The following is a 240886-nucleotide window of genomic DNA, read 5'->3' on the forward strand; positions in this document are numbered from 1 at the left end:
GTCCTGCTTTATCCTGCATACATATATTACAATGTTTATATCAGATAAATTGAAATCTAAAAATGCTCTTGAGGTTGTTAGAAGTGTATTCCCTTTGATGAAACAAATTTTACTATCGTGTTGTTTTGAGGTTATACTGCTGACAGAAGCATAAACAAAAAAAATGTCCCTGAATGAACCAGAAGGATATAGCAAGTCATGGAAAATAAAATCAAATGGTAAAAGAGAGTTCTAACGCAATTATCTATTGAAGTATGGAGCAAATACATCTTGCAAATCAACACTAAAGACAAAGCAAAATCTAATTGCTGCCATGCTATCAGTCACCAGTAATTACCTTTCTTCTGTGTTGGGTAAATGGATGCTTCAGCTATCCTATTACGAGCCTCGCATTAGGAAAGGTATACGAACATAATAAAACAACATAGCTCCCTTTTTATTGTAAAGCCATCCCTACTTATCCCACTGATGAACGTGAAATTAAAACGCAAACCTCAATGCAGCAGCAATGTTTTAAACCATCAAGAAACAAATCAAAGCACATACTACACCACCAACTGTGACAATTTGCTATATTGTATGAATTAAATAAAGTAGAGCTAATTCTGTTTACTTATACACTTATTAGGTACTTTAAACTTAGTGTGTGTGTGTGTGTGTGTGTGGTACTTATTAGAGTACCTATATAGCTGAGAGATTTCACCTTTTTGCTTTTACTTTTGCACATTATATATTGACAATATATCTATACTTAACTGTTACTGTTTTCCTTCAAAGTGGGCTCAATATTGACTCAGAAATGTAGTCTCTTTGCTTTTGCTGCTGTCCTCTCTGCTCTTTTATGGATGCTAATAATTAAACAATTATTTCTTCTTAGGCGTGCAAGTAATTAACTGTAATTTGGCATCTGAATCGAAATATTTACTACTATTTTTCTGCTTTTCTGTAGAACAGTACATTTGAAAATTATTGGTAAAAAAAAATCAATATATTTTAGCAGTGAAAAAGCTTGCATACTGGTGGACTGACTATTACAGAAACATAAAAATGATATTGGCAATTGACAGTACGATTAATTTAGGACACCATAAACCTTACACGTGTTAACCTAATAAAGTTGTTAACAGTGTGTTAACAGCCGTGTGTGTATGATTGTTAGGGTATACTATTAAACACTTTTTGATGAAAATGTGTATGAGTAGATTTTTACAACTAAAACACTTTTTTAGGCTGTATTTTTATCTGGGTGCAGCCAAAACAAACTCCTAACTCCTAAAAGAGTCTCTGATACGATGCACTGGAAATTTGCCGCGGCCCTGGTTTTTTCACAAAATGAAAGCCTTCTTGTCCAATCGCAGCTCAGGTCACCGCCCGTTTTCAGCTCTTGGAAGTTCCTGGACTAATCAGCGCTCGCCTCCGTGTGTTCAGCCATTTTGTAAGAAAACCAAGCAAGTCTGCCGCCCTACCTTCGCTTCAGACCTGCAGTTTTTTTCTTGTGCAATGGACGGGTAAGTGAAAAGAGCCACACTTAACACTTATATTTATAAGACAAACCGATCGCGGAGTAACTTCTTATCTTATTTCGGTTGCTTATGGACATATTGTGATGTTTGAAGTACCTTCACCGTACCGTCGAAATAGAAAAGTTAACTTCAAACAGTTTTTTTTCCATCAAAACATGCAACAGTTAGCAGGAGCGTAAGCTAGCTAGCAGCTGCTAGTCGTCGCTAGCGTTGGCTAACAGTCAATACTAATGTGAATGTTTTAATGCACTTATTTTATTTATTTAATTATCGTAAACGTTAGTAACTCTAAGCAAGAGCAACTTAATTTGAGTTGTGATAGGAACATTTGCCTTTATTTAAGGAAGACAATGATAGCCTCTTGTTTGCTACGACGGACATTAGTTTTTGGCTAACGGTACCTTTGTAACTTGGTTTCACGGGAACTCGAGCGCTAGCTAAAGCAACGTGTCTCATTTCCGTGTTCATTTGTTCGCGGAGCGCCAGGGCCATGTTGAAGATGTCTGGCCTTAACATTTGATTGAATCGGGGACTTCTAAACCGAGTTATCTAATCGCAGTAGGATACATGATAGCGTATTGTTTAGTTCGAACGTGTCCTTCTCTTCTGATCGTCTGATGTCGTAAGTTTGAAGGACTTCGAAAGTAGCTCATAGACAGCTTCGCATTCGCCCCCGGCGTCTAGTTGTAATTATAGGTGTTTTTCTTTTTCAATTTTTTTTTAACTCACACAAGTTTACTTGCATCTCTTTTTAAACCGTTATAGCCGCCTAGACGCTGACTTGTACCCTCTGGGATCCGGCTACGTCCCTGAAATTGAGTAAGTAAATTTTTGTATAGTTTTGTCTTTGTGTACGACTCATTTGGGTTCCTGTTGCTCTTTATGGCTTTAAATAAGGAAGTCGTTTTCCTTTTGGGCTAACAGTGTTGTAGGATTGTGTGTGTGTATGTGTGTGTTTTTTGTTTTTTTTTTTCCGATGCAGTTGAATGTTATAACAATGACTTAAGGATAGTTCGTGGATGGTTTTCCTTATTTTCTTACTGAGAACTTTCTTTCTGTTTTGCAGCAGTGTCCATGACATATCAGCTGGCACAAAGGTAGGCAGTTTTGAGTCATCTTCCTCTTGGTTGCTTATTTCCTTTTTTATTTTACAGTATTGCACTCCTTTACTACAGCATAAGTAATGACTCCCACTTGCTGAAATTAGTATGTAGTGTTTTTAACTCCAAATATGGTCTTGTAACATATATAGTTGTGACTTTTGGTGTGTGTGTGTGTGTGTGAGAGAGAGAGAGAGAAAAATGTGTAATATTGTACAAAGGTGTGTTTTTCAGAATACAGTGACAATTTCAAAGAACTGAGCCAGCTCTGGTGGCACGTAGTGTATCACTTTGCAAGCCTCCTCCATAATACAGAATACCTTTCCAAAGCTTTTTCTCATGTGTAATGAAGTTGCAGGAGAAGACTGACTTGCTTTTTAAACATTCATGAAATAGAGCTGAATGGTCAGCACAGAGGTTACAGCAAGACGGTGGAAGGGGATTATTCAATAATTATGTTAGCATAGATTCTCAGAGGTGGGGCTTTCATGTTTTCCTGTTCTGTCTCCGTTTGCCTGTGTGGCTGTTGAAATGAAACTTCCTGTTGTTTATTTGTGTGTTCCTTAATAGTCTGTTGGTCTTATTGGAATGTGGGAAAGCTGAATTCTGCCCTGACTCTTGTTGTTGCTCAGTTGTGTTTCAATTACAGGGCTATGTAACCATCATTGCTCTAACAAAACCACAAAGTCTTATCTAATGTTAAATCCTTAGCAAGAATTGGACTTGTAAATTAGTCACTGAGCTGTTGTATTCTTGTGAAACTGAATGTTTGTGCATGCAGACTTGACAGGAAGAAACCACACCGTTTCTTCAGCATGCTGCTGGTTGTTAAAATTCCTGTTTTTGCTGTAATCCTTGGTAACATTGCCTGGAGCAGCTCAGTGTAGGTGGACTAATTGAGCTCAACCTAGATCTGTAGCCATCCTCCCGGCCAAAGGTCTTTACAGTGTTTGAACAAGCACTCTTATACACACCCCCAATACATGGGACACACCCCACCCCCTCTATTCATTTCAGTAATGCCTGTTTCTTTTCATCATGTGCACTAATACACGATTTAATGATTGCTGCTTAATAGTGAGGGTTTAACTCCAGATGAGATTGTTTCTTCTTTTTAACTACTTCTGTTTTTGGATTTAAAGTGCTGCGGTAATGATGACACTGAGTTATGGAGCCCTGCCTTGCTGGAATCTGTAATTATTCCGTCTGGGCAGAGTGTCTGGCATTCCGCGGTCACATTCCAATCTCCCCCCTCCAGCCCCCTGGCGAGGCACAGCTCCCTGCCCCCTCCAAGTGTGAAGGCTGATCACAGTGAACAAACATGCCTATACCTGTGCTTCTCTCCTTTGTACTTTTCCTGAGAGAATACACCAGCCAACCCCCTATAACCCTAAATAAGGTTGTTTGCAAAAGGCAGGGCACATACAAATAAATCACCTCAGGTTTAGTTTCCTTATAAGATGAAAATGGGGTTTGTTTGTGTTTTCTTTTTTCTTTCCCTTCCCTATGTGCTGCAGTAGAGTTGGAGAGTATGTGTCCCTTTCCCTCTTTTGCTGATGCAATGCAAACCAGGTTTAACTTGGTGAATGGGACAGAGAAATTGCTTCTGCTACATGTTAACTTTTAAAAATAGAGTTCAAAGTATTGCCGTTGTCAGTGAAAGGAAGCTGAAGTTTTGGTGTGTTTGCCAGCAGTGTGTCATCACTCTGAAGATTATTGTTATCCTGTCCACATCCTAAGCAAACAAAGGAAGTGAACACATTGATACATTTATTTGGGCTGTGTTGGACTTCAAGCAAATGCGTGGTCAGGTCTGTTTTTCTTCTATAGGCTTAGCAAGCACTCTGACACATCCTGTTTAAATGCTCAATTGTAACACAAGTCTCCATTTTGTGAGTGACTTGATGCTCCTGCTCTGCACCGTGGACTGTCTTAGCTCTGCAGTTGTTATTATTAGAATGAGGAAGAAGGAGGAGGGAGTCGACATTTAACAGTAACCTGCAGTCTCCCCAGAGGAAGTTTAGCAAAACTCTGGAAGCAGACCTCATCTTGCTGCTCTTCCTGTTTGGAACCAGTCTGCTGAGTGATAAGTGTGCCGCTGCCCGCCCACAACCAGCGAGTCAGGCTGGAGCCACTTCCTTCATTTCTCATGGTTTGCATCTGCTATTGGCTGAATTATCGGGACCAATTTCTTCCCACAAATTGGAACACACCATTCTCATCTGTTCATTGTAATCAGTGTTGTCTTGTTTTTTTTATTTTTTTATTTGTTGTTCTTGTTGTTGTTATTATTAATATTATTAATATTATTAATATTTTTAACTTTTGGATCATAAGTCTAAACAGTACCCATTACTCATTTATATTTTAGACTGATTAGTTCTGTCAGGCTGTGTAGAAGCCAGAGTATTTATACCACTGCTTGTAGTACTGTCTTACTGCAGTGTTGTTCTACTGTTTGGAGGCATGACCAAATGTTATCTCTCATAAGTTTTTGTATGCAGGCTTACCTGACCCCACCCTCTATTTAGATTCACAAGGTGAAGAATGCTAGCAAACCTGCATGACTGGTTGTTGTTAAAGTGCTTCGGGCTCTTCAACTCCCAGAGAGTCCCCCGGGCTACATATGTGTGTGCTGCTGCGTAACAATGTCCCTAGTCTCAGCCTGAACAGGACCTTCATTGTAGAGTGTTGTAGAGCTTATGCTGCTGAGCCACTTCTTGTGACTGCAATACTTCATCTCACTCAGCCACAAACACACAACCATGTGAACAGCCCTGAAACAGCACTTTTTATGTACTAGAGAGGGAGTCTGTAAAAGGCAGACAGTAGTCTAGTGTGGAGTGGAAGTGTCCCCATCTTGTCTTGCGATCCAAAGGGCTTCAGTGTGTTATCCCTGCTCCTGATGGATTATGAGAAGATGGGATGTACTCACCGACAGCTATTTGGCCAAAACCTGACTGAATATTGTCCTTCAAGCTGAAAACTACCTGTTCCAACTTAAATGTGCTATGCATAATTGTGTTTTATTGCACATTGTCTCAAAAATATGGCCTATTGATACAGTAGCTTGAGGTTTGACAATACTGTAAAAGGCGTTTAATGGAATGGGAAGTCAGATATTCCTGCTGACATGATAGTTCGCTGGATTCCTCCTAGTGAGGAAGGTGGAGTTCTTCTCAAGTGTGTTTGCTCAGTTCTCTTTTGGTTATCAGATTACTTCCTGCTTTATCACACAATAGCTTAGTAATGTGAGAACCGTGCTCTCCACCTGCCAAGCTGTGCCTTCATTGGGTGAACGCACTGAAGTGAACCATTGTTTCCTTTCCTTCTGCAGAGGGGATCCGACGAACTCTTTTCTTCCTGCATATCCAACGGACCCTATATCATGAACTCAGGTAGGGGGTTGCCATGGAGGGGTGAATCCCCTTTTTATTGAAGTGCTTGACGTGTTTGTGTTACCATGGTTATCAATCCATTATTCAGGAAGAACCGGAGCCTCCTGTTCCCTCCCTGATTGTATCTGCTTCTGTTTTCTCTTGCAGCCAATGGCAACGACAGCAAAAAATTCAAAGGTGACGTCCGCAGTCCTGGTGTTCCATCACGTGTGGTCCATGTACGCAAGCTGCCCAACGACATAAATGAGGCTGAAGTTATTGGCCTGGGGCTGCCCTTTGGGAAGGTCACTAATCTGCTGATGCTGAAAGGGAAAAACCAGGTAGGAAAGACGGTTGCCTGTCTGCTTACCAAACTGTATGACTTGCAGTTTTGGTTGAATTATTTTTTTCCCAGGCCTGAGCCGAGGGATCAGCTTTCTATCCTTCTGTCCTGACCTAAAATTATAACAATGACCCTTTTGTTACATCCTTGTGACTTTGTTGGTAGATAGACACTGCTTGATGTTAAGATTTCCTGGAGGAATACAGCAGATCACGAAACACCTGTTTTCTGTTTGAAGTAGTTCTATAACCAGTAATACTGTAACCATGTTAATTGTGTTATTTATAATGGTTAATAACAGATAAAAAGAATCGATAAGAATGTTAAATTTGTTGCATTAGGGTGTCACCTTTGTTGTATGTGATGGGATAAACAAAATAAGTATGTTTATGTCCCAGGCATTCTTGGAACTGAACAGCGAGGAGTGTGCACAGACGATGGTGAGCTACTACTCCTCTGTTACCCCTGTCATCAGAAACCACCCCATTTACATGCAGTACTCGACCCACAAAGAGCTCAAGACGGACAACTCCCCAAACCAAGTGGTAAGGGTTTTACAGCAGCGGCACAGATCTGTGCACTTTATATTTATTTTAATGGTTTGCATTTGAGGCTTCATCAGCTGTTTAACTTATTGCTTGATGCTGGGATTCAAGTTTTGGCTCCATACTGAAAAAATGCATATTGAATAACTTATTTACATTTGTTAAAAATATTGTTTTGTTTTACAACATTATGCTGCACACATTCACTCGGTGGTACTATCCTTTCACCACTGATGCTGAGAAGTATTTCTGTTTCTCCTTAGCGTGCCCAGGCAGCTCTGCAGGCAGTTAATGCCCTTCATGGAGGAGGAATGGGAAGTGTGGCCATTTCTGCTGATGCTGGTAGCATGGCTGGAGCAGCGGCAGCCCAAAGCCCTGTGCTCAGGGTCATAGTGGAAAACCTCTTCTATCCTGTTACCCTGGATGTACTCCACCAGGTAAAGGCAGCTACTACAGTTTTTTTTTTTTTTTTTTTGACTGGTCAGAGATGTTTTAAGTAACTAGTCTGGGCATGCCCCACCTTAAAAAAACAAAAAACAAAAAAAAAACGTCCCTCAAATCTTAGCTGTATAGCTACTGATTTGACCACTCATTGTCTAGCACTAAAGTCTAAAGCTGTTTTGCAGTTCTTATTTATTTTAGGTGTGTTAAAATTATGACCTTTATAATCGTGTCTCTCCTGCAGATTTTCTCTAAATTTGGTACAGTGCTGAAGATCATCACTTTTACCAAGAACAACCAGTTCCAGGCTCTCATCCAGTATGCTGATGCCATGACAGCGCAGCATTCCAAGATGGTACGATTGGTTCACTTTTTTTGTCAGCATGGGACTAAGATTAGGACATTTTGAAACAAAGCAATATCATTATAGGGCAGTTAGTACACTTTGGGAACAGTCGCTCAGACGTCACTAGTTAAACTCGCCACTGTAAAAACACACCAGATATGTTATCTCAAGTTTAACAGAACGCTGTTTTCTTTAGTCTCTGGATGGACAAAACATCTACAATGCTTGCTGTACTCTGAGAATCAGCTTCTCCAAGCTTACCAGCCTCAACGTCAAGTACAACAACGACAAGAGCAGGGACTACACCCGACCAGACCTTCCAACTGCAGATTCACAGCCCTCCATTGACCACCAGGCCATGGCAGCAGCTGCGTTTGGTAAGAATGTAGTCCATTCTTTTTTTGAATTAGAATTCGCAGGATTTACTTCACTGTCATTCTTTTAATTTATATATAAAAAAAAAAAAATCTTACTTCTATATCTTGTTGTTATAGCTGCACCAGGTATAATCTCAGCCTCTCCCTATGGTGGCGCTCATGCCTTCCCCCCAACCTTTGCTATTCAGCAGGCAGGTCAGTACAAAAAAATATATTTCCTGCTATTCTGATTCGAATGTCTGTATTTCAGTAGTTTATTCAGATGTACATATAGCAGATAATCTTCATGATTAAATTATTTCTCAGGTTTTTATCTACGGATTGCATTGAGTTGAGAGTAATTTGTGGTTTACTGCTCTTAGGTCTCTCAGTACCCGGTATTCCTAGTGCCTTGGCGTCCCTCGGTGTGGGCCACACTGGCATGGCGGCGGCAGCAGCGGCCGCTAGCCGGCTCGGCCTGTCAGGGCTTGCTGCCGCTGGGGGCCACAATGTCTTGTTGGTCAGCAATCTGAACCCTGAGGTCAGTACACATGCTATTAAACAGCTCTACTACCTTTGCTTTTGTTTTAGTTCAGTGCTGAGCTTCATTCAACAGTTACATTGCCTTTTGTTTACACTTTGGCTTGTGGATCCACTTGATCAAATGAAACGAATGTTTTTACGCCTCATGTCTTACCACTTCACGTGATTGCACGAGGAACTACCCTTACCACTATTTTTAATTGCAAGGGGGTCATTAAGTCAAAACCTCTTCCCTTTCAGGACCTCTCTGTGTTTGACCAAACCTGCTGCGTTTCTGCCCTGCCACTTTGCTCACTGTGAATTTTAAGTTTATTCAAAAAACTAACTTCTTTTTTTTGTGTTTTCTTTAAAGAAAACTTACCATTTCATATCTTCATTTTTGTCCATTAGTTAAAATCATTCTTGAGTTGTTGGGGAGACAATATTACTTTTTTGGTCTTGTTTTAAAGCAACACATCATGTACATTATTCTCGTTAATAGTGTATAAATATACAAGTAGTCTTTAAGCTCATTACATTTACTGTAGTTAATGTAGTCAATACACTTAGTTTGGTTATTTAAGGATTCTGTTTAAGTTCTTCGAGAATTATTAAAATTGATGCTCAGAATTTTGTTTTATATCATTCTCTACGTAATCTAAACAAACATGACATTTAATTTAAAAGTACATATTGTCTCTGCCTTTTTTCCTGTATTTCATTGTTAATCTTTTTTTCTCTTCTCTTTCTCCTAGTGTTCCCATAGTGACAGTGCATTTTAATTTAGCCAGTTCTACTGTCTGAAGCACTACATTTCTTTGTGTATACTGACCTTGTTTTGTTTTTTTACTTCCTTTTCTCTCTCTCCTTTCTGTCCCCCTAATCCCTCTTTTTGTTTTTTTTGTTTGTTTTTTTTAACCCCTCACTTTAAATCTTGCCAACTGACTGCACGCCCCATGACCAATTGTTCCCTCTCTCCTCCTGTCACTCCTCTGTTATTTACTACTGTAACCACCTCCTTCCATCCACCCAACCCTTTTTCCTTCCCCTTACCATTATCCCTAATTTGGAAATCCCCCACCACCACCACCACCACAAATTGAAAACGCATACACTACATTGGCACCTCTTTGACACCCTGATTTTCATTTTATTTTATTTTATTTTTTTGCCATGATCTACCTCTCCATCATCTTTCTTCCCCCCCATCCTCACATTTCTCTTCATCCTCTTATGCTATTCAAATCCTTCTCCTCTCTTCATTCTCTTCGTCCCTCATGCCTCTCCTTCCTCCATGGTACTGTGGCCTTCCTGTGGACCTCGCTGCCTGTGGCCTGCGGACATGTCCCGACTCCACTCCACTGTCCTCCACTCCGCTCCGTCTCTTTTCCCCTGTCCCCTGTTCCCTCTCCCCTTTTTGGCCCCCTGCCCCGCTGCTCCCTCCTGCTGTCTCTAAAGAGCGTTACGCCACACTGCCTCTTTATTCTTTTCGGTACGTTATCATCCTTTCATCTCCTTTTTTTATTACTACTGTTACCTGGCAAGGTGGGCATGTCTTGTCTCATGTTGTTGGCTTTTATTTATTTTTAACCACTGATGGCTCATCATCAGAGTACAGGGCTATGGCGGGTGGGGGTGTCTGTTTGAGGGTTTGTATGACCTGTTTTGGTTGTTGTGGGTTTGTGTGAGAAAAGTATGGTGAGAATGCCACAAAGCTGCAGCATTTCATTTAATTTTTAAAAGCTATGATACTTGTCCATGGGCAAAAAACATTTGCACTTTTCCCATCTTCAAAGAGCAAAGCCCTTCAATGTAAATATTGCCCCGCTAAATAGAAATGTGGGAATGATTTTGTTTGGCAATGAGGCAGGAGGCTGATCTAAATTTTAAAGCATCACCATAAAGAAGAGGATAAAAGTCAAACCTTTACTGGTTCTGCACCAGCCAAATTTAGCCATAAAAAGTGGTCAAATTTCATTTTTACATGCTGATTGTTTTTCAGTGATTCTCTCTCTCTGCTGCACTAGAATGATGAAATGCTGCAGCTTTTTTTGTGATTATGGGTTGACATAATCTCAGGATTATGTCACAGTTTTATTCTCTTGCAGTTTTTCTCAGTTATTCAAATGTAGGTATGTGCATGTTTAGATTATTTCTGCATGTCTCTGTTTAGACCCTCAAGTTTGGGAAGTAATCAACTCTATCTTCACAGTAGAGCAATCAAATTGATCACTACTACTCATTTTACTAATCTTTGATTTTTGTCTTCAAATCACGATTTCTCCCCTCTTAAGGCATTTTAGCATCCATGTGTAGTTAGTTTTAAGAGGGCTTATGTAGGAATGGTTACAGGACACCCATGCAGAATTGAACGTAAAGATTCTAGAATAGCCTAACGGTAACTTCAATCACACTGTTTCCTTAGGCTTAGTGTGACTATTTATATCTGATTTGATGGTTTAAATTGTTGTTGTTGCTGTGATTGACTGTGTGGCTCCTGGTTTAGGCATGATGCGTGTAGCATTTGCTGGACTTGCATTGTGATGCTTTTCCCCTTCCTCCTTAGGTGTGTATGGCGATGTGATGAGAGTGAAGATCCTGTTCAATAAAAAGGAGAATGCTCTAATCCAGATGTCTGATGGCACACAGGCTCAACTAGGTAGCGACGCTGCAGCCCTACAAAACACAATTTTCTGTCTTTGATCTACCACTTTCATCTTTTTTTTCTTTTTTTCCTCCTCACATTATTATACTGTGCATTGTTTGGAGCCTTTGCTTAGAAGGGTAATTCAGCTCCTCCTGTGATAGATGGCTGATTATCTGCTTATTGTTGTGGCTGTTTAGAGTTAAATTAAGTGATGGAGAATGTGCTAACAAATAGTGTGTTGAAACCATGTTTATGTGACTTGTGTTTTTCAGCTATGAGCCACCTGAATGGCCAGCGTCTTCATGGCAGGGCCATGCGTGTGACGTTGTCAAAACACACAACAGTGCAGCTTCCCAGAGAAGGCCACGAGGACCAGGGCCTCACAAAGGATTTCAGCAACTCTCCACTGCACCGTTTTAAGAAGCCTGGCTCCAAAAACTACTCCAACATTTTTCCACCCTCTGCAACACTCCACCTCTCCAACATACCGTGAGTGTTAACCTTGGCGTCATTTCTGCTCTAACCCAGCAACCTTTTGCACAGTAAGCTTTTTCCTTCAGGTGTTCGTGACATTATTTCTCAGTATGTGGAGGAGGGGGTGGCTTTTATATTTAATCATGCCTTGTTGTTTTACAACTTCAGACACAGAAACCTGCAGCTTAGTAAACAAACATAAACCTACAAAGCTTTTTAACTTCTCTGCTGTTTTGCTTTCAGGCCTTCTGTGGTGGAGGATGATCTCAGGAGGCTATTTGCCAGCTCAGGAGCAACAGTCAAGGCCTTCAAGTTCTTTCAGTAAGTTTTAGTCCATTTAAACCCAATTTTCTCAAATTGTTTGTTTTTTGCGGCTGAGTTCTTCTTTCTTCAGAACACTCTACAGCAGCTCTTGGTTAAATTGCCTGCTTTAAATTAAGGTTGTAAAGTGTTGGCCTTTTTAGTCTGATAGACACATGAACTAAACCTAGTTTTGAGAGTACAACAAAGCAAATGGTGAAAAACCCACACACAAGTGCGCTGGATCTTACACTTTGAGAACAAATTGTTCAAATTTTTTATTTTTTTATTTTACTTTAACAGAAAAGATCGCAAGATGGCTCTGATTCAGATGGGCTCAGTCGAGGAGGCAATAGAGTCCCTCATCGAGTTCCACAACCATGATCTGGGGGAAAACCACCATCTTCGAGTGTCCTTCTCCAAGTCCACCATCTGAGTGCCTTTCCTTTCATCCTCCAAGTCTGTTGCCATCTGAATGCTACCACTCTTGAGGTTGCAATCAGTGGAAATGGCCACCATTACCTATTTATAGCTGTTTCTTTTGATGAATGTTGCCCCTTTCACAACAAATCATTCACCGTCATTAATAGGTTCAACATTGTTTATTCATTGTGATTCTCTTCTAAGCTTAAGAAAATGGGGGGGGGGGGGGAACAACTTAATTTTTTGTTGGTTGATGTTGTAAAGTCTTAAGTTGATGTCAATGCTTTTTAAATTAAAGTGTAGAAAAATGACTGACATAAACTGGTAGATGACTTCCGTAGAGCTATTGACTTTTCAAAGTGGGGAAAGCAGGGATGTATTAATGAGGGCTCCACTTAGATAGGTCCTATTTTTAATACAAGCTGTTTCACAGTAATCATTATTATACCTTTGCTTCCCCACTGTGACAACTCAGAATGCCTATTATTAAAAAAAACACCTATTCTTCTGTGTTATCCTTAAAAGAAAAGCTCCTGAATTTGTACACTGGCATCCTTTCATGAGTTACTAAACATTGCCCGTTTAATTTATCTGTTTATCTGACAGCATTCTGTCATTTAGAGACTCCTTGCTTAAACTGTAGCGTTCGTTCTCACAAATCCACAACAATGACGGAGAGAGCCACAATACCTGCAAAAGACTTGTGTGAACAAGTACTGTCAGTAGCAATGCCAGTGAGGTGTAACCGCACTTTGGAATATTCTTTCTGCCATTGTCACTAAGAGCAGGGTGTGTTTGTTGCACAATGCTGATCATAGGACTGCACACCGCTCCTCCCACAGACACTCAGAGATCTCTCATAGATGTTTCAAATATGCAAAATGTTACTATCTACATTATTGCTGTTTAAGGCATTCTCTAGTGAGCTGTGCATCTAACAGATGTACTAGAGACATGCACAGTGATAATGCTGTGACTGCACGCGCTCGTGTGCTGAAAGTCTTACATAAGGTCCAACCTAGTAAGAGTGCTGTCACAGCTTTTGTAGGTTAAGTGGCTAGGGTGTTCATTTAGCACAAACCCGACACCTTTGGATGCTGTCAGATTATTGGAAGGGATTGCATGTCTGAAAGGGGCTTATCGTGTTGTCCTTTAAGCTTTGTTACACTTGCTAACTCTTGTAACAATGGAAACTCATGCATTCTTGCAAATGAAACAATTCATCTAAAACTTGATAAAAGCTTTATTAGGAGGTCGGGATCAAATCCAGTCTAACATTTAATAATTTTTCCCCCCACCATAAGTTTGCATATGGGGTCCTGGGAAAGAGGCAACATTCTACAATGAAACATGTTTGTATTTTCTTTTTCTTTTTAAATTGGAGGTAAAGTAGAGGCAGCTGTTGAACTGTCCTTTTAAGACCAAATCACTTAAACACCCTCCGCCACAGATGTATGCTTATGTGGATGAATTGTATCCGCACCAGACACACTTCAGCATTCCTTTTTATTACAGTAGTTGTGTTGAGATACGTGTGTGTGTGTGTGTTTGCCTTTTTGAAATGCCACTTAGAACCTGTTTGGCCAGTGAGAAACGGTTTGAGACAAAGGATTAAGTTTTGACTCGGAGACCATAAAACTTATTTCCCAGCATCCATTTTTATTTTACTGTGTGACTTTCCACCTATTTACTTCTGGGGATCCATACCACTATCAAAGGTTATTCAATAGTCCTGTTTCACAGCAGCTGTTTTATGTGAAATGGAAGTAAACACAAGTGTTACTAATGATATTAATGAAGGTTTAAGTGCAGAGCCACAGTTAATGTGATTAACAACACCCTCCTATTTCATAACAACATCACTGCTATGAAAGAGGTCTGGTTGAATGCATTCTTTCGCTGTCTTTCTCTCTACAGTCTTGTGCCTTACTTTGAATTTGTTCCAGACAGATTTGCTCTGGCTTAATTTGGTAATATATGGCTCTCAATTTTTATTTTATTTTTTTGTCCTTTGGTTTGTACCAGCATTGTTAAAATGGGGAAAAGTGGCTCATTTAATCTTCTGTTTCTTGTTTAAAAAAAACAAATGTTTATCTCTGTATGCATATAGCCCCATTATATGTATCTAGAAACTATGAATGTAAGTCAGTTAGATGCTTAATATCCTTGCTAGGTGATGTAGCTCTGTTAGGTGTATTGTTGCAGGTGTAGAGCTGTATTCAGCCTTTTTGTCTTACAGTCTCCTATCACTTAGTCCTCAGGACAGTTGTTTGGAGCCTCATTTAACCACATTACGTTCATATATATATATATATAAATATATGTGGACACATATATTCATTTATCTCTTTTAAATGTTAAAATTTACTTGTATCACTTCTAAGCTTAACTGATAGCTATTTGTAGTAGCTGGGTTTGATTGCTATCTCAGTGCCTTGACTCCTTAAGTTTTTAATTTAAGGCTGAAACGGGCACGATTAGTTGATTTTGTTTACCTCTCATTCAGGTGTTTGTATCTTAGCCTGTCTACAAAGATGCCTTTATCCCATTATATTCAGGTAATCGTACCTGTGAGAGGGCAGCTCTGACTCACTTGTCAATTGATGGTAATAACAGTCTTGAATGGTGTTTGAAATCCCAGTATATCTTTTTTTTTTTTCTCCTTAAATTTATGATACCAGAATTGCAGGGTGAGAGAGTCCTCACCCAGTACCCTGTCGGTGTACACTTATGCCACAGTCAGGTGCGTTTAGTGCACTTTTTTTCTCAACAATAGATCCACCACGCTGAAGTCTTACACGTTGTCACATTCCTGTGTGCCTCAAGCACCAGTTTCCACAGCCTTGACCACTGTTGTCTTGGACCAGATACAGATGTGCTCTCTCTATTTTTGTAAGATTCTTATGCATGATTTAACAAAGCTTCATGTAGCTGCAGACGGTTATTGCTGTTAAGGACCAAAGTATGTTCTACCCCTGCTGTTTTGTAGCGTTCTGATTTCTTAGGAGTTTTTTTTTTTTTTGTCTCGTCTTTCACCCCCACGTTACAACAAATACGAGGCAGTTCCAAGTTCTATTCCTCAGATGCTTTGGAAAAAGTCACATTAATTTAAATTGTCTTTTGATTAACAACATATACTGTATATTGTACCCCTTTTGTTTGATTGACTTTACAAAGAGCCTACTTTGGTAGAGATTGCTTAGAATGAATACTTAATTGAACCGCAGTCCTAGCTGTGATGTTGTGTAGAAAAATTGTATGCCTTTCAATTTTGTTAAAAGCTTTTACTTTTCTCTTTTCTTTTTTTATATGGGGCCTGGGGGTGGGGGTATTGTATGAAGGGGGTTGATGGTTGTATATATTCATGTTTTTGTACCACAAAATCATTTGGAGTATATCCACATACGTTCAAAACATGTATATTTTGATAAAACAGCACAGACCTATTAAGCTCTCCTGAGCTGTAAAACAGAAAAAAAAAAACTTTTGTAACACAAAGACATTAAACCTATATGAACACAGAAGTGTCTCTGTATGTGCCCCACTCCCCCTTGCCATTCTGATCTTGTCTCTTGCATCTTCTGCTGCCTTCAATAAATCTTTAGTTTGTTCTTTCTTTCATCTGGCCTCATTTGGTTTCTGTCTCTTCCTCGCTTTCCTTCTGTACCGGTTAACATCTTGTAACATTTTCAACATTTCTCATCCTGTTTACTGCTGGTGGGTTGTATTTTGTCCTTTACTGCGTTTCCAGCTTCATACTCATCCCATCTAAACTTGACTGACTGCTCATCTGGACTCAGCGCAATCCTGTTACAATTCCTTGATGAAACTGTGGTGAGTTAATTGGAGATGCAGTGCTGGATACTCACTATTCTCACTGATTCAGAGTAATTCTCCTGTGCTCTCGTTTGACCTTTTGAAGTTTAGCGGGTGTAACTCGGGAAGGAGGGGTGTTGCTGTGGAAACCAAGGTACTGTATCTCATAAAGTTAATGATTAAGAAAAAACTGGAGTATAGCTACCCAGTATATCTGGCATCCATGTTTTATCAGAGGTGCCCTGGGATGTGAGGAGAGGTGAACCCCAAACCCCTGAGTAATTTTAGGTGTACACCTTTTTGGCCACTAGGGGGAGGTATTGTTCTCTGGTGGTGATCAAAGGTTTCTGAACAGAGGTGACTTTACCTGCCACTCACACAATCTCAATAGTTAGTGGCTTAATCTCAAGTGCTTCCCATGGCTTTCTGGCATTATATCCTTTTTTTTTTTTTTTTTTCCCTTGTCTCGCTATCCTCCTTTTTCTTCTTCTACTTCCTTACAGAGCAGTGGAGAGGATTAACCTCAGCTCTTCCTTGCCTTTGGGGGGGGGGGACAAATGAGAATAGAACTGAGCCCAGTGGTGTGTATTTGTGGCTGAGACCTGGATTTTGTTGTATAGAGCCAGCAGCTCATCGAGTGCAATCGTAAATATAGCGAGCTCCGGCTTGGTTTGAATTTCACGCTCGTTTTTCCCGTGCCATTACATTGTGCAGAAAAGCATGCCTTGAAGGTCATATTGAAGAAAGATGTCAGTCGGAATATTTGATGAGCACAGCCAAAATGGGAAAAATCTGCATGATATTTTGGTATGCTGAACTAAGGTGGTGTTAGCCCAAACGTGCATTTTCATGTTTAAAGTCATTAAAAATTGCAACAAATCTCACGTTTAATGTTCACCCATGTTTTTGATGCTGCCTCAGAGACTTTAGTTTGCTTGCAGCATCTTTCCATTTCACTCTCTACTAAGACTAATTTGAAGCAGAGACCTGTGTGCACAGAAACCTCTTTGGAATATACAGAAACACAAAGACATTACATACTTGGGTGGAAGGGTAACTCAAAGTAAGATGATCCAAATGTAGATACGTAATGTTCTTAGCTCACAGAATATGGTGCTTTGATCTAATTTTAAACTTTCATGCAGAACATTTTTGTTCCAAGATTGCTCTGATTCACAAGTTACTCGACACCAAAGAAGGCCTTTATTTATTTTATTTTTTTTACTGCTCAACTCCTTTGCACTGTCTAAAGCACACAGAAAGTGCACTGCATGTGCACTTTAAACATAAGTGTACAATTTGTGTAATCATACCCCACCTGCCCTCCCATTTGTTTCCCAAATACAGACCCTTGGGGTGTCTCTTGCTTGATCCCGCCAGTGCCCATGTGCATGGGACTAAATGAAACCATGTGGCGTAGTAATTCAACCACATCTGGCAACATTTATTTACATTAGTACTGCGGTCTCTAATCAAGCACGCCCTGGCAAACATAAAGGCCACACACAAATGAAAACCTCATGCTTAATGAATGGGGGCAGGGTGGACAAGTGGTTCAAGGAGCTGTTCTGTATACAATTTCTGACATTTTCAATCCCTAAAGCAGCCATTTAAGTCAGGAAAACGCTGAATTTGAATGGCTGGTTTGTGAATGAACCATTTGAAAACACATTGGATTTTCGAATCTTGGAGCTTACTCATATCTATAATTTATTTCTCTTGAGTAGAGTTAAACTGCAGTGCAATCACAAGCTTAACCAGCAATATATTCTAGGATTTAACACCACATTAAGGAGGCATGCACCCTTATGCTGACTCTCTGACCAACACTCTTAGATTTAGGTTCACCTAAGAGGCTGTAATATCAGAATCAACTCAACACTGTTTAGTCTGTATCACTTACATGAGCTTTAGACTCGCATTAAGAGTGTAACAGTTGAGGAGGAAAAGTATGAAACTGAGGTGAAGGATGTCTTTGGTCTATAGTGTTTCCTCTTAAGAAAGCCATCAGGAGACTATCCACCTGTTTACATATGCACGCCTCAGACAGATGTTGAATAATTCATACACAGAGGCGGACAACATGCAGCTGTATTTGGGTTATGGGGGTGCATGGGTTCTATCCCTGCCTGAATTTGAAGCCCAAATTATAGACATTACTTTGCAGGCAGAGCAGGGCAGAGGAAAAACTAGGCCACTTTGCATAAAGGGTCCAACCAAGAGGCACAATGAGATGTGAAGGATGGAGCAGTAGAAAGCTTGGACTTAATATAACAGGGCCTTTTAGGTTTGGGAAGTTTGGAACAAGTAATTTGGGTTTGATTTGGGGGAAACTGTCTTTTGTAGGAACATCAAAGTTGGTTAGAGGTCGCTCTTGAAAACCCTTTTACTCGCTCGTGATTCTGCAAATTGTATTTCTTTCCTTTCATTTTCTTAATGTGGTAATGCCCTTCTAAAGAATGCAAATGAAATTGTTGAAAACTGTTTTCTGCAATCAATTCTCATCTTGTTGAGACTGGATTGATCCTCGCTGGAGCTCATTTTGCACAACATAGTCTTATCAACACGTGTTCGAAAACGCATGGAGCGCTTTGCGGGAACCACAAGTGTAGTTACTATTTCGTCTTCCTTTGGGGGGAGACTAAGTACCTGCGATGGATACGTTTTTCGCAGAGTAGTCTGCACATTCTCGCAGGACAGAGGCATCAGGGGTGGCAGGGCTCTGTCAAACAGCTATCTGGAGGTTTATGGCTCACAGGTTTTAGACTCGGTGCTGCCTCCGCTTGCCATTTGGGCCTAATGGACACTGATGGAAAATGACTCCACTGTTCCAGCGATCCATCAGACGCCCTCTTTCTCTCTCTATTCATCAGAGAGCGGCTTTCAAACAGTGAACTTCGTGGGCGATTTACATGCCCCGATAAGATGCAAACAAACAGTCTTTAGTCAAATTGATGATTGTGGTGAAAAATAACAAAGTCAACTTCAGCTATAATTTACCATTTCCCTATTGGGGGGGGGGGGGGGGGGTCTTAATGTCAACTATTTATACAAAGATTTCGAATACGTGTCACAATAAAAAGTAATTTAACTACCTAGAATGAAGCGTTTAAGTGACTTCAGACTTTCCACTATACATCTCCGGCTGCATATGGCCAGGGCGCAGTGAGTCAGCCAGCCACGAGTCCCCAGAGGGAGCGCAGCACAGCACGGCTCCAGACCCCGCCCGCTCAGAAAGAAAAGCGAGCGGGAGATGGAGAGAGGGGGTGGGGGTTACTTACACCGAGTCGGGGTACCTCTGAGTGATGTTGCCGCTATAGGTGGAGGTTGCACGGGAGCGTGTTGGGATTAAAGCTGTAATCATCGACGGCTCCCTGCCTGCGCCGGTCAGCGTGACGCACGGAAAGACGCGCAGTAACTGGAGTTACGTTGGATTGGAGCCAGTGGCAGCGGAGGGATCACCAAGTTGACACGCCGTGAGAGCTTACGGTTGTTTAACAAGGATGCTCCCGTCTTGCAAATGTTATTTTGTGACAAGTTTCAGCAAAAAATAGCGAAAAGGAGCGCGCTTTTGTGTGCGGAATGCATTTTCTTGAACTGCAATAAGAGAAAAGGTCAAGTGGACGCAGTTTTAGGCTGCAAAGAGATTTGCACCGTGGAACAAGCGGAACAAAGCGTGCGCCAGGCACAGCAGAAATCTGGGTAAACAAATATGACGGCCGGTTCTGGCGTTGTCTTAGGTCTGCTGATGAGCTACGATATCACCGACAGAATTGTAAACCTCGGATGAATTCTGGAGTCTGATTACCATTTTTCTGAAAAGGGAGAGAAAGAGAGCGAACGAGCGAGAGACAGGACCTAATCCAGGTAGCGCATCTCTCTCTCCGGCTGCGCGTAATGGGAGAAAACTTTCGGACCTTGCAGAGGAGACGCACCAGCAGCATCCTGCCGACGACGACGCTTTCGTAAATACCATGTGAATTCTTCTGTTTTATACGCAATTGGCCAAGTTTGAGAGTGAATTTCAAACATTCAGTATGACTTGAAACACCCCCGAGGTTATCGGAACTTCAAGCATCAAGCCAGTTAACCGCCGAGCCGATTTTATCAAAAGACGCGCAGAAGGACATTGATGATCTAGAAAGGATTTCTGGAGCAGCAGCAGCGCAGTGAAAGCCTGATATCAGTTAGTAATAAAAGACTCCCCCCTAGATGTCTATGATGTTGTGCCAGCTCGGGCAGAAGTGTGTGATGGAGGTGGTGTTGCTGGCCATCCTGTCTTGGGTGTCCGTGTGGGCGGAGGAGAAGATCATATTTGACAGACACGCTGTTTACTGGAATAGCTCCAACCCCAAGTGAGTTTTAGTAGGAGTTTGGCATGAAGGTGTGTGTGTGTTTGAAACATTGTTTATCTAGGCTACCTGCTTGCTATAGATGCCCCTCAAAAACTCTCATTACTCACGTACACCTTGAAATCTTTAAGAACCTACACATTTCTCGGTCTTTTGTCATGTGCTGTCTGATCACATCAGTCTTATTTACATTTCATTTCTATTTAAGCAGCGGTTTGGCAGAAAGCTGCAATATTGATGTTTTAACAACACACACACACAGACAGAGGCAAATGAAAGTGTGTGTGTGTTTGTGTGAACCTTGGATATTTTATTCTGTGGCACAGAGAGCTCCTTTTGTTTTAAACAATGAGGGCATCCTGCCTCATCTTCTCAACAGTGTCTAGAGACTTAGTTTCTCTCTCTCACTCTCACTCACTCACTCACTCTCTCACAAACACACACACACACACACACACACACACACACACACACACACACACACACACTCTCACTCAAACCTTTTACCTTTCTTTCTGCTAATTTCTCGCTCCTGTGCCAGTCACACAAGTGCACATTATTTCTTTGTGAATTCAAGCACTTGTGCAAAACCCACATCCATAAATAAACACAAAGCCACACAAGGATGCACGCGCATTAACACACACACAACACACAAATGGTTGTCTTTAGCCGGCTCTCTCTCATTGACATGGGGCAGAGCACACTGGGTCCGTCTGTCTAATGGTTTGTGACAACCTGGCCAGCCTCTTTCTCTCCATCTCTCTCCCTCCAACCCCTTCCTCTTCTCTCCCCTCTCTCTCCCCCTCTTCTTTTTTTGCCTTCTTCTTTCTCCCAGGTAGATAAATAAACATTGAAAGTGCTCCCTCTCACTCACGGCTGAATTAGTCCAAACTAACTGCCCTGTCTCTCTGCAAAAACCAAACGCGTGCGCGCGCGCGCTCACACACACACACACACACACACACACACGCATACATACACAGAGAGCGCTAACAGGCCTGTCTCTGACTGCATCACTGTTCCACAGAAGGCTTCTCAAATATTTAACAGGCAAGGGGGAACATTTTCTCCCTTTCTCGATGTCTCCCTCTCCCTTTCTGTCTTTCTTTTCGTCGTTCTGTGCACCTGCTTTCTCATCACACACATACACCAACACATTGCAAACGTCACAGGGAAAATTTAAGCTATACTGATGGTTGCTGGGGGCGCTGTTATTCCGTCAGGGTCGTATGGTGAAGCTGAAGCAGAAAGGGGGTACATCAAAAATGCATTGCTGCTAAAGCAATGAATCTAGGCTCTGGAGCCCTGGCGAGGTTGGTTCCCCCTGTTAGACTCTGGCTCTGTCACTGCTCATGCTGTGCCTTTTTCTGCACACACACATACATGCAGGTCCATCCCTTGCTGTAATCCTTTGAGGATTACAGGAAGTTTTATGAGAGACTCAAGACTGGCGAAAAGAGATGAGAATACTGACACTAAAATCATTGGAGCTTATGTAAAATTTAAAGGAGGATCTGCTTTTTTTATATATTTGCGTTGTTTCTTTTTTAACAACTTTGGTTAAATTTGGAAAGTTTTTGTCTGTTAAACTAAGGATTTCTCACAAAGTTATTTGCCAGGTGGTGGATGCAATAAAGTCAAACAAGACAAGAAACAAGAGCAGACAATCAGGTGATCAGGCAGATAAAGAAAACTGTTAGGGAGGGGAAATCAAGGTTATTGTAACCACTGTCATTTCAAAAATATAAAATCACTACAGTGACTACAAGTCCTTTATTCAAAGTATTTATAAAGTATAGGCACATATATATTTCAGCAAAGAATAGCACTTCCTTGTGCTTCTTTGTCATGTTAAAGATGACAAGCTTTGTCTTAACATAAGCTTGTTCTTCAAGGTGAAAACAGCTTTATGTATAAAATATAATTTTAGGATAAGTATTTCAAAAGATCGCTCACCTATTAATACACTATATTGTGATTTAGTCACCAATAACCGAAGCTCAGAGAACAAATGCAACAGTACTGCACCGCATCCGAGCAGCAGCTATTGTCTGAGGCAGTGAAATGACACAAACAGCTTGGAAAATGAACAGCTGTGTGTCTTAATTGATCACACAACATCAAGCACGCAGCTTGTATTGTGCGTTGCCTCTTCACATGTTCATCAAAAGTTTGCTCACACCACAACAGCTCGAGAAGGGTGTTTTCTGCAAGGTCACAAGTACTGGGTTGGAATTTGTAGAACTGATAATCAGTCAATCTGAAGTGCAGCTTTAACTTTCTGGCATGAGGTGACAAATTACTTTGGAAGAAAATCTGCAACCTAACTTTTATTCGTACATACTGAAATATACAAAGATTACACCTGTTGGGTTTTTTTGCTTTTAAACTTAATCAATGAAGCTCTTAAACCCCATGTGTGCTATTAACGACAGCACACCTGATTATTTTTGTTTCAGTCCTCTTTATTTAGCCAAATAAATTTCAAAATGCACTGTGCAGAATTAGCAACCAGCTGGAGATGGTAGTTCAGCTGCTAAATGGTTGCAAGGAGTATTCAGAGATATGGTCGTGCATGCTCTGTATTGTATATGTATGTATGTGCGCCAAAAAACAAAAGAGCAGAAAATTTGTCATCGGAGTTTTAGGATGAGAAGAGCTTTTCTACCTGAAAATGGTTTTACGCATCCAGCTATGAACTTAGGGGTAAATTTAATTGACTGTTGCATTTCTTTAAATGCTAAAGCTACTTACCCAAGTTCCATAAAAAATTGGAAGAGAAGTGGAGCATGAGGTAGAGAAGATGCAATTAAATTTTTCTGCAGAACAAAACTGCAAAACGAGGAAATGTTCTATGTTGGGCTCTCCGGCTGCCTCTGAAGTATAGTCTCTGTGTTTAAAGCATTGATAAAATTATGTCATGACATTCAATTCAACAGCAGCAGCCATCCCTAGAGATGTTGTCCCAGTTACATAGAAAAAGGCTGTAGACCTTCAATGGATTTACCTTGAAGTAACATTTGAGTAAAATCAAAATCTCAACATAAAAAAAAAACCTACATGGTGAAACACCACTGGTGTTAAGAACTGACCCATCTTTGTAGTTTGGGAGGCCATCATTACAAGGTATTTTACCCAATACCTGTATTTTTCAGCCGCTGTAGCAAGAGCTTCATCTCTGTTTACCCCGTTCCTTCTTGCTCTACTTTTTTCTTGCATACTTCTCTGAGATTAATCATCATCCACACTGACATCTTTTAATTGTTTTCACCTGCTTTGTGCTGCCAGTAAGTTAGCTGTGCTTTTAAGGAGTGCCTTGATCTCAACAAAACTAACCTGGATAAGTCGACAAAAATAAAAATAAGTCAAACAAACGTTTCTATTTAAGAAAGGCGGCATCCTACAAATTGGCCAAACCCTTTAAATCTCTGGCTGTGACTCTCAGCAGGCCTATCTCTTTCAAGGTCTTGCTGGATAATAGAAAATGTATGAGATAATCCAATTCAAATGGCTCTGGCCACTTTTGGTCACGGTGGGGAGCAACACTCGTGCACTCTCAGATTGTTGTCCATTCTGCTATTGTGATGAGATACATGGCGCTGCACAATAACAAAGTACCATAACACACATTATCACAACAATAGTGCAACATTAGAACAGCATCTGGAAATCTCCCAGATTCACATAAAGGGATTTATGCCACATGCAAGAAGGAATGTATGAGAAGCACACACACAGGCACACATGTGCACTTATACACACCAGCTAGATTTAGGTCACAAACTCACACACACAATCACATACAAGCAGAATGGCTGCCCATTGAATACAAGGTTATGCAGCCCCCATTTTTCTATTTACTTGCTGTCATGCACACACATACACGTACACACATCAATGGAAGCTAGATATGGGGCACACATGCGCAGCCAGATTGGTTTTTCTATTCAGTAAAAACCCATCCTTTTTCCTGTTGCTGGCTTGCACACAGGGCTGCACTTGCACACACACAAATACTGAGCCCCTTTCTGGCTCCCAGGCCCATATTATAAAGCTCGCAGGTGAGGGGCTTTGTTCACCCCGAGCAGCTAATGTGCTCAGTGCAATGGGCTCTCCTCCACACACACATACTCCGACACACACATAGAGTACACTGGCTCAATGGTCCAGAAGGAGCACCTTATCTAATCCCATGGTTTATCCTTCAAAAGACTTTCTTTTCCTTTTCTTCTTTGTTCCTCCTCTCTCTTCATCTCTGTGTCTTTGAGGAACTCCGTGTCAGTGAGAAGCGCTGATGGTTGACGACACTCTCATTCCACAGGACAGAATCTATCTCCTTGGAGACTCACACACAGAAATACACGCACCCACACAGCCTTTGAGGAAGAAGCGACTTATGCATCGAGCACATATACTGCCCACAGAAACTTTAAAATGCAAGCTCGGGTCCGTACACACACACGCACCTCATATACATGCGGTCCGTACTCACACCGAGCACATCACAAGTCCCTGCACATAAACCCCCACACACTCACTGTCTTACCGTTGCGTCCCCTGTGGCGTACTGTGATATGTGTAGTGACTAACACTTCCTCAGCCATACCACACACATACAGACACACGTACACATAAGATTTGCATCCAATTTACATGTAGACTTGTAGTCACCCCCGCTCAGTTACTGACAGTTTGTCAGACTCAAACTTGCCCTTGGGTTAAATCTATCTGCCACTGCCACCCACTCCACCTCTTTTTCTCTCCATCTTTCTTCCTCTCCATCTTTATGTCTCCCTATCAAGCTCCCATCTTCCACTCTCTCATCTCCTCTCTCTTTTATCACCACTTCTCGCTTATCCCATTGGGATGTGGTTTGCATGTTTTTCTTGTGCAGGACCCTGAACTGTCCACCTTGCCTCAGGCAACATTTTTCTGTACATTAAAGCTGCACTACATCAGGTTATATGTTTGTGCTTTGACCTATATGACCTTGTATGGCTTTCTTTAAAATATCAGCACAGCTTTGGGTCATGTTGAGTGAAACGTGTCTCAGAAGTTGTCTTTGGAATTCGTTCCCTCTGGTCTCAAGCTAAAGACGATACTTAGAGTAATTAAAGTCAGGGCTGCTACCTCGCAAATTATTTCTCACAGCTCAGCAGGAGAGACACAGTTACATAAGAAGATCTAGTGTAGCAGATCTTAGTCATCAGCAGATTCAATGCAGTGACTGGCAGGAGGGGGTCATCTGAATATCCAGGGGCATCGAGGTGGAACAGCGTGTTTGCTGATATTAAAAGCTCTACCAGTACAGCTGTTTTAAATATGGGTGCATGATATTTGATGACACGGATGGTATTTTATGTCTGTTGAATGATAATGCAAGCCAAGAGAAAGACAGCATGCAGTGTAATGATAAGGAACATCTGAGGTAAGCTAAGACACTTTTATATATCTAAGAGGTTCCCATCCTTTTTCATCTGACAGACCCCCACAGCCCTGTCAGATGGACAAAAAGTCATTCCTCAACAGCATCTGACATCTTCAAATGTGTTCAACTGAACTCGTTTCAGACTCGATCTGGACCAGTTTCAGCTTACCATTTCTCTATTATAGTCAGTCAGACAACTTCAAATGATTTATTACAGCAAAGGCATATAGTTAAATTTTAGCATCAAGCTTCCAAGTGCATGACTCCCCACAGCATGATACACATAAAAATAGGTGGTAATGAATAATTATCTCACCAGAGCCTACAGGAGGATGCTGGGGTAGTGGAAGGCTTGAAACAGCAGGAGGGAATGCTGGTCAGGAGTGTCATTGACATGTCAGAGGAAGAGATGGGAAACTGAGGCTTAAATTTACCACCAGATGTGTTTACCACCTGATTTTTCCTTCACTTTTTTTTTACGTTTTTCTTTCTTTCTTTTCTTCTTTTTCCAAATTTTGTGGTGGAAACAAACTTCCATAAAATAGTAAGGTAGAAGAGTGAACATGTGTATCACAGGTTGATTTTCCTGACAGAGCTAGCTCATAGGCTTTTATTTATCTCTTAACCCTTTAAGACCCACCATAGAACCAAGTTCGCCAGAGCTTATCTTTATATTTTTACATGCTGTAGTGCCATTTTTGGGAGCATTTCAAGTTGCTATACGTTGATACAACCGTTATACCCCAAATTTTAATTATATGTATGCATTAAATCCATAGAAAATAGAGAAATTTCAGGTGTTTGAGGTATATCCCTCAAAACTGTAAATGCATAAAAATTTGCACAAAATCGTTTCCAGCCACAGGAAATTTATTTTGAGTGTCTTCATAGTTTTATTTTTGAGACACACCAATTTTTTACATGCTGCAGAAAAAACGAAAATAAATATTATAATGCAAATTTGCAGAAAAAAACGAAATCTGCATCAAAATAAACTATTTCCAACAGTGCAATTTGAATTCTAAGCCGCCCAGAAACTATACAGAAAAGCATAAAGTCAAACATGACTTTTAAAAACACCAGTATACATGTATAAATGCCCTAAAGGGAAAAACTACGTTTCCCAAGAAATATGATGTCACTCCCGGTTTTGGCAGGTAGGCTAATGGGGCACATGCATAGTTCGCGCTGACGTCGTCTGTTCCAACGTAGGAAGTACTATGAACAGCTGATCGGATCGCAACGTGCTTCTGGAATATCATGTTTTTGTTTCTGCAAGTGATTTTTGTGCAATTTTTGCAAAGCCATATGTGGTGACAGCTGAATGCATAAGATGTAAGTACAACTTCTCTTATTCCATATGCGAATAAAAAAATATTGCGCTATACGTGGTTGCAGTTCTACCGGGATTTAAAATAGTTGCGCAAAGTGAAGCAGTCTACTTTAAGGTTTATTTCCAATAAGTGTTATTGGCAACTTTTTTCAAGGTTTTTGTACTTTTATCTCGCATCTAACACTTTCATTTCTTTATGTTGTTAAGTAATAAGTACTTTTATTTAGTATAATTTTAGTTTTAGAAAAAAAAAGAGACTAAAGTAGTGATCAAAGTAATGACTGAAAGACTATGATTAAAAAATACATGAAAAACTATGGTAAAAAAAAAAAAAAAACCCAGTGTGAGCAGTATGCGTTCTTATTAGTACATTTCAAGATACTAAATTAATAAATAAATGGTGGAAACAAACCTTCCATATTCCAACTTCTTCAGGTTGACTCAATTCTTTAATAGACTGGGGAAATTGTTATTAGTTTTTTATTGTGGTCTCTATTAGTGAGATAGTAATCTCTTGCCCTGATGGGTCAATACATATTTATTCTGTTCTCCTTATTCACAGTGACCATCATTGGCATCATCATCATTAACATTAATATAATCAGCATCAAATGACCGTAATCGTAGCCATCGCCCTCACTGTCACCACCTTAATTTTCTTCATCAAAACTTTAATCACTGCTGTCATGTTCCCTGCTGTTTTCATTATCCTTATCATCATCATCTTCATAGACATCATTAGCATCACCTTCATAATCAACACTGATTTCAGGCATGTAAATAAACACCAAATGTTTTTCTGTTTTTTTTAAAGTTAAGAAACACATGCTTAACACTCTGGTACGACTACCTGCTTTGGAAACGTGAAATTCAAAAAGCAGATATTCATCAAACAGCATTTTAAATTAACCTGGAGAAAAAATAAACACACAGCTGCAATAACCGAGTGCAGTTCAGGTGTGGAAAAGGTTTTGAAAGTAGTTGCATGATCTTTGATTTTTAATTTTCCAACTCCTCAGCCTGGCAGTGGAAAATGCACCCACAAAACAACCTTTGTTAAAGGTCTTTGTCCTTTGGGCTGTCAGGGACAATGACAACACCAGATGAACTATTACAACCGCGCAGTGAATGGCTGCGTACCTCTCCTGAATCTTTAATCTATCAGCTGTAGAGTTTTAATTTATCTGTTTACAGTTTCTGAGCTGAGGCTGAAGACAAATTTCCAGCCCGGATTGGATAATGATGACGGACTTTATCATTATCACCTCCATTGTCATCCTCATCCGTATGTTCATCATCACTAATGCATTCAGTATCACCTTCATCAAATCAGAATAATCAATATCATCACCACCTTTGTCATCACCTGCTCTTCTTCCCTCTTTCTGGAGGCATATCAGATTAGTGCATACAGCCCTCAGAGTCTTTATTAGAATTACGCAGGATTAGACCTGAGGTGAGGATGATTTTGCAGGTCAGAAGGAGGATTGCTGCAGAGAAAAAAGTTCAAATCCTCTCAACCAGAAGGCGGAATACATGCAGACACCTTGGAGAGACATAAGAATCAATGGACTGAATTAGTTTGCAGCCTCTGCAGCACCAAGCACAATTAAGTAGCGACAAAATCACGAGAGTGCTGCAACATCTGTTGGTTCTGCCTTATTATGTCCCATTAGCATAGTGTAAAATGGGGAGTTTATAGTGCCCCCATTCTGGATAAAACAAAGGTAGTGGGGTGTCCATAGCTGGCTGGGAATTAGACAGTTTCGCCCTGCTTCGTTTGATGGATTACATGCAAATGATTCACTCGCTCCTTCTTTTGTTTGACCCTTCCACTCCTGCTGTTTGAAAATCTACCAGGGATATTTTTGGATGAAGGTGATTTTTTATTATTATTATTATTATTATTGTACCAACTCATGCACGTATTATATGCACACAGACATATATACACACACGAATGCAAGCCAACAGTCTCGTGATGGTATTGTGCAGTCGGACATGCTGAAAACAACCCTGCCAAAAGACAGGTTGTTTTTTTTCTTTTGGATGAATTTGTTTGCCAAATTGCATGGCTTTAAAAAGAAATTGCTTCTCGGCGAATACCAGCGTGAAAGTTGTCAGGGTCAGCTTTTACAGTTTAACCTCACCTCGAGTGGAAGGAGAAAATGAACGAATCTTCTCTTCTTCTTTTCTAAATGCCATTTTCTCATCCTAAAAGCTTTGCGCGCCAGAGGGCATCTTAAATATTTGGCAAGGCACCACGCTAAAGGCCATTGTTTCTCCTGTAATACCAGCTTCTCACCTGCTGAGACCATCCAACCATGTGCTCTCCGTCCAACTACACTGCTGGACTCTTACTTCCCTTCCTTCCATCTTCTTGGCGTCACAGATTTCCACCGCTTTCCCTCTTTTTTTCGCTTAATTTCTCTTTTGTTTTGACTTTCCTTCCCTTCCGTTGCTTTGATTCTCAGTCCTCTTCCAGAAACTTTCATCTTCCTTCTTCTTTGTGAAAAAGCTGAAGTGGCCTCGTCTTTGTTATGCTCTCAACTTTTTGTCCTTCTTCATATCCGCGCTCTGGGTCTAATCCTTCAAGTAGATCTTTCTGTTTCTCTTTCACATTTTTTGTCTGTTTTTGTCTCTCAGGGCCAGTCCGAGGCATATAGCCAGACAGTGGAATATGTGTTATTATCAGTCTCCAACTGGTCTATATGAACACTGAACAGAAGGGGTCCCATCAGAGTATCAGGCAGGCAGAACTGAAAGAGTGCCATTCTTCCGCTCGGGTAACACAATCGACACAACCAGCCGGGACCTGAGGAAAAGTATTAGAGGGAAGCAGAAACAAGGATGGAGCAGGAATGACAATGCCCATTGTTCACGATGTATTGAGTGCAGTCTGGCATGTTTCATATTCTGGGCTGGTATCTCCCTATTTTGTCCTCTTTTATTCATGCTTTCATTCTTTCATCCTGTCTGTTGGCCTCTCTGTTCCTTCTAAAGATCCATGGATCTCTGAGTTTCTCTATCTCCTGGCTCCAACTATTTCATTCTCTTCATTAAAACAACAACTCTCGGGATCTCCCCCAGGTTGTTTCGGGACTTACATCATCATCACCATCACCGCCATAGTCATTATCATCAACAAACCTCATTAGTGGAAGCTAGCAACAGCAGCAGCAGCTCTGCAGCGTAATATCCTTACTCAGTCTTTCAACCTGCTCCTCTGCATGAACGATCAAACGCGGAGGGGAAGTTAAGTAAACATTTCATATTGCATTACTGATTCAGTGCCATGCTGCTAACATACTAAACAGATCATTACACTCCTATGAACAGATGAAATGATGATGATATTTTCCACCAAGTACAGACTCTGTCAGGGCAGGATTGAAAATATGAAAAAGAGCAGTGTTTTGTGAAAAATGCAAAGGAAAGGTCTGATTTCATTTGCTCTGGGGGGATTTTTTTTTCCTTTTTTGAGAAAAAGAAATCATTTCTAAGACAAGGATTATCATTCTAAGCCACTCCTTTAATAAGAGAAAGAGTAAAATAATCCTAAAGTGAAATGATGAGATTTCTGCCACTGAGAAATAAAATCGTGGGGAAGGATATATTTTTAGTTCTAATTGTTACATGCTTTGACAGCAGGCTGCAGGAAATATGATTGGCAGAGGAGATTAGCATAGGGACCACAGGTCACCATTGTTGTGAATAGGGAGTGTCATACATTTGGTTAGATGATTTTTATATATATATATATATATATATATATATATATATATATATATATATATATATATATATCGCAAGGTAGCACTCCTAACAGATCTTCTCTTAGCAGACACTTCATCCCTGCAGAAAAGCACAGGTGTAATTAATCACGTTAATGATGCTGGTTCTGTGAGGCAGCGTGCACAGTGAGGCTAGCTCTGTAACACCTGAATGGAATGCAGCCAGTTGCTAAACTGGCATTCAACAATTCAAACTGTGGACAACTGTCTTTTAATTACTCTATTTGTCTGAGAGATAAAGATATTTACTGTTCAAAAACATCATGAAAACCACATCTAAATATTATTTCAGTGTCAGTTTGTTGGTCAGTGGGTTCACCACGGCTCTGTTTGTGGATTATAGCTCTGTTTGTCCATCAGGCTGTGCATTCAGAGATCATCTTCTGTATACCTTGGTTTTAACAAATCATTATTACTGTTGCCTTCCTGTTGGCTCACAGCAATATAGCCATTCTCCTCTGACCTGTGGCATCTACAGGGCATTTTCACCCAAACAAGTGCTTGACTTGATTCACCAAGTCGCTAAAATGTGGTTCACTGATTATTAAACATTTACTTTTACAAGCAGCTGAACAGGTGTACAGTCGGGGTATGTCTGTAAAAAGTAAAAAAAAAAAAAAAGGGTGTATGTGCAAAAAGCTGATGGGAAGAAGCATCATGATGGCAGTGATATGCAACAAGTAGCTATGTTCTAGATATAAACAGTGATAATGACGCTGATGTTGGTAGTCGTTGCACCGGTATGACAAAAAAAATGTGAACGATGGCAGCATTGTTGATGAGAAGAATGAGAAAAATGGCAAAATGATGAAGAAAATGAGCACTGTGGAACGATGATGACAACGGTAAAAAAAAAAAAAAGCCATAATAACGGTAATTGAAGTGGTGAAGAGAGTGAGAAAAGCAGAAACGGATAAAAAAAAAAAAGTGATTTTCATGGGGTGAGTTTGTTGATGATGAAGCTGGATTACACTGATGCTAGAAGAGATGATGGTGATAATTCCCAATGATTGCACTAGGGTGATGATTCTGAACACAATAGCTGAGTTGTTGACAATAACAAGATTAATGACACTGATACTAAAAGAAATGATGATGACGATGATAGCAGTGATTGTGCGCATATGATGATGATGTCGAAGATAGTACGATTAGTAATGGTTTTGAAGACTAAGATGAAAGGAGCATAATGAGTCACCTCCTCTCTGCTGTTTGCTCCCCCCTCCTGTTGTCCAATTTCAAGACTCCCCACTGCATACCATCTTCACCCGTGTCCCCCTCCTCTCCCCCCACTGAGCAGGTTCGTGAGAGGACAATCAGAGCGCTCCGTTAAGATTCCTTTTCTTTCGCTTGTGTTACCTCTCTGAGGAAAATGAAGAAGGAGAGGGCAGATGTGAGAACATTACTAGTTTTTTGGCAGTTTTGTCTTTTCTGTTGATAGAAATGGGAAAATGAGCAGATTCACCACTGATGAGATGCTTCATTCTTTGAGGCGTCACCTTTAACTCCCTCGCGCAGCCGCCGGGAGGTGTTTTGTCACAAATGAGAGGGAGATTACTCATTTATTCTTTTGTGTCCTCCGTTTTTTTTATACTTTGGTCATATGTATGTGTGTGCACATGCCTGCCAACTCTTGGCGCGCGTGCGTGCATGGGTCTTTATTTCTTTGTTCATTTGATGTGGGTGTTTAGGTGCAGCTTAGGAGTGTGTAAGTGTGTTGGCGTCAGTGGCAGAAAACGGTCCTTACACCGGTTTGAAGAGTCTAATCAAAGGCTGGCAAAATTTTCTCGCTTCTTGTGTAGTTCCGAAGCTCTCCTGCCTACTCTCATCTCTGATTACCGAAGGGCTTGCAGGAGGGCTCTGTTCTTCACCGAGTTTTTCGATGACGTCCTTCATAGCTGTTGCACTGACTACGAGCATGTGTTTCCTTATAGGAGTCTTTGAAGAAGCAGAGCTTGTGAAGAAACTGTGAAGGTCTGCAGTCTTTATTTTCCAACTGTGGACACTGGTGGATAACATGAAGCCAGCTGTGGCACCAATCATCCAAAGCCTGAGGTGCAGTCAAAGACAGGAAGGCAGGAAGGAAAGGCAAGATAGTAGGAGATGTATTTATAGTACATGCACAGTGCTGAATTATATTTGCCTAATAAGGAAAATGGCTCTAAGGAGCTTCCTCGTTTTGGAGATAAGGATGTGTTAAGAAATAGAAACGAACTGTTCCAGTTTAAATAAAGTTTGAATTTTTTACAGTTTTTCTTTTTTGTCAGCCATGTATCGTAATGAGATTAGTGTCTGATGCAATTACGCCATGATTTTTTTTTTTTAAAGCGACGAATACAAAGATGTTTCAAATGGATCCAAAATTTAAAAGGGAAGAAAGGGTGATGTGATGGACAAAAACCTGAGGGAAAGATGGATGGAAACAAGGGGAAAAAAGTGGGATGAGAATGAAGAGAAGAGCGTGAGAGATGTAGAAAAAGAGAGAAAATTGACAGGAGGCGTGTATGGCTGTCTCTGGGTGCAGTGAGGAGTATAGGCTGTGGCATCCGCTAGTGGTGCTGCATACTCCGTGTTTGATCAAACACACTTCAAACACCCTCTCTGACTTCCTCTTGCAGAGGGTTGGGAAACGAACGTGCGCGCGTCTTCTCCTGAATGCGCGTGCGGCTGGGTGTTTGCTGAGGAAAGCGTTATTGATGTTTTGTTTATCTAAAATGGGTCAACCCTAAACAAAACAAGCACAGTGACTACAGTGGCTGAGATGTTCATTGCTGTAAACTGCGGTTTCCTTGCGGCTCCCAATCCAGTGAATAATGTTGACGAATGACCCTGTGTGTGTGTAGTTGTACTGCTCTGTGTGTGTGTGTGTGTGTGTGTGTGTGTGTGTGTGTGTGTTTCCACAGCTGAGCGTGTGTGCACTATTTCTCTATTATCTTTGCCCCAGTCACGTTTTTCACCTCTATTAAGTTATTCGCCATTAAATGCTCTCTACTTCGACTTAATTTCATGTCTTCATTTTCTCCATGTTCCCCCATTGTGGAGCTGTGCATCTCTACGTCTTAAAGAACCACGACTCCAGAGAGCTCATTAAAGCCATTAGCAGAGAGAAGTCACAGAATAGTTAGGCTCGCTCGCTGTTGTCTCATTTCATATTGCTAACAGCTCCAGTACTGATTAACCAACCTTTGACTCATTCACTTATATCTGCTTGCCCGTCACCTCCTTTAGGTCATGCATGCTGCATAATGTGCATACTGTGGCCCACTATGATTTCCTTAATTTTCCTCTATTAAAATCATGTTACCACGCTCATCCTGTCACATGAAAGTTTGATTAGGAACATTATTGAAGATTAGATTGATGAATTATTGATCAGCAAGGTGGGAAGTCTACTCGACAGTAGATTAGACACGAGTCAAGAAGTCCTGTTTGTGTGAGTGTTTAAAACATGCATGGGACTGTATATGCATAGGTGAAGCTGAGTGCATATATGAGAATTTGTGGTCATCCAGCATGCTTATCAGTTTGAAAGAAAGTGATAACTCAGGCTGAGGTTGATGGTATATCAGTAATGATTCTGTGTTAGAAGATCATTCAAAATGCTCTGTGATGTGAACAATTTCAGAGTCTCTCACCGTGTGAGTCTTGCATGGATTGCAAAAAGGCTACAGTTCAAATCTGAGACAGTTTTTTGCAAAGAATCGATAGAATGTGTTCATTTACAAAACTGTGAACAGAATATACCAACTGTAGTTGCATAATTGTTGGACACTTGAATCAGCTGTAGGTGGATGTGTGAACAGTGTGCTGGATAAGGTGTTAGATAATGTGAAAATGTAATTGTTTATATGATTACAAGTGTCTGCATCTGTAACTCTGCCTGCTAGGATCCATGAAGTCAAAACAGCTGTCCAATCAGAGCCGCGGGGCTCTGTAGAAGATAGAAAACATGGATGTAGTGCCGGAGCATGAGGGGAGTACTAAAAGCTCACCTAGCTAAGCACGAGTATATTTATAAAGTGCGATCAAAACATTCTGGAACAGGTCCATGAAGATCAAAAGCCTTACCTGATTAAAATTTAGTCAATCTCCAGTTCAAGGTCACCTCCTCAGGCATCTCATTTTTAGATCGCTGGAAGTCCCGTTCTTACCAGTTCCACTGTGTGTTGATTTCACTGCAGACAATTTGACCTAGATTTCATATCATATGTAATGACCCAGCAGTTTTCATATAAAGGATCGACAGTTTCCAAGCAGAAGACTGAGGAGCGTGCAGGGTTTCTTTTATTATTTATTTATTTTTTAACATTAATCAGTTCACATGAATTCATCCTCCCGAGGCGACTGTAATGTCCTAAGGGGGCTGAGGGTGAACATTCAGCAGAAATCAACTGAGCTATTTTGTGGCAGCTCTTGATTGCACAGGGTGCCTTGTAAATAGCTTTTTCTCCATGAATACAATTGTTGGGTACCACCTTGACTAGGGGTGTCAAACATAAGGTCCATGGGCCAGAATCGTCCCAGTAAAGATTCCAATCCGGCCCACGCTACAGCCTTAAAAACATGATTTGGTGCAGAGATTTGAAACTTTTAGCTGTATTTTCATAAGTTTTACTGATTTTCCTAATGATAAAGGCCCCCCACTGCCCATTGTCATGCAATGATCTATCAGAACCGTTTCTGTAACATTACACGTTTATCATGTCGTTTCACTGGTGAGGTCCACTTTACATCAGAGTGGCCCATGATGTAAAATGAGTTTGACATCCCTGACCTAGACCATTCACAGTTTGCCTCCCTGTCACTGCTTCAGCTTCTTGAAAATGAAAATCGAGTTAAAGGTTCACTTTCGGCACACTGTGAATCTATGACTTGATTTATAGGCTACAAGAGATCAAGTGCACATGCACAGGTCCAAGTGAACAGAACTGGACTTCTACAAAGTGATCTGAAGATTTTTGGCTTTCATAGCCCCCTGACTGGAGCACCCTCATATTAATATATACATATAAAGCAGGGTATTATGGTGTTCTGTCATTTATATAATGTAGCACTTGATTAAACACTTCATCAAGATGTTTATTAGAAAGTCCCACTCCAGCCATCCAAGACCAGTCAAGATTATAGTGACCAAAATAGGCAACTATCATTCTGTTTAACTAAAGTTCAATGACTTCAGTTATATAAACCTAATACACCTTTAGAGGTAAGGTTATCGGCACCAACACCAACATTAGTAGGACTTGATGTAGCCTGGAACAGCAGCCACATATTCACACACACAAATGACCAATCAGCATAATTAATCAAGTGTTCCACAAACATGCTCATTAACATTAAAAATGACATATACCCTGGAAGGGTAAACCACATAAAAGCAGACTCGTGCACACACAGACTGAGAGAGGGAGGACCAAAGCAATGCACCATAAAATACACTTAACAAAAACTCCCCAATAAATAATATTTAGGTGGGCAAGAGGCTACACCAGTCCAAAATTGTAAGTCAGCTTACTTTTGATTAATAAAGCAGGAGACGACCGCTGGAAGTCTTTGAGCAGTGTGATGGAACTGTAGGAAACAATTCATTTGGGGAAATATGTATCTGGGTTATGTGTGGAGCACCTCGACAAATGATGGAAAGACCGTGTCTGCTGTCACCGCTCTTCAGCTGCTGTACAAGCACTTCATCTTCTGCATTATCCACTAAGAGAAAAGTGTGCCGCCAGTGCTGCCAGGTTGTATTAATGACTTCTCACCAAAAGCATTTGACCGAGGCAAGCAAGCACCGACTCTCATAAACTCATATTCCCAGCTTAAAAATGAGCGTTCTTTCCCTTTTGAAGTGTTTATCTTTCTAAATAGTGGCTGCATACATGGAGGGTTGGGTCAAAGGAGAGCCAAGTGCTAAGTTGCATGGTTATGCTGACAGGAAAAGGGTTCAATTAGCAGTTGAGCTGTCAGGTACTTGACAGTGGCACTTGTTGAGGAGAAACTGATAAAGGGATAGTTTTGCAGAGCTGAACTTTTCCTTCTGTTTTTCATAGTGTCCTTTAATATCACAGAAATGATTTTTTTATTGCTCGTAAATTATTTGGATAAAAGCAAGGAGTGGGTGAATTATTCAAATGTTGCATGTAATTCAGGGGACCTTTGGAGGGTGCAGCTTTAAACGGGTGAAACAGAACAAAGGCTTCAAATGATTGTTATTGCCCATAGATGAAGCCACGCTTTTAACCAAGGTCATCACAATTAATTTTCTTCTCTTAAGCCTGGTTATGCTTATAAACTGCATTCATCCACTCCACAATTATGGAAAAGATATGAGATGATAAAGAACTTAAAAAGATCTCCATATTTAAGCTCAATGATACTTTTGCACTTGGATGTAACTGTGGACTGCAGTAGAGTCTTTGATCAGATATAACTTTATGATTCTTGGATGATGGGGTAGAAGTCGAACCGTATGATTAAATAGTAAAATAATAATAATGATCATTTTTTGCTCATTGTGCAAAGGTTGGTAAACAAGGTTCAAATGAGTTTTTAAGGTGACAGGATAATAAATCTAACGACACTACTTTTCGCCTCATCCCTGCTAAGAGGAAACAAACTGAGTGTCAGTTACTGAGCTTTTATTTAGAAGCCCCATTTGTTGACTGCCTCTAAACACACTCTGACCAAAGCATCTTGGGAGCCACTTAGCAAACAACTCGGAGTCAGTAAGGAAGAAGGTAGCATCACTCTCCGCAGAGGGTCTCCCTTTTCTTAAACCCATTTTCCAGTTTGCTGATGGCTTTCTGTCTTGCTGCGTCTCTTGGCTGTGACACCAACTGTCACCATCTGCATCCAAATTATACGTGCCCACGGAGAGGCAGGAAAGCTCACATTTTCGGCAGAATATGCCTACCAGGAAGGTTTTGGGATAATCCAAGTCAAATAGCTGTGGGCAACCACTGCAGATCAGATCCTTCCCAGGAAGGGACTTGCTTACCAGGCACGCACCCTTAGGCCACGCTTATGGGTGAGTTTTAAGTTGTCGTCAGAAGACAGAGAGAGGATCACTTGGAAAGTTGTTGTCATTTTTTATTGACAAAAGTCAGTTGCGCAGGAAGCCGTGTTTTTGTACTCTGTGAGGCTCAAATCGGCTCAATTACATGTGTACTGAATGCTTGTCTCGTTGAATGATGTGAATCATCAGACGCGTTTTGTTCTGGGATCCATTTTATTTCTAACACTAAACTTCCTCTTTTTTCTCTCTCTAATGATGATTCTTTTTTCACTCACATTGTTCAAAGCGTTTCTGTGATTCCCTCCTCACAACCATCAGAAAGTATGAGTGTAACAAAGATTCAGCCTTTCAAAACACTTCTATTCTCACTGAGAATGTTGGCATTTGCTGTGAAAATCTAAAAAAAAGGGGAGAAATTATTCAAACATGAGCATGCATGCATGAATTGCAGGCGGTGACTAGTTGCTTTTTTCCATGTTTTACCCACATGCAGATTATGCATGATTTCTCCTGGGACTGCATGGCACACCAATGATTCCTTTTGTCATAGATATTTAGATATTTATTATCAGCTGGCCCAAATTTTGCTGGAGAATTCAAATCTAAGCCCTTTGGACTGTGCAGATTCACCACACGGATAGAATGCAGGCCTCAGGGACAGGCAGAAACAGTAATACAAACTTTAGTTTCCCGTTGTCATCCCCGGCTGCATCACTTAAATCAATTGCTATGAAATCTTTTTCAAGCTTAATCTGATTTTTCTTTATCTGTGCAGCGATAACGGCATTAACAGCAAACAAGACAAGATGGAAATCCAGATTAAAGATTAACTTTCTGAAGGCGCAGTGTCAACCATACCTCAATTTAGAAAAATCAAGAACAAGCAAAAAACACATGATTGCATATCATATTAGGTGCTGTAACTAAACATTGCATGCAGGGAAAATGTAACATAAAGCATTAAACAGATTAGAATATAACCCCCAAAGAGAGGATGAGTCACCGAGGAGTTCAAATGCTAATTTGCGATTGTATTAAGTGACTCTTTCTTCAACATACATGGTGCTTTTGTGGTAATGGTTCTAGTTTGTCTTTTATATATGTAGAGAGCGTGAATTTCAAGGCTGTGATGAAACATTGATGTGAGAGGAGAAAATACCCAATTTGGTCGGCAGAGATTAACACAAAAGCATAAAAAGCTGATAAAAGGCCCTCTCATCTCTGAAAGCAAACAAATGAAGCAAACATGAACGGTACCCCAAAAAAAAAAAAAAAATCAAAAGGCAAAACAAATTAGAAAACGAGAATCTGTGCAGTAAACATCAACCGATATCACAGGCTCTGCCAGCAGATCAACCGAAACTGGACATCTTTCAATCTGAAAATATGTGAATTTATTTTTATTCCCAAGAAGCTGACTCTTCAGAGACGTGAGGAATTTCTCTTGACAGCAGTGACAGGCAGGAAGTCCTCCCTGCATTTTCACCACAGTTGATTTGGTTTGCATCTCAAACGCAGGATTCTCTCTCACATCCCTGAAGCACTTTAGCTTCGAACTGTTGCCATTTTTCCACCAAATGGACAAATATGAACCAAGGACGGTGCTTTCAGGGGGAAAAAGAAAATCTACCCAAATCAGTTAGCGTGTGTGAGTAGGTGTGTGTCTGTGTGCGTGTGTGTGTGTGTGTGTTCCTCTCCCAGCATTTCCCCCATCTGCAGAGGAAAGAACTCGCTGAACTGTGAACCAATGAGCATCTCAGCAGCAGAAAGATGCTGCTAGGAGCGGTTCCTACATCCAGCTGTGGACCTATGCATAACGCACACACACACATTAAACACACGTCTAGCGCACATCCAAAACAAACACAAAGTCTCTGTCTTAAGGCCATACAGTGAAGGTGATAGACACTTTATGGATGTAACCTTCTCCTTTCCTCTTTCTTCTCCTTCCACTCCTATTCATCACAAGTTAACATGTTATATATACGGAGCACGTTATCTCCTACTTTTTGCTGCCATTTCTTTTTCTCTCTCCTTCCAGCTCTCCTTTTTTTTTTATATCTAATACACAGAGACAGGGTGGATGTATAATTCATATCCCCTCTGCCAGCCGTGCTCCTCTCGGTGTGTGTCTGTGCATATGTGTGTGTCTATGTGAGAGTGTGCATGTTTGTGTTTGCGCTGCCACCATTACTTCTCACCCAAAGCGGAAAGAGCGGGTCAGATAAGTACACGTGTGTTCCTGTGCACTTGTGTGTCTTTACACTGATATAAATCTTGCATGGTCGTGGGAACTCCCACTCGCTCATTTTGCTGTATGTTTCATTACATGGCTCGGGGTTAAAAGGAGTGAGCGTGGGTAAAACATTTGACGTCTGTTTTCCTTTGGTGTATTTATTGGTTTTGGGATTCACATCTATCTCTGCGTAGCGTGCTCTCCCGCACTGCTTATGAAACTGTAAAAGCAGGCCAGCGTTTGCTCTCTGATGGCAGACATGCTTCTCTGAGCTCGAGTTTCTCTGAAATAGAATTTGGTAGGGCAAGACCCACCTCTCTTCTCCACTCAACCATACACTTACTCATTCCCTCTGGGGAGGAGAGAGGCAGAAAGAACGAGGTACGGGAGTGGGAGGAAGGAGAGAGAGAAGCGATGAAAGAGGGGTATAAAGTGCAAAGGAGGGAAGGGGAGAAAAGAGGGAAATGGCTGGAAAGGGACGGAAGCAAAGAAGAAGCAAGTGAGAAAAAGAGGGAATGGATACATCTGCTCGAGTAATGCATTTAAATCCCATTTTAGGTAGATGAACCTAACCCCAGTATTTCCACAGGATGGTCATTTACTACCACTTTACAAGTGGGAGATGTTGAGATTAAAATATTGCACCTTTAATAATATTTCTGTGACCATCATAATAATTTATAACTGCAGACTAAAGGTCTGGTAATGCTGTGCTATAATACATTACTACACTATTTATATTTGAAAATGTCAACAAGTTCTCTGAAGAGACCAAGAATTAATCTGTCCCACTAGATACACTTAAAGTCTCACTAAAGGTCTTGGATAAGCTAATAAAAGTTGTTATATACCTCAGTGGCACTGATGTCATTGAATTACAGTCAAGATCGTTTCAGTTGCATAGGCTAATGCACTGTAGCTAAGCACAAGAAGCAACAGGGGCATTGGTCAGAGTAGCAGCAAGTAGTAACTCAAGTTCTATTAAATTCACATTTTTATTATGGGTTGAAGTTGAACTATATTTGAGGGTATACCCTATTGAAATGTAGGGATATATCTGGCTGTGTGAGACTACATTTCTAGCTATAGTCTGCCAAGGCTGAGGTGAGGTATGTTTTTAGGTCTTTTTTTTTTTTGTCTGGCTGTCTGTATGTTGGGAAGACAGGCTAGGCTACACTGTTTGCTGAGGCAGGTGCTCCTATTGATCAGTGGTACCAAAGTAAAATCTCAGCTTTGAGTTTTAACAAGCTTCTGTATTTGAAGTGGAAAATGTCTCCTTTTTTTTTTTTTTTTTTTAAACAAGTCCAAAATGTCAGAGCTCCTCAGTTTAACCCAAAATACGTGGCACGCACGAGTCTGCGTGGCTGTGCTGTCGCCGCACATCTGCGGCGTGCAGAAAGCAATCTATGGATCACTGCTCTGTATGAAATAAAAAGAATCAAGTTTAGTGTATAATAACACAAACTGACCTTTAGTTGAGTCACATTAACATTAACTGCTTTGCCAGAAGAAAAAGTTACAGCTTAATGCTCAAGTTCATTTAATGCATTTTATGGCACATTTTATTTCACAGTGATTCAGCGATGAAAGAAATCTGGAATTGTGGAGTTCACCAGACCTATAAGGCCACCTGTCACATCCCCCAAAATCTCTCTCTGAATTTTTAGGGGTTGAGGTCTATTGTCAAAAAGGTAGCAGCCAGTTTTTGACAAGAAGAAGGTGTAAAATAAAGAAGACTGATTGTTATTCCACTTTTGTGACATTTCCTTTTAAATTGGCCTTCTTCCTGACAGTATTCTATGTGTTATATCGGTGAAGCACTACTTTATTCGATTCCCCTTTGCCATAGAGCACACTTTTCACCCATCCATTGGTGCCACAAAGCTTTATTCAGAAGACTCACCGCTCAAACACAGTATTATGTATTGTGTTAGTATTATGTATATGGACGTTGTACTGTAGTGCTGCAGAAAAATATATCCGAATTGTATGATTCACTCTAGTTTCCATAACATTTCCTAAAAACTAGTGTCCATCTGGACTATCAGTCAGAAAGCTGTGATATTATATATTTATAACTTTTTCTTAATAATGTGGTTAGTGCTGTCGCCTTACAGCTAAAAGGCCGACTAGGGCCTTTTTAGTATGACGCTTGCATGTTTTCTATGTGCTTTCGTGGAGTCCCCGCTTCCTCCCGCAATCCAAACACATTTTATGCATTTTATATTTGTTTTATGTGTCCAGTGTGTGTGTGGTTGCCTGCTCTAGGGCGCACCCCGCCTCTCGCCTGGGATAGGTTCCAGCTCCCCGCGTTGGATTAGCGGTTAAGAAAATGGATGGAAAATGGATCTTCGGTAGGAACGAGTGACTGGAAGTCATTAACAGGATGGAGAAGTTTGGAAATACTGAGAGAAAGACTTGTTCACTGCAGACATTTTGACATGTCGTTACAGGGAAAGCAGAGGAGTAAGTATAAACAGTAATGATGACTGAATTCCACTTAGGCGAGCCTTTTCCCTGCTCCTGGCAGTGGTGGATTATTGGGATACACACCAGAACTCAGCAGTCATTAAGGTTTTTCATTACAGCTGTGTGTATCTTGTAGAGACGAGTCAGAACATCTCTGCAAAAGATCTACATTAGTTAGTAAGAAATGAGCTCTTTGACCAGCTTTAAAATTAAATGTATAACTTAGATAACTTAAATTCAGAGTTTTTCTCCAACTTCTGGTGGATACAGATACAGAAATCCATAAAGAGAGGAAGCATACAAGAGAGAGGGTGGAAGGAAAAGAACACAGAGGAGGTATATGTGCAGAGAGCAAAGTAATGTAGAGCAAAAACAAAGAAGAAAAAAAGGAGGCCAAGATGGGGAAAGAGCTATAAGCCACCTAAAGCATGTAAAGGAAACAAGATAAGAGCACGAGAGAGTGAGGCATAAAGCGCAGGGAGAACTGTTATGGGATGGGGGGGTGGGTGGGGGTGGAAACGTGCAAAAGGGAAGGCACAAGCCAAGAGGAGAACATGTAGAGATAAAAGAGAAACAGAGAGTGAGAGGGCGACAAAAAGGAGGGAGATGGAGCATCGACTCTTCTCCCTCTTATGGGTGACTGAGTATTGGGAACAGTCAGCTGAGTCCATGTCAAGAGGAAAAGAACCTAAACTAGAACGGAGCTTTACATGCGCAGTTTATCCCGCCGCTACAGCACTGTAGACAGCCGACACACTAATGGACAGAACAGCAGAGCGGCGGGGAAAGATAGACGAGGTAGAAAAGAGACTTGGGGAGATGTTTCAATTGAAAAGTAGAGGAAAAAAGTGCATTCATGTACTTTACTGTAGTTCTTAGTGTAGCTGGACTCGGTGCAGGAATTGACTGGCTCACTATCTGAAAAATTGCAAATAGAGCAGGAAGAGGAGGTTCACATGGGAGATGCTTTGATTAAAAAAAAGTCTCAAAACTCATTTAGAGTAACTTGCTGCTGCAGCTCTGTTTAATAGATGGCAGGCAAGTAGAGGAGGGGAGGAGAGGAGAGGGAAAGTTACATCAAAGTGCAGTTGGTGATAGGAATGCATTAGATAGAAGCGCTGCCCTGATGTTTGGAATTTCAAAGCTTTAATATTTTTGCTTCCTATCCTGGGATCTTGGTGTTTTTATTACTTTGAGGGTGTTTTTCACTAAGGAGAGCGGGTGACCGTGGCTAATTCTGTTCAATAAAGCAAATGATATGTGCTGCACAGCGCCTCATTTCTCTATTTAATGGACAGCAAAGCAAAGAGAGGCAGAGGTGGGAGAAAGTGTCTCCGAGCTCATTTAGTGTTTTCGCTGGCTGTAGCTGCTTAGTGCTCACTTCAGTGGACATAAGGCAGAGGGGGTTAGAGCGAGAGAGACGATTGAAAACCCTCAAAACATTTTAGTCCGCTCTGCGAGAAGTTTATCAAAAGTTGCATTAGATCCATCATCAGGACAATTTTCTCTTCACTCCACTTAGTTTTATTCACAAATGGACAATAACTGATTGAGGCATGTTTTTCTTATTTAAATGTAATGTTGCAAACTTGCAAAAGTCTTTTATTGTACAATAGAATAATGTAGACTAGAATAGAATAGAATTCAATTTTATTGTCATTGCACACGTCACAAGTACAAGGCAGTTTGCATCGATCCGGAAAGTGCTTTAGCAATAATATCAACTATATTTACAGAATATAGATCTAATATAGATATGATACAATGTACACGGAATGAAGGTATCTTATGAATATACTATAACTGTAAGTATGTACAGGCTATGACTGAAGTGAATGTACAGGCTATGAACAGGTTATATGTATGGTTATAAATATGAAAAGCTATAGCAGATTATAGATATACAATTGCGAATATTAATAAACAGTTGTAAAACTAAAATTAATGTACTGTACATCGCACAGCAAACAATTCTCTTGGTGATCGTGAACAACAGAGCACTGTTTCACCACAACCGTTCTAATATGAAATAGTAGGTAAACACAGGTGTTACTAATCACATTAATTACAGCTCTGCACCTAAATAGAGCACTCTTTGTTAATGTGATTAGTGACACCTGTGTTTATTGAGTGTTTCACGTCAAAACAGCGGCTGTAAAACCGGCTTATAGGCTCTAAAATTGTGTGGTATTTTCATTAAGTATGTTAACTTAAGCAGAATTTGTATTCAAGCATTTAAAGTATCCAAACTGTATTTTGATAGAGAGGCCTTTTTTTCTTTCTTTTTTTTTACTCCCTAGACTGAAGAGCAGAGCCCTGGGAAGGGCCTTGAAGTTTTATCATCAATACGCAACATTATATAACTCCAGGATGAATCAAAGTATGTCAGTCTTGCAGTCTAGCATACTTTGCAGACGAGAATAAACAGTCTTGCAGGAAAAACGAGGAAAAATGTTAACAGCACAGATGTGACATTAATTAAATTTCCACTCTCTGAGACAATACACACACACAGGTGAGCAAAACCTTTATGAAACCAGAAAAAAAGGTATTGCCAGTTTTGCATCTATGAGATCCCTTTATACACAGCTGTCAAAAACATACTATACGCCTAGTGCACACAGCTGACTAGAACATTTCTAAGTATGATATTTTAACAGACTTAAAGGCCCACTTTGTGCAGCATGCAACACAGTCGTAAACATTTTTGCTGCAGAAGAATCAATAGGAAAAATTGCTCTGTGGCAACTCATAATACGCCAAGGCTTTACCTTCATCTGAGTGCTCCACTTATAATGCTTAAAATGTGGCTTGGAGCTCAGGGGTTTAAGGAGATTAAGTCCCTCTTGAGGGCATTGATGCCCAAAGTGTTCAAAATGTCTTCAGGTACAGGTGTGTGAGTCCCTTCTGTGCCATGATGGACAGTAGCCTTGGTTTTAATCACCTCAATTTGGAGAGTGATCACAGATGAGGCCACTGATGGGGGTAAACACAGGTACAATTCCTCAGTGTGTGATGTTATAAAAATCTAGCTAATTTTCAGTGAGGCACCATTAGCTACTGGTGACTAGGCTATGAAACATCGTTTGACCGTGATGCTTGGAGTTATTTTAAGAAATAATAAAGATTTGTTAATGTTACATATTTATTTAAACACGTGAAATCAAGTGTTCTATAGATAAATAAACAGGAATGCTATTTGAAATGTTTTAACATCTTTATTTGTTTCTGCATTTGTCAGGCGGTGCTGTGATGTCTGCCTTTTGTGACAGGGGGTGCTGCAGCACCCACAGCGCCACTACTTCCCATGGCCCTGTTAAAAGTAAATAATAAAACAGCAACTACATAAAAGCTGGTAGTGTGCTTTAGTAATACATACTCCCATCAAATCAAGTTGCAATTCAAAATAACTGCTCATAAATTAAGATGACACCAAAAACATAACCTGTAGAACTGAGTTACTAAATTTTGTCATTGAAGATGATTTCCTGAATCAAAACTGTGTTTTATTAAACTTTTAATTCCAAGTAATTGTTTTTTCAATGTAACAAAAACTACATACTTAACACTGAACCTGCAGTGCCAGCTTTTAATAGTACTTAATCAGTGTGTGTTTCACACACTTTTACAGACAACACTTTTATCTCCCTCCATGCCACTGATTTTCATACCGGTTCTTGTGTAATTTAGCATACCTCAGAATTCAGTTTTCAGCTAATATTTCTTTGGAAATCACCATGTTGATGCAGTACTATTTTATTCCTGTCAAACTGAGTATTTTTAAAGAATCAGCTAAAGAAATGTGAATAAATTACATATTTTTGTGACAGATTGCAAATAGCCAAGTGCATAGGATTCGATTTTAATTTCTTTATTATATGTAGGCCCAACAGTGGTTCATCCATTGAGTTAGATTCCTTTTTTATGCTTAAATGGTTCAAAAGTCTGATGAAAAGGACAGCACTGAAAAAAAGTGAGGAAGCAACCAGTGTATATAAAAGTATATTTTAAAAAATTACAACAAAATATGTTTCCTTGGAAGCAAAATATAAAAGAAATAAGGGCTGGCTCAAGACATGTGCACAGCCCTTGCATTGTACAAGACCTGAAAAACATCTGAACAATTCCTCTTAGAAGAAGAAATCCCAGTGCAGCCAACAGCGAAATGGCAACAACAACAACAGGCTTCTGCGCATTTTATCTTAGCTCTGTGTACCTGGCAGCATGCAGGGAAGGGAGGGGAAAGAGAGAAACATCCATGAAGAGATGTCAGAGAAAGAGAGAGAAAAAATGTGTCCTCCTCCCTGTTTAGAGTTTCCTTGTCAGTGTAACTAAATAGCTTTCTATTTAATGGACAGCAAACAGAGGGGAGAAGGAAGAAACAGATACACGGTCTGGATATTGAAAAATGAAACCCTGTACTGTGCCGCTCACTGTACAGCACCTCTGTACATCACAGAAAGTAAGCAGACGGTGAGAGACGGCGAGAAGAATACACACGGCAGATGCTTTAAAAAGTGTCTCCAAGTCAATTTAGTTTCCCCAAGCCACTGTAACTAAATAGCTCTCTATTTTATTGACAAAAAAGTCCAGGAGAGAAGAGAGAGTGAGAGAACGATGCAAGAGTGATGAGCTGAATGAAAAACGAGCCGCTGGAGACGTAGGAATCCTCTCAACCTCATTTGTGAGCTCTGGTATTTACTGCTGCTATCAGATGTGGATTAGAGGCAGATCACAGAGGCAAGTCGTTTTATCTCATTCACTCGCTGAGTATTATTAAATCATTACTGTCCTGGAGAAAGCTTCTATCTTTCCAGTTTGACATTTTCCTTTAACTAATTAGCTTGTTTAAAACCGCGTGTCCTGTCCAATATGTCTTCTTGTCTCGTTTCGGTACAATAACACATATTAAATGTATATATTAGCCATACAATTCTATTTAATGTCAGTGTGTGGGTAGCTGACGCCTGAGACGACACGGAAAACGATGACAGCGGTAGAAATGTTTTAAATGTGCGGATGTTCAATTAGCGATGTGAGAAGTGTGGGGGAGTATTAACACCATTTTAACACTTGTCTCTCATTAAAAACTGAAATGAGCTATTTATTTTGCCTTTTATACTGCATTAAGCACACATTAACCATTTAAAACATTGAAATATTTGTATCATCTTGGAGACAAGCGTTAGGCTGTTGTGAGTAATGAATAGTAATATAATAGAATAAAGACGATTGCTTTTTTTAAAAAACTGGGTCTTTAATTTCTTAGTAACTAATAATTACTAAAGATTTTGTGATTTTTTTTTTTAGTAACTTGGGTTTTTTTTGTTATTATTACAATTTAAATGGTGCACTGTTAATCAGTTCATTTAACTGTAAGTGCAGGAATGCCATCTTTAGCTTCATTGTAGTACTTAGAGGTACAACTTTAAACATAAAGTATAATGCATCACTGATATGATGGCTGTGCATGGTCATTTTTGCCCATTAAATTAACATATATTTACCTTGACTCAAGGGCTTTGGCTGATGTGAGCCAATTATATTTGGTTTTTCATGCACCGACGATGGCTTGTAAAAATATTTGGAAGGTAAATGAACTGAGCAAAAATGTAGTGATGGAGACCGGGATTCACATCTTCCAACATATGTTTTGATTAAAATGCTTTTCCTGCTTCGAGAAGACAAATTAGAAGTATTGCCAGTGAACATTAACCAAATGTGCAGTTCATTTATAATATATAAATGAATACAAATGCAATTACAAAGAGCCTTGAAGATCATCTGCAGAAATCTGAACTGTGATGCTGTTGTTAAGTTGTATCCAGGAAACCAGTAAAATAAAGGAAATCATCAAAATCATCAAAGTTGTTATAAGTTATATTAGAAAGCACTGGGGCACATCAAGGGGCACAAAGGTTACCAAGTTCAAACCTGCCTGATCCTGTCAGTCTTTGCTTGCCTCCAACTTACACATACACAAAGAGAAAGCTAGGAAAATTAGTCAGTGAAAATGCTCAAAGGAGTACACAGTATGCTGGTTTGGGAGCAGTGTGGTGTGAGATAAATTGATGGGGTGAGAGAAAAAGGGGGAGGAAGTAGCAGGAAACATGGTAGCGAAGCAAAGGAAAGACAACAGAGAAAGAAGAAGGGAACACATGCAACGCTCCACTGGGACTAACAATTCCAGTCTTCCTCCAGACCTTCAAGTCAGAGCCGTCTACCACTTCAGAGAGAACATTGCCTCACTAAACCAACACACACACAAACTACCTCCCCTCTGTGTCTCAACGCTCAGAACAGCTGTCAGATACCTCTGGACTCCTCTGGGGGGAGTGCATGTGTGTTTGTGTGTGTGCACTGTAACTGCACGTCATGCAGCTCCACTGCGTTTATCTATGCATGCTTGAACATTTGTGAGCCAGCATGTTTGCATGTGGGTGTCTTGTGAAGTTTCGATGACTAAGGGGCTCATTATTTTTATCTGTAATATTTATACCCAACTCCAGAATATTTACCGTTTTTCTTTTTTGTTTTCTTTTTTTGAAAAATTAAAAAGGGACAGAAAACAAGGATTTTTAAAATGCAGTCATAGCAAAATCTGAGACCAAGCTGGATTTTAAAATACCTTTTGCAGTGCAAACGTTAACCTTTTCTTTCCCTCCTTGCTCACTGGTGCATAATCAGTTGCTCATTTGTACCTTCTTTCCCTTTTTTCCTCTTCCCTGTGTTTTAAGGTATATTTCCTCAGCTATGCCTGGCCTCACTTTGAGGGAAGCACAACAAAACATGTTTGCATGCATTTTTATTTTATTTTATTAAACATATTGAGCTAAAAAAAAAAAAAAAAAAAATCAGACTATGAATTGTAAGAGTGGTTTTCCAACATGCATTGTTGTAAATCTATATGTGTGAATGAGAAAGAGCGTGCATAAATCTCACCGTCCCACAGCAAGTGTGTATCTTTGTGTGCTACGCGTGTATTTATGCATCATATTAGCACGGAGGCGGAGTAACAAGGCATTAGTGGTCTTACTGTGCTTTCTGTCACTTTGAGTCTTGTTAGAGGCTGTTTTAGCTCTGCTAAACTAAATCAATACACAACAGCTATTGCCTTACAACACATGCATGCACTCCCCAGCAACCACAAACACACACACACACACACACACACTGAGGCTGCAAGTGAAATCGCCCAGTCAGCTACGATGTCCAATCAAGAGCTGTTTAAGAAGACAGAGAGCGCTGTTTAGAAGATGTGTGTGCCGCTCTGCAAAACGAGAAAGGCATTTAAAGAGGTGTCGCTCCTGTTAATGACCGGTGCCGCTTGAATTCACCTGCTGCTGTTTCATCAATAATGTTTTAGTGCAGATGCCAACATGTGCAAAAGTATGTGTACCTTACATTATACATATTAGGTATCTTCTAATTTAACCCCTATTCAGCTTAAATGAATAAAATAAAACTATCATACACAACCTGAAAAAAACCCTCTTTGATTCCACAAGTTTTAAATACTTTTTTGTTTCAAAGACAGTATCTGCAGCAGAATATTTTATATTATATTCAGAAGAATTATTGTCATATACTAGAAGTGTTTACTTTTTTAAATTCTGGGGTTTTTTGACAAGTTTTGTTTGTGGTGCGCCGGCGCAGAGAGCAATTAAAAATGCATACTTTGCTATTTATGGAGTTGAAACCTCAGTGTTATACGAGGGTGGATCACACGGTACTTCATAACCCGTTCAACCATAATAGTCTGGTGTGTGTGTGTGTGTGTGTGTGTGTCAGTGTGTGTAGGAAGAGAAGGTTGAACATGTGTGCACCAACCTCTATGTGTATGTGTCCATATGTGGGTGTGTGATGAGCATTTGACTGCTAAAGACCTGAAAAACTGTGAATCAATACTGCTAATGAGAGTCTTAGAGCTGGGAGAGGAGGGATATAAAACCTCTCACCCTGTTCTTTCAATTTGTCTTTCCCTCCTCCTTTCCCACCTTCTTAACTCCCTCTCCCTCCTTCTGCATCTCCTCTCTCTGTCTCTGCTTCTGTCTCCATCCGTATGTTTCTTTGCTCAGTGGCGCGCACCATTTTGTTGCTTCCTATCCCCCCCGCATTTCTTAGACCCGCAAGTATAGGTGATGCTAAATTGTGCCATCATCTCCTCCTCTCAAATGCACTTTCCTCCACTCCTCCACCCTGACAAATTGAATATTCTCTCTAAACACTTTTTCCACGAGTGGAGGCATCTCATGTTCTGCTTCCGCGGATCTGCAAACTTAACATCAATGCCCCAACAGCCCATTATCCACACACCAAAGATGTATCCTGCAGCATCACAATCCCCATGTAGCAAAAGACCATCCTATGGAGGATTTGCAGGGGTTTTTTTTGCAAATCATGTAGACTTAACATAATTTCAAATGCAGAGCAATTCCACATTCTTTGCTGTAGCCCAGCTAATCCTCCAGTTCTTTCAAACTTTAAAAACTTGCTTATTTGTTTGTGTGCATCGAAGTCTAATCATTCTTGTCTGTTCTATAATTATGGCGAATTATGGTTGATTGAGTTGAAACAGTAACAGCTGTATAACAAGAATTCAAGCCTGTTACAACAAATGTGCAACATGATGTGATTATTTCCTCTTACTTATTTTCCAAGAGATCCGTAGGAATTGTTTGTCCTCAGTTTGAGAGCACCACGTATTTGCAAAACGTGACTCCAACATGATTTGTGAACAGAAGAAACACTGAGCACACAGGAGACTAATTTGGGACTTCTGTAGTTTTGCATTATCACAAGGTTGTGGGTTTGTCTCCCTGCATGCATTTCTGGTCAAACTTTATGCAGCAAGAGACAGAGATTGATATTTTCTAATGCTGTAGAACAGTTGATCAAATGTTGTATGTGTAAAATAAACACAGGTTTGCAGTAAAGAACCGCTTACCATAGATGACAACAGCATAATGTGGAAATACTTATCTAATGTACTTTAATGTAATCTACCAATAAATGAATTCACACTTAATATTAACTCTAATATACTACACAAGTTTGTGCACAAGCCTAGTTGTTAATCTTTATATTGACTGAAAATGGGATAAAAAACAAAAAACAGTGGATACCTGAGAGCCAAATGCATAAAAATCTATGGCACAAAGGTAGATGTGTGCATGCAAATCACCTCTTTGATAAATCCCAAACACTGGGACACACACATGCCTAAATATCTGATTTCCACTCCCACCTCTACCTTGGAATGGCTACAGAAATTTTCTTATTTGATCGACTGCATATAAAATTGCTGTTTCCACCTCAAGTTATCACAGTGGAAAAAAAAACAGCCAATAATAAATGGATTTTTACTTAATGTGAAACTGACATGGTTGATGGAGAAGTGAAGAAAGAGGAATGTGTGGTTGGTGGTCTCGGTTCTGAAATAAAGAACAGCAGAAAAACTATGTGAGGGGAAAAATAATTAAGCCTATCAACTCTGCAAATTCAAAGCAAAGGATCCTGGCAGAGTAAAAAAGAAAAAGTCAGAATAGAAAAAACAGGAGGCAAGAAAAAAAAAGCACATCAGTTCACACAACAAAAGCAGACCATTATGCACACTCGCAGCTATTTATAGCACAATTAATGAGAATCATAATAATAATAATAAAATGGAAACACAGCACACAATAAATGTTTTCCATTTAGGTACGTAAAAAATAAAAATGATTATAAGAAGTTTAGGCCCTTGTTTTATATCAGAGTCTGTCCCCCTTTATTTTTATTTTTTAATCTCCACCCCACTGTATTAGGCTTCACCTTCTCTTAAAACATGTGCACATGTCTGTATTTTTACCCCTCCTTTATAAATATTAGTTTATGTTTTTGTGTGCACACATCGTTTGTGCAAGAAACACTTCAATTTGCATCTGTGGTTTACAGAACATTTAGGCTTATTTCCAAAATGAGTTATAGTTTATATGATCAAACATGCAAAACTCAGAATAAGGTCCTGTAAGAAAAAAATACCGCCCATCTAATAAAGAAGTTATGGAGTTGCTGATTAACACAGTCAGAGGAAAAGGGGGGTGGAGAAACGATAGTTTAGAGCCTGGTTTGCAAGCAGAGGTGGGGTGTGTTTGATAAATGGCTGACTGCGCGCAGCATCGTTTAGAGTTATTAATAAAACACAGACACTGTATCGATCCATGACAGGCGGGGCGCAGAGCCGGCAGATATGCTCTCTCTGATATAGATTTACATATGGCCCCTGTTCCTCCATATGGATTTAGCAGCAAAGCCCAGAGTATCTGCAAGGCTTTGACTGATTAGGGCTGTCCAACCTGCTAAAGGTGAGAGGAGTGATAGAAATGAGTGGGAGTGAATAAGACATATTTACTGTATATAAAGAGAGGGAGGGAGAGGGCAGAAGGGAGATGCCCCCGTTCCCAAATCAACTCGGTACAATGTGGAGAGCTAAGCGGACCAGACAGGTGTCAGCAGCATGGTAAAGTCTCTCTCCCACAGAAGCTATCAAGGGGTAGAGCTGTCGGCATTGAGTTAAAATTTCTAATCATTTCCTCTGACTCCCACAACTTACAGCCCATCGTCGCCATTCATCATCTTCCACAAGACATCTCAGAAAGAAGTTCTTAATTTAGCGTGATTATGACTCTGTTTGCATATAAATTGCGGGTAATGATTGGAGCCCTAATTTGGAGGGAGGAGAATGTGAGGAGGGAGGATTTTTCTTTTTTTTCCCTCCCCCTTCTTTTTGTCTCGCGAAAGCAAAAGAAGAAGAAGCGGATCCCACGGTTCAAGTTTCTTGCTACTTTCACACATACACCCACCAGTATAAGCACATGCAAACACATGCATGGCCTATCTCCTTTTCCCCCATGAAGGCACGTGCAGGGGTCCAGGGATCACCCAGAATGCTTTGCCCTGCATTGTTGAACTGTTCTTTTCAGTGCATTAGAGGAGGGTGAGAGGCTCCACGTTGCCAAAAGATGGGTCAGGCCCTTTCACTGCCAGCATCCTTCTTTCACCCAGGCCTCTGTCTCCCAGGGCAACTCTCTTTCTTGTCCCCTGCATGTGTGTGTGTCTCTGAAAGTGTGTGTTTGCGTATGCATATGTGTGTCTGTGTGTGAGGAAGAGTGCAAGTGAAAGAGGAACATGAAAAGGAAAAGCAGGCTCGATGACTCGCAGCCAAACCTTCTCCAATTTCCTCTCCATGACTAATCTGATTGGCTCTTGTGATGCTCCGACGGTGAAAGGGGAGCAGGATTGGATGATGCTGGTAGGAATTGAGCAGGCAGTACTCCATATTTGGCTGGGAATGTTGTGATGAGGCAGGAATTTGGGCAGATTTCCCCCTATAGAACTCTTTCGGGGAATCACAATGTGTGTGCTGATGCATTTGAATAATGTAATGTATGTTCAGAGCATCTTCCTTGAAGTGCCTATTTAGTGTTTTCGAGTTAATTCGCAGCTTCACATAAGCATCCTGTCTGATTGAAGGGCAGAGGAAGCTTTAGATTTAGTGGGGAAATAAAAGAGAGAGGCCAGGGGAGAGAATGAGAAAACTCTATCTTTTCACTCGATTTAGGATTACCAAGAAAAGCAGGGGGGCAGTCGGAAAGAAGGGGAGGCAGAGGATAACAGGGAGAAAAAGAGAGAAACACAGGGAATTAGCGATGTCGAGAGAAACAGTGAGGTCCAAATAAATCAGTCTGAGCAAACCAAATCAAGAGGGGTGCTGGGACTCTGAATCAGGTTAATCAGCAGGTATATTTGCAAGTACATGACCGCACAAAAATTCAAAAGAGCTCTTTTTACTCCCACTTTGACCATCCATACTCATTGTGTAACTCTTCTTCAAATTAACGCTATACGGCAAGAAGACAAAGACCCTTGTTAGTCGCTTTTTGCGGTGGTGGTGCAAGGGCACAGTGGTGCTAAAGTCAGCAAAACAGCCTCGCAATATCGTAACAGCAGCACTTACATGCTGATGTTTAGCAGGAACAGTGGTACCCATGTCACTTGTCTTACTCTTAACATGCTTGAATTTGCTAATGAGCACTACACAAGAGCTGCAGTTGCAGTTAAAAGAACGCCATTGCTTTGTTTGTATTTGCACAATTAGAAAAATGAGTAAGATGTCGGATTAGGGCATTTATCTTGTCAACAACTTGATTGTTTGTTAATTTGGGGGTAATGCTTATTCAAGTTGCTGAGACATTTTATTCACAACTACAACTTTAGCCATCCATTTTCTTATACTTAACCAATTCAGCCTATCTGCCCATCTGCCAGAGCGAGAGGTCGGGTACCATGGACCAGTCGCCAGTCTGTCACAGGGCTAAAACAGAAAACCATTCGCACTCATATTCACATAATTTAGAATGACCAATTAATCTAATCCCCACTAAGTGCCTTTTTTTGGACTGTGGTGGGACGTGGGAGTACCCAGAGAAAAACCCACAAAAACATGGAGAGAATGTGCAAACTCCACACAGAAAGGTCCCGGCCAGATGGTGGATTCAAACCCAGGCTTATGCTTATGCAGCATTGCTAACCAATGCATGTTCTTCTCTCCAACTTCTCCAAACAGCAACCCAAATATTAAAGAGAAAATGAAAACCTGCAACTTAACAATCATATCTGAAACAACCAATCTAATCCGTTTAGCCAGCCTGTCAAATTGCACCGTTTTGTCAGAGCAGTTTGTATATTTCAGTCATGCACAAGGTGTTATGGCAAAGTTACTGTACTAAAGGGTCTTTTTTCCTCAGCCTAACCAGCTATTGCAAATAGTTGTAAAAAGAAAATGAAACAGAGACAAAGCAAAACCGAGTGGAATACAAAAAGGTCCAAATGTGAACTATAGTGAACTAACTGATAAACCTGCAATCAAAATCAGCAGGATTCACTATCCTAATGGGCCCTAACTGGAAGAAAACGGCCTACCCCGCATAGATCATTTACACAACGAGTGTCGAGATACTTGTAATTTAAATAAAAGTGTTCATTAAACTGCATGCACTATACATTAGGACTTTAGCTTGGAGAGTTGGTGTACATAAATAATTGCGGGAAAGTAAACAGTCATTAACTCTGACACTCTGCATTGCAGAGTATAGGCAACAAGATGTTTTACACAGCAAACAGTCCAAATCCAAACACTGATACAGTGCAAGACACACATAAAGTGATGGAGAGAAAGAGGCAAGTACCATGTGAAAAGGAGAAGAGAAAGGAGAGGATCAAAGGCAGAAAACAAGCTAAGAAGCAGATGAGTAAATAAAATGGATATACTCGCCAGTTCAGCGGAAAAACGCGGTGAGGATTAGGAGGTGTGCAGATGTGGAAAAAGAGAGTGGAATGGAAAGACAAGATTGGGGAGATGAGTAAGGGGGGAGGAAATGAGGGAAACAAAGACCTCACAGTGTTAAGAGTGCTGCTGGGCATCCTCAGAGGAAAAGAGAGCAGACGCCTTTGTACTTGGAGTGGAAGCTCCAGGTCTTCGTGGATGTGTGCATTAGCTGGTCCTTGAATTAGTGGCTCCCCAAGGTCCCTCTTTCTCTCTCTGTACCCCAAATCTATCATTTTCTTCATCTTTCCAGCTCTGTAAAGCCATCTATTTCCATCGGTTTATCTCTCTAGCTCTTCACCTTTCTCTATATCTGTCCATCTCCACCTCTTCCACTCTTTCAATTTCTCTTCCTCAATCTCCCACACAAACTTTATCTCCTTTTCACACACACAGAATAAACACCAAAATAGAAGCATTCGCTGACCCACAGTAATGCACAAGTTACACAAGCATATGTACACACACATACACACAGGGAAACACAACATGTTGTTGTTTTTTTTTTTTCTCAAAGGCTTTCTCTTACACTCAAACTGTCTTTCCAAACCAAGCTGCCTTAGCGAGTCCCCAGTTGCACAACTCTGCATCAAAACAGACTCCTTCTTCTTCTTTTCTCTTATTCCCATTTCTGTGTCTGCAAGAAGCTAAAACTAAAAATCCACAAACTGGAATTGACAAATTACTCACAGCATGCTATACCCAGTTCCTCCTCTGTCTTTTTCTGTTATCCAGTTTCTTTCTTTCTTTTGTTACAAGTTTTATTTCCCCCATCTTCGAAACTCTAATGCTCTTATACGCAAACCAAGCTTTACTTTATTAAAAAGAAAATTTAAAAAGCTTTGCTTGTAGGTGCTTGTGTAAAAAGATACTTTTAACACTGTTTGTATAAGGAGCTCTACTTTTCAGTGTTCGTGTTTTCTTTTCTTTTCAAACATCCACGATAAGCTTGAGTTTGGAAGTGTTCTAGCCAAGCGCCGCTCATTTAATAAAAAGGGATCACTTAAGCTCCAAACAGTCTTAAGTCTGGGAAATTTGGATTTTTCGCTCAGTCCAGTGCATTATTAGCCCAATATCAACAGTGTGTGTGCGTGTGAGGTTAATGAGACTATAAATTATCTATTTGCAACAGTGAGGTATAGTATAAGTTCATAGTGGTATAAAATAAGAGTAAATTGTGAACTTTTCCCTCAAACTTTTTCACGTCTTTATCATTCATGACACACTGCCTTTTATTTTTACCTGATAATCTTCTCTTTTTTTTATTTTTTGTCATTGGTCAGTCTGTTAATTAAAGGGCTATTTGCTTCAGGTCATAATTAACATCATGGCTGAGCTGAGAATGCAGCAAATCACCAGTCATGATGACTTGATGACCAGTTAAAAATTATGGATACCCATCAGCTAGTTTGCTGAATTTGCCTCTAGGGACAACGGACAGTATTGTGGGGTTTTCTGTGAGGATTTTCAGATATCTGAGATATCAGGACTTCTTGTTCCTGTTTACGAATGATGATTAAAAACTTAATTAAGGTTTGTTAAAGATAATAAGAACTGTCATCAGGTAATGGACGATGGTTTCGAGATTTTGAAGATATCAGTGTCCTCTTTAGATGCAATCAAATTTTTCTCAAGCATGATTGGTCCATAGAGCTCAGAGTATAGTACTGTACACCAGCGGTCCCCAACCCGTTGGCCACGGACCGGTCGTTCATGGTTTTCAGGGTTTTTATCATTATTTTTTTTATCGTTAACTCTGTTTCCCTGAGTCTTTTCCCGTGTGTTATGAATAAATCTGAACACTACCATGTTGTGCCATCCTTCCCTTCTTTGTATTTTGTTTCCAAGTAGTGTCTACATATAACACCAACTTAGGCACATGATTTATACACATTTATTTACCTAATCTAAGAACAATGCCAAAGATAGAATAGTCTGACATACTAAATTCTCAAGGAGCTATTGGCTGAAAACATGACATACCACAGCATGGTGTGTAGTGTGACTTTAAAAGTTAAAAGAATAAACTAGATCAGGAGATAAAAGAAGAAGTGGCAGGGATAAAAACAAAAATCTACAGCAGGTGAACAGTAACTGAAAGTTATGTCCTTAAGTAACATGTACAGAGGAATAAGAAATAGACAACTGTGAGTGTCTACAGCCGTCTGTAAAACACAGTGAAGCTCTGTCATGGTTTGAGGCTACATTTCAGCCAGTGGTGCATCTGGATTATTATTAGAGAATCAAACAAAAGGCAGCCAACATCATCAAAAAGAGAGCATTGAATATCCTTCAAGAAGCATGAAAAACTATTCCCAAAGACTACTTAATGAAATTACAAGAAATCCAGCCTATTTCCCATTTTTATAGCAAAATATAAAGCAGATTACAGACAATAACCAGAAAGCCCTAGTACCAACGATCTTTCTACTTGCCTATTGATTCTACATATTTACATCCCTGTGTGTACAGACTGTATAGATAGAACATGGAAAAACAGCTCAAACGGAGCTGAGTAAGGTACTGAATTCTTCTATCCTAAATTTATAACATACATTTCTATAGCTACCTAATAATTTTAGGCATTAGACATATCTTTAGTCCCCTCATTATGGTCATTGGTGGAAAGTGAATTTAGGTCCATCTTACTAACGTTGCCAACAGGTCAACTGTAGATTGTGCATCTTTTATAAAGTTCGCTAACAGATTATGGATCTCAGACACTTGTTCAGGGAGAAAATGTTCCACCAGTCAGTGCTGTGTGTATTTTTCTCAGGACAGCTGGCATATTGAATGAAACCCTCTCCACAAACCTCCAACCCCCTCAAGCCTCACACGCCTCCTCCTTCTCCCTTTCGCTCCTTTGGCTGCATCCTCCAGCTCCCCTCCCCACCCCTCGCTATTCAACCGAGCTGGCGCAGAGACAAGAAGCAAGAAGAGATGGGATGGGGGGGGTAGGGGAGGTGTGTGAGTTGGGAGTTGCTCTGGGGGAGGGAGGTTAGAGAAAGAAAGCGAGTCGGTTGCACCTACGGAGAGCGCCGAGGGGCAGTGGGCAGAAATAGGGCCGTTGGTGAGGGGTTACAGTCTGAAAATGTGAAGTGTGAGCCACTGAGCTGGAACAGTAGACGATAAGGGTACGCCTGTCCTGATGAAGAGCTCCCTGTTGAGTTATCAATCTTTGAGGGTTTGGGGGTTGTTTGTGTTTCTATTGAATGTTTATGTGAAAAATGTGTCTGACAAGGCTTTGCGATTGTGTCGGTGCACATGAACAACTGTGGATCATTTGGTGTGCTTATGTGCTTTAGTGTGTGCATGCAATTTGTGTATATTTGTGCGTCTGAAAAGTTTGTGCTCCCCCTCGAATGTCTCTGTGCGTGGCAAACATCTCGGGGCGCGTCTGTCAAATGTCTGCTTGTGTGCGTGTGGCCTCCTCCACATCTGTTTATCTCATTGTATCAGTCCCAGCAGTAAGGGCATGTCTTCAGCGAGTCCCAGTCTGCCCATATGTCTGCCGTGATCCGTGAATAACGCTGCCTAGCAGTCTCAGACAGGGCCGGCCCTCTGCTCCACACTGCACTACTCTCTGTCACACAAACACGCACACAGATGCTAATGCCTACCCGCACTTATTTATGCACACAGGTATTCACGCGTCTTCTGATGCAAGCACTCATACACCCACGCAAGTGCGTGCACGCGCACACACACAAAGACGTTTGCAGGCACAAAATCTGTTCAGATAGATAATTGAGGCAGGAACACACGCGTACACCAAGACGCACACCTGCACACACAAAATGCAATCAAATCACTCACAGATGGGTAATTGATGCAGGAACACAGGCAAATATACACATAAAAGCATCACACACATGCACACACAGACACACACACACAGACAACCCCTTCAGCATCACCCTCATTTCCTCCAGGTTAGAACACTGGGGATTTTGACATTGAACACAGGAGAGGGAAGTAGTTTATAAGATTTAATAAAGTCAGATAATAAGGGGTAAGGTAAATAAGGGTAAGGTTAATAAGCTCTGGGCGAGAAGTTGTGTTAGAACACAGAGCTGAAAAAGCAAAGAGACCCAGGTTCAGGCAGATCAAAGTCTTACATCAAGATTACTCCTCTTGGAAAATAAACCACAACAAATTGGCGGCAGCCGAGGACTTCTCTCTGATTCTAACTATGATAGCATCAATTAGCACTTCAAAGCAGCATAAGGGTTTTCTCCAGCTATCTTTAGATGCCAGTAGGCGTCTTTCTGCCTTTCTGTCAATAACACTCAAAGTTGCTCTTGAGGGAGAAAGATATGGGTAGTTTATTGCAGAATGAGAGGAGACATGTTCGTAAACATTTCCAGTATAATCACAGAGGTCAGTATCTCTTTCGTAATTAATTAACATCACTATAAAGAGAGGCACGCGTTTAAAATATCGAGACAAATGAAAGGAAGAAAAACATTGTTTTCTTCTTTGGATTATTCTTAGCGTCACGCTCTTCTGTTATAATGATGTGCATGACTTCATCAAAGATTTACAACATTCTCGCAGATACTCAGCATTTAGATTTTCAGAATCAGAAAAATCACCACCGTCATCAAACTGCACCATAAATTATCTCCGTCATCAGCACCCTTACATTTAACTCCAGACTAGAGTTGTGCGCTCAGGATTGCTGCGTCCCATGCAGTGGGAGGGCAGCATGACCCTAATATTTCGCCCTAGACAGTCTGATTGCCGCTGATTGAGATGAGATTGCAGTAAAGCAGGGCTTGCTATGGAAGCCTTATGATTTCCTCCCGCGCTTTGTCAGCTGTACAGATTGACTACTGCTGTTCATTATCATGGAGAGGCTGTCGACTATTTGGGGAATCCAGTGGGAGACTGGAGGGAGGAGTAGGGCGAGGGAGGAAGTAGAGGGAAGGGAAAAGGAGGGGGTAAATCAAAGCGAAGTTTGGTAAACTTTCCTGAAGGTCGTCCGAGAGCGTGGCTGGGACGGGCCCAGGGGGAGGGCCAATCAAAAGACAGCTTTGTCAACCAATCAAATGGCAGTCACCGTATCATCTTCAATCGACAAAACACGCCGGAGGAATGAAAGAAAGGAAGCGCTAGTGAGCATGCTTCACTCTCTCAGAAGGTGGGTACAGAGAGATCCTAACCTTTATCCACATACTTTATCAGCGACTTGAGCAGACTTTGACCTCCACGGCTATTAACAAGCATTTCTCATGCTCACACACATACAAATGCACTCTGTCCCTGCCTTTGTTTTTCTCTTCACAAGCACACATAGTAGGAAATTTAACGCTCCTTCTCACATGCATGAACCCACACACACACTGCTTGGTGCTATGGGGCTGTTTACATAAGGCCTTGCCCTGGGAAAGCACTGTCATGCTGCCAATGCTGCCAGCAGCGAAAGAGCGAGTGAAAGAGATGGAGAGTGTGGAGGGGAGGGAGATGGCGGGTGATGGAAGATAGAGCTTTGCCAGTCTGATGTGCTCACAGCCTCGGGGACCAGCGGTCACTCAGAATGAGGGATGAGGATGGATAGAAGGAGGGATGCAGAAAAGGAATGCAAAATGAAAGGAGAAGTGTAGTTGAAGAAAATCTAAGCAAGAGAAGGACAGATTTGGATGGATGAGAAGATACGCGAGTGGGGAGGGGGAAGAAAGGAGATAGATTTAAGCGGAGTGAAACAGGCCAAACTAAGCAGAGCAGAAGAATGGACTGACAAGCAGAGAACAAAGGAAGTTAGGGAGAGATTGGCAGGAGGGGAGGATGGAGAGACAAGAGAGTGAAGCAAAAGGGAGGAAAAGAAAGTGGAGAAAGATGGAGATGGAGAAGAGGAATCCCAGAGTCCCCGCAGTTTGATGCCGTTTCTCTTTGAGCCTCTTAATCTATATGAACAAACGCATCAGCCTCATATTCACACACTTTAAACCTTCATGTCCATACTTCAGGCTTAAAATAAAGTTTATTTATTTAGCCCATAGAAAAGGGAGTGAGGGGGTGAGGGTTGGCGGTGGTGGGGAGACTGGTTTGAGAGGAAGGGAAGATGTACCCAAGGTCAAAAGCACTTAAGTGTGTCCCTCTTTCTTCTTATGTAACCTCTCTCACTCTGTATCTGTATCTGAGCTGCATACTAAGAAACACACTCAAAACACACACACGGGCACACACACACAGAAGCATACTAAAGCAGGCGGGAGTGTATTGATTTAGCATGGTGTGCAGATTCCCACCATTGCCCCTATACGCAGATTAAAGGGAGAGGAGAGGAACACACGCACACACACCCTTGCTCCCTTGCGCGCGTGCACACACACACACACACACACACACACACACACACACACCTGCACACATATGCAGCAAAGCAGCTTTTGCTCTCCAAGCTTTTTCCTTTATCAGTGCAAGCGGGGTATAGTTATTATGCATATTAATTTTACGCATATTTATAATTAGTTCTCAGCGTTAAGTGGTTGTGACAGTATTTTCTAAACATGCGAGTTTAGATGTGCAACTTTTTAGATTTAATTTAACAGGGATGTGCAGGAGTGTGTGTGTAGGTATGTGTGCAGGGGCGCATGTGTGTTTGCATAATGATCATTCCCCTATGCCACAGCTTCTTGGTGCCCTCAGCGTGCCAGCTGTTATCCCCTGCTGAGGGACTGCACGCACACACACACACACACACACACACACACACACACACACACACACACGCTACACCTACGCTCTCACATGTCACACCCTCTCCGTTTCAACATTCAACAGTCAACAGTGTGCTTCTGTGTCTTCCTGCATCGCAGAGTGATGTGCGTCAGCCTCGAGAAGAGCGTGTGTGTTGACACAGTCCTGTGTGATCTCTGTGTTCGCTCCCCTCTGATGGCCTCTGTTCACAAGCCACCCCATTAGTGGCCCGCTGGACTCTCAGAGATACTCGGACTACAAACCCAAAAGGAGCTTTTACTGGCTTGCACCAAAGGGACAAGGCACGCTTTGCTCCATTAAACGCATTTAAACTTATTTTTGTGAGCCTGACAGCTTTTTTTAAATTTATCTTGGGTTCTGCACGCAGCCTTTCACATGCAGTTTGGGTTGTTTCCCACTCTTGCTGTGCATTTAAAAGCACTGAAACTGTGTTTCTTTCAAACTGTGAGTTAGGACCCAAACATCACTCATTTGGTCATTTCTTCACACATAGCATTTTTTTTCTAACTCAGACTGCAGTGCAGTAACTTACAATGCTTAATTGGGTATGCAAACAACCTATATAAAATTATCATTGTTCTTGTAGCCAAACAATGATTGACACTTTTTTTCTGAACTCTTAGACAAGACCACAATGTGCTCTGAGGTGAATATGGGTAAGAAGAGCATAACATGATGCAGCACAATGCAGAAATGATAAAACAGCAAAAATGACAAAGCTAACTGAAAGCTTTACGAGCAGCTCAGGCAATTCTCAAGTCTGTGTTAAGTTGTTTTCCACACTTTACAAGAATGAATGGCACCAACAGGGTTTTTTCAGCAGGTAAGAACAGAAGCTCTGGTATTTCCAACATTGTTGAGTGACTGTGCAGACAGAAAAAAAGTCACTTAACAGAGAAAGTCAACCCTGCCCTTTGGCAGAAGCTTTAAAAAGCAAACATTTCAGGGAGGTTTCTTCAGCTCTGTTTAATAAAATCTCTTCCTGTTTAAGAACATATTCACATGTATTAACCTTGCTGCTGATACTGCCCAAATTCGGTATAGTCACATGATCAGTTCCACTCATGTAGGCACACTGAAGCGATTTTGACAAAGACTGTCCATCACTAACCATCACTGTCATCGTGCTTGCCTTATTGTCATTTTGACGGCTTCCAGTTTACTTAGACTATAATAAAAATCTCTTGTTCTCTTTGTCTTGGCTGGAAGCTGCAGATGGGTCCATAAGTATTTGGACCATGGCAGAATTTTTTTTAAATTTTGCCTCTGTGCAGTGGATATTAGATTAGTCATCAGTGAGTTAGCATTAGCTGTTTAGGAATTATAACCATTTTTATACGTGATACCCCATCAGAGGCTCAAAAGTCATTTTAAAATTGACTGACATGTAGTTTCATGGCCAGGTGAGGCCTGTTTCCTTTTTAATTCATGACAAATTAAGAAGATAAAAGATATGGAGTTAATTTAAGTGCTGAATTTTCATTTGGTCTCTTTTCTCTGGAACTCTTAATATCGGGTCCAAATAGATATTGATGCAAATGAGGGAGGCTGTCATTAGGAAGAAAAACCAAAATAAAACAAAACTTGAAGAAAGGCCAATTCAACAATCTGGTGTTTTCTGAAAATGAAGAACTGTACTGGCAAGCTCACCAACATCAAGAAGCCTGAAAGACCACAGAAAGCAACTAAAGTGGATGATTGCAGAATCCATTCATAGAAATGGAGAGAGTTTGGAGCAAGGTGCAAACAAGTCCAGATTAGCCAGAAAACACTTGAAGGGTTTCTAGAAAAATAATGGGAAGAAAAAAGTATGGAGAAGGAGAGAAACAGCTCATGATCCAAAGCACATATATATCATATCATATCTGTTAAACACAGTGGAGGCAATGTTATGATATGGGCATGTATGGCTGCCTGTGGGACTGGGTCACTAGTGTTTAGTGACGATGTGACTGCTGATAGAAGTAGCAGGATGAATTGTGAAATGCACAGGGCTATACTCTCTGATCAGAATCAGGCAAATGCTGCCAAACTTAGCAGACACTGTTTCACAGTGCAAAAGGATAATGAGCCAAAGCAAGCGGCAAAAGGAATCCAAGAGTTTCTCCGGGCAAAGAAATCAGATATTCCTCAATGGCCAGGACAGTCACCTGATCTCGACCCAACATGCTGTTCACTTACTGTAGACAAAACTGAAAGCAGAGAAACCCACAAACAAGCATCAACTGAAGGTGGCTGCACTAAAGGCCTGACAGAGTATCTCAAAGGAAGAACAGCATTTAAGGATGTCCATGCGTTTTAGATTTCAGCCAGTTATCGACCGCAAATGATTTTCATCCAAGAATGAAAAACAATCCTTACTGCATATGTTAAAACTGAGGCTAAGAAATTTTTCTAGAAAAGACAGCTTTTATGAAAGAAGTTAGATCTCTCTTATATATCTTGGTGGTTTATATTGCATTAACTTAAGAGGGATAGCAGAGAGGGACGAGTCCTTTGAATCACCAGGATGGCTGTTGACAGAATTTGTCATGTGAGGATTAAATTGTAGAAAGATGCAAATACTAAGCAGGATAACTTAGAGCTTTTGGAAGACACTGTGACTTGGAAGATCATATTAATGCTGAGTATTTATGTCATCATTACGATATCTCTGATATAACAAGGTTTTAAGTGCATCAGTCCAGCACCGCTGGAAGCTGCCCACAATAAAACTATTCCAGTGGTTTGCTGTTGGAAAGTCTTTGATGCTAAAGCAGCAGTAGGAAGTCCTCAGATCATAGCACAGCGATGCTATGTATTAGATGAAAGTAAGTGTACGGTAGCATGGGGAAAAAATCTGCTCCATTAACAGTGATACACTGGCCATTTTTGCTGCTTTGATAACATTTTTCACTACTAATTATGCCAAGACAGGTCTGTTCTTCAACCATTATCATCAAAACGATTGAAATTCCAACCACCTATTCATCCATGCATCCATCTTCTCCTCCATATCAGTCACAGCTTACACCTCTTCCAGGGCGATACTCGGGAATTCCCTAGTAAATAAAGAGAGATAAACTGCCCAGCATGCCCTGTGTCTCCTGCCAACACCTCACTTAGAAGAATGGGCATTTTAGCCAGATGTCTGAACCCCCTCAACTCCCCAATGTGAAGAGTCACTTTCTGAGTGATTGAGCTCCTTGTGAAATCTATAAGAATAATATTTAAGTATCTCTCTCGCTTGCATCTCAAATCTTATAATTTTGGTTTCTGTTCTCAGCTGGTGTCCATAGGTGCGGGTAGGAACATAGATCGACCAACCGACTTTGCCTCTCTCTTCACCACATCAAACCAGTGCACTGCCTGTGTATCATAGCAGACACTGCACCAATTCATCTGTCAATCTGGCATTCCCCTCTTCCCCCACTTGTGAATAAGATTTAAAACGGCAAGATTTTGCAAGATAATCCACAAGTAATGCAGGGCATTGTAATAGCAGGCACATATTTACATCCACTTGAGATGCACACAGACATTTTTAGGCCAAATATGTGATCTCCTGAGGTGTAGATTTTCAAATACTGATCTCAGAAGCGTATCAAAACAACCGCTATAGCCGCTAACAGTCACCTGACAAAGCCTCCACACAAAAATGGCTGGCTGTCATACTTGTCAGGTTGACGAATGGTTGCATTTGTGGCTCTTTCACACACATGTTGACCATTTGGGTTGTTTGAACCAACACTGATGATAAGATCTCAGCTTAGCTTATTTATATATACACAGCTAGACAAACTACAGTCAGGTATGTAGCTGCACTTTATCTTAGAATAGAGGCTGTTTAGTATTCTGTCCTACTTTGAGTCTCGCCTTTGTACTTGGTTTCATATTCTGTGCTTAGGCATTAGGAAAAAACCTAACCTTCTATAACTGGTTTTGTGTCTGTTTGATAAATTAGTCTTTTGTGAATGTCTCTAGTAGCGAATGCTTTAAATAACATGATAGGAAAGGAGGACTTTATAACAGAATGGCCATCAGTGTACCTGAGACCGCCTGATTCCCAGCTGATTTAGTTAAGACTAGTGTAGAATAGCATAACTAATAGCTACTTATTATGTATTCATTAAGTGTATACTCCCTGTTAGAGAAAAGCTGCAGGTAAGAATCAGTCTGGACAGTGCAAAGACTTTCTTTCTATTCTTTTTCCTTTTTTTCTTTCCCTGCTCTAATTAGTCATTGGCAAAGATAAATGAGACCTTTACCGTGAGACCTTTACTTTCTGGCAAATTTAAAAAGCATTGATAAAAAGATACCTTTTTTGTCTTTCTTACTTCCCTTCTTTCCTTCCAGCTCCTTATTATAGAGCTGAGCTGTGTAACAGAGCTACTAATGGAATCAGAAAGGTGCTAAGATCAATGTAACATGACAGGGAGCTTTTTGCCCAGGTATTTATAGACTACAGCATTATGGCCTCTTGCTCTCGTGCAGACAGTTCATTATTAGGAGCAAATCAAGTCGCTCACAGTGTGTGTGCGCTCATGCTCAGGGATGTAGGGGAGCCAGTCATGAAAGTGGAAAAGAATGTCATTGGCTCTTGCTTGCTTTTTCAGCCTGTCCCTGGTCACACTTAGCATGTACCGAGGTGTGGGTGGTCAACCATTAGCCATCTTCCAATCACGCTTCATACCTTTTTCACTAAGCCACCTCTGCACAAAAATCCACTATATTCCTTCCATTTAAAATCAGGCCACGTCTATGACATCTTAGTAGAAACCTACCCTGGAACTGCATTTTGGTTTAAGTAGATTCAGTCCCCACTCTTAGTGTCACTTAAGGAGCAAATCCGAAAAGAAGATTCCTGAGAGAACAAGTAAGAATTCAGTCAGTTAAACTCTATTTATAAACTTCGCTGTGCTGATTGGCTGCTGCATAGTTGCTCTTGTCTTCATTGGATAAAAACACATGAAAGAATCAGAGAGCATGCACACGGACGCAGATGCTGGTGAATGCACTCACACTCGAGCACACACCAGTACGACCACACGCCCTCAAATGTGCACAGATACCTCCACCAGCTTAGCATGCATGTCTCCTAATTAACATCCAACCCCCAAGCTGTAACGTACAGTACACACTTTAACAATAAACTCATCCGCCCTTCTCTCTCTCTCTCACACACACACACTTCTCTGCTAATCCTCTACGTGTTTGCTGAGAGGCATCCCCGTTTCCTACTTCCCTCCCTTCCTCTCTCACTTGCATTTCTCTTTCCTCATCATGCACACACACCCACACACCCACACACACATATATATCCTCCTCACAAACAGCCTTAAAAGAAAAGACTTTTAAGACTTACGGATCTTAACAGTTTCTTGGGGTGGCTTAGGGGTGTTAGAGGGTGTGTACGTGAGAGGATATGGAGCACTGTAAATGTGTGTGTTACAGTGCGTCTGTTTGTGACTAGGAGTTTGTGTGCATCCTTGTGCGTATGTGTACGTATGAGTGTGTGTATGCATATGTGGGGAGAGGAGGCGCGAGGGGAGGGTTGGGGGTGTTAAGACTTCAGGGTTTAGAGGGATAGAGGCGAGGGAGAAGAAGGAGAGGCAGCAGTGTGTTTGGCATATTTGTGTGTGTGCACGGAGGGCGTGCGTGCGAGAGGCAGTGACGGCGGAGAAAAAGCAGCGCTAGCACTGCTTAATTAATCAACATCAAAAGACAGCATTAAAAATGAATGGAACCCGAAGCAACAGTTTGGCTAAAGTGAATTATTCAGGCGTGGAGCTTACCCCGCTGCCCAACATTCTATTAAGAGCTAAAATCTTGATTTTTTTTCTCCTCGTGCCCCCATTTAGTCTCTGTTTGTACCAAGGCTGCAAAGTTTGCTGCTGAGGATCAATGCCTGCCTTGCCCAGGGAATTTTAGGCAAACAACTCCCAGTCCACTTTTCAGGCTCTTCTGTTTGAGCCGAATGCCATTAGTCTCACTGCTGACCACAGTTACGGGCCCTTAGTTCCAAATTAAGGCTCTATTCCTTTTTCAATTAATTGCATTCAAGGAAGTGGTTTTCAATTAAATGAAAAAGTCGCTGAACTCTGAGATGAGGAGATCTTTAACCTAAGTGAAAATCCATTCTCTTTTTCATTATTTAACTGTAATTTGAATATCTACTCTAATCACATTGAATTAAAATCGTGATAAGACACATTTTAATCATTTAGGAAGCGCTGTGTGCTGTCCATCATGAGTCATGATAGTGAAAGCTCAGGGACATTCCCATCATGTGTTTACTCTGCTTCTCTATTAAAATCTAAGCTCTAAATTATTGCAGTATCCTAGATTCATTATTTAACAGTGTTATTAAATAGATTTCGACAGGCATGCTGGTGCTGAAAAATAGTGTTTCCCAATCATATAATATGCCCTCAGTCAGCTAACAACAGAGCAAAATTTACATTTTGCTACTTCCTTCTCTAGGGGGGCACAACATCAGTTGTATTTCAGTGTAGCATGAAATGAAGGCAGTAAAGAAGTTGGGACCTCTATGCAGGCTACATCTTTGTTTAGCTGGTAAACACAGATGTCATGCCCTGCCAGTATGCAGCTGTTTACACAGCTACAGCCACACAGCGCCACACAGGAGCTGTAAACTCCGTCGACCAGCCGGAGGCAGTCTGCTGCATTCTGGACTCACTTCCTTTTAGGCTGGCCTGAAGGAACGCCTGGTGTCAAGGGGATAACAAAGGAAGAGGAATTATGGAGAAGAGGGATAGATGAGTGGATTTGGGAAGACGAACCAGAGGAAAATGAGGAGAGAGTATTGTGAGCTAAAGCAGTGGGACTTTGTTTGGATGCTTTTAGAAGTCTGTGTGCCATTCTCATCAAAACCAGATTGTTGCATGAATCATATTTTTATAGAGTGGCTCACTGCCTCTAGCTGAAAAAGTATTAGTGAACTTTGCATTTGTTTTCAAGTTGAAGGCACGCCAAAACATCTCTGATATGCAGCATCACTTGTTAATGTTTTATTAACCCAGTCCTCTGTGTTAACTGTCTCCAGGAAGGAAGCTACGTCGATGGAGAACATTGAATCCAAACTGAGCAGATCTGAAGTTTTTCATTTCATTTTATGTTGTTTTGCTTCATGCTCATGTATACTTATTAACTTTAAGATATTGCACAGGAGTAATGAGAGAGTCTCTGTGTAATTATTTTGGTCTTCTTGCTGTCAAATTACTGCATCACACGGCACAGAAATACATACTTCAGACATGTAGACCAATCTGACACCTTTCTATACAAATCAGCATGAACTTTTTGGGCAATTTCAGCTACAGTAGCTCATCTTTTGGACGAGACCACATGGGCCAGCCTTCGCTCCCAACATAAGTCCTGGCCACCCATGATCCTGTTGCTTTCTTGGACTACATTTCATAAATACTAACCACTGCAGACAGCAAGAACACCCAACAAGAGCTGCAGCTTTGGGGATGCTCTGACCCAGTCTAACCATCACAAAATCACACCTGGTCAAACTGGCTCAAATCCTTACGCTTGCCCAGTTTTCTTGCGCCTAACAAATCAACTTTGAGGACAAAATGTTTGCTTACTCCCTAATATATCGCACCCACTAACATGATGGAGAATAATGAGTGTTATTCACTTTACCTGTCAGTGGTCATATTGTAATGCCTGATCAGTGTATCTAGCTGGTGAGTAAAAGACAGTAAGGTACAGTACACACTCAGTATTTGCCCCCCTATAGGCTGATCTCCTGGGACACTTTGGGTTAAAAAAAAGAGGAGAAAGAGACATTGAGAACAACAGTCTGGGTCTGTGACTATGGGGGCTGTATATGTGTGTGTGTCTGTGTGCTCTCCTGTGTTTTACTCAGCAGTCGACAATATGAGTTCACCTTCTCCCCAGAGTGAAAAAGTGGAAAACCATGCTGTGTGCGTGTGTGTGTTTGTGTGCACTATATCCATCTACGCTCAGGCAATGGGGGAGTGAATGTGTGCGGTGAAAGGAAAGGCTGGAGGCTTTATGTGTGTGCATGTGTTTCTTTCTTTTCCTCCCTTAGCGAATGCCTATTTCTAGATCGGTTTGAGGGTCAAGGTTTGGCCACCGGTGGAGAAAAGCTGTGTTCCCATTTAAAAGGGAAAAAAAAGCTCTTGCTCTCGCCTCACAATGAAAAGAAGTCCGAACACACATCAACCCCTTAAAGCCTTAACCCTTGCTCTGCCACATAGCGTCTCGCTACACAGATCCTCATAAGTGCGGCTATGATAACAGATCCCCTTTGAAAGGAATGAGATAAAAACCGCAGCTTCTGCCATGCATGACATTTCACTGACCATTAAGCCAAGCTGTTAAAATTTCAATTCAAATGGATCTTTGTTTGCACAGGCTGGAGGCAACAGAGCAAATTGATGCAGCTATGATTTCATCAGTGAAAACGTTGACGCTTTAACTCTTCATCTGCCTCGTAGCTCAATACAGAAACTTTTAGAATATGATTAACACACGGTAGACCTTCAATATGCTTAACTGTGATGATACACAACCTTGGTCGCTTGGCTTAGGATTTGCTTCTAGCATTTATAAACTAAGAGTCATGATTGTGGTGACTCAGTCTCTGACTCATAGCTTAACCCTGGCCTGAAGTCCATTAGACCAGATAAACAGGGTTAGAGCACTGGTGACATCACTTTTTAGGTTTTTGAAGAGTGATGTGAAGCCTGGGTCCATATTTATAAAACCTTTAAACAGGCAGATATTAATAACACTCTGACACTTTCATTTCTACTTAGAATTAAAAGAAAGAATAACCTTTAAGACCTGTTTTAAGCATCACATGATCTGGAAGTTATTAATTATTTTTCACAAGTCAGCTGAAAGTTAAAGAGAGTGAAGCAAAAATATGAAGAAAGGCTGAAATAACACAGGTGACAATTATTTCTAAGCAAACAGACTGACTGAGAAAACACAGGGAGCGAGGCAGGATATGATTTCAGAGATGTAACTGAACGCAGGTGAATTAACAGGTAAAATTAACATACCCATTTTTTTCTTTTTGTTATAAACAATAGCAGAAAGTGATTTTTTTTAAAGGTGGACAAATATGACTGCTGAACATTAGAACTCTTAAATTTAAGAGCATATTTATGTCCAAAAGGTTTAGTGGTAGAAGTAAAGTAGGTGGTTTAAAAACCAGAAGGTCAGTAACTCAATCCCCAGCTCCTCCAGTTAGCATGCTGAACTGATGATGCTCTTGCATGCATCGGACTGTCTATTATAGAAAGGGCTTAAAGGGATAGAATAAAGGGGTGTATGCATGGATAAATGTGGTTTTGAGTCAATTTACCATTTAGTTATACTGACAATGGTTTGAGTAAAGCAAAGGACAGAACCAAAAGTTATTTCTTAGTTCAATTTCTTACTTGAACACAAAATGACACTTTTAGCTGTCTGGTAAATGGGTAATGATGGCATTCTGACTTTTTGGCATCAAATTTTTACCTAAGGGGAGGCTTGTAGTAGAGAGTTATAGGCCTAGACAGAAATCATATCTAAACAATGCTTTTTTTAAGACATAACATAATGCCAGATTTCAAAACTGGGGCAAAACTCTGCACTTTTAGCTGCTGAAGCACTCAGTAAGATTGCATGAGCATTCATTCTGTAGTGCAGCAGAACTGGGCAGAGATAAATGTGCAATTCACCTCCTTGCTCATAAGAGTTTGAACTCAAGGGAATGCAGAATCAGACTGAGCTGGACAGAAAGGATCATCATCATCATCATCATCATCATCATCGATATTCATGATCGAGCCAAACACATATACTTTTCAGTGAAAATAAAGGGTCTGAAATAATTGCTGTTAGAATGCTAAACAAACCCCAAACTAAGCAGTATTTATATGACGGATAGTGTCAACTTTCCAACCCTGTTTGTGACGCTCTGTGGAGTATGCAGCATAATTGCCCCATTCCTCTAGCTGGAGTAACCTGGCAGATTTTTTAATGGAAATAATGGTGTGTGGCAAGTTAAAAAGGCCTAAAATTCAGAAAATGCAAAAAATAAAAAACCTCACTCTACTGCACCTTAAAGTTTCATGAAAGCGAGCAGTGCCTTTTGATGTATTTCCTGGTATTAATGATATATTTCAGTTGTACCTGAGATAATGACTCCCAGCCCTAAAATTCATCCCCAAACTAGCTGGCATGTCCTTATTAAAAGCACAATGATAATTAGATCACCCTTGAATATGGAGGGAAAAAAAGTTAAGCTTTGCATGTTTCTGTATTATTAAAAAAAAAAATACCATTCGTGCCCCACAGATTACTCAGGGGATGACATAACATTAATCCTTTATATGCTACGATAATCTTTTCAAGCCCTAACACAGTGCAATATATTGATCTCAGCACGTCATCTAAAATAGCAATGTCCTTATCAACAAGCTGTGACCTGTTGCTGAAAGAGCACAACCATGTTCTGGATTCTCAGGGGATTCACAGCATCCACGTGTGATCTCAGCTGTGAATTTTAATGCCGTATTCAGCTCCAGCCTCCATTACAGCTGAACCTGCTGCCAGCCAAAAAGAAAAAAAAGATTGAAGGTCCATTTGATAGCGTAAATTCATAACCCAGTTAGTGATTTGCATTGACTCGGCTGTGATAGATGGACTCAAAACAACTTTATGAAAAATATTACTGCAGGACATCTTTGCACAATTTGTCCCCGGTATTTTTTAGCGTACTCTGTGAAAATCAGCTCTCTGCACACAACAGCAAGTTTTGAGATGGATGAAAGACTTCTAGCATCACAACCAAAGGAGCTTTGGGCTAGGGTGAAATCATAACCAAGATTGACTAATGTTTATGGATTTCTTTGTGTGTGTGATTGTGTGTGTGTGTGTGTGTGTGTGTAGAGGGTGGGGGCTATCTGTGACTATTTGAGAAAAATAGGAACGACACTCAGGAAGAGAGAAGCAGCTCGTCTCTGTGGAGTTGTTTTGGTCATGGTGCTTGAGCACTGATTAATGCTCATAGAGAGACACCAGATGGAAAGAGAGAGAAAAAGAGCGAGAGAGAGAATGAAAGACTGGAAAGGGAAATTTGGGGGAGAACAGCACCGTGGAAGGAGAGGATCAGAGGGCAGGAGACGGAGGAGAAAAGGGTGAACAGAGGCATGGGGGGGTGAGGGGGAAAAAGATTAGCATTAACAAATGGAGATGATGAGAGAAAACGAGAGAATGAACCTGCACTCCAAGAAATGTGGATTCATCTGTAGATTCTGGCTTTGGCAATGATTTGTGAAATTCCCCCGATTAATGAGTCATTTTTGTAAATCTCTTCAACTTGATTTTTAAATTCATCTTTAATAAAAACAAAACGGTCTGTAAAAACATGGTCAGGGTATATGACTTAGATGTAGAACCAGAGAGACAACTGCATCAGTACATTTACACTACCACAGTAACAATAATTAGAATAACTTGGTTGTTTTAAATGTGCAATCAGTGCAGCTATGAATTCATATAATCGTTTAAACTGTGTTAATGAATTTAGACATGTTTATTCTACATCCTGAGTGTATATGCACCCACTATGAAATTGTTGCCTATTATAATATGTTTACCCAAATTCATCCAGTTTTGGCCACATTTCTAGATTCCAATGTAATTTTTGTTTTATTGTTTCAATTCATTTTGTGCAATAAAAAAACAAACAAATCTTAATCATTAAAATGTAACCAAAGTGTTAAAATCTCAACATTTAGCAAGACTAAAACTGATGTGAGGCGGTATTAAAAGTAAATGTTTAGCTGATTTATAAACGCATCTCTGCGTAAGGTTCTTAACTCCCTAATTTTTCATCCAGCACAACAACATATATATGTTTTTGTTATATATTAAACACTGGCCAGTGACCTGTTCACACCTAACTTCAGTTTTCTGGATAGACTACATCCTTGTAAAAGAGATTTTCTAATCTCAGTGGATTTTTTTTCTCCCCGGTTAAATAAAGACTTAAAAAACTACATGTAAAAAGAAACTTTTCGTAGGACTAACTGAAGTTCATTCTTTCCACTTCCATAGGAATTAAGAGGGTCAGTAGCAGTCAGTTGCTGCTAATAAAACGATTAATTGATCATCAACAAGTGTGACAACGTCTATAAAAACAGAAGTTGTGGCACTTTGCTTGTCTGGGACATTCAGGTGTGTAATTAAAGAAACAATCTTACCAAGTGTGAAAAAGAAGAGCAAATTCACCCCAAAGTCAAGTTGGGCAATTCTCAGAGAAAACCCAAGAGCTAGATCTCAGTTAGCATATTTAATTTGAAATATTATGATCGGATAATTAAAAAAAGACTGAACAAGGTTGACTTGTTTGAAAGGGCTGCCAGGAGAACCCTTCTTCTCTCTAAAATCGACATGGCAGCTTGGCCTAGGTTTGCAAAACTGCATCTAAACAAACCACAAGACTTCTGGAACAATGTGTTTTGGACAGATGACATCAAAATATAGATGTTTGTCTATATTGCACAGCGGCACATTTGGCAAAAAGCAAACACAGCATATCGGCAGAAACACCTCATGGAAACACAGCAGTAGAAGGTTGATGGACTCCTCTGTATACCAAAATTAAACAAAAATATTCTATAGTCAAATGTGAGGTCATCTAAAACTTTGCAGAAACCGGGTCATGTAACAGGACAATGATAATAAAGAAAAGGATCAAGATGTTGCAATGACCCACTCAAAGTCCAGACCTAATCCTGATCTAAATGCTGTGTTGGGGATTTAAGAGAGCTGTGCATCAAGCATCAATAAACTGAAGCAACCTTGTAAAGAAGAATTCCTCCACAATGATGTGAGAGACTGATAGAGTTACACAAAAAATGAGTTAAATGAAAAATAAAAGCATGTAGGAAAAAAAGTTTAGTGTGTGTTTTAGTTTTAAAAAGTTAAGTTTAACATCAGCATTTCGTAGCAAAGCATGTCTGTCCTTGATATCCGACAAACGTGTTGCACTCGCTGTTTTGAACGCGTTACAAACAATTCAATTATGCATTGTTTACATCAAAGGTTGTTTGCTTGTGTTTTTGCTTGTATCGTGCATACATATCATTATGAACTTGCATGATATGAAAAACAAAATTAAACACTGGTCCACCAGTAATCACAAACTCGACAGAGTGCCTTTGAGTGCATAAAAAAATATAAACAAATGTCGGCTAGTAACTATATCTATTTAGGGGGTGTTCGATGGGTAGTTTTCAAGACTGCAGACTGATGTTGGAAATGCACTTTTCTCCTCACGAATGCTTGTTTGGACTTTTATTACAGAAAAAAACAAACGGGTCAATACTTCGAATTCACTGGAATGTTAGTCTTGTGTTATGTGGTGTTGTGTAGCTGTCTGATTGTTAGTGTTATCATCATCTTATGGCAGAGAAACAAATAATTTAAAATACAATGTAAGGCATTGCCTACATACACATCGTACAGTCAAGTGCAATGCTGCCGCTCCAAAACGAGGCTACTGTCATAAGGCTAAAGGATATAAATGATAGATTTCTCCCTTTTGGGGAATTTATTTTTCTTAAAAGAGGTTACAGAATAATTTTCTTAGAGCAGATCATGCTGTTAAACTTCAGTTGGACTTCAAAATTACAAAAACAGAAAATCAAAGAGTAGCACTTTAAAAATGCACTTTAACTATGCTGATTTTGTAGCGTTTGATTTTTTTACAGAAAAATGACAATGTTGTAAAGGGTCTGTGCGAACGGTTCGAGTACGACGCTACAAAGAGCATTTGCAAAAGTGTTCATTATGGCTCTAAAATGGGGTTCGGGGCTGAAGAATCTTTTTTCGGTTTAGAGCGCAGTTAGAGCTGTAACGTTTGCAGAGGAGACATTTTTTTGAAGGAGAGAGAGCGCAAAGAAGAGGAGTGGGGGGTGGAATTTTTGGGAGATCAGTGGCAAAGAAGAAGATGAGAAAAGAGGGTTTGGGCACAGTGGGATTACTCCAAGACGTGGTGAGTGGGAGACAGGAATACAGAAAGACAGAGAGGGGGGGAGACACCAAGCCAGCAGCACTTCTTTTTGATTTGTAGTAAAAAATAAAAAAAATAAAAAATGAAGAGGAAAGAGCCTTCCTGTTTATAGCAATTTAGGTTTATATATTATCTAAAAAATGGAAATGTGTTGGGAACAAGAGCTGCTTGGCCTAATTCTTTTCTAAATTGAAACATCTTATGAAACCTTTCACCATTTTGTAAACGTACACTGTCAAAGCTTCAGTCTCATAGAACCGGCTAGCTTTGCAGTCAAAATCAGTCTTTCCCATTACACAACACACAAACAAGCAATCATACATTACTGATGACCACATGACTGAGGTATTAAGTACTCATTAAGTAATAAGTATTTTGAGAATCTGCTCTATTTTGAATTTGAGAACATTTCTTTATTGACACACCTTTGCAAGATTATCCAAAACACTGCTTAAAGACAGCAGAACATTTTCAACCCTTTACTTCCACAAAAGCAAAGTGTCTTTCTGTGTGGAGCTTTCTCTATCTGGCTCTCCAAAGACAGATGTTAAGTGAACCACTGATTGAAACTCACTTTAGATGTGGATGAAAGCGTCAATAATCTATGTTAGTCTTGTGATTCACTGGCAAACTATCCACCACCTCTCGTCAAATGTCAGCTAGGACAGATAAAAAGCAAAACACGGGGTTAGAAAATAGATGGTTAGGTGTACATAAGATTTTTTTGATGTAATTCTATACTGTAAATCTATTGAAAAACTACTCTGCATCATCATCTCTTCTCTGTTCCTGATCTGGTCTCAAAATATAATCCACCTCACAAAGGATGCTTCTTTGTGAAACCTGCTCCTGGAAGTATACCCTGGCAAATCCAGCTTTGAATGCCTTCAATGCATCCACATTAACCTCAGCCACTGAAATCAAGAGGCTTTCTCTTATGTAGGAATTTCCACCGCCCAAAAAAATTGAGGAATAGAAAAAAATGCAGGGAAAAAAATAAGAGTTCGTGAATATGACACTGAAACAGCCAGCCTCACATCATCCAGCATATGAGAACATCGAGTAATAGATGCATACAGTGCTGGGAAAAGTTATTCCCATGCAATGAAAAATTATACTTTCTGATTTTTTTAGATTTGGCATTTTTCTTGCACTTAAATGTTCCAGATCATCAGAATTAGATATATTGAAATTGAGGGGTTTATTTTTTTTATAAAGATTCCATTTATTTCAGCAACAAAGCTATCCAAACCTGCCTGGCCCCACGTGAAAAACATACAAAAAAACAAACAACTAAATGTAGCTTTTTGAGTGACCTAGCCAAGGTCTAGACTTAAATGATGGACTTAAACAGGCAATTCATGCTTGAAAACTCTCCTATGTGGCATAATTAAAACAATTCTCCAAAGGAGAGTGGACCTAAATCCTCCACAGCAATGTGAAAGACTCATTGCCAGTTATTGCAGTGGCTTGATTACAGTTCATGCTGCCAAGGTCGGCACAACCAATCATTAGTTTTGGGGGGTAATTACTTTTTCACAAATATATATATTTGATATAATATATCTACTCTGGTTATTTTTGTCCAATTAAAAACTGCTTCATGACCTGAAATATCTAAGTGTGAGAAATATGGAAAAAGAAGAAATCAGGTAATCATGATACTGTATATTGCATCGGAAATAGATCGTCTTAATAATCTCCTCGGTTAGGATCCATTGTTCCAGAGCGCTGGCAAACAAATAGCCCTATTTGTAGAGCTCGCATGATTCTGATTCAGTGGCTTTGTTTTTAGGAGTGCACTTGCAGTGTGGATGGTAATGACTCGAGTGTACTGCACTGGTTTCATGTATTTGTTGAATGAAGATAAAGTGCAGTAAATGATTTCTTTGTCCAGTTTTAAATATTACTTTGCAGAAAGGTGTTTGCACATAGGAAATGTGGAAACATGGAAATTGTGTTTACAGTTATTAAAAAAGTGTGTCTCTTTTGAGAAATGAGGCAGAGCTTTAGCCAGTTATGTGTTAGAGGCCAGAAAAACAACTGTTGTTAATATCTTACAAATGACCCAAATGAGAGTTTTCTCTTCTGGGTGGAAAACAAATCCATTATAAAAGGTAGTCACAAAATGTGTCTTTTATCTCTTCCTCTGGTTTAAGTAGATTTAGCAGAACGTCCAAAAGTCAGAGGTTTTGTGAAACGACCATCAGGTTTTGCTATGCTGTAAAGCTGTCAGTATGCTTCAGGTTAACTTTTGCATGTCAAAACAGCTCTGGTTGTGTATCAGCTCCTTTGAGGATTCTTGCAACTTTAGTGCTATTTAACATATTTCCAACCATTTTAATCTAGACCATTGCAAGTATGACTGTTAGTTGGGTGTTTTGCACATTCTCTCACTCCAGCATATTTGACATATTTCACTTGAAAACTTGTTATTTTCCTGGTCCCACCTGAACCAATTTACTTTTGGTTGAAATGCTTCAAATGGTTCGATATTAGGCTATCAAACTACTGCAGAACCTGTTTTTTGTCGGTGTGAAAAGGTTATCAGTATTTGATCAGGTATGTGGAGAGAAATCTATCTAAAGCTCACCTTTCACACAACAAAGCATGTCACTTTCCAGTACAAACAAGCTCCCAGGAAGAAACCACCAAAAAGTGTCACCTGTTTTCCCTCAGTGTGTAGCAGACTTTCTTCTTTTTGTGTCTGAATGCTACCACTTGAAACATCTGTAAATAGCATTTCTCCTTTTGAGTTAATGCAGAGTGTTTTCCTTACCTCTAGCCCGAGAACTAGAGGTCCTGACTAGTCAACATAACCATGGATCCAAAAGACAATGCTGATGTTGTTCTAGTCAGGGCAATCTCAGTTACCCATGTAGGGTTTTTTTTTTTCTTTTGTCTTTTGCTTCTTGGAATTGGCCCTGAGATTGAATTGAAAGCAAGTGACAGAGAGAGAGAGAGATTGATACAAAGAGAAGTGGACAGAACGAAAGCCAGAGAATTTTGAGGAGGGAACCAGAAGGAGATCAAGGCAGAGAGTCAGACACATATGAATCAGAGAAATTGAGGGGAGGAGGGAGAGGAGTCAGAAAAGAGATGCTCGCTATTAGAGTCAGACAGCATTGACCTTCACTCCATGCTGAACCACGTACAACATTCAGCACATATGGCTCCACTTAATGTGGCGAGACCTGAGTCTGTGTATGCGTGTGCTTTAGTATATATGTGTATATATATATATACACACGTGTGTGTTTGTGTTTCTATTTTTGATCTACTCGTAGGAGTGTGACTATTAGTATGAGTGTGCACGCTTCTGTATGTGTGTCTTTGATTTTGTTTACATGCTGATGTTTGCCTGCATGTCGACACATGGATTTATGTGTGTGCGCGTGCTCGCCAGCATACACAGCGTGTATCTTAATTGGACTCCATTCAAGTGTTTAATTACTCATTAGAGATGCCGCAAAGCAATCTATACACCAGCTTTCCCCGTTCGCTCTCTCTGCCCTCTGTGACTCGCAACCCACAGAGGCTCAAACGCTTTGACCCAAACTACATGGATTAGTTCACCTCGTCAATCTGGATCAACCCATCCATATTAGATGAAGATCCTTAAGCCAGAGGGTGATGCCAAAGCAAGGCAGACAGCTAATATGTCAGTCAGTCTGACACTCCATCAGTTTATTCTGGTGTAAAAGTAGTTGTCAGGCAGACAGTTTTTTTTCACTGAAAGATGATAAGCAGTCCACTGGTAGGCGAATAAGTCAAACTGGCTAAACTAGTCAGTTACATAATCACTTTGTTGATCGGGGCAGAAATCTGAGAGCGGAAAAACACTGCAAACCTTTTGTTTACGGTATATATGAAAGTAACAGTAGTATTCCTCAAGCACAGACTAAATGCAACTCGGTGGTTAAACTGAAAAAAAACATGAAAAGAATTGATCTGTAACTTTTAAAGTGAAGGTTCTTACACCAACATTGAGCTAAAACAGTAAACACATTTGTCCCAAGTCTATATCATGGAGAATTGATATTATTTGCTTGCCAGACTTGAAAGGTTTTTTGTAGAATATGGGGTGTAAAAAAATCATAAATGTACAAAATAAAGTTAAAGGTTTTTATAGTTGTACTCCCAGAAGACAAACTGTATACCTCTGGCCAGATGTAGGCTGGCCATTTTTGTGGAAACACTTTGTTATTTTCATCATTCTTAACAAAATGTTTGCGGTCCGTTTTAATGACAGCCAAAGATGGCCCCCAATCTGTCAGAAAAAAAAAAGTTGAACTCAACCTTGAAGAATGCATGAGTATTGATGGAATAAAAAATGTCAGCCAGTTCTTCTCCCTTCTTTAAACATTGACTCTGTGGATACGTGACATTTCTGCCGCTCCCCACCCTTGTTGAGAGATTCCCATTGGCGAACTTGGACACCAGCCATCAGCTCCTTCATTCGTACATCTTTTTGAGCCAACCTTGTCGATACCAATGGGGCCCCAGTGCTGTTTGTGCTGTCGACAGTGCCAGCGTTGGTGCTGCATCATGGTGAATGCCCCTCAGAAAACAAGGAGACTGATATAGGCATATCATGCACTCTGCCTGTCAGCTTGTCAGAAATACCGTGTGTGCCCGAGCTCTCATCTTGTCCGTCTGACTAACTCAACCTGCTTGCCCATCCATCAGTGGCTTTGTCTCTGTATCTGACTGCCATCGGGTCTATTCTGTCTTTACTTTTTGTGTGTATTTTTTAGCAAACACATCACCAAAGTGGTAATTATCCTTCCCGGGTGGGGGGCTCAAGAACAAGGTTTGTTATGTTAATCCAGTCAGTGGGCGTTGGGTTGTATGTGCATATGTGAGTGATGGGCAGCCTGTTTTATGTCTGACTGTGTGTATGTGTACATATGTGTAAGAATTTCCCAGGGATTGACACAGGCAGCACTTAATCCGCAGGGGGGCTAAGTTGCCTGTCTTGGAGAAATACATAATAACCTTTCAGATGTGCTGAATGTCACCACAGTGATCTATGGGCGACATTATTCAGAGTGACAGATGTGGAACTTGTCAAAACAACACAGTTTGAGCTGCTCAGGAGTGTGTGCCAGTTGTGGGTTGAGGCTTTTGATGGTTTCTTTTTCATGTTGGCTTCGGTGCATGTACAGTGAGATGTGCATGTGTGTGTTATGTGCTCTATTCCATGCTGTTTGCATGTGTTTAACACAGAAGTGAGGATCAAGAGCTAATCTGCATAATTAAACATGTACATCTGTGCTTATGAATCCCAGTACTTCGATTTGTGTTAATTTGGCTTTACATTATACTGAATGCATTAATGCTTTCAGTGTTACATGTGTTATTTTGTTGAGATGAGCTTGTACTCTACGCTATAGTATACATCCATGTGTTGGAAATGTCTAGATATGTCAGCCTCAGTGTGTTTGTTTCCAGGGAGGTACCATATTTACTTTTCCTAACGTATCTAAGCATCAGCAGCAATGCGATGGGAGACACAGGAGAAGACAACAGCATGAGAAAGGAACACCTCATGCTGGGGAAAAAAGCAGCTAAAGAGTCCTAGCCAGAGGATGATGTATGTGTGCGTGTGTCTGTCTGTGTGCATGAAGGAGTCCTTTTAAACATTCAAACAGAATGAGCAGAAAGCAGATGATGCCATGGTGAGGGAATAAAAATACAATAATGGGGGAAGAAAGTTAAGACAAAGGAGAGAACAGGAAGAGAAAAGAGGCGGGTGGGGGCGTTGACAGTCGCGAAGACTGAAAAGAGGAGATAGCAAGAATGTCAAAAGATGCTGGAGCTGAGCTCCAGAAAGGAAAGTGCTGGGAGAAGAAGAAAGAATAGACAGGGAGTAAATGAAGCAGAAGTGACTGGAGATGAAGATTGAGGGAACGAAAGTAAAGAAAAGGAGGAAAAGACAGAGTAAAGTCAGGAGAAGATGAAGATGGAGAGATAGAAACAGAGAGTAATGTGGAGTTAATTGGAGAGATATTGAGAGTGACTGGAGTTATGGTGTAGGAGACTGAGACAGCAACATAACTGAGGCTACTTTCAGCCACACACGTCTACAAAAGCCAGAAAGCCAAATGAGGTGAAATCGTGCCTGTTTTGAATATGAAATGTTACATTTAAAAGACTCCACATATTCATTTGGCCAACAGTGCACAGAATTTGCCAGGGTTAGGCAGCAATACTGGTGGAGTCTCTTTGTGCTGGTGTGTGGAGGAGAGCAAACCGGATGTTCATTACTCTCAATGAGAGAATGGTGATAAACTGCGTCAAGACAGGAGTTGGCAACTAAAGTTGGACAACAACTTTTGAGTTGACTGAAGATGTGACAGTGAATTGGATTTAAAAATTGAGCCAAATCCAATTCTTCCACCTATCCTGCTTGCAACCCCCCCCAAAAAAAGAAAATCACCTCTGTGCAGAAAAAGTATCTACAAAGACCAAAAACTTTTTTGTCTTATTTTCATGGTGTAAGTTGCGCATTTTAACATTAGAGTTGCTACATGTGTTGACACGTCATTCCCATCACTTCAGATGAAGACAACCTGCATCATGTGCATTCTTACACATGATGCAACCCAAGCAGAGATTCACTCATAAATCCTCTGCCCCGTAACGCTAAAAGAGCCCAAACATCCTCATCCTAATTCTTCAGTTCAATTTGCACCAAATCACAACAACAGTCTCCTCAAGCCTCTTTATATTGTAAGGTAAAGATCCCAAGTTATCAGATAGCAAGCAGCAATGATAAGCTGAATGGGTGCAACTCACTAAGACACATACATGTACCTGCAAGTTAGTCTCAGTAACAGACTAATAAAATACTAGACCTGTTGGCCTGATTGTCTACTACTACTGCTGCTACTACTACTAATATGAGCGACTGTCCGTCTCCCAGCAGGCCATATTTCTTTGTTGGATAATTCCATTAGAAATGCTACAAAATGAACATACACCACAAATGTGGTTGAGAGTCTCAAATCGTTGGCTTGAATAAGCAGTGATGATGTTCAGCAGAGAGCAGTCAGCTATCATGATTATTTATAACAAAAATAATAATAATCATACCCAGTACAGTTGTTATGGAAAATTAACTATAGCATGAAGGCTCTAAACGTGTTATTTTATTGGCATAAGTTGGGCATTTTAACATAAGAGTCTATGGGGAATTAATTCCTTAGTCAGCCTCAGGTTGCCGTTAGAGGAACTGCATGTTCTGTCACTTGGCAGTTGGCTTAATTTGACTGCCCTATGCTTTGCACTTTATTTGGGCACAGATGCTGCACACACACACAAAAAAAAACAGCATGCAGACGGAAAACAAAGTTGTTTACACAGTAAAATCTGAAAGCTGTTCCAGAAGAAGTGTCCAAAAATCCAGTGTCGAGAAGTGTCTACCAAATGAAGACGTTGTATTTTGAAATGGTGCCTCCTGTAGTTTTTGCGGGTTTGTGCAGCCAGTTTCTTTTCTCCTCTGAGCCATTTTTACCAAAAGCAACTGGATCAGAATTTGACTGACAGACCAAGAACGGAAGAAAGAGGTTTTTCTGGGTTTTTTTGTTTTTTTTGCAGGCCACGGTGTGAGTGCACCATAAGTGGGAGTGACAAAGACAGATCAAGTAAAGCTAAAGAAAAGGAGAAAGTTATAGAATGAGAGTGGGATGACATAGTGGGAGAGAGAGAGAGAAGCATCCTTTGATGTTTGGTGGTTGATGGAGCCTGCTGTTTAGGACGCAGGCAGGTATGGTAAACATCCAAGGCTTCTCCAACCAGAGGCTTTGATCACAGCCATATTGAGAGAGGATGTTGATGACTCACTGTCGTCAGAATACTAAAGAGTGGCCACTACACGCAGGAGTACAGTTACTACTGTATGGAAAAATACAGAACTTGCGATTGCAGCAGATACGCACATCCAGAAAAAAACCTCAAAGACATGTTTTCTCTCGTCCCCTTTTTGTTTGGATCTTTTATTTCAACTTTTAAGCTCTCCCATTTCTATTTTCTTTCATCCTGATATGTGCACACAAAACCATAAAACACTTTAACGCAGATCCATTTCCACTGATTATGGTCCAAGCCAATGATCCTTTTATATCCAGATGAGAGCCACCAGCCAAAAGCCAAGTCTTTCAGCTGCGTCTGGCTAACATCACCAGACAATTCAATTGCACTGAGAGAGTGAGGAGAATTTGTGAGGCATCAGAGGATTATGAATGATATCATATTGCTCAGGTTCATACACAGACAATATTAGAAAGAAATTGCTTCAAGCGGCGGAACAAAAAAAATATGAAAAGACCATGTACTAAACAACATGCACTCCAACAGCAGTCTGTTTAACAGGCATAATTTAAGACAGTGTTTTCATAGACACTGCTTAATTTCAAAAGCATAAAACATACAGTTTTAAATCTTTATCTTTGTACACCTTCAGAACTTAATTATCAATATGCTAGAAATACAAACACATATCTTTCCCTGGAAATGAAAGATAATCAAGTTTTTTCAGCCGTAAAATAACAAGCATGGACATTATTTCTTGTACCGGTTGTAAAAGTTTACACTGAATGAGTAAAAGGATTAGTGAAACTTTATAATTTTGCTCTGTACTTTGTTGTAAGCTACCTTAAAGCTTCTTTTGTGCCAAATGTTGAATTATTATGATGAAATAGGGTTGGGGGGAGTTATTGTTTGTCAAAAATGAGACACTCTATGAAAATTGGTGCAATCCATACTGCTTTCTGTTCAGTCACTTGAAATTCCCTCCAAGATATTCCATGATCCAAGAAGTGGAGGCATTTAGGAACCACAGAAACTTAGCGCATGGTCGCGTAGTGCATAAAAGTCATCAAAGCTCTGCTGACTCAGTAACTGCAGAGCTACAAATCTCCTCTGCCATTAACAACAGCCTCCAAACTGTGTATCAGGAGCTTCATGGCATGGGTTTCCATGGTGCAGCTGCTCCTGTATGTATAATTTGTAGGTAGCTCTGATGTTTTCATTGCAGCCAGTTCACTAACTCTGTAAATTAGATCCTTCTGCATAGCCCAGTCACTGTTTGTGCAGATGCTTAATTTATGTAACTGCAAGCAGTACCTGAGTAATAAGTACTGAGAAAGGTTTTGCCTATTTAGAGAGCGTACAGAAAAGGGTGGTGGGTTGATCTAATGCTGATTGGTTGACAAATGGGCTGGCACAGGGACGGGTGTGACAGCGGAGTTCATCAGGAGTGAGAGAAGCACAAGAAAAAATTTTATAATTTAAATTTTCTCCACTGAATGGCCAACAACAACACAAGCAAGAGTAGCACACAGACTGGTTGTACCACATATTTTTGACACTGCCCCCATCTGACAACAGATACTCTCTGCAGGTAGATGAGCAGTCCGAAGCTGCCCACGGATCGCTAATAGACTGCCAATGTGCTACCACAGCTGAGCCAGAAATTCCCCATGAGGTTTGCCATACTTGCTGCAGTCTTTTCCTGAATTATCGGTGCCCACACTTTGAAAAAAAAACTCCACACTAAAGGAATAAAAGAAGTCGAAACAGGCAAACAAAAGCCATCACAATATTGTGTATGAAACTTCACAAAGTTTGATACTTTTAAGCTGAGAGGATTGTATTCTTGTGTTTACAAACTAGCAACACTGTCTGTCTCACAAAAAAATCGAGAGGCACAAGCCACAACGGTGCCGAAGAGATGTCACAACTGATGGCGCACCCTTCAAAAAAGCAGAAATGACTATATTTAAAGAGGTTTAAGCCTCTAAACCTGAACCACTGAACCATTTGGGTGTTAATATTCGGGACTCAAGCTGCACCTAGATATTTGGGAAATGACTATGTGTTGTTTGTCGGTTTGTCCAACAGTTTACCTGCATGCAACCTAGGCTTGCTCAAACGTGGGTGCGCAATGGTACTTAAACAACAATTAGAAACCACAAAACATTTCATAATAAAGCTCTTCTTGGCAGATTTTGCCAATAAGGGACAAGAAGATGCCCGCTTATAGAGATGAAGTGTGTTTAAAAGACTGTTCTATTGCAGATGTAACAATGATGTTACAGTGCTCTGACTATGAGCTAATAACACTAAGAAATTAAAGCCCTGATGTTCAGCGAAATGTAATTTTCAAGACTTAAGTTGCAAATAAATTACATCATAAATAGAAACATTTATGAAGCTTCATAATGTCAGCTTTTATTATGAGTTCTTTAAATATAATGTTGCACAATACTGTTATATCACTGCTTTCAAAGCTTTGAAATATACGCACATACAGATTCAAAGACATCCCATTAAAAACACCAATAACACACAGACACACACACACACAGCTCTTTCTCAAAGAGCCGTGTCTTATATGTGAGTGCATTCCCATGTCTTTTTTGGCTAGTGCAGTGTGTGTGTTTAATTCCAAATGACACTCAGCCTGAGAGTGGAAGACACGGGACACACAAACTGTGACACACACCAACATGCGCTTTTTAACAGCTCACAGTGCAGTGGCACACCTGCACGTTCACCCACTCACCTGCACACACGGTTTCGGCTCGCCTCGGCAAATTAGGAATGCAGACAGTGTCACAGGAGCAGGGCAGGGCACTGATACAACCTAATGTATCCTGGCACATTAGCCCTTTCTTGGATTGAGCATCCTCACCGAGTGAGACCCACTTTGCCATGCTACCATTTAACCGGCCACACACACACACACACACACATGCTTGCCTGCATGAACACACACACATCCGTACTTTGCTGCATATCCAATGTACTAATGCTCAAGTGGTAGTCATCCATAAATGTATCAGCGCACAATCAATAGGCAAAGCACATTTGTCTCAGATGAAAAACCATAGTCATATAAATTGAAATGAAATATAGAAAACTCCTCTTCCATCTGCTCTTCTTCCATCTGGCCTCCATCTCCTCTTCTGCTTTTTCTTTCCTCATTTTTCAGCTTTATTCTAAACGAATTTCATGCAATCTCATTACCCCATATTTGATTGTCGCCCTCCTCTCTCTGCTTTTTCTTCTCTATTGTTCTAGCTTTGCACATATTTCCCTTCCTCCCCCACCTTTTTTTCTCTCTATTTCACCCCTTCTGTTCTTTGCTTTCAGGCTTTTTATTCTCATTCTATACATCTCTCCCTCTGTTTCTCCCTCTGCCTTCCCCCTTTAGTTGTTAATAAGAGTTGATTGGGAGCAGAGAGAGCCAAGAGGAGCTCCCTGGTGGATCAATGCCTCTAAATGATCTGTTCAAGGATCCCTTTAGAAGCTGCAAAACGCACTCTGATAGGGCACCGAAGCATGAAGACGCTCATTTCACATCTAACTCACTTCCTGATTTGCCCTCTGGGAGAGAGATAGGTCTGCCGTTATAGGGATAATTTGTCCCAAAGCTAAATATCCCACTAACCAAGAGTGCTTAGACCAAAATGTCTTCATTCTAGGCAATCAATTACTGCCAAGGTGAGGGAGAAAATGATGAATTTGTTTAAAAAGCCCAAGCCGCCTGTGTGCGTGCTGTCTGTGACAACTAGATTGCACGACAGCTTGGTTTTGTTTAGGCTATGCTTATTTGATTGAAGACATTTTCCTGCGTCTCAAATTTACCGAGCTTCGACATACAAGATTTGATAACGCGGTGTAATGAATTTTAAATGTACTTGAGGTGGTACATTTGGAATTGAATTGATTGTAGCTGTGGTGATGATAATGAAGGTAATGAAAAACACCGGAGGACGTGGCGGTTGCAGACATCGACAGGTTTACTTGACCACAAAGAATAAAATGGATATTGCACTGACTATTTAAAAATGCATCGAAATGTTAGATGGTTTACTGAAAAGATGTTTATACTTTTACTCTACAGAGCTCATTTTTGCCCTGCTTTTTAAAACACATCTGCTGTGCTCTTTCATAAGGTATTGGCTACTAATAGAAAGGAATTAAATGCAATTTCCTACAGGAAACAATACATTACATTTTATTTTAATTTAACTTAACTCAACTTAACTCATTGCCTGTTTAACTTAACTACTGAGTCAACATATACTCTGTCCTGCTGATATAAACATCCCAGAGCAATCAGCACCAGTTGCCATGTTTATTAATCAGCAAACAAAAAAATAGCCTCCAACAAATGCAAACGATTCATTATAAACACACCGTGCATTATTTGAAATGTATGTCTATAGAAAAACAAGGCAGGGAAATCCAGAAGTGTAGAGAGGCAGGCTGCACGCTGTTGGTTTTAGTCCTCATCTGCATTTGTTGACAATAACAAAAATATAGAGTATCTCCAGCCTCATCCTTTAAAGAGAGACTGTTTCACTTCACTGACTGCAAGATTGTAAACAGAAGTTCAGTTCTCTTATAAACAGCACTGGCACCAAAATATAAACATAAATAGAGCCTGTATTATAAAGGGAAAATGTGCAGCCATATGTTTTTAATGTATTAAAAGTGACTAGCAGAGGTTGCTGAAAAAGGATGAAGGGGCCAGCATCTCATGCGTTTCCATATCACCTGCATTCTATGAATATTATAAGGGACTGCCGCAGTGTAGAAACTCCAGGATGAGCGTTTTAATACCAATAGTTTTTTTTTCTTTAATAACTTGTTTCGGTTCATGATGCCAACCTCACTGATCTGCATGCTTGCTGAACTAAGTGGACACCTACAACAGCAATGTGTGCTCTCTACCACGATGACCTACTTCTCTTAAGTATCATACCACAAGGTTCATTCAAGCACGCCGACTGGAAAAAAAAAAACCTGTATTTGAAACATGCCTCGAATTCCCATAAATTGTAGTTTACCGAGCTTTATTAAAATAAAATTGGTTGCTAAACTGGCATAGCCAGAGGGATCATCATTGATTTTTCTGGCTTTAACAATATATTGTTTTGTTTGTTTTTTTAAATGCCCTCTAGGATTTTTTTTTCTTTTCACTGACTCAGGTGGTTTAAATCAGAAAAGCAGTTTCAGTGTCCTTGAGCAATATATGGAAACTCTAAGGAGTGTTGTTCTGCGACCTTTGATTTGCCTCTGAAGATGTGGAAACACAAAAATGTTCCAACAATCACACAATTTCATATGGTTACATTGCACCGGATGACTACGCTAGGCAGATAGTTTCCTTTGTGCTGTGCAGTCATACAGAAATTGTAGTAAATATCGATTGTTTTTCAGGAATATAAAGATTTTTCTTAAAACGTAAGTCTTCCACGGTCTCATTTTACCACAGAAAGCACAGCTCCTCACAGATTCTGCGCAGATCCCTGAGTCTGTTCGCTTATTTTTATTCATGAAGAATGTTTCCTTTTTTCTGTGTCTTACAGGTTCTGGCATGGAGAGTACAGGGTGGCAGTGAACATCAATGACTATCTAGACATCTATTGTCCATACTACGAGGGGCCTCCATCCCACGGACGCATGGAGCGCTACATCCTATTCATGGTCAACCATGAGGGCTACACTTCCTGCCAGCACAGGATGCGTGGCTTTAAGCGCTGGGAGTGCAACCGTCCCACCGGTCCCGATGGGCCCCTGCGCTTCTCAGAGAAGTTCCAGCTCTTCACTCCTTTCTCCCTGGGCTTTGAGTTCAGGCCTGGACACGAGTACTACTATATCTGTAGGTTATCAGCCAAGTAGAGTGTGTTTCTCTGTGTTTGGGGAAATTGTGTGTGCAGGTAAAGATGTTTGTTATCTGTGTGTGTGTGTGTGTGTGTGTGTGTGTGTGTGTGTGTGTGTGTGTGTGTGTGTGTGTGTGTCTGTTTGCATGGTATCCACGCTCCTGCTCAATTTGCATTTGTAAACAATATATAAATATGCAATCAACAGAAGCTGATTGAGAGAGTTCTCAAACACAGCCCGCACAAATACACCTTCCATCTCCTATTCGCCCCTCTCACTCCTCCCTCACTTTATTTCTTAGCGCATCTCGCTGCTTCTGTCGAGATCATAAGTGGTGTGCTCGGCAAAGTGGTAAAAATGTCAGCAGGCGTAGTTTGTAATCATTTTTATATTAGCTCTATTGATGTTTCTCCTCACTTCAACAAGTGATGTATTAGTATTACCCCCCTGAGACTACTTTTTTGAACAAAGCTATCATTCCCCCAGCAGGCGTGGGACATATAGTAGCTTCAAATTACTCTTAAACATTGTTTTCAACTTCTCAGTGTGGGATGGATTTACCGCATCCGGACTGTTTAGTGCAAAATCAGTTGGTAATCACAGAAAAGCAACATTAAATTGACTTTGGGAAGCTTTACTGTCAATGTTCAAACACAGGAAAGCACCACTTTTCCTTTTTATGCTGTAGGAGCTGCAGTTGTCTGTTTTAGTATCCAAACCACCTGGGATGAAACGTGTTTTTCACAGAGCGCACAATGACAAGGACACCAAAAGCAATTGAAAAAACTATGTATGCTGTTTTATGCTTTTTTTTTTCTTTTTTTTTTGCTTTCATTTGTTTGGTTGGCTGATTTTATTTTTCTTTGTCAGTCTCAAATGACCATACAGTCATTTGATGAGTTATGTAAACTCATCATTCGTTTTTGATCAGTTTAATTTTTAATAAGTACATGTCAGTCAGCAGTGTTAGAGAAAATACTTTGCTCTTGCAGGATTCAGTTTGCCAGCAGATAGCTATAACGACTCAGGAAAGTCATCCTATTCTTTTTTTTCTGACTTGACCTTTGAGATTCTCTTAAGAAAAATCTTATTTTGTCCAAAAGATTTTTTTTTTTACTGCGTGGAATTCTGCCAGTATGCAGCCTGACGGTCTCTTCATTTCTCCTTACATTATCGCTGCACAGTTGGCTGAAAAACTGACCTTGACCTTTTTAGCAGGAGATGGAGCATTCTCACCATGACTCATAATGGGAAGAAGGTCCTGTAGCACCAGTTTCAGGTCAGGTTATAGAGGGAGTTTTTTTGTCCTTGGATAGTGATTCTCATTTTACAGTGATATTGTCTTCATTCTGAGAGTACAAGGAGACTTTAAGCAAAGAAAAAAAGTTAGATATAGATAGGCAGATTCTGAAACAGGTTTAGTTTTTCAGGTTTTATTTCTCATGCAGCAACAGTAACTGGTTTTGCAATACAATTAATATAAAAACAAATGCGCAATGCGAAGATACAACACTTTTGCATTACTGAAAAGTTTGCATTTAAGACTATTTGTAGGTAAAGAAACTTTTTTTAAATGCTAGTTGTCATCTACAAATATTTACCCAAGTCTGTTGTCTGCACAACCACAAAGACACAGCAGGCGAGAGTCAGGGAGCTGAAGAGGCAACGATAACAGCCACCCGATGTCCCGATGCACTTTTCCCAGTTGGCACACATACACACAAGCACACATTCTTCTGTTTTCAGTCTCATGTAGGGATGGTTTGGGCCCCTCTAGTTAGTTGCTGACTATGGTATTGTGCTCACGGGACCCCTAGGGATAGTGTGTGTTCCACATGACTAGAATGCTTGTGAATGTGTTTCAATATATATCTGTGTGTGTGTGTGTGTGTGTGTGTGTGTGTGTGTGTGTGTGTGTGTGTGTGTGCGCGCTGCGGGGGGAGGCCTGGTCATGGGGGTCAGTTGTCAAGCGATTGTGAGTCCGTGAAAGGCCATGTCCATCATCTTGACTGGCAGGCTAACACACATTCTTGCCTTTCACCGTCACTCACATGCTCACATTAAACACACTCATGCACAGGTCAGTACTGATGTGGAACGACAACGTGCCGACCGTTTTAACCACCCGGCCTTTCCGCTAAGTGCCTTATTGTGTGCGTCCTCTCTGAACATACTTGTGAAGCACATATTTGATTGGCATTTGTGGTCACATCCATGAGAGTGCATCCCTGTGAGTGCACACTGGTGTGTGTATTTGTCATGGGGCTGACATGTTGACAGGTCAGCTCCACCCCTTGCTTCTCCCAGCTGTCATCTGATGAGGCTGAGTGGTTTTCAATGGGTTTTTAGGAGACTTTAGATTGTGGATGTGCTGGGAAAATGAGTCACTGGGTGAATTGGTGTGACTTTTAAAAATGACACAGGTGAAAATTGTTGGGGGTAACAAAGAAGAGGGAAAAAAAACCTTTCTAGCCATTTTGCCTTTTTCAGTCAAGCCAAAACAGAAACGTCCACTAGGACAAGCCTTAATGCTAGGCCCAAGTTCTTCTGCCCACTACAAGTAGTGCAGGGAGATAATCTGAAAAAAATTGATGGATAGGAAGTGGCCTATAGGTAAGGCCTTACAGGGTAAAGGAGGTGAAGGTCAGAGAGAAAGATGGAGGGAGGAGTCGTGGGCTAAAAAAGAGGGAGGAGAGGGCAAATGAGGGGTCAGATTTATTTCCTGTGCACTGTGGATCTCAAACATGATTCTCTATGGGGTCACTACTGGGTTGTGGCTTCCTCAAGGGAGAAGGCCAGTAGGTCTCCACGCACACTTCTGCAACCAACTGTGCGTGAGCACATTCTTTTACACATCTGCGTATGTGTGTGGGTGGCTGTGCTCGTCAGCATGTCTGACTGGTCAGAGACTTCGACACAATCTCCTTTAGGGTCTCCAGCTCTATTTCACATTGGAGCGAGGTGGGACTAAAAACCCAGATTCAATTTCATTTACTCTACTTTGAAGTTTGAATCACACTAACTTTTTAACATTTTTTTCTTTTTCTTTTTTTTTTGGCATTCAATCTGGGCAGCAAGCTGGCTCAGTGGTTTGCACTGTTACCTCACGGCAAGATAGACCTGCGACTGTGGGGAATTTGCATGGATTTCCTTCCCCATTCCAAAGACATTCAAGCCAGGTTGATTTGAGAGTCAGTTATTTCCCTTAGGAATGTGAGTGTGAATGAATTTCAGTGATCCCTTACAAACTTGTTTACATTGCCTAACGTGCTTAGTGTGTTTATGGGAGCATATAGTATGAGGACATAATATATGAAACTCTGCACTTGCTTAAACTTCTAAACACTGCAACTGCAAAACAGTTAATTAATTAATTACTGGATTAATGCTAAATTGTGACAAATGTTTAACATGTTAACTGAAAAATTTTATCTTTTGGATACATTTTTATGTCATCTGACATATTCAGTTAAATTAAAGTTTTTAAGGGCACGCTGCATACCAAGGTTTTGATAATAGCTCTGCAGGAACCACCTTGCTGTTGCAAACATGAACCGTGCTATCTTTGGTATTTTTTTGTAGACTCGGCTAAAGAAATTATGAACAAAAGATGTGTTTTTGATACAGGCTGCTAGTTACAAAGTGCATAAAGATACAAATTGAATTTTTTTTTTGCTAAGTTATCTTTTATGTGTAGACACAACATCTCTGGTTTGTTCCTCGAGTTAGGTGACTTTTTAATGCCTAAATAATTCATTGCTCAGTATTAAGTGGCTTAAAAATAAAAATTCCTCTGAAAATGCTCAGGTACAAGGACTGAAAAATAAGTGGGAAAAAAACATGTCCAAAGAAAAAACTGAAAGCCTTTTTAAAGGTCTTTTGAACTTTTCGTGGGGTTTACTACAAATGAAATTCAACACAGCCGGGCTTTCTTTGCATTCTTTCTTTCTTTGCACTGGCTCAACAAAACCCCAAATCCCATCCATTGGAGATCACACCAGTGGTTATCAACTAAGCCGTTCTCTGTTTCACATGTCCTGTGACTCTTTTTCAACACAATACTGCTACAAATAAGAGAAAAGACTAATGCTAAGTAAAGCCATCTTTGGATTTATTTCACAGAGCAGTAAAATAAGCATTTTAATTTATCGTTGCATGAGCCCTTTAAGTTTCAGTTTATATCTATGGTCCTCAAACCACATCTGTATTTGTGTATATATAGAGAGGTATCAAACCTCGTGATTTAGGTTAAAGGGGAGGTCATCATCAAAGTTACTGTCCTATAGCCTAATAAAGGAAAGTTTATCTGCAAATCAAAGTGATTTAATTGTACTGATTGAACAGGTATTTTTAGTGTGTGTTCTGTGTTCTAGTAGCTCCAGTTCCAGCAGTGTAAAAGAGACTTTTACAATTTTTTGCAATCAAGAATTTTTTTTTACATTTTCTGCATTAGGCAATGCACAGTTTGTGCTTCATTCATTGATTTTAGTAGGGTAAGACTTAACAACTTGCAAATATAAAATGTATGCCACCAGCCGAGAATCTCAATTGCACATAAAGAATGCTGTAAACACGAGAATCAGTGAAAACGTGGCCAATTTAAAACCAAAACTCTGAACATACCCCAGCACAAGATACTACAATGATTTAGCCAAGTAAAAAGACAGCCACTTTCGTGACACTGAAAACTCTGGCTTTAACCTCAACATAGCTCACTAAGCCATTGATCACGCTTCACAGTACGCCCCTCTGGAGAACTATGGCTCGTGACAACTTCTAAAACTTCTAAGAAAGTTTGGCTCCTTGGAAGCAAAGTCTAAAGAGCTTTAAAGTATCTCATGACTTTCACACAATACTGTTGGTTCTTACTGGCTTGCAATATATCAGTTATTAAAAATGAAAAAATTCTGTCAAATCTACTTTTGGTTCACATAAACACAAAATAATCTTGTTTTATATTTGGTTATTAAATGTATTTGGTTTGCAATCAGCAGCAAAAATCACGTTATCTCTAAACTAATCTCCACTTTCAATGTCTCTTCTCACAGCATCTCCTCACCCAAACCATGTGGGGCGGGCATGTCTAAAGCTGAAAGTGTATGTCAGACCTCCAGGTAAGTCACGCTCTATCTACACACACATGCTCACTCACAAACACACAATGACATATACACACAGAGGTCCAGATTGGCTATCAAAGTAAAATTAGGGGGAATAAGAGGTCTGATAGAATGCCCCGGCAACAGACCTCGCTCTGATTCACAGACCGGCCAGGCAACACTTTAACACCTTTACCCACAGACACGCACGCTGAAAAAACACACGCGCGCGCCCGCATACTGACACATTCACACATGCGAGCGCACACGACCGTGCGCAGACGCAAGCACACACTTACAGGCACAGAGAAGAGTGCACCCACATACACACACACATAAGCAAAAAGTGGCATACGCACTTCACATCAAATCACATCACATCACACTGGGTGTGAGGGAGACCTTCTGTCCTTGTAGAAAGAGAACAGAGCCGGCTGAAAGTGCTCTCTAAGAATGTTACCAAGCCTCAACATCATCAGACTTGCTTGAATCACTCATAGGAAACAGAAAGCAATCTAATAATAAACCAGCTGCATGCAGTAGAAGTTTAATTTAAAGATTTAAAGTTTTCCTAATGTTTCAGGTTTGTTTTTAAAGTTGACAAGGCAGATGATGAGAAGATGAGGGATGACTTGCTTGCCACGTCACTGTGCAGCTTGCTAAAACACACACCTTTGATAAGTGCTTCCTCATAGGCAGAGCGCAGTGCTGACCCTAGTGAGCCATGCTGTCCAATGATAGCGCTGTTTAAAAATAACTCAAGAGAAGCCTTGCGTACATGGGGATCAGAGTATGGCAAGCATTACATTATACTTGCGTTATCTTGAAAATCTACCTGTATTTTCTACGAATGTGGATTTTTATCCCCCTCCCCCAGCCTAAACCCCACCAAGGAATCAAACCTGGGTAGTTACACGTCTCCCTGGATAATGACATGGCTTTGAAGAGCTTCATAAAAGAGAGTCAGCTTACACAGCTTTCCAGGTTCAGATCATTCCATATCTCGCTAAGGGAAAAGGAAATTCTCTCCTCCTTCATAATTACTGAAACAATGTACATTCTGTCGTTGCTCCAGCTCCTCTTTGAGTTGCTGTTAAAGCAATGTGTCTGACATTGCAGCTTCCATCTTTTCTGTGAAATGTTGTCATTCGATTGAGCTCTGAGCAGTTGTACATGTGTGTGAGTGTGTGTGTCTTTGTGAGTGTGTCTGTGTGTCAGCTGCTCCAGATTCTGAGTCTCTGTGATTAAACTGTAATTAGGTTGGTTAAACCCCCTGCAGAGCTCAGTTGCCGTCCTCTTCTTTTCCTCTTCCTCCTTTGCCGCTCCTTAGCTGTTAAAGGATGAGAGTTTTGTGCTTTGCTGCTTGCTTTCCACCTCTCCCCAACCGTAATCGTTTCACTTGTCTACCATTTTTCTTTGGCTAAATCCACCCCCTCGTTCATTTGCTGTGTTTTAGATTGTTTTGTCTTTGTCTGTGCGTCCTCTCTCAGTTCAGATGTTTTGTCGTTTTTTTTCTCTTTCTCATTTCTTTGTTTCAGATGGGTCGGGATATGATTCTCCGGAGCCTTTCCTGACTGATGGAAGTTCAAGCTGGAGGGCAGGGTGCATGACCCTCTTAGCTGCTCTGGCCTCACTCTTCTTGGGACTCTTCTACTGGCTGTGACCCTTCTCTCCTTCTTCATGGAGCTCCCGCCCAGGGATAATGGGCTGGGCTGGCTGTCCCTCTCAATCCACCACCCCTCAGGGAAGCCCTCTGTCTCCGTTCCGCTCCCACCGCCACCTCAATACAACCACCAACCACCCCCACTGCCAGCATCCTTTATGGCCCAGCCACGGACACCCTTCACAGGCCTGACTAAGAGGGCTGGGTCTTAAGCTGTCTGGGAAGTTGTCGTTTATCTCTGGTCCCTGAATTCCAGGTGGAAAAGCACCTCTCAGCTGAAAAACACAAGAGAAATGCCTCTGCACTCATATCAGAGGGTCCTTTTGATTTGACTATTGACTCTTGGCCACTGATGGGGTAGATATCGCCATGGCTATGATTAAACTTGTCGTTCTGGGGCAATTCCAATCATGCAATCACGGCAGAATGCATTAAGCGATAGGCCTGGATGCACAAAAATTGAATTTTGCTCACATTGCTATCCAATCCTCAAACCAAGAATTGGAAGTGGCCAAGCTTGCATTGTAATTGGAATTCTATGCTATGTGGACCAATTCCAGCTGCAACAACAATAAGAGCAATTGCATAGAGGAGAGGAGCACAGTGGCTCAGGCTGTGCAGAAAAGAAAGGGGGAAACAATATGAGCACAGATTTACATGAATACGTCCATATGGGAAATGTAATATTACACGTGTTGATATTTTCAGATCCAGTGTAGAGTCACTGCAATGTGATACAAAACTCATGCAGTTTTAGAAGAGACTCAGATAACTCATTTAAATGACAAGTATAACCATAGCCTGTTTCATTGGGAGGGTGTGGGGGTGTTCGGGGTAGGTTCGATGAGATGTAGATCTTCAGGTGGGATGTGTTCTGTCTTATTCGTGTTTCTAAACAAAGCATTTATCACAGCCTGGCCAGCACAGGCGTCTTCAGCACTGTCTAATGTTGAATGGGTCGGGTGACTTTTGGAACCATGATTTTCTCATGTATGAATGTACCACTGGTCACCCACCTCTTTGTCTTTCTGTATTATTATGACTGTGGTCACTTACAGTACCTTCTCTCAGACTGGCAGGATGAAAGAGTCAGGGATTTGAAAAGATGACATGTGGGAGTTGGGGCGGGGGGTGAAGTAAGGATGAACGGAGGACAGGTGAGAAAAGGAGGCGACACTTAAGTTGCATGACCACTGTGAAACCTTCAGATCAATCTTGTTTCTAATGATGATATATATTTTTTCATGGGGAAAATCAGAAACACCCTGCTGCCGCTCCTTTGCTCTCCCTGAGACTTTTTCAGACATCAAAAGGAAAATTTAACCTCTCTCCTCACACGGTTTCTCCTGTCTGGCTTTCAGTCGTTGATGGATTAGCTTGGGCCCGGAGATAAATGGACCCACAGGGTGAAACTGACTGGAAATCAGCCCTCAGAGCCCAGGCCAGATCACAATGGACGTAAACACTGACTGAAGCTGGTCCTGGGTCTGAGGGTTAAACCAATAAGGGAAGCGCATAGACTGTGGCAAATGAGGCGAGATGTGTGTGTGTGTGTGTGCGTGTGTAAGCGTGTGGTAGCATCACTAAATAACACATATGGGTGTATACGCACGCACACACACATTCACATACACATGTTTAGTCTTTGATAACGAGACTGTTCCTCTGAGATGGTGGGAGCATTCATGGTCATGACTATAAAGGGAACAGCACAAAGAGAGAGCGAAGAGAGGAGGGAGGGGGGGAGAGAAAGCATGTGTGTATGATGGGACTGAGACCTCTTTAATGTTGGGAAGTGAACATAATGAGTAAGCACTGTGAACACACACCTGCATACACACGATGACCCATGTACAGATATACACATGTAAAGACATGTAGAAGAGCGAATGCAGATCTAGACATTTACAAAGACATGGCATGAACATACACACATGTACAATCACACACCACATACACACACACACACACAAGAAAACACAAACAAGGGGAAGCACTTCTTTCCCAACTTCATCTTATTTTTGTAGCATTTAAAATCACTGTTAATTACTCCTGTGTGGAAAGCAGTGATGGGGTATAGCCTGTGGAAGATTTAAAAAATGTGTCTTCTCTTCTTCTATTCCACTGATGCTGTCCTTCTATTGTTCTTCTTCTTCTCTGGTTTGTGATCCATGGTTGGTAGTGGTAGGATGCCTCCGGGGCTGAGCGTCATGTATGAGTTTGTCTCCTTTTCTGTTTGTTGTGTTCTTGTGGACGCTGACCTCAGTCATTAAAGTCAGTCAAAAGTAAACACAGAAGTCAGAGCAAGGAGAGAAACACACAAATAAAGATTGTCTTTTTGTCTACTCGGAAATCAAGCCAAGTGAGTGGAATTTCTTCAGTGGAAATGTGAATTAACTTTGTTTGTTTTTTGTTTTCTTCCTCCAAAGTGCTGATGATTGTATTCGTATATTAGACTGCACCTGGGTCTTTATTTTTCCCAGTCTATCTTCCTCTGACATCAAAGCTGTGGGACGGTGAGCAGTGAGCTCTGCCAGTCAAAGCATGAAATTATTCAGATGAAATCACCCTCTCCAATCTTCAGCTGTTTCTCCCTCAGTGATGTGACAGCTAATCTGAACTGCTGACAACAAGGAGAGTGAATAACTTGATAGCCTTTCCTCTTCTGTTTCCATCAGATTTCAAGAAGGGTGGCCTGCAAGTGCTAATAACCAAGCAGTGTCTTCGAAGTTGACCTATTACGCAATTTGTAATTGTAAATGCTGTAGCAATGGTTGGTGGTCAGTTCAGGCTTTTTCTACTCGTGGCTCTATATGAGTAGAGAGGGGAAATCATTCAAATGATCATTTAAGGTACTCAGATCTGGCTATGACAATAAGAGCTTCGAAGACCTGCTTTTAAAACCTTTTGTTTGGGAGGGGCAGCCAATCGGGAGAAAGCTTTCTTCAAGCGGGGTGGTCTTTCAGAGAGAAGAGCTCGTTTCAGGCAGTGGATGAAATAAGTGGCTTCACAGTAGCTTAGTATAAGATAAATTATTTTGAACTTTAAATTATTCACACTACCATAGTCCCAGAATAAAAACATTGAGCTAGAAACGAGCATAAAAGGAGATCTCATGTACTGACTGCACTTGCACTTTACTGTATGCCCATGGTCTAAACTGCATTTAGAAGGAAAATACTCCACTAGATTTCTGATTTTGCAAAAGACAGATGAAAGACCTCCTCTATGCACAAAGCTGTGTCCAGATAGATTTCAAGTATCTCTAAGTTCATTTTTGTGCACTTGCCTTCTTTCTTTTAAAGGTGGAAATGAATGAGAATGCAAACTGAAGCTGAAATATTACACTCAAGCTTTAAACAAGACCAACACTTGCAGTGGGTAAATGTTCAGATAGGTGGCTCAAGAAGGAGTTAAATTACATTAAAATAGATTAAAGAAATAATACATGAAACAAACAAAATTCACTTGAAATTTGCTCGTTTTAATTGCATCATCTGTTTATGATGTCTTCTTCTGCACTGGTTTTATGGCATCTGAGCAACTGTCTTCAGCTGTTTATCTCAGTAGGGGGTTATCTCAAATCCTTAATATTTCACAACAGTGTGTCTTAATATTTTACTTCTATTTTTAGACTGTCTTTAAATTCTATAACATTATAAGCCGGAATTGAGTGGAAACTTTGAGCCGTTTGTTTACGACTTGTTTTAATTTTCACCAACATTGATGATGATTTTCCCTTTACACAAACTGTCATTTAAGTAAGCGTTAACTGTTAAACTGTTTAAAAGAAAGCAAAAAGTAAATCAATGAGAATTAGTTTTCTAACTTAAAAAACAATTGTTGTAGAATTCATCAATTTATTACCCTACATTTATTTTGTACCCCTTCCCAGACCTTTTAACCTATAAATCGAGAATTCACACACTGACAAATGTCTAAAAGCATAAACATTTGAGTATGAAAGGTCAAAGGTCAAGTCTGAACAAACATGGATGTAATGCTGGTTGGAGGAGGAAGATTGTGACCATTCCACTGTCTCTGCAGCTGGACTGATCTAACAAGAAAGTTTAATGTTTAATAAGTCAAAATGAAATGTTCACTTAAGCTTATTAGGTTTTCCCCATATCCGGACATAAACAGCCAGACAGACAATGGGCACTTTTCCCTTTTGGGGTTTGTAAGGGCTAGTGCTAGCTTGAAACACTCATCAGCTTTGTTTTAAAAGCGTTATTTGAAACTACTGACTTGTCGCTTTTGGCAACGAGATGTAAAAAGAATATCAGAAATGTTGTTTTGGGGGAAAACTGAGGCACATGAATAATAGATGAGCTTTGGCTTTCCATGTTTGGCCCTCCTGTGCAAAGCGGGCTAATGGTTATCGATGTCTCTAGTTTCCTTCAAATTGCTTCACATGAGAGCTCAATTCAAATGGAGAAAGAGTAGACTGCAGTGAAAAGGAGACGAGGGAATGAAATTATCTCTGAATATTGAGATGCACGCTTGGTCAGCCAATTCGTTGTCCTGACAAGTATCAGGTATCAGCGGAATTAGCCTAATGTTAAATTAAGCCCGATCAAGCAAGGCCTTGAAACATTCCCACGTCTCGGTCCTTGTGCGAGGAAAGATGGATGTACGATCCAACTGGAGCGGCGCCAGAAATGAACAGATGTGCTCCTTGAAATCACGAGAAACAAGAAATCAGGGCTATGTCACTGACACACATACTCAGACACGCTCTTTTATATCCCCATGTATTCTCTTCCAGATCTAATTAATCACTTGATTATTTTATCTATTTTCACTGGCTGCCATACACATGGGACAATAGTTGGCGAGAATAAACTTGGCCTATATGATGTTAGTTTTGGCAACAATCAAAAAGCAACCGAGGAAATACAGATGGCGATCTCCATTTTTCTCCCCCCCTCTTTCCCTTTCCCCCTTCATCTCCTCTTCTGATGCTTCCTTGCGCTCTCAAACACATTATTAGGGCATAGGCTAATCTATTCTCCTCTCTCCCTTGTATTTTTGTCTCCTCATACTCAACTAACTAGCATGATTTAGGAATTATGGAATTAGGGCAGCACTCCCATCTCTATTAATGAGGAACAGGATGATGAAAGAGCTTGTTCCTCAATGTGCCATCTGCAGTCACTATTACACATTCACCTAATATATTTCTCTTTCTATTCTTTGCCCTTACCTTCCTCTCTCTCTCTTACACACACACACGCGTGCGCGCGCACACACACACACACACACACACACATTATACCTTAGTTGTAATTACAGAAGAAATAATTTCAGCTCTTCAGGCACTGTTGGATGTGGCGTGAAATGGTGAAATGGCACAGCAAGAAAGTTAACTATGGACCCCAACACCCTTACATAGACACATGCACAAACACATTTGCAGGAGTCCAGATGGGCCGTGTGTTATTGCTGAATAATGCATGCTATGTAGACTCTATAAAAGATACATGGGCAGAGAGAGCTAAGAATCATTCAGGCACCATGGCCAGTTTGGTGAGGGCAACGTTGGAGCATCCCTTGTGCAAATTTGGAGCTATAACAGGCTTTTCAGCTTGTACATATTTAGCTATAGGTGACCCAACAGGGAAAATATTTAGCTCCAGTTAGAGAGAAAAATAAAACTTGCCTTTTAGACACTGTCAGCTGATATTGTGGCTGGCACTCTGCCCGGTGTCTTTGCAGTCACCTTCAAAAGGCTTTTGTGGTTTAAACCATAAAACTTGGGGAATTACACAGCAGATTCTTTGCTAGAGGCTCGGATTTCAGAGCATCGCTTAGAAACACTATGAAAAATATCCAACAGTCTGTCTTCATGTAAAATACCCAGAAGAGGGGAGGGGCGAGGGGGCGAGGGGGGGAGGTCCAGGTGAAGGGTAAATGCTGCACTCATGTGGGGAAAAAGAGCAGCGCTTTTTTTCTTCTTCTTCTTTTTCCTCTGGAGTCATATGACAGAACACGCGCATCATTATGTGTTGCGTTCAGTGCTGACGGAACGCTCACTTCTCTATGAGTCGCAGTTTGATGCACAGTAAGGCCACAAAGAAAATTGATTAGCAAGAAAGAAAAATTGAAAGCCAAGTAACTTCACACAAGTTGTATTATCTCGTGATTTTGTTAAATCAGTATACAGCAGCTGAAAGATAAACACAGACAAAAAACACAAGTAGTTTAACAGTTATATTTAAGTCAACTTTTCATGTAAAGTTGACTACCTGAGAACTAGACTACTTTTTCAGTTTTAGATTGTTAAACCTATAGGGAGAGAAATAATGCATGCCGTGCCTCAAATCATTCTGGGCAACACGTGGGATGCAAGGTCCATTGAAAGTTTTGAGTTTTCATATTTCCGACAGCATTTGAAAGCACCATCGTAACTTCGGACAGACAGCGGAACCAGTGAAGGAATTCGGGAGTTGCCAGCGCCAAGTTCACATACCGTCAAGAAGGAGGAGTTTTCAGGTCATCTTTTTTTAAAAAAAACAAGGAGGGTTAACTGTAAGTATTTACTCCCTTGGAAAATATCTATCTACACTTTCCTCTCAACACAGCTGTTTCAGTGTTAGCGTTAGTTGACAAGAAAGCGGAACTAGCTAACTAGCAGGCCAGCACGTACATTAGCCTGTTTAAGAAATTACCCTCTCGGATTTTACCCTCTTTGCGATAGCTGAGCACCACTGCAAGTTTTCAGACAATGTAAGACAAGTTTAATTCGCTTTGATAAACTGTTTGACATTTGTCTCTTCCTCTTTTGTAACTTTTTCATTGCGTTTAAGAAGTTTTGTTTTGGAAACCTCTCGGCCCCAGTGATAGTGTAATGGGTGTGGGACACTGCCTGAAACTACGGGGGTTTCTTGTAATGCTTTTTCACCTGTTTATCAAGTGATCCACGTTACGTGGCCACTTGGCAGTTAACCACAGTCAGGTGTGTGGATACGTGTTACAGCAGGAATCATTAACCACATGTCGTATTTTCCTCAGTCTTCTGTCTTGAAGAATGCTTTTATCGTTTACAAATAGTTGAATCAAATGTCGCAGTTTAGGCTTTGCCTGTCTGGTATGATGTCATAGGTCCCCTTGTTTGTTATTAGTCAACCCTCCTACCCAAAACATGACACACTTTCCTCCTCGGCATAATAAATAGGTTGTCTTTATTCAAGACAGCCTGTAAGGACAAATCGTTGAACAATAGCTTCTGTCTGATTGTTTAAAGAAAATAAAACATCAAGAGTGAAATGAGGATATGTGTTCAACGTGATTGGAATAAGACGCCACCTGTGCTCCAATCAAATCTGGAGGAACAGGTTTGGGTAGAAGAACAAGAAACGCATTTCCCTGTGTGGTGTTTGCCACTTGTGCTTGGTCAAGTGAAGAAACTGCAACATGAATCGGTATGTTCTTTAGCCTCGGTTGTATTATTTCCTTTGTTCCTCTGAACTAACATTTTTCTGTTTGTATTAACTGTGGAATGAATTTAAGGGTTGGGTACGTAGTTTGGGGTGCAAATAAACAAAATATAATATTTAAGTCATATACTTAGTAAATCTAGTCACATATGTGGCTAAACACAGAGAACATTTGCTATCAGTTTATAAAAAGCTCTGCTTTTACTGTCACATTTATTATGTATCGCTGACATGTTCATCTGCCCTCATCGTGGCTATCTAAAGAGTGTAGGTGTGTAAAGGAGTCCACCTTCATTGTTATAGTTGTAAACTCACATCAGTGTCTTGCCAAGTCCAATAATCTGTCAGAAAAGGCAGTGAAACCTGAGTGAATAAAGTGCACTCTTGTCCAAAAAGCAGAGTCAACAACATTAAATCCTCTGCACTGTCTGCCAAGTAGACTATCCGTATTTTGTTTTTTCTTTTTTCCTTTCCTTTTCCCCTCAGGATGTTTAGGGGCTGCAGGTTTGAAAGGGAACTTGAAGTTCAGGGGTTATTTGCAAAACAGGAAAATGCCACTTGAATGTTAACAAGGAAAAGCAGATGACAGGAAAAATGAGGGGGGAAAAAGCAGCAGTGTTTGCATCTAAAAACTCTAGCCTTGGAGTAAATGATTCAGCTTTGTTTTTACAGTTTACTGCTTCTGCCCTTGACAGTACAGTGATAGGAAAACAAGCTTAATTCTTTGGTTATGATGAGCTTTATCTAATGTTGCTTTGTTCACCAAAGCTTGTCTGAGGCCATTACGCCAGTCATTTTTAGCATATCCCATGATACGAGACTGCATGAAGGTCACCTGACAAAGTAATTTTGTTTGGATTGGATTTGTATCTGCTAAACTCCTGCACGAGCTAACATCACTCATTATGTGATCCAAATTATAACTGCAACAATTAACACACTTTGTTCCTCTAAATGAATTGTACTGAAATGCACAATACAAGTTGGGAGACAGCTTGTTCCTCGTGTATCTTGTTTTTAGATCTCTAACAAACATAAGCATTTTCTTCTGATCTGTTTTCATCTGTCTTGTTTTGACTGAACTATTCATACTCTGCATTGTTTGAAAACTACAGAGGGCACAAAAAAACAGGCAGTTTTCACACTTTCTGGGTTTTAGTTGCTAGACACGGTCAGCTCTTCCTGCTGCTGTTCACAGCTTCTTGATGATACTGCCTCATGCCTAGCCTGCTGTTTTTACAAATTGTGCATGATCATGAAATCTGAATGTTGATCTGAACAGAGCATGCACTGAGCTGGCAAACATGGACTTGTGCATCCTGATGTGACCAGCTCTGGAAGTTAATCACATCCAAGATTATAGCAGTAAAACTGGTAATGCCTTTGTTCTCAGGCATTACCAGTTTTTGGTGACTGAGTAACTGACAATGAAGCTTCTTAAGAATTCAGTGTTTAACACAGAGGAAGGAAAGTTGTTTGATTCACATTACAAGGCACCTTTTTTATGGATATATGACAGGACATGGATTTTATGGATGTTATACTGTTCTAATTAAGTTGATTTAGTGTTTCAGTACATATGCCGACCATAAAGATACTAGTGAGTGCACAGCCTGTTATCTTATAATCACATTTTGTCATTAGTTTCGTGTTAAACCAACCACAGAGAGCATCTGCTGTTATATAATTATTCTAATGTAGCAGCATAGCTGTGTTTTAGGTATTTATGCACTTCATTTTCACAGTTCTGTGTTAAAAGTAGCTCTGGTACTGACTTAAGATGTAAAAACTCACTTTTTATTTTGTTATATCAGTTTATGGTATCATGATTTTTCCTTTTCCAATTTTATTTAGTGACGTACACTGCATCTGTTTCATGCAGCGGGAGGTTGATGCATTTTGAAAATTCTGAAGAAAATCACAAGCTCATCACTTAGTTGTAGTCGAATAAGTTAACAAATGTAAATACCACCGTAAACCTCTAAATATTCCTTAAGGACTTTATTTCATGTGCTTTTTATAAACTTTTACTGGTTATTTCACTGAGCTGCAACCTTAAAATGTCTAATAATAACCAGTGATTTAAATTCACTTTTATGTATCGTAGGCAGGCACGATAAGTGTTTCCTGCTAGTTGTCACTATCCAGTCTCACGCCTCTGATTTCCATATCATAAGCTCCACATCAAAGTTCCCTCATTGTTGGCATACATGATTCTACTAGCCATCCCACTGCTAAGCTTTACATGCCTTATCACTAAGCCAGCTCTGTGTCCAGACTCGCAACACTCCTTCAGGGGAAGGAAAAGAGATTTGTTTGGATTTTGCATCTTTTCTTTCCCTCTCCATATGATGGATACAAACAAGGTGAACATTGATTGCACATTTAAATGCTTAACCTTTTAAATGCGTCCTCTATTTTTAGTAATGTAAAACACTGAGCCTTTTTTTTTTCTTTTATTTTGTGGTCTTTCCAAATCTTAACAGATGGATTCATTTATCCTTATTTTTTTAAAACATTAATTGTTCTACATTTATGGTTCACTGCTGTAAAAAATGTTGTCAAATCAGATTTGATAACTTTGTAGCGGGTTGTCAATGTGAGGAAACTTTCCACCACAACTTATCACAGTTTTTCTGGTAGATTTATCTACGAACAAGCCAGGAAACAAAGTAGACCGAACATTTAATGAGTTGTAATCTCTATAAGCACACATCTGTAAGCACAATATAAACAGTATCTGCAAGCAACATCATTTTGATACCTGAAAATATCAGGTTTCCACTTCTCCTATTCAACAGGCTTTGGTTAAAAGGTCGGAAACCATTGGTTTGTTTTGATAATGACTGGTGAACGGGAAGTGTGGCCTTGATATCCTTCATCTGCTATTGTCGATATCGTGGCTGCATCAGAAGCCTTGATATATCAGCTGTTTTATTGCAGGAAATTCATGTAAAAGAAGCTTATTACATATTATATAAGTTACATATTATATAACCATGTTTGTTTTTTGTTCTTTAAATTTTGTTAACACTTGCAAAGTTCACATGGCAACTGTGCTCAACTTAAAAAATAAGTTGCAATTTCATGATAATTGATGCACTCTGATGCTATTTAGTGACCTTTGAACTCTGCCCCTCTTGCAGGCCTCAGACTATTGAGCTCAGTAAGACGGGAGGAGCCTCCAAACAGGACACCAGCAACATGGATGACATGACTGTGGAACAGATGGCGATTAGGGCCAACCAAGTGACTGATGAGGTACTGACTCCTAAACAATGCATACTCACATCCATTGTGTCATCATCTGTCGAACTGTGAAACTTCCTTAAAGTGAGTTTGTAATATAGAGTTTGTAAATGTACGAATGTCATGCAGGGAAATGGATTATGCTGAAAGGGAGGCACTTCATAAGTTTGCTTATATGCTCTGTATATGAGCTTTTCAGTATAAATTTTCCTAGACGCGTCAATTTAATTTGGCTACAAGGCAAAACACATCTGCTGAATGTATTCCATTTACTTACCAGTATAAAGGACTAGTATATGTATTTGTAGGGTTGGGTAGGGTCAGTGTAGTATAAATGGTAGAAATCTGCCTAGAGACAAGCCAAGTTTATATAAAAAATTAAATTAGTAATGAATGAATGTTTACTTGGATTCAAACTTAGCATTTCATTACAGCAGCCAAGAATTCCTAATAATTAGTTGTAAATCACATAATTCTTCAGGAAACTTCCCAATAAATAATTGGGTAATGACTTAGAAATTGTTTATCCCCAGACAGCATTCAATAAGTGATCACAGTTTGAATATATAAAGGGATTTTCATTGAGTGTCGCTTGATGACAAACCAATGCTAGGCATCCAGAAGGCTAGCATTGTAAGTCCGGGCAGCTATTACGTCCCGCATGCAAAACCACAGTTAGCTTGTGTGCAGGAGAAATAACCAGGGTCTGACTGAAGGTTAAAACTATCCACCAGATAGCACCTATGAAAGTTGGTTTTTGAATCCTTAGAAAAGAACATAAGCTATAGCTCCAAATTTGGCATAAATACCCGAGAGAGATATTGGTCATCTTATTTTAACTCTGGCAGGAAAGCTCTTGAATATTTTATATAGTATTCATAAGTATAAGCAACAAATCTGAAATATTTAAACCACTAACAGTATTCATAGGAAGTGTGCGCATGCATGTGCCCGTGTGTGCGCACGCGTGTGTGTATAACTTTACGCCTAATTTAACCTGATAGCTCCCTTACCCCTCTGGTTTTGACAGTTTAAATGTTATCAGCTATATCTTAGTGTTTTATTATCAGGGAGATAATTGTTTAATCAGCACTTCAGGGTATCATATAATCAGCCATCTGAATCAAATGGAAGCAAATTAACCTGCTAGCTGGGCTTGTAGCTGTGCACTTCACCTTCATGTAATTTTTACTGTACTAATTATCTGTGGCTTTTGTTTCTTTTTCTCTTTGTGTGCTTTCTGACTTAACCTGCAATCTTCTTTTAATCTTTCTTCTGTCTGCTGCTGCCTGGTTGACGTAGGAGAAAAGAGGAAGGGACAGGGCTTGGGAGGGTCCTTCTGCTAATGCTTACCACTCTGGCTTTGGGTAACCACTCATATCATACCTGAAACACTGTCATGCAGGGACTGGTAATGTGTCAGGGCATTACAGGAATTGGTTATAAGACCAGATTATCTTTAGGAAGCTAAATATGAGGTGTCTTTCTAATATCACGGCTGTTTTGCAGTCATAAAAACTAGGTTTAAAGACCTTCGAGGCTGTAAAATTAGTTAAATATTTGTGATATTTTCTGATAATCCTGACATATTGCAGCCAGTTAATACCCATAAGCAATTTTCTGCTTCTCTGTGTGTAGAATAACAACTGTCATGCACCTCACCTAACTTTACTTTCAATTAAGCCATTCCTAACAAATAACAGAAACACCTCAGGATTCATCTGTTTCTCAAAGAATTGTCGCAGCATCCCGATCTGGAAAATTTGGCTAAGACAGTGGTTTCAAGCTTAATTAGCCAAGTTCAAGGATTTTGGGAGACATAATGTAATGTTTATCCACCCAAGTGATGTTCTGGCTAAGCCAACAGAAACCTGGCTGAGCTCATCATATCCCTCTCGCCAATTCTGTGTTTGTCTGTTTCTCAGCTCACTGATTAATGTATTCAGAGCAAACATAACACAGAGAATGAGGAATCTGGTCCTCGCGCTCTCGTTAGCAGTTCATTAGTGATGGTAACAATGAAGTCGCATATGTGCTTCAGTCCTCCACTCCTCTGGATGCTCTGTTCTCTTCACTGCGTTTACTATTAATAGAGAAACAAAAGCTGTAACTCACCTGAACCGACTGCATTCCAGTTCACCGCCGTCACTTTGTGTCTGTGGGTGTATTTGTATTGTTGTCCACGCTATCCTTGGAAATCTTAAGCTTTTTTTATATATTGGGTGTGCACATTAAAAAAAGTGACGCCAGTATACCATGTCAGGATGCTCAAACATTTCAATTAACAACATACGACAGAAATACAGCACATCCTCACAACTGATTGACTGGAACAAGGAATGAGTTAGTTTTTCTTTAAGAATTAAAAAAAAAAAAGCCATCAGTTCAGAGTTGTCAGATTTAATTTTGTGTTGAAGGAGTCTGAGTGAATCAGTGTTCACTATCAGCTCTATTGCTGTTAGTGCATACACTTCTCCCCCAATGACTGCACAGTGCTGAGGAGCTTACAGCTGAGCAGTGCTCTTAGAGTGCAGGGAAATTAAATCAGACAGTATACCATATTAACCTACAGCTCCATACTCTTAAATGTGGTTTTATAAATTTGCTGGTATCTACTTTCATTTATCTGTGAATATCAGATGTGTAGCATCTTCCCTGTTTTGCTTATCACTTGCATCTTTCCACTTTCATGATTTTCTCTCTCTCGTTCTCTCTCTCTCGTTCTCCATCTCTCGTTCTCTCTCTGTCTCTCGTTCTCTCTCGCACAATAATCAGTGTATCTGTTTACATTAGCAGTTAAGCAATCCAAGTTTTAAAACTATATCTATACTTAAGTTCACAGAACACTGCCCTGTTAGCTGCCTCTTATTTGTAGCATGGGATTGCACACTAATTGAGCCAGATAAACCAATGCAGCATAAGAAGTCTTAGGTGTAACTACAGTTACTACTTGAGTTTTTTCAGTCTGTTTACAGATTACTTTTAACTAGAACCTTGAATTCTCGTTACACTCTAATGCCTTCTGTTTGTCTTTTGTTTTAAAGTCACTTGAAAGCACACGGAGGATGCTACAGATGGCAGAAGAGGTGAGACTTTATTGATTTTGCTCTTGCCAATAAACCACTGTGATATATTCAGTGGAGTCTTGCTGTAGCAGCCAGACAGGTTTTGTTTTTTGTTTTTGTCGTAGGCCATTACCTGAGGTGGGATCAAGAACTGTGGCTTGATTAAGCATCCAGATTTATATTTTTGTTAGTATTTAAATGCCCAAACCCTGATTGGAGATGCCTAGACTGTGCTGTTGCTTTAGCAAAGCATTTGTTACTACCTGTCAGTTTTTTGGCTGAAACCAGAAATGTTGGTCCTTGTTCTGCTCTCTGAGAGAGACTGTGTGAGCTGGAGGGTTTGTGTGCTTGAGCTGTAGACCAGAACAAGGACACAAGATAAAATGGCCACTTCCCTTTTATCCTAATTCTGAAATCTAACAAACTCTGTCAGTGCGCCCCAGGGCAGCTGTGGCTACAATGTAGCTTGCCATCGCCAGTGTGTGAATGTGTGTGTGAATGGGTGAATGACTGAATGTAGTGTAAAGCGCTTTGGGGTCCTATGGACTAGAAAAGCGCTATACAAATGCAGGCCATTTACCATTTACCATATTTTAAATGCATAAATTAATTTGTAGACATTTGACTTTTTAACTTGTTTTTCAGAGCAAACAAACAGGCGTCAACACAGTGGTGATGTTGGACCAACAAGGAGGTAGATGAAGATGTTTTTTTTCTGTTAAATATTTGTGGTATTATCAAGACAATTACTGGATGCTAATGATTAAGTTTAAGGAATTGCTGAGTCATTTGTTGATTTAAAAAGAAAAAAAAAATACTTGGTAGTCAAAATCAGCCAAAGAGCATAGCCTTTAATGACAGTTTTTTTTCTAATTTTGATGATTTAAGAGTACAGATTTCCTGATTAAAAATTTTATTTATTTATTTTGCACCAAAGGAAGTCAAGATTGTACAAAATTTTTGGTATTTAACCAAAACAAAACATAAATTGCAAGAAAAGAATGTGTAAAGATGCTTGAGAATGTTATGCCAGTAGAAATATTTACTTTCTAGACATGAGATGAATTAATTTGCACCAACAACAGTGGCTGCAGGCACGCTATAGTGTTGTGTTAAGTTGGGGGGTTTACACATCTGAATTTGCAGCATCCAGGCAAATATATTCATTGTCGTACTGAAATTCACCATTCATAAAAATTGGCCATTGTTATACTTTTTATTTGAGTAAGATTTGCTTTAACTTTCGAGTGCTGTTGCAGGTTTATGTTCCATGCTAAACAATTGTGTATTTGTATTTATTTATTGCACTAACTACAGTATTTTTACAATATGCCTCTTTTCTGCTGCAGTGGCCCAGTTATTGACCCAGTTTGAAAATTCCCCCAGGGATCATTTAGTATAATTAAATCTATTCTAAAAATGAATAAATCAAGGTGATATTTAAAACACAATTTACAACCGTTTTCTAGTGCATAGCAAGCAGAGTTTGACATGGTGTGCTGTGCCTGTCTGTTTTAGAACAGCTGAGCCGTGTGGAGCGAGGCATGGATCAGATCAACCAGGACATGAGACAGGCTGAGAAAAACCTTACCGACCTCTCAAAGTGCTGTGGCATCTGTGTCTGCCCCTGTGATAGGTATAGTGTATACTTGGAGCTGCCGAGAGATCTAAATCACTGACTTTTGGATCCATAACACCCTTTTTTTTTTTTTTTTTTTGTGCTGTGGTGGCTTGTATGTTCATTGTGTGTACGTGACTGTTTTTTTATGGGGGTTCACAATGATACAAAGCAAACACACAAGCAGTCTGTGTAAAGCTGCGAAAACTGCATTTTACAGTACAACCTGTTATTTTTATTTTGGTGTTGTACAAAAGTAAAAATTGCACTAATTTCTTCTATGCATGTTAAGTGACAATTGAATTACTTTGCTACTGTTTGCATTGACATAAAACCTTTCAGTTTTGCTCCTTAATACAAAAGCTGGACTTGGTTGCAGAATATTTGGTTGAATTTTTAAAAATTCAAAGCAATGCAGGTTGTTTGTTTTTGTTTGTTTGTTTTTTTTAGAATGAGAGGGCAGCACTTATCTCCCAAGCAGCATTTCTCCCGAGAATCTATAGAGTATTCTAAGTATTAATCCTTTAAAGGATACTAAACATTTACGTTTAGACAGGACTGTCCAGAGCGTAAATGTATGTAATGTGAACTTTAAACGGCTAAGTTGTGAACATGGGGCTTTATTCATTCACATTTTCAAGGAAAATTAACAAGACCCTCAGAAAATGTATGTTTTAGCTTTGTGACCCTCTTGCTTACAACTCTTAAAATATTGAATATTATTTGCTTAAAGATCTCCACAATATCAGTGGTCAGTCAGGAACATTTCTCACGAATACTTGATTGGCTGCTGTGGCCCAAATGTGGCTCACAATGTCTGTGTGTGTTGACATAAGGAGAAAAAAAACTCTCTGCTTGGCAAATGTACATTTCGTGGTGAGAAGATTGCTGATTAAATTTGTGAGCATTTCCAATCATTAATGGACAGATAGGAAATGTGATGGTGTTCCAGCCAACTTCTTAATGTGAGCCGCATACTCATCTGGGCTAAATGCACTTAAAATCCTCCATGCAGCGATGATTTTGGAGTGTCACTTTGTGTGCACATTGAGATCCTATGATGGTTTTAACATGTAAAAAAAATCTTCCCAAAATGCTTTCACTTTGGAGAAGAAGATTCTTTGATTATCAAGATATAAGGTAGGGAATCCTTTGAGTTTCATGGCTATTACTGAACATATGTAATTGTTGCAGTGACTGAATTTAAGTACTTCTGCATTTGTTCATGCATCCTGACACGCTGTTTTTTTGTTTTGTTTTTTCGCTCCAGAGTGTCATCAATCGAGAATGACTCACGGTATAAGCGTACCTGGGGTACTGGAGGAACTGAAGGTGAAAATGATGCAGATGGCTCAAAAGTGGTCTCAAAGCAGCCTTCAGGCGTCCGCAATGGCCAGGCTGCCCAGGTTAATGCTGCGGGACCATCAGGCCCATACATCCAGAGGTACTGTCCTGGTTATTTTATATTGCTAAAAGTCTTGAACTTTTTGGTGTTGCCAAAACTATTGCAGTCAATTTAACAGAACATATGTATACTTTGCATATGTATAACAGAATAACCAATGATGCACGTGAAGATGAAATGGAGGAGAATTTGGAGGCGGTCGGCAGCATCATTGGCAACTTGAAAAGCCTTGCTGTGGACATGGGAAGTGAGATAGACAAGCAGAACAAACAGATTGACCGCATCAACGACAAGGTAAAAACGGCTTAAAATCACATGAACCTCTAGTAAATGTGAAAAGGGGTCCAAGTAAATTTACTTAGTTGCTGTTTTTTTTTTTTTTTGTTTGTTTGTTTGTTTTCTACACTCCCCCCTAAATAATTTGAATTGTATGTAGTTGATGCTCATGTCTGCGTCGACTCATTGCTTCATATGATGGGCTGTTACCCCCTCATGTATATCAGATTTTTGTAAAAACATTCACAAACATGCATATGTTCTTACAGAGGAAGAGAATGGAAACTTACTCATAAAAATTTACAACTGATAATAAATTGCTACTTGGGGAAGGAAAAACAGCTGTATAACTGCCCCTTTCCACCTGTCTGTGTCTTTAGGCGGACATGAACAAGCTGCGCATTGATGAAGCAAACCAGAGGGCCAACAAGCTCATCAAATAGATGAGAAATCCCGCTTCTGCTAGTTTCATCAACCTTGAGCCTCTCTCGCCACACACACACACACACACACACACTGTATATTTGTGCGCATCTGCAAACATACTTTGCAAGTAAAAAGAAATTCTCTCATGAAGAAGTTTTGCCAGTAGTGTGCCTGCCCTTATCGCACTAAGTTGTACGTAGAGTGAAGACAACTTCTTGGACTGTCCACCACTATTCACACCCTTTTACACACATGCTTAGTCATGCTGGACCGTGAGAAACAGTGTGAGATACTTCAGTAAGTGGCTGACTGCCTATCACTGCTGTTTGATACCAAACTACATGCATGTAACCTTCACAGGGAGGGAAGTGGCACATTTGCTGCTTTCCGTTTTGTTGTTTTGTTTTTTGTTTCTCATCTAAGTCAAGAATGAGCTGTTTTGTTGATGTGACCGTTAACTCATCAAAACTGATGAGCTGTTGTCTCCATAAAGCCTCATGTAGTTTAAAAGGAAACATCAACTCTGGTCTGAAATGAATCTTACTCAAATCCTTATACATACTCCTTATCATTGTGTAATTAGGTTTATTGTATCATGTGTAATGCTTTGATATTATTTGCTTATTTAATTACTCATGAAGCAGAAATGACTTGCGAATAAAGTTCTCTTTAACACTTTGTTCCCATGCCATTTATGCCTGTTCATATAAAAGGGCTATTTAAAAATAAAAATAAAAATAAAAATAAAAATCTAATGTTGTACCTGAATGAAAGAATTTTGATGTTGTTACTACTTAAAATTTCTGATAGATGGGGAGTTAAGGTCATTGTAATTACTTGCTACAAAGAGATGACCTGTGGTTAGAAACATTGTATAGCAATCACTCGTTCTTCTTATGAGAAGGAAGGTCTGCAAGGATCATGAGGTCTGTTTATCATTACCTGCCCTGAAGCAATTAGTTTACTTCACAATAACACTGAACTTGGGATATGTAACAGTAGGTGAACTGCTCTCTTCTATGTTCACCGTTTCTTCACTTTGATCACAGTGTTGATGTAAATACTGTTTAACAGGATGACTAGAGGCAATTAATCTAATTTCTTAACTTTGTTTCCTCTTAATGGTTAATGGAGATTAGTAGCTTACAAGAGGAGACATGACAACCTGTGCAGGGCAATTTGATAATTGTGGAACTGTTCAGTTCTGAACCACAGATGAGCATTGTTTAACCTGTTGTGAGGTCTCTTTATGTGCTAGGTTCAGGCCAGTTGGTTACTAAAATCTTGGCATTTTAAAAACAACCTATAATAAAAAGTGGTGAAATCTGTAGGAACCCAATCAATCTTATACACGATGTACGGTTGTGTTGTAACAGCCGCTGCATCGTAAAATGCTCCTCTTACATGTGTAAATAGTTTTTACAGCACAGCTATGGTACAATATCATCTGACGATTGAAAGGAGAATTTAAATTTGTGTTGTCGAAGCTGTAGCCAGGCTGAGAAATCGTCGCTGGCAGCAAAAATGCAAAAAGTATACATGTAAGTGAAAGTTGTTAAAGGGGTAAACACAGAGGCACAATAAGTCCTGGTGGGTTGTATTAAGGCTCGCTGAGGAAAATTGGCCATTGATAAAGGGATACAATGTGCCCAAAGTATCTCTCGTATGAATCTTCTTATTTGTTTTGAAGAAAAATGCTAATTTGCATGCTGTGCTGCAGGCATATACCTACTCAGTTTGTAAGGATTGAAATGAACTGTTTTCAGGGCTTTGTATTGCTATAAGTGATCATCCTCAGCCTGTTACGTATGAGCTCGGATCTAATTAGTCTATTCTAAAGCTGCCTTGCTGTCTGGAAGCTGTTTATTCATTGTTTCACCCACAGCCACTGGAATGTAAATACAACAGTTTTGTGTATTTTAAATATGTTCATATGGAGCTCATCTTATCTGAAATTAGCTCGGTGAGCGGATGACTGCTCAAAGTGAAAATGCCTTCTGTTTCACGCTTGCCACTGTTGAATTGTTTATACTCAATAAATCTCTTCTGAAATTCAATTGAATGCACTTTTTTTTTTTTGATGTAGTGACAATAATTAAAGACTGCATTTGTTTAAAAAAAAAAAAAAAACAAGCTTGTATATTATCATAATTTTAATTTAACTTTATTTCAAAATGTTTTTTTTTTTGTGTGTGTTGTTTGTTTTTTTTTTTTTGTTTGTTTTTTTTTTTGTAGGGTCAACATTTTTGGATATTTTACATACCTGGAAAGTACAAAATGCAATTTTTAAAAACCACTAAACTGAAAAGGCAGGTAGGGAAGGTGTGAAGGAATAACTGTGGATGAAGGTGACAAAGTCGAAGTGTCAATCTGTAGATATATCGACCAACAGAAAGCATAGTGAATCTGTGGGATGCAAGTCTCAAAACATTTTGAGGTGCTAAAAAATTTGAGTAGCATGGTCACGATGTTCTGCTGGCACACGGCGCACAAAAGCTTCTGTAGTTTGTTCATACAGCCACAAGAAGATCATGGCTTTAACAATTGCTTTAATCTGTAGACAGAGATGCTACCATGTTTACTAGAAAACACTTGAGCTGAACATTTATCCTCCTAGATTTGACTTCCATCGCTTCAGTGAGGTCACTTGAGTTGGATCATAATTCGGGGACAAGGCAAAACGGCAGTGAGACTGACAGTCCCCATCCTGGCATCAAAGTATAAATGCAGATCCATGTACTGTACATACTTTTAATTGAAATGCTGCTTTCTGTAATGGCTTTATTGTTGGAAATTCCCATATGAACTTATTTCCACTCCTTACATTCATATTAAAAACACATTCCTTCAGCTCCGTACGGCTACTGTACGATCCTTGGTTGGGGAGCATGCCTGGTCCTGTTGTGTGGTGTGGAAAAGCAGGAAAGGCTCATGCAACCCTTTGCTTTTCTAGACTTTGGCTAGTTCTATAAAACTTCAAATAATGATGCAGGCTCTTGTAAACTGCTTTCGTGAATAACAGCACCTGGTTTAAATTCTAGTTCATCCTGATGCTAACATTTTGTCGTCTTTTAGCATTTCTATTTGTGTAATGAATAAAGTCCAACTTGCAAGACTAGAGGGGTGTTTCATAAAGCAAGGACTGCTGGTTGAAGGTGCTTTTTTTTTTTTTTTTTTTTTTTTTTTTTTAAATAAATCAAGAGAGGCGTACATGGGCATGAACACATAATGGGGGGTTGAAGGTGCTTTTTTTTTTTTTTTTTTTAAATAAATCAAGAGAGGCGTACATGGGCATGAACACATAATGGGGGTTCTGGGGCAAATACAGTACATGTAAAAAGCCCCTAACCTCCCATCATGTTGTGCTGCTGCATGGTCTTATTTTCATAGTTGTTTTGCACCTCTGTGTAGTCATTTACCCCCTGTACTTTGTCTTTGATCGTGACCCATTTGTCAGATTAAATACTTGGCTTGTGCTTTTTTTGTCTTCTTGACCCATATTTTTATTTAGCCTTATTTGGGTCAGCATGTTTCTGTAATTAAAAAGTACAAACCTGAAGGCATTTATCCAGTATCATGTTTTCACAAACCAAGTAGTAAAATTCAAAGATGGAGAAGTTCTGATTTCAAAAAAAAACATTTGCTTTTTATATTTCGTTACAACAAAACTTGAACTGCACTTGAAGTTTTAGCTTGAACTGCACAAAGAAAAACTACTCTCATGGGAAGCCGTGAAGTCATAATTACAGGTAAAGCCCTGCAAATGAACAGTTCAGTGTTGCAGATTTGATCCCTATTTTGTGAGTCTGAGCTCATCACTGACCTACAACTCCATAACAAAAGCTGTCTTTTGTACATGGCAGTGTTTGTGCTTATTTCTGCTTTTTTTTTGTGCATTTTAAAAGGGTAATTAAGATGATCTGTGACTGTAAATGCTATTGATTCTTGATGCATGTAAACCTGAATAACTACTGCTTTTCTGAGCCACCTTTATGAAGCACCCCTCAGATATTCCAACACTTTTTACGTGTGTCCCTACAAGCCAAATTTGAAGACAAACAAGGTAGGTCAAGTTGGTCTTGTTTGAAGTTTTAAGAATATGACAATAGCACCATATCAAACTAATGTATAGCATACTTCATGCATCTGCATATATATATGTATATACGGTATATGTTGATGGATAGCTCTGAAATTTAAGTTTACACAAGTGTTAAATATATTTCAAGCTGACAGACTGCCACAGTTCAATTGAGAATAAACCTGAATGGGTCCTTATTCAAAACTGACACATTGTGGTGTCACATGACCGCTCGTGCAATGTTGGTAAGCAATTTCAAATCAAGTCAATCATTCACAGTGCATAGAGCATTTAGTTTGCATAACTGCAGATATACTTGGAGAGTGTGTGTGTATATACTGTACAGCACTATGCTGAGGTTTTCTCATCCCCAAATCTTACATGCCATTTACAAAGCTCTTTAAAAAAAAAAAGAAAAAAAAAGGATTATTAAACTCTGGTTCTTTACGTAGCATTTAGTGCTCCAAATTCAAACAGCACAGTATTACAGTTCACAACCATTTGATAAGGCAGGTTATTAAAAGTACTTTTCAGTACTCTTGAGTCATCTTCATTACAGGCCTTCATGTTATACATGGCTATATCAAAGCATGCCTTAGTGAAACAAAAAAAAAAGACAAAAAAACTTCAGCTAAATTATCAAAATGAAAAGTTTTACAAACATTCTTTGGTTGTGTGTGAAGAGGAGCATTCCTGTGCTTTAATTTAATGCTTTGAATTTGGCTTTTCCTAAAAAGAACAAACAAAAACGGTGGACCATTGTAGACATACACTGGCTTAAATACAGGCAAAAGAGTGATGACTTTAACTACAATATTTATGGTAATTCTCACAAAATAATATAGAAAATCTAGTGACAAAAAGCATACTTTGATTGATTGTACACATAATACTTTCTCTTCCCAGGTTGCCTAGACAACCCCCTCCTCCTGATGGCCTTCCCGTCTCTTTCACTTCTTCTTGGCAAAGCGGCTAAACTTCTTCTCCTTGTCTTTCTTGGCAGAGCTGGGCTCAGGGAGTGCAGCTGAGGAGGAGGGAGGGGGCAGGCTCTGGGCTTTGGCCCCCGAGGGCCCCGATGCCTCCTCTGCTGCCAGGGGCTGAACGGCCTTTTCCATGGCCTGGCTCCAACGCTGGAGCTCTTCCTGAAATTAAACACACGCACACATCGCAGCAGCTTAGAAAGGCAAGTCCACCTCCAGAGGGGCAGTGAGTGTTTTGGTCTCCCAGTCTATTAGCATAAACAAGCAGAGGTGGCCACGCTTTTAACAATGAAACTTGAAATGCTGGTGAGGTTAAACTGGGGTAATGTAGATAAAGACAAACTCACTGTCAGCATTCTTATTCTGTGAGGCTTAATGATTCCCGTAGGGTAAATTTCTCACTAGCTGATAGTGATTCAGAAAGAAACACGAATAACCTTATTTATGTCACATTCTACAACCTTGCCAAATTACTTAGACATGGACAGCAATGCTAAACGGAAACAGTTCGGAAAATTAAATGCAAATGCGTAACTGCTATCTGTAGCATTGCAACCTGTGATTACTGCTTTACATAGGGTCAGCCATTATATAAGATGCCTTTTGACCAGAATAATTCAAGTCCAGGAGAAAGTCCGATGTAATTCAACTCACCTCGTCTTTACACTGGAACAAAAATTCGCTGCCATCTCCAAGCCTGTAAAAGGTTAAAATTATATAAATATTAGAAGCACTTATGTTTTACATTAAAATCGCCAGAATGAAATCATGTTAACATCCAGACATTTCCCTGAAATTGGCAAATAAGTGAAAAACTCTTTTACTGCGTGCCAAGTTTTGCCTGTCTGCGTATTTCTTAACAACCACTAGATGTTTGAGTGGAAGTCATGTTATTAAAGCAAATGCATGCTCTTTATTGCACATATGGTGCAATGAACCATGGTGTCAGATATTGCCATTTTGTCAAAGGCGCTGGCAAAATTAAGATTATGCACCAGTTGTCCAACTTGCACCTGGTTTAGCCAGTAATGATAAATAATTATTTATGGATGCTTGTAAAGGTCACACTGGGTGACCTTGATGTTTTCTAGCTCTAGAGTTGATGCGAGGGGGGATATTTTAATTCACACCATGATCTTTTACCAAACCTTAGCAATTACTTTTTAGTTGCTAACCTAACCCAGAAGCAAAAATAAAACAGTGGATTAAATCAACTGCTGCCTCATGGATGTCAAACTCCAAAGCCACCTCTTGATCCTTATAACACATGCTCTTCAATACTAGACTATTATTTCTCAACATCTAACAATGCCAGAGATTAATGTTGTAAAGGGGCCCATATGTCCCCAAGGCATCAGTGCTGAAGGCCACCTCGTGTGTATACAGAGAGCAGCAGTATTTGACGCCCTGAGACAAAAACATTCGTATTCAGAATTTGTTAATATCAGTGCAGTGTTTCCTGCCAACGACTACCACACCACCCTAAAGCAGAATATATTAAATCCCATGTTTTACAGTTGTAAAGGTGCTTTTTTTCAGGCTTCTTTGATTCAAATAGGACTCAATCTTAAATTGATCTGCCTAGTTTATCCCTCTGAGGACTCTTCTATGTGAACCATGTTTGTGCATCAATGCTGTAGTGTGAAGCAGATTTGTAGTTTTGTTTGTTTTTTTCTGGAAGTTTTCTTGGTCTCCCATACTTTTTAATGTCTTCCACAGTTTGCCTTAACTATGATTTTCTTTTTTAATGGCTCTTTGGGTTTTGTAAATTGCAAGCTGAAAGCACATTGATATATTAGCTGCTTTGTAGACTACAGCAGTCTTTAGTTTCAGAACTTCAGTCAGCTGCTTAGGACAACCCATGGCTGTTGAGTGATACCAAAACTTTAAAAGTCAGAATTTAACAAACTCTGACAATTCCTTATGACAATTAATATCTAACCAGTTAGGATCTAAGACCATTTTATCAAAGAGCTGAGCAGTGCTTATATTCATTTGTAATTTGCATATAAATCTGTCTTGGCTGCCTGTTTTTTCCTTCATGAAAAATCAAGAGGCTGTGGTTGATTTTTAAAAACCAGAGAACCACACCAAGGTAAAAACTTGCTAAAGTAAACCTTCAGTGGTACAATCCATTCTGAGCAGAGAATTTAATCTATTCAACTAAATTCAATGTGTATTGATTAAGACTTGTATGCGTGAGGAATGTGAGTTTGCATTTAGCTTCTATCTCTTATCAGTTTAAAGGGAGCTTTGGGAAATGTTTTTTTTTCTTTTGCTCCCTTTGCAAATGTTAAATGGTAATACCAACATCCATATAACACTGTTAAATATAACACTGCAGTCAGAAAGCGGTGAGTTTAGAAACAGCTTACCTCTGTCCAAAGGTAAAGGAAAAAAATCCACTTTTCCGTATCTCTAAATCTGTTTGAATAACTCCCCATAGGACCGGGGGCTGAGGGGTGTATTCCCAATGTCTCTACTAACTTCCAGTAAATGTAATGAAATTTCAGTCGGGTGAATTTTTATAGCACCTTTTGCTTCTCAAAATAAAGAACCCTGGAGAATACAAGTACAAACCACCTTTTCTTGTTGCTCTTAATAAGTCAATTTAATAAGGTCTTATATCGTATATTTACCTTTCCGAATAACATGACTCAGGTAAACCTATGATGTAATTCTTACCGTAGTTTGGCGACATGCTTCTTTTTCTTGTAGTTGGTGAGGATCTCCCAGTTGGCGTTGGTGAGGGGCAGGGGATCCTCGCCATGATACGTCGTTCCGTGGCCAAAGCTTTTGGCATCCTTATAGACTGAGAGCTGACCGGGCTTTAGCACACAGTACAAGTTGTTCCATGACCTGACAGCGAAGAGGAGGCAGGAGCAGGAAAAAGAGGGACTTTAACATCATTTCAGGTTAATTTCTGGCAAGAACACGAAATGAATTTCATTTAATCCCCATTAAAGAGCAGCTACCTCACCAATCCATCGAGACTTTATTTTGTGAACATTCATTTTAAATAAGCACTTATTGCAAAACAGTGGGTTGTTCTATCTTTAAATAGGAGTAATAATATTTTCTTGTAATGAAGCCCTGCAAGATCCCTGACAAAAAGCACTTTTATTGTAGGGCTACTTTTGGCGGCTTGTCTATTGAAAAATTGATTTAAAGCAGAACTGATCCATACTTTGAGTTAAAGTATAGATCTCCCTTTGCTGTTTTAACAAGTTTCAAACTTACTCGAGTTGGTTTTAATCCATCACAAGGAACACAAATTGTGCTGAATGGTCGGTTTTTTTAACGCTTTTTAGGTGTGGTGGGATTTCGAAAGCACTGTGGTCAGTAAAATAAGGAAAAGTCTCGATGTTCACCGTGACAGATGAACAAACATAAGCAAGTAATAATAGGCTCATAGATTTTCCCAACATAAAGAAAGGAAACAATGCCTGGAATAGTCAAAGGCCATATTAGAGACAAACACAGTGCTGTGGTCCATTTGTTATCTACCTATTTGAAGCTTTTTTTCCTGAGCCCTCTACATCATGTTTGCGGCTCAACATGCCCTCCTGCAGCACAGGCTGGCCTCTGAGGGGGTCCGAGGGCATGGTGGCTGCTTTCTCTGGTTCCTTTGGGGTCACCACCGAGACAGAGGGCTCCAGCTCCAGGGAGGCACTCTCTCTCATTTCTGACTCTAAGGGCACCGTCGAGTCACCGGCCATCCCCTCCTGCAGACCCGAACTAGGCTCCGCTTCACCAGACTAAAGCAAAAATAAATAAATGAGTTCATGAGAAAGTGAACTTGTCTCCTTGGAGAAGAGATGAGAGCTGAGTCAGTATGCTGAAACAGAGTTGACAACATTATAAATACAGAAAGCTTGTGCTGATTGAGTGCAGTACTAACCAGAGTCTGTTCCTCAGCAGTATAGAGCTGTGAAGATTCTTCCACAAAGCCCGTGTCTTCTCTCCTAAAGGAAACAGGGAAGCATGAGAGGACTTTTAAGAACAGCAGGTGTGGAAGTGTGTATGTGAAAGAAAGAGAGATCAAATGCGACTCATTGAAAGTCTGCAAAACATTGCATTTGGCTGCTAATACTTTTTTGCTCTGCACAATTTAGGGTATTAATATAAATACTTTCATTTTTAACAGACTAATTTCCTTTAACAGATGCTCACTGCAGTTTTTTGTATTTCTCTCTGGGGCTTAACAACAGAAGGATTGACTTAAAATTACACTGCCTTTATCACCAGACTTACACTTTGATGACACTGCTACCAATTAATACTATGCCCTCATGCATATAGAGTACGAACATGAAAGCCAGTGTGTTGTATGTTTACCTGCTTTCTTTATCTGAGCGTTGCCCATCTTTAATGAACTGCTCCACCTCCTGCTGCTGTTTTCGCAGCTCCAACAACTCCAACTGCAACACAGTGGCGAACAAGGATCAGTAACCTGGCTAGCTACAGGGTAAATGAAACACGTGAAGTAATCAAATTACTGTAAATCACGTGTAAGATTTTTGCATACCGTAGTGAGGCGTTCCAGTGCGGAAAAGCGTTCCTCCCAGGTGGCGGTGGATTTCTCGAAGGCCTCGTGCCTCTTGAGGAGCTTCTCAACCTCGTCCACGTTTTGACCCAGGTCTTTGCTGGTCACGTAGGGCTCTTGAGCGATCAGCCACGCCTCCGCCACAGAAGCGTCTCGCGCAAACTGACAGACCTCCAGCACTAGACGCAATGAAGCCACGTCATCATGAGAAGTTTAAGATATAAAAGTCTTTCTTTTAGATGTGTTCATATTATGCGGCGATCCCTCACTTGTAAGGTGAATGTTATGACTGGGGGGTGCATTATGTGACAAATTGGGGCATTGTTGGAAGTAAGCAACTATTTTTGTATCCTTGTTGTTAATGGAGGCTTCTGATGAACAAAAGCCTGGGAGCTACTTTCTGAGCTGGGATTTATATGCATGAGCTTTCACATATTTTAACCATATGGCCTTTGGGATATAAGTAAAGATTTTTTGTTTTTTCAAAGAGATAATGTATGTAAAGGGTTAGGGTATATTTTCTGGGTTGAAGTATAAGATAAGTGTAATATTACTCACAGAGCCGGAGCCAGTCCCATCTGTCATCCCACTTGAACATCATCTCCTTTCTTTTTTCCATCAGCTGCACCAGTTTCTCTTTGATCTGACACAAGTAGTATGGTCTCAGTTACATATCAGTATTATTAAACAACTCAGCCCCAAGACTGCCCATTATCCTCTAAGAATTAGTATTGTGGAGTAATTAACCAAATATTAAATTCAGGCCAGGGTCAATTGCTCATTTAAATTCTTTTAGCTTTTCCATTTCTAATTAGTGTTTGCTCTATAGTCTCCCTGATGAATGTAAGATGAGTGGAATTTTTTATTTCACGGCAAGCCAATTGGTTCCATTGAGCCAGACAAGAACAATCACTCCCAGAAAAGTAATTAAATCTAATGAAAGCAGCAATTTGAAGCCCAGCTGAGGATGAAAAGGAGCTGTCTTTGCTGTTGAAGGCTCACCTCAGCAGAGTCTCGGTGCTTGCGTGTCAGCAGGGCTTTGCCGAGGTCGACGCAGTCAGTGAATTTGGCTCCCCTGGCTTCAATCTCCGAGCGGATCCCCTGGTGGTACTTCTGCAGGAGCTCAACGGATGAGACGTCCCTAAAGCAGAGAAATGATGGATGTTAAGTGATAACAGGTAATGCATGAAGTTTACCTACCTCTGTTGGTAACAACTGGAACTGCATTGTTGCAGTCGGCTCTGGCAGACTTCCAGTGTTCTCTATTCTAGAATATTATAGTCATGCTGAATATCTTTAGGAAGATGAATTGTGTCACATAAATAGGACAGAGCTATTATCTCTTGTGAACAAAGTGCCATTTATGAAAAATTAAAGCTTTTCTTCTAAAATCAGACAATAAAATATATCTTGCCGCATATCTGAATATTCCTCATTAAGATGATTCATCCAGAAGCGAATTAATGTGCAACACAAACAAATCCATTTGGAGCAAATGAGTAAACAAAGTAAATGTAAAATGCAAATGTAAATAGTAGCAGAAATTGTTTTACAAATATATTAAGTGAAAGACATACTTCATAATCATTAACTAAATAGATATGTTATTACTTAGTTGAAGTTGTTCTGTTCTTTTAACTAAAAAGGAAATACATGTGCAGAGATAAACCCCAGGAAAAAAAGCTCCACTTCTTTCCCTCCACCTCCTAAAAACAAATATTGGCACAGTTTTTGGTCTTCAGCTACCACAATCAGATTTTATCTCTTGTATACTTTATTTTCTTCTTCTACAACAAACATGCTACGGCAAGGGGGGGCCAGGACGCCAGGTCAGGGGGGAGATATCATCTCCTCCGAAATATCCGGAGACAGGCTCCGGGATTGGATATCAAGTCGAGTGTGAGAGGAACTGAAAGATCCAGCACAGCTAATCGAAGGCCAGACGGTCCTCATCTGACATATTTGATCACCTGGGCTTCTCCTGGGTCTCTATCTGCTGGATGATGCTCTCCATCCAGGCCATCAGGTCTCGCACCATGGTAAAGAAGCGGAACTTCTCTGCTGTGTCCACCAGCTCCGCCCTGCGTCCGTCGCTGGCATCCAGCAGACCCTTCCAGGCTTCCACCACCTCCCTCTCTGTAGTCTGAATATCATCTGCCTTTTCCCCTGCGTACTGGGCATGAAGCCTTGAAGCGGTTTCCTGGAACTGCTGAACCTGGAGTGAAGGAGAGGGACAAGTCAAAACATGGCTTTAGGGGTTTTTGTTTCCCTGATGTGAAGAGAATCATGTCAGAGAAAAATATTCTTTGCATTTCTTTTTAATTTATTATTATTTTATTTATGTAAAACTAGGAGGTTGAATGACTAGGGAACACTTATTTTTACATTGCTTCTTCTCTGAAATTAAGATTTTTTTATATATGAATATTTGCACAGTACGTTGAGGGTAATGCTGTGACTTTTAACGTGGTCAGTATTATAAGCAGTTTTTATTGAATTTTGAGAGGCTGTGACATTAGTTGCTACAGTGTGGTGTTAACGGGTTAGCAAACAGATGCCTATTTACACATCTGACAGACGCGCAGCAGCATTTGCATTCATTTGAAGTTGTGTTTGGAAATCTGGAGAATCCAGGCAAAATATCCACTGCTTTTAGCTCTGTTTTTATCCTCCACCAACTCCCGGGGGGGGAGTACAGACCTTTTTAAGCCAAATCCTCCACTGTATTTACCAGTTTTTGTAACTTTGGATACTGTTTCCAAAGTTAGTGCTACTGAACCAAATAGAGGCCAAACTAAAACAGAAAGGCTTTCAGGTGCAAAAGATTTCAATGGCGTCAAAAGGGATACTGCTGAATGAGGCCGTAGTTCTGAGACACCTTTCACGTTACATAGATCGGTCTAACGTGCATAAATATTTTTATTCCTAGACCTTTAATTGTTATAGTCTCCTTCTTTGCAATAAGTTGTGGGCAGGGATGGCAAATTTAAGAATTACTATTTGCACAGCTTTTTCATTGATTCTCACCTTTTGAGAAAACTCCTCGCAGTTACCCAAACATTACAGCACTCTCTTCCCCCCTCTAGATATGAATCATCAAAGTTACCTTCTGGCCACTGCCTAGTGCGTTCCCACTGAGTAAAAGGCCCCTTTGTGTGTATTACCTGTTTGCCTAGAGTGGTGATGTCTCTCTCAAACGCGGCGTGCATTCTGTGGAAAGACTCTGCTTTGCTGAAGTCCTCACCCACATCTTCAGGCAGCTCTTTCTGCTTGTCGTGGATCTGAGCCACCAACTCCTTTCCATCATCAAAGTACCTTAAAGAAAACAGATCGATGTCTATCTCTTCAGCTCTGTGTTTATCATCCTACTTAAATATCAGATGTAGTCATCACGTTAGGTTTAATTCTTTGTGACGCTGTTATCGCATGCATATGTTTTGATGCCTTTAGTCATGCCACAGTTTAATACTGCCTAAATCAATCTATATTCACTTATTTGGGCATGTGACATTACAGGATTAGACACAAAAGCTTCTGTTTATGTCCATTCAGATTACTGGACATCTTTCAGCCTGTGGAGCGGTTTGTCAATACTGTTTTTCTTACTTGAGCAGTTCATAAGATGCTGTCAGGAGCTGGGCGCGAGTGTCGATGAGCTCCAGCAGATCAGCCCAGCTCTCATTGATGCCGTCCTTCCACTCCGCCAAGGTTGCCGCCTCACTGTGCCCGCCTTCGATCAGCTCGTCTATCGTCTGGTTGACCATGTCCACTCGCTCCTGACCCAGCATTCCCGTCTCCCGCGCAAAGTCTCTGAATTTATCCCTCAGAAGCTGAAGGAAAAAGATTGTTTTGTTTTAAAAAAAAATCCCAAACAACACAGAATTTATATGTGATTAAGTGATTGACTTCACTTCACCTAAAATCACTGAAAATGAAGTCAGTAAGAAGTAAGAATGAACAAAAACTTTGAAGCTGTGGCAAAAAAAACCCCAGTATGATCAAATATATTGCACAGCTTAATAAATTCAATCTTTAACTTGATCTTCAGATTTAAATAGAAATTCTCAAACCATTTCACACAAGGCAAGTGAAAGACGTTTTAAATCGCTGTGAACACGTCCTTATGTTTGGACTGAAATAGGTTAAAAAAAAGGTTAGCACTTAAGCAGAAAAGTTGGGGAAGACCACATGGAAGTGCGCTGCACTAATCTATCCCAGTGAGTGTAAAAACGTCCATCTGTGTCACTTGGATGAAAATCTTTCCCATTTTGTGGCCAGCCTGTCTCCCAGTTTCTGTCCCTCTATGTGCTATAATTCTTTGTATATAAAATACCGTGACGTGATCCAGGTCCTGGCCCATCTCCTGGGAGGATGCCACCACGTCCCTCTCTGAGATCCACTGCTCCAGGTCCTCCACCTCTCGGCTCAGTAGGAAGTGATTGAATGTGAGGTCCAGTTTCTTCCTGCGGTCCTCTGCCAACTCCTTCAGGCCCGCATACTGCTTATCTACCTGGCTCTGTCGCCTGATGATCTCTTCACTGCACAAAAGGTAAAGGGAGAGAGCAGAAGAAAATGAGATCTAGGGAAATTAGAAAAAATAGCTCACAGAGATTGAATTTAGGTTTACTCTAGATGAGGCATATGATTAAAATACCAATTTTGCATGGTTGTCAGGAAACCACAACTGACTGGGACAACATGAGTGAATTAGCATCCTGACTAAGAGTTCAAATGATTTTCTTCAGTGTGTACAAACCCATCAGGGTGCTCCTCTCCAAACATCTTTTGGGCACGGTCAGCCAGCTTCTGAATGGAGTCAGCATAATCATCTACCGCCTGCTTAAGGATCACCTGGCGTTTCAGCATCAGCATGGCGCTTTGTTCATCCTAGAGAGAGAAGGAAAAGAAGAGTATGTTATAGTACTCCAGATTAACTCTCAGTGCAGGCTGCCACTTATAAAAAGTATGCCACCTTAATTAAAGGAAACTCAAACCATGTAATTATGTTAATGGATGCAGAACTGCTTGTCTTTTTTAGCATAATATGGCTTGTTTTAATTTAGATCATTAGATCAGATTTGTATATATCTGTGGTCTTCCTCTTAGCCTCACCTTGGCTTTCTCATCAGCGATCATGTAGAGCTCCTGCTCCCCTATCCAGGCTTCAGCCTCATCAGCGTCATTGTAGTACTGCTGGGCCAAGTTGGAGCCATTCAGCCGCTCTCGGCGCTTCACCATCTCATCCTGCAGCCGGGCCCATGCCTCCTCTAGTTCCTTCAGCTGGTCCGTGATACGTTCTGCCTCTGGTTTGCCCTCTGCGCCGGCGGCGATGGCCATTCTCCTTCCTCGCTCTAGTACTTCATCTACACGGGGCTGGTGGCCTTCGATCTCCTTCTGCAAAGTCTGAGGGACAAAAAGGAGATTGTGGACCTCAACAGGGCTTTTTGATATACAGAAACAAAGACTTGATATATTGTGCAGCCGACAAACATATATTCAGAAATATTCATCTGAAAATTAATTTATTACATATTATGCACCAAGTATACTGTAAAAACAAAGCAGATGGAGCTGAAACAATTAGTTACTTACTTAATTATGCCGAGATCTATGGAAATGATTACAACTATTGAGATAATTTTCAAGTTGCTGAGAGTACTTGTTGCTTTTCTTTTATCTTTGACCACTGGTAGTATAACATGACTAATTTTACCATCTTGCTTTGGGGCATTTTCCCTATTTTCTGACATGTTATGGAAGCTGTGATTTATAGACTAATTAAGAAAGTAAATTAATCAATGAAATGAATCAGTGTTACAATTTTTTAGCTAACCACAAGTTATTATGCAGCTATAAATCTCTACCTGGTTCTTCTTCAACAGCATTTGCACAGTTTGAAGATTGTGGCCATGTTCTTGTGACATTGCCAGGGGCATCCTCTCCTCAATCCAGAGCTGGGAGAGAGAAAAAAATAAAGGAAAAGTAGGTTATGATAAGAGGACAGAACGCAGCTGAAATTTGTGAAGAGATTTATAAATCTATGATGTATTTGTTTAAAAAACATCCATGACCAAGTGACTTCTATTGAATGTTTAACCCTTGACCAAATGTCTTAAACAGTCAAAATCCTTTTTTAAGCTCTCTTCAGCTGACTAGAGTGGATTAAGGCAGTGCAACCCATGAGGGATTAAACTGTTCTTTACACAAATTCACCTTAAGAGGAAGTTTCACTGTGAGAGCTAGTAGTTTTGCTAGTTCATACTTTAGGTTTGCAAATTTTAGCAAAGAAATAAACCTTAAAGTTTACGTTATGATAAGGTTTCAGCTTTGTGCGAACACAAATGTAACTCTAGCACTTAACGGCTTTTATTCTCAACTTCTGCTATCGGTCATTTTGTCAGAGTAGTGACTTTGAACACTTTGCTGTGAAAATGGATCCATGCTTACGAGCTCATCAGCCAAGTCTCTGTAGAACTGATGGACAGCTTTGGCGGCTTCAAGCTTGCCCTTGCGCTGGGCCAGTGGGGTGAGGAGCTGCTGGAAGTCTCTCTGCAGGGCCTGCTGCTCAGCCTCCAGTTCCGGCTGGTCCTCCCTGCCTCCGCCGTGCTTCCTGACAGCCTCCTGGAGTTCCTCCAGCTCCCGAGCTTGGTCACGGACCTGGTTCTCCATCATCTGGCATAGGAAAAAAACATGAAGATGAATAACCTTTCAAGCTACTAATCAGGATGTAGCAGACGGTAAAAGTTAGTCATGCCATTTATGTATGAAACTGAGCTCAGACACAGTTTTTAATTCATGTAAATTTTCTAATATAAATTCATAGTACAGATCGCGCTTATGTTTACAATTTAGTATTTAGTGTAGCTTGTGTTCCAGTTTTTCTTTCAGACAAATGCAAAGCTTTTTGGAGTTTGTTGTGTTTAGATGCAAATAGTAAACACAAAGATGATCACACAAAATAAATCCTAAAGCTATAAAGCCTTCATTCCCAGTTATTTAATTCTGTTTAGTGGGGTGCTCGTGTGAAGAGGAACTGCAAAGAAAAGGCAGCATACAAATCTAAAGTGTGCAGAGCATGGTGCATTAAGAGACAAACCTGATGGTTTTTGAGCAGGATGTTGGCTTTAGTCAGGTCTTTAACATCCTCCTCTCCACTCTGTAACTGCTGTTGTAGCTCACCCAGCCACTTCTTCATGTCAGCCAGGCTCTGGTCGAAAAGCTCAGAGCGGTTGGCATCGAATAGCAGCCGTGCCTTCTCCTGGGTGGTGGACTCCAATTTGTCCCACAGCTCATGAAGTTTGGCCAGCTCCTCCGTCACAATTGGCTCAAACTCTGGTTTGAACTCCATCAGCTCCTGACCTTCCTGTACTTGCAAAAAACAAAGACGAATGTTTCTGTGAAGGAAAAACACTGTATGACTTTTTTTAAAATAAGATACATAAATTATCTAAAGCAAGTGGAACACTTAGTACATGAGTATATTAGTACCTGTGTACATTTCAGATTTTTATATGTTGACATTCAAAGAGAGTGAAATCTGCACACTCTGAGTGTCCTTCTTTTATCCTTCATACTTCTTTTCCTTTGCTTTAACTTACATCCTTTTTATTCCAATTAAAGTTATTTGTTGCACACTAGCTCCTAATAGCACATCACCCTGCGCTTCACTGAACATATTCAATTAGCTTGTGACAGATAACATTTCTGAATGTTTAAATTTTGCAATCACAAAGTGATTTTTGTTGCTATTTTCAGTGAACCGACCCTATATACTATATGCAAAATCCATCCATCCACTGGATAATATCTTCAGCATGTCCTGGCTATACACTCAGTAGGACATGCCAAAAACACCTCACTTAGGAGGCATTTTGATTCATTTCCTCTGTGTGAATCACCACCTTATCGTGGTGGAGGGGGGTTGTAGGCCCTAGGAGCTATGTTGTTGGGGCCGATCTGACCGTGGTAGTATCTCCAATGGCAAATTTGTCCTGGTTCAGGTGGCAGATGAAGAGCCATTCAGAGAGGTCATTCTGGACACATGCTCAGGGTAGTAGTGAGCGTCTGGTGACTGTCCCTTAACCCATGGCGCCTAGCCAAGCTTAGTCCAAATTCACCCTCCTGTGGGCCCACCACCCACAGGGGGAGCTGTGGGGGTTCAGTCCATTGTGATTTGAGCAGCAGTCAGTCATCCTCATCTTCTAAAACTGTACATGTAATATAAGTAATATGTGATGCTAAATAAATAAAACCTAATTTCTAATCTGTGATAGGCATCTTACCACTTACATTACTTATTTATTGGAATAGCCATGACATTCACTGACTAAAGGGAGCCTTAATTAGTTGTTGTAAAATGCAATTATAAAGAGATTGAGCAGCTCTTAAGCGGAAATCATAATAGTTCAGTAATGAGTAGCGTTTAACTTTTACTGACCTGATCTACTTTGTTGAGCCAGTCCTTGTTGGAGGCCAGCTCGGCCATGAAGGCTTGATGTTTCTGCCACTTGGTGTGCAGGTTCCTGGCCTCATCGTATGATGTGTCTTGCGCTGTCAGCATCTTTTCATTGATCCATACTGTCAACTGAAGCAAGAGTAAGAACATCTAAGATCCATGCAAAAATGCCCACTATACTCTGGAAAGTCATCTAAACATTAACTATTGACGTTTATGCAGAAGCAACTTTACACAAGCAGGATTTACTTCATTATCTTTACAAAACACAGCATTTACCAATTAGTAAAATGGGACCTCAATTCTAAACATTAGGACAGGCAAAAGCACAGCGTTAGAATAAGCACAGCAGGATGTGCTTGGCAAATTAACTCAAATAATCACGAGATAAAAAGAGGAAAACACTGTGATGTCAAGTGCAAGTGAAGGAATAATTAAGCTAATAATTAATGTGCTAATTGATGTTTCCCAATGGCCAAATAAACTGTAAACTGACAGTGAACTTACATCTTGTGTGTTTTGCAGGAAGTGCTGCAGGTCACGGTTATCTCTGAGCTTCTCAGACACCTCCTCAGCTCTTCGTTTATTCTTGTCATGCCTGAAGTAAAAAAACACACAAAAAAAAACAAGAAAATGCATTAAACATACAGTATTTTTTTTCTCTAAGAAATCCCTCTGTGACACACTTCAAACAAGATGTAACTCACGTATCTACATGAGCTCCTCCTCCACCAAAAAAAACGGCTTCTCTGCTACACTGTGAAGAATACCTCTGACTTAACGATCAATATCCATTACTGCAGGTGCCCATCTACCAAGCTGAATTATGGGAGTTAATGGGAGTCGCTCCCATGCCCTCTATACACCGTCTTGTTGATGTCTTTTAATTGCTGATCTGAACAGATTAGATCAGTACCTGTGGTTATATTTTGAAAATAGGAAAATCCTTCACATTATAATCCTGCTAAAATCCTGAATTTCACATTAGATTTTTGCTTAAGTATCCATTGCTTTTCTGTACTTGTATGACTTTTCAGACTGAACTACATTCATTTAACATTCATAGTCACTAATTACTCTACAGATTAGGATTTTTAAATCATCATCAACTCCTTGATCCCTTCTAGAATTGCTGAAATCACGTGAAGCTCAAATACTATTATATCAAAACCGTATTTCTCCAATGCGCTGCCCTTCTGTCAACACTTCACTTGAATGAATGCTGACCAAAAACCATGCTGACTGACCTTTGCTGGATCGAGCCCATTTTCTCCTGAACTTTCCCAGAGTACAGGTTATTGTTGTCCACCAGTCGCTGTCCGCCCTGCAGCGCTCCGTCAATTTTGTCCTCGTTGGCCTCCATGGTGCTCACAAAGTCTTCATGCTTCTTCAAAGCCTTCTCTGCCCCGGCCAACGTGTCAGGTTTGTCTATGTGGGCTAGAGTGTACTCCTGCAATAAATCCGAAATAATTGTATTGGGAAAAAATAACCAGAAAAATGCACGACCTTAAGAAAGGCCGTGTGTCAGCACTGGGCGTTTGAACTGACCGTGTCCCATTCTTTCATATCACAAACTTTTAAATACTTGTAGGATCACTAACCCTTCATTAGCAACTCATCCCATGTGGTAACTGATGACTGTTCCACTTAAACACAACATTAAGACAAGCCATATTATTTATGCATTACCTGGTTGTTGAGGATCGCCTCTACTGCTTTGCCATCTCTCAAAAACTGCTGGAAGCCCAAAGCCTGGTCCAAAAAGTTCTTGCGGCTGTCCCACATTTTCTGGAGTTCATACCAACCACGGTCCATGCCCTTTAGCCTCTGGTCGAGCTGTTGGTATTGAGGATCGTCCTCCTGACCCTGGGTAACCTGAGCGCCAGTGTCCCTCACACGGTGAAAGTCCTCTTCGTGGTTGTTTATGTCTTCACGCACAGCATCGTGAAGGCTCAGCTGCTCCTCAGCCTCTGGCAGCGTGGCGGGCATCTCCTCTGATGCAACAGCTTTCTGGGTCTTGAAAAGCCAGGACTGGAAGTCATCCATGTCTTGAAGGAAGGTCTGCAACTTGCTGACCTCACCCAAAGAGTCCTCTCTGTCTTTCAGGGTGTTTTTGAGCATGTCCCAGGCAGCGTCCAGCTTTCCTCTGCGGGCCAAAATGTCTGCTGCATTCTCCGGGTGGTCCTGGGCCAACTGGTCAGCTTCTTTCCGCAAGAAATTGAGCTTGTCGTCGATGGCGGCTAAATCTCTCTCTATACCGAAAAGTTTCCGCTGGATGGTCATAACAGCTGCCAGGTCATTGCCCAAGTCCTGCGTGGACTCAATCACCCGTGTCTTGTCTCTGATCCAGGCCTCTGTCTCGTCACACTCCAGGCCGTAGTTGTGCAGACTAAGAGCAGAATCTACTTTCTTTTTCTTCTCCTCTACCATCGCCTTGAAAGCCTCCCATCTAGGAAACAATATTTTATATAACAGAGGTTAATACTCCATGGGTCACTGTTGTTATTAAAGTATCTTTGATAATGTTTAGTTATGGATGTGTGATTTCTTAAAATAAGGAAAGCTCATTTGTCTGTAGACAAATTTCTGCATGCCCATTTTTGCAGTGGTGTGCAGAGCTTGTTATAAACTAAAAAAGTAACTGGAAGTGTGAAGAATTTAACATTGCCTCTGTGTTCAAGTACTAAATTAAAGACTTCTTTTCGGAAATTTTGTTGAATGTCATCTTTGCATTAAAGTAATTTCAAAACCTTATACAGTATTAAATGCTTCAGATATGCATCTTTTAGCTTACGGCCATACCACCCTGAGCACGCCCGACCTCGTCTGATCTCAGATATGCATCTTTTTTGTTATTTGCCTCAGGTATAACTGTGAACTTCGTTAACGGCACCTCTTATTCAGTCGCGTCTGACATTCCTTGACTTCTTTGGTGCGAGGGTGTCTGCTGTCCTCGAGCTGTTTTGCCGCTCTGTTGACATCATCTACTCGTGACTGGAAATTTCCCATTTCTTGAGCTAAAATACTCAATCTGAAAACAAGAAAAGGTTGGTGAAAACAACATCTGCACAATCTACTGGATAAAAATACACGATTAGTAGATGTAATGCTATTTGCAAAAAATACACAGTTTTAATCAGACATGCAAATCTAATTCAGGAGTGATTAAATGCTTAAAATATAATTTGTCTGTGCACCTGTTCTGTACTACTTCCAAATCCTCCAGCTTCTCAGGCACCTCTAAATCCACCAACCACGTCTCCTTCTGGCCCATCCAGAGTTCACAGGCATCTGTCTCACTGAAGATGGTGTACAGAGCCATAGTGTCATCGAGCTTCTTCTGCCTCAGGTCAGCCAGGGACATGAGCTCCATGTAAAGGTCCTTGATGTCTTTCAGTCGTCTCTGGATATCTGGGGTGTTTTGCAGCTCCTCTGGTAGTGCGTTGGCCTGTTTGGACAGAGCATCAATAGTGGCTCCATTCTTGATGGCTTCGTTTTTCAAGTTGCCGTGCTTTTTCAGCAGCCGCTGAGTGGTGTACTCGTCGTGGCCGACGTCATCGCTGCTCATCTGCCTCTTAGCGTCCAGCAGCCAAGCCTTGAGTTCATCAGCATCTCCCTGAAACTGGAAGAATGTCTGCGTGTCCTGAAGGCTCTGTTTCCTAAATGCAGCCAGCTCTTCCAGCTGCTGCCACTGCTGCTTTAAGTCATCTTTGCATTCTTGAATCTTCGGGGAGCCAAAGTGTTTGGCCTCAATCATTTTATCTCCCTCAGCTAGGACCTGCTCAAGATGGGCACGGCGGGCTCCGAGCTCATCTTCAAAAGCACTGTGTTTGCTTTGGAGAATCAGCACGCTCGTCAGGTCTTTGCCATAATCCAGGGAGGAGAAAATTTGCTCCTTCTCCCTGATCCAGCTCTCCAGCTCTGTTACCTCCCACAGGAAGTTCCAGAAGCGGCGAGACTGCTCCAGGCGAGCTCTTCGCTGGGCAGCTAGAGCACAAAGTTCCTGGTAGCACAAGTCCAGGTGCTGCACCCTGTCCCTGATCACCTGGGGATCACATGGCTTATAGCCTAAGGAGAGAGCGAATGACAACATAAGTGTCATCTATGTCTATGTGCATCTATTTCAGCTTGTAAGTACTAACACATATTGCATGCCACTGATATTTATTGTACTGTGTCCAATCCATCTTATTGTCAAGTATATCTGAGGAGGATAAGAAGAAGATGATGCAGAGATGAAGAGTAAGAAGAAGAAGGTAAAGATGAAGAAGCATCATCAAGGTGAAGAAGAAGGAGAAAATTAGTGGTTGGGTATTATTTGAAATGAATACTTCATAAAAATACCTTCTGCACACTTTCTCATGTTACTTTTTAAATAGTTTTGGACTTACTATCTCCATTGGCAAATTTCAGAGCAGCAGCACTGGCATTCTGTACCCTCTCTGCCTGCAGAGCAATGTCATTCTCCAACAGAGCATGTTTCTGTAACAGGTCTTCCACTTCCAACAAGTGTTTCCCAAAGTCAGGAGAAAGCAGACGGTCCTGCAGAGGAAAAGAAGCAACTTAATTCACTTAAACTTTTAATTTTTACTTTCTTCCTTTAAAAATCTTTTGCTCTTACCTTCATCTCATCCATCCAGCTGATAATGTAAAGCATCTCCTGGAAGATCCTCTGCAGGGTCAGATTCTTATCCAAACGTCCCCTTCGAGCCTTCAGTAGGTCCTGCAAATAGTCCCAAAGACGCAGGACGTTGTCTTTTCTCACATCAATCCGTTTGGCATCATGATAACGCTCCGAATCCAACTCCTTTGAGATGTCCACCAAGGCCTGAACACGCTCCTCGTATGCAGCGATGTCCGTCTCAATAGCATCATGCTTCTTTTTAGCCGCTTCCACCGCTGGCAGGTCATAGCCGAAGTTATCCTGAGGAGGAGAGAATGGAGGGTGCCAAATTATGGACAATTTTTTAACTAAAACGAACTAAAGACTTTTGGATTTAGACTGAAACTTCCGAACAAAAATCCACCATGTCACTCCACAAAACATTTCATAACAGCTTTAGTTCAGCTGCTGTGGGTTTACCTGGGCCACTAGTCTTTGGTTCTCCGCGAGCCAGGTCTCCCTCATGGCAGCCTTCCTGTCAAATCTTCTCGCCATCTGTTCCAGCTTCTCCTGTCTGATCAGCTCGTCTCTCAAGACACGCTCCCGCTCATGCTCCGCCCTTTCCAGACGCTCCCAAGCCTGCACATAGATGATGGGAATCATCATGAGGATTTGCAATCTGCGTTAGTCGGTCATCAAAACAACTACAGCAATTTCATACTTTAAGATCTGAAAATGAGAAAGCTTTCCTCATTTTCAAAGAGTTTAAAAGTGAAGTTCAAGTTCAGAGCACCCCTCCTGGAGCTGGTACGCTTTAAGTATTATGTGTAATGGCACTACAGGGTAGATATCTACTGATACACCTAAGAAATCTTCAACTTAGTTCAAACCAAGCTGTGCTTTCCTTTCTGTCTCAAAGTTCTTTTTTAATTTTCTTCAATAAAATGGCTTTTATGTTGTCATTTAGGAAAATACACAACAGGCTTGCAGGGGTAATTAATTTCATTTGTGTTTTAATTGTTGCCTCGAGCATGAACTTAGCTAAATTAATAAACTCTGTCCACCCAAGCAACCCCAAACCACAAAGATAATCTTCCTGTTACAGTTGATCTTCTGCATTCTGATTTGTCTCCAAATGGCATCCAGGCATCTCACCCTATTGATATCTGCAACCAGGGCTCCCTCTTTAGGTGTGTAAACTCTCTGGTTGTTGGCTCTCATTCGACTCTGGATGGTGAAGAGCAGCACTTCGAGGTTACCTTTCTCTTGAAACCTGAGAGAAAACAAGAAATTAAGTAACTGCACAAAAAGTACTATTGGACATCAGAGACTCAAAATGTGGTTTTAGTGTCAGGGTTACAGCTAGGGAAATCATTATGTACATTAGACGTCCTCACTAAGACATGAAAAATAGAGTGCAAGTGTGTGTCTGTGTGTGAGTGTGTCTTGAGCTCCTGATCCAGTTTCCACTGCAACTGTAATGCGTTGAAGCTGTCACTGACTCACTTGGGTGGCTTCTCTACAGTGCGGTAGGTGTTGAAGGCCTGAAGCTGCTGCTGAACGCCACTGAGAGAATTTGCAAGTTTCCGGTTGTTCAGCACGACAATGGTCTGCTCGATCCACATCAACAGGTCTGACGACAGCGTCTCGTACTTTTCGATCATCTTCTCCGTCTCGATGGCTTGATCCAGAACCTGAAGAATAAATAAGATTAAGTAAGTGAACGGGGCAAACTCGCATAAAAAATGCACACCACACCTTCCAACTCACCTTTCCTATTCTCTTGCCCTCAACAGCGAGTTGTTTCATCTTGGAGAAGTAGTGGTAAAATGCCACGACGTAAGTGATGATGGACTTCTCATCTGGGTTCTCTGTGAAAACATCTATAAAAGAAAATGGAAAACAAGTCAAATAAGTCATTCCCGGCCAAACCAGAGACAATCACTCGTCTTCTTTCCAGGAAGCACAATGTTCACAGTCACTCGCCTTCTGGGTCTAACAATTTGGTCACACCAAGCTTCTGCTCTGCAACGTTGAAGGCGTTCTGGAGATTGTGGGTCGGATTGGATCTCTTTAAACTGTTATAGTCAACCAGATCAGGGCTGGGAGAGAAATATAGAGGGTAAGAGAGTATATTGCAGAGAGTGAGAGACTGAGCAGATGGATTTCATGTGTGTTTACACTTTAAAGCTGGAGAGAGTGGCTTTGCTATTCATCTCCCCTTACCGATGTTTGTGTATGAGAGCATTGAAGGCCATGCCATCTTTCCAGCTGGTGGTGAAGTTTGTGATGTTGATGCTGGGATATCTGTAAAACAGCGAGGAGACGTCACGGACTGAACAGGAGGAGGCTGCTGTTTAAAATCAGCATCTGGGTTTCATCCCACTTCTCAAGCTTTTAGTTCTGCAGTTTAAAAGCCTTGAAAGAAATGTGCTTTCTCAGAACGGCAGCATCTATTTACTCAAAAGATCACACTTTTTTTTAAGGATCTTGACAGACATAGCGACATAGATTCAGAGAATAACAGCTATATGCTAATAATAGCTGGATGCTAATAACCATACTTCAAATGAACATCTTTTGGGAGATACATTTGTTTTAAAGAGACTGCTCCCACTCGTGCCTCCACACCAAAAATGAAGACAGACACTGATTTGCTTAGTTTGTAAGTCGCGGAAGAAGAAAAGAGGTATCTGAGAACAAAGGTAGCAAAATCTGTCTACAGTGTCTTTTACACCATCTCTGTTAACTAGGCAGGGGGGATTTTGTTAACTTCTGCCATGTTGGGTTTCCTTTTTCCGCATCTACTAGTTGGTATAGACATGATTAGAGTTACCAGTCTACTCATAAAACAAACATTTAATGAGTATATCCAAAAACATCAAAGTACTCCTATGAGAAATATTATTTGTGGCTTAATTTAAAAAAAAAAAAAAAAAAAATGAACTATACACAGCTGCACATTTATCTACTTTAGGTACTACTTGGTTTATTTTATTTTAAATATTTATTTTAAATATTCAAGGAGCAAATATTTGGTCATTTATTTAAATTTTGGCTGTAATTGTTTTATTATTCATTATATTTTTTCCACTGCTATAAAAAGAAGATTACTTTACATTTTCACTGTGCAGATGGGACATTACAATGAGCATTTGTAATTGTGCTTACTTATGTCAAACACTTTTTAACCGTAAAAAAATTAAACAAGAAAATCGTAGCTTATTTTTTCAGCTTTAAAGACTCTTAAGGACACTTTATGTGTCAGTTGTGAAATAAATTAAAAAAAATATGGGGAATTATAAGATTTTAAACTAATAAAAAGTCAGAAGCACATTCAGTTATTCCCAAAGGATATTTGCAATAGTTTGATGATGCCAGGAGTCACATGTAGCTCTTACCCTGCAGTTTTCATCTGACACCAAAGAAGAAGAGCATCCTTGGCTGAGCGTGTCTCCTTCTGGTCCGCCTGGCCCGTTTCCACAATGATGTCCTGGATCTGAAGAACAGCAACAAGCACAGCTGGATGGTAAATAATGAAACTTAACTAATGTGTCATGTTTGCAATCAAACAAGAACAAACAAGAAATCTGACTAATATTAATATCTTGCTAATGGGTTGCACCAGAAGGGAACAGTTTGTCAAAGTGGCACAAATATCACTGTGAAATGCATCATTTATCACAACTTTAAGGGGGAAAAAAAAAAGAAGGGGGGGGGGGGTATTTGTGGAAAAGAAAAAAAAAATAATGTAAAATGATACATCATCAGTGTTGCTGGCTGGATTCTCACAAAACTAGACATCGGATCCAACTGACAGAAAGAGGAGTAGTAATTATTGAATTTCTTATTTTCCCACACAGTGGGCCAGTAATTAGAGCAGTGATGTGATCTGAGAGACAGGCCCTGAGAGAGGGGCGGCTAAATTTAGCCAGCTTTGGTTCTCCTTGGTTTATGCAGACTTTAAGATACAGACAGGACCAAGTCAACTCTTTTCTTTTCTGTTTCCTGTTCTTTTTTTTTTTTTTCTTTTTTGTCCTTTTGAAAAGGCTGAATAATGCAGCGGGCTATATTGTTTGAAGTAACATCTCTAAAAATAGCAGAGTTGCTGTCAAATTAAAAATAAATATACAGCCTCTCCAAGATGATAAAAGAGTCAAACAGACATGTTCTGATGCTTTGGATGCTCCTGTAGCAGCAGATAATAATGGCTGGAACCTGAAGGCACGGTTCTGAGGAAAAACAGATACTAACAAAAAAAATATATATAACATTGCAAGGCAGCCAGCTGAAACTATCTGAGGCTGTCTGTATAACGCTGCATGCTGTATATGCTGTACACCCTGGCTTCACTTCAGTGCAAATGTAAATGTGATTAGAATGTAATTAAGATTCATTTAAATAAAAGAGACTGCACGCTGTTAGTCAGTGGTAGCATAATTAGAGTATAGCATATGAAGTACAATAACATACTTGAAGTGATTGTACTACTTATAAGATCAGCTAATCAGGTTTGATGAACCTTTAACATGCATGCTGAAAAAACATGAAGATTACGTGATTGCTGAAGTGTAATTCAATTTTTTTTACATATAATAACATAAAAATAATGATATTTTTATGATGTTATTATATGAATTATATAAGTCTTTCTGTCGTATAGTATACATATTAATGACACTAGTATTTTATATATATGAATATATAATAATTGCTGCCTTTTTTTGCGTTCTCTGTCAAAATGATCCCACACTGCTTCAATAATATTAAAGTCAAGATTCTGGGGAGGCCAATCCATGACTCAGTGTGTTCGAAAGTGTATTTTCTGGCATTTCATGAAGGATCCAAATCTGACCAAACTTTTCTGTGTTCATAATTCCATCTGTTTAGACAAGACCAAGAGTCCATAACACCTGTTATCACTGATTTTTAGTCCAGTTCTTGTGTTTCCAGCTTTGATTTTCCTCAGATGTTTAAGAGACACACTGCACACCATGCTGAGATATGACTGATAGTGCTTTGGGAATCATCTCGGTGGCACAAAAATGTTTTTTATGCCTGTCAGTCTGTATTATCAGTGGCATTGCCCGTGGATTCAACTAAAGAAATGAGAAGCATTTATATGCTTTTGTGATAAGCTGTGTTTACATTTACAAAGAATTGGTCTCTGTTTTCCTTTTCTTTTTCTTTAATCTCAATGTACACAGAAATAATAGTCTAAAACAACATGACACAGACAATCACATATCCTAGGTTTACCTGGAAACGCAAAATGATGGTCCAAATGAGTCCGAGGATGAGGCGATGGTTGCCATCAACAATGTCATGGGAACCCATGTTCTCCAGGTGGACCCTTTGCTCTTTGAGGAACTGAAGAGCCTTGTCCACATTTTCCAAACAGTGGATACGCATCCTGCCTTTCGTTGGTTTGGGCTTTAAAGACCAGAACAAAAAAAACGATTTTAGGAGAGCATTTCAAAGAAAAATGAATGACTACAAGAGAGTTTTGAGTAATACACAGAATATAAAGAGGAATATAAACTGAAACAGAAATGTTTCTTACCAGTCGTTCACCAGACAGCACTTCCAGCAGTTTAATGAGCATGCGTCCATCCCGCAGGTCCAGGTAGAGGTCAGAGATGCGACAGCCAACCCGGGACAGAATTGAGTTGACCCATTTAGTGAAGGTCTTCTTCTGAACCGCCTCTCGCTCGTCTGATGAGAGTTAAGAAAGAACATGAGCCCCATTAATAATGCAAAATCCTCAGAGGTACAGAGGAGCAGCGCTGGAGCTGGTAGGGATTTACAGTCTTGCACAAGGGCACGTTAGACGAGTGGAAGCCTGGGAGGCTGAAGGAAGAACCTGGCAGGAGTTACAGAACATCTGCAAATCTGCTCCAGAGCCACAGAAATCATGCAAGTTAAATTAATTCTTAGTATAGGGTAAAGCAAAGGTGTATACTTCTGCTTCACTGCTGCTAAAAAACATGACGTTAGCATTGTCTGCAGCCAGCATCCACTCAAATTGTTTCCAGTTGTTAAATTCATCTCAGCTAATAATGTTGTTTCACACCGTACATCAAATCTGCCTCCAGGAAATATTATTACTTCAACAGCATAAATGACTATAAGACAATGAGACATTTAAATGAACTTCAACCCCTTCCAAATATTGGAAACACCACCAGACCTAAATTCCATAGAAAACCATTGCAGTTTTTTTAAACAGAACTATTCCACTTCCCCCTAATTTATATTCCTTCACCAACTTTACTGTATTTTAATTAAATGTGATTGGCAGACAGAATTAAAAGACCGATCAAACGGGTGCAAAACACTGTGAGCACCAACAAGAAATGTCACTTCAAAGGAAGAATCAGGCTCTGGGCCTCCAGGCCTGTGACCCGTATGCCGGTTCAGTAATCCATCAATATCCACCTAACAGAATCTTCATTAAACAATCAATCTCGTCAGCATGCTGCCCTTCTGGAGAAGACCTCCTCTGTATGACACAGCCAATATTAAAGGGCCAGTCCTATTATCCCCACTGTATTTGTACAGTGCATCTATTTTATTAGAATCCGAACAGCATGCCAATCAAACCATCCATCAAGCCTCTTAAAATGCTGAAAAATCTAAATCTGGCAGTTTTGACCTTTTACTTGATTATGGAGCAGATATTAGCGGTCACTTCTGCTTAAACTGGTAAATAGCATGACTGCTCATATGGCTTCATGATTTTTTATATAATGGAGGCTTGGTGTCTGCTCACAAGGGAAAAGCTTTACTGTAACTATCAATGCCTCCTCAGACATGATGCAGCGTATTTATGCCACGTGTTGTAATTTTGTTGAAAATGCTCCAAAAAGCTCGGGAATGGCAAGGCAGAAAGATGAAGATAGCATGAGCATCGCACACTGAGAGGTTTTTGGGAGGATGAGCGCTGCCCACATGGTGACACATCACGCTCACGCAGACACGCGCGTCATATTAAAATGTATACGGAAGATATTCCTCCTACTCGGCAGCAAAAATAAAACCAATTTTGATGGGACCATATGGCAGAAAGACCCAATGTACTACACTCTGTTTATTTTATTTGTGGCCAAATGCACTGTGAATGGAGATGTGGGAGGTCTGAGTGGGTGTATTGCTATAAATGGGCATTCAGTGTGTTTCTATAAGACCTACCTTAATGACCTAAATATGACATATTACAGTGTTTTTTTTACATATTCACTACATATTTCAGTGTTATTTATAAAACCAACCAACTAACAAAATGTAGAAGCAGTGTATTAAAGTACAGTACACGCACCATGATTCAGTAGCTTGTATAACTACCTTTATCAACATTAACATGAAGTAATCATTTTCTGCATGACTTTGTAAGTCTCTCACATCATTTTAGAGAATTTTTAGCCAGTAATTCTTTACAATTTTGCTTCAGTTCATGCACTTTTGCACACAGACAGTATAAAAATGGATGTGGCCTCTGGGTCAGAAAAATGAAGCCAATGTTCAAGTGCCTTCTGCCTGCATTCTGTCTGAAGGCCCCTAGATGGCAATGGTTGTGGTTGCAAAAAGATTAGTGGTCCTATGCATGTCTATGGGAAAGGGGCTTTCTGTCATGACCTCTGAGAACACTTTTCTGCCGACTTTACCGACTCAGTCACTCGTTTTAGGCCATACTAAATAAAAATAAAGTCTATTTTGTAAATTTTTGTCATACTGTGCCATGTTTAAAATGAATGATCTGTGGTATGAAACCACCATTGGCTAACAAGTTATCAGTCACAAGCCATTATGCATAAGTCACAATCTGTACTTTCTCATCACATCCATTTTTTTCCAACCAAAACGATGATGGCGGAAATCCTCAACTCAAGGCTTCTGAAATATGGCTGAAATTACTCTTATACACTATGTGGGGTTGCAGGCATTTGTTTATGCATGTGTCTCTTAAGAGCCCACTACAACATATCAATCAGGTTGAGGTCTGGACTTTAACTGAGTCATTGCTGCATCTTGATTGTTTTTTCCTTTTTCCTTTTTCAGCCATTCTGCTGTAGATTTGCTGCTGTGATTGGGATCTTTGTCCTGTTGCATGATTCAGTTTGGAGCAAGCTTTAGCAGTCGGACATATGTCCCCACATGTGAGACTAGAATACTTTGTTATACAGAGGATTTCATTGTTGACTCAAGGACTGGAAGGTGCCCAGTATCACCCCTTCATCACCGTGCTTGACAGTTGGTATGAGGTGTTTGTTGTCATTAGGCTGTGTTTGGTTTTGTGTATTATGGCAGACATCTCCATGGTGGCCTTGTCTATCCAAAGGGCATTGTTCCAGACGTCTTCTACTTTGTTCACTTGTAATTTCGCAAAACTAAGCTTTGCTGGCACATTCTTTTTTATTTCTGGCAACCCTTCCAAACAGCCCTTCAGGTTATTTACTTCAAGATTTATACAAATCTGATATGTAGCTTTAATTATTTTTGCAGTTCCTCTGAGCACTGGTTAAGAAAGAAGATAGATGGCTGTTAATAAGTCACCACTACTGGTATCAGTACCAGTACCAGACAATGAAAAATTAAAACTAAGATAAGGATAAACGGACAAAAATGTTAGCAGTTATTACTCCATGAAAAATAACCTAAATCAGAAACTTTTGTACAAATTACTTTGCAGCAGGTAATCCATTCATAGTATAACCAAATACAACAAAGATTAAATGGATGTTCAGCGCATGAAATTATTTCAGCTATTGAGAATTTTATTATTTAAAAAATAGTCAAATTCTGCGAGAGTAAAAACCCCAGAGTCAAGTCAATTTAAAATTAAATCTTGCTTGGCATCACAATAGAAGTTTGTAAAAGGATAAATTGATTTAACACAGAGGATTTAATTGAAGCTCAGAGACCTGGTACACTAATTTAGACTGGATCAAGTAAAGCAGAAGGGTGATGCTTTTTGATTATACTGACCTTGATTTTACTCACAACTCAGTACAAATCCCCACCTCTCCCCTGCTTTTGTTTTATCCCACACATAGCTTCCTAAACTTTAGATCAGTGATGAGACATTCTCTCCTCAAGTCATCCCAGCTTGCACCACATGACTTCCCTTTGGCATGCCTGCTGCAGATCGCCCTGTTTATTCCCAAACCCGAATACAGCTGCAAACCACGGAGTGCAAAGGACTGCATCCTTAAGGACTGGTGTAATAAATGATTCAAACACTGAGGTTGTCGAGAACAAGTAAAGAACAGCTCAAGAGGAGGAACAAAAGAAGAGGTAGTAGAGGGAAGTTGTTAAAGATATTGATTTAAAGGTTAAGAAGGACAAAGAGGGGGGAGACAGGGAGTCTGCTAGGTAAACCTGTCAAGAGGACGAAAGGAAAAAGAGGGTGAGTCAGATCTGAAAGAAAGTAATGGGGAGAGTGACTGCAGTGTTAGGTTTAGTCCAAAGAGACCCATCCAAGAGAAGAGACCAAGACACATCACCAGCAGCATCTTCCCTACTTTTAAAAACCGCCCAGTGAGCAACTTTGAAGCAGCAGCTCGGTCTTTAGCATATCAAAGAGAAGAAATCAGGCGTTATTGTACGTAAAACACAAGGCGCAGCGGAGTACTGTAAATAAATCATGCTTCATTCTGCTCCTTTCAGCAGAACAACAGCACACACCGCTCGGCTACATCCACATGGATAACTGCGCCATGAAAAAGTAATGACAATTAAAACATGCAAAGCTCCATTAGTGGTGTCAGTGTTGATTTAGCACAAATGGTCACATCATTATCTGTCAGCAGCACAGAAAGCAGAGACACACACACAAAAAGGCTCGAATAAAAATAAAAACTGTAACAAATCCTTTCTGAACTATTTGGAGTGCTGCCTCCAGAGGGTTTTAGAGAGGAGAGGACAATTACAGTGCATCCCTGCAACGTGCACAGAGTTTTGCCGTATCACTTCACATCGGGAGACCTTGAGAGGGGACGCAGCCCACATGGATGCTCCCGGCCATTTAGGAAGCATGGGAGGACAACGGGGGAGGGAAGATGGGAGGGGAGTGTGTGAGGGAGGGAAGCTGTTGTTTGCATGCACCCCACTGAGCTGTCTCCAGATGAACAGTTCAACAAGCTCAATATGACATAAGTGCTCTGTAAAAATAAAAAAAGCCTTCGGCCCTCTTTGGGAAACTAAGTTCTGTTTAATCCCATAAACTCAGTTATGGGTTTTGTAGAGCAGCAGAAAATTATAATTTTAACCTGATTACTGACTCATGATCTGGTTACATCTGTGATTTTAATATTCGAGTATTGAGATACATATAAGAGTTTCTCTTTGCTGGTCTCAGAGCCGATTTACAATGTAATAAAAATTTGGAGCTTTTGCATTTATATCACAGAAAGTCTGCGTAGCAAATTACACTGAACAAAAAAAAGAAAGAAAAAAAATCAATCACATCAATTAAAAGTAATGAGATATCTATTGCAGATCCAATTAAAATTAATAGAGCCCTCTGGACATTTCATAGTCCCACAGTTGTTGAGTGGTTAACTAGAATTTACATTTCAGATGAAGACAAAAAGGACACCTGGGGTCAAAAATTACTAAGGAAGAAATTTAAAGTGTAACTGAGGGTATGAAATCTGGAGGGTGACTAAGACCAGATGGCTGTATAATAATAACAATAATAATAATAATAATTTAGTGTCACCACTGATGATTTTAGAGGCACTTCACTTTGAGAATATGAGGCCACTAAGCCTGCTGAATTATGACCTTCAAATATTATTTAAAGAATACGCGATTTAACACCATGAATTGCTGATGGAGAGCAGAATAAATTTGTAAATGTAAGTCAGGGGTTTCATACACTTGAGAGTACTTAATAATAGAGAGCTCAAATAGAGCGGTTTGCTGCTACATACAGGTTATTGGATAAGCTTCAATGTGCTTGCTCTGGAACCTTTTACCACAACACTTCCTGTAGCTTTTTGATTTCCTAGTAAATAAATATGGAAATAATATAACATATAGTTGCTGGAAGGGATGCACTTTTATTCTGGAGAGACCACTCACATAAGGAGGAATGTCACCGAGGACAGCGCTGTATTGATTTGCAGTGATCCGAACCATAACGTTGCATAAGAGAGCCCAGCTAGACACCCTAGCTCTACGGGTCATAGGTTTGGGTTTTCCATTTGCTTTTTGATCTTCTATATTTAACACGAGACAAAGATAGCATTTCTTCTTAAGTCCAAAAGTTTTCTTGGCTCTCTTGTTTCAAAAATAAGACGTCAAAATAAGGCGAGCTCAAACTCAGTCACAGAAAGGAGCAGGAATCGGGACACGCCTCCTCTGATTACTTACTAATATGGAATATGTTGTTATTTGTGTTAAAGCTATTGAGATGTTTGTCTGCGCCGTGTTCAACGACACGCCAACAGTAACATCAACTGAGGTCTGGTGGACTCACCAGGAAAAAGAAGACTGGAGCACCAAAATCCATGATTTTATGAAACTGAGCTGGAAGACGGTTTATTGGTCATTAATTCAGTTTTTGATTAATATTTCATTTTAACATTATTTATGTAGTTCAGCTTAAAAATCTGTGAAGCTAGTGTGAAATGCAAACGTATCACAGTTTGTAAACTGATCAATCAAAGCTATTCGAAAGCATTAATGTTGGATGGAAGTGAAACATGAACATTTAAGTCCAGCTTATAAATATAAAACTGGCTGTACTAATAATTTGTGATACAGGCTGAGTATAACCTTACTGTTCAGCTGTTCGTCGCCCTGCTGTTGCCATGCTATTAAATATTAAGTGTAAGTGCAGCAGTCATACTGTATGTCCAACTTCTTTCACTTCGCTTTCATTTTTTTTCCACTGGACTGCAGCTGCGTCTTGTCACGCCTGCATTTTGTCCCTTATCCAGCCTCCCGCCTGCTATCAGTGCAACCTTACTAAACACTCCTCTGTTTCACATGCTTTTACTTTGTAATTTCTCGTCCACTCTTTGACTCCAGCGAAAGCCCGATGACTTATTCATGCTGATGGAGTTTCCCTGTATAAAGCTTGATCCGTCTTTTCCCACAGTCAGCTCTTATTGAGTTTGGCCCAAAGGTCTTAGAGCACCCCGTTACATGACTGAGTCATGTCACTGCCAGCTTAACCTGTCCCGCAGCTATCATACTGTGCTTTATTAACAAGACTAACCAACACTTACCTCCTATTATCACATATTTGTACCACCAAAAACATCTCTAAATGTTGGCGGGGCATTCAGACCATCACAGATTACAAGCCCCCACCACAGACCTGTGATAGCACTATCTCTCTGCTGAACGAGCTGAACACTTTCTTTGCTCGCTTTGAAGTCCAAAACAGCACCACTGCACAGAAGACCCCACCCCCTCCTGGTGACCAGGTGATGACTCTGTCCCCGGACAGCGTGAGGAGATCCCTCAGCAGGATCAATGCACGTAAAGCTCCGGGTCCTGACAACATTCCTGGTCGTGTACTGAGAGACTGTGCAGTGGAACTCACTGATGTCTTCACAGACATCTTCAACATATCACTCATCCAGGCTGTCGTCCCCACATGTTTTAAAGCCACCACAATCATTCCGGTTCCAAAAAAGTCATCTCCCTCCTGCTTTAATGACTACCGTCCTGTTGCACTTACTCCCATCCTGATGAAGTGCTTCGAACGACTAGTCATGCAACACATCAAGACTGTCCTGCCCCCCTCCCTGGATCCCTTCCAGTTTGCGTATCGGCCCAACCGCTCAACCGATGATGCCATCTCCACTGCACTCCACTCGGCACTCACACACCTGGACAAAAAAGACTCATATGTTCGAATGCTGTTCATAGATTTCAGTTCAGCATTCAACACTATAATCCCCCAACAGCTCACTCAAAAACTGGTCCAGCTGGGGCTCAACACCTCACTGTGCAACTGGCTGTTGGATTTCCTCACCGGAAGACCTCAAGCAGTACGGGTTGGCAGTAACACATCCAGCACCATCATTTTAAACACGGGGGCCCCGCAGGGATGTGTGCTGAGCCCCCTCCTCTTCACTCTGCTGACCCATGACTGCACTCCATCATACAGCTCCAACCTCTTCATCAAGTTTGCGGACGACACAACGGTGGTGGGTCTCATTAGCAACAGGGATGAGACCGACTACAGAAGTGAGGTGAGACGCCTGGCCACGTGGTGTGCTGACAACAATCTCTCTCTGAATGTGGAGAAGACGAAGGAGATTGTTGTGGACTTCAGGAGAATGCACACCCAACATGCTCCTCTGACCATTGACGGAGCGTCTGTGGAGAGAGTGAGCAGCACCAAGTTCTTGGGTGTGCACATCACAGAGGATCTCTCCTGGACGTACAACACCACAGCACTGGCCAAGAAATCACAGCAGCGTCTCTTCTTTCTCTGCAAACTAAGAAGAGCAGGAGCACCAGCCCCCATCATGTACACTTTCTACAGAGGCACCATCGAGAGCATCCTGTCGAGCTGCATCACTGTGTGGTTTGGAGCCTGCAACGCGTCCTGTCATAGAACCCTCCAACGCATAGTGAGAGCTGCAGAGAGGATCATTGGTGTCTCTCTCCCCTCCCTCCAGGACATTTACAGCACCCGTCTCACTAAAAAAGCCCTTTGCATAGCGGCTGATCCCACGCACCCAATGCAAAGCTTCTTCAAGCTGCTGCCGTCGGGGAGGAGACTGCGGAGTCTCCAGGCCAGGACCAGCAGGCTGAAGGACAGCTTCATCCATCAGGCTGTCAGGAAGCTTAACTCCCTCCCGATTCTGCCCCCTCTCCCCTCTCTCCTCCACGGTCTCACTGAACTCTGTCACACACACACACACACACACACACACACTCTCTGACTCACTCACTGGCCTGCACCAGTTACCAGTCACTTTGTGGAGCATTGGACTGCCATTACCTCATAAGACTTTGTGTTACACTATCTCATACCGTACATTACCAAATCTCCATTTGCACTATTTGCCTATTTGCACTACTCTGCCTGGTTTGCACTCAATGTCATTTACCCTTATATTGTATATTGTATAGCTTTCTTGTTATATGTAAAATTGTATTATATTTATTTAATTTTTTTTACTTTAAAATATTTTACTTGCATTTTTAATCACTCTTATATTTAAATGTTCATTTTCTATTTTATCTAGGGATTGAGAGTAACGAAGTTTCTATTCTCTGTATGTCCTGTACATGTGGCAGAATTGACAATAAAGTTGACTTTGACTTTGACTTTGACTTTGAAAAGCAGGCTATACTTTGGCAGATATATTCTAGGATAGAGAGAAGCAGTCAGAGATGGGATCTAGGTGAGTAGGTTAAATCAAGCAATCAGTCTCAATGCAAAAATAAGCTTTTTTTTAAGTAGATATATAGCTGGTTAAACAATGTCTATGTGAGATTTGGTACATCTACTAAAGCTTGACCTTTCAACCAGATTTTACCCTAAATATCTGAGCACTACACTACTACAGATGTCTTCTAGACATCTAACTGACTAAAACATTTTGCTTACTGGGCAAGTGGATTGTCTGAGTCTTCATTACATGTACTTGGCAACTGCTGAGCATCATATTAATGCATATTTGATGCTCCCAGGGTTTCTTGATGCGTTCTCACTCAAAGGTATTTAGAGCAGCTGCAAAAGAAGCAAGTGAACTGTAAAGCCTGGCTCAAGCTTAAAGAAGACATTAAAAAATAATCTGAGAATCAATCCAATAGTGAGATTGTATTTATAATTAGAAAACAGCAGAGGATTAAGGGCTTGGAGAGAGGTGCATACACCACTGGTGAAAACTAAAAGGGTTAAAGGTCAGTCAAACAACTCAAAGACTGCTTCTTGTAACCTCGGCGGCAGACATACTTGACAACAGCGAGCATGTGTACATTTCAAAAGTAAACCAATAAACGTGAAACACAAATCTTATTCTGCCCAACTGCAGTCTTGGCCATATCTCCCTAATAGCAGGTAAATAGGAAGTAAATAAAATATCATGGCGGATCAATACACATCTCAAGACACATCCCTGATTTGGGGAGGCTTCAAAACTTTGCTGCTTCACGTATCAGTTGCCTCTGCAGTCTGCAGAATCAGTCAATACTTGAAATCTAGCAGAGGCAGGGGGAAAAAAAGCATTTCCCCTCTCTGTTCCTGCATCGTCTCCTCCATTTTCTTCCACTCACTAATGCACTCCTGTCATCGGGGAGTTGGAGAGCATAGTGCAAGCTAACAAAAATCCACTGTGACGGCAGACCTCTCTTTTAAAACCTTAATAACACGGGCAGGGAGAAGGTAAAACCATCAGAGAAATTGATTGTTTTTTAACACCACCATTGCTAGTCATTCAGGGGAAAAGGAGGTTAGGAACGAAACACACTCATACTTTATACTTAGGAAGAGTTTATAAGTGGAAAGGGCCGTACGGAGAATAGGTGGCACAATGACGGATATGTTTCTTGTTTATAAATAAAAAACAGGGCACATAAGAATGCGTAACAGTAGCCAGCCATGAATGGCTTTGGAGGGAAAAACATCACAACCTTTTTAGGAGTTTGCCTATGAATTATTCAAAGTCAAGTCAGTGAACAATTGGGGCAGAGCCACAGCTTCCTGGAAATAAATAAATTACAACCAAATACATTTAATAAAATGGCAACTGCTATGAAGTTTGCACTTACTTGCTGCTGCCTTTTTCCAGTTCTTACAACAGGATGACAAACTAGCCTCACACTTACTCAACTCGCAGCTCGACCTCCCTGCCATCTCACCCCGGCCTAACAAGAAACCCAAGTTGGGTAAGTGAGGGGCATAATTGGAAAAGTGTCTGTGAGGCATAAGAGGGTGAACAAACACACACACAAACACACACGCACAGCTCTGCCACCAGGACCCTGTACCTTGCAGCTGCCTGAAGCGCCCGTCCAGGATGGAGTTGAAGCAGATGTTAGAGGTGCTGTAACTCAGCCAGCGAGCTCGCTTCATACTCTTGGCCGAGGAGGAAGAGGAGGAGGACGAGAGGAGGAGGGGGGTGGGGGCAGGGGTAACATGGGGGCGAGAGGGCCGCTGACGTCTGGAAGTGCAGGAGGAGGACGAGGAGGAAGATGAGGAGAAAAGGGACAGCCCCGTGGGCGCCACGCCAAGCGGGACATGCAGGATGGTGCCGTTCTTTTCCGGGTGGTGCTCCGGCTGCTGCTGCTGCTTGCAGGTGCTTCCCCCTGATGACTTCCTGCTCTCGGGTCTCTGGGCCCTGTGGACCGGCGGCGTGCTCCTGCTCCGGCTGCTGCTCACGCTGACCCGCACAGGTGCTTCCTTTTCAGGTGGCATGTAAGAGCGACTGGAAGCCTCCTTGGCCCCTCCGCTGCTGCTCCGAATGGCTGTAGTCTCCCTGCTGCTGGCCTTCACGCTGATCTTGACCTCTCTGAGCCGGGGTTGGCTTATAGGGGCAGTGCGCAGCAGGCACGGGCTGCTCATCTTGACCCCCAAACAACAACAACAGGAACACACACTGCCTCTGGAGCCAGCAGAGGAGCTTGGCACACCACGTCTCTCTTCTTCCCAGTCTCTTGGCTCTCTGTCCTCCTTTCCAGATCCCTCTCACGTTCACTCCTGCTCCCTCCCTCCCTCCTCTTCCTCCTTCCACTTTTTCACTCTCCTCACTGCTGCCGTGGTGATGCTCTGCCTCCACTCTCAGGCAACACCAGAGCTCAGGCAGCCTTCAGTTCAGATCTGAGTGGTTTCTCCAGCTCCAGCCGCGCATACACTATGTTTCAATACATCCACGTGTTCCCACAAACCCCCTCCTCCCCATACCCAACACTCCCACAAAGTCGTGACATCGCTGAATGTTAACTGTACACATGGAGAGGTCGTTTTTTTTGAGCCAATAAACCATCATGAAACTGAAGCGTATCTTAAAGAAACGTGTCTTTTCTAAGCCAAAGTAAGACGCAGTGTAAACTAGTGTATATTCAGTACGGCCTGTATGTTCTTTGATGGCTTGCTGAGAGCATATTTCTGAGCTCACAAGCTGTAAATCAGCAGCGGGTGTCATTCACAGCCTCTCTCATCTCTTGCTTCTCTTATCACTTTCCTCCCTCCTTCACTCTCTCTCTCTTTCTCTGACAGGAAACACTTATTGCATTACAGCAGCAGCACTCTAACACAACATCACCAGCACCCACACAGAAGCCTTCATCACTTAAAGAGACAGCAGGAAAAGTAGTGCTTCTTTATAAACACAAAAAACAAAAAAAACAACAATCCTGGAAAGGCGGAAAAAAACCCATACTGGAAACCCAAAATATCAGCCGGCATCAAACCTGTGGAGTTTGTTTTGTCCATCCAGAGTATCAAATATTGAAAACTACTAAGATATGGGAGTTACTGAATCTAAGTTCAAATCACAAGTAAAAAATTTTCCACAGATCCACCGATGTACTGACATGTGCCTGTCGGCAAAAAAAGATGGCTTTGATGAGAGCGGTTGATGTTCATCGGCAAAACTGCTACTTTAATTGTTGTTATCCAGCCAAATTTTACAGAGAATTTGCCTTCTGTGTTTGCCCATTTTCTGTTTTTTGTCTGGCGCCTTCACTGCTTGAAGCAAATGGTTGTAAAATTGTTTGTAAATTTTGTAAAAGGAGGAAATTGGGTTAGACTAATGAGCCGCAGCAGTGAGAGAAGCAGCATTAACATGATTGAACATGATGACGGTAAAGCAGCTAAGTGACACCAGTCATCTGTGTCTGCAACATAATTCTCCCTAAAGCGGTTTTCCTTGTTGGTCGGTGAGCCCAGTTTTTCCACACTGGACTCAAATTGTATACCCACCCATAACCGCCTCACAGGAAACCATGCATTCACGCATAATAGATATCACACAGAATGTAAGAGCTAGTGTGTGCTTACACAAAATCCAGTCACAAGTTGAAGTTGTCAGCTTTTGTGTCAGTGATCAACTACATTGATCTGTATTGTCAAAGCCATTCTATTAAATATTTATTTTCTTATTATAGTGGGTCAGATTGCTAACTCTCCAAATAGCCCTCAGTTTGCTGAGATAAAAGGATCCTTTTAAATGTCTTTAAGCATATTTTTTGCTTTTATATCCTGCAGATGTTTTGGTTCAGCCGCTGCTGCCTTTGTATGACCGCCTGAAGTAGTAAATATTGGACTTGTGTTGGTCAGGTGGATCCAAAGATGACACAGGGAAAAGCTAATGTTGCTCAGTGTCTGCTGGGTGTCATTGCCCACTAACAGGTTTGTCATTTAAACTGGATGTGGTGATGATGTGTTAAATACTAGTGTATTTGACAACATTTAACATTTAAAAAATGCTTTTGTTCAAAGTTCATTGAGGACTACGTTTCAGTGTCAGCATCATTACAATCTCTTTAAATATCTTAAGCCCTTCCAGAAGTCTGAACTCCACAGAGATTAATTTGTGTCCTATCATCTCTCTTGTGCACCGACCATGGTGTTGACCCTCCATCACTCCCCTTTTGTGATTCGCTTCCTGCTACCACAGGAACACTGCTATTTAAAAACTCAGAGCAGCAGGCCCACAGGTGGGTCACAGCTTACCAGCTTAGCCAGAAATCCCAAAGATCTATGCTATGGGAGCAAGAGAGACAGGGCAGCTGTCCAGATCGGTCAGACACTGGACATTCAGGGAATGTGCAAGTGATCCCAGTTATTTGCAGAGGGTGTGGAGCAGTGTCAGGGCTCAGCTGCTGGTTGGGTGTAACTGTTAGATTCATCCATACACAACCAACCCTGGAGAGTGCTAGCAAAAGCCGTGGAGTAAACTCAAAGCTGACCTGCGGTGGGAGTTTTGTAATTTTTTTAACAGAAATCTGAGTGAAGATCACAGTTTTATTCAACCCAACTAAAGTTAAACAGGTGCTCACCCTTTACAGCCCATCCTCTGTGCCCTTCTCTTTCGCTTTTAAAAAGACTGTCATCTCGAAAATCTGTCACCGAGGACGCAGCCTGTTTACTATGCAGGCACTCACCTGCGAGGGCCTTGATGCGCGAGCGCTCAAACAGCCTGGCAGAGCTGTTGTCATTGTCTAGTTCCTCATCAGAGAGGTCAAAGCGGGTGTTGATGTGGCTGTACTGCTGCGTGATCTCCACATTGTCAAAATCTGTGGTGGAAGTCATGGCGGCAGCCAGGGTGACGAGCGGGCGGGGGGACGGCTGGCGGCGTCCTCAGGTGGTCTGGGTGAAGAGGGAGATGAGCAGATGGAAAAAGCGGCAGGATGAACCCGGAATGCTGAAGGCGGCCTGAAACAGAGGGCAAATACACAGAGCATGATTAATAGAAAAAATGACAGACTGTAGGGTTTACTTTCTTTAATATTTTCCGCAAATTGTGAGAATTTAGTGCTTTTACAGTTAATTGTATATCATTGGGCTGTTGGCTGCAGAATGTTCCAATCTAATAGTCTAAAAGATGTCAAAATATTATCTGCATCACAACCAGTGATGATATTTACAGTTAGTTGCCATCCAACTATTGATAAATTCTACTTTTATTCTCTGCAGTTCATTTTTTTGGAGAGGAGTTTAAGTTTCAATCTATACGAGGCTGTATCTATAACTGACACCAGAATTTAATTTGGGGCATTGGTGTGGTATCAGCTGCAGTTTTAGGATATTTTTACACAAAAATCAAATGTATGGCAGCTTTCAAGATGCCCACATGAGTTTGTGCCCCCTCCTCACAGTCTCCATTTTGTACGTGTGACTTTGGTCAACTGTCACAGCGCCGTGTGTCTGTGTATTCTTCGTGTGGAATGGCGGGTTGAAGGGCAACCACTCAGATAGCTCTATCTGGGTGCAGCATAGCTCTCTTATCATGCCACACAGGGGGAGGGGAACCCCCTGTACTGCAGAAACGTGACGAAACCGCCTTCTTTTGAATGATGCCGCTCACGTAGTTCGAAGTACGAACGTGTTTGTGTTTGCGTCTTTTTGTTGGTGAGAATAGTCATGTGAGCTGAAGTGAGGCGGGGAGTCTAACTTAGGTTAATACTCCATTAGATGAAGCATGGGGGTACAGAACATGCCAAAGTCCCCCTTTACAGCACAAATTAAGGGCGCATGCATTTTGCTTTTACTAACATTAGAGCTTTAAATGATGGATTACAGATAAAGGCTATAATCTGTAATCTGATGATAATAATTGTGGTTTTTGATGTGATTCTAAAGTTCACTAAAAACAGTAGATGGACTCCATCTCTACGAGATTATCTTCACTACTGGCGTTGTGTTATTATAAGTGTAATACTTTTAATAGTTTACCTGCACAGTGCTCAGTATTTCATGATATTCAGTACTTTGCATCTTTATAATTAGTTCAATATTACTTTAAAAGGTGACAAACATATATATTAAAAAAAACTTAAACTGTCTCTACTGTAAGTATTTTATTTTACTAAATGTACTTTGACACAAATTACAAACTACAGAGGTTTGTTTGTTCAGTCCATTCAGAGAAGAGGCCCTCAGTGATGCGCAGTGATGGCATCCTACAGGTGTCCCTCCTCCTCCTGCTCAGTATCAGTCCTCAGCAGAGGGCTGTTATCAGCACAGGGATGCTCCACCCACCACTAGGGATCCCCTTATCACCTCGTGCACAACCTGGCCCGGCATGACTGCACGACGCACTTCTACTGCACAAACCTTCTCTAACACGGCGCACAAATTCATATTCACAAACTGTCACAAAGCTGTGAGAATCTAATCGTGTTTGGGGATTGACCGACTGCTCCATTTAGCTGCTGAACACAAATCCAAACATGTTTATACACGGTGATGCTGCAGTCAGTTCCATTTGGAGACATGCTGAACTCCTTATTATAGAAGGTCCAGTGACACAAAGTAAATGGTAAATGGCCTGTATTTATATAGCGCTTTACTAGTCCCTAAGGACCCCAAAGCGCTTCACATATCCAGTCATCCACCCATTCACACACTGGTGATGGCAAGCTACATTGTAGCCACAGCCACCCTGGGGCACACTGACAGAAGCGAGGCTGCCGGACACTGGCGCCACCGGGCCCTCTGACCACCACCAGTAGGCAACGGGTGAAGTGTCTTGCCCAAGGACACAACAACCGAGACTGTCCGAGCCGGGGCTCGAACCGGCAACCTTCCGATTACAAGGCGAACTCCCAACTCTTGAGCCACGATCGCCCGACAAAGGTCACAAGTTCTCTGCCTGCCACAGCATGTGTGTCTCAATAGCAAAGTGTCCTCTCGTGGTGTCCTTGAGTGAGAGGGAACACTCTAATCTACCTGCTTGCTCACAGAAGGTCACCCTGGAAAATGTTTTAAATATTTAAAAAATACAAATACACAGATGGAAACTTTATTATGCATAAAAGGCATGTGTGCACTGTTGCACTTCTTTTTCATTTTTCTAAAGTGATTTCATTCTGTTTAAAGTTATTTTTACCCATCATATCACTAAATTACTGAGTTTAAATATGACGGAAAATTGACACAGTTAAGTTCTGACGCCTCTACTAATAAAGCTTAATTTGATTCAATCTTTTTGTTTGGCTGATTGATTGTGGATAGATTTCTATCACCTACAGTAGATAAAGACCCCAGAACATGTTCCTGTTGTATACAAATCATTCTTGTGACTGCACGCTGTGTGTTGGTGGGTAAGAGGTGCTGGATAATCTCTCCAAAGCAGTAAAATGTCAAGAGGGATGATAAGAATGTCAGCTGGAATTCCTTCAGATCCCCACATGTTGCATGACCTGGGTGCGTGTAAGTATATGCAACATGAGCTTGGACTTTTGTGGAAACAGCTCTGCATATAATGCCAGCAGAGGATCTTGGAAAAAATATTTAAAGGTGTGAATGAAAGTTTTACCTTTATGCTTGGCTGAAATTAGTTGGTAACCTACCTCTTACTGCACTTACTGGACCCCCTTTTTTTTAAAATAGCAAAACTACACTGTGAACAAGTATGTCCAATGCAAACATCAAATCAGCACTTGAGTTGAATTACAACTCTGCAGACCATTTTTCCAGCTGTAAGTAAATGTTACGCTGGTGCTTGCTCTGCACTCTGAGCAGAACAAAACATTAGCTGGCCATGCATTATTCTGAGCAGCACAGAGTCAGATGGAGAGGATGAAATAAGAGATGGGTGTGGTCGAGATGTGTGACCTACAGTGTGTTTGTGAAACTGTAGCGGCAGGAGCAACTGGACTGAGGAGAGGTAGGCCTGCGGTCCAGCTGAGAGTAAATCTGAGACATAAACACCAAGCACTCAGAGATCAATATGGAGTAAAGAACAATTACTTGCTTTTTTATATATAAGATTGAATACCGAAACCAAGACTAGAAAGGATATCAATCCATAAAACATAAGCTAAAAGAAGAAGCTCATTTCTTGTGGTCAGTGTTGTTTGGACTTCAACAGCACTGAGTGTGATCGTGCAAGAGGTTAAGATGAATCGATAATAAACTATTCCTGGAGTGTGTTTACACTGAAGTCCCTGCCTGGCCAGACAGAGCCACACATGCTCACTTGTCCTTTTAAGGGGAATAAAGCTGAACTTTCTTTGAGCAGGAAATGTGCCATATCTTTGCCTTTCAAAGGGCAGCAGACTGCTTTCAATCAAAGGTGGAAAAGGCTTTGCAAGGTGCTTTAACAAAGGGGAAACTAGCTCACATACTACAGTGGAATGTTTTCAAGCTTTGGCAAACGTAAGCGATGGAATGTAACGAAATACATATTTCTGGCGCTTTTCTTGGGTCACTTTTATAAAAATAACAACAGGCGTAAGAACCATGATGCAACTTTAGAGTGATCTCTCCTAATATATTGGACGTGAAACTAATATGACATCAATAGCATTACCTACATTAAAGCACCGGTATTAATATGACAGGAAGCCCACTGGAGACACCTTCTGAGTACTTGTACTTCGGAAATGTCTAAGCACACGTTTCGGTAGCATTGTGCTCCTTTAAGTGACGGAAGTATACTTGAAGTATAGCAGACTACTTTTGAGCTAAGTGTTGCTACTTTTAGATTGTTAAATTATCTGAATAGTTCCGCAATACCTACTGGAAAGCGCAGTTTTGTGCGCAATCGCGCGCAATGGCCTATTTCTGCGCAAATTTAAAGACGCACGCCACCCTGGCTGTTTTACAGTAAAAGAAAACAAATTAATAACTTGGGAATTTGTATACAGCTTTATTAAAACAATGTTTAGCGGTTTTATCAGTGAATATTATAACAATGATAAATCATCCAGAGCTTTTACGTTATTATTAAACATGACAGCCCGGATCAACAGGTACTTTGGAGGAAACTTAACCAACAAACAACTGCGAACAGTAGTCTAAATAAATGAACACGGCTCCGTTACTATTTGCACAAAGATCATTAATTTAATTTTGCAATGGCACATTAGTTTTGCCTTCAGTTTACACTTACTTGCTTCTGGTTTTTCTTCTGTCCGAAAGTGTTTATCTTTAGTCTTCTTCCTGCCAGTAAACCAGTTATAATCCCATTGACTCAGTGGGGGTCCTGGTCAGAGCGCACAGAGGTCTCCACAGCTCGAGGTGGGCACAGTCCTACACTGGGGACTAGGGAAAGGGGCTGAAGGCGCCGCGCGCTCACGGTCATTCCTGAAAGCCAGGCGAGTGACCCACCCTGCAGAGTTAAAAATAAAGTTGGCGCATCCAGTACATGATATGTGCGCGCAGGGGACGGACATTCCTGACAAGGGCTGGTGACTCTAAATGGCAGAGACACTTCTGATGTCCTGTGCAACGCCTCCTACCCCCACCTCAGTGCACTCCACCCCGCCCAGAAAGGGCTCTAATCGCGCACACGGCAACTACCCACCTACCTATCGAGACCCTTTCAGAAATGTCACCTCCAAGGTAGAGAAGAGAGGCCAGGACATGGACAGTGGACACACCTGTGTGATGAAGTCAGAGTCAGAAGAAATGACATCAAAAAAGGAATAAAGCTCATTTGGAAACCATTTAAGCGATATAACTGCACCGATATAATCTTATTAGAAACTTCATTAAAGATATAGTGCAACACAATGTTTCTAACCCAGAAGCACACGGAGAAATATGTTTGTTTGTTTTTTTAATATCACCTTTCAGTACAACAATATCCAAAAAGAATTTCAGTCAGCACTAAAGGTAAATGTTCTGCTTGCTACATACAAGGTAACTAAAACTGAACACACAAGAGGTTTTGATGCAACAGTTTCTGTGTCATAAAAAACAAATTATTTGAAAAATGGCTAATAACAACTTATTAGCAACAAGAAGTATGGCGCTTATAATAAAATACATACATATCACACCAGAAAAACATAAATATATATATTTCTTAAGAAATAAAAAATACGCTATTAAAAAAAAAACCAAGAAATTATTACAAAAAGCTGTACAGAGGTTTGTTTTACTGACAATATTAAAATTGCAATCTGTAAGTCAAACTTTTGAGTTAGGCATCTCAAAATTCTGACAAGTTAAAATCTTGCAATTAATTTTTCCTGCTAAAGTTTTATTTTCCTTCAACCTTCCATACAGCTCCTACTGCATTTTTCACTTGTCTCTTTTTCTTTGGTGCCTCAGGGAACAGGTTTAGTTGAACTTTCAGAGTCAACATTGTCTTTTAATGACTCCGCATAACATGGCTTCATATCCAAATACACAAGACCCGGAATGTCTGAGAGCAGTCTGGCCTTTTCTCATCTTAATTTAAAGAACTGTACACATTAAAACAACAACCTTTTTACAATCCTCTTCAATTTTACTAAATGCATAAAAGGTTTTGTGCAAGCAGCCACAAACACAGCACTCCGAAAAACAGCTACATAACACATTCAACAGCATTTCAAACAGAAGGCAAGAGAAACTAAATAAATAACAGGCTTCAGAAACAAGTGGGAGGGGAAGACCTTAAAAACTCACCTCATGCAGAATCGGGGTACTGAAAACTATGAGAGCTTAACCCTGGAGCTGGATAATAGTCTCATCAACACGTTGCATGTTTGACATGAAGGCATGAACCATCATGTTCTGGTTCAAAACTGATCTGCCCTCATGCCCTTAAGAGTTGATAATAGTCAAAAGGTTCCCAACTTTCCTCTTCCTTGTTTTGCTACAAAACTTTTTTTCCCCTCGTGTTTTTTTGCAGTGAGCTGATTAACATTTGCAGCTACAAAACAACTCCTTACCATTCCTCCAGGTTTGCCTACATGGTGCTACTATAAAATACAGTATATAGCTTACATATCTTTCTTTTCCATTTGTGAGAATTGCTAAGAGATATTTGAAAGTCATATTCTGCTGAATTAATCTTATTGAATATGTGAGGAAATGCTGTAGGCACACAAATGTAGCGGGAAAAGGACTAAAGAGAAGTTTGTGAAAATTGTCTTATTTTGTTCTGTCTATCACTACACCGTGTTTTTTTTATGTGCATCTGCGAGGAAGCAGTCAAAGATGTACACTGGTGGATTTAAAACATTAACAGAACTGGCTGCATCTGTCAGTCAACATATAAAAGAAAGTAAACAGACAAAAATGTCACTGAGGAGGTAAAATGCCTGCTATTTATCAGGGGGATATAAGATTTAGAGGGGAAACTTAAGTGGTCTCAACCTGAAAGCACCTAAAAGCAACTGGCAATAACTGTAATGCCAAGTCATTTATTTAAAAACATCTCATCTTTGGTAAAACAGTCTTGAAAATATTCATGTGCATGCACAAATATAGAAAAACACCAATATTTTACAAAAATACCTTCATTAAGAAAAAAAAAAGCTGCTTCAACTTTGTGTCTGGATATAAAATGTAACAGTGCCCTTAAAAAAAAATCAAGTAAATAACATTTCAGGTGCAAATTCAAAAGACAGACCGACTCCGTGATGGAGAGGATCTAAGTGCTCGCTGCTAATGATGCGTCTTTGCGCGTCCCGCCGATTTACGAAGAAAGGAAAACGTCAAGATCGGCGATGACGGCTGCCTGTCGTCTGGCAACAGTGTTCACGAGACGGTGAGGAAAAGATGGAGTTCCTAGGTCCAGCTGAAAATAAACAGAAGAGGAAACGGAGATAACAAATGACATCCATGTAGTACAGCCTGCAAATTACACTCACCAGACACTTTGTTAGGTGCACCGTGCTAATTATGAGCTGGACCCCATTTTCTTTGTGGAAAGAGTCAACAAGGTACTGAAAGCATTCTTCAGAGATTTTTGGTTCACATTGACATGAGAGCCACGCCTCACACAGTTGCTGCAGATTTGTTAGCTGCACATCCAGTGAAACAGCCATTAGAAGATGGGGACACACTGCGATCATAAAGGCATTGATACAATCGGTACCAAGGCCTCCTGAAGTACGTCAAGGAAATAGTCCCCACACCATTACACCACCAGCCCAAACCACTGATACAGAGCAGGATGGATCCATGTTTTCATGTTGTTTACACCAACACCACCTGAATATTACAGCAGAAAACGAGATTCAAACCTGGCAACATTTTTTCATGTTTCTACAGCCCAAAGTTGGTAAATCTGTGTGAATTGTAGCCTCAGTTTCCCGTTCTTCGCTGAGAGAAGAGGCACCTGTTGTGGTCTTTTGCTGCTGTACACCAGAGATGCTCTTCTGCATACCTTGGCTGCCTAAAGTGGTTACATTTGAGTTACTGTTGCCTATCTGTCAGCTTCTGGCCACTCTCCTCTGACCTCTGGCATCAACAAGGGATTTTTACCCACATAACTTTTTGGACCATTCTCTGTAAACTCTTGAGATGGTTGTCTGGGAAAATTCCAGTAGATCAGCAGTTTCTGAAATACTCAAAACAGCCTGTCAGGCACCAACAACCACGGCATGTTTAAAGTCACTGAAATAACCTTTATTCCCCATCCGTTTGTAGTTCACAGAGTTGCTGCCATGCGATTGGCTGATAAGATATTTGCATAAATGAGTAGCTAAATAGGTATACCTAATGAAATGTCCAGTGAGCAAGTTACTCAAACACAGCAAATACAAAAATACAATTATGTTTTCATTATAAAGATGGACTCTGAGTGAAGTCTGTCTGTGCTGTATCAGCTGCTCCTGTGGTAAACTTGGTGGAAGGTGAAAAAAAAGCTTCTACTCCACGAAACTAATTTCCCTAATAGTGATAAGCCTGCCAGTGGAGAGCCATAAAGTCATCCTGCTGTTTAGATCAGCACAATCAGCCTCAATAATCAGCTCGAAAGACTGATTTACTGGAAGTTAAAATGCATAGACTTCAACTCTGCTACCCTTCTGGTGGTTGTATTGCAATACACACAACTGCGCTATTACGTATATCTAAAAGTAATACAGTGGGAATATAGAAGTAATTCACTGAAAGATGTCTTTTAGGTATTTTGGCCTTTAAACGGCAGCCTCCAAAATGACCACAAAAAAGAAACCGAACATAATAACCTTCACAAAGGTCAGATTTATTCTTCTGAATTATGTGAACGCATTACTTTTGCACCCAGTGAAATAGGGAGTGATGCATGAGAGCCTGCGGATGTATTTCTGGCAAGCATATTTTACCTGTAGCAGGTAGATGACTCTGGTTACTTCCTTTTCATTACGTCTAACTGGTTGCAAGATCCAGCAACTGGGCAACATCTCCCCACGGATGGCGTCCACACTGGGCCGAGGGAGAGACTCCTCAAACACAGACTGCATTGCCAGCACGTGCAGGCCACCCTGCGGCAGAGAAAACAATATCAATAAAACAGGTGCCGCTGCACTCTTTTGATCAGCCGGGAGGCAAGTGTACACCGACACCAACAGCTGACATGATTTCCTCCACACCCACTGCCTCTGAGTCAGAGTGTTGTTTATGCTCGGTGACTTCTAAGCATGAGTAGTATCTAAATAGCATGTTTAACATTTTGTGGATGAGGAACATGCTGTTAAATTGTTGTTTGCACTACAATGTAATCTGGATTTTTCTTTGTCAAGCTAAAGCGTGCAAACGCTGCACATACTCCCTGAGCCTTACACAAGAGAGATGAACAGTAATCATGCACGCCGGCTGGTTAATGTTGAAGCTGTGCTCACCTGTTTGGACTGCGAGCTGATGCAGCAGAAATCTCGCGGCTGGCTGAGGTGACAGGTGGACGAATCTGTGAGAATGTAAACTAAACAAAAATGGAGAGATACGTGAAAATGATCAAGTATAGTCGATACAAACCTGGAAATAAAACAACTGGGGCAATGTAATAAAAGCCCAATACTGGAAATAGATTTACTACTATAGAAACAGACAAACCAAACAGCTCCTGTGCAAGGATTTTATTTGCAGTGTGATGTTTGAGCGCAAGGCTCTTTCTCAGACTTTCATGAATACACTAACGAGCCTACTCATAATCTTCACAACAAACCACACATGACATATCTCGCCTTTTTCAGACTTCCATCTGTTAAAAAGTAATAAAAATAATGCTAGATAGTGTAACAGAAGAGCGTGGACAGGAGAGCAGTGAGAGAGAGTGGAAAGACACACAGCAAAGGGGCTCGTGTTGGACTCAAACTCGGGCCGCTGCATCTTTATCTTCAATTCTTTATGTATATTTTAGTGTCTGACAGACTCTTACTTGTTCTTTGTGATTGTGTATGCTGTACAAAAATCAATAAATACAACATTTAAAAAACAAAGTCACATATAAAGAAAAACTACACTACAAACAAATCATGTACCTTCAGTACGTTCTACTACGTGTTTTAATTATCCAGCACCAATTCTGTTTAATACTGGGATACTAGACTGGTGGAAAGAAAGTTCACTAAATAAAATGTCATATTCACGATACAGTGATTTGATACTTTAGTTTAAATTCTACATGCTTGCATAAAAAACAAAAATTATCCAAAGAATGAAAACTTGGAGAACAAGAGGCCAGCAGAAGTAAAAAAGGCCTCGTGGTGGGCTGCAGGTATTAAATGAAAACACACTGCAGGTGTGAGAATGGAGCTGGCCGCGTAATAAAACAAACTTGGCAGTGATGAATGAGACTGTGCTGAACCACGCTGTAGTACAGATAGTTAATGGATGCAGATGCGTTCGCTGAGAAGAATTTGCAGGCTCTATTAACTGCGTAGCACAAAATATAAATAGTTTTGCTGTCAAGATAAAAGTGTAAATATTATATTTTATTTTTAAGATTTGCTTTTTAGCAAAAGCACAAAGGTTTTTGCAAGGTAAACGGATTGCACAAGGCCACCTTACACAACCATAATTCATCAGTTTTTCTTTCTGAGCAATGACGTTTAAGCAGTGTTTTAGTTTTTGAACTCTCTCAGAAAATAAGCATCTTACTTTTTAAGATGATGTTTTAACTACTAGCATTATAACAAATGAATGGATAGGGAGGAATGAAGTTTCAAGAAATCTCCTTAAAATTGTGATATTCAGGATAACTCAAGATTAAATATACTGTCATTAAAACTGCTGCCTATGAGGATGTTGGCTCACCAAGCTGAGTGCTGTCATCTAGTGGTCGTGTCCACACTGAGCGGACTGACTGATTGTACATGTGGCTCTTGGACAGCTGGGAGATTAGGTTCCACAGGCTATCCGGTGGTCTGTCCAGCTCCCCAGCCCCCAGGAAACCGTGGACAGATGGGCAGGAAGAGGGTTTGTAGTATGCCTGAATTCCCCGTTCATCTCCTTGGTAACTGGGTAAAGATAGACAGAGTTCATTTTCTAATAGCACATAAATGATTTTTGTGTTGCAAATTGTCTACTTGCTCAAAATTATCCTGGAGCAGGCACGGAGGAAATCGAGAAAAGGGGAGATGGTTGGAGAATGCTCACCTCCAGCCTGCTGCGGCTTTGCCCGTCACCAAGTTGCCAAAATCCCCTGAGGCAGCCAGTCGCACCTGTCGAGAAAAAAATGTCTTACTCACCTCAAAAACAAATGCCAGTGAGAATAAACCCGAAATTTTTATAAAGGACAGTTAATTACTATGTGAATCTTTCAACTCAAATACAAAATACTAATTAGAATGTCTCTCCTAGAGCACGTTTTTCTACAGCTGACTTTTCAGCTATATTACCTCAGCCAGAGCTCGACCGAGAAGACTGAATGTGATGTCCTGATAGGTTGTCGATATGGAAGACGAGGAGCCGACGGATGCTGTCCGCTGGCGTGTACAGGCCGGAGATGAAGTCATCAGAGGTTCAAACCCGCTGCTCTGTTGGACGTCTAATAAATCACATGATATTATTAGCACATTTAGATACAGAGGGTGTAAAGAAGAGGGTAAAGAAGTGGTGACAAACCTGGGCAATGATCTCATTTATTAGTCGCCATATTTAACAAATTGCCAAAGCTTCCAAGGAAGGCAAATATAAAGCCTGAAATAGCAATGATTTATCTGGACGTCTTATTGAAATAATAATTAATCATGATTATTGCCCAAATCTATTTGGGGTTGGTGATTAACTGTCCTGCTGTTACCCTGGGCTGACAGCCACCCTCTCTGTGTCTTCACACTCTGTGGAGCACAAATAGGAGGACGTGTCCCAACCTTCAGCCTTTCATTCTTCATGATCTGGACAGAAGAAAAGTTGAGCCTTTTTAGCTCAGTCTTAAATCTCAGTTTCATTTCAAATCTAATGTATCATGTAGCATTAATATACAGACCTGTCCTGTTCGAACTGGTCTGTTGCCCTGCTGTAGTTGGGTGGTGTTGCCACTGTTGTACCCTGATGTTGGTCCAGAGGAAAGACTCAGACTGGACCCCGTGCACAAAGTGCTGTTGCTTATCCTTGTCCGATGCCTCAAGTCATCCTGTCCGGCACACGTCACCTAGAGTCAAGTTCATACAGACAAAACTATTTATCCAAACATTTACAACAACATCTAAATGCTGCACAGCACACAGGATCCCCTCTATAGTCACTTTTATCATGATAAGATGAAGACCCTGGAGTTCACTGGCTGGGATCTTTAATTATTCTCTGTGATATGGATCTGACTGACCTTGTCTTCCTGAGATAGGGCCTGCTGCTGTAGCCTCCTCTTCTCAAGCTCAGTCCGTTCTCGCAGTCGTTCTCGTGCCTTTGCGATCTCCGTCCTGGCTTCTTCCCGAGCTCGACCATAGTCCCGCAACAGCTGCTCAATGTCAGATGGATACTGGCTTTCTTCCCTTGGAGCATCTGGCATTCTTCAGTAAAAACAAATAAGAGCCAAATAGATTTTCTGTTTACATCACTCCTGAAAACCTAAGCACGAAATGTGAGATTCAAGGAGCCCGTTGTGCTTTGATTTTGTGAAACTCAGCATCTCACCTGGCGCTCTCTATCACTTCTTGCCGAAGCCTTTGAAGATGCTCTTTGTGCCGACTGGGCATTGCAATAGATGCAGCCTCCTGAGGACGGAGGCGTGGGTGCTTGCTCGGACTCAAGCTACGAGCTCTCCGGTAAGTCTGGAGGCGCTCCTCCCTCTCCTGCCTCAAACCCTCAATACTCCTGCGATGCCTGAGGGATCCAATTTAAAAAAACAGTAATGTCAATGAAGTCTAAGAGAAGACCAGTTTTAGAAAATATCAATGTATCCGCAGTATCAATTACGAAAGCGTTTTATGCTTTAAAAGCTGGCACTGAATGTCAGGTGAGAATATTATTATTATTTCTTTTGGATTTTTTAAATTAGGTATTTCCACTTTGGTGTGTATTAAACATTTTAAAGCAAATCTTATGTCAAAATAGAGCATTTGTGGCAACTGTATCCTTACACATCATACAGCTGCTGTTTTGTAGAAGCAGAAGCTGGCGTCACAAGCTCTTCTTTGGACCTCGGGGACAACATCTTTAGCAGCGTGTCCGTCTCTCCCAGCCTGTAATGAAGCTTAGCCTCTGCCAGCTCCACAGTCAGTGGTGTCGGGTTCATGTTGAGGTTGACCGTCGCCATCACCTGCTCTCTCTCCTGTCGCAGCTTCACTATCTCCTTTGCCCTCCTGTCGCTCTGCGCCACAGATTCTGCATTTGAACCAAAGCTCCCGACTTCACCCCATTCGGCACACTCTCTGCGTTTGTTGTGCTCACTGGTCACAAATGTGGTCAGGTTTTTTGAGCATTTTGACTGTTGCTGATTGACCCCCGACCAGTTGGTGAACTTGTTGTGCATAGGCAGGTCCTCCGGGACTCTCTGATTATCTTGACAAGGAAACACATCGCTGACAGGTTCAATGTTCACAAGCACATCTGTGTTGCATTCACTGGGTGCTAGTGACATTATATCATCCTCTTGAGGTTGATCAGCCTTGTCGCTGAATGGAGATAGACTGTAGTTAAAATCCCCAGCATTAGGCACAAGTCTTCTGAAGTCTGATGCCTGCTGTTTGTGCACATCAGTCTGTTTTAATGTGGGGGAAATGTGGTTCTGCAAAATTAAACCATTTGCTGAAGTAGGCGTCCACTGCGGGGATGCCACCGGCCATTTGGACCCGAGCTTGTGGTTGTCCTTGTCTTGATAGTTCACATGTCTCCCATCAGAATCTGCATATGTTTCCATTGATGGATTTGGACTTGAAGAGCACTTATCTAATCTTTTAGAGCTTGTGCAACTAATTTCACTCACTTTCTCAAGTGATACTGATTCTAATTTGTCAGAGGAAGAATCACAATCCCGTAAGGACATCCGATTGCCATCTGAAACAGAAGGAATGGTCATGCTGTCATCCTCAGAGGGATGGTTTGTCTTTTGAGCCTTATATTTTGCAGAACATGTTACCGACTGTTTACCCTTGAGCCTCGTGCGTAATCTGGCTCCCACTGTAAGAATAGGAGAAGACGCACGGTCTGTATATGTGACCATTTTCTTCAGATGAGGAGATGTGAGGTGTGTTAATGAAGGGCTGTGATTTTCTTGGTAGCAGATTTTTGATGACCTATGGGTGATTTCAGGGACTGCAGTACTTCTGCGGCCCAGTGCTTCAGAGACTCTAGATGAAGCAGACCTTACACGCCTTTGACAGTCAGCTGCAGTCTTTGCACGAGCAGTTTTGAGAGGGTCATTCGCAGGCTGTGAGGAAACAGAGGTGTTAAACCTCAGGTCAGGCATACTTTGCATCTTTTCAACTGTGTTAGATTTTGTTTTTACCACACAGTGGATATTTTTGTCTTGAGAGACACTCACAGCATCAGAACCAATCACTTTGACTATGACATTGACTTCATGAGATTTAGACTTCTCACTGGGTGACAGAAGAACAGCAGCTTTCTTCTCTGCTGGAGCTACAAGCCTCTCAGTCTGGATCCCAACATCTGCAGCTGTCTGAGTTGAGCAGTCTCTCTTGGTGCCACCATTAGACTCGACGTAAGATGTGCTAAGATCAGAGAAGTTAATACTCCTTGAACTGAAACTGCGAACTTCACCTGTCCTCATTCCCTGGACGTCCCCCAGCAGGTTTGAGGTGCTGTTGATTAACTTAGAAATGTGAGCTGACATGCTTTCCATACTGGCCCAAGTTGGAGATTCTGTGATATCCACCTTGTTTTTCTGTGACGCGGGTACATCTGTGTTGCTCCTTTTGTGACGATCTTTCCTCTTCAGAGAGCTACAGTTCTTACCGTTACCCTGCGCCTGAAGCTCACGCTCAGTCTGAGTACTGTGTTCGCATGTCCTTTGTGCGTTTGTTTTGCTCGTCTGGCACTCTTGCTCAGGTGAGTAAACAAACATGATTTCATCTACTCGACCGGAAGCGTTGCCAGGATCGCCAGGAACACTGTTGACTGAAGAACCGCTGTCTGCTGTCAGATTAGCAGGGCAACTGCAGATATTCGCAAATGCCTGTTGACAGGGTGTAAGCTGAGATGTTTTAGTTGCTTGTTCTTTATAATCCTCCACACTACTAAGAGTACTAGAGAGTCCCTTGTTTGTAGCATATGTGCTAAGATGAGAATTAAATGGAGAGTTCTGCTCATTCAGACCATTATCGACACTGCAGCACCTTGTTATACGTTTCTCTGAGCTGTTTAAAAGTGGAGAATTACTGGATAGGTCAGCAGCACTTCCAAACGCTGGGTAGCAATGTTGGCCTGAGTCGTCTTCTTGCCACTGGTGAACATAAGGGTTGATGTCACTGGATGCAAAATGAATAGGGGAGTCTTGAGACTTTGGCACATGCTGTGGCTCCTTTTTGTTTGCATGCGGGCTAATTTGTTCCGTTTTCTGTGACACTGACCGAAGAGGTAAGGAGTGTCTTTTTAGCGTGTAAGCTTTACTAAGCTTAACTTCGTTTTTGCCGGGGTTTCCATGGGAAAAAGTCTTCACGTTTGATTTGTTTGCTGCTGCTAAAGTAGATTGTCCTGCATTGCTTTTTCTTGGCTGTCTGACTTCAGGTTTGACATCATTCTGAATGTCAAGCTTGACCCATTTAGATGCCAGCCTGCTGTGATGCATCCTAGTGGCAGCGTGGTCCTCCTCATCCTCGTCTGATGACTTAAGAGAGGAGTCAGAGGAAGATGTGGGACAGGTCCTGATGTGAGACTTTCTGAACCGCTTAGTTTTGCCTTTTTGCATCATAAGAGAAGAATTTCCTAACATGCCTCCAGTTGTGCTTTTCTTGGGCTCTTTGGCGATTACAGGTCTAAAACAACTTGGATTTTTAAAGCAGTTTTGCTGTAGCATTTTAGATTGTGACTCCGCCGTTACTGCTCGATTGTGTGGCACGAATGGTTGGGTCAAAGTCTCTTTGTCACTTTTCATTATGCAATCTCCACTGCTAATGATTTGAGTATTTTCATTAAATTTGGGATGTGACTCAGATAAATTTGGGGGTTTGTTTTTGCAGCAGCTCTGAGACGAGTTATCGGAATCAGTCTGTCGATAGCTGAACTCATCCTGTGCTGTGACAGAAGGTTTGCCTCCTGTTGTGGTGTCTCGTTCAACATTTACATCATGCCCAGCCGAGCCTTTCATGCAGACATCCTCACCACGGGGTGTGTTCTGGTTGCTGTAGCTTCTGTCTGCTTTAAACTGATGTAATCCACCACCAGCTAATAACTTCATGGCTCCAGATATTTCGCCACTGGTTTGGAAATGTTGAATCATCTTTGGCGTGTTTGGTTTGGGTGAATAATTATCTTTATTGACAACGTTCGATGCAGTTTCCACACCTGTGCGCCCCATAGCAGTACAGCTACAATTCACTTTTATGCAGTCAGTGGTGAAAAGTGTTTCAGGGCTTATTTGGTTAAGTTGTGGGCATGTCTGCTTAGCATTGGAAGCTGGGGGATCTGTCTGGCTGTCCGCTTTTTTGGAGCAAATATCAGTAATAACTGGATGAAGATTAGCTATTATTTCACATTTGCCTGCATCATTAATTTGTTTTTGTGTTACAAAGGCATCACTTGCTGACAAAGAGTCGCTAGCGTGCTCGCACCCTGCCTGGCTGCACAGAGTCAGACTTGAGTGGATATGTGGAAGTGAGTTTTGGAAAACACAGCGGCTGAAGACCTGCTTGTTTAATGTTCCTTCAGACACGCTATGAGCGCTGTCAAAGGTTTCCGTCACTTCAGTACATACAACCGTGCTGCTATTCCTCAATTCAGCTGCCATAGCTGAAGCCAGGTGCTCACTTTTATCCACCTTATTTTTACTTATCAGTAAAGTTTCCAGTGTAGGATGTCCACTCAGGTTTGTTCCTTCTTTCGCTTGATTACTCCTTTCATCTCGCAGATGTTTTGCTGTCCATCTACATTCATTACTGTTTGAAACAAAATGAATTGCAGATGATGACAAGGCATTCAGACTTTGACTCAAGCTCTTCCTGGCCCCATCACTATCCATCAATGTCAATTTCATGTGCTCTTTCACCACTTCTGCGATTCTCAGATCAATAGTGCTGCAAATAGCATCTGACTTGCATACGTGTTCTCCCCTTTCCTGGTTTTTTCCATGGTTATTCACTCGGGATTCTCTCTGTTCTGTTTCTACAAACTGTTCCTTTAGGGTTACACCCACCTTTTGGACTACTTTATTATCGCCAAATGAAATACTATTCTGTGAATCTTTTTCATGACTCTGAAGCCCAAACTGAGAGTCCTCAAAGACGCCACGACTTGGTTCGAGTTTCCCACTGCTGCAATCAGATACTGGCAATGCAACTGAAGACACTGTATCTTGTGTAACGCTGCCAACAACACAAACAGAATCACATCCTCTGCTGCTAGTTTCTACTGCAGGCTCTTCTTTATTAGAATCCCCGGTGCTATTATTGTCATCAGGGCAAATCTCCTCATGGCTGTCACCTGATGCACAGCAGAAGCTTACCAGCTCGCTGCTGTCCTGTGTATTTGGTATTTTCAAGCTGCCCATGAAAGTATCTTCTTTGTCTTTGTTTCTCTTCCTGGAATTTTTACAAGTTGATTTATCAACTTCCTGCTGTAGTGCAGTGGCCTGCTCAGCGTCTTTGATTCCATCCCTTATAAGAAATGCATCTTCTGCATTTGTAAACTTACACTGCTGTAAATCTCTCACCTTTTCTGTTCCACAATCGAGACTGCATACTCTTGCCTTTTCAGTAGAAGGTTTTAAGAGACTTGCAGCTTCAGGCATCTCAGCCAGTACTTCACGTGGGTTTGTAGGATTTGTGGAGAAATGGATTACTGACTGAGACAATGAGCTGCACATTTCATGGTCAGAGGACACTGTAATGTCAGCAAACATCATATTGGAGGAATCTGCAAACACCTGAATCAAATTTGATGTTGTTTGTGTGGTCTGGGAAATTTCAGTCTCCATTTGATCTAATGAAGATGCTGGATGCTGACTGTAACTGAAAATTGGAGTACCTGTAATAGAAGGATCTCTCATTTTTGCGGGTTCTCCTAAACACTCTGCACAACACCTTACATCCTTCTGATTATCAGACTTCAGGGCATTGTCTGGTGTTGTCAGCGCCTGAAAACCCCCCAAAACTTCAAGGTCGTGTTCTTCCACTTTCATGTTTACACCTTCAGTGCTAGTGGACGTAGAGCTATGGCTTCTAGATCCAACCTGAGAGCCAGGACTGGGACTACTGCTGCTGATCTCTGCGTGTCGGAACATAATGTTTCTTTGAAAAGGTAGAGAATCCCTCTGCATCCTGGGACTCTCTGCTGCATCTGTGGAGGACCAGGCATCAGTGAGAACCAGCGGGTTTTCTGGCTCCCTCACACTGCAGCTGCTCAGAGAGCGTGGGCTACTGGTTAAAGCCTCCACATTCCCAAAGTCCTGAGTTAATTTATGTACAGTGTCTCTGCCTCTAGAATCTGCTACTAATGAGCTTTGAGAAGAAGGCTTCATTGTTGTATCAATTTGTCTTGTCTTCGGGGAGCTTTGATGGCTCCAGTATGCCTCTATTGGGATTACGAGAGTTTTCTGACGGCTGTCCCACTCAAAACTGGTCTCTGCTGTTTTAGTGTGCAGCTTGGATGAATCAGTGGAATCCGTCACCAGTGAGTAGGTTGGTACCAGTGTCTGGCTAAATCTCTTCACTGTTGAGAATTTAACAGTGCTCTCCAAACTGAGTGAATCTTTAGACATCTGACTGTCTTCACTCTCTGCTTCGCTTTGAGCTGCATCCTCATGTCTCAGCTGCTCTGCTAGAGCTGTGGCATAAGCAGAGGACAGAGAATCAAGAGAGAAAAGGCTCTCGCAGTCTGATGTCCCATTGTCTTTGACTTCTCGCTCTTCCTCCCATCCAACCAGTCCATGCTGCTCATCGATCCATCTACTAGTCTTGTTCATCAGAGCCTCAGTACTATGCCACCGTCTATGTCTAATGCTCTCAAACAGAGTCCTTTGGTCAAGCTCCTCACACGAGACTGTAGTTTTAATGGTACATTTCCTTTGACCCATTTTGGTGTCTCTAAGGCTCTTGTCTCTTCTTTGTCTCCAGTGAAATTTACTTGTAAATTTTCCAAGCGGCTTAGGCAGTTGTCTATTCACACCTGAGGGAGGTTTTCTGAACACTCTGGACAGAGCTCTTTTTATCCTGGGCCCCACAGAACGAGGAAACGACTTGCTGATGGTTCCTAATCTGCTGTTATCTGCATGACAGGATGTTTTCTCGTGCATAACAGGGCCATTCTCAGAACTGGGTTTGTCTGTGGATGATCCTTGAAAGTTTTCCTTGCCGACTAGCAGCAAACTACATCCAAGAGGCAACTTCTGTGTACCCGTCAATTTCTGGTCTGACCTGTTCTTAAAAGACAGGTCTCGGTTCGGAAGCAGAGGTTTCCTTTCTGGCCTTTCCCGGCAGAGCTGGGTTTGTGGTCCCTCCTTGGCAGTCTGTGTGATCTTTTCAGGGGAGGTTACTCCATTCTGGCGGGGCTGATTTTGCTCTGAGAAGATAGAACCAGAACAACTTTGGGTCCTTTCCCGAGGAAGACACTCATCCGAAACCCACTTCCTGCTACCAGTCCAATCGGACGTTGTGGGTGAATTTAAAGTCAGGTCTGTGGATCTGTTTCTCTTGAGGAAGTGTCTGTTGGAGAAGGAGAAAAACAGATGTCTTAACAGTCAAGACCTAAATAATTAAAAAAACCTGAAAAACTGCTTCCTGAATCCTCACCAACAGATTTTACTGTCCCCTTACCTGAAGATGGGTGTGTTCTGTGGGTAGAGTCGGGACAAAAGATCGGATGAAAACGAGTGTCTACGAGAATCAAACGGTCGTCCTTTGACCTTTGAGGGCGATCCAGCCTCAGGAGATTCTGGGCTGTCTGGTCCTAAAGGCAGAGTCTTTTCCAGCTGCTGTAACTCTTTCTTTGCTTCCAACAGATGCTGCTTGCTGGCGATTCTCTCCAGCTGGTAACGCAGCCTTTTGCGCTGAATGCGGCTCTCGGCCCGGCAGAGAGCGTGATGCTTTAGCAATTCATCCTGCACTGCCTTCTTCCTGGCTCTTATCACTTGGGATGGACAATCCACTGAAACATCTTTCTGATCCCTGAACACATGACTTGTTAACCTCTCCAGCAGGGGTGCAGGGAGGAGGTCTGCTTGAACTCCAGACTCCTGAGTGATCCTCTGTTCAACAGCTGTCAGGCGATGTTTCTCCTTCAAAATCCACTGCTGGACTGTTGATTAAAGACAGAAAGTAGGACATTTTGAGCACTAGAAATCGCAATCAATATGACTTTTGGTATGTCATCCTTTTTTCTTTTTTTTAAACGATGCAGAATTTCAGCTTGGATTTTGAATAATACTTGTGTAAGTGATGAAATGCAAAGAGTTCTCACTCTCAGTGTGCTGCTGTTGGAGGTAGGCCTGCTCCCTTTCTAGCTCTCTCTCAGCCCGTCTCTGTTCAGCCTGAATCTCCTGACGCAAACTCTCCACGAAGCGTTTCTGCTCCTCCACACGCTGCCTGGCAGAAGGCTCCTCACCGGGAGAGAAGCATGCACCCACCTGCTGTGGGAGATTCGCTTCTTTGACACTACAAAAAGAGATGCATGACACAGATGAAGCACAGACTGAGAAACGATGATGAAATAAGAGAGAAAAAAAGACAACCATGGAGAGTAAAACGATCATTTTACCTCACCTATGTGTAGTTTGATGTCTAGAATTTTATAGTTTGGTGGCAGAGAGGTTGAAAGTAAAGGATACTGTTGTGTTCAGCGTCTCATGAGTAACTAAGCAACCCCTGAGCCTGAATCGTAAACAGCTAACTGGGATTGTTCACAAGGGTGGGGGCTAATGGAAACATGCACTCCACCAAGTGGAAGGACTTATGCATGAATCTACAGGAAGGACACTGGATTTGTAATTCTTATCAAATATGAAAGTGGGGACAGAAAAATACCTGTTTAACCCACATATATTCACAGAGTGGGAAACATTGCCTTAAAACAGTATTTACCTGTTATCAGGGGTCACAAGGCAAAGCTCTGTGTAGGTGCAGGTCATGCCACCTTCACTGGCCTTAAAAGAAAAATTAATATTTTAGTGTTTACAGACAAAATAAGAAATGTGTTAAAAGGGAAATTCTGTGTATCATTAGCATTCAAGTGTATCACCCAATCATCTGCTCATCATAAATATTTTCATGATTGTCATCCTAATCAACAGCATCGCATTCGTTTTGGGACGATTAGCACCTACCCGCCTGCGTTCCCGAAGGACAGCTGCTTCAGCCGGGTGGTTGAAGCGGAACTTATGCACTCCTCCCAAGGTAATCACTGTCCCTGGAGACAGAGAGACAAATCTTTCATCATGAGCTGTGCTAAACCCATGGCATTGTGTTCATGGAAGCTGTGTGTGTGTGTGTACCCTGCATTTTTATCTTTAAGGTAACTCTGTAAATCTTTAAGCATATGTGCATTTATATTTTTTTCAGCTTTGCTGAATGTATATGTGTGTCGAGAACATCATTTTTTTCCCCTGCTTATTTGAAAGACAAATTGCTCACAGCATGTTCTTTTGATTCTTGGATGAAATTCAAGTTTCGTTTAAGGCCAGCATTAATTAAGCAAAAGGCATCAACTGCATTTGAAGTCATGAATTAGCTTTACGTGCAGCAGAGCAAAGCAGTAACTCACCAAAAGCTGATTTACAATATCTACATAAAAATAATCAATCAAATCACAAAATTGGACTCGCACAGCTCAAATCCAACATTAAAACTACAGATGGCACGATACCACTTTTTTATGTGCGATACCGATATCATATATTTGGATATCTGCCGATACCGATATGAATCCGATATAGTGTGTTTTTTAATCAATAAAACTGTTTTTTTAATATATTGCTGCATTTTGTATAAGTTCATACTCAAGTTTAAATAAACAACAACACTAAAGCTATTCTATTATACCTGAATGTAAAAAATACACTGCACCCAAAATATTTCATAGTTCAGCAAAACTGATCAATCTAATAAACTTAAACCTACTCAATCCTTCCTATTCTGGTATTTTAAAGAGTACTTAGCAGAAATATTAAGCAACCTAACTAACAGGGTTGCAAACTCCCAGCAAAAAAAAATAAAAAATAGGGAACCACCCCCCACCCTCCACCTCATGATGCTTAATCGACGTAATCAACCTTAATTTGATGCAGTGTGAAAAAAAAAATGCACAGAAATAAATTATTTTTCAAGAATAATTAAATAGATTCAACATCTTTCTTCAACAGAATTGCAGACTGCACAGATGGTGTCTTCCCAAAGGAAAAAGTAGTATAGCTTACTAGGGTATATTAGACTTAACAGTTACTATATACAGTAATGGACTTCTATTCATTTTACATCAAATTAAAACTTTGGGTGTCAGATAATTATTTATTAAAAGCTAGACATTTTAAATGAGAATAAGAAAGAAAAGTATGTCTTTGTGCCCCCTTTTCCCTGTTCATGCCCTATTGGCCCCCTGGCTAAACTTTGCTAGATCCGCCCCTGCACAGTTACCAGCGTCAGCTACGTAGAAAAAGATCCTCGAGTAGAAAGTAATATTAAATAAATTCTAACAACAGCTTATCAAGCTTAAACGTGCTGCTGTTGTTCAGCCGCTGGTTTCCTCTTTCTGGCGCGAAGTGGGCCAAAAACAAACAAGAGACACGGACTCGCGACGGAAAAGCCGATCAGCTGATCATTAATCAGTTTCACGATTGAAGTAGCAGCAAGAAGAGGCAGTCGCTCCATATATCGGTTGTTAAGCTTAACGTGGGAATGCTTTACAAACATTCAGAGATGAACTTACACACTTGCTTTACTTCTCTCTGGGATAACTTCCTCGGAGATGAAATGCTGGTTTGGTAGCGAGGCTACAAATACACACAGCCGCTCTATCACGTGAGCACACTGCTCCGACGTGCTACGGTTATGAGCCGAGTTACGCCGTGTCGCAAGTTTTGTGAGGTGCTTTTTTGATATTTAATGGATCGGATTACATTTTTATTTCTCTCCGATATCCGATCCAGTAATTTACGTCAGTATTGGACTGATACCGATACGTAATATCGGATCGGTCCGTCTCTAATTAAAAAAGAAATTTTTTTCTCCTTTTTGTACCAAGATAACCAGCTTCTGTCACATTATCTGGGGCAAACCTGCTGGGAACCAAAGACAGTATGAACAAAGTGCTCTGCTGAGGACATGAGCTGACCTTGAGCCAGTCTACAGGACTCTGTGACCTCTCTGTCGTTGAGCAGGCAGACACAGCTCGGCACTGGCCTGAGCGTCACCACACCCCCGTGGTTTTCAATCTCACAGCTGGCGCTGCCCTGCAAGACTACACACAGAATACAGAAATGTTGTGACACATTTTGATTTAGAAAGCTGTACCGTTGCTGCTATTCAACTACACAACATTTACAGCATCTAATGCAACATTTAATGAAAAAGGGGCTTATAATACATCCACATCGTCATAATGTACCCTGCACCTTGTGTGCAATAACCTACATGACAAACTCAAAAATATACTTTGTCTGTATTGTATCATTTCTGTTTCCAGACCTCTCTTATCGCATGGCTTTAAGAGAATAAATAAATACCTATTTGTGGTTCTTCAAATTGGTCCTGAGGTCCAATGCGGGTAACTCCTTCCTGTAACAAAAAATATATTGTGAGCATGATAGCTCTAATCAAAATCCACATACAACACAAAAATATCTAAAAAAAAAAAAAAAACAAGCAAATATTTTGACACAAAATCTTCTGTGAAGGGGTTTTAACGTCTATTCTTTCACTTACCTGGAAGAAAAATAAATGTGATTTGTTTAATCTGAAGTCTTATCTAATGGGATTAAAGGCTTTCTTATTTGGTGTCAAGTCCACATGTGCTCCCAGGTGGCCTCAGTTCTTCACATGCAGGAAACTGTGTAATTGTCAGGCCTAAGGGTACGCTTGTCATTGTCAGAATCAGGACAGCTTAAGCTCCCCTGACTCCTAGCCTCAGAACTAAGAGCCTCTTATCCAAGAGAGTTTTATGCATTGCAGAAGGTACACGCAGACACACACACGTACACACAGAGGGGAAGTTGACAGGACAGTTGGAAGATACAGTGAAAAGAAAAGGCAACAGAAACGCACCTTTTCTCAAGAGTTTTTCTAGAAGTACAGAGAGAAATAGTAGTACAAGAAGATGAGAGGATTGGAGGGATCTAGTAGAAAAACAGAGGTGGTTTTAGTCAAGTCAGCTGACAAAAACAGTAACTTGAGATTTCAGAAAAGTAGAGCAAATGCAAAAGTTTGCATTCTGTTGTTTGTGCAAAAAAATATATTTTGAATGTTATGGCATGCCTGTAAATTACAAATACGTATCTCCTGGGTTGCAAAGACACTTGCATAAAAAGAGAAAGAATATAAACCCTGTATTTCCTTTTTTTTCTCATCATACCCTGAGGTGATAAAAGACGACACCGGTGCTGAGAACATCTCCATCAAGGGCAACGAGGTGTGGCTGGAGGGAGTTGATGAGGAAGCCGGCCCGGTCTCTGTTGATGTCCACACTGTACTCCTCCAGGAGCTCCTTCTTGTCTCTCCAGCTGTCTGACCAGTCCTTTGTCAGCTGCTCCACCTGCAACCCAGGAATGGGTAAGGGGAAAGGAATGTCAGGAAGAATGGGAGGTAGAAAACGTTGGCACCAACATCTGCTACTAATGTCCAGTCCTATAGATAGTAGTACTGAAAAAACTTCTTCAGATAGAATGATTTCTAACACTTGGTTTGTTTAACTGTTTAAGTTTCCAATGTCTCCTAGTAAGGCAGAACAAAAAATAAAATCCCAGTTCAGTTAGTGTCGGTGTCTAATCTTTGAGAAGATACATGGTAAATATTGGAAAAAGCAGCGACCTGATAAAAACATTCCACCGAAGTCACACTTGCTTAAAGTGTCAAAGACTCAGACAGGCAGATGCAAGCATGTGTGTCGACCCTGCGTTACCTTTAGCTCGTTCTGCAGCACGATTTCAGAAAGATTTCCATCCCTTTCGTCACTCAAGGATGGACTGGGATTACGTTGCTGTCAATCAAGAGAGTAAAGAAATGATCAGTCAACATACTGTGCAAAAGGAAAATGTCACACAGACATTACAATGCAATTCAGTCCTGCCCACCTAAGGGGATTAGAAATGTCACCAAGATATAAAACACTGTATTAAGGATTTGGTAGAAAAATGTGTAATGTGAGAATCTCTTTTATACAAAGCCTTACAGTACTAAGAAGGATTTTTTTTTTTAAGGGAGTGAACGCAGCCAAGTGTCTCCCTGGGAGAGTTAGAGACACGCTCTAGCGATAAAAGGTCACCATACCATTTCAAAGCTGAGCAGCATGCTCTTCAGCCTGTCAATCTCCTCTCTCAGTTCCCTGATCAGCCGAACATTCGCATCCTGCACAGAAATCAAAGTGCACGTTAACCTAATCCAAACAATTAGATCAAACATTAAACCTTGGCATCTGACTCCAAACAGCCGCTAACCTCATTAACCCGAGGCTTGTTGACAATATTTCTGGCATGGGCAGCATAGCGCAGGGTGCTCAGGGTCTCGTTATAACTGCTGGCAGAGGGTGAGACCGCTGCAAGAGAAAATACACGCGAAACGCACACAAGCCAGCAGCAGTTAACGCTCACATTACGTGGCATAAGGTGGTCAGTTTTCTTAAATACAGTTTTAGAATATATATGAAAATAAAAATTTATTGTGGAATCACTCAGTTTGAACTCACTTGCAATCATAATGGTTTTGGAGTTTCCACCCAGACTGTCTTTCAAAAGCCATGTCAGGACTGAGTCTCTGTAGGGAATGAAGCAGTGCCTCCTCCCACCTCCACCTCCAGACAGCGAGCTGCTGTGGCTACCCACTGTGCTACCATCGCCCTCAGAGGCCACGCTGTTGATACTCTGGCAGCTGCTTGACATCTGTGAGTTCTGAGCTGCGGAGGTGGTGGCAAAAAGATTGAAGGATGTGCCAAAAAGCAAGCACAGGAGAGAACACAAGAGAATAGATGTGAATTTTGTGGAAGTTTATTCAAGTGAAATAAAAATACTAAAACATTTTATTTACCAAGAGCTGAAATGACAATGCCTAGAGTAACCAGAGACTTGTTGATGTTGGAGCCCTCTGTCAGTCTATCCCTGCAGTAGTGGGGATCTGCTCTCTCACTGGTAGACACAACAAAAACAAAGTATAACATCATATCAATAAAAAATGACTAAAAAATGTGTGAAATAGGGAGTTCAGCAAAGTGAGGGCAAGAGTCAGTATCCACTAGGGGGCACTTTTGTCAACGATTTGGGCTTAAACAATGCTGAAGGAGAAAAAATAGGGCACACGACAGCAGGAAATAACATTTTCACCTCCCAGCCAGGTCGACCAGGTTAATCTTGCTGACAGTTTCAGAAGGAAGGTTGTTTTCTAGGATAGCCTAAAGAGAAAAGACAAAAGTAAATAACCCAAAGTCTGCATATTGATCAGTGGTCAGTTATACAGTCGTCATACAAATTCAATACTCTGGAGTATTATGAGAATATCTGGAAAAAAGTAACAGCACAACATGCAGAGTCTGAGTGAGATGACCTGTGTGTACTGAATCGTAAAGATTGCATGGGATCTGCTGCTGGCATCATGGTTGTGGGTTGCTGCGGTGATGCGGTTGGCGATGCCTTCCTCCAGAAGGTCTATGGCCTGTTTGCAGTCTGAGACCACATGTGATGAAAGGTCTGATGGGAGGGACGCAAAGAGAATGATAATTTGTATTGGTCAACCCCGAGCAAGACTGAACACAGTCCGATTTTTATTCTACATCATACAAAACTTCTAAAAACATGAAACTGAATGGAGATGAGACAAAAAAGCTGCTTTGATTATTTGCAGGGATTAAAATGTTAAGAGGAAAGAAGTATAAAAAAGAGACACAAACAGGAAATGCATCAATCCTTGCTCCCACCATGTGCTTTTTAATATTTCCCACAGCATCTAGAAACAACAGTTTCTAACAATGCTCTACTTCCAGGCATGAATCACCAACTTAAAAAGCTGTTAAACATGTGCACACAGATCATCATGGAGCCTCTTGGCTCATCATTTAGCCTCTTCCTCTTTGTTAACTCTAAGCTGGTCAATACAAAGAGTTAAATTGTTTAAGGAAAACAGGAGTGGCAGCAAAACAGTGTTTGGATGGAAAAGCACTGAGGGATTAGAAGTAGAATTTGGAAAACCTAAATGGGATATGATGTGTGTGGAACTGCTTGGAACCACAAGGAAATGACTTCACTTCCTCTGGCCAAGTGGGATTTCTCCTGATACAGACAATGAGTGGATGTGGGGCTCTGAATACGGAGAGTCCGGCGGATGACAAGGAGAGAAAGAAATGGAGGGAACGAGAGGGAAAAGATGAAGAGATGAAGGGGAAAAGAGAAAAGGTGAAATAAAAGAAGCAACAGGAATCTAACAACTAAAAATAGATGTGACTAAAACTAAATCAAAAACAGAAGAAGACTTGTAACTTGTAAACAACACAAACAAGACATCTTAGAGAATTTTTTCTGACTTCTACTTGAGTGTGCATTCATGCAAGATACTTTTGGCTGCTCCCCTACTCACAAGGGGTCACTGTCTGTTTAATTTGGGAGATTTTTTGCACCGGATGCCCTTCCTGATGCAATCCCAAAGGGATTTGTGTCTCCTTGAAGCTGGTCCGTTAGATCAACATTTAGTGCATCATCACCTGGAACTGCTACGTCATGTTTTAAACATTGTAATGCAATTTGTTCATCTTGATTTTAGGGGTTTTTAATGTAGATTTATCATTCTTCTGTCTAGCAGTGGAAAGGAATGAAAACTCACCTTGTACATAGGGTCCTTTCTCAGGATGTTCTCTAACTCTCAGTGTGGCTTTCTTCTTCTGCTCTCCTCCCTTCAGCAGATCTCTTACACGCTCGTTATAGATCTCCAAGAAGCTGCAAGGACAGAGAAATAAGGAGGCAGAAGTTTAAAAAAAATCAGCTTCAATATAAGTTCAGCTTAAAGTCTTTTATATCCCTAACGTCACTTAGATGCACACCACATGTCTGGCTAAATCTACTCCATTCATTATCTGTATGTCTATGTCTTAAATTTTACTCTTCTGAGGTTTTTATTTCTGCTCTATTTTTTGAGAGCTTAGAAAACACAATAAAAGCTGGCTGTAGTTCAGCCAGGTAGTAATCATGGCTACCCGGGCAGTGTTTTAAACTGCTTAGCAAATCAAATAACTGGGAAACAGTGTGTATGCTAGAGAGATTGTAATCTTCAAATTGTAAAAAACCCTGTATTTTTCCTTGTAATAACCATACTGCAGCTTTGGCTCAAGTGGCGTGTACTCAGGTGTCCACTAATGGCAGGGTTAGTACTTTGATCCTTGGCCCCTCCGCAAACCAAAGTGTCCTTGGAGAAGACACTGAACCCAAAGTCTTTCCAGCCTGGTGCTCCGTCTCCACTGACGTGCAAGTCCATTTAACATTTATGAGTGAAGGGCAGGAAGAGCTTAAAATGAACAAATTTTCCCAGAGAAATTAAAACAGAAATGAATCCTGTTTTAATTTTGCTGGCTACAGTTTTTCAGCATAACTGCACCATAAACTCTTGTCTAATTTGAATTAAACTTCAACAAAAGGCCCAATTAAATTGATTAGAATCAGAAGACACAGATCTCTGCAATAAAGAAGTACCTGATCTCCACTCTGCTTGAGTTCTGCCCATCTGAAAAAGTGTCTTCAGACTGAAAGAGACCCTGGGAGGAAAGAAGATCAGCAGGTTACTTCAACCTACAATACTAGATACTCAGGAAGATGAATGTTCAGCATGTTCACTTCATTCGTGTCGCCACCTGAGTTGAGTATTAATCAACCACCTTACCTGACAAATGCGAGGAGTCAAGCCCATGGAGTCCTAAAGAAAATTGAAAAAAAAAGAGTGACCAACATTAACGTGTGGGCCACAACCGAAAGATTTATAAAACAAAGCATTTTCTGCCTGCGTAGCATGAGCTGGACCCTTCAATGTCCTTTATAATATTAACTAAGGCATGAAAAAAGTGCATCTAATATTGTGCAGTGATTCCAGGACTCTCCTCACCGGCGTCCCCATCATGGTGTAAGTCTTTCCAGATCCTGTTTGACCATAAGCAAACAGGCACACATTGTAGCCCTCAGAAGCTCCGGACAGTACCGACACACCCAGGTCCTGGAACACCTGAAGAAATTAACACATACACACACTCCCTTAACCAGAAATGCACAAAGAGTATGCAGAGTTAAAAAGCACACCTGGATTCCTCCCTTCCATCCCTTCGAAGATTATTTTAATAAAACAAGTAGGGGCTGCTGGGTTGTTTACAATGTAACTGAAAGCCCTTGATCTGCACTGCAGTTGTGTTTTACACGAGTATAGATTTACACTAAGGTTTCTTGATCACAATGCTGTGGCATGAGGCCAGTGGTGGGGAGGTAATGTTCCTTCCTGCTGATGTATTTGTGCAGGGAGCATGGAGGTCAGCTAATACTCAAGGTAAACAATTTTGCAGAGTGCAGATGTAAGAGAAACAAATGTGAGGGCAAAAAGACTGAAAAATGGCTGGGTCAGGAAAATAAACTTTGACTAACAGCAAAGTCCTCGGACAGGGGATCCCGGAAAGCCCCGCTAAAACAATCAACTGAGGCCTCTTGTTTTCCTTCTTACTGTGTCTGCATCTGAGCTCCAGAGCATGCAGATGACCAGCACAAGGCCAAATCTCAACTACTTATTTTTATAGGAGAACAAAGACTTTTCCTGAAACCTATACTGGCAAATGAAATGCAGTCATATCATTTTGTGTTTGCAGCAGAGATATAGTAGTGTAGGAGAATTTGCTATCAATCCAAACTTGCATTTTTACAAATTAGCTTTTTATTACTTGCATTTATGTCAAAACAGATGAAAATCTAAACAGATATATTATATAACAGTAATCCAGGATGTTGAGCCTCTGTCTTAAAATCATGGAGTAATAGGCAGTAAATACCAAATAAGGGTTGAATAACAAAGTCTTATAAACTGAGGTGAAGTCATTTCTATTTATATAGAATCATAAATCATGATTAGGCCTCAAAGAGCTTTACGATCAGCACAGCAAACAATCAGGATTTTAAGCTTGACAACTTTCAACAGTTATTAAGATACTAATCTTACACAGTCATAATTTATGGACAAGAAATCTGTTTTCCAATGAGCATATGGCTATTGTGCAAAAACAATTAAGACATTATCTCAGCAGCTGGGCTCTTCTCAGTTGTTGTTTAAACTCAATAAACATATACAAAGTGAAAAATCCTGTTGCAGTACACCAATTCAACTGCTCCTGAACACAAGCTCTCTAAGCAGCCAATCACAGTGCAGAAAACCAATGCATTTAGGCATGTAGACATGGTCAAGAGGACCCGCTCCAGTTCAAACTATCTCTAGGCTTTACAGATAATGTAAAAAAAAAAAAAAAAAAAAAAAGAGAGACATCCAGTGAGCAGAAGTTCTCTGGGAAAGCAAAAACAACGAGTATTTGAGGCCAGAGGTCACAGGAGAATGACCAGACGTCTTCAAGCTAGGAAGGCGACACTAACTCAAATGCTGTAACCACTCTTTACAGTCAAGATATGTGTAAGACCATCTCTGAATGCACAACATGTGGAGCCTTCAAGTAGATGGGCTACAGCAGCAGAAGACCACAGCAGGTGACACTCCTGTTAGCTAGGAAGACGATACTGAGGCTACAGTTCACACAGATTCACCAAACATGGACAAGAGAAGACTGGAAAAACACTCCCTTTTCTGGCAAATCTCATTTTCTCCTGTAACATGTGAATGGTGGGGTCAGAATCCTGAATTTGGGGGATATTTTATTGGAATGCGTTCGACCCTTTAGTACCAATTAAGCTCAAAAGCTTCGCCTGGCATCACAGAGGTGTAGAATCAGCAAATATTTATTATGATTCTTAGCGAAGCCAAACATCTTCTATTATGGGAACAGGCTCTATGAAGCAAAGTGGTTGTTTATCACTTATAAAATGTACTATACAGACAACTATGTGCATGCAGGTTAGATGAACAACGACTGGGCAAATTATAAATCACTTGATTGTTGTCCATTGTATACAACCGATCAATAAACCCGTTTCTGAGGACATGTGGCCTCAGCTGCAACCCAAAAGCTATGTCCAAAAGCAACACATACCTTTGGGGGCATTGGGAACCTGAGCTAGACCAGACCTGAGATGCACATTCTCCCCCAAAAACCATAACACACCCTGGGATCAGAGAGGGGTTTTCTTTCCCAGGCCCCCAGGCTCAAGTTTGGACCATGGAGACTGGTGGTGGGTACACAGAGAAGAGAGGAGGATTCCTCTCAAAGCTACCACAACCTCCAAAGATCAAGGAATACTTTTAACATGCCTCCTGTGTGTGTGCACACATGTGTATCACACTACCAACTGCTTTGACGATATGCGAGAACCTGGAGTTAAGCCTGTATATACTCTATTCCCACAATTTTGCAAGGCCAGATTTAAGTTGGATGTGGCTGAAAACTCTTGTGAAAGACTCAAGCCTTGTGAAAGTACTCTGAATGTATTCAGTGGTCATCTAGTTCTTCTTAGGACTGTGTGAGGTTGTGTGGTAATATTCAACAGCCTTGGGTTTTCTCAGACAAGTAAAATATTTAGCACTGACATGATGGAGCGAAGCTCACGCAGAGACCAACAGCATATCGTGTTATTGTAGCAAAAAAACAGCAAGAAAGCAAACTGTCAAACTTTTATATAAATAGTAAACACCTGCTTCAAATATTAACTAGCACCACATGCCACTTCTGAAATAAAAACCATGAAAATGTATGCAGCTTAAAGAAATGTACAGAAAGAGCCACATCCAGCTTGTAAAAGTGTTTCCATGACGGCTGGTTTTTCTGAATGGCCTCATAAATCACTCTACAGACACACAGGTAGAAATACCTAAATCATAATTTTCCCTCCAAATTAGGAATTTATTTTAACCATCTTTAGTGCAGAAGATCTTTAAGCTAACTTCTGTTCTTAAAACCTTTTGGGGTCTTGATAGTAAGAATATAATTTGTAACTGACTTTTAATATACAGTATGATATACTGTATACAGAGAAAGATCAAAATAATAGAATAAAGCCAAAGTAAAGTGTAATATTTGATACAAAGAGATCATTTGAAAGTAAAAGCACCTTAACTGTGCAACTGTAGCTCAATAACGGTTCTCATTCCTACAAATGCCAAAGTGTGCAGCCCACTTGGGTGCAGACCACCAAGTGTTACCCCCTGCCTCTTAGCTGAATGAAGGCTTAAACATGAAGACAAAAAGCACTGCCGCCTCTGTCTTGTCCTCATGGTGCTATTGAAAAACAGACACAGACAACGTCTCCCCTCTCAAACACAGAGAATCAATACAGTCCTTGTTAAAGTTGACCCTGTTAAATTCACTCTATGGGGGCTACAACAAGGCCTCTACAACAAGGCCTAGTGTCCCTCCAGGCTTAGCACAAAGAGCAGGAACTTTCCTTTAACTTTTCGCTCCTTTGAACCTGACTGTCTCTGTACTGTCTAGTAAACCATTACTATTGTTTTCTGTTTCTACCAAGAAATTTGTACTGTTTTTATTCAAAGTTGACTATATATTGTAAAAACCACAAGAAGAAGCTCGACTTTAATTCAGCTTCTTGACACAATAACATTGTGTGTGAGTTTTGTCTCAACAGCCAGTGTCAGGAAATATTAAAGTGACCCCGTTGTTTGTCGCCATTGTCACACCAAATTAAAATCAGTAAACTGTAATTTGTGTCACTGTACTCAACCTGCTTCAGTGAACACAATGGCTTTCTGTCACAACCTACTTTCCCAGTTTGCAACACCCTGCAGCATTAGGATGCATTTCTGGCTTAACAAAGCAGGTGAGATATGAGGCAGATGGCATTTCTGGAATAAAGAAATAGTCTGGAGACTGAAATTTCCAGGCCAAGGCGACAGCAAATGTGCAGGCTTGATCAACTCCTCAAAACAGACAGAAACTAAACACCACAATGAACAGGAAGGTCGCTGCATGTGCACGCGCCCATGTCTGCATCTGACCAGTTAAGTGGCTGCCGAAACAGCAACCAAAACAAGGACAAAAGCGTTGCCCTCTGAGGAAAAACAATCTAACAATGAAAAAGCAAAATATAGATTTCATTCTAAATGAAGGAAACACCGGTCAGAGTCACTGTCAAAACACAGTAAGCAGGAAAGAGGAAAGCAGAAGGGCTCCAGATCTAGCAGAAGCTAAATCCCTCTCTTCAGTGTGGAAAACAAAAACATTATCAAGAAGAATATGGAGAAAAACTGCCTTCAGAGCCTCCAGAGGAAAGATTACTTAAAATGCAGATCACATAATATTATTTTTATCATCCAGCTACGCAGGGATGCACTAAGTGAAACACTTGGTTGTGCAAGAATAGACTGTGCACACCGTTATCTCTTAATAAAATGCATTTGCGGCCTCAAATTATGATGAAACTTAAGCAAAGAAATGTTACATTAAAATGGTGCCACGTGATATTTACTACAGCTTTTTTTAAACAAGTGGTGAGTCCTGTCTAGTATCTATCTACTAAAAGTTTATATAAGCAACAGACCTAAAATCCTGAGTTACCTCATGCGCATCAAAGTAAGCTGGAGCAGATCTGTAAAACAAGAATCTGGCTGTTTTTTATGCCAGAGATCTGGCAAATACTGTGTTCAAGTTTGTTTTAAAACACGGAGCAAAACTAATTTTTCCCAAACACAGAGCCTAGTTTGTGGCTTGGTAACAAACTAGAAGGGAAAAGTGGTGGAAGGAAATGAAGTGGGTGAGAAAGGTTGACGAAAAAGCGATTCCTGCACAGAAATACAGCAATACGGTGGGAAAAAAAGTCATGGAATAATGCCTCTGTATTGAGTTAAGTCCTGTAATCGCTCACTGTGGAAGTGCCAACTGCTGGTCTGGTTTTATGTGGCCTGCTTTGCGCTAAACCCCAGAGAAGTATTTATGTGTAGCGTGTCTGTGTGTAAATACGTGTAAATGTCGTCAAGGGTGATGGCAAACGGCCAGCAGAGCGAAGCATTTAACCACATTTAAAACTTTGGCTTCTCGTTGCTTTAGCCGAGTGTGACGCAACCAAAAGGATCGGGCAAGAGGGGCGTCACCAACAGCAATGCATAGCTGAGAGTCTGCATGTGAAAATGGTTTTACTCCCAGTTTTCTGTCCAGAGGTGGACAGCTGCAGCAAAGATAAGGGTCACTCAGTTCCCGTCCTACACTTTCCAAGTGGGTTACACAAACACAACAGCTGGGCCCTGAGCAAAACTAAATGCCTTTGTTTAGACATGGGACAACAACAAAAAAAAAAGATGTCACAGGAGATCTTTGTCCTTCCTGCAAGGAATCTGGGTTTATAGAGTTAGATTAGAAAGAGAGAGAAAAGGGAAAGGGAACATCACAGAGAGGAAAAAGGGAGCGCGAGGACACGGGCAGCAGAGGCTGAATCACAAGCAGCAAGAAGAGACACAGAGGAAGCTGTTTGGCCAGAGTTCAACAACGCTCTCGTTTGTCACACTTGGACAGAATTTGTAGGTCAAATTAGCATGGAAGAGCAGAGAGGTTGTATGAGAGGGAGGGGGAAAGACAGAGATGTGCAGGCCAAACAGATAGGCTGCTCTTCATTACTCAGGCATCCCTACACATGATGAAGGGCACCAGGGAAAGAAAAGCAGAGCAGAGGAGGGGAAGTGAAGAAAAATGAAGGCAGGGGGCACTCCAACAGTGTATTTCACTTCATTTTGCCTTGACTTCTGATGCAACTACTGTGGCAAAGGCAAGGCTTAACACAAATAAATAAAACCATATCTGGAAAGAGTTTGGGGACTTGCTGCTCCTCCCCCTCATATCGCTGTTAAATAGGCCAAAGCAGAACACTGTACAGTGGACCTGCATATTACAATCTTTATGGGAAGCTGGGAATTATTTCTGCAGGCTTCAGACTGGTGGGAGCCTTGTGTGATATCCCCCATGGGTAGGTTAGAGTGGCTCAGTATATAGTCGCATTTACTAGGGACCAGACTTATGCAGTATCATTACAGATAGGCTTGAAATACACCAATATTGTTAGCTCCCCATTAGCTTTTATAGAGTAGCAGCTGCTCTTCCAGAGGTCCACACGTTCACACCACACTTCATAATACACTAACATATCAATGTTGTATGTCTACTATAAATAAAACAGTAACAAGTGTCCCATTTTAAATAACACACACACACACACACACAAGGTTCTTTCTACAGCAACTAAAGTGTGCACAGTGAACATGTTACAGAGAGGAGGCTCCATTTGAAGTTTACAGTTGTCTTCAAATGACTTCACCGCATCCTTTGTGGTACGCTTCTATGTACACACTTTAACTCGTTGTCGTAAATGATTCCTTTCATCTGCTTCCCTCGCTGATAGAAAAAGTGAGGGCAGAGTATCCATAAAACACAGGTGCTCACACTGCACCCATATGGCATAGATCTCAGATTTCTATGCTGACATCATGTGGTCTATTTGGTGCCATGTTTGTAGATAATTCAAACCAGCCTGAAGAGGGCTGTTGGCTGTTGCTTCGGCCGACTGCTCACATGCGTGTGAAGGATTATTCCAATGCACAGAGAAGCCATTCTTCCCCTCGCTCTGCAGCACCACTGACACACAGACCTAGAAACACTGCTGCCATATTTAAATCGCACAGCACACTGACAAAAGTCAGAGATACAGATGACAGGGAGGGGAAAGCCCCTGCAATCTGAGTCCATTAGGCAATCAACAGAAAACCTTGTGCTCCGAGCTGAATCCTCAGCAGTGACGTTGTCACACTGAAATTTGACTGTGAAAAATTGCTTAGTGAGGCAGCTGTGAGTTTGGCAGGGGAGAGCTGGGGGGCTGCAGAGGCACAGCGGACCCCCGGCCCATATCCCCTCCTCCTCAGCAGCATTCCCTCTTTGTCTCTAATCACTTTCTCTTGCCATTTGTCTCTATCCAAACTCAAATCCGCTGCGTCTCTTTAATTTTTCCCTTCCATGTTTCTTACAGACCGAAGCAATAAACAAGCTGAGGGGTTTGTGGTAATAAATAAGGGGGAAATAATATTTGTTTGCCTAATATCTAAGCCAAAAACAAAGGCACCATTTAGACAAATAGTCCCACTTGTTTTGCTACATTAGCCAAACAGCTGGCTTTCATTATGCATTATAAATCTCTTCCAAAATCTTACCCTTCATCACCGGGCAAAGCCATTCTCATTCCTCCCTACTCAGCCTTCTCCTATAAACATAAATATTAAACACCAAACCTCCCGACCTAAAAGGTCAACTTTTTGTGAACAGTCCTCATTGAAAAGAATCAGATATAATCAGATATAAGACACTACATTTCTGTCTTCACTCTTCACTATAACCGTGTATGAAGCTGGAAGACACTACAAGCATCTAGTGTAAACTATCAGTGATGCATGGACATGTACAGTGGACAGCACAGAGCAGCAGGCATGTATCCATGGGGAGAGGAGAGGGGAGGTGGGAGTGGTGAGATAGTCCTGCTGGACTGGAAAAGCAGGAGTTAAGATCCAGTTTCTCCATGTCTCATTCCCCCACTGTTTCAGATTGTCTCAGTCTCCTGGGAACTACACTGCATGCAAGGCAAAGTCTGTTTTCCTGCTATGAAAAAAAAGTAAAGTATGCAAAAATATAATTTGCTTGAGTAGAAACTATGAGAAATCCAGCACTGGCAAAAAATAGCATCACCTCATTAAGCTAGGAAACAAAAACAACAAAATCCATAGGGGTGACGTTGGAGCAATGACCAAAATGTAATGGCAGTTAAATGAGGTAGCACAACAGGGCATTGTTGCAAAGTTCGGTTGCCAGTTTGTTTGGTAACATAGTTACGACTGGTTTCTGAACATGTAAGTCTACCTGGCAATGCGCCATTAATCATGGTTCTTGCCCTGCAGCATGCAATCAGTCTTTTCTCCTTTTTACATCAGGCCTTGTGTCATCAAATCCATCAGAGAAACCCTCAGTTTAAACATTTTCAACTATAATGTCTGATCAGTAAGCAGCTGACATGACGATATACATAATCTATTGAGGAGACAATGCTTTGGACTCTAGTTCTGGAAAGGAGGTCAGATTTAAATCCAGCAGCTCAGTCCATCACTGGTGCCCTTTCTCCCACACCAGGCCATCAGCGGAATGTCTTCAGGCCACTGTGACTGGACACGATTCCGCTGAGGACACAAGCGGATAAAGCCAGAAGCAGAGACAGGAAGAAGTGTTGTGTTGTCTATAGTTCTGTGCAGTGTGTGGGCCATTGGCACAGCCCAGTCTTTCTCAAACACATACAAAAGCAGTACTGACAAGAGTGGAGTGCAGCACAGAGGGCGTGGCAGAGAAGGAAACCCCATTAACAAAGGACAGAATAAGTGGACTGGCTCTAAAACCAAAGGTTTTTTTGTTAAGCTTTTGCGCTAAGTAAAACGTGACGGAAAAAGAAATTCATAATGAGACAAACCTATGTGTAATAAGAAAAATCCATATGAGGAAATTTCCTTGAAAAATGGGCACTACCTCGTCTTAATCTCAAGCCCATCTCAGGTTCCAGTAACACTCTCCAATCAAAGCAGTGCGAAGATATCTAATCACCCAGTCACAGTCAGGACATGAAAAGCAAGCCGACTCTAGCCATGCCATTTCTGAGGCAAAGAGACTGCAGGGTAACAGATGGAGCTGATATCACGTCCCCCGAGTGGCCGTCTGTGTAAAAACATAGAAAACAACACACACCCTTCTTGTTGTGGTTTGTCTACAAGGACCGTGCTTCCTCTGGGTTCTTCTTTTGGAGATTCGGTTTGCCCAGAGTCAACTTGTGGCCAAAACTTGGATCAGCGCACACACAGTGTCCACCCACAATAGTGCATGTAATATGGCACGAAAACAAGAAACAGCTTTGGGCAATGCTGCAGTGCAAACAACTACACATCAAACCAGATCCTGTTCACCAAAAATACATGGATATTTTTATCTATTAGACTGCATTCAAAAGTAATACAGTGGGGCAAAAAAGTATTTAGTCAGCCACCGATTGTGCAAGTTCCCCCACTTAAAATGATGACAGAGGTCAGTAATTTGCACCAGAGGTACACTTCAACTGTGAGAGACAGAATGTGAAAAAAAATCCATGAATTCACATGGTAGGATTTGTAAAGAATTTATTCGTAAATTAGGGTGGAAAATAAGTATTTGGTCACCTCAAACAAGGAAAATCTCTGGCTCTCACAGACCTGTAACGTCTTCTGTAAGAAGCTTTTCTGTCCCCCACTCGTTACCTGTATGAATGGCACCTGTTTGAACTCATCATCTGTATAAAAGACACCTGTCCACAGCCTCAAACAGTCAGACCCCAAACGCCGCCATGGCCAAGACCAAAGAGCTTTCGAAGGACACCAGGAAAAGTTTTGTAGACCTGCACCAGACTGGGAAGAGTGAATCTACAATAGGCAAGCAGCTTGGTGTGAAAAAAATCAACTGTGGGAGCAATCATCAGAAAATGGAAGACATACAAGACCACTGATAATCTCCCTCGATCTGGGGCTCCACACAAGATCTCATCCCGTGGGGTCAAAATGATCATGAGAACGGTGAGCAAAGATCCCAGAACCACACGGGGGGACCTGGTGAATGACCTGCAGAGAGCTGGGACCAAAGTAACAAAGGTCACCATCAGTAACACACTACAACGGCAGGGAATCAAATCCCGCAGTGCCAGACGTGTTGCGCTGCTGAAGCCAGTGCATGTCCAGGCCCGTCTGAAGTTTGCCAGAGAGCACATGGATGATACAGCAGAGGATTGGGAGAATGTCATGTGGTCAGATGAAACCAAAGTAGAACTTTTTGGTATAAACTCAACTCGTCGTGTTTGGAGGAAGAAGAATACTGAGTTGCATCCCAAGAACACCATACCTACTGTGAAGCATGGGGGTGGAAACATCATGCTATGGGGCTGTTTTTCTGCCAAGGGGACAGGACGACTGATCCGTGTTAAGGACAGAATGAATGGGGCCATGTATCGTGAGATTTTGAGCCAAAACCTCCTTCCATCAGTGAGAACTTTGAAGATGAAACGAGGCTGGGTCTTCCAACATGACAATGATCCAAAACACACCGCCCGGGCAACAAAGGAGTGGCTCCGTAAGAAGCATTTGAAAGTCCTGGAGTGGCCTAGCCAGTCTCCAGACCTCAACCCCATAGAAAATCTGTGGCGGGAGTTGAAAGTCCGTGTTGCTCGGCGACAGCCCCAAAACATCACTGCTCTCGAGAAGATCTGCATGGAGGAATGGGCCAAAATACCAGCTACTGTGTGTGCAAACCTGGTAAAGACCTATAGTAAACGTTTGACCTCTGTTATTGCCAACAAAGGTTATGTTACAAAGTATTGAGTTGTATTTTTGTTATTGACCAAATACTTATTTTCCACCCTGATTTACGAATAAATTCTTTACAAATCCTACCATGTGGATTCATGGATTTTTTTTTCACATTCTGTCTCTCACAGTTGAAGTGTACCTCTGGTGCAAATTACTGACCTCTGTCATCATTTTAAGTGGGGGAACTTGCACAATCGGTGGCTGACTAAATACTATTTTGCCCCACTGTATATTCAAGAATTTTAGAGCATTCTGTTTGGTTAAATTTTGATTGTGGATTTAAAGGTCTGAACTGCAGGCTTAACATTACAGAAAGGTTATGTTTGAGGCTAAATGATAGACATAGACTCTGGTGTTTTAATATACTGTGTAGATGCTTACAACATAAATAACTACCACCAATAAGTCAGTGAGCAACCACCTTTGTAAAAATAATGACTTAGGATACCATGTTATTTGCGGTGAGTAACATAATCACAGTGAGTTAGGTCATTACCTCCTCCTGCGATGCATAGTGAGGGTCTGCGCGATCCACCGACCAGTAGCAGTAGTCAAAACAAAATTCCAGAAGCTTCTCCCTGGAATCTACAGCTCCTTCTGTCCGTCCATCCAACTTTAGGAAGGAGATAAAAGTGTAAGACATATAATTAGTCTACATTTAAGATACATAAGTAACAATGCTTACCACAGTAAAGCAGCACGGCCAGTAAGTACCAGTGTTGGTCAAGTTACTTGAAAAAAGTAATCAGTAACTAATTACTGATTACTTCCCCAAAAAGTAATTACATTACTTTACTGATTACTTATTTTCAAAAGTAATTAATTACTTAGTTACTTAGTTACTTTTTAAAAACACGATTTACAACCTGAAGAGGTGATAAAGCGATAGATCTTTCAGCCCAATTCAACTTTTTCTGCATAATCCATCATACAAAATGTAATCAAATGGAAAAGTCTCTTTTTTTTAACTTGTTTTATCAGTTTTAATCTTTTAACTTTATGCATCAAGCAAAAATGTAATTATCTGCAACATTCTCTGACTTGAATAAATTAGTTTAACATTTAAACCTATTTTCTGCACATTCCAGCACATAAAATAAAATATTTTTTGTGTTTACACTCACTCTTTCAAATAGATGCAAGTAAAACACAGCAGGAAATAAATAAAGTCAAAGACTCAGCGGTCCTGTTGCTCTATTTTCACCTGTAAAGCAGGACTGCGGTAGGCGGAGGTTTACCCTGGTGCAGGTGTGCCGCGGTCAGTTGATGAATCCGCGAGTTTCTCTGTGAGTTTCCCATTACGTCGTTGTGCACTCGGTGCTTGCTTGGAAGTTTAGGGGGGGGGTTTTCACTGTAAAAAGTTTTCTTCCTACGCACAACGGACACTAATGTTTTTGTCACTTTTTATGGAATCAAACTCAAAGTAAGGTCAGTACTTCCACGCTTTAAACGCTGCACGCTCATACTCTCTCCTGCACTCGATATATGATCCATTGTTGACCTGCACACAGCTGTTGTCACTAACGTCGCACTCGCTTACGTCACTGTCATGAGACATTCTCGCAAAAAAAAATCACGGTTTTAGTAACGCAGTAACGCAGCGTTCCTACGGGAAAGTAACGGTAATCTAATTACCGTTTTTGCAATAGTAATCCCTTACTTTACTCGTTACTTGAAAAAAGTAATCAGATTACAGTAACGCGTTACTGCCCATCTCTGGTAAGTACTAAATTCTACCTTATACAAATAAGCATAGTGACAGACTTTACAGCGTGCATGCTTTTAATAACATGAAAAAACAAGAAAATGAAACCAAACATCCCAGTCATGAAGTGAGTACTATGGACATTGTTTATGAGGCTCTAAACAACAGTGTGGAATTGCAAGCAAGCTTTTTCCATTCATTAGCAACAAGCTTACTCCTACTCCAGTTCTTTCTTTGCCACAGTGCATTAACACTGCACAACTTTCTGCTTACTGCAAGTGAATCCTGAACTGAGGAAAGACAGCACAGCAGCATTTGCATTCACTCGTGCGTAACAACTGCACTGGAAAAGTCCAGCACCTGAACAATGCTTCTAAGTCACTGCCTGCAATGTAAAATAAAAAAATCATTACAATTTACTGGGGATCCAATGAGTCTCTGCTACATCTGCTCATGATAACATTTGTGTTTTATTATTGTTCTTGCACTTAATTTCCCAATCTAATATTTTGCCTGTGGTTGAAAAGGTAATAATTATATTTATGTCATTATATCATTTAACTTAAAGTAGACCTACTAAGCTCATTATATTTTCTTATACTGGGCCTTGGTACAGCCAGCTATCTGAAGGGCTCAATCATTTTCACTCCAGTACATAAGTCCGACCATTTTCTAACCAGTGCTTTAAATGTCACAAAGACTACTTAAAAGTAATGACAAGAAAGCTTTCCCGAGAGTGTTCTGGGTTTGTTGATGAATAAACGTGATCAGTCTAAATATTGACTTCGTTAGTTCGTTAGAATTGCACAAACCCTGTTTCTGCTTTATATACTGTATCTTCATTTACATGAGTACATGTTTTAATAAAACACTGCATCTATTTAATGTTTTTTTCCTAGCAAAATATGAATCAGGGGTTGTCAGGATTTTTGCACAGTACTGTATATGAGATAGCATGTTACTATTATTATAAAAGATTATATCTGAACACAGTGGCTTTGAGGAAGGTTATTTTTTCTTTCTGCTGTTCTAGGTGAAAGTAGTCCTTGTTGGGGTGAACTGATAAATAGATTGAGAAAGTTGCTGACATTACATGTTGTGTTTACATTTGTTCAGATCAGATTCCATTGTAATACAGCACAACTACAGCTGGTTAAAAAAAAAAAAGCACCAAGAAGGGGGCTGGAAAAAGAGTCTTGTAGGTGTAGCCCACTCTATCATCTGTGTAAGTAATCGTTTACTGACTGCAGCATTAGGCAGCACTAAGCCCTGGGATTCAATTTTGTTCACAGCAATTGGGTTGCCTGAAAGCATGACTACTTAACCCCTGTGCACTGTGAGGAAACGGACAATGAACTTGTAGTGTGAGGGATGAACTAAGAGCAACACCAGCCCCTGGCAAATCTCCTGAACGACAAAGCTCCAACAACTTATATTAAAGAAACCTGACAACTTGTAAAACATTATCCTTTACTTCTTTCTTGTTTTACACAGGCTAATTTCAGTAGGTCTTTATAGGTTGTTTCACTTGCTGTTTACTGCGACTGAAATCCAGTCTTTATTATTTCTGTCTCAAACGCTCCAAAACTGTCCCAGTTTCCATAAATAATTATTCCCATGAGATCTGCAAGAGCCGTGGGTTCACGATCCCTTTCCAAGGCAGAGGGAGGCCATATGTGGTTTGTCTCCTGTCACATCATGTGCAACAGATTCTCTAGTCCACCACCCAAACCTTCTTCCTGAAAGCATGCATTTAAAACAAAATGCAAATAAAGAGAAGCATTTCTTTAAGATTAAATGTGAGTTTCAAAAATGGTTTCAAGCTGAAAGTCCTTTATCATTTTGAATCATAATAATAGCTGTTGTTTCCACAGGCTAGACCCTTTAAATAGAGCTTTCTCACTTCTATATTAGCTCATACAGATATTCCAAATCAGAAATAAAGTGTAACATTTTCCATACTGAAGCTGTAGAGACAGCATTAGACTGTCTGCAGGCAATGCAGCTCAACCAATCAGACATGCCTACTCAGCTATATGACACAGCAGGTTGGTAATGTGGTGAAAGTATCAGCTTACAGGACTGTAAGCTCACAAAATAATTAGTTCCAAATGTCAAGAACTTCAATGAAACCTCGAATAATAACTCCAGCCACATGCCAGATTCACATAAACCCCCCTAATTTAACAGTAAAGCTACTGCATGGTGTTTTTATCTTTCACAGTTTCTTCTTGGAGATGTTTGGGAGGTATCTGAAGTATGACGTAGTTGCGCTGTTGTTTATATTTGTGCACCGAGGGCTCAGACTGCATGTGTTCGACAGGAAGGGTCGCTATGCTGTGTGTGTGTGTGTGTGTGTGTGTGTGTGTGTGTGTGTGTGTGTGTGTGTGAGCTCAACACATACTGTACAACAAACAGAAGCAGCTTAAAGGAGGGGGGAAAAGTTGAACTAAGCCTGTAAACATCCTGTTGTTGCTATGTGCAACTCCCATTCTGTCACACTTGTATACAGGACTACTCACCTTCACGTTTCGGATCTTCACAAACTTATCCTCCACCCGAACAGCTAGCCTTCCTCCATCTGCGCTCTCCCTGTGAGTAAGAAAAGAAAAAAAAAAGTGTATGCTTATTATTATTATTATTATTAGGTGTGGGTAACAACTGAGAAGGTTGATGCTTCCACTAGAGAGAAATGGCCCTACGGGATGCTATCAGTACTGACCAGGATCTCACACCTCAAATGCAAACCAGACAGAGCTTTAAGAACATTTTCACTCTAAATTCAGAAGCTGTATAATCATCCTATACACTGTTTCAAATCGGTTTTAAAAATCCTCTTTTGCTGCAGCTGATATAATTCAGAGAGTGTCGAGATAAATTTACGCTGGCTCCACTCGCCTTGAGGCCATCACATGACAATTAACACAATGAATTGTGTGTGTGTGCGCATGTGATCCATGAAATTGCAACACAAGTGCACCACTGACCAGTCCCAGATTCAAATGAAAACAGACCCCGACACGCTCTGCAAAAACTTTGTCTGAGATGCAGCTGGAGCCGTTTCCACAAAGTCCAGAGAGCACACAAGGGTTCTGTGAGCGTAATCAAGACCACTGTGTCATCCGTTGTGTGCGCTGTATGTGTATGTGTGTGCTTCAGCAGCTGGACCAAGCAAATCTGATGCAACACAAGCAAAACTGAAGGCAATCACAATACGAAGCTGAGAGGATTTCGATCTCCAGGAGTGATAATGATGGCAAATGCTGCCTGCAGTGGCATCTAGCTCCATCTCTGTGGTGGGCTAGGGACACACGAGGCGGCTGTTGTAAATCATCCCCCTGTGCTTCACCACGTGGGACTCATTTTGCCAACCCCAGCAGCGGCCCAACCCAAAACCACCAACCTTCAATCTTAGGCTCTAAACAGCGTGTACATGAGGTGGTTGGGGACTGGAAAACAGTAAACCTTGCACAAAAACGTGTTTTAATACAAACTTAAGATGAGCTCAGGCTGACATGTTTTGTTTTGTTTGTTTTTTTGCATATGTGAGATGTTGCCCACATTGTCAGGGGCACCTACTGAATCCTGCCAGTCAACTAAAACAGAAGAGCAACACGCTCAAATGCAAGGTCGAATGAAGAATGCAGACCTGGCTGGTGTAAATGTTATCTCTGTTACACAGCAGGTCCTTATTCAAATATATAGAGGAAGGAAATACATCCTTCAAAGCGATGAGCAAAATGAGGGTGTCAGAATCCCAAATCAGGAAGGACAGATTTGCATGACAGTGAACATTTAATATAAGAAATTCTTTTGTTATGTAAAACACCAGGAAGACCAGCTGAAAGAATCATTGTCCAGCCTTTCATAGCCTGAATAATGCTTTGTTACGGTACTGTAGTGGCCTCTGAGGTTAAGCAACCCAGCCAGAGTTCAAAATAATTAAATACACCACCATGGAACTTGTCTGAAGTGTTTCTCCAGACCCCCTCAAAATAACAAACTGCATTTAACATACTGTAGCAATTTCCTGTTGATGTAAATGGCAGCTTTTAAAACCTCCTGGCGTGTTTTTGGTAGTTCCAGCAGATTTCATAGCGCTATAAAATGTAACAAAATCTTCCCACCTAAACATAAAGCGGAAAATTAAACCAAACCAACGTGTTCATTCCAACTTTCCTGCCTTAAGGTAACAAATGCCTTAAAAAAATATGCATCACATTTCCATGTGATCAAAGTGAAAAAGGTTTTTGTATGGAATATGCATAACACTGTCAGACATAATGGAATATAATGACTTATATGATTGTAGCTAAAAGCCACGAAACGAGGCTTTAAGCAGGGGTCAGTCAGAAATGTAATTCATTCACTTCCTGCCTGAATTTAGACATATTTCCTGCATTTTTCTACTACTACTCAGCTCTACACAGGCTGATTTAGTAGGCAGCACCCCTGACAGCCACAGTTGTCATCATTCAACATGTGCACCACTCATCGTTTAAACCACGGCGTTGTACTGAGCTAGCTAACGAGCTAGTTTAACGCTCGATTTCGATTTAAAGCAGCAAAACGGACAAAATAGAAGCAAAAGAGGGCAACATACGAAGTATAACGCCTTGTTGAACACACCAAGAAGCAGGCAACATTGCATGGTTTTAAATACTGGTAGCAGCACTCCAGACACAAAGAAGCAATAACACAATAATAAACTATTAAATTATGTTGTATTAGCTGGATAAGCTAACTCGGGAACTTACCTCGCGTTGAGAGGTCGGACTCGAATCGCAACTTTTACGTTTGCCATGATGTGTGTTGTTGTTTTGAGGGGTTTTACACGCAACTCAGCAGCTGTCCAAGTCGGACTTAGTGTAAAATAACGGTTTTAATGTGAGCATGGTGAACATCGCTTCATATTTCTCCAATACAGTGGGGCAAAGTTGTCCGGTAAGCCCCCCCGCTCTTGTTCAAGCCATCTCCCGACTTCTGATCGAGAATCCGAACGTCTCCAAAAGTCTCAGCAGAGAAGTGAAACTTCCTGCAGGGCAGACATGGAAGGAGAGGGAGGGGATGCTGCTGGATACTCCTCCCTTTTAGCCACATTCAAATCCTTTTTTTTTTTTTGCATGTCTGTTATTATTTAAATTTCTCTACATTTCAAAAGGTCTTTAAATTGAGTTTCACATTGATTAAAAACACCCCCCAAAAATCTGCAGATTATTCAAGCTGATAAACTTTATTTTCTTTTTCATTACGAAATTGTATGTTACTCATTGCAAACATGACAATACACAATAAACACTTAAATCTGAATACATCACTGTCATTTAGAATTTAAACTATGCGGCAACATTAAAAAGAATATCAGTTTAAAAGCAGCAGGGAGTAGGGCGCTTGTTCAACATGAACAAAAACATGATCACAAATGCTTGCATTTATGAAAGAGACGCAGTCACTAGTGAAGCGGTCAACAGCAGAGTGAAAGTGCTATACTGAAATGAAGACAACAATGTGTCTTACACAAACGTGACTTTTCTAATTTTGAAACTTGTAGTATTTGTTATAGATTTTACGTGATAAATATTAATAACGCAATTTTTTTTTTTTTTTTTTTTTTTATGCAAAAATTCCCCATTTCATTGCCCAGTCTTCTTCAGTCTTAAGCGTGAATCTACTATGACTCCAATCTATGCATCGTCTCGATCTTTTGTTTATTGTTTGCCTAAAGACACAAGCATCAATCCAGGTTTGCCTGCAGGAAATTCCTTTGGATCTAAGATGAGATTGTGTGGTCCATAGATGTTACCCCTGACTGACGGGGTTTTCTGGTTCTACTTGGCACCTTAGTTCTCGGTTTGCAGCTACAGAACCTAAGCCTGAGGCTTGCAAAAGCTGACTGTTGACTCTCTTTGACGGTCTGTGAAGCAGAAAGCTAGTCAGCAAAAAGAAGTCACTCAGAACTGTGTACCTCTTGAACAACACAAGCAGATGTTACATTAAACACTGTGGCGAAAACACAATTGCGGCGGGGAAACTGGATAGTACTATTGCTATCATGTAGCTCCCTCTACTGTCTGATGTGAGACCTGCAGAATGTCCATGTGGCTTTGTAACTCCGCCAGAGGTGAGACGGGTTTCACGGTCTTTAACTTCAGCTGAAAATTCGCTATCTGCTCCTAAAGAGAAAAAAAATGACAAGAAAATTAGAACAGGAGAGCAGAAAAAGCCAGAGGTCAGATCATTAGTATTAAGAAATAATTCCAAAGCTATACAAGATGACAAGAAAATGAAGCTTCACCACAGGTAAGGCCAGTTCTGTTAGCTTCTTCCAATGGGATTTGACCTCTTCTTCACTCAATAATCCTCTGTCCACCAGTCTTCCAATTACAAACCGGTAGTTCTTCCTCTAAAAAACACAACAAAAATAATAAAAACATTTGCAGAAAATTAGAGATTTCAGTGTCAAATGACCTTAAATTAAATAATTAGAGGTTATAGAAAAAGGTTACATTTTTAAATATGTATATAAATAAAACTGTTTAAGGAACACTGGGCCTGACAGAACTGAACAAAAAAAAAGAGGAAGAATTCAAAATGATGGAGAATGCTGGAGGCCAAATCTTTCAATTCAAGACAGGGACCGTTTCACATGTCATTCCCCTCGGCCTTGTTTCCAGTCTGTTTACTCTAGAAAGCAGACAGACTGGAAAGCAGGAGGAGTATTAAAATCCACTGGAGAAGCAGTGAAAATAAGTCAAAGAAGAAGAATCCAGGAAGGAAATAAATAAATAAAGTCTCCATCCAGTATAAACATGCTATAAGTGTTTAGGCGAGTAGGTTTGAACAATTTATAGTAAAGAAACTTTCAAGAAAAGAAACATCAACAGAACTGTTCCATTTTGCCGACACTGTTCAATCTTGTAGATTTTTAACACATTGAAATTGAAAAGGAAAAAAAAAATAAAAAAAAATAAAACGATGTGTGTTGCACACCTCAATCTAATGTTTTTTTAGGATCTATCCAAGGACATGTATAACAAGTTTGATATATGTTCAATTTGACTGTCATATTATGATCATTAATACATCTATATCATTCATACCTCTGTGTCGCTGGCCTTCAGCACAGCAGTGACTGTAAGCGGGGTAAAGAGCAGGTGGATGGGGGCGGAGGAACAGCTGTCTTTCTCCCACAGCTCAGCGAGCTGCTCCAGCAGCGCTGTGACAGGAGGCTCTGACCCTGAACCATTACCAACAGCATCCCCGCCACGTCCGCTGCACTCTGACAGAGGCAGCACCGGGAGCTCTGCCGACACTGAACAGATACACAGAACACATTCTCAGGTCTGTCAAGGACGTTTCATAATGTTTACATTTAAGAAGCAGAGCAATTTTGAATGATGAGAGTTAAACACTTAAAATCTCACCCAGTTTGCAGGCCAGTAGGACACTACAGTTCAGAAGCATCTGCTCTGACAGTACATTCAAAAACTAAGCAAGAAAAAAGAAGGAAGACTGTAATTAACACTGGGAAACGACTCATCAGTAAATTCGGTGTAATTTTATGACACTCGTCTCTCTCTGACGCACCTTTCTGCAGGATAATGTTTCTCCCACTTTTTGCAGCAGTGTTAGGAGCTGAGAGCCAGTCGGCAGCTCCTTATCAGTCCTCGGGCCAACAGCGATGCTCAGCAGTTCCTACATTAAAAATTAAACCCTTTGAGTTCAGACATATCGTTGACTTTTACATATTTAAGATCTTATTTATTACATGGACTTTCTAACATTCTGGTGAGGCACACTCGTGATTTAACAGTAAACTGTGTGATATAGTGGGGAAAAAAAAAAGAGAAAAGAATCACAAATGAAATGTTGTTATTACAAAGCACTGCTGGACAAAGTACTAACACACAAAAAAAAAATAAAAATACCTTCATTTCAACGATGATGTCAGAGGGCAGTGAAGCACTGTGGTCACAGTGGGGAGGACAGGACATCACTCTCTCACTTCCTTGTTTCCTCTTGGGAGTTTGTGACTTTTCCTGAGGGACCAGCTCAGCCACAGTTCTGTCCACATCAGAGTCTGGAGCAGGTGGACTACCAAGAGCCTTCATCACGCGGTCATACCTGCTCTTCCACTCCCGTCTTACGAGTGCTTTATAAGAGAGAATTATAATGAGAAATTAATGGAAATTAGATATCCTGAGAGTGCTTCTCTCATCTACAATGGAAATTATGTTCTTAAAATAATACCGGCATCACAGAGAGTTTGAGGTCAGTTCAATGTTTTTGTACGCTTTAGTCTGGAGGCTTAGTTAGTAGTAAAACAGGCCTAAGTCGAGCACAAAAAGCTTGCAAAACTACTGCCCTGCCATAAAATTCAGCCTTTCCTTCATTTACATTCATTCAGCAGTTCAAAGCAATCAATGCATTCATGTTCCAGTGGGGACTTCCCAAAACTGTTTTTAAAAAGTTAAACAAAAACACAAAGACTTGCAAATCTTATAAACCGAAATTTTATTCAAAATAAAACATTTGAAAAAGAAAAATGGAAGAAATTGTTTGAATTTGTAAAAATGTATAATTTAAGGGGGGAAAAAAAAAAAAAAAAGTCATTTGAATTGGGTGGCAGGCCTACGTTTCCAAAAAAAGTTTGGATAGGGCCACGTAATCACTGTGCATCATATTTTAAAAACAGTTCATCAACCCCATCTCCTACCTGGGACTGATGTACCTGTATGTACTTTTCAGCACTGATGGTGCCTTTCCAGCTGTGCAAGCTGCAAAATCCATGGACACTAATGCACCCCCATAACCAACAGAGATCCAGCCTTTGGAACTGAGCACTAATGACAAACTGGATGCTCCCTCTCTTCTCCTCATTGCAATTTTAATCCATCTGACCACACAACAGTTTTCCACTTTGCCTCAGTCCATTTTAAATTAGCTTTGGCTCAGAGAAGACAAAATGTTCTCTGGATTATATTCACATATGGCTTCTTCGAGAAGGCTTGCTCGAGGTCCACCTGTCTGTAAACAATTCCCCACGTAATGTTTTCTGGAACTCTTCCTAAACTCAAGAATCATACCCGTTTTAAATGCAGTGCTGCCTGAGGGTCCAAAGGTCAATCTCAGTTAACCTATTAGGTTGAAAGATTTTCTTCCAGGTGTGTCCTTTTCAATACCACTCACTTTCCCAGCCTTTTGCTCCCTGCGCCCCAGCTGCCATACCCCCATGTTGCCGCCATCAAATTAAACACAAGTGTATAAATGCCTCTAGGGATGGGTACGAAAACCAGTTCTTGTTGAGAACCGGTTCCCATTGTTTCAATTCCTTGGAGTTGTTTGCCATTTTTGCAAACGATTCCCTTATCGATTCTAGTCGCCCCAAATTACATCACCACGTTGCGGAACGTTTTGCAACTTCGTTGGCCGAAGTTGCAAAACTGGCAGGAAACACGGCGCCTAAGCGGCTCAAACGCTGAAAAGTTTGGTCACACTTTACGAGAACGGATGACAACAGGGCAACTTGCAATACTTGCAAAGTAGATATTTCAATTAAGGGAGGAAACACTACGAATATGCAAAAGCATTTGCTCACAAAACACGCGATGACCTTAAATGAATGTCGTGTTTTTAATTCCGCTCCGGACTCGTGAATCTCAACCCAGCAGCAGCGGTAACGTTTGCACGTCCTCTCCCGTTAATGCGGCAGGTAAATAATCAACTAACAGTGCATATTATGTTAGCGCGATCTGCCTTATTACAAAACCTGCCATTACTGTGCATTTAGGTGACCATGATGAGAGAGACAGACAGAGTCTGGCTCAGATGCTGGCAGTTCTCGCTGCAGTCTACCGGTAGCGTCTCCTTTCAGGCCAGGGTAGACGAATGTCACCGAGCAGTGACTAAGTTTGTGGTAAAAGGCTTGCACCCATTTGCCACAGCAGATGCCCCCGATTTTCGGTAAGTGAATGTGTTTAATTGTAGGCAGGGACATTACTGGATATTCTTGTGTAATTGCTACTGAAGAATATTTATTTTATTATTTTACATTTACAATTTTTTTTCCTGGGGACCCTGTGACACCCCATTGAAGAGCCGTAGGCTGTGGATCTCTTAAGATCTCACTGTTGGGTTTGTAAGGCCATGTTACTCCTAAATTTCTATCTTGTTCAAAGAGAAGTTCTAAGCTAAAAGGAGAACGCTAAGAGAATCGATAAAGAATCGAATTGTTAAACAGAATCGAAAATGGAATCGGAATCGTTAAAATCTTATCAATACCCATCCCTAGATGCCTCTCTAGAATAAATATGACATTACATTTTGTCTGTGTCTGTTGAAGTATAAGCTAAGATTTTTGAAAGTAAATAAAATGAACAACCGGTCATTGGATCTCCTTCCAATAAATAGATAAATAAAAATTATAATCTTCTTCTGCAGACATGCAGAAAATGCACATCTGAAACAGCTCTATATTTAAGTTTCTGGGTGATCTATCCCTTTAACTAATTACCTGTAATGTTAGCCGAAAGCCAGCTGCAGGCTTTTTCTGTTGCAAGACGTTTGGTGATGTTTTCCGAAGTGGCGAGTACCTGCGTAGAAATTCGAGTGTAAATATCCAATTCCAAACTCATCCACAAAGGTTTCTCAGAAAATTCTTTTATTAGCTAAAACTCTATATTGCTGTAGTTTGTTGTACTTATGTTCTGCTTCCTTTTTTTTTCTTAAACCAAATATGTATTCTTGGACTTACAGTAGGCGAAGTCTCATGAGGGAGCAATATTCGTATGGCTTCAGGGCTCTTCTCACAGCAAAATCTGCAAGCAAGAGGGTGTTTTCTTAACTGAAAGTGGCACCTTGTAATAATTCCCAATCAAATCTATTCACGTAACAAGAAAACGGCTGGGCGCTTGTAAAATAAGCTCTCGTACCTGGTGGCTCTTGCCAAAGCCTCCAATCCCGCATCACACAATTGAGCACAAATGGAGTCATTCAGTTTTGATGGATTTGAGTTTGGCGACCCCAGTCCGTCTCTCAGCATCTTTTCTCCTCGTCCCACCAACTCATTTACTAAGGTAGCCCTGCGGGAAGCCCAAAACGAATAACACAACTGTAGAAAAATTACATTTAAAATAAAATAACAACGATGCTCTTAGTAAGTCTTGAGCAGATATCTATATAACATTTAAACACAGAGTGGTAAATTTACAGCAGTTGCCACTGAAGTGCTGTAAAACAAGCTGTTGGACAGTCTCTAGCCTCCTAGGTAAGCAACCAACCAAAGCTGCAGGCTGACTACAAACCATTCTCAGAGTCACTTTCAATTGGAAAAGGATAATCTAATGGAAGGCAGGTTAAATAAAAACAAAGGGATGTGAAAGCTGCAGTTAATTTGCAATCTAGTGGCTTAAAAACCAGCTTACTCTGAAAGCTCCACAATACTCACTTCATATGCTTGACAGCATTGGATCCAACCCTCTCAGCTACAAATTCCACAGTGCGACGTAACGATGGAGGCTGGTTGTGAAAGAAGGCTTGCTCGAGGTCCACCTGTCATATTCAAGCAACAGATTTAAATACCCCACACACAGGAATTATTGCATTTAAAGTCCTGTTTGCTGTGCCGCTTGGTTATTCACCTGCAGTTTCTGCTGTGACCTGTGAGCTGCTGGCGTGTCCTTGAGCTCAGCAGACGTGGGAGTAATCTTGCGGATAATTCCTCCGCTCTTGGCTGTGCTTCCGGACACAAAGGCAGCCAAAAGCTTACGAAATTCACCTGAATTAATAAAAACAAGATGGATTTATCTAAAGAAAGCGCGTGTTGCTGTCCCTTGGCTCATCTGTGGTGAACGTGTTGAGCAAACGTGAACAAAGCTGTGCAGTTTCTGATTAAAGGACAGTTTATTTTTCAAACTTCGTAATGAAACTCGAGTCCACCAATGACTAAACAAAAGGCCAAACAACCTATAAGAACTGTGCCATTCTTGCACTCGCTACTCTGCATCCAATCAAAGGGCAAAAAATCCTGCAAAGATTGAGTCCTGTAGATGCAAGACTTTAAATTTAATGTGTCTATGGTTAAGAATAATCACACCAGTACAACAAAAAAAAAAAAGAAATTACCATCCTCAAGACAGAGCTTCACTTTAACCAAAAGAAAAGGACATGCTAGTCCAACAACCCAGCTCCCCATATGCAAATTAAAAGACACAAAAATAACATGAGGACCAGCCTCGAACCTACAGATGAAATGACAAAGCAGTTTTGTTATGAAAAAAAGCTCATAACCAGCCCAAGAGAAACTCTATAAAAAGCCAAGAAACTGACTGATAACATACAAAGTAATTCACTGTAATAATTTTTACTGTAATTGTAACAGCCAGCGACAGACACTCTTTCTTGCAATTCAAATACTTTGTGAGACAATCCATTTTATTAGTATTATTTTTTTAATGCTACTACCAGTAAAAAACACACACTGAACAGAAAAAAAAAAGAAAAAAAAAAAAGATCAAAACCTCACAGATAAACATACACGTGTAGATGAATGTGCGAATCAGCTGGCTGGTTGTACCAAACTTGTGACTCCTTGTTCCCATGAATCTCAGTAATAAAGGGGAAGGTAAAGACTCCAATGTTAATATGGCTATTAAACCATCTAAATTAAGGCATGCAGAAATAAACAGCTACTATAAATTAAGATAAGAATACAGTGCCCTTAAACCCAATTTAAACATAAGATTTACATTCAGCATTCCACATTTCTACTCACCAAGAAATGGACAACAAGTATAAAGAAGCTGCTGATCCACCAGAGGAATACAGTCCTAAAAAAAAAAAAAATTAACAAGCATATAAAAACAAGTCGTTTTATGGACAAACACCTATTAAAGTTTGTCACTTACAAGCCCTGCCACATTTATGTCGCTTTCTTCCACCTTGGCAACCTCAGTAAACTCACTAGTGAAGAAAATATCCTCTGGAATCACTGGAATCTACACAAGTTAAACACAAGTTCAACTATATGTTAGCATTACGTATAAATAAATATTATTCTCAGGCATCATAAAAGTGTTAAATAGATCTTTGATTCATGATTGGTGAGCCTGCTGCTCACTGTATAAACCATTACATAAAAAACAAATCTTGCCTACACATTGTAACTCACCTGAAAGAGCCAGCCTAATACTGACACCATCAGTAGCTTATTTAGGTAACACATTTCTTCACATCGATCAAGAACCAGTTTCCTGCAAGCAAACAGGAGACTTTTTATTTTACTATATACACATACCATTTACCTGTACTGTCATAACTAGTTTACATGCATGCATATGAAGACAAACCTATATAGGAGAAGCAGTGTGCCCAATGTGGTCCTGTAGCAGAGCAGCCGAGGGCCGATAAAGTCTAGCATGGAGAGGAACTCCACCAGCCAGGGAACAGTGAGGATGGTGTGCCTTCTCCTTATACTGTTTCTCAACACAGCACACACATCTAGCACTGGAACACTCTGTGGGACCAAGAGGGAAAGAAAAAGAAAAAAAAAAAAAAAAAAAAAAGTAGCATGGCATCAAATATACATTTATATCTGTACTGCAGATGTACAGGAAGAAAATAAAAGGAACTGAAACTACTTCTGACTTTTACATACACCATTTAAAAACAGGCCTGAACATTTGGTGCAATAAGTATTTGTTTCGTCACCTTGCTGCGCAGGGCTATAGCAGTATCCTGTATTTCTCTGGATGGCTTCTCGGATGTTTGGTAAGGCAGAAAGGAAATGAATCCCAGAAACTTTGCTAGAAGACGAGCTAGGAGCAACACAGAGGAGAACCGCTGCTTCTCGTCCTAAAAAGGATGAAATAATAAACAGCATAAGAGCTCATCTTCTTAGAGTGGACAGGTTTAAGAAGATGAGCTCTCCAGGTACCCAGGTTAAAATACATTGCTTCAAATAAAAAAGGAAAATACAGCTGTAAAGCATTTTAACAAAACACCCACAAGAGCTGCAGATGCAGATAACAAAATACCTGCTGCTCCATGTCTCCATCTTCCTCCTCCTCCTCTTTGTCCCGCTCACAGATGGAAGCAGGAGGGCTCAGGATGGACACCTCGTCCAGCTGGAGTAGCTGCTGGCACAAGCTATCCTGCAGGTGCTGGTTCAGCTGGCAGCTAGTGCACAATATACAAAACAGATTATAACAACATAGTCCATTAAAAAAAATTAAAGAAAAAAGTTTAACTAGTAAGAACACAGGAAATTTATATGAAATTTAATATTTATTATGCTGTTATCTTTTTACTTAAATGTTGTTGTCTCACCAGCTAGCAGCCTGCAGGAAGTCCCTGAAGAACTCTTGGTAACCAGGAAAAGATGGAGGTGAGCACGGGCCAACAACTCCGTGAGGCTGAATGAGACGCTCTTCAAGACGCTTCAGGCGCCCCAGACCCTCAGCTCCCAACATGCCTAACAAGTCAGCATCAGGAGCATCTCCAGAAGTGCTGTTCACTCGGGGACCTTTACACATCTAAAGGAAAAAAAAAAAAGGAAAAAAAAAAAAAAAAAAGGTCAATTTGAGACCTTATTGGGCCAAGTAAGAAGAATGTCACATGGTGGCAACTTCTGCAATGAGATAGATAGCTTTTGTTAAAATGTATGATTTACCTGAATAAGCTGCTTCAGGAACAGACGCGCAAAATGAGAATGATTTCCTGCAGAAGTCATCTGACTCATCATTCCTCTGAAGTAAAGACAGAAAAAGATCCTTTATTACATTGAAATCCTTAATTTCACCCAATTCCTGACCATGAGGGGGAGAAATAAATAAATAAATAAATAAAACACTGCTGTAACTAACTGGACTTACCTGATCCTATTTCCAAGTGCAGTGTCAAAATTCCACCCGGGTTCCTTGTGAAAGTCCTCCCACTCTCTCAGCACCTCATAAAAAATATCTCTGTGAGAAGAACAAAAGAATCAGGTGATTAAGATAATTGATGAATGGAAAAAATATACTTGATCATTAATAAAATTAATTCAGTGGTTTTATTCAACTTATTTCAACAGTTGAATCCTTAATTCACCAAACAATCAAGAAAAGTTTCTCATCTCACAATTAAATCTACAAATTATCCAACTATAATATTTCAACATTGCGTTTGCAATTTAAAGCACTTCACCTCTATAAAATGGACAAAAGCAGAAATGTACCTCTGTTTTTTGAAGATGTGGAAAGCCTTGTCACTGCTAAAGTTGGACCGGTTGTCAGTATCAGGTTGGAAAGGGACCGAGTGGATGAAAGTGGACACTGAAGGAGAGAGCTGAAATACATTCATTTTATTTTTTTTTTAAGTGAAGATGGGTCAAAATAAGAATCTGGATTAACAACATAGGTTGGTAGTAATGTTAATAACATAGCATACAGCACTGGGAAAGATTTAAAAACACAATAAATGTTTGCATTTACTTCATCAGCTGTACAATACAACTCTGTTACCTTGGCCGTGCTTTTATCTTGGGCCTGAGTGAGTAAGTCCCTGAGATGTGGAGAGAAAGATGCCACCCGTTCATTCTCTGCCAGCAGTCGCAATGTGCACTTGTCCAAATGAGCTACCAACCTGATAAATTACAAGAAGACATGGTTACGAGTCAAAAAGTTAAGAATGTTGAGGAGTCGGTTAAGTGGAGAAAACAAAAGACACTCACTGAAACTGATTCTCCAGGACCTTCACTGCAAAATACACACAATTGTGTACTAGTCTTAAATAACATCTTTCGAGAATATCTGAAAATTTGAAACAGATCGGGACCTTCAACACACACACACACACACACGCAAATATGCAATCCTAGTATTTGTAATATTCCGTGACTGCACACCTGAGTGTGAATGAGCTGCACACAAACTTTCCTGTTCATCGTCATGAGTGTGAGGGGACCGAGACGTTAGTAACTGCATCACAAAGAAGAGCTCCAGGAAAATGTTTGGTACGAGGTTTTCTGAAAACACATAAAAAAATTTTTTAACTAATTTAAATGTGTTTAGTCTTTTTTAAATTTCTTTCATTATTAATTACTCTTTAATTACTTAACAGAAACCTGTTGACAGGCATTTACTAATAGCTGTTCTTCATCTAGCAAAATTGTTTGTACAAGTTCATTTTATCCTCATGTAATTGTTTTTAGATAATGATCACCACCTTGTGGTCATTTACCAGAGATGCAGGTACTATACAGCTCAACCAAAAGATCCAGTTCCAAGGAGAAAGTGACTTTGGATGGTTCAGGACAAGTTGTCTGTTGTTCTGGTGTAACTTTAGATCCTGTTTTAAGCACTGTCTTGGTAGGGGTGCATGGTTCCAAAGAAGACGGCTGAGGAGAGCCGACCTGCTGGGCACGCTTTGTCCTAAAAACAAGAAATTCCTGATCATAAAACTACAAAGATAAACTGAGATGTGGAAAAAAAGATACTTCAGCTGGTGCAAAAACAGCTGAGACTGTTATACATATAAGAACCTGAAGGGGAATTTTACTCTAATCCAGAGTGTACAGACGATTACCAACAAAATATGGATTACACTTCCATCATTCCCTGTAAAACACAGCAAAATATTACCCATCTGTAAGTAATATGGCACCCACTAGCAGACATGGATTACTGGCCAATCCAAAAACTAAACACATTTTCCCCACAATGCACTCAAATCTGTTTGACCAAATCGAGGAAAAGTGCACTTACTTTTCCTTTTTAAGCAATTCCCTTTCTTCCTGCAGACTCAGAGAACTGCCCCCTGTCATCGACCCCTCGAGTGGCACTACTCCTGACAGGGGGCTGGATGGTTTACTGAACGGGGTGGAAGTGAAGCAGGTCTTTGGTTTAGAGCGTGGCCGCTCTGCACTTACTGGTGTCGGGTTTATTCTTCTAGTTGGCTTAGATGCCCTGAGGAATAACAGAAGTGGTCAGATTGTTTGAAAATTACATGTTCAAATCTATATATTTACAACTCTACTTATGTTAGACTTGTGCAGACTCACGCAGGAGAAATGGGTGAGGAGCCAACAGGAGGGAACTCCTCCAAGTTGTTGAAATTGAGCTGACCTACAGATGGAGGTGAAACCTGCTCAATTATCCTACCATACCCTTCTCCTCCTCTTACTGATCTCCTCCCCCCAGTCTCATCAATATAATGCCCTCCACGTCCTCGCCCCCCCAATGACATGTTGCCACCACTCTTCTTGCGGCTTTTCTGGGACTGGAAGCTAGGGCTGTGCTGAAAGTCAGGAGGAGAAACCATGTAGTCCCCAAGCATGATCCTTTGCCCACCACGCCGCTCAGATCCTGAAGGCCTGGAAGCAGGGCTCCATGTTGTAGAAGAGGAGGGGCTGCTGAAGGCAGTGACCCCGCTCAGACAGTGAGATCCTTCAGGTCCAGGTGACACAAATGAAGGAGAAAACAGCTGGACGCGGCTCGCAGCCCGAGTACCATTTCCACCACTGGCAGACTTGCAGCCCCTCTTTTCCGAGAAAACATGGGTCTGTGCAGCAGGCCTAGGGCGGCTGGGAGTCTTAGCTGGGGTGGCGGGGCCATGGGTGAGTGCTTGACTGCTCTGCTCTCTCAGAAAATTTAAAAGAAAAGGGACGAACTCCTCTTTGTGAACTGTCAGCCCGAGTTCACTAATCGACAGCTTGTCCTCGTCCTGTTGAAGAAAGAGACTTTAAGTGTTGGAAAATTGGATCGAGACAAGCGCATCAACCATCTATCAACCATGAAATAACTCAGATCATCAGCGCGATTAAATCCTAGATGCATCCCAAGATAGTAGATATCCACGCAATTAAATTTTCTGGATAGATACAGTTAAATCTCCTAAGAAAATTATTATCTAACCTAGCTAACAACGTGCTGGCTAATTTATGGCAAAACCCCACATCTGTCTTAAGAGAATGAAAATAATAGTAAAATTATTAAGTAACTGTGGTAAATTATGACAGGTTTTACTGAAAACATTTCTTCTGAAAAAAGGGAAGCTGACAGCTACCATCTTGTCTGTAGTCGACCTGATCTACAGCTAACGTGGCTCGCTAGCACAGCAGCTAAAAGTTTTGTTTACAATTAGTTACGAGCTGTGTCATCACACAGAACAAAGTAAGCGGAGATAAAACGCAGATAAATGCTCCTCTCGTGATAGTATTACCCGTTTCAGACCTACCCCTACACTCTTTAGCCAGTCCACCACCTTAATAATATCCACTTTGTGTGATAGAAGCGATTCCAAAAGAGCCGCCATTCTTGCCAAGCGCTGCGCGGCTGAAGAACTGAGAGGAAAGGGGGCGGGGTTAGCCTGTGTACGCATGCGTGTTGCAAATTACGTGTGCCAACCACGTGTGTTTGTCATCTGAGCCTTCAAGAGTCATTCAAGGACCGTTAAAAGGGCCTGCTTTCACATGTCATCCACACACTAATAATAACAACCTAAATACAGTCCTTTGCAAAAAAAAAAAAATCTCGAGTCACCACTCATTTTTTAATATTTCGCTTCCAAGGAGGGAGACTTTCTCAAAAACCTTTTAAAGTGGTGTTGCGTAATAGTTTCCTGGGCTTTCTGAAAATCATAGCATGGTGTGCTGTGTTGCCTTAAAATAACCTGAGGAAATTGGAAGTTTTTGAAAAGTATCCTAAAAAGTATCCTAAAGTCATGTCCTATCATGCACTTCCTTTTGGAAAACATCTGATTGATCAACGTCTTCGCTTTTCAGCATGACAATGATTCCGATAACACTGCCTGTGCAGTAAAAACATACAATGAAACACTATCAGTCGCGGACTGGCATCGCCTGGACCTCAGCATTACCGAAAAAATGTGGGATCATGTTGACAGAAAACAAAAGAAAGGGCAGCCAGCATTCAAAGAAGAGCTTTAAATACTCTTCAAATAGCCTGAATAACTATTCCTTAACACTACTTTACAACTTAAAAAAATTAAAAGAAAACCTCGGGGTGTGTTGAAAATGCTCACATGAAGTGTATTTTTGCCTCACATACTGTATTTCTACATATGTTTGCAACTTACAATGAATCGCTACACCTACAATACCAGTCAAAATTCTGGACACACCTTCTCATTTTTCTTTATTTTTACTACTTTCTACATTGTATATACACACTGAAGACATCAAATATATGGAATTATGTAGCAAAACAAAAATGCTAAAAACTCTAAATATGTTTTATATTTTAGATTCCTCAAAGTTGCCACCACTTGCTTTGTTGACCACCTTCTCTCAATGAGCTTCATGATGTAGTCACCTGAAATGGTTTTCACTTCACAGGTGTGCCTTGACAGGGTTCATTTGTGGAATTTCTTGCCTTCTTAATGGGGTTGGGACCATCAGTTGTATTGTGCAGAAGTCAGGTTGGTACACAGCTGACAGCCCTTATTTGACAACTGGTTCACACCGTGAAGCATGGAGGAGGAGGTGTGATGGTGTGGGGGTGCTTTGCTGATGACACTTTTGGGGATTTATTCAAAACTGAAGGAACACTGGACCAGCATGGCTGCCACAGCATCCTGAAGCGACATGTCATCCCATCCCATCCTATTTGCTTTTAGTTGGACCATCATTTATTTTTCAACAGGACAATGACCCCAAACAAACCTCAAGGCTGTAAGGGCTATTTGACCAACAAGGAGAGTGATGGAGTGCTGCACCAGATGGCATGGCCTCCACAGTCACCTGACTTAAACCCAGGCGAGATGGTTTGGGATGAGATGGACCGCAGAATGAAGCCAAAAGGGCCAACAAGTGCTCAGCATCTCTGGGAACATTTCAAGTGACTACCTCATGAAGCTCATCGAGAGAATGCCAAGAGTGTGCAAAGCAGTAATCAAAGCAAAGGGTGGCTGTTTTGAAGAATCATGACGAAACATATAAAAATGTTTTGAGCTATTTCACACTTTTTTGTTTATTACATAATTGCTTGTGTGTTCATTAACAGTTTCGATGGCTTCAGTGAGAATCTACAATGTAAACAGTCGTGAGAATAAAGAAAAAACATTGAGAATGTGTCCAAACCTTTGACTGGTAGTGTATTTTTTATGTTCCTATAGGGGTGTCTATAGCTACAGTGGGGCAAAAAAGTATTTAGTCAGCCACCGATTGTGCAAGTTCCCCCACTTAAAATGATGACAGAGGTCAGTAATTTGCACCAGAGGTACACTTCAACTGTGAGAGACAGAATGTGAAAAAAAAATCCATGAATCCACATGGTAGGATTTGTAAAGAATTTATTCGTAAATCAGGGTGGAAAATAAGTATTTGGTCACCTCAAACAAGGAAAATCTCTGGCTCTCACAGACCTGTAATGTCTTCTGTAAGAAGCTTTTCTGTCCCCCACTCGTTACCTGTATGAATGGCACCTGTTTGAACTCATCATCTGTATAAAAGACACCTGTCCACAGCCTCAAACAGTCAGACCAAAGAGCTTTCGAAGGACACCAGGAAAAGTATTGTAGACCTGCACCAGACTGGGAAGAGTGAATCTACAATAGGCAAGCAGCTTGGTGTGAAAAAATCAACTGTGGGAGCAATCATCAGAAAATGGAAGACATACAAGACCACTGATAATCTCCCTCGATCTGGGGCTCCACGCAAGATCTCATCCCGTGGGGTCAAAATGATCATGAGAACGGTGAGCAAAGATCCCAGAACCACACGGGGGGACCTGGTGAATGACCTGCAGAGAGCTGGGACCAAAGTAACAAAGGTCACCATCAGTAACACACTACAACGGCAGGGAATCAAATCCCGCAGTGCCAGACGTGTTCCGCTGCTGAAGCCAGTGCATGTCCAGGCCCGTCTGAAGTTTGCCAGAGAGCACATGGATGATACAGCAGAGGATTGGGAGAATGTCATGTGGTCAGATGAAACCAAAGTAGAACTTTTTGGTATAAACTCAACTCGTCGTGTTTGGAGGAAGAAGAATACTGAGTTGCATCCCAAGAACACCATACCTACTGTGAAGCATGGGGGTGGAAACATCATGCTATGGGGCTGTTTTTCTGCCAAGGGGACAGGACGACTGATCCGTGTTAAGGACAGAATGAATGGGGCCATGTATCGTGAGATTTTGAGCCAAAACCTCCTTCCATCAGTGAGAACTTTGAAGATGAAACGAGGCTGGGTCTTCCAACATGACAATGATCCAAAACACACCGCCCGGGCAACAAAGGAGTGGCTCCGTAAGAAGCATTTGAAAGTCCTGGAGTGGCCTAGCCAGTCTCCAGACCTCAACCCCATAGAAAATCTGTGGTGGGAGTTGAAAGTCCGTGTTGCTCGGCGACAGCCCCAAAACATCACTGCTCTCGAGAAGATCTGCATGGAGGAATGGGCCAAAATACCAGCTACTGTGTGTGCAAACCTGGTAAAGACCTATAGTAAACGTTTGACCTCTGTTATTGCCAACAAATGTTACAAAGTATTGAGTTGTATTTTTGTTATTGACCAAATACTTATTTTCCACCCTGATTTACGAATAAATTCTTTACAAATCCTACCATGTGGATTCATGGATTTTTTTTTCACATTCTGTCTCTCACAGTTGAAGTGTACCTCTGGTGCAAATTACTGACCTCTGTCATCATTTTAGGTGGGGGAACTTGCACAATTGGTGGCTGACTAAATACTTTTTTGCCCCACTGTATATATATAGATATTTATTTATTTATTTAATGATTGAGTCTAAATCATATTGTATTAAGATACACACAGCATTGCTGACTTTGAATGCAATCTTCAAAAATTGTGATATATTTTATTTAATTTTGGGACTAATTCCACATTTCCATTTAGAAAAACAAAACAATGAATAAACCCTTTTTACTTGTTTTTAATTTTCAATGTAACCTTAAAAGCACAAGCAAGTAAAATGTTATTAACTCAGTTACTTTTTTATGTTTTGTTGGATGCTTTTTTTTTTGTCTTTTTCAAAAAAACAACAGCTTGAATGCCCAGTGGTTTTATTTCAATTAAAAAGAAGCACTTTATAAATTAGCAATTTTAGTATGCGTATCCTTGCTCAGTGTCCAACATTTCAGGATTATAAACAGGAATCTGTCACAAAATTCTTTCTGCATGCGGAATGAGTATTTTATTTGTAACCAGTTTATAAAAATAAAATACAAAATAATTTGAAAACAAAAAGAAACAAAACACTGTACAAGGCATTGATATGATACAAATAATAGAATTAACATAAATAATTACAGGTATATACAATGCAAAACTCCCGCTTGTTACATTCTTTCCTTGAGACTGTACAGTTACATTTCAAAACAACGACATACATTACAACACAAAAATATCAACCATTGAAAAAATCCCAACAACTCAAGTGAAAATGACAGATGGGCAAATTAGCAAAAGTCACAATAAATAATTTCTGTCAAGTATTTATAAGCAATTCAATATCATGACATGAGAAGTGTACAAGTGCACACCAAAGCTTTTATTAGTTTCCATCTCACCTTTCAAAATAAAACAAAACAGCTGGCTTTATTCTGTTGGTCTGTGGCTTTGTGTAACCACAAAAAACCCCCAACAAGCTACTATAAATATGACACTTTCTAATAGCGAGCCACTGTTAAAAGTGACAAAGAAAAATCTCATCTGGAAGGTAACACTAATCCTACGACTACACACCACTTGTGAGATAATAATATTAAAACCCATGATAAGAAATCTGATTATCTTTTAAAATCAGCAGCACACTGTTTAGTGTCTGTCCTTCCCTTTCATTGAAGCCCGTTAGGATATATGTCATATTTGTACGATAATGATATTATTTAAATACTACTTTCAATATTTTACAGGTATATATTAAAAGTCTGCACAACAGCGTTCTGAACTTCGAAGCCTTGAAAGAGGGGGAATTCAAAGACTGCTCGCTGGCGATGTATAAATTGCACAGCCATTTGAAAGCATACAGCTATCACACTGCAAACACACCTTGAATACGGCACCCTGAAATTCTCCAATTTCAACCAGTCGATCAGTAAATGGTCCACACATTCTCACAGTGGAGCGCTCCGGCTCTGACACAGAAGTCTTTCAGCACTGATTTCAGTGGCGAGGGTTTGCATGGTAGCACATGCCATTTATAGACCGTGAGATAATAGAGAGAGAGAGAGAGAAAGGCTTGGCTTGGCCTAATACTGGAATGATCTCCAACACAGACAAGGCTCAGTCATCCCTCGCTATGCACAGAGGGGCAGAGAAGAGACATTAAGGCGGCTGACTGACTGAACGATGTCTGCCTTCAGGATGAGTCATCATAGCTGCTCTGTGAGGCTAGCGTAGGTACCTGCGAAATCTACATGAGTCAGACGAAACAGCATTGTTTAATATCGACAGAAATAAGACGTTCTCATCTCAACTCAAACTGCAAAGTATATCAAAATATTTGGCGATGTGGTTTGTGACTGTGACTACCATCAGGCTTCAGCTCGTGAGTACAATGCAAGACTGTAAAATGCAGGAAAGTCTGTTCTCCTTTTATTTTTGCATGTCACTACAATTATATGCAATGATAGAATCATCCCAGGTCGGTGCAGAAAACTAACATCAGGTAAGAAAGCAAGTTTTTAATATGAGCCAGAGAAGATTTAGAGATTCACCTAACAGGAAATGGCCAATGTGGTAAATGCTATATAATGATGAGTGTTATGCGGCTTTTTACTCAGTAGTCGATTTGGGGGGTTTTCTCTGTTGAGCATGCAAAGAGAAGCACTGGAAGGAAGCTGAAGTTATTTTACAGTATCTTACAAGCAGAGGAGTGGGAATAGGTTGTGGAGGAGAGCTTCAGTGAGGAATCCTGACTAAAAACTGAACACAAACAACACTCTGGCTTCTTTACCTTGTGCACAGAACGTATACTGTATGTCGTTATATAAAAGACATTCTCCGGTGCGGGAGAAACGGGAACGGAAAAAAAAACATTCTCGCACGTGGAGGCATGGAGCATCGTTTTGGTGTGAGAAATATGTACATATGGCCTCCGTTTTCAATAACATTTGACAAAATTCTTTTTTTTGAGGTCTGAAATTCACATTTGTTCAGAGTTTTATCTCAAACACTGGCCTGGTATGTAGACAGGACAGCTAATATTTCCTGTTACAAATAATAGCTACTTTGTCCTTAAGTAAACTGCTGCTCAAATTATGTTTGATTAACAAACATTTGTGTTGCTACCTTTTCTACATAAATGAATGAAAAGGGTTGTCTTATAACCGCTGGCACAAGTCTGTTTTTTGGCTCTTGGTTTTTTTGTTGTTTTTATCTTCCTCCGCTAATTACAAACACACCAAAGTGAATCTTCAAGCTGCCCGAAGTGCCAAGGCACGCGCTACGACGAACATCAGTGCACCTTGAGTCGTTTAAACTTACTACTGCTACTAAAACATCACAAGTCTAACCTCTAATTCCTTCATTCCAGTGTGACATTTCAGATTCCCTCTCAGCAACACAGTAGGCACAAAAAGGTGTGAGTCCTCACATGCTTTACATGACTGATTGTATAAAGGGTCGCTTTGAGCGATCCCCTCATTTTAAAAACGAATGCACGTGACACAAAAACCACACTTTAACGATCGCACGCGAGAGGATAGGAGTCGTAAGCATTGCTAAGCATCAAAATAAATATCTCAATAAATACACAAATTCTGCCTATTATGCATTCACATTTATCAGAAAGAAAACGTTATACCCTGCCTGATCTGAGTTAGGCCCTCCGGCCAATAATTAAAGTCGCAAATCCCATCAGTATGATTCAAATGCATTAGTGCTGGGGATAAATAAGTTCTAATATATTGCGGTGCAGGACAAATCAAAGTTCAATAATCCGGAGACTTTTATATATGTGCCCACTGGTCCAACTAACTTCTGATTTATGTGTTACAGCGCTGCATGAACGGTTTAAACTACAGCATTGATTGTAAAAATGAAAAGAAGACCCTGACACAACATTGCCTGTTTGGTAAATTATCATAAAGGACGCACTCCACCAATTCAAGTTCAGTCTGCTAGTCATGCATCGTCATTCAGCTTGTGAACAAGTATTTAATGTCCTCAGAGTTTTGGGAAAGGCAGCATTTTTGGGGGTTGGACTAAAATTTCTGGATATCCCGGCTTGTGCCACAAAGATTAATAAAAGTCTTTTTTTAAAATATGTTTTCCAGGAGTCCGGCAGCCTTAGTGCAAAACTACAATCACTGGGGTGGTATTTAAAAGCTGGACACATACTGAATGACAAAGCCTATGCAAAAAACAGAAGGAGCGAAGAGAACACTGACAAACTGTGAGAGGAGTAAAGTTCAGACTATTTTACTGATTATACAGGAAGACTCACTGGCTGATGTCTGTCCTATTACAACTTCTCTGCTATAGCAACTCAACCTGGTGGGGTCTATCTACTTAGTTTGCTGGAGCACTTGCTCTCTTTGCTGCAGCCTTTTCCTCTAGACAGGTGGAACGGGCTGGTGCGCGCCTGCCGACTACAGCATGTATCCTGGTGGTGGTGGTAGAAGCGGCGGGGAGGCGGCGAGCCGGAGAAGCTAGGGGGTGAGCGGCTGCGGCCAAAGCAGCCCCCTCCTCCGCCGCCACGGTGCTCGTGGCGAGAGGGCGAGGAGCTGACCGAGCGCTGCAGGGAGGAGGAACTGCGGGGGGAGGCGCTCGAGCTGCGGTGGTGGTGCGGAGAGCTCGTCAGGCTGCAGATGCCCATCCTGGAGCCCCCGTGCTGGGCAGAGGAGCGGTGGTGAAGGGGGGAGCCACGGGAGCCATGCATTAGCTGAGCAATACACGTCAGCAGTTCTGAGTCACTGGTGCTGCCAGCTCGGATGCGGTAACGTCTAAGCCTGAGTGAAACATGAAAAACAGCGAGTGATATTTTACAGCAAAGCTCAAATGGAGATAAATCAAGTTTCTTGGCATAAATTATTAAATTAAATAAATAAAAGAGAAAATATCTTTATAGTATCTTAATGAAAGTAAAAGATGCAAGGCAACAACTTACCTGCCCTCCACTGTGGGGCGACACGGTGGTTTTCCAGGAGGTGGACGTGGCATGAATTGAGCAGCCAGTTGCTCAGCAGAAGAAGCTGCCTGAACGGGACGAGGGATCCTGCTCTTGCGGGACAGCGGGCTAGAGGAGGAGGAGAGAGACGGAGCGTCGTCTCCCTGGCGGTCAGAACGGGAGCCCATAAGAGAGTCCTCATCCTGAGAGCGGTCAGAGGTGGAGGACAGTGGATCTCTAGTGAGGGAGGCTACCATTGGGCCACGCCTATCAGAGAGGGATGGCGAGGCAGTGGGTGAGGGGACCTGGCCTTGGTGGCTGGCTTTCTTCTGTAAGAGCTTTTCCTTGGCGGATCCTGGTGGAGGGAGCTCCAGGAGGGCCGAGGGCTCCAGCACAGGGATTCGACTTTGCCTGCGGCTAGGGTCTTTACGGGGGGCAGCCAGCGGGGTGGAGGAGGCTGGGCTAGTGATCTGTTCTGGGGTCAGGTTGACTTCTCTAGGGTCTTCCCCCTTCAACTGAGGCTCTGTGACACAGGGAGTGGGGATAGAGTCATTCTCATTGTCTTTAAGCTTGAGGAAAGTTCCAATACTTAAATCCCTTTGGTTGTTAACAGGAGGGGAAAGACGGCCATTGGCAAACAAGGGGCTGCGAGGAGAGCGATGGGAAGATGCCGAGCATGGAGGAGGCGAGCACGGTGAACGAGGGCAGCGCGGGGAAGACATGCGGCTTGGCACAGGGCTTTGAGCTTTGGTGCGGCTGTCTCCATTAACCAGCATCTCAGCCAGGGGGTCTACTGGTGACCCTGGATGGGAGGCCACATGGTCCTGCGGGGAGCTGATGTCCACTGTACGCTCCTGAACCTGTTGAGCTTCTGCTTCAGCTTCGCCATGCCTCTCCAGCAGGAGACACTGTGGAGCACTGTCTGAACCTGACTGGGAGGAAAGCCCAGAAGGACGCTGAGCCGTTAACTGGAGTGGGGAGGGAAGAGGTGGAGACATGGGAGGGAAGAGAAAAAGACACAGGTATTATTTAAGAAAAAGAAAAGACTAAAAAAATGGCAGTAATATTCTAAATTGTCAAAGGTCTGTTGCTGATAGACTACAACATGGCGAGTTGTGCTGTAGATCTGCAGCAAGAGCCTGTTGCAGATGTGTGAACACTGAACAATTTTACAAAATGTGGTAATAAATGGTGATTAGTTTGGCAACAGCATGCAATACCATAGCTACCATTATCAGACCGAAACACACAAGTGCTATGGCAGTGTCAGTCAAGCTGTGAGTACTAAACCAGCAAGTAGGACAGGAAACGTTCACGCAACTTCGCAGGGGGCTTCAGCGAAGAGAGGGTGAGGAACAAATACAGGGAGAGAGAGAGAAAGAGAAAGATAGAGAGGACAAAGACGATCTGAAACAAAAGAGACCATGCAACCTGTAGTCATGACTCGACATTCCAAACACACATGCCACAATCAGACAAACACACAAACCCTATCCAGATCACAAGAACACATGTCCAGACACAAGGACACATCTGACCCATGCTCTGTCTGGCCTGCACAATGCCCCTTATGGTTTCTGGAGAGAGCTGCCTGACAGCAACACAATAAGCAAGCCAAATGAAGAAAAGAAGCCAAAACCAGCAACTTAAATGAAAACAAAAAAAGAACAAAAATGTTGACAGCGGGTGTAATGCTACTGATGTAGAGGGAGCTGAATGGAGGTCTCTTTTTACAGGACTGTGATGGGCTCATCACCTGCTGAAGCTGGGCACGGGTGATGCGAATGACTGAGGGAAACTTGGTGTTGGCAGCACCCGCAGGGATGGCTGGCAATTTCCTGCGACTGGGTGAGCAGGTGCTGGGGGTGGGGTTTGGTGGCAGAGGTAGGGAGGCGTGGTAGGAGGAGGAAGAGGAGGGGCGTTCTTGCGGCTGCTGGTCGGCGGACTGGCTGCGCCTCAGGGCCGGCAGCTGACGTTGGTGCAGTGGGTCCGACAAGGTGGTCAGGAGGGTGTGAGGACTGGGAGAGCGCAGAGGGATGGGGCTGGATGTCCGGACCGCAATCTCCTCGGGCAGAGATGGAGGAGAGGTAGGGAGCTAAGAGATGGGAGGGAAAGAAGTGGGAGGTGGAGAGAGGAGGGGTTGTGAGATTTGTGAGGGACTGAGGAAGTATAGTGGAAGTACTGTGAGGTGGGACAAGCAGGCTGCGCTAGCGGGGAGCAGGATGCAGAGCTTTAAGTGATGAAGGGATCAATTAAAGAAGTTCTAAAATTTTTGCATACACTGATGAAGAAAGATGGAGACCAGTCAGGGAGTTTTTGTTATGGCAGTTTATGTTTGCAATCTGGATATAGAAGTTCGGACTGCAGAGGAAGTCAGGGGATAGACAGCAGGTCTGTTCTCTTACATGTTAAAATCAGTCAAAGTTAAGCTCAGAGACAGAGCAGCAATATGGAAATGGAAGATATAGACTACTGGGATGTTATGAATAGGTAAGTAGCAAGAAAGTAGTTTAAGGTAAGCAAATCAAAACATATTTTGGAAATAAAAAGTTTGATTTGAGAAGCAAAAAAGGAAAAAAGCAACCACTTAACCCAAATGCCTGCAAATAAATAATTAGATTGATTACAAATTAAAGTAAATCAAAGCCATAAGACCTCTTTCTCCCATGCTGTGATCTGATAAAAAGCTCTGAGTTGTGTCACAACTATCTTTTTCTAACAAATACACACAAGTGAAGAAGCGAGCAGACATAAAGCAGTAACATTTAGCTTCAAACCACAGCAAGATGCAGCTGGTGACACTCTGTTGAATGATATTAGCATTTACGTTCTATACCTAGAACTCTGACTCTGTGCAGCTTTTTAACCTTGTAAAATGCTGACTATAGTCAGGATTATGTATGCCATGTTATGATATGGTATTCAAATGAAAGTGCTTACCTGTGTGAGGACTCCTTCAGCCAGAGCTTCAGCCGGGCTGGTTGGAGTGATTGGGGGCAAGGGCCCTGCAGGGCCCACACTAAGCTCCAACTTGTCCATTTTTACACTTCCTTTGGAAGAGGCCGTGCTTTCTTGTTTGGCTTTCCCCGATCTAGGGCTCTGGCTGCCCTTTTCCCATCCAGGATCCTGTCCATCTGGTTGTAGCACCTCTGGCTCCTCATCCTCCTCCGAAGGGCTGGTGGTAGCCTTGACTCCTGGGGACCCGCTGGGTCGCTCCACCATTACCCACTCCCTTGAGTCAAAGTCCTGCCTCCCAGAGCTCAAATTGAGGGCCACAAATCCCCCACTGCTGGCTGCCCCCTCTCCCTGCTCTAACGATCCAGGGGAAGCTGGCTTAGGAGAACCACCACCGGATAGGAACTCTTCATCATAGTGCCAAACCCTATCAGGACGCTCCCCGGCAATTACAGTTTGAGCCTGAGTTACTGGGATGATAGCAGCTCTGTCAGATTCCTTCTCCTGTTGTTGAGTGCCTAGCTGCTGCTTTGCTGAACTGAACATATACAAGACAAATGCAAACAATCAACCTTCTGGTCTACCTAAAGGTGAATTTAGATAAGAAAGTAAGTATTACCGTGCAGTACAAGTATTGGTTGCTTAGTAGACTTACCAGGCATCCACGAAGCGCTCTGGGCTGGGCTTGGACTCCAGGCCAAACCTCCTCTCCAGCTCGAAGCTGTGGATGTTGCGGAGCTTCCTGAGCAGAGGGCCATCACGGTCTGAAGCCACCACCTCAGAGTGCAGTTTGACAGGGGAACCCAGGCTTGGACCAGCATAGGGGCTCTGGTGCCCTTGGTTGCCCTGGTTGTTGCAGTGTTCCTCCTCCGCTGCCGTCTGTGGGAGACAGTGTTTTTTTGTTTTGTTTTTTAAAAAGTAACTTAAATGCCAAAGAAGCAGGTGAAGTTCATTTCTTATATTTTCTTTGAATTCCCTGTGGCTTTTACCTTCCAGACAGCTGTCCTGATGCGGTTACGGTTGCGATCCAGCTCCTCCCAGACGTCAGTCTCCTGGTTCCGGTGCGGGTGGAGGGGAGAGCCCGGCAGACGCTCTGGAGCAGGGTTGTTCTCCACGTCGCTGAGCTGCTCATCCTGCAGAACCTCATCTGTATTTTCTCTCAGCAGATCGCCAGGGATCAGGGACGCATTTGCCATACTGTAACAAGAAAAGGTGCACACACTTTCAATGTCTCTGAAGATATTAAAAAAAATAAATAAATAAATAAATAAATAAATAAATATATATATATATATATATATATATATATATATATATATATATATATATATATATATATATATATATATATATATATATATATATATATATATATATATATATATATATATATATATATTTTTTTTTTTTTTTTTTTTTTTTTTTTAAATGGACCCAAGAGAAATTTCAGCCATACATGAAGTTACTGAAAATAGACACCATAAAACATGTTCTGTACTTATACATGTATATATTTCAAACATACCCCATGTGTGCTGGAGTGAGGCGAGTGTGATGTTGAGGTGTCGTGGTACTGGCACTAATCGTCAGCGTGCCATCAGTAGTGGTCCGCTCCCAGTCATAGGGGTCATTTTCCACAACATTGTAGGTTTTCATACTATTGTCAAACACTGACATCAACAGCTGCAACAACACAAAAATATATAATCATCAATTCATCATGATAGAAGCAGAAAATATACATGCACTCCAAAACCTGAGCGATTTGCTCAGGTTATGATACAGGAAAACCTTCCCTCTTTATTGAATGTAAATCATACCTGGTAGTCAGGTTTGGTAAAGTAGTCAAGGCTGGAGATGTGATCCAAGAACACACCAAACTCTGCCGGTAGATGTTTGAGCATCAGACGATGATCATAAGTCTCTTTCAGCTTTCCCACATGTTCCTAAAATACACAAACACACATCAATTATATGTCATCATTTGGAGCCACCAGGACAGAGCTCATTTTTTTCAGTGCCCTCACTTTATCCTTGATCTTCCTCCACGGCAACTGACCGACCAAGAACTCCACCAACATGTAGAAGAGAGACCACAGGTCATCGTGACGTCCCATCTCCTGCAGAATGAAAACAACTCTGAGTTAACAGGATTGGATAATGTTTGACTGTCAAAAAAGAAAAGAAGAGGAAGACGCATGCAGGACAGCATCACAGATGAAACAAAACCTCTATCACATACTTGGCAGATACTGACCTTATTCTTGTGCGCATTGACAGATGCATATCGCACTGTTCCCCTAAACCCTGCGACTGGACGGGGCTGACAAATAAAGACAGGCATAGTCATTAAATGGTGATGCTGATGATATCTAACTTGTTTATGGTTAGTTTCAAACAAGATTTTTAGACATAAACTTTTAATTTGCTTCCTGTTACAAACAGAGATTTGGAGAACAAGATAAGAATTGGTTTGAATTTCAATACTCTACACGAAACTACAAAAGTATCTGTCTTTATAGCTGCAAAACATGCATTATATTCAAAAGTTACTTGTTAACTTTGTCTCCATTGTGGATTTACAACAGACCAAAACAATAAGCTACACAAAAACTCAGTAAACAGAGCAGAACCTTTATCAGTGGAAAGGTCCATGTTTTTAAATGTGCAAGTTAAAATAGAGCTAAAATAGGACTTTCATATAGTTCCACTCCTCAGTTTAAAAGCTAGATGTCACTAAATCCTACATACTGCTCCTTCAGATTCAGTATATAAGCCATAACAGAGAATGCACTTACAGGTCGGACCTCCTGGCAAGAGTTGGTGAACTGGCGAGCTAAACCAAAGTCCAGCATGTAGCAGGTACGACAGGTGCTGGGGAAGCGACCCATGGCAAAATTGGACTGTAGCAGAAACAGGAAGTTGAAAAAGAGTGAAATCTATGTGCAATAAAATGTCATTTCTATTTACAGTATATCCATATATGAATAAGAAATGTCTTCCAGTAAGGGAATATAATTTAAGACAGCACCTCAGATGATAAACAATATTTACATTTTGTTAGTTTTAGGAATCTAGCCAACACTGACGCTGAGCCGACTTACTGCAAGCAAAAAGCAAACTACTGAATCAGCAGCAATGTTAGCAGCCAGTTACAAAAAAATGATGTCAGTGGCAGAGTCCAATGCTGACAATAGAAATAAAAATATGACTATATTTATATTACTTATCTGCCTTGAATATACTGTAGGGACATATGTGCAATCAAAGAATGTCCTGCACCCAACTCCCTGCTACACACCGGTTTGATGTCACGATGCAGGAAGCCAACAGAGTGGATGCTCTCTATAGCTTCCAGGATCTGGCGCCCCAGACGGAGGGTGGTGCTGATGCTGAATGTTCCTCGAGGCATACTTCTCCTCAAATCGGCCAGGTTTCGACCCTAAAGGGCCACGCAAGCGAGTTATTAGTATAGAGGCAGTTGTCTGATAAATCTCCCCATTGCACCTGGCTTTTAATGAACAACAAGTCAATCAATCAAATCATCCATCCATCCATCCAACCATCCATCCATCCATCCATCCATCCATCGTGCTCTAAACAAAGTGAACAGTGTTTGAAACATGATGAAACAAAAGAACAAAGTATTTAAAGATACATACAAATCAAAGGCTTTACTGTTTGAAATGTTTGGCCTGGGCGATAGACAGATGTGTTCAGCGGGCAGGAAACAAGCCAAAAGTGAGGTACAACATGAACTGAGCTGCACACAACAGTTTAAACACATGGTGTGGTCGGGAGCCAGTGCGGTGCAGTAAAATTTGACATTCCTGTGGGAATGGTTGCACAAATTACAACCAGATCACACGTTCATAACACCCCAAGGCCAACTACTATCCAATTCAAGTAGGATGCATTTATAATTTCTGATCATGTCTTGGGTAACACAGCCTCATGTGGTCGATGGAAAACGAATCTTATACCTGCAATTCACAGCATGTGATGCAGTCTATCAATAGCCTGCAGCTTGAGTTTGCTTCTGCCTGATATTCTGCAAAATGCTACATGCATTTAAAGTGGAAATAGTTACTGTTCTTTTGGCCATATTTGTTGGTTTTTTTGGTTTTTTTGTATATACTGTAGGTTAGCTGCTGAATTATTTACATGCAGCAGTATTTTTTAGAAATTTCTAAAATGTTTATTTGCTTTGGTTTCATGTAACCATCTTCTATATAACAGTAACTTTGAGTAAGAGCTCACCATGATTTCTCCAAGTCAACAGCCCAAAGTCCAATCAAGGCCAGGGTAAATAATCAAAATGGTCAAACATTGCACATATTGACTGAATGGTGGCTATGACCACAAGACACAGTTACAGCATGACTGGAAATACGCTAAACAGAAGCAAGCTAGTGATCAAAGCAGAATAGGTGCTATGAGGATGTTTATTAGCTCAATTATAAGTTTTTTTTCTTATTAATTTAGTTTTCCCTTTGTTTGTGTTGTTATTCTTGCTCTTTGCATGGTTGTGCTTTTTTTTTTTTTAATTTCCCAAATAATCACTGAGTAAAATGTCTAAAAGTCCACTCAAATAAATTCTAGAGCTTTAACTTAGCTTGACTCTGTGATTTTAAAATGCTTTGGACAGCCAGTAATCCAATTCCCACATTTTTTACATTTCCAAATATATGAAACACAGAAAGGCAAAAAATCTTTATTGCACAAACTGAAATTAGCAAATGTTTGACACTTGCTTGGTGAGTGATTTAGTTGACTCTTAAAGAAGCTTCATTTAGAGTCTTTTTAGAGACGAGTCTTTTCCCTTGGGACTAACCTGAAGCTCCATCACCACGTAGTTAAAACGGTCATTACGGCCGCATCCCACAAAGCGACACACGTGGTCTTTACCTAAGAGAAAAAGGACAAGAGAGTTTCAGGATCCTTCCTCTCACCTTACACGTGCTGTATTATTTGAGGGCTGGTTGTATGAATCATAATGATGTGTGTGCCCATACTTAGTCGCCCTACCGTATCCAATGTCCGTGCCCTCTCATCAGCAGCTTCACTGTATTATTTCCCTGCTGATTTATGGGATATAGCACATGACACCAGGTCTAGACATGTGTGCATGGATGCCTTGAGCATTTGTGTGTGTGTTTATGCATGGGAAGGACATTGCTGCACCGGCAGGTTGGCTGCAGCCACACCCCAAAGCCCTTCAGCTAGCAGCGTCTACATGCATAGTTAGTGACAAGACCTTCGTGCTAAAAATGCTACTATTTAGATCATTTGTTATTACAAAATTGTTATTTAAGGGTAAAAATACATCAAAGTTGAAAGTGGGTTATATTTGACTCCATTATGCTTTATATATCTGCTGGTTGATATTTACTCTCTACAGCTGGGCGGGTCAGCAATGGTTGGGGGGCTGGAATTGAGCCCATCTCAAATTATATGCTGGTTCCCTCAGGAAGCAACAGGACCACGATGCTCCAGGCCAAAGCCATTAGACAGCAAACATGATCCCAGCCCATTGATTTTCTTCTTGGGAGGGGGGAGGTAAAAAAGCATTGTGGGTAAAAGGGAGAAGGAAGGACCTTTTTTCTTTTATAAAAGAAAGAGAAATGGAAGTAACACAGTCCCCCTAAAGGATCTAACTTTATGTTAACCCTGGGAGTGTCCAAGCACAGACAACCGTACACTTGCTGTGTTGTTTCTGTTAAAAAGCAGGACCACCACAGATGTTTTTTCCACAGCATGGACTGAGGCAAATTGTGCTGAACCCTGGGCCAAACTGTTTTCAGATCTATATCTATTCTCAGAGGGAGAGTTTATTCTACCCTGCTCTGATGCTAACAAGTGATACCAGCATTTTCTCCTAGGAGGAGATTTTTGGAAGGAAGGATAGACATTGTGAATGCTTTTTCTTCTCTTAAACATTTGCTGGATGATAACAATAAATACTCTGCACGTGTGAGACGATGGGCCAGTACCAATAAGTGACATCAGTGAATCCATTTGCACTCACCCTGGAGCTTCTTGAGCACCGCGACCTCCATCTTCAGCACCTGTTTGGGCTGCTGGGCCGACTCCACCTTCAGTGCCACGCTGACCCGCGTCATCAGGTCCGTCGCCTCGTAGATCTCCCCAAACCCACCACCCCCGATCTTCTTCACCTGGAGTAAAGATGATGGCACATATGATATATAAAAATACTACTTCTACAGAGTAAAAGTAAGAGGTGAAGATCATTTCAGGCTTCACAGAGTTTATGACAATTAGGTGTTTTGTCAACTAGAAGAATACTACAATGGCACATGAGCCCACAAACTGTATGCAAAAGACAGATGTAGCCTTTGGGTCTGTAAAGGGCCTTAAACCTGTGCTTTTTCTGATGGTGAGCAGGGGGTTATTCCACTTTAAAACCAACCTCCTTGCGATTTAATAGTATTTATTATCCTTTCTGTGGCGTGATATAACTGCGATTTGGTTTGATCCTTAGTTGGAGATTTTTTGTTCTTATTTGAATGTATAGAATTGAATTAATTGAATTGAATAGTTTTTTCTTTAAAAAAAACGATTCTGATTAAAACTGCTGGCAAATGGGAAATTTCTTTCCTGGTTAACCAGCAGGAATTTATATGACTCAGTTTATAGTTCACCTATACTTGTGCATAGCATCGTCCTTATTTCATTCTTTTAGCTGCTTCTCAACTACCAGTAGTATTCAAGCTCATCTTGTATCTCAACTACTACAGCTTTAATTTCCCCTAAGCTCTGATGTGCCCTTCACTGTCCTCCATGCTCGCACAGAGTTTTCTGTCGCACTTGGAGCTAAAGTTGTGGGATTAGCTGCAGCATTCTTATGTAACTCCTTAGATGACAGGAAGTGGAGCCAGTTAGGAACAACAGCCTCACATGGAGCCCAGGCTGGCACAGCAGTGAGAGACATGGGCCTTTGGGGAGCACTGCTGCTGCTGCCTATAGCACAATGCACTGCCACAAATAGCTATACAGGCTATTTTTGGATCACCCGTACTGCAGCAGCAGAACCTGGACAGAGAGACATGACCCCAAACTGTCGAAAACACAGGTGAGACACTTAAAAAGAAAGCGGTGGTGCTCATAGGCAGGGGAAGCATTGTTTGAGGAACAAAGAAATCCTGTTTGTGGAACAGAGGGTGACCTCGGGACAGGCAGTGATGGGGCTGCACAAACACGCTGCCTATTGTAGCTGGAAAACACGGCGCTTACCACTTTCCATCGTTCCTTAACCAGGGAGAGCACGCTCAAGATGTCAGTTTGCTCTGCTCCCCCACTCATCCCGTCAGCAAATCTAGGGACGCTGCCCTCACTGCTTCCCCCACGACCAGCAGCCTCACACTGGGCAGAGCATTTGGGATCTGATGAAGAACCCTACGGAAGTCCAAGAGAGAAACAAAGCAGTCAGAAGCGGAAGGAGGAAATCAGCTGTAATCTGTTTACATTTGACCAAGCTGCACTTTAGCATCTCAGGCTAACATCCAGCGGGTTTTACGGCATTAAAAACACTACAGAAAGCATGCATGCCGCTCAGTTGAGAGACCGACCGTTGCCTCAATAGCTGAAGCTTTCTGATACGTGACCATTGCAGCAGCTGCCACACCTGCTGCCAGCAGCTGTCCTTCTAGACAAGCTCACCCAACAAACTCACAGGCAAAACTATTACATTACAAAGAGGTTTCATCATCTTAGTATCATTTTCCCTCTTCTGTGTATGAAAGCCAAGCAGCAGATCTTATGAGTGTATTATCAGATGTAATGAGTCTGTTTAATTTCCTTAATTTAAATCGACTCAGTAGTGAACTGATTAAAAACAAACCACACAAAAATTCACATTTTTATAAATAACTGAATTTACACAAAGCACCAACTATTCTTAGAAATTACATATTCATTCATTTCATTGTGTAAGACAGTTTTAAGTTTATTTTTAATTCCACACACAAATGAAATATGGATATCTGCAGTCGTTATTTCTATTCTGTTCATTTATATCACGAGAAATTGAATGATTAAAAAAAACAAAATCAAGTGACAAACCAAAAATGTGTAGGTTGAAGCTACAGCTTACATAATACCTACGCCTGATACAAAAGAAAGAAAAATTGGCATCAACTGGGAAATTGAATGAAGATAAAAGAAAGAAAAGATGGACGATTCATGTCAAATCCAGCTGTAGATAAACTCTTTTCACATTTATCACAATACTGAATCATTCTGTAATAATTCTAACTTACAGTTCATATTAAATAAAGTTAGTTGTGTCAGTATTACTACATATACACGGTAATCATTTGTTAATAAAACATTTTTGGACTAGATGTCTAAAAAGCACCATGCTGGAGGATAAACACCTTCCAGAGGAGCCAAATTGAAGGCTTCTAATGCATTAATAGAAAAATTATTAATAAACTTAATAATAATTTATAGAATCTCTATAAAATACAACCTGTTAAAAAGTGTTACCAATCATTTAATTAGGCTGACATGATGTGGCCAAACTCCTTTAACACACATCAACTTTAAAATGGAATTTCCTTTTGAAAAACCGAGTCCATGTTCCTGCATTATACAACATCCGTGTCGCAGATAAACATTCCTCCGGAGAGCACTCGCTAGATACTTCCTTTAGTCCGCCTTCAAACACTCGCTTACAGCAAGCCCGACTTTGATTCATCATTCTGTACACGGCGCCCGAGCATCTACGGTTACGCAACGAGCCTTCAAAACACTATTTGGTTACAGGGCATGATCCCGGCATCAAGGAGGGAATCAATCCCATCATGCAGCATGCTAGTGAGGCTGGGAAGAGGGAGAAGTGTGGTTAGAGTAGATAACAGTGAAGTGATGAGCATGAAATGTGACCCAAGGTTAAGGCTCAGGAGTAAGGTGGTCTTTGTTGAAGCTACACAGATCCAACGACACAACTGGACCAAACAAATCCCTTTTAATGACTCGCAATTACTGTAATGGACTTACATTACACTAACACTACAGTCTATTTTAAAATGTTTACCTTCACGGGACAAAAGGGGCTTGATTATGACCCCAGCTGCATATTTATATATGCTTCCTACTATGAATGTGTCTACATCTCCTACAGCTTTTCAGTTTTTTTGTTTTACATGAATTGGTGTAGCGAGGATAATAATAAGCTAATTTATGCTTTATTTATAGGCGGTTAAACATATCAAACATGTAACAAATGGCATGCATAGAGCTCAACAAAATACACGACAAACCAAATATCTTCATAATGGAAAAACTTAACTGAAATCAAGACACGTGCGATAATTCGAAATCAACAATCACTTACTAAATGTCGTAAAAACAGCGCAGTGTAAAAAATATCAGATGACATTAAAGTGGTTGTGCGTTTTGGCCAGTGCAGCACAATGAAGCGGCTTTGAGTGATCAGACTTGTGACAATGCAAGGTTGGAAATTTGTGTGCGGTCATTTATAACACTGCATATATTCAGTATATATGCTCTGATTTAGTTTAAAATGCCACTAATCTCTACATTGTACTGTTTTGCGATGAACTAGGATGTAGCACAGTTTTACTGCTGAAGAAGCCTTGAGGCTAACCCTAACCCTAATCCTTACCTTTTATTGTGTAAAAATGACTGAAAACCATATTTAATGATACTAAAACATTTTAGATTGTCGAACTATACTAGAGTATGCTCTACAGGAGTGCCACTCATTCTGTTGTCAGCAGGCTTGGATTAACAGAGATCACGGTCACCATTTCACATGCTAGAATTTTCCAATTACTATACCAAACACAGCAGAGTGAGTGCTGACATTCATTCACCATTAGTTCTTTTAAGCATTGGGTCATTCACTCTTCTTCTTTCAGCTGCTCCCTTGGGGGCTCGCCACAGTGAATCTTCTGCCTCCATCTCACCCATGATCCCTAACATCCTCTTCCGTCACACCTACCCTCTGCGTGTCCTCTGTCACTACATCCATGAAGCTGCTCTGTGATGTTTCTCTTTTACACCTCCCTTGCACCTGCGTCAACATCCTTTGCCCAGAATATCTGCTATCCCTCCTCTGCACATGTCAGCCTTGCCTCTCTAACTTTATCTACAAACTGTTCAACCTGAGCTCTCCCTCTCATGTACTCATTTCTAATCTTGTTCATTTTGGTCACTCCCATTTAAAATCTTAGCATTTTCAGTTCTGACAGCTCCAGCTTGGCTTCCTGTCTTTTTGGTAGTGTCACCAACTCCAAACCATACGTCATAGCAGGTCTCACTACCATCTTGTAAACCTTTCCTTTTCACATCCTACTGTCACAAATTGCCTCTGACTCTCCAACCCACTCCACGCTGCCTTGCACTCTCTTCTTCATTCTCCATTGCTTTGAAAGATTGACCCCAGGTATTTAAAATCAACCACCTTCATTACCTCCGCTCCCCCCAGCTTCACTGTTACACCTGTCTCTCTCTAACTCCTCTTCTCTCCTGAGCATACCTCCTGAATCTTTTATCTTGCTTTGGTTCAAGAGAATCAAAAGTAAATCAAAAGAGGAAATATTTTTAATTCACACCGGCTAAACTTCTATAAAAGTATTTTTCTTGGTAAATTAGCGATGAACACAGGAAGTCTTTGAGCCAACTGTAAATTCTCAACGTTGAGCTAATTGCTGCTTATGCAAAATCACAGAGCATGCCATCAAACGTGCTGCACAAAAATGCTCATATCCTCAAGGGATGGGCAACTTTCTCTGTGATTGAATAACTAGTGCTCTGAGTGAGAACTTCAAGGTCATCCCATGTTCCTGTGCTTTCCTTCAGGATGTTTTTTCCTCAGGGTCACACCTGGGTATCACATATAAGAGGCTGTAGCAGATAATTTGCTTACAATTAGTCAGAAGTTGGAGGTTGTTATTTCATGCAAATAGGGTGTGGGGAAAGAAAGTTTTAAATAGTGGCTTCATCTGAGGCCATCTTTGACCCACAAACACACCAGCATTCATTCAAACATAAGCTTGTACACATATTGCACAAATCAACACACCTGCACAAGCCAGCCCGGCTGCCTCACGCTGTGACTAATCTAACGCCTTACAGAGGGGGCACGGTTCCGCTCCTCCTCCTCCTCCATACCAGACACCGCCAATGACGAGAGAGAAAACAACAAGCCCACCAGAAGCAGCTTTTGGACCCCAAAATTAAAAGCCGCGTATGACAGCCAGCTCCTGCCTCATAATGCATCCCGCTTCCTGACCCCAGCATCTCCATGGCGACGATGGTGCAGTGCCATTTTCATTTGCTGACTGCAGCTGGTCATCGCCTCTGCCCTTTAGGTCTGCTGGAAGCTGCAAGTTTACAGCTACAAAAAGCATCATGAAATGTCAATGAGTGATTCTGCCGCAGAGTAGCTCTCCTTGAGAGTGAATATGAATGTGATTTGATGGTGAATATTCACAAAAACAACAACAACAACAAATCAGACCTGACCCTGAAAGCTTGCTATGCATACATGCGTATAAGCCTGGATCCAATGAGAATATCTTCTGCCTAATCCAAGAGTGGCCTGGTTCAGTGGTAGGACGGAGAGACTGCTGCTGGATGAAAATTAATCTCTGGACTGACTTCTCTCCAGAACGATGGGTTCTATCAAGAGGAGACTGGGAAGCTGGGAAGGATGGGACCAGAAAGTGTGTTTATATAGGGAATCAAAGATGCATTCACGTAAAGAGCTACACTTGCCTCCAGTGCATCTTTTTGATCATTGTTAGTGCATACCACAGTGACCAAGCAAATACAGAGAGGCCTTCTGTATCGTATTCAACGGGATGTGTCGATAACAAGCTACAGCCGAGTCCCAGCAAAGGTGTCACGCCGCCCTGCAAAATTAAACCCCTTCTCTTGCCTGCATTGACTGACCCCGGCTTTGCTGTGGAGAGCTGTTGCATAGCGATTTGGTTGCCACAGCAGATTTACTCAGGCGCGTCCACGCACACTGGCCACCCGCAGGCCACGCAAGCCCATCCTGCCTGACTTTAAGCGCTGACAACATGCAGGTTAACAAACCGAACGCATGTACGCAGCTGCCGCCGACAAACATGGGGGTGTTAAGAGTGGTGGAAAAAAAGAGGAGGCACTAAATCATCTGGATCCTTACCTCGGGTCTGAGCTGCCAGCCCTTGTTCCAAAGAAGAGCCGGGTGTGGTTACGAAAAATCCTTTTGGTTTGGGGGCGGCGGGGACGACAACGAGCGGAATCCCATAGCGAGCGAAGCGTCCATAGGCGGAGGTGGTGGTGGAGTTGTCGGTGACTGGAAATAAAATAAAAGAGCGAATGGAGGAGCGAAGGAAATATGTCTGAGTGTGATCGTCCGTTTTCTCCTTCTGCCTGTCACCTCAGCATCTTTATCTGTCGCTGCGGATCCGTGACGTGACAACTCTGATGATCAGCAGCCTTCCTGCGCGCGCGGCCCCGATTCGGCCCCTCGCAACAGCACGGCCACGCGCGCGAGGGGGCCCTCTTTAAAGCTCGTCTCCGCGGTTTAGCGTTGCGCGCACGCGCAGTACGCAGTCACCGCGTCTGCGTTTGTTTTCCCAGCCCAAAGCGTATGCGGAGTGTCATCGTATATGGACGTACAAAGGAGATATGAGAAAATGATGTTAGAGGATAATATGAAGGATACAATCGGTTTGGTTTGGAACGCGGCCACAAAAGACGGTTTTTTATCAATAACACTAGGGGGCGGCATTAAGCAAAAGACGCCATTGCTATACAAACAACAAGACTCAGTGATGAAAAGTGTATTTTACAATACAAAACATACGATACACGGTTTTTATTTAAGTGGAACAGAAAAAAGTGCGACAGCAAAGATATTGTCAAAAAATGTTGCATTTACATGTAGTGATTACGTGATTTTCTTGTAGTTCAATCTAAAGAAAGGAAAGATGATATAGTAAAACAATTGTAATGGAGTTGGGGTAAATAAGTTACCTCAAAACTCTGCTTTCGGTCATGTGAAATAGAAAGTTTAAACAGGACTGCATAGAGTTCTGTGAAAAGCCAAGTGCACACAAAATACTTCTAATTAAAGAGGGCAAGTAATAGCAAGGTGTTGCTAATCAAATGATCATCAGCAAGTGTGAGCATCTCTATAAAAGCAGAGGTTGTGGCATTTTGCTGGTCCGCAGGACTCAGATGTGTGTTATTACAATGCTACACAGTGTGATATAGGGGAAATTGCAAAAAATCCATCTTCTCTAGTCTCTTCTCTCTAAGTAGCACAGCTTGGGAATGCAAAATTGCATTTAAACAAACCACACGAATTCTGGAACAATGTCCTTTAGAAAGATGAGGCCAAAGTGGACATGTGCGGCCATAAATCACAAAACCAAACACAGCATATCAACACATCATACTAACTATGAAGCACAGCCGTGAAAGCATTATGATATGGGTTTGGTTTTCAGCCACAGGACCTGGGCACCAAGACCCTAAGGCCACCTACAAATCTAAAACTGAACAGCTGGAAAAGAATCAAGGTGTTGCAATTTTCCAGTCAAAGGGCATTCTTCAACTTGATTTAAATGCTTTAGTGGATCTTAAAAGAGCTAAAGATAAACAAGGGCCTATAAACCTCAATGAACTGAGACAACATTTTAAAGAAAAAGTGGGCCAAAACTCATCTGCATCAATGGGAGAGACTGATGAAGTTATACAGAAGTCATGGCACAGACATAACACATATAAATAATGAAAATTTAATGTCAGCAAAGTACTGCAGTAGAGTTAGATTTACATCACAGTTTCTAAATCCTTACTTTTACACATATATATTGCATATGAAAATAATAACATACTAAAAATGAAAATACTAAAAATACAACCCTAAGAAAATGTGGTTTGTAAAAAGACTATCCCATTTTATCTGCATAAAAATAAAATAT

The 240886-nt window shown here is 41.0% G+C and overlaps 7 protein-coding genes across 13 annotated transcripts; 3 read left to right on the forward strand and 4 right to left on the reverse strand.

The window, feature by feature from the left end:
- Positions 1-1372: 1372 nt before the first annotated feature.
- Positions 1373-16018, forward strand: ptbp1a (polypyrimidine tract binding protein 1a). The gene is made up of 16 exons (XM_085441032.1): positions 1373-1508; positions 2289-2342; positions 2590-2620; positions 5961-6021; positions 6169-6341; positions 6742-6888; positions 7152-7325; positions 7574-7684; positions 7872-8052; positions 8170-8247; positions 8415-8572; positions 10012-10045; positions 11120-11212; positions 11473-11689; positions 11918-11995; positions 12278-16018. The coding sequence occupies exons 1-16, from the start codon at positions 1501-1503 to the stop codon at positions 12408-12410; spliced, it is 1731 nt and encodes a 576-aa protein (XP_085297158.1). The 5' UTR covers positions 1373-1500; the 3' UTR covers positions 12411-16018.
- Positions 16019-19491: 3473 nt separating this feature from the next.
- On the forward strand, positions 19492-99387 carry efna2a (ephrin-A2a). The gene is made up of 4 exons (XM_085441927.1): positions 19492-20568; positions 90365-90657; positions 95708-95773; positions 97297-99387. Exons 1-4 carry the CDS (start codon positions 20426-20428, stop codon positions 97419-97421), a joined length of 627 nt encoding a protein of 208 aa, XP_085298053.1. The 5' UTR covers positions 19492-20425; the 3' UTR covers positions 97422-99387.
- A 4427-nt stretch (positions 99388-103814) lies between these two features.
- snap23.1 (synaptosome associated protein 23.1) lies at positions 103815-116956 on the forward strand. 3 transcript variants are annotated; one of them, XM_085441135.1, is made up of 8 exons: positions 103815-103952; positions 108007-108121; positions 111154-111195; positions 111820-111868; positions 112693-112810; positions 114063-114236; positions 114347-114491; positions 114854-116956. In XM_085441135.1, the coding sequence occupies exons 2-8, from the start codon at positions 108065-108067 to the stop codon at positions 114914-114916; spliced, it is 648 nt and encodes a 215-aa protein (XP_085297261.1). In that variant the 5' UTR covers positions 103815-103952; positions 108007-108064; the 3' UTR covers positions 114917-116956. The 3 variants fall into 3 exon arrangements, with proteins under 3 accessions (XP_085297261.1, XP_085297260.1, XP_085297259.1); XM_085441134.1 differs by lacking the exon at positions 103815-103952 and adding an exon at positions 103968-104150; XM_085441133.1 differs by lacking the exon at positions 103815-103952 and adding an exon at positions 104668-104845.
- A 474-nt stretch (positions 116957-117430) lies between these two features.
- On the reverse strand, positions 117431-161637 carry sptb (spectrin, beta, erythrocytic). Of its 2 annotated transcripts, XM_085441624.1 has the most exons (37): positions 161099-161637; positions 156645-156915; positions 143128-143279; positions 142824-142997; positions 140966-141063; positions 139791-139871; positions 139551-139666; positions 139335-139447; positions 139071-139258; positions 138720-138837; positions 138045-138203; positions 137583-137885; positions 137353-137503; positions 136159-137029; positions 135855-135992; positions 134651-135410; positions 134209-134411; positions 133469-133559; positions 132944-133090; positions 131603-131869; positions 130954-131178; positions 130371-130460; positions 129619-129909; positions 129263-129393; positions 128840-129044; positions 128113-128336; positions 127671-127821; positions 126477-126721; positions 125509-125647; positions 125065-125149; positions 124489-124685; positions 124299-124381; positions 123862-123925; positions 123468-123718; positions 122646-122819; positions 120615-120657; positions 117431-120122 (listed from the first exon to the last, which is right to left on the reverse strand). In XM_085441624.1, exons 2-37 carry the CDS (start codon positions 156790-156792, stop codon positions 119931-119933), a joined length of 7068 nt encoding a protein of 2355 aa, XP_085297750.1. In that variant the 5' UTR covers positions 156793-156915; positions 161099-161637; the 3' UTR covers positions 117431-119930. The 2 variants fall into 2 exon arrangements, with proteins under 2 accessions (XP_085297750.1, XP_085297751.1); XM_085441625.1 differs by lacking the exons at positions 156645-156915; positions 161099-161637 and adding an exon at positions 153528-154291.
- A 1692-nt stretch (positions 161638-163329) lies between these two features.
- On the reverse strand, positions 163330-202934 carry stard9 (StAR-related lipid transfer (START) domain containing 9). 2 transcript variants are annotated; one of them, XM_085441623.1, is made up of 32 exons: positions 202650-202934; positions 200415-200484; positions 196684-196800; positions 185742-185858; positions 185523-185555; positions 185336-185397; positions 184473-184585; positions 183204-183346; positions 182984-183051; positions 182691-182788; positions 182353-182559; positions 182105-182202; positions 181938-182015; positions 181570-181647; positions 181024-181203; positions 180179-180230; positions 179788-179913; positions 177785-177867; positions 177543-177604; positions 176923-177116; positions 176280-176760; positions 169431-176168; positions 168985-169173; positions 168677-168860; positions 168338-168484; positions 168152-168245; positions 167748-167896; positions 167506-167570; positions 167164-167366; positions 165750-165829; positions 165234-165392; positions 163330-163720 (listed from the first exon to the last, which is right to left on the reverse strand). In XM_085441623.1, exons 1-32 carry the CDS (start codon positions 202694-202696, stop codon positions 163619-163621), a joined length of 10617 nt encoding a protein of 3538 aa, XP_085297749.1. In that variant the 5' UTR covers positions 202697-202934; the 3' UTR covers positions 163330-163618. The 2 variants fall into 2 exon arrangements, with proteins under 2 accessions (XP_085297749.1, XP_085297748.1); XM_085441622.1 differs by having other exon boundaries at positions 168338-168502; positions 202650-202933.
- A 147-nt stretch (positions 202935-203081) lies between these two features.
- Positions 203082-216249, reverse strand: cdan1 (codanin 1). Its single transcript, XM_085441607.1, has 28 exons — positions 216106-216249; positions 214931-215592; positions 214635-214835; positions 214111-214301; positions 213776-213895; positions 213602-213680; positions 213393-213513; positions 213107-213216; positions 212763-212852; positions 212561-212636; positions 212218-212423; positions 211926-212067; positions 211600-211743; positions 211239-211405; positions 211061-211142; positions 210798-210887; positions 210665-210719; positions 209532-209668; positions 209339-209442; positions 208824-208973; positions 208646-208709; positions 208406-208484; positions 205821-206044; positions 205480-205587; positions 205317-205380; positions 204993-205204; positions 204188-204295; positions 203082-204065 (listed from the first exon to the last, which is right to left on the reverse strand). The coding sequence occupies exons 1-28, from the start codon at positions 216247-216249 to the stop codon at positions 203943-203945; spliced, it is 4053 nt and encodes a 1350-aa protein (XP_085297733.1). The 3' UTR covers positions 203082-203942.
- Positions 216250-219895: 3646 nt separating this feature from the next.
- Positions 219896-239425, reverse strand: ttbk2a (tau tubulin kinase 2a). 3 transcript variants are annotated; one of them, XM_085441086.1, is made up of 16 exons: positions 239098-239425; positions 234171-234332; positions 232945-233092; positions 231751-231824; positions 230218-230358; positions 229715-229819; positions 229174-229239; positions 228944-229036; positions 228737-228862; positions 228442-228599; positions 227906-228113; positions 227572-227795; positions 226902-227454; positions 225718-226056; positions 223962-224929; positions 219896-223803 (listed from the first exon to the last, which is right to left on the reverse strand). In XM_085441086.1, the coding sequence occupies exons 2-16, from the start codon at positions 234237-234239 to the stop codon at positions 223356-223358; spliced, it is 3720 nt and encodes a 1239-aa protein (XP_085297212.1). In that variant the 5' UTR covers positions 234240-234332; positions 239098-239425; the 3' UTR covers positions 219896-223355. The 3 variants fall into 3 exon arrangements, with proteins under 3 accessions (XP_085297212.1, XP_085297213.1, XP_085297214.1); XM_085441087.1 differs by lacking the exon at positions 239098-239425 and adding an exon at positions 237988-238276; XM_085441088.1 differs by lacking the exon at positions 225718-226056.
- Positions 239426-240886: the final 1461 nt, after the last annotated feature.

The sequence above is a fragment of the Copadichromis virginalis genome, linkage group LG19 (genome assembly GCF_057382275.1).
Source record: "Copadichromis virginalis isolate Kocher_CV1m ecotype Utaka linkage group LG19, C_Virginalis_male_GT1.1, whole genome shotgun sequence".
Lineage (NCBI taxonomy): Eukaryota > Metazoa > Chordata > Actinopteri > Cichliformes > Cichlidae > Copadichromis > Copadichromis virginalis.

Bases quoted from the DNA above. Each gene is read 5' to 3' on its own strand.
- stard9 (XM_085441622.1), bottom strand. From the start codon at position 202,696: ATGGCAAACGTAAAAGTTGCGATTCGAGTCCGACCTCTCAACGCGAG. The intron at 177,117-177,542 runs GTAAATACTGTT...CTCTTTTTGTAG, and splicing joins CTTGTGACCCCTGATAACAG to TGTCAAAGAAGCGAATCTCC. The intron at 168,861-168,984 runs GTGAGATGCTGA...TTTTTACTGAAG, and splicing joins GAAGTGATAGAGAGCGCCAG to AATGCCAGATGCTCCAAGGG.
- ttbk2a (XM_085441086.1), bottom strand. From the start codon at position 234,239: ATGAGTGGGGGAGCAGAGCAAACTGACATCTTGAGCGTGCTCTCCCTG. The intron at 229,820-230,217 runs GTGTGTAGCAGG...TTTCTGCTACAG, and splicing joins TGCATCGTGACATCAAACCG to TCCAATTTTGCCATGGGTCG. The intron at 223,804-223,961 runs GTAAGTTGTTGC...TGTTTCACTCAG, and splicing joins CGCCCCACAGTGGAGGGCAG to GCTTAGACGTTACCGCATCC.
- snap23.1 (XM_085441133.1), top strand. The intron at 111,196-111,819 runs GTGAGACTTTAT...CTTGTTTTTCAG, and splicing joins TGCTACAGATGGCAGAAGAG to AGCAAACAAACAGGCGTCAA. The intron at 114,492-114,853 runs GTAAAAACGGCT...CTGTGTCTTTAG, and splicing joins TTGACCGCATCAACGACAAG to GCGGACATGAACAAGCTGCG.
- efna2a (XM_085441927.1), top strand. From the start codon at position 20,426: ATGTCTATGATGTTGTGCCAGCTCGGGCAGAAGTGTGTGATGGAGGTG. The intron at 20,569-90,364 runs GTGAGTTTTAGT...TGTGTCTTACAG, and splicing joins TGGAATAGCTCCAACCCCAA to GTTCTGGCATGGAGAGTACA. The intron at 90,658-95,707 runs GTAGGTTATCAG...CTCTTCTCACAG, and splicing joins ACACGAGTACTACTATATCT to CATCTCCTCACCCAAACCAT.
- ptbp1a (XM_085441032.1), top strand. The intron at 6,889-7,151 runs GTAAGGGTTTTA...GTTTCTCCTTAG, and splicing joins ACAACTCCCCAAACCAAGTG to CGTGCCCAGGCAGCTCTGCA. The intron at 7,685-7,871 runs GTACGATTGGTT...TGTTTTCTTTAG, and splicing joins CAGCGCAGCATTCCAAGATG to TCTCTGGATGGACAAAACAT.
- sptb (XM_085441625.1), bottom strand. From the start codon at position 154,101: ATGAGCAGCCCGTGCCTGCTGCGCACTGCCCCTATAAGCCAACCCCGG. The intron at 137,886-138,044 runs GTAAACCCACAG...TCTCCTCCTCAG, and splicing joins ACCAAAGACTAGTGGCCCAG to GATAACTTCGGCTATGACCT. The intron at 129,910-130,370 runs GTAGAGATTTAT...TTTGTCCCTCAG, and splicing joins TGCTGTTGAAGAAGAACCAG to ACTTTGCAGAAGGAGATCGA.
- cdan1 (XM_085441607.1), bottom strand. From the start codon at position 216,249: ATGCGTACACAGGCTAACCCCGCCCCCTTTCCTCTCAGTTCTTCAGCC. The intron at 212,853-213,106 runs GTACATTTCTGC...TTCTTCTCACAG, and splicing joins CACATCTTCAAAAAACAGAG to AGATATTTTTTATGAGGTGC. The intron at 206,045-208,405 runs GTAATTAGTTAA...TCTCTTATAAAG, and splicing joins GCTTTCGGCTAACATTACAG to CACTCGTAAGACGGGAGTGG.